The sequence below is a fragment of the Indicator indicator genome, chromosome 26 (genome assembly GCF_027791375.1).
Source record: "Indicator indicator isolate 239-I01 chromosome 26, UM_Iind_1.1, whole genome shotgun sequence".
In the NCBI taxonomy this organism is placed as follows: Eukaryota; Metazoa; Chordata; class Aves; order Piciformes; family Indicatoridae; genus Indicator; species Indicator indicator.
Genome location: NC_072035.1, coordinates 4616227 through 4904584, shown reverse-complemented (window position 1 = coordinate 4904584; position 288358 = coordinate 4616227). Strand labels below are relative to the sequence as shown.

Sequence of the window (288358 nt, the reverse complement as noted above, 5' to 3'; positions counted from 1 at the left end):
GAGCACACAGAATTTCTTTACACCACCATTAAAAAGCACTTGCTTGTGGTGCCTTCGTTCACCACAGATGAAAGGTCTGCCAGGGAAGGGAATCCTGGCTGGCATTTACAAAAAAAAGAAGTCTCCTCCCTGGTTGAATTTCAGCTGGTCCATATGAAGCTAACTCACCCCCCACCCATGCATCAGAGATTCCACCTTTTGGTGTTTGACTGGACCAGGAGAAGGCACAACAAAGCCAACTTTGTGCTGCTGGGGAACTGCTCAGTACAGCTCACACTCAGCACTGCTATGGTGATCACCTCAGTGTCACCACTCCTTTCCAGCCCAGACACCACTGTTTTCTTCCTGATGAAAGCAGAACGTGCAGAACTCTGTTTGGCAGGGCTCCACCTTGCCCAGAGATACAGCTGAAAGGCAACTTCTGCTCTTACAGTAGAGACGCAGCTTCTGGGCCAGCATCCCTTTTGGATTGTCCCCTACTCTGAGTGAGCAAAGATCAAGTCCTTGCAAAATTTGATGACTCAAGGTAATGTTCTGTATGTGTGAGTGTCCACACCAAAGAAGCAGTACCATTCAGGATGTCTGATGGGGCTTCCTGGGATCTCCAGCTCTCCAAATTATCCCTAAATCTGGGTAATTTGGGGCTATAAATCCCAGGCCATCTGACTTCTGCTCAGGTGATCCTGGTAACTCGTGGCTACTATTTGCCCATCTGACACTGCAAATATGATTTCATTGTGAAGAATGGCTTTAGAATTGAGTGTTTTTTTTTTTTTTTTTTAGTCAAATTGCGTTTGAAAAGAAAAAGCACACGCTATCATTTTTGTGAATGAGCCAGCTCTGGCTAATGGCAAGGCTGCAAGTCAAGCTGTGTGTAAATGCTAAAGAAAGCAAATTACCTCACAATTTCCTCCCTCTGACTTCCAGGGAACTTCAACTAGAAAAGCACTTATGTGAACATTAGTGAGCAGTTCCTGAAGTCCTGATTTCTCAGAAATAGAAGCCCATGAATACCTCTTTCTTGCAAATATTCCCTGCAGAGGGTTGGGGGGCCAGGAGAAGCAATGATCAAAGATCTGAAAGCTGCCAGCTTAAGATGAGGCCCAGATCAATATTTGAGATACCAGAGTGATAAGCTACATTTCGTGGGAGTTGAGTCCATTCTCATACCTGCAGGGGTCAGCTTGAAAGAGAAGATCTTAGAAGGACAGCCAGGATAACACAGCAGCTGAATGTTGCTGGCACCATGTGGGCTCTTGTGAAAGAACCCAGCAGAGCTCTTTTATGCAGCTTTGTACCTGCATTACTTTACCTAGAGACACTTGTATCTGCATAGAGACACTGTTGTTTTCTTGCTATATAACCTCTTTACAGGGAGCAGTGATATTTCTGGCTACAATACCACAGCACTGTGCCTTGGAAGCTCAGCTTGAAGGAAAGGCAATCATGGGAACAGGCTCTCAGACAGAGGCTTAGAAGCAATGCAGCCAAACAGCTCAGGGTGAGGTATCTTATGGAGTGTGTTTTTCTGACAGATATACAGTTCTCTCAGCTGTATTTCTATCTCCTGCACACTTGCATCAGGGTTCAATGATATAAATCCATCTTAGATCAAACCTACTGCAGCTGGGAGAGACAAAGCACTGAACTAATAAAAATTTGCTCTGCTGATTCATTTTTGTTAACAACAACAACAACAAAAGTTGACAAGTTAACTTTCACTGGCAGGCTTTATGCTGGATCATGCACCACCTATCTGAAGCACTTTAGCATCTTCTGAGATCCCACACCATCTTCAGCTACCAGAAAATAAACATATACTCCATATAAACATATACTCCTTATTTTATACTTTGGCTAATTCACTTGAGATGCAATTGCATGCTCATGCCAGATTTGGTTCAAATCTGTGTTACTGGATGATCCTCTAACTACACAAAGACCAGAGAAGAACATTTTCAGCCTCTGCTGAAGCAGTTCCAGAATGTATTAGCCTAGAACAAAGTCTCTGGTCTGAGTAGGAAGGCAGGTGAAATCATTCTGTGTAAAATGGAGCCAAAATTATGGTGTCCCCTTTAAGAATGGATCTGGCCTGAAACACAAAGCTGCTGCTGGCTTTGCTAAGGTTTGACCAGTTTCCTATATAGCCTTAAAACCAAACAATGGCTTAAAAGGCTTAAAACCAAACAATGATCTTGTTCTTCTTGAGAAGCCTTTTGCTCCTTGTTTCAGAATTGCCTTTCTCCCTTTTGTCTTTTTTTGGGTGTTTTTTTTTTTTTTTTAAAGAAAGAACAGAAAGAACGTTCAAGTTGCCTGCAAAGAACAAAATATAGAGAGAAAACTTTTGATTTACAAACTTTTCCAACCAATGAAAAAGGCATGTTAAACATCCCCTGCTGAGATCTGGGTCATGATGCCCTGTGAGTCATCCCTGCTCTATTGAAGATGAACTGGTTCTAGGGAAGCTCAAAAAGAGCTCCAAAGAGAAGGTTGTTGAGCCCAGCTGAGGGCCAAAGCTCAGTCTTTTTGCAACAAACTGTTTATTGAAGGTGCTATGTGGAGTGTAAGAGATCAGTGGGTTTTCAAAATTCACTGAAGGATGTGGGGGCTGAAAGCATTTTCAGGCTATGTAAATGGAAATTTTCTTTCTAAAGAGTGAAATATGCAGATTTTGCTCATTGCTTCCACACAAACGAATGACCAAACGAAGAGAAGGCTGATGGAGAAAAATGTATGCATAATAAAAATCTCTACTTGCTTCATCTGAAATTCATTGCCTCCAAAGGTTCATCAAATAATTACTTAATCTTGAACAGCTGCATGCACAATAAAATTTGCATGCACTAGGTCTGAACAGAATTATTTTTATTCCTGAGAACTGGTAACGCAGCCAATGCCCTCCAAATGTTCAGCAAGTGGCGGCTCCAGCTGAAAACACCACTGAGGTAACTTGGATTTAAAAGGCCCTACCCAAACCAGACTCTTTTCTGGTTTCAATCGTGTATTTCATTGTGCAGTAGCAAGAGCCTGAAGAAATAACGGAGCTACGGTGTACAAAAGTCTGTTAATGAATCAGGTCCAATCCATGCACTGCTCAGCTCAACAAGCATGACAAGCTTTATGTCACAGCTGAAAGATTTCATTCCTGCTATGAACTGAGGAGAAGCTATTTAGACCCTGTGCAGGAGATGTTAAACATTGTGCCTATTGCAATGTCTCAGTTTCCTTTGCTTCCCAAAACCTCTGTGGGTAGGTCAAGAGCCTGGGATGTCAGGCAGGCTCTGGGGTTTTTCTCCTTAGTGTGGAAGAAAAGGGAGAGCCTCAGTAAGCTTTTTGAAGCAGAACTTCAAAAGAAAGTATCACTCCACCCTGTTCCTTCAGGAAAATCACTTCTGTGATTTCACTACTAGCAAAATTTTTTCCCAAATGCTCTGCTGTTAAAAATACCTCTTCCTATCAAGTTTTCTTGAATAATGATCAATAATTGGGAAGCCTGTCTTGTAATGGGAGCTAGGGACAATGTACTGAGCAGACTACATTCCTGTCCTGGGCCACTGTTATCCTATAACCTCTCTCCTCACCAGTCTGCCCTTCAATGCTGTTGCTGTAAGAAACCCTCCAATACCAGCAAATTATACCACCCCACCCCCTCTGCTCCCTGCTTGTACAAACCATACAGCAGGAGACTTTCTTTGTGGCACTGAAGTTAGTAGAAAGGCTCCCACTGCCTTTGCTTCAGCCACAATTGGATGGGCTGCTGGGTGGGCACAGCAAAAATTCACAGCGTTGGTTTGAGAAGCACTTAGCAAATGGCACTGATGACTCGAGGAAGAGGAGCTGCTTGCTTGCCAAAGAGTCAGCTCCCATGGTGAACAAAGAGATGAGAGATGTTCTCTATTTACCCAGGATAGCTATCCCCTGCCTGTTTCCACGCTCAGCTATGAAATAAAAATCAATTTTACAATAATCATAGAACCCAACAATGGCTTAGGTCAGAAGGGACCTTAGAGATCATCTACTCCCTGCCATGGGCAGGGATGCCTCTCAGCTAGACTTGGCTGCTCAAGACCTCACCCAACCTGGCCTTGAACACCCCCAGAGAGAAGACATCCACAGCCTCCCTGGCCAGCCTGTTCCAGAGTCTCACCACCCTTGTACTGAAGAGTTTCTTCCTAACATCCAGTCTAAACCAACTCTCCCTCAGCTTAAGACCATTCTCCCCCCATTTGTCCTGTTGCTAGACACCCTTATAAAAAGTTCATTTCTAGCCTTCCTGTAGGATCCTTTCAGGTATTGGAAGGCAGCTCTAAGGTTCCCCTGGAGTCTTCCCTTCTCTAGGCTGAGCAATGTCCAGCTCCCTCAGCCTATCCACATAGCAGAGGTGCTCCAGCCCTTGAATCATCTTTGTGGCCCTCCTCTAGACTTGCTCCAACAGCTCTGTGAACTTCTTATGATGGGGACACCAAAACTGGACACAGTATCACAAAAGACCAAATCACAAATCACAAGACCAAAGACTTCTCCACCTCTTCCCAAAGCTGAATGAGCACAAAGTGCTTGGGATGAGCAATGACGACATCCCTAGTCAGACAAGATGGGGAGGGACCCATGTAGTTTTGCAATTAAGCTGGTTTGGCAAGATTTTTATTTTGGAGAAGAAAGGGGAAAAAAAAGGCAACAAACCAACAAGATCTCTTATAACTGGAAAAGAAACTAAATGAATGCCACTGCCTTTATTCTGGCAGCTGAATTCCAGAAATGCTTAGCAATTGCTGTGTTTGTGATGTAAATACACCACTGTCACTGCACAGAAATAGATTTCTCCTTTTCCCCTACTCATCAAAGTAAAAAAAAGATTGCTCCAGCTGCTGCTGATCAAGACTTTGGGGAACATTACCCAGACTATCAGTATTCTGCACACACTGCCAGGTGCACAAATAACTCACTAGCATCTCTCTCCCCCTCTCAATCCAGTTAATTGAATCGTGGCTTGATTGGTTTCAACAGACAATAAAAAAACATATTCCCAGTTTGAAAAGTTTTTACCTGCTTCAGCTGAGCAAAAGAGCAATAAGGGACATCTCTGTAAGGAAAATTGAGTTTGCTAGTCTCATTTGAATCCCTGTTCAATATTGTGAGTGTTCAGTTTTTCTCTTGCTTCCTTACTCATATTTCTGTTAGTGCTGCAAGACAAATGAGCTAGCAGACACCACAAAAGGTCAACAGACAGATAAAGAAATTTTAGCATAGGTACATTTCCTCATCCACTACATGAGCCTGCAGTGTACTGATGGGATTTCTGTTCTGCTTGTGTTCTCCAGTGGGACAAATGGGAGAATACACTGCAGCTACATTTAACAGAGTAAGCATTGCCAAAGCAGTCCTGCCTCTCCCAGCAGCCATCAGACACCACTTCTTTTCTGAGCCAAAAAATCAATGTCATGATTAAACACCAGGTGAAGTACAGGAGCCCCCAGAGACAAGGAGAGTGCTTGGTTTGCCCACTGAAGTTAGCTGGAAGGGAACTACCTGTAAGGGACATGAAGAGGCTTTACAGATGAGAAGAATTTCTCTGCTGTACAGAACTGCCAGACTTTTTTTTTCCTTTATGGAAACACCCTTTTCTATGGGAACAGAGCACACTTGTGTATCCTAAGGGCTTCTGCAACTGCACACACTTGTGTGTCCAAAGGCTTTCTGTATTTGCCAGAGGAAGCATAGGAATCACCTACAAAAAGTAGCTGTGCCAGGCAAATCCTTTTTCTTGCTGTGTCTTCAGTTTGTTTGTCACTCTCCTCGGCCAACACTTCCTAAACTCCCTGCTTGCCAGGCTGGGGTGACCTACAGCATTGTTCCCAGTCCAGATCTCAGGACACAGTCCCATCTCCAGCACAGCTGCAGCAACATTGAGCCAGCTAATGGAGAAGTGCAGAAGGCTCTGACCCAAAGCTCTGCAATCAGCAGAACCTGGGGCATTCAACAAGGGCTGCCTAGAAAGGATCAGAAGGTAGAAGGGGACAGAGCAGAACTGCACTGTCAGCATCTGCAGTGCTAACAGCTTCACAAATTCTCACCGACATTGCACGCAGCAGTCTGGATGAAGCTCCTTGGGTCCCATGTGAAGGTTGGCTTTAGGCCAATGCATGCATTTGCTGCTTGTCTTTATGATCAGATTTGAACCTTTAGCCCTACCATCACTGCATACTTGTCTACCTTTTAACCTTCCTATTTTCTGGATTGTGATGGGACAAGACTCAGCTGATGTAAAACCTAGCAGGGCTGTAGAGCTCTGTAGAGCTGATCTTTCTTCTAGAAGGGACCTGACAAGAATTGAAGTCCCATTCATCAGTATCTGCATAATATTGTCAATTTCCTTGTTTATTAAAAACAAGTGCTTCCTAAATACTCACTGAGAGTACTTTTATAATGGGCATCAGCCTCAAAGAATTGTTAAACCACTCAAATTCTATTTAAAAAGCTCTTGAGTAGAGCCTGCTCTTCCAGATTGGTTTTTTGTTTTGGGCAGACTTCAGTGGAGGACAGGCTAGCTCTTGGCATCTAGCTTTCTTGTGTTAACTGCCATCTATTAGGAGAAAAAGCCCAGCCCTCCAAAAAAACCAAAATACAAATCAAGAATTAAGGGCTTTCAGCTGCACTCAGTTGTCAGGCTCTGGAGTATTAGCAGATGCAAACAGTCTGTGTTTTGGTGGGATTAATATAGAGAAGGAAGATTGATCATGCAGAGTTAAGCATCAAATTCTGAATTAAATCCTAGTTTTACCTGCCTGACTATCATAGCATGACATCCACCTGCACAGAAAAAGTTCAGGGTCTGTCAGCATTTTCCAGTGCAAGTCAGGTCTATTTTCCAGAGCAGGAAGGTCTGGGTTATAACTCATCTGTAACCATTCTCTTGAATCAGTAGTTTGGCAGACAAGGTCTCCTCTGAGGACAGCTGTGGGTTTTTTTCTGCTAATTATTGTTCAAACTGGTTTGACCTGTTTAAAATTAAAGGAGAGTTTGAAAGGAAAAATATGGGCAGGTCAAGCTTTCCACTCCTTCAAGATAACTCCTCCTGGCTTGAGGGAAGTGATTGTGCCCCTGCACTCAGCACTGCTGAGGCCACAGCTTGAGTACTGTGTTCAATTCTGGGAGTCACAGTATAGGAAAGACATTGAGGTCCTGGAGTGTGTCTGTGAAGAGCAACAAGGCTGGTGAGGGGTTTGGAGGGCATCATACAAGGAAGCAGCTGAGGAATCTGGGGTTGTTTAGTGTGGAAAAGAGAAGGCTAAGGGAAGATCTGATGGCTCTCTACAACTACTACCTGAAAGGAAGTTGGAGTGAGGATGGTGTTGGTCTCTTCTGCCAAATAACTAGTGATAGGACAAGAGGAAATGGGTTTAAGTCATGCCAGGGGAGGTTTAGATTGGACATTGGAAGAAAATTCTTTACTGAGAGAATGGAGAGGCATTGGAATTGGCTGCCCAGGGTGGCAGTGGAATCACTATCAAGAAGCTAGAGATGTGGTGCTTCATGATATAGATGGTCAGGGTAGTTGGTTACAGTTGGACTCAATGATCTTAAAGGTTTTCTCCACCCTTAATGATTCTATGATTCTATCATCCTGTGTTTTTTAACTGTGAGCACAGAACATGGCTGAGAGGCTAAGACCAAACTGAGTGTTCCCCTTCTGATATTTGACACCAATCCTTCTCAGAAAAGATCTTCAGGTTACAGGCTACAAAGAAAGACCTACTTTAGAGTCCTTCAAATCACAAGCATGGCAGGGTGTAACAATTTGTTTTGGATCACTGTTGACTCAAAGGGATGCAGATTTGTAAATAGCAACCTTGCTTTCACTGCCTTTTTTTTTCCAGGTAGACAATAAGCAATGCAGTAAATAAAATCTTCTTTCTGTAACATTTTTTCTCCAAATGTTAGGAATGAATATGATAATTGGATAGGGTTAAAAACTGACAAATGGGGATGCAAGGAACTGCTGTGAGAGAATTTAAATGGAGAAATTGTGGAACAAAGAAAAAGCAGCCACAGAGTATTTCGACACAGAAATGAGTTTTCCCCTTAAAAAGTACATGAATGGAGGAAAAGAGAAAACATGTAGGAGAAAAGGTATTTTCACCAAGGGAAATAGAAGGTTCATCTGGCCATCTCTTTGGAGTCAGAAGAGAACTAAGGTAGTGCTAGCAGGGAATTTGTTTTGACTGCATCAGTTATGCTTATGCTGAACTCTGAAGAAGTTTTGATGGAAGACTTCAGCTGTAATTATCAGCATCCTCAGAACAGGCAGCCTGATCCTGCCATGTCTGGGAGCCTGCCTGAGTGAAAGCTGTACAAATCCATCCAGAGTAAGGAGCTGCTCTGCAGAGAGCCTCTACACAGGACAACTTGTCCTCATGACCAGAAATTACAGCAAAAAAGCTGGCATGTCAAACTCCAGAGTATCTGAAGACAATAATAGAATAAGAAGATGATTAACACTTAAAAGATTGAAATATTTTAAACTTATGAGGTTAAATAAGCCAAGGACTTAAAGAAAACTCTGCTGAGTGCCTTGCACAGAGATCTTAAAAAGAAAAGTCAGTCTTAACTGTGGGTTCAGAATACCAGTGAGAAACTGGCACTAAGCTTGTGCCACAAATTACATATGCATAAACAGAAGAAAGAAACAGAGGACACAACTAAAGGGAAACCTGAACCACCTCTGTCACCTGCAGTTATAAAAATCAGGCCAGAATCCAATTCTCCCTCAGAAGCAAATCTTTATGGCATGGTACTTAGGACACCTGGGAAATGGCTTGGGTGGGTCTGAAGCATGAAGCAAATGATGTTGTACATAATGAAACATCATTCTCTAGACGCTGATGTGATGTGGGTAGACTGCTTCACCATGACTCTTCTTAGAGGACTGTGGTCTAAGAATCCCGAACTGTAGGCAGATAGATATTCATTCCTTTTTGAAAGCTGGAGGCTTACAAACACTTTGCATCCCTTCAGTGCAGATGCCTTTTTTTCATCTCTCTTGGCTGTCATGAGGCCCTACAATATTTACAGCAACTCTGCAATATCTCGGTAATTTATCCAAGATTCAGCATGTTTCTCCATCTGCCACGCTTTATGTATCCTTAAGGAGTCTCCTAAAGAAGAAACACCCTTGAATTTCCATGCTCAGAAACACCCCCTGGAATTTCCATGCTCAGAAACACCCCCTTGAATTTCCATGCTCAGAAACACCCCCTTGAATTTCCATGCTCAAAACTACAGTGCTAGCCCTGACTTAAATACTAAATGCACCCATCAGATAAGGCACCAGCTGATGGCAAACTCCCCCTGATTAAACCAAGTAGCTTAAAAGTAATTTTATATTTTCCACCAGAGCTTTTCATTTTTGTGTGTGTGTATGCAGTGTTTTAAATGATCTCTTCAGGCTGGATGCTACTTGAAGAGTCATTTCACCTCTTTCACTAGCTTCATTCTAGTCATCTGTAGCTTTGTTCTAGTCTCCAAGAAGCCTAAGACTTTATACTTCTGAGAATCACACAGAGTTTCACAAATATGAATGTATCATAACAAAGAAGCTGAGAGGTTCAGATGGACAACCTAAGGCACAGATATATGCTTAGCTAATCAGCCACTGCTTTATGTTCCTCACTTCAGGTGTGTGAGTGGAACTGGCTGGCAATCTTCTGGCTTAATTTTATTTAAAACAATACCTGTTTTGAGATAAAAATGAGGCAGGTCCTGCTATTGCTGTTTTGCTGGTTCAAAGTTGGTTTTACACATAAAAAAGTAAGCCTACAGTATGTCTGTGAATAAGAATTAAATTTATACCAAGAGACAAAAAAAATTAGAAATGTTCTAGTTGACCCAAACTTCCACTTTCTTACCCTCTTAATTCTGCTTGATTGAAAAAAGAAGAAAATTCTTACTTTTTTTTTTTTAATGACAATTTTAAGACCTGTGAAATTCTCAGAGCATGAGAAATACTTCCTACATAAGCTTGTTTATGAGTAATCAAAAATCAAAACAAAGATTTGACTTCTAACACCAGGGATGCCTATGCTAAATTAGTCTGTGGGAAAGACAAGGGAGAAAACCCCCTTGCTTGTTTACTCTTTTATGGTGCTAATTATGCCAGGAGTTACTTGGGAGGCTGATTCCATATGTGATTGTGCTCCTCCTTTAACAACAGTTTCAAATTTTTAATTGAATTTGCTCCAGCTATTTAGAAAAGAGGTTTTTATTTGGAAGAGGCATTCTGCTTCCAAAATGAGAACAACCACCCATGGAGCCAATTAGGACCAGTGAAATCCATTCAAACTTTGCATCTTATTCTACACTTTCTTCAGTGTAAGTCTTGGTTTACCTCTCTCTCCTTCTCTTACAGTTATCCCTTACCCAAGGGCATTCAAGACTGATAATTCAATGAGTGGTGAGATAACATTTTCCTGAGTAAAGACACTGCTTGAGCCTGCTGCAGCTGCACACTGAGAGCTTTTGTCTCACCCCCTCTCCTACAAGTGTCCTATGCTGTCACAGCTCCTCCATGAGATGCTGTCACATTGTTAAGGCACAAGAAGTTGGAGCCATCTGCTTGCTTCAATTAATTACAGCTTGCTCCTGAGATTTCTGCTGGGACTCTTCCATTTCAGGTATGCTGATGTGAGACCTGCAAGCATTAGGACAATTGACCGCATTGTCCCACCTTTTAAACAGGAATAAAAGATGCCCTTCCTAAACAAGAACAAGAGTATTCAGCTCCCTCAGAAGTGACTGCCTATGTCTTTCTCTGCAAATGACTGTTTACTACCTGCACAAACAAAGCTAGAAGAGGCTGAAGTGTCAAGAATGGTTGAGTTTTCAGCTACTTGCTCTTTAATAAATAATGACAGGCTGCACTTCTTGTTCAGCAGAGAAACTCTATTGCCTTTCTCCTGCCAGGACATCTTTATGCATTTACAGGACTGGACACAAAGTTTACTGATGCAGCAAGATTAGTGCAGTCATGCACTTGAAAAGATGACCCAGGGATATTCAGGGTCGACAGCTATGAGGATGAAACCATTCAGGTGTTACTGCTCCTGCTTTGTGAGCTCCTCCTTTTGTGCATTTACTGGAGACACACCTGTGATGGTTTTAAAACTGTCTTTTTAATTTTTCTTCTCACAAAGTCCGAGCAGAGAAAGTGAAAGAATGTGAATAGATCACTATTGGGTGTAAGAAAGCAAAACAATGATTATTCTAAACAGTTCCATTGCAGAGATAGGAATGTTTAAGAATCACTACTCCAAACAAAGTGTCTCAGCTGGCTCGGCTTCTGTCTGCCTGCTGCTTCTTCTCCGGCTGAAGATAACACACCCTCATACTGACCTTGACAAGCTATGCCTAACAGCCTCTCTGCTTCTTGACTCTCTGCCTTCTGCCAAGAGGGCCTGGGGGGAGTCACCCCTTGGGGAAGAAGCACAGCCCCTCGAGGGGAGGGAGAAGCCAGGGGGCTTGGTTGTGTTTTTCTGTTGGTTGTACATATTTGTAAATTAATAATGTCTATTTGTACATATTCGTTGCATTTGATCATAGATTGTAGCTTTGCTTGTAAATGCAGCTTTCATTTGCTTCCAGACTGAGCTAGCCTGGTTATTGTCAGTGTGGGAGGGGGATTTCAGCTCTCACACTCTTACAACACCTTACTGGGAAACTAACAACGAACACAGTGACTTCTGTGTCTCATTGTAGAAGAGGACTAATCATAGCTCTGAGAGTGAAGTTTTTCTAAGTACCTGAAGTGAGCACACAGTAATACCATTTGCCAATTAGAGACAAATCCTGCTGGCTCACAGCCTAAGAAATAGCATGTTATATCTGATGGATTCTCTCCTCCCAAATATAGATAACTAAGGAAGGTCAGACAGCAAAAAGCACCTTCACCTCTATGTGAATGCTCATGCAAACATAAAATGTTACAGGTTCTGTCACAAAAATATCAAATCACCTGTCTAATTATTTCCAAATCACTGAAGTAAAATTTCCGTCATATTCTAGTTCCCCCACAGTTCATGAGCTAACTCAGTGAGTAGATGCTGAAGTATCATTGACTTGCCACTAGCCTTATGACCTACTCCAAGCACAGCTTCACATTGCAGCATAACTTGAATTTTGCTGGATGTGTCGGTGTGAGCTGAAATTCCCCCCCCACCAACAATAACCAGGCTAGCCCAGTCTGGAAGCAAATGAAAAGCTGTATTTACAAGCAGAGTCTAAAATCTACAATGAAATGCAATGAATATGTACAAATATACAAAATTCACAACATTCACAAATATATACAATCAACAGAAAAAGCACAATCGATCTCCCTTTGCTTCCCCCCAAGGGGACTCTCCCAAAGGGGCCTCCCTCTCCCAGGAGCTTCCCCCCCAGACCCCCCTGGACAGAGAAGCACAGTTAGTTAAGCAGAAAGTTGTTAACTTAGCTGCCAAGGTCAGTGTGTTATCTTCAGCCAGAAGAGAAGAAGAAAACAGCAGCCAGACAGCCCAGCAACTGCCCCCACTGCCGAACGCAGAATGTGCAGAGTGCCTACTTTGTTTTGGGTAATAGTTCTTAAACATTTCTATCTATCCAATGGAAGTGTTTAGAACAATCGTTATTTTGCTTTCTTACACCCAATAGTGACTTATTTACATTCTTTCACTTTCTCTGTTCTGAACTTTGCAAGGAAAAATTAAAAAGACAGTTTCAAACCATCACAGTCCACCCCTTCTAAACAATTCCATTGGCTGCTACTATCATTTATCTAATCCAAAATAATATCTACAACAATAGGTGAATAAAGACCATAGTCCATTCCGGCTATCTCAGATGTAGATGATTCAAAAGAGTCAAATCACAGGAAAAACAGCAAACAGCTTGTTTCCTTGCAGATGGAGCGAAGGAAGGAACAGGGACTCTCAGGTGACTCAGGGCTCTCAGGGTTCGTGCACCGAAGATCTCATGAACTCTCCTCTTGGGCGCGATGCTGTGTCTGTGCAACACTCTGAATTTAACCTCTCTCAGCCAAAGTTAGATTTCTTTGTGGAATACACTGAATTTCACCATTTTCTTGCATCACCCAATAGGTGTGACCAGGACCTTCAGCAGAAACCACCCCTCGGACAGGTTTGGCCTCTCCTGGAGGCGAAAATACCCAAACAGTTTTGCCTAACAGATTCTTTTCTCTGATAACAGGAACTCTATCACCTTCCTCCTTTCGCAACAAATCTGATTGGGCAGGTCCAGCTCGAGTCACTGAACCTCTACTATTCACCAACCAGGTTGCTTGTGCTAAATGTTTCTCCCAGTTTTTCAAAGATCCACCCCCCATGGCTTTGAGAGTGGTTTTCAGCAAACCATTGTAGCGTTCGATCTTCCCTGCAGCTGGTGCATAGTAGGGAATGTGGAATATCCACTCGATGCCGTGCTCTTTGGCCCAGTTTTTTACAAGATTGTTCTTGAAGTGAGTTCCGTTGTCTGACTCAATCCTCTCTGGAGTTCCGTGTCTCCACAGGATTTGTCTCTCCAGGCCAAGAATGGTGTTACGTGCAGTTGCATGAGGAACTGGATAAGTTTCCAGCCATCCAGTGCTTGCCTCTACCATAGTCAGCACATACTGCTTACCAGATGGAGAACGAGGTAGAGTGATGTAGTCAATCTGCCAGGCTTCACCATACTTGTACTTGGACCATCGGTCACCGTACCACAAGGGCTTGATCCGCTTTGCCTGCTTAATAGCAGCACAAATGTCACAGTCATGGATGACTTGTGTGATAGCATCCATGGAAATGTCAATGGATCTGTCACGAGCCCATCGGTAGGTTGCATCTCTGCCTTGATGTCCTGACGAGTCATGGGCCCACCGAGCTAAGAACAGCTCACCTCGGTGTTTCCAGTCAAGATCAGGATCAGGATCAGAGTTTGTGTCCACCTGGGAAACTCTTGCAGCTAGATCTGCCTGATGGTTGTGTTGTTGTTCCTCTGTAGCTCTGCTCTTAGGAATGTGAGCATCGATGTGTCTCACTTTCACTGGGATTCTCTCAATGCGAGCAGCAATGTCTTGCCACAGATCTGCAGCCCAGATTGGCTTTCCTTTCCTCTGCCAGCCATTCTTCTTCCAGTCTTTCAGCCAACCCCACAAGGCATTGGCTACCATCCACGAGTCAGTGTAGAGATAAAGCTTTGGCCATCTCTCACGTTCAGCTCTGTTAAGAGCTAGCTGGACAGCTTTTACCTCTGCAAACTGCCTGGATTCTCCTTCTCCATCTCTCGCTTCTGCAACTCTGCGCGTTGGGCTCCACACTGCAGATTTCCATCTCCGCTTGTTCCCAACAAGACGACAGGAACCGTCTGTGAACAAAGCATATCTCTTTTCATCATCAGACAGATCACTGTAAGGAGGAGCTTCCTCAGCACAAGTTACTCTCTCCTCTGGAGGTTTAGCACAGCTTGTGCCTTCTGGCCAGTTTGTGATCACCTCCACCAAACCAGGCCTTTCGAGATTTCCCATTCGAGCTCTCTGTGTTATCAGAGCCATCCACTTAGACCAGGTAGCATCTGTTGCATGATGTGGTGAAGAACCTTTGCCTTTGAACATCCAATTCAGAACTGGCAATCTAGGAGCTAGAAGAAGTTGTGACTCAGTTCCAATCACTTCAGAAGCAGCTTTCACTCCTTCATAAGCAGCTAAAATCTCTTTCTCTGTTGGAGTGTAGTTTGCCTCTGAGCCTCTGTAGCCACGACCCCAGAAACCAAGAGGACGTCCTCGTGTCTCCCCTGGAGCTCTTTGCCATAAGCACCAGGTTGGACCATTGTCACTCGCGGCCGTGTACAGAATGTTCTTAATGTCTGGACCAGTTCGGACAGGTCCCAGACCCATCGCTTGGACTACCTCTCGCTTGATCTGGTCAAAGGCTGCTTGTTGCTCAGGACCCCATTGGAAACTGTTTCTCTTTCGAGTCACATCATATAGAGGTTTCACAATCTGACTGTATCCAGGAATGTGCAGTCTCCAAAATCCCACTATGCCTAAGAAACGCAGAGTTTCTTTCTTGTTGATGGGATTTGCCGTGGTGGAGACTCTGTTTATCACATCCATTGGGATGTGACGGCGACCATCTTGCCACCGCACTCCCAGAAACTGGATTTCTCTGGCAGGTCCTTTCACTTTGTCTCGCTTGATAGCGAAACCAGCTTGCAAGAGAATGTCAATGATTTTATTACCTTTCTCGAAGACTTCTTCAGCAGTCTCATCCCAGACGATGATGTCATCGATGAACTGAATGTGTTCTGGAGCTCCACCTTTCTCCAAAGCATCATGGATCACTGCATGGCAGATGGTTGAACTGTGAATCCACCCCTGGGGCAAACGATTGAATGTGTACTGAATGCCTCTCCAGGTGAAAGCAAACTGAGGCCTGCATTCCTCTGCTATGGGAATAGAGAAGAAAGCATTAGCAATGTCTATGGTAGCATACCATTTGGCCTGCTTGGATTCCAGCTCATATTGGAGTTCCATCATGTCTGGTACAGCTGCACTCATGGGTGGAGTTACTTCATTCAAGGCACGGAAATCAACTGTCAGACGCCACTCTCCATTCTGCTTTCGCACAGGCCAGATTGGACTGTTGAAAGGTGAATGAGTTTTGCTGATGACTTTCTGACTCTCCAACTGACGAATCAAGTTTTGAATGGGCACCAAAGAGTCACGGTTGGTTCTGTATTGTCTGTGATGCACAGTTTGAGAAGCAACCGGCAGCTTTACATCCTCTATCTCATGTTGTCCCACAACTGCAGATTCATCTGAAAGCTCAGGTCTGATAGACAACTTCAATTTTCCTCTATCAATTTCTACAGTTGCTATTCCAAAAGCCCATTTGTAACCCTTAGGGTCTTTAAAACGCCCTTCTCTCAGAAAGTCAATTCCCAAAATACAAGGTGCATTAGGACCTGTTACAATAGTATGTTTCTTCCACTGCTTCCCAGTTAAACTTATATCAACCTCTATCTTAAACAACTCTTGAGATCCACCAGTGACTCCCTGAATAGTTATAGATTCTCCCCCTTGATAATTTGATGGTATTATGGTGCACTGAGCTCCTGTGTCAACCAAGGCCCTGTACTTCTGAAATTTTGAAGTGCCAGGCCACTGGATGTACACATCCCAATAGATTCTGTTATCTCCATTATCCCTTACCTCCCCCTGGCGGAAGGCAGGGCACCCCTAATGGTGGGGATTACCTCCACATGTACAGCCGGCACAATGTCCAGCACCAGAATTAGGATCACTGTTGGAGCTATCAGAGTTGTTCTGGGAAACTGAGGAAGCGACAGCTACCCTCCTGGTATTGCTACCTCGGGATCTGCCCCTCTGCAGCTCCCGTAACCTCTTGAAAAGATCAGAAGTTGGTTGACCATCCCATCTGTTCATGTTCTCACCAAACTGATCACGCAGAGTTATCCAGATACTGCCACGTGATTGCCTCTGCTGTCTGTTTTGGTTTGGCCTGTTTTGGAATGGCCTCCTTGGAGCACGTCTGTTCCTGACAGCTGAAACTTGTATCCATCTGGAGGAAGAGGAATTAGAATCATCCCCCTTCATCAAGTTGGATATGGAGGTTTTAAGTTCCTCCTTCAGCTCTTTCATGCAATTCTTCATTTCTCCAGACAGAGTTTCAATGGCTGAAACCAAAGAAGTACGTGCAAGACTATCCTCCAATTGCCTCATTTGGTCAGTGAAATGGCCAACAGTAGGAGGTGCTCCACCATAATTTCTTGCCACAATCCTGCTTGCCAGAATAGTAGCATAATTAGGAGGAGCAAGCTTAATGAGCTTTTTGGCAAGGCCTGTTCCAACAGGAATTTCATCAGGATTCAGAGTCTTATGATCTCCATACATTACTTCTCTCACAGCAAACTCTCTCAGACGCTTGATTCCCTCAGCTATTGTGGTCCAAGGCTTAGGGTTCCATGGTAAATCATCTCTGCTGGGGTACCTCAGCGAGACTGCCAGTAGGAGGCGTGCCCACAGAGAAACTTTACCAATGCACTTGCCTAGGTGCCTGTCTATGCCAGTATCCCTTGAGAGCATCCCCAACTGAGAGGCCGACTTGTCACCTACCACCAATGCTGGGGCTCCCATATCAAAACACCTGGCTAGCCAAGACAGGACTGGCTCATTATCTCCTCTGATGTAATCCTTCCTCACATGTCTAATTTCCTGTCTGGGTGCATTAGCTGACTGTATGTCATCCTCATCCTCATCATCCTCATCATCATCCTGAGGTCGCTGTCCCCATAATCCTATTTTAATCCTCCGTTGAATTTCTTTGAGTTCAGAGGCACTGCCAGCAGTTGCTAATCTACTAGGGTCTACATCCTGACCTACATCTCCATCATCCATGTGGGGTCTCAAGAGGTCTACCAGAGTTTTAAGGCTAACCCTCTCTTCCTCATCAGAAGGATCTTTCTTAAGAGAGGGACCCTGAGTAGAAGGACCCTCATCTCCATCTGCACCATCTCCTGCAGCATCTGCATCTCCTTTACGCTTTCTGGTGATAGTGGCCACCAAATTTACTGGCTTGGTTTTCACATTCACAGCAGAGTTGGAAGAGCAAGTAGCCTTATGTCTTTCTTGACACAGTGCTATCAGTAGCCATATGATTATTCCAAGAAGCAACAAAATTAAGATTAAGGCTAGTACAAGATATCTAAGGTACCACTGGTTCCAAGGACCCTCTGTAGTTGTAAGAGGAGTAACAAACTCATATGTGTCTGCTAGCAGATCCATAGTTGAGTTACCATAGCTTCTTAGCCCAATAAGACCACAACAGAATTCACCAACATTCAGTAACTTGTTCTTAACCCAAAGAAACGACTTATATGCCACATATCTCACAATCTTGTCTATCATGCAAGAAATGGCCCATCTGTAGACAATTGCACCGATAATAGATGAAATAGAATGACTCAGAATCCAAAACAGCTTCATTTTGCTTCCTAATCTGAGCAGAAATAAATCACAAGCAATCGAGCCCCGAGTTGGAGCGCCAAAAATAAAAAGTGTGTCGGTGTGAGCTGAAATTCCCCCCCCACCAACAATAACCAGGCTAGCCCAGTCTGGAAGCAAATGAAAAGCTGTATTTACAAGCAGAGTCTAAAATCTACAATGAAATGCAATGAATATGTACAAATATACAAAATTCACAACATTCACAAATATATACAATCAACAGAAAAAGCACAATCGATCTCCCTTTGCTTCCCCCCAAGGGGACTCTCCCAAAGGGGCCTCCCTCTCCCAGGAGCTTCCCCCCCAGACCCCCCTGGACAGAGAAGCAGAGTTAGTTAAGCAGAAAGTTGTTAACTTAGCTGCCAAGGTCAGTACGTGTTATCTTCAGCCAGAAGAGAAGAAGAAAACAGCAGCCAGACAGCCCAGCAACTGCCCCCACTGCCGAACGCAGAATGTGCCGAATGCCTACTTTGTTTTGGGTAATAGTTCTTAAACATTTCTATCTATCCAATGGAAGTGTTTAGAACAATCGTTATTTTGCTTTCTTACACCCAATAGTGACTTATTTACATTCTTTCACTTTCTCTGTTCTGAACTTTGCAAGGAAAAATTAAAAAGACAGTTTCAAACCATCACACTGGATTATTCCCCAGTTCACTAAAACCTCCTTCTCACCAGCTACAATGTGATGCTAAACAGTAAAGAGTAGGCTAAATCTAACTGTTTCAGTAACGCTTAGAGTCAGCCAGCCAACTACTCCTCAGGGTTCCTGACAAATAAATACATCCTTCCCTCCCAGGAGAGTTCAATGCACTTGCTTATCTTAAGCTAGCATCTGCTAGTTTGTCCCAGATGTAAAGAGAAATATAGCAGGAAAATCAAGTGTTTCAGATTCATGCCTTACTCTGGTCTCCAGCCCTTTCCACAGACACAATGAATTACTATTCACAGTGAGCAGGAAGGTGAAATGAGAACAAGCCTCATTAGCAGCTCTGCTGCTGGCAGGAAAAGCACCAGTGCATGGGATAAGAAACCAGAAGGGAAATCAATGTCACCTGTCCCTTTCATACCGCCTTTGCAAGAGCCACACCATCCTCCACCAAAGTCATGGTCTGAAATGCAAACCAACTTAAGAGTTAAGACACTTGGAAACTTCTGGAGAGGACTGATGTAGTTTATTGATTTCCAGATTTTGTTCCAAATACGCGTAAACCTCTGAATTCTGAGGATCATGAAAGTCCCTGGACAAATGCTGCTTTAAGAGATCAAATAAAGGAACACATTTCCAGCTGTTAAAATGATGCATCCCATAAATGTCAAGAAACAGTGACTGTTTATAAGACCTTTACATCTGCTTTTCTGGGTGAGGAAGTCCTTCAGATGATTCCTTCTTTTGACAACGAGGAGGGGGAAAAAAAGTGATTGAAGAGCTTTAAATCAGAAATTCAGGTTCTGAACTCCTTTTTGCTAGAGAATTGGGAGTCTGACAGTTCACAAGCCTGAAACCTAACTTCTGTCTCCCACACCCAGGAGAAAATGAAAGAGATGATAGGTTGCAGAGTTAGGACATTAAAGTCTCCTCTTAATCCGTTCTTGCCAAGAAGCTGATTTGGGGTGAACTTGCTCTCACCTCTAATAAGCTTTCTAGATTAATCTTACCTAGTGAATGACATCTGCAAGGGTTAGATGGCTCAGATTAAAATCCTGGGCTGGAATTCCTTTTAAAGATTCTCAAATTCAATAGGACAGTACAAACAATTCAGTTAGAGAATCATTACCAGTCAGTTTAACAAGAAAGTTGTTCACACCAAGTTCCTAAATTCTCTTTTCCTCAATAAATCAAGGCATTTATTCTCCCTGTCATCCATCATCTACTTGTTATTTGCCTGGCTTAAATATTTTAGCAAGTGCTTTAAAATTGTTTGCTATTTAAAAATTTAGATGGTGAATAAATATGCCAGCTTCCTATCTCTTAAGCCCCACTGATGCCACGGACCAGATATTAATGGGAACACTTTTTTGCTGAGCTCTCACCACAAGAATTACACATTCACATTGTTGTCAGAGGGCTTAGCACTGGGTTGAATCAGTTCACTGCTCTTAGCACATTGCTCCTTAAACATCTGTAAATGAATAAAGCATATTTGATGAAAATCTGTCATGCACTACTCATCTGCATTAGTAGGTTTTAAAATTTTCATTAGAATTATGTTAGACTCTAGCAATAACAAAACCCCCCAACCTTCCCTGCATGAAACATATGCAGGGAGTAAAAGGGACATTTTTTTTTTTTTTTGCAGACAGATCAAGGAGTTTTAAATGCATGAACTATACAGCAGACCTTGCAGCAGAAATGGCAAAGAAAAACATATCCAGGACTACAAACCATTCATAGAATAAAAGAATATAAGGAACAAGGAAGGAGAATTAATAGAGAGTAGGTATAGGGAAACACATTGGATTTATTCAGATTGGAAATGGGGGAAAAATACTTTTTCTTCAGGGAGAACAACCCACACCTCATTTAAGATCCCCTGAAAATCCTGTATGCCTAAAGCTGGGTACACCTGGCTGTTTGGTTAGTGCTGGGTTCAGCTGAAATAGAAATGTAGGAATTACTTTTCAGGGAAAACAGCTCCATTGTGTCCAAGTAATTATGCTGGCCATAGAAATGGGCCTGCTGTATCTTTCCTCAGGCTTTCTGGATTTGTTTCCTTATGAATTGGTTCCTTGAAAAATATCCCTCATTAGTCAGTAACAGCTGAATGAGCCTGGTTCTGCTAAAAGACAGAAAGACAGACGGGAAAGAGGGAAAGAGGGAAAGAGAACCCCAACAACAAACCCACATCAAACCCTCTAGAGACTTAACCAAGGCCATAAGGTGAATATTAATGATTCCTCCCCTCTTTACCCAATCACAAAATTATCCATGGACCCAAGCAAAGGGTCAAACCAGAACCTTAAATATCTTTAAGTCTGTGGAACAAGGGAGATGCTTTCCCATGTTCTCCTTTCCACTGAGATCAGTCAGAAAGACAAACAGCAGCCTACTCTTAGAAGACAACAGTCCTTTGATGGAGCTACACAGCCTGCAAGAGCATGTGTCTTTGCAAAGCATGTGTTGATCACCTTCTGAATTCATGCTCCCACGTATGAAAACCTGCACTGAAAGGTTTGCTTCACCACAGAGCAGACAATGAACAGTCATTTAAGAACCTGCCTGGTTAAACAAGACCTGCTAGAAACGAAAAATGGCATTCGGGATACAAGGCAATTACTGTAGTTCCAGCCATCCAGTCAGGAGCAAGGTATAAAGGAATGCTTCCTGCATTTAATTTCCTACAAATCACAGGTATTAATTAACTTGACTTTTCAAAAAGGTGCTGCCTTTGACATCTGAACACATGCAGATTTCATAGAGGTTTGTAACCATCTGGGTTTTGAAAACTTATTCTGATCTCGGTGACCTCAACGAACAGCCATGCAGTGCAGCATTTAACTGCTGAGAGAATTATTTTTTGTCTTCCTTCATCCATCCAAACTATTTAACTGCTGTAGTAAGGGAACAAGCTCCATTCAGGTAAGTCTGCTGACTTTTCAACAGCAGTAACAATTTCCGTGGACCTTAGCCAGGGGAAGTGAATAAGGAGCAGATTAAGAGCTCACAACTGTGCTGATTTTCTGATTAGAGAGTAGAGAAGGTAGGTTAGGAGATTAAATTTAGATGGATCTTTGCTTGAATAATGAAACACCAGGAAAATGGTGATGCACTGCAAGATTGGTAAGTACCATTGACATTTTTTCCCCTTCTAAACTTAACACTTTTTCAAAATGAAAACCTTTTCCAGTGAGGCTAGCAGGCAGGGCTGAAGGTTCTACCCTTCCAAGAGCATTTTTCTACAAGCCTCAAGTTTTTTCCAGTGAAAAAATTTACAGTCTTCTGTTTCTGCTCACATCATGTCTCAAATTTCCATCTAGATATAACTACCTGAAAACAGCTTGGTCCTTCTCCTAAGGTCAGAGCACTACCACAGGATCACAGAATCAACCAGGCTGGAAAGACCTCAGAGATCATCAAGTCCAACCCACTACCTAATACCTAACTGACAACTAAACCATGGCTCCAAGTGCCACATTCAATCTTTTTTTGAACACCTCCAGGGACAGTGACTCCCCCACCTCCCTGGGCAGCACATCCCACTGGCCAATTACTCTTTCTGTGAAGAACTTTCTCCTCACCTCCAGCTTACCACATCTCAACAGGCAACCCATTCTCCTCTGCAACCCATCTCTGAATGTAAGCACAAGTCTACACACACACTGGCACTCACAACCCTCATCCACTGCTGCATGTCTGTGTAAAATTTCTTTTTCTCTCTAAGTAGGAAAATATCTTCATCACTCCTGTCTTGAGCTCCCTTGGATGAGAAGGCAACTGTAAAGACTGTGCTGTGGTAGCTTCCTTGATACATCACTGGCATGAGGCTTCCACAGATGCACTGGAGGCTGACACAGTGAGGTGACTGCTGCCAGATGTTAGTATCAGCAGCCAGGTACACAAACAGTAAAAGATCTTGCTGTACATCACTGATGAACCAACCCCTTGTCTTCATTAACGTTCCTCACAATTCTCATTGATGATCTTTCCACCACACCTACAAGCACCTAGCTGTTAGTAAGCATTGTCACTCCACTTATTATGCTTCAGATAAATACGATGCAGCAATTAACTGATTTAAAAGAGACAGAGACCTGCTGGAGAGAATCCAGTGGAGAGCCACGAGGATGATTAGGGGACTTGAGCATCTCCCCTATGAAGAGAGACTGAGAGCCCTGGGGCTGTTTAGTCTGGAGAAGAGAAGACTGAGAGAGGATCTGATTGATGTCTGTAAATATGTGAGGGGTGGGTGTCAGGAGGAGAGGGTCAGGCTCTTGTCGGTGGTACACAGTTGATAAGACAAGGAACAATGGTTTCAAACATAGAAGATTTCACCTCAACATGAGGAGAAAATTCTTTACAGTGAGGGTGACAGCACTGGAACAGGCTGCCCAGGGGGGTTGTGGAGTCTCCTCCTCTGGAGACTTTCAAACCCACCTGGATGCATTCCTGTGCAGACTACCCTAAGTGATCCTGCTCTGGCAGCGAGGTTGGACCTGATGATCTCTTGAGATCCCTTCCAACCTCTGATATACTGTGAGACTGTGAAAAGATAGTGGCTTACTCCAGTAAGAAAAGTGACTTGACTGCCACTGCAAGCTCAGCTTGTCCTCCTTGAGATTCACGTGTGGAATCACACAGAAATCCCTCATCAGTAAAATTATATTCATTGGCCCTCAGTGTAGAAATGAAGCTGGTAAACTAACTTTATCTGCTGTCTGTGGGGTGAAGAGACTTTTGGTAAGAGCTTTTTAATTAGATGAGGCTCCTTAGCATCAGGCATGCAGATAAGTGGAACTGCATAGCTCACCTACACTTTGCAGAAATAAATCCTTTGATCTGGAATACAACAACAAGAAGACTTCAACATCCAAAGTATTGGGGACAGCACTGCTTATGGATGATAGCATCTGTATAAGTTATAGCAGAAACAGCTGCAGCAGAAATGAATGCCTGCAGAAATGAGCCTTCTGAAAGAAGTCTGTTCACATCAAACCCCAGAGAAATTCAGTGCCAAGTGACTATTAAAACTTCCAACCCGTTCCCACTCAGATGGCTAAGAGCAGCCTCATGCTCACTTTTGCTTATGGGACCTTGAGTATAAAACATTTATCACATTTTCATCCCTTGTTAAATGATTTCTTCCAGGGGAGTTCTTTATTGGCAAGCATATCTAGTGCTTCCATATGCCAAGCAAGCAGGAAAAACTGCAGGAAAATGGAAAGATTGAATATTTCATGCAGTCCCTGGCTGAACAGTTGTATGCTTCTGGGGCACTCTGCAAAAAAAAAAAAAATATATGAGGTTTAAATAAAGCTATTTCCAAAAAAAAGCATGGCTTCTGAGTTTTCCCTTCTCAATCTTCTAGTCACATAACTTCTCAGGTGGGAACTAACCAAGAACCTGAACTCAGCTCTTCCCACAGGAGCACTCAAACTGAACTCCTGGGACAATTCAGGTTCCTCATATGAAATCTTATTCCTGCACTAGGCTCGAGGCTTTCACAGGCTTCACAGATGCAACACATTCTTTCTTTACTGCTCTTTCTGTAGGGGGAGAAAAAAATAAGATATGGGCTAACAAGATGACTGCAAAAGCACCTATGGGAATAGGACAGGATTTCAATAGGACTGTCTGCCTCTGAGTTTTGACAGAAGACTGCATTCAATGCTGGCTTTGAACCTCCTATTTGCTAACATGTGGAGCATGGCAGAGTCTGGGCAGCACTAATAGAACCAGGAAATTGCTGCATTTGTGTGTGCCTTTGAAGATTTTGATAGGCACTCATCTTTTTTCCAGAAAGGAAATATACTCACACTGAATCAAGAATCTGATGTATGTTTTCCTGCAGCACTTACTGTGTGCACCCCAAGCTTCCCTCTAAACCTCCTCTCATCATCTCCATTCTCTAAGTGCAGAGATTAACATGCTTCTGGCATTCAAGGCCAGAGCTCTCACTTGCATATTGAATGGGCAAATGTTTCCATTCCACTCATTGCCTCTGTCAGAATCTCCTAGCTGGAGGCAGCCTTAACTCTCTATTACCTACCAGTGCTGGGGTTCTGAAAACAAAACATAATGCTGCCACTGCAAAGCTCAGAAACTAGCTTGGCATGAACCCTTGGCACAATCTTCCTGGGTAAAGAGCTGACCCCAAGTTTCCAGTGCTCAGCTCTGAGGTCTTCTTGAGGCACAGAACTTGCACAGAGGAAAAATAAGAGCAAAGGCTAAGCCACAGGCCCTGTTCTCCTCCTATCCATTTATCAAATGGCCTGCACCATCCAGCCTAGCCTGGAAAGTCATCCCCCCAGGATTGCAGACCTGACATTTGCACCCATTTCTCATCAGATCTGTGTGAGAAAGATTATGTGGTCTGAAGAAAACACAGAGGCAGGAAGCTTTCATGTGCTCCAGGAACTGCAAGATTTCTAAGGTCTAGGTGGCAATGTGACTGGTTCTCAACCCTAAGTGTCCTTAACGTGAGTTAGGAAGACAAAACATCCTCCTGAGCTGACATGAGGCTGCCTTGTGACCAACTGACTCATGTGCAATACTAGGATGTTGTATAGGAAAATACCAGAGCTGTCTACAAGTTGTCTCCTTTTCCACCTTGGGTCTCACCCCCCACTTGCTGTTCCAGTGTTACTCTATGGAGATCTGCTGGAGGAAAAATCCAGTGTGCCTAATTCCCAGGAAGTCTCTGCTTACTCCCATCAGGCACACTGGGACCAGGACCCAGCACCCCAGAACAATACCTCTGGGTCTGGCATCACTCTTCTCCTGAGGTTCAGTTAACAGTTGACCTTCTAACTCCAGTCCTCTACTTTGCTCTGGCAAGACCTCACCTGGAGTACTGTGTCTGGAGCCCTCAACATGGGAAGGACATGGACCTGATGGAGTGGGTGTGGAGGAAGCCATGAAAATGATCAGGAGGCTGGAACAGCTGCTAGGAGAACAGGCTGAGGCAGCTGGGGTTGTTCAGCCTGGAGAAGAGAAGGCTCCAGGGAGACCTAATAGCAGCATTCCAGTACCTGAAGTGAGCCTACAAGAAGGCTGGAGGGGGACTGCTTCCAGAGGCCTGTAGTGACAGGACCTGTAGTGACAGGTTTGAAATTAGAGAAGAGTAGATTTAGACTGGGTGGTAGGAACAGGTTCTGCACCATGAGGGTCGTGGAACACTGAAACAGGTTGTCCAGGGAGGCAGTTGAGGTCCCATCCCTGGAGATATTTATTCATGGTCAGGCTGGACAAGGCTCTGAGGAACCTGGTCTAGTGGTGGATGTCCCTGCTGAGTGCAGCAGGGTTGGACTAGATGACTTTTGGAGATACCTTCCAACCCCAACCATTCATGTGTCCTCCGTACCACACCTCTCACACAGCACAGCTTTAAGTTTCCTCCTGAGGCAGGTAAAGTTGGCTGCCACCTAGCTCCTCACAGAAACTGTTTGTGTTGTTATCAAGTTCCTTTGAAAGCTCTGTAATGTTCCCTTGTCTGCTCAGCACTGAATTTTATGGGAAAAGATCTTGAAATAATTGCAAGGGAAGCAGAGGCAACCTGAGGAACACCACCTTTCTGAACACAGACAGTTATTTTACATACCACCCAGCATCAGTGCAATTTAAATGATGTCAAATATAGCTCTTAGGGTCTCCCTGCTCCAAGGAATAAACTTTCAGACAGTTAATACCATTCAGTTGTCAAACAAAGTAGTAATGTACATAATAGCCTACTACTATGTCTGTGAAAGTCCCAGCTCTTTCATGAGGCTCCTTGGCACAACACTTGTGCCTCTAGGAATATTCACATCATTTTAGTCAGTACAATGCAGCTCTGTAGGACCCAACAGACTGAGCTATCCCAAATGTATTATCTTTGAAACTATGGAGGCTTTTTGTGCTTCTCTGACAGAAGAAATTCCACCATCTGGTCTCAAAAGACTTGCAGAAGCTCACTACTATTTTTCAGCACATGACATCTCTCTTGGCTGCCAGCTTACTCATGGAAGTGGCTTGAATGCATTTTCCTGCTTCCCAGCAAGCAAGAGGTAATGAGCAGAAAAGGGAATCATTCAATCCTGCATTTGATTCCTGTTTTGCACACTAATGCTGCTTATTAACCCACACCCCCTTGTGCCTTTAAATACACTGAGGCCAAAGGGGTTTTTCTTCAAGCAGTCAACACTGAATTGTGACCATGCTGACCACATCTGGTCCCAGCTGGTAGAAGGCACAGCAGGGCAAACACACCCAGAGGGATTATTTGATTTTGTAATAAACCAGCTGATTAACACCTGCATGCCAAACATCCATAAGCTCTGCTCAGGCTTTTTTCTCCCCCAGAACAATCTGAAGAAAAACTGGAGTGCTTGCAAGAGAGCTGAATTCTCTCTGGTGTCTGGAGGCAGGTTTTGCACTTGCTCTTTTATTGCTTGTTCAGGGTTCAAGGGCAGCATGTCCCCAGCCATCACAGAATGGCTTAGGTTGGAAGGGACCTTAGAGATCATCTTCTCCAACCTCCCTGCCATGAGTAGGGATACTTCACAACTAGACTCAGCTGCTCAGGGTCTCATCCAACCTGACCTTGAACACCCCCAGGGAGGAGTATCTCTTACATTGGGCAAGAGCAACTGGGAAAGGTCTGCAGCAGATGATGCAAAACCTGAGGAATTCAGAAGAGATTGTATGATGCACTGTGACTTTCTGTGTGTACAACTCTCAAGAGCCTTGTTGCCCCAGCCGATTTTAAAATTCCAGAGAATTTTGTTGTTCAGAATGATAGCATTTTGCTTTGAGTGAAGTTTTGTGCTGTGCTATTGTGCATCTGAACTTGCCTTTTTCCACACAGAAGTAGCTAAGTTCCTGTGAGTGAAATCTGCTTAGTGAAGTGTCTAACTTGGTTGCCTAGAGTTTTACAAAATTTTTTTTGGTAGAGATGAGACTTACAAATTGCTCTAGACAGTGCAATTTCCAGGAACCTCAACTAAACCCAAGTTTGAGCACAGGCTGCTGTGTTTGCTACTTTTGCAACGCAGTATATCAGGAAAAACACAGTGATCCTGAACATAGTTCTGCAGAACAAGAAGGCTATAAAGCAAGATGCTTTCCCATGCAGAACAGCTTTTAAATATATAGAAAGAATAGCTTAACTGTGCCAAAAATATCAGTGCCCAATCTTTAATTCAAAAAATATCAACCAGCCTTCTCACTAATATAGGACATCAGCCTCATATGATAGATCAGCTTTACAGAACACATTCAAGTTCTTCTCCATGTCAGAGAATCTCAAAAAACGCCATTTTACTCCAGTTCCTCTCACCTCTGAGTGCTCCACACCTTTTAGTTAAGTTGCATATAGCTCAAATATAACCTGAGAGTAGAGAAGGGGAACCACTCGACCTGGAGAAAAGAACTGAGACCAGTTTTGAAGACTGGAAGTCAGCAAAACCAAACCAAACAAGGATATGTCTGGCAGTCTTTGTGTTCCAACCATGTGGTTTTACCTTGCCTATAAGGTCTGGATTAAAGGTGAATTCAACCATTTGTGATGCTTCTCTTTTCACTTGAACATTACTGTCAAGGCAACTCCCTCCCCATCTCCTTTAAAAGCTACTTTTCAGCTTGTGAAAAATCATCCAGAAACGTAAAATGGTGTGTGCACATGGTCAGCCCAGAATAGCTCCACTGAAGAATGATAGCTTAGGTATCTCTGTTTACTTTAATGAAAATATGATTCTTGTTCTTCTCTCAGAAGAGCTGCCTTGGCTTGGTCTCCTTACTCTAATAACCTTGCTCTGAATCCAAGTAGCTGCAGCTCACCATTTTTCAGTATGTGTGTTGTTTTGTTAGGTGTATGCTGAGCATTTTAAGAAGTACTGCAGTCATTAATGAACAGAATTTCAATCTGCTGTCATCTAATCATGTAAATGTAGGGGCTTTTACTTCACTTCATGTTTCATATTGACTCCCAGATATTATAATTACTGGTCTTACATGTATAATAGAATCTTACAGAATGCTACACGTTGTTCAAGTCAGTCTTCTGTTACACAAGTTGAAGCTAAAGTCCTCAGTCTGAAGTTAAATGAAATCATATTTCCATTTTCTTTCTTGCAGAGCACCACTCAATCACACATGCATACAACCATCTTTAGGAGAAAGATGCCGTAAAATGCCCAGAGGTTTTAAAAACCAGGATTAATAAAGCCAAGATAACAAAAGGCATCTTTTACAAGACCTAAAAAAGTGCTGTACATTAGGAATTCTAAAATGTCTCAGCCTCTGTTCCTTCAATTCAGCCCTTCCCACCAGAATAGGGCTTTCAGTAGTTTTTTTTTTTCCCTCTCATTTTGATATTTCTAACAGGTTCTTTTGCATTTAGCACTGAGCAGATGCAGTCTAAGAGAGACCATCCTTGAAAGTGAATTTAATTTTTGTCTTCAGGTTACAAATCTCTGCTACACCCCAGCGTGGCTTACCTATACAAGTAAGCAGCAACAATCTTCACCTAAGTAAAGGTATCTTTCTGTGAATTAAATTCTCTCTTGGCAGGGAATCAGAAGTATTTATTTCAGTGTGATGCAACTTTCCTTTCCATCCCTTCTGTTCTATTTGCTTTGGAGAGGTGGGACATCACAATGGCATTTTAAGGCTCCAGTTTCCTGGATGCACTTATAGACATGAGAAAGAAAAAAAAAAAAACCAACAACACAAAAGTAATTCCAAGTGATTCACAGTTTTTGCACAGCAGAATGGCAGTGTCAGAATAAGTTGTAGAAAAAGCCCCTAACTCTAAATAAGGAAATAACCCTTCCTCACATATCCACTATATAATGCTCTAGCAGTGTTGTTTTTTTTTTTTTCTCTTTTTGTCTCTCACTCTTTGTGAAGATGGCAAAGGGGAAGCCAATGCAATTATTAAATAAGGATTGTGGTTTAGATATTCTGCAAGGTCACCTGAAGCTTGGAAGAGCTGATTATTGGGTACAGACGGAAAGAGACGAACCAACAGGCAGTCATTTTTCAGAGTGTTCAGCTATGAATTGGTGATTAACCTTTGAAACATATGATGAAGAAAAGTGGTCGATTCTCTGTCTCATTGCCTTCAAATCAAACCTGCTCATCCTCCTATAACACATGCTATAGCCAAGACCCAGCTATTCTTCATCCTATTCTTTGTAATAGAAAAAAACATATCATAGAATTATAGAATTGTTAGGGCTGGAAGGGACACCTCAAGGATCATCTAGTTCCACCCCCCCTGCCATGGGCAGGGACACCTCACACTAGATCAGGTTGCTCAGAGCCACATCCAGCCTGGCCTTAAAAACCTCCAGGGATGAGGCTTCCACCACCTCCCTGAGCAACCTGTTCCAGTGTCTCACCACCCTCATGGGGAAGAATTTCTTCCTAAAATCCAATCTGAATCTATCCTTTTCTATGTTTTTTTTCATTCCCCTTAGTCCTATCATTACCTGACACCCCAAAAAGTCCCTCCCCAGCTTTCTTGTAGGCCCCCTTTAGATACTGGAAGGCCACAATAATGTCTCCTTAGAGCCTTCTCCTCTCCAGACTGAACAGTCCCAACTCTCAGTCTGTCCTCATAGGAGAGGCATATAATTTCTTTTAGCTGACACTGTCAACCAGTCTGTAACATTTCTAATATGTACAAGCCAGGATTCCAGTGTCCAACTCACATCCTTATTGTATCCTTCTTTAACACTGTGTGGGAAAACGACAGTGTTGGCATTGCCACATTCTAAGCCTCTAGAAAGAGTGCACTTATCTCTAATTTTGAACATTTCTGTTGCTTCTTGTCAAATTAGATAGAGAGAGATCACCTGCACCTAGGTGGGAATTATTCCAGTTGGCAGCCAAAGAGAAGCTACACTGACAGAATCCCAGGAGCTGATGAGATATTGAATGAAGCAGCGGGGACAACATCAAACATTAACAGGAGCACTATCCATCCTTTGTAAAGGGAGAAAACACCTTTAGTGAATGGTAAACTGACAATATCCCTCACTGGTACATGATGATTTTTGGTCTACTTGGTTGTCATGGAAATACAAAACAAAACAAAGGAAAAACCAGATTTGTAATGAATTTTTAGGACTTGTCCTTTACATGCTGAATTTTCTTCGAGGGAAAAGTAACCTTGGTGTCAAAAGGTAAAAAAGTCTCTGGAGCTGATGAAAATGACAGACTGTCACCATCATTGCAGTTATATTTGTTTACTGCTTCCAACTGCTATCAGAAAGCCAGGGCAAAGTGCTCCCCAGGTCCTATAAACCTAGGTTTCCACTTTATCATGTTGCTTTAGCTCTGAGCCTCTTGTTTGCAATATTCACCTGGCTGAAAAAGATTTACGTAGCTGTATAATATGAAAATGAGGAGGGGAGCAGATTTCTGGAAGATATCTTTTTTTTTTTTGTCTTTTCTTTTTTTTTTTTCCATATCAGGAATATGTAGTACATTCAGAAGTCACTCAGAATTAAGAGGAGGATGTCAACTGGTTAAGTTATGACAGAGCTGGGAATGAAGAAATCCCTGAAAGTATATCCTACTGTGACAGGGAAAACAGATCCATGAAACCTCCAAACAACAAAACCAGGTCTGAAACCAAAAGTATTCAAAATCAAAAACTCCTGAATACTGAAGTCCAACTCTAAGACCATCTCTGAATGAATAATAACTAGCTAGCAGACTCTGGCTCCAAAGACTCAATTATTACTCTTCTTCAGCTATGTATGGCTATCAGTTTGACTTCTAGAGTTACTGATAAAGAGAGAGAGAAGCCTTTTATTGTACATCAAACACCAAAAAAATTGTATGGCCATTTTTAAAACCCCATACCTCATTCTGAAACAATTTATATAGGGGCTTTAAGGAGGTGACAAAGGTGATAAAAGTGCAGAATTCTTTATTAGATGACTAACCCTATTGAGTGGTTGTTAAGAGCAGTAGGTGAATCTGTCCAGAGATGTACTGATATGGTGTTCTAGGTCTGGCAAATACCCTTGACATACCTGCTACATCAAACTCAGTCTTCTGGGACAGAAGCCAGAGTGAAAGATTTGCTTTCTGCTTTACCTTGAAGAAGTCACTTGACCTTAGTAGAAAACCAGGTTAATAGAAGAACTTTAATGAGAACCAGATGCTGTATCTGAACTGAATTTTCATGAGTTCATGAATTATAGAAACCCCAGCAGCAGAGGTGGTATCCAGCTTATAATTCAATTTCAGTTGATGTTTCAGAGTCCTGTTCCAGCACACAGAGATCCAGTGGGAATATGAACAACTTTTCTAAGTTCTTCTTTTTGTAACATTTGAATATCAAATAATTCACTGATTTGTTTCACACCTTACATAGGATATCTTTAGGTCTGGTTCTTCTTTGCCTAAGCCAGTGCATAGTCTTATATTCAAATATCTTTCTTGTGGCTAGGTACCATGCATGACCAGTGTCTTTATTCAAGGCTGGAACGCCTCTGCCATAAGGATAGGCTGAGGAAACTGGGGTCATTCAGCCTACAGAAAACTTTGGCAGGACCTTAGATCTGAATTCCAATACCTGAAAGGATCCTACAGGAAGGCTGCAGAGGGACTTTTCATGAGGGTGTCTAGCACTAGGACAAGGGGAATGGTTTGAAACTGAGGGAGAGTAGGTTTAGACTGGATCTTAGGAAGAAGTTTTTCAGTACCAGGGTGGTGGGACTCTGGAATAGGCTGCCCAGGGAGGTTGTGGATGCCTCCTCCCTGGGGGTGTTCAAGGTCAGATTGGATGAGCAGCTGAGTCTAGCTGAGAAGTGTCCCTGCCCTAGTCAGCGGGGTCAGAGTAGAGGATCCCCAAGGTTCCTTCCATCCTAAGCCATTCTATGAATCTATGATCTTCCAAGACCCTGTCCACACCATCTGTATTTGGCTGTTCTGTCCCAGGCACTGCTGGTTGAAAAGGCAGCTGCCTGTAGCAGATGGCCTGGTGTGCTCCAACACACTCACGTCACATGCACCGCTGCACGCCGGCATAAAGCCTTCAGTTCAACCTCAGACCTCCTAAGTCCAGCCCTGTCTCCTAAATCATTTATTTTTCAGATCAGGCTTAATAGTGATGTGGGGAAGAATTTGATTTCGTGATGAAGAGCGATTTGACAGAGCTAACACCATGCCAACAAGCTTTGCTGAGGCTGTTCAGCAGAGAGGTGAACATTCTGCTGCTCTCTTCATGGTTATGGGCAGTCATCAGGCATTAAGCAGCTGTCAGGACTAAAATCTCTCCAATCTACCAATTTCCAGGCATGTAGCAAAGTTGTCTGTGCTATGGGCAAAAATGCTACCTTCTGGACCTGGTCACAGGAGCCCAAGATATTGCAGTTTACTTTGGTTTTTGTTTTGCTGAGAATGTGGCATTCTTGTTGTTTGGATCCACTCTAATGAAACACCTGCTAGGTTTTAATTAAAATAAAATGGCATGCAGTTTCATGAACAGGTGGAAAGAGAAGATGATATACCATACAGCTCATATCCCTCCATGTGTTCAGAGACTTTGCAAACTCCCAGCTATCACATCCATAAAACAGCTATGGAGTGTGTCAAGAACATTTTGATTGTGCACATGAGTCTGGTTAAAAGGCATCTACTTAGTCAGGGAACAGCACAAAGATAATATTCAAGCAGCCTTAAGTTACATCCAGGTAATGGTTTCTCACTGCTGATGCACTATGTGGTGATGATATCTTAGAATCATAGAATCAACCAGGTTGGAAGAGACCTCCAAGATCATCCAGTCCAACCTTTCACCCAGCCCTATCCAATCAACTAGACCATGGCACCAAGTGCCTCATCCAGTCTTCTCTTGAACATCTCTAGGGTTGGTGACTCCACCACCTCCCATCCAATGGGAAATCACTCACTCTGTGAGGAACTTCCTCCTAATATCCAGCCTATACCTCCCCTGGCACAACTTGAGACTGTGTTCTCTCATTCTGCTGCTGGTTGCCTGGGAGAAGAGACCAACCCCCCACCTGGCTACAACCTCCCTTCAGGTAGTTGTAGACAGCAATGAGGTCTCCCCTGAGCCTCCTCTTCTCCAGGCTAAACACCCCCAGCTCCCTCAGCCTCTCCTCATAGGGTTTGTGTTCCAGGCCCCTCAGCAGCTTCATTGCCCTTCTCTGGACACGTTTCAGTACCTCAACATCTCTCTTGAACTGAGGAACTCAGAACTGGACAGAACCCAGAACTCAAGGTGTGGCCTGACCAGTGCTGAGTACAGGGCAGAGTAACCTCCCTTGTCCTGCTGGCCACACTATTCCTGATCCAGGCCAGGTTGCCATTGGCTCTCTTGGCCACCTGGGCACACTGCTGGCTCATGTTCAGCCTACTATCAACCAGCACTCCCAGGTCCCTTTCTGTCTGGCTGCTCTCCAGCCACTCCGACCCCAGCCTGCATGGGGTTGTTGTGGCCAAAGTGTAGAACCCTGCACTTAGCCTTGTTAAATCTCGTCTCTTCCACTTATGGGAAGCTGAACTATTCAAATCTTCCACAACAAAATGTTAGACATCAAAATGCATGAAGTATGTAATGACTATGATCTTTAGAAAAAAAAAAAAATCCTAACCCAAAAACCTGATTACAGTTCCTATCCTGTCCCCATCCTTTGTTGCAAAGAGCTGTCCCCAAAAGGCATGACATTGTGCACCTCTAGCCAACTGCCAAGCAGAGCAGGACAAGATTAGCTGCTTCATTTTAAATTTTGTTTAGGCATAGGAGAGAGATGCTGATCTTTGATGGACCACTGCCTCTTGAACCTAGCACAAGGTTAGCTGCCATCTGTCAATGGTAAAGAGAATGGAGGGTAATGAAGAGCTGGAGTCACGCTCCACACATTCCTGGCCCTGGCGTAAGAGAGAAAGTAGGTAATTGTGAACGTGCAGGATGAGCACCTTGTGTAAGAGCCAGTTCTAGTGCAATCATTCATGGACAATTGAAGTTTTGAATGAAATAAGTGAACTTAGTGGGCTAGACAATCTGTCCCTTTGCCAAGGAATGCTTAGTACTGATGGCTTTAAATTAGGTCTGTCCTTTAAGCATTGGCTCTTTATGCATTTACTGTCAATGAGCCTGTAAGTCTTCATCTATTTCTACTTTGGTGAGTACTTGCTTCTAAAACTAGAGTTACAGAACAAAAGAAACCAAACTCCAAGTTCCATTTGCAGCTTGAAGCACCTCCCCTGCATTCCCTTTAGAAGAAACATGTTGTGAACCTTTCCTGTTGCAAATGCACTACTGCAGAAGCCCTTAGTGTGTGCTGTGTTCACCAGTAGATAGAAACTATTTAGTGTGTGGATTATTTATCTTTAATGAACTTTTCAGTCCATCAGGTTGAAGCAGTCCAATGTTGTAAAATGCTTAGGCAAGAGAGGCTTTTCTGTACATAAGCATCCAGTTTTCTGAGGTACAACACATAAAGCCTTTCTGATTTTTGCTTCAAGATAATAAAGGCCCTCTGAGGGCTAATGATTTGTAAAACTTCAGTTTGATATCAGAGAATAGGGGAAAGCACATAGCATGCAGCATTTGAAGGAGCTTTTCATTTCAAATAACTCTAAGGACTGCAACTGTGTACAGAAAGATGGTGCTGGAAGTTTTGACCTGCTAGTTATGTTTGCTGTGTGGTTTGTAAAGTGATTTAATCACTGGTTATCTCCTATAAAACAAAAAGTTTCCTGACATGCCTTTTTTTTTTTTGGCAAAGTCTCCACAGTTTGTGCTCTGCTTCAGAAAATGAAACTGCAGTGGCATTTGAAAAGAGAACTCTACAGAAGGATGCAAAGAACTTGGGGAAAGCTTGACTTTGGAAAGGATGCAGCCCAGGACACTGCTCCTAGGCAAAGGGTCATGAAGCCTAATGAGGCAAGAAGCCTGACAGAAGCTGGTAATTGAAGCCATTTCAGAGCTGTAAAACTGGTTTGGAGACAACAGAGTGTTAGAAAAGAAGGATGACCTTGCTATGAGCCAGATCCTTATCTAAGCCATGGAAGAGGGGCTGGAACCAAATGATCTTTAAGGTCCCTTGCAACCCAAACCACTCTATGTTTCTATGTGTTGTCCTCTCTGAGGGCAAGGAAGCCTCTGAACCTGATTACTTATAACAGATAATTCAGCACATTTAAAAGCATCTGTCTGACTGATTTCAGTCCATGAGACAAATCCAGAAACAAAGCCCTTTGGCAAGTAGGTTGGTTCTGACCTCCCATATCAAGCTCTACTCCCATATCTTTCCTCCTAACAACTTCACCTCCCATATGGAGTTTTGGCTGGAATTGCAATTTTTGGATGTTTCCCATGACAATGCAGGCTGCAGTAATAAACCAGATCTTTGCATACTTCAAAGTAATTTTTTTTCTTTCACTGTCACTCTGCACTCTACATTTGAAAATCACATCTTCCCTGACAGCCACAGTGATTGATTTTCTGCTGGTTCAGAGGATAAAAGTAATGTTTGATCTGGAAAATCTATTAAACAATTTGTGTTTTTTTTTTTTTTTTTTTTTTTTTTAATCACTGGATGTTGTCACAAAATGTAATGCACATTTTTACATGGCATGGTTTGGTTCTGAATGTGAATCACCTCCCACATTAAACATGAGAAGTTTTTCTCTCTTGAAACCTTATAAACAATGATGGTATATGAAGTTGCATGCTCTGAGAGGAGTGAGGTTTCTAGATAAGTATCTTTAAAGATCTGGGCTTGTGATACCAGTCATAACTTGCCTGCATTTGCTACATTCATGCATGTTTTGTATAACCACTGTGTTAAAACTATGCATTGCTGGTGTCATAGGTATTTACAACACAGGTGAGGAAAAAGCAGCAAGACTTTTCTTCCTTTGTGGTCATTGGCTGCAACAATTTGTGAAGCCAAAGGTCCAAGAACAGAGAGAATCAGGTAAAATAATAGTCATGGGGTAAGAAAAGAAGGGCAGGGAAGTCCAGCAGATAATAGCACTTCTTGTGATGTGCAAACTCTACATTTCTGCAAATGTGAAAAGGCCATGAAGCAACAAAAGCAAACACATATCACATAGCATAGAAACAAACACAGATCTTGTTCACATTAGACAAGAAGTTGGCCAAGGTATTAAAAAAAAAAAAAAATAGGCAGAGGTAGAAGGTAAATGAGAAAAAAACTGAATGTTTGGTCTGAACTCACTTTCATGCTGCTCTAATGCAGATTGAAAGTCTGAGGCACTTTAAAGCAGCCAAATTTTGGATTTTATTATGTACCACTGAAGTGCATAAAGTATTTAATCACAAAGGCACCCACTACTCTGGTCTGAAAACAAGCAAAGGAAAACAAACAAACAAAATAATCAACAAACAATTGCCATCCAAGCTAAGCCTGTAACCAGCTAATGCAATCACTAACCACAAACAGATGCTTCAAAGAAACACAGAGAAACTCCACAGGACACAAGTATACAATAGCCCAGGCTAGACACAAATACTTTCTAACACAGGCAATGCATTGCTTTTTCTCCCAACTGCCTGATAACCTGCATTGTACCAGACCAGATTTGCCATTTAAATGACAGTGAAAACATGAGAGAAGTTGCATCATCAATGCCACAGATAAAAGGGTTGCACAGGCTGCATCTCTCCAAGCTCTGCAGTGGATTATATCTTGATAACTAACTCAGTTTGCATCACTCTCAATGGAGTAAAAGACTCCTCTGTGAGACCACTGAGCATGTTTTCCTTCTCTGAGCTCCACAGAAAGACCATACCTGCATCAGAAGTTTATTTTATATATGTGTATTATTTATAACATCTGGAAGCAGATGCCTCTGAGTTCTTTGCCATGTGAACTCTGTCAAGCTAGAAACTTTTCAAATACTTTCTAAAAGGGATGAATTTCTTTGCTTGTGCATGGCAGCAGGGAATGCTGTGGGTTCCTCTAACAGATCTTTTAACACCAACAAGGAGTAGATTGCAATAAAAACTGCACATTTGCATGTTTTGCTGAAAGAAGCCAAACTCTTCCAGTAACAAACCAAAACTAAATAAAATGAAGCAAAGTTTCACTAAGAGAAAAAAATTCATGTACAGTTGGAAGAGACTTCATGGCAATTAGTCATAGGGTCTGCATCATTTAAAGAGAAGTATTTGAGTGCACATTTCTCTTGGCTAATGCTGGGAGGCCAGGTACTCCACTATTTCATTTCCATCATTCTTTCTCTGGTCCTGAGGAGCAGAAAGCTAACAGCATTTTTTTTTTCTTCCTTGGGAATGAAAAACAATCCTGTGGAATGAGACCTGCATGAGTAAGTGCAGCACAGATCTTCAATGTGTTTGCAAGATGTCTTCCTCATATTACAGTTTCTATATCTGCACAGGAACTCTAGCCAGTTAGAGTAAAAAAAAAAAAATTCCAAGGTATATTTAATTATTTTCAGATAAGCTTCTGAGTGCACATTGCTTCCATTCAATAATTTGGTCTCCTGAGTGCCTGATGTTTAAGGTCTTAGTAGGTTGAAAAAGAAATAAACTCTTGGCTCTCTGATGTTAAAAAAGATCCTGCTTTTCAACCCTGCTTGAATACAGTGTGTCTTTGTAGTTAAGTTCTGGGATTTGTAGGAAGCATGAAGGACTGAGAACATCTCCCAGGTGAGAGATAAATTTTACCTAGTAAGACTGAAGTGGTTTGGCATACTTCACCAGCAAAGATTTGATTCCCTTTTCTCAACCACTTCAATAACGAGAGTGAGGAGAGTCCCCAGTATGCCTTGTCACTCAGCTGGCAGGCAAAGTTAATAAGTTTTCCTCTCAAATATCTCATTGCACAGGGCCTTGAGACATGTTTCCCTATTTATCACCCATTTCAGTATGGGCTAACCCTTTTCTAATTAGCTTGTGTTCCTCTTCCAGTCCCATTATTCTCTTCCCAGAGATACAAACCTGGAAGCTGGAACCCAGGAGCACAGGTAGCTCCTACCTTCCCTAGGGAGCTCAGTGTGATCTTTACTTACACCACTGCTTCCCAACTACATTATATTAAAAAAAAAAAAGAAAGAAAAAAAGAAAATCCTCTCCATATTTGCAATTCCCAAACCTAACACTTCATTTTACTAAATCAGAACAGATTGCCCTTCTTTTTACATCCTAGTAATTGTCCATTAATAAATCTTCCTCTTGCTCAGCCTTATCCTTCAGCCATCATCACTGGCTCTAGCAAGATTCAATTCAAAATTGTTCCCAGGAGGGCAATAAGAAGTGAGGAAGCTTTTGCCCTTGGCAGGCATCAGTGATAATAGTAAGTGGTAAGGTGCTGACCTACATCCATCTCACAAACACATGAACTAGAGCACTTCACTGCATGCCAGCACTTCACTCTGCCTTTCAGCCCCAGCCTGTTCACACTAACAGAATATGCTTTGAATTAGAAATAATGTTGGATTGGTTTTTTCCCCTAGTCTCATTAGGCGTGGGAGACAGGTAAACTGTGCTGTGTAAGTGAAAACCCAACAGTTTTGGGCAGTCACTGACCATACTTGGCTGTAGAGAGGAGCAAGAACAAAGACAGACCACGTCTGAGGATCAACATTACACATCTGGACTAGGAATGCAGTGAGGTGTGAAGGTGAAAGGTGTCTGGTGCTGGAGACATACAACATGTATCCTCCAGCATCACCTGAGTGTGTTTGGAGCAGTGGAACGTCTCAAGACCTAGGGGAATAAAGATGCTTGTGGTTTTCCACACAGTTTTCCTATAGCTGCTTTTATGGTGGTACAGAGGCATATTTCCTGTTAAACTGTAGCCTTACCATCTGCTTCTCTATCTTTGTGCTTATTACTCCAACGTGCTGAAAGTTAGACCTTCATGTCCTTAATTAAGAGCTACTTTAAGATTAATTAGGTTTTGTTCCCTTCAAACCATCAAACACAAGAAGAAGTCATAGTTTGGGGGCTACTTTTTCACTTTCTCTTAACCTAAACTATTTGTCTGGTGGAAGTTACAACAGAAACAGAAAAGAAACTTCACCTTAAGCCAAGGCTTGCAAGTGTTCACAAGCCCTCTCGTGGTGCTCACTGTCTGCTACACTTCAGCAGCACTGAGTCACTGCAGAGATGCAGGATGCAAGCTCTGCCTGTGAGCAGGATGCTCAGGGTAAGAGCATTTGACACAATCCAGTGCCTCTGTGACTCTCTCACCTGTAGTGTGTAGAGAGCAAAAGATATGGAAGTGGCAGATTTTTTTTTTGCAATCCCTTGCTCCCATTCTAAATAAGAGTACTCCAAAGGATAAGATCTTCCTTCCATAAAAGAATTGCTTAGCAGCTAGTTAAGAGTTTGCTTTGCTTCTAATTCCTCTGTGTTTTTATCCTCTTCTCATTCAGTTTCATCAACTTTCAAAAGAAAGCCTTTAAAAGGCTACCATGACCTCCACATTTGTGCTGGCTTCTCCAAATCTATTTAGACAAACTGATTCCAGGTTTTGTGAGGACCAATCCATTGTAGTTAAAAGACCACTTCATTTTGGACTGTATTTATCTAAAAGACTCAGATTAAGCCCAATTCAAAACCTTTGTTTTCCCCTCAGGGTAGTAACTAACTCCTATGAAAATGGTTAGCCAATGTGTTTTCACAAAGCCAAACTCTCTGTATTATCTTCAGTGTGTTATTAGAATTTTATCTAAATTCTTGAGAGTCCAGAAGAGAAGTTACAAATCAAAGTCTGGCTGGAAAACTTAAAGCTGAGAGGTGATAGCAAAGAGATAATATTTGCTCAGGGAAAAAAAAAAGCTTTGGAGCAAGTGCTCCAAAAGAATTTTCCAAAAAAATGCTCTTTTGTTCACCTTTCCTCCTTTAAAAGGGTAACAGAAATAATTTCTTTAGAGACTGCACACAATGTAAGTGCAACAGTTTTAGTCCTCTAGTGAATGTGCTTATCAGCCATTTTCAAAGAGCATGAAAATGAACTTCTGACTTCATCAGCAGATGGGGAACAACTCAAACACTCTAGCCCTGTGGCATCAGATTTGTATATCCCTGGCAAAAGCAACAGTTACAGCAGCATATATTTGTGCTTACTTTCACACTGTCTCAACAAGGAGTGCAATTTTTTAATCTGCTTTCAGCATCTCACATAGAGGATTTTTGGAAAGAATTAATGAAAGCTCAGCTTCTTAAGCAACTCATTTGTCCACCTGACTGGTTCTAAATGATCCCTTTCTGTTTCAAATTATAATATTTAAGGGAAAATGCTGTAAAAAAAAAAAACAAGGAAAAGATCAGAAAGAGCCTATGAAAAGGAATTTATTAAAAGTTCTTTAGAAAAGGATCATATTTGCTAGAGAATGCCTTGTCCCAGGATAAAACAGGTGGGCAGAATTCTGCCACATAAAGTGAATGTGACAAGTATTGCCACCAGTGGAGTTGAGTGTATGGCTGTCAGTTCCCATGAGCTGGCTCTACACTACCTGCTCCAAGCAGAGACATGCTGTGCAGCAACATTTAGATTAGATTCTTAATTTAACTCTGCCTCCAAACAGACTTTGCAGTTCCTACCCACTTAGGTGAATGCATCCAGCAAAAGCAGCTTAATCCTGGCTGTTGGCAAGAGGTTTGTCCTTCTTGGATTATACTCCTCTGGCCCACTGTTGCTTTTTGTCCACAACTGCTTAGCCCAGTTGCTTTGGCACCAGTCAATTCTATCATCTGTTCCTCTAAAGGACAATTTTAAGATGATTGTGTGCATCCAGTGGCATTCCAGACAAGATGACTGTAATTATCTGGCTAATTTAATTTTTCCAGACATTTTCTATTATTTCACCCCAGAGCATTTGCTATTGTCTCATAGTTGTATCCAGAGAAGAACTAAAGAACCCATGAAAAATTAAAGTGTTTGATGCTTCCAAAGATGGTCTTAAATTGTGAAGCTTTCCCAGGGCACTAAGGCTTACAAGATATTTCCCCTAGAAATTATTATACTACATTAATTTAAACTAAAGATTGAGCTGAACTAAAGCAAAACAAGTAAAGATGAGCAGTGGGAAAGTGGTCCAGGAACCAGCATTCACTCCACCATAGGAAGGACTCTTCTGCTGCACACTGCTCTCTTTGTGTGCTGCTTTTCTCACTAGTGAATGTTCCCAATCCTAAACTGAGCAGCTCAGCAGCAAGGTCAAGACATGGACTTCCATTTAATTGTTGGAAGAGGGAAGGGAGAAAGCAGAAGAAAGAAAAAAAACCAAAACCAACCAAACAAAAAACCCCAAACCAACCAACCAACCAAACCAAAACTACAACATAGTGAAAAGGAAATAGGAAGAGAGATACAAAAATGTGATCAAACCAGAGAGTCAGGCTGCTGTCAGCTCCTCAATTCTCTTTTGATACATCATGCTCTCAACCACTCTCTTCATGTGTTCTCCAACAGGCATAACTCCACTTACCTTTTGTGTCTACTTTTCAAGCTCTATTTGCCTTAAATGAGTCCTGGCAAGGTTATCTTGGGATCAAAGTATAATTGGGATAGGACTCACAAAATAGGTTTAGGATTTATTAACCACTGATTGTGCCACCTCAGCTTCACTGCTGACATGTTGCTAGTCCAAGAATTGGGCTGTTCTTCTGTGGCATCAATCGGGACACACCTGAATGGCTCTATGAAGAAGAGTGATGTTTTACATTTCAAAGTGTTAAAGGAGAACAAGTTAGAAATGATAGACAGAGCTATTAGACATGGTCTCTCCTTGTCATTCATTAGTACAATGTTCCAGCAGGAGTCCTCTCCATGCATTTTATCCCATGCAAATGCCTGCAATGTTCTTCTCTGGGCTCCAGGGAATCTAGAAAACCCAGCAAACACAAGGCACAGCCACACACAGCCTCAAAACCAGACCTTGCTCTCTTTAAATTCAGTCCTAGTCAGAAACCTTGGCCTCATTTTAGGTGCTAAAATATTACTTTACATGCTTGACCTGAAGTTGTCAGCATTTTGGAAGTTCTTATTGCCTCTCTTTGTATAAAACAAAACTGCCAGCCTTTTACCTCTCAGTTAATTGAGCTGGGGTAGGCAATGCTGAAAATGTTCTGTTGAGGCAGAGTCAGCTGTGCTCCAACCACTGCAGGAAGCAGTGCAAGTCTGGGCAATGATGGTTTATCAGTCAGTGCTAATTGATCAACCCAGAGTTTGCTGAGTCCAGGATTTCCACAAGTGCTTGAGATGCAACTGTAATGCTGCAGAGCCTTGTAATAGCAATGTTACTGCTTTCAGCACCAGCTCACAAATGTGGGCACTGGATGGACTTTACTGAAAAATAAAACTGCCTGCCAAGACAATATATCATCACAGTCTCCCTGGGGGAAGCTCCAGAGCTGTGGATACTTTTATTTTTGTTTAAACTATCAGAAGAGAGTGCATCAAAGGACAAAAAGGTCCTGCACGCAAGGGCTCTGAGTGGGAACAATGCTGCTTTACAGAGGCAGTTGTATAAATATTTCACAGGATAACTCTTTTTATAAATCTTTGCAATCTCCACAAATGACTTAAACCTGTTCCTGAAGCAGCATGTTTCAGAAGTGCTACTTTATTACAGGGGCCTGATTAGAGCTTGCTGAAACTAATGGATAAGTTCCTGCTGACAGCTTCTTTCTGCTGGGTCAGTTTCATGTGTTTTAAGAAGAAACCTGCTCATTCGTACAACTTACTGTCTAATTGTGGAAGGTTGCTTTTGAGTCAAGCAGTAATCAGCCAACCTCAATATTTCACAATATCCAGTGAGTAAAACTTGTAGTTAATAGCTTTTCAAAAAGCCCTTAGTGCCATTTAGTTGTTACAATGTGAAAATTGGTTCATTCCTGGCAATGAAAAACAGAAGAGAAAATGATCTTACAAGCCTATAATCAAAACCACAAAATACATCCTTGGAGGAGAGCTGCAAAGGGGATAGTTTTTCTGGCAGTGAATATAAGCACCAGCTCAGAATGCAAACAGCTACAGAAAAATCAATGCAAGGGCTGAATACTTCTCTTGACACTTTTGCTGCTCTGAATGGCTCTCATAAATTAGTTTTTTAGCTTCTTGGAACGTTTTTCTTCACAACAGATTTACAAGTGTCTGGATCCAACATTCTAGTCACTCCCTAGAAGATAATGTACTTGCTCATCCCAAGAAGAGTTATATAGAAAGCAAATTAAAAAATGCAAGATCATATCAAATCAGGGAAATTCAGTCCCATATTAATGCCTCATGTCATAAAGGTACAAAATGATAAAAACACTCCCTATAGGCAACTGAAAAAGGAGCAACTTGGCAAGCAATCAAGAAAACTTCAGCCCTGGTTTATAGATCTGCTTGAGCTGGCTCAGTCAAAGAATGAGGCTGCTATTCTATGAAGTTCTTCAACAAATGTATAAATCCCATGGTTTCTAACTGGATGCAGCCATTTTTTTGCATGTTTTGTGCCACAAGGGTGCTGGGAGGGTGAACTAGAGTCTTCAGGTAGGGGTTCCAACTTTATAGATCATTACTCTAGATTAGACCAAAAGATCAACGTTTACAGCAAATTCATTAGCTAGTAGCCTCAGAAATGCCACACTTCTACCAAGTTCTGTTCCTCTGCTAACAAGCCCTAGGTGACAGGACTTGAAATGTGAAATCTGATGGAGGAGTTCCCTTCTGAACTCATGAATTAATGCAGGAACCACACTCTTTCTGGGAAAGCGATGCTCCTCCTGCACCACCACTTACATTTGACAATAGATGAAGACAAGTTCGCATACAGAAGGCACATCTGCCAGCCCTCCCACAGTTCTGTATGACAGAGACTGACAGAACTCCAGTGAAAGCTAGTCAGCTCCTCTGAAAAATGGCCTGCTGGAAATTGAGTTTAATTCTAGGAGGCATTATTGTATCCAATCACCAGTGGAACACAGGCACAACATTTTATTCAGTTACCCCTTTACTGGCCAAATGATTTCTGTTCACTTAAATCTAAACCAAAACTGTCCAGGCAGGCTGCAGTTCCCTCAAAGACTGGGAGAGAAAGAATTCCTCTATTACTTGGCAATTATGCTCATGGTTTTAAAAGTACAAACTCAGTTCATATTTGTTTGGATTTTTTCTTCAGCTCTTGGGCCTTTCAAGTTCACCTGAAGTGAGTGAAATTCAGTCAAAAGCTCTGAAAAGCTTTAAGATGTAAGGCATCCCTGGGAAGCAACAGCAGTCTTGTAACTTTTATATGGTGACCAGAAGTTTGCAAAGTTCATCAGGGACTGCAAGCAACACATTTGCCAAGTAAGGCTCCCTAAGGTATGTTTGCCATGCTGGAACCCTTCCAGGGCAAGTGCCAGTACAAGTCTGCTAGTCAGTGCCACACCACAATTGATTTAAAACTAAATTCACTTCTTCCCACCTTGGTCAATATCACTGGAAGAGCACTCATTACAGCCAAGTATTGTGGCTTGCACAGACAGCTCCACCCCTGTTCATCTCATTAAAGAAAATTAGGAACTTCATTTTTACCCAGGGCTGAGCTGCCACTGCTCCTCCCTTCTCCTGTTTGTACTTTATCATGGCTGAAGTTTTTTTTTGTCTTGCCATGAATGAGTCTCCTCTACTTTTACAACAATTTCTCATTATAAAACTTTGTGGTTTCCTGTCTCTCCTTCAGGAATCTTCATTACAGAGGATTAAAAAAACCCCCACACACAACACCACCACCACCATAGTGCAGTGTGCCAGTCAATACTGAAATTATGAGAAGTGTAATCTACTCTCCCCACCCTAATGAGCTGATGAGTAAATAACTGTCAGGCCATCACACTGAGCTATTGATTAGGACTTCCCACGGGGCTGATATACTGCATAGGTACCTGCTGCTAAACGGAAGAGATCAATATAGGAAACTTCTGAAAACAATAATGAAAGGTTTCAGGGTTTTTAGATTCTTTATGTGCTGGGGCAGCACATCTTCATTGCTAGATCAATCTTCATTTTTTTGGATCACACCTCCCACCTTGCTCCCTGTCTTTCACCTTGAAAAGGTTAAACATGTTCTGTAAACACAGAGTACCTTGGGACAGAAAAGCTGATTAATGAGAAGTATGGTTTATCATAGATATTAAAGCAGCTGCTGAGATAACTTCACCTGCAATGGGTGCTCCAGAGAAAATTTCCTCAAAGATTTAAGCTTTACTTTCTTGCCCCTACACAGCACATTAATCACATCACATACATTGGCTTCCTATACTACTAGGAGCCAAAGCTCAAAACTGTTTTAATTCCAAAAGGTTTGGAGGAGCTCTAGAACTGAGAGGCATGCTAGGTCACTCCTCCTTCATCTTCCATACTAGCATCCTTCATTTAGCACCAAACTTTCAGGGCAGGACTCTTACCTTCTGCTGTATGGTCTTGTTTTTTTATTTTATTTTATTTTTAACCTTTCTTTTCAAATCTCAGTTGAAAAGTTCTCTCCCCTCCTAGACCTCGGAGTATTACATTTTCTGTCCTTTGATCTTATTATTTAATTGGACGGTCCAATTTCCTCGAGATTTATCATAGCTTTTACTTTTGTCCTCATCTCTTCTCAGGGAAGCTAGGTACAGACACAGATGTGAGCCTTGAATGTCAATTTTGAAGTCTCCTTTTTATCTTTTTATGAAATTGCTTTCCATTTGAACATTTTTTTTTTAAAGTCCATTTACAATCATTGAAATAAAGATGAAGCATTTACCTTTTATGAAAACACCATTTAAAAACTTCCAGGGTATGAACAATTGCAAAGATCTTATTTGGTGATTGGAAACAACCCCCGTCCCCCAAACAATACAAAACAAACCAAAAAATAAAACAAACAACCAAAAAAAAAAAAAAACACCCAACTCAAACAAGGACACCATGAATTCAGGAGAAAATTAAGTCTTGCTGTGCTGTAAAAAAGACTTCTATATCATGTGGTTATAATCTGCTGAATTCACATGCAGCTATACCTGAAAATTGAAGTGGATAGCATCAATCTCCAGATAAAAAGCTTGTGCCTTGAGTCCCTATTAGAGATCATGCCTAAAACCAGGATCTGCTCTCCTTCCTACAGAGCTGAGATGCTGCAAACACAAACCATAAGTTTTTCTGGTGCTGTCTCTCAGAGAAATCCTGAAACAACCACACTGTCTTGTGCCTATGGACTAGCATTATCAGCATGGGAACAGGTTGCCCAGAGAGGTGGTTGCGGCCCCACCCCTGGAGATACTCAAGGTGAGGCTCAGTGGGGTTCTGGGTGACCTGACCTAGTTGAGGATGTTCCTGCTCACTGCAGGGGTCTTGGACTAGATGACTTTTAAAGATCCCTTCCAACCCAGCTGATTCTATGTATTCCAGTACTAACTTGACCACAAATAAAAATAAGTTCTCAAGAAAAAAAAACAACCACAACAACAACAACAAAAACCCCAAGGTCTGTAGTGTTTTCTAAAAGGTAGAACAATTTAGATGGAATTTTTCAAATGGGAAAATTCAGGAAAACGTTTGGGTCTTGTCAAACAACCAGGACACTGGTTTTGAAATGCTGAAAACTTTTCCTCTTTTCCTTGCACAGAGAACCCTGCTGCATGACACATTCGCTAAAGAAATGGTTACAAAGCTTTCAAAGTCAGCACAAAGTTTCCATCTGGACTGCTTTATCTGTGATTAAATAAAAAAAAAGTTTCAGATCAGAGTTTTCTGCAGGACCGAAGTGGCATTTGGCAATTTGATGCAAGAATTCTTCAAGGCACATCCTTGGCTTCACCACTGGTGTGCTGCTTTTACAGAATCTTTTGTATGCTGTGGATATTTGGCTTCATCCCATACCCCAGAAGGATGTCATTGCAACAGTTCTTTTAAGTAATGCCAACCTTTTCTTGCTCAAACTCAATAATTAAAGATAAAGAGGGGAAGTGGATTAGACAAGACATTCTATCCCTTCCTTTTACGCTGCCCCAAAATCATTTTACCACAGGAAAGCTATTTTAGGCAGCTAGGTATTTGTCTCCATTAAGATGCAGCAGAGGAAATTTTAAGAATGATCAAGGGGACACGCTGAGGTCTTCATGTTAAGCAAACAAGAGAACTTGCTGTACAATTCAGAAAACAGGGAATAAAAAGAAAGCTTAGAGAAGATAAAAGAGATAACAGCACACAGAGGATAAGTTATCAAACAGAAGACCTTGAAGGAAAGTGCATTTTGTTCATTTCAATAAAGAACAGAAGATTCCACACCAGAAGATGGAAGAAGATTATTATTGTCTCCTCTGACAGATTCATGTCTGTAGCTTTTCAAAATTTATTTTTATATAGCTGTACAATAATCAATTCCCTCCTTCAGTCTCCACTCCTAACCTATAGATCTCAAGTCCCAGAAGATAGTGTGCAGCTCAAGTAATTCAGTTAGGAGATAATGTCAGCTAGGAAATATTAAATAAATAAATAAATAAATAAAAATAGATGAAAATAAGAAACCTGGAAACCACAAGGCATCTTTAAAATGAACAGTGGACAACACAGTAGAATGCACTGAAAGCTGTTTCATTGAGCCAGCCTCTAGACAATTAAACTTGATATAAGTAACTGGGTTTTAAAAAAAAAAAAGTAGAAAGGTATTTATTCTTAAGAAATAATTTATTGCACTCTAGACTTCCAACTAATCATTTGAACCATAAGTCAAAAAAGCTGAAAATACCATAGCCTTCAAATCCCAGCAATGCCCTTACTTGCTGTAAGGGTTAATGTTGAAGATGTTTGCACATGGATTAAGTGAATAGATCTAATCATGCAGAGTATGATCCCTGCATCTACTAATTGAGGAGAAGCACACCCACACACTTCTTTGGGAACAGGAAAATGATATATGAACACAGAGGATGGGATGGACCGTGAAAAATGCCAACTTATCCTTTGATATGTCAAGAGGTAAACCCAGGAAAGTAAAAAGCAGCTCTTGACAAACCAGGACCTTGCTCAGCATTAGAATTGTACCGGGTTTTAATTCACATTTCTTTGTGAGGGTCACTTTCCACACAAGGCAAATCTCAGAGAGGGCCTGTGAAAATGATAAGCAATAACACTAGGAGGACAGATGAAAGGACTGATATAATTCTCTTTCCACCACCTTGGAACACAGTGCTAACAGACAAGGAAGAGCTATGGCAAGTCTACAGTTGCAAAAGGATAATACCCCATCAAGCAGAATGTCAGCAGATATCCGAATATTAATCAAGGAATGGCTTTTCTAGTGCTCCTGGATGTGATTTGTGTTACACTTGATGCCCAAGGTATAAAGCTTTTACTGCCATAAATCTGAAGGTGCCATGTGTTTTCCTGCAGTAAGGATCTGACAGGTTGGCTTTTGCCTGGGAGCCCATGAACAGTATCATCACAACTGTGTTTCCAACCTTCAGATATGCAGGGGAGAAGAGAAGAGATTCCTTTGTATTTGAGACTACAGCTGACATACATCAATCCTACAGCTGCTCGTGGGAGCCAACATTAATCAGAACTACAAGATGGCAGATTAAAAAAAAAAAAATTAAAACACCTACATGCAGGCACTTTGTCTGCCAGGATGTAATTAGGCTGAGAAATTCATTGGCCACTGGATACTCATTAAGGCTGAAACCATCAATCACAGCTGAAGAGGGAGTGGACATGAGACACTTATGTAATAAGTGCAGATGACCCCAACACTTCAAAGGGACACTAAATCTCCACTGCCTGGTCTTAAGCCAGGATTTTGTGACTAAACATTAGAACAAATGCTTTAAGAAGAGGAAGAGGGATCACAGTTTATTCCTTGACCCAGCACACAAAGGAATTTTCTTCTGGAATACTTTGCTACAGGTCAGGATCCTAGTCTGATAGTCAGGTTAGGAGCAGGAGGTACTAAGTAGATGGAGGCACAAGCCAGCAGTTGCCACATTCACAAATAGTTCCCACAGGTTCCTGCACCGTGACATTGCTTTTGGCGTGTACTAGCTGCTGCTCAGGGGCAAAGCAGCAGTCCCTGTTCTGCTTTCCTGTGTGGTAGGCAGGTAGTTAAGCACAGCTGCTGCCTTACCAGGCACTGTACAAGAGCCCCCGATGGTTTATGCAGTCTTCTCTGCCCCTGCTCAGGGATGGCTTGTGCTAAAGAGAAGCTGTGAATTGTGGTAATGAGGCCTCTTTCCTTCTTTCTCCCAGGCACTTTAGATTCCTTACCAACTGAAAAGATCACAGAAGAAAGGTTGGTCAGTTTCCTTCTTGCAGGACTGGCCACAATCCAGACACCAGCATCTGTTAGAGAGCTCACTATTGCTCTTTTCTTAACAGATTTGGCTGGTAGACCTGGTAACAGCTGCACGAGCTACACCTGTGATCCATACAATTAATTTGCAACTGGCAAACCTGTTGTTATTCATCACTAGATGACAGCAATGCACTTCCGTGCACACCTTGAACTCTTTCTAAGGGCATGACTCCCAGCAGCCTTGAGTGTTTCCCTGCCATAATCCCAGTTACATCATAAAATGGTGGAGAGATGATGCACCTGGGGTGATAGCTCTGTGGATGAGGTGCTGTGGTCTCAAAAGGACAGAAGACACCTGGTTAGGAAAATATAAGATAAAAATTGTGGTGGGGCTCAGGATTTACTCCAAAGGGGGAAAAAAAAAAAAGGGGGGGGGTATTAGCTCTCTTCCTGTCATTACCACAGGGAGCACACTAAGAAAGGCTTCAGCCAACTGCACTACGCTGTCACACGTGACTTTCCTTCATCCACAGCACAAGTGCTGATGGTGTTGGGATGTAAGCCAGAGACATGGAAAGAGAAACTTCTAGCCATGTGATGCCATACAACTCTCATTACCAGGACATACATGCTAGGCAGCAGGAAATGGGCACCACAGGAGGAGCGAAGCCCTTGGTAGCAATTCTGTCTCAGCATTCCTGCCTCCTTCAGGAGCTCTCCTTTGGAGTTTTCAGGGAGCCTTCAAAAATGAATCCACCACCCACCCCCACTTAGTGGGGATGAGGCTTATGCTAATTTATCCCTAATGAGAGGAGGTGTTAGCAGTGATTTTCTGTTACCCAAATCCTTATCTGGTCCCTTCCACATCTTCATTAACAACTCCCAATTAGGAAAGGAGTGGCCATCCATCAACTTTTCAGGGGGGGTTGTGAACCTCCCTCCCAATTCTGCTCTAAGTGCAGCCTGTCTCTAAGTCTCCCACGGAGTTTCCCCACACCACAGCTACTGCCAATTAATTCTTGGGCAGCCCCCAGCCCTGCCCTGCCACAGGTATTGTTTTGAGACAATAGAGGATTGGGTTATCACACCCTCCCCTGCTCCTGGGTGCAGCACAGTGGCTAGCAGTTGTGCTGGCAAGACCATCTGAGTGATTCCACAGTGAAAATGTTAGTCAGGAATCTCAGAGGCCTTGGACCTGTTGAGTCCATATCCACCTTGCAACCATGCAGCTCACCCTTGTCCATTCTTAACCCAAGTGTCTTTCTTCTGGTTTTATAACTGTGCACAAGTTCTATCATTTTATTCATCAGTGTAGAGCAACATGTGATCTAGAAGACCAAACTGAGGAGCTCCTTTCATTCTTACTGCCACTGCAAATTTCTCTGCCCTGTGTTCACTCCCCTCCCCACCAGCACCTAAACTTGCCCCTTACCTCAGCACCTAGACTGCAGGAAACCTCTTTTCCATCAAGTGACACTCTCATTCCCACAGCCCATCGAGTACCTGGTATCTTGGAAAAGAGTTTCATAACAAAACGTAAAACGATGCCCTGCTGCTTAAAGGACACCAAGGATTGGTAGGGGACTGACTACTCCCTATAACGAAGGGGAATGCAGAACAGGCTCCAGCTTTTGCAGCTCTTTGGGGAAGTGCTGCTTTCCCCCCCTTTACATAAATTGTGAGAAGACAACAGGTGAACTCTAACTGCAACTCCCTCTGTAGGCAATAAAGCATCTGATGGAATTTCTGCACATCTGTGAGTGAAGCGATATGGATTAATCAACACACAACAGCATCTATATGGAAAGTATTAAAACCTCCCTTGGTCTGCTTTGAAAGAACATCCTCTTGACATTATTTTGATATGCATATCTCAGCCTTGATTTGTTCCTTATCTTTTAGGGTGGTGGATGAAGGTTAGGAAAAAAAAAATACTAACAGTCTCAGTGAAGAATTTTCCTTTGGAAAATAAATGCCCTAAAATTGCACACCGTACATCAGGGCTGATAGGTTCAGGTTAATTTTTCTCTACTGGTTCTCATTCAGGTGACAGCAGCGAGAACTGACTGGCAGTTCCTTGACTTTTTCCACCTCCACATCTCCAAAAGGGAAATGGGGAAAAACCTGACACTTTTCAGAGAAAAGTTTTGCTTCAGCACAAACACCCCCAGTTTGAGTTTTGTAATTATTAGAGAGCCCATTTGCAACAAGATGTGATTTCACATTGGGCTTGACAATATGAAAATATAAAACTGAGATGCTTCAAAACGGCTGAAACTAGTACTTCCCAAGCTGTATTTGAGTAGGGAGGAAGTTCAAACACCAGGTTTTGATTTATAAGCTTAAAGAGAGATATTTTTTTCCCCAGTAGATTACACCTAAGTGAAATCTTATTGAAGATCTCAGCACTATAGAGGAATCAGTGTTTGCCTCAACACAAACATAATCGGATTAAGTTTAGGATGTACTAGAAGATATTAGTGTTGATGTCTTCATTACTCTGATTTTCTTTAAAATGTTGATTTAAAAGGCACCTTCCACTGAATTTTCAGAATGCCCTGCAAGCTTTGGAGGATTTGTTTGAAAAAACAGCAGCCTGCTCTTTTATGTGTCACATAAGCTGTCCTGCATCAAACAGGACAGATCTCAGCCATCTTTCTCAAACTCAGTTTGGTCAAAAGAAATCTGCCAAAATAAAACATAGTTTTAACCATGATATAATAGTAAGGTTTTAGATTCCAATCTAAACTTATCCAGAGCAAGTTTATACAGGATTTAGTTTTGTGCCAACACTGTCTCCGGCTCAAAGTAGTATTTATTTTTTTTTATGTCTGTAGTTCCTTCTCTAGATGAATCTTCTGCACCTTAAAATTACTTTTCAGCCTACCTGCCTCAAAAAATGAGCCTATTCATCAACTTACCCTCTGAAATGTTCCTAATTCTGACCATGGTTCAAATGCCAGACAAAATCTTTCTAAATAAACCTGCTCATATATCTTGGTAGGTAAACATCTGTCATGCACCTAAGTAAACTGAAGGGAAAAGGAGATTCATGGCCAGTCAGTTATTTGCTCTACTCAAATTCTCTTCTGTGGTTCATCTTTCTGGTTGCCTTCGGCTTGGCAGAAACAGAAAGAACATTTTTAGCAGCGAGCTCTGACTGCATTCGGGAAGGTTTGCTAACACGACCTTTTTACGCCCGCATGAGGACACAGAACAAAGCCAAAAGGGAGATGGCTTTGAGACAGAGACAAGTACTTCATCAAATACCACTAGTAGCAGGACATGCTCAATAACAATGATATGCCAGTGAGAAGAATGCCCAAATCCAAATCTAGCAGTGAACAGAGCAACTGAAAGAACTGGTAAAGATGTTTAATCCTGTTACAGACCAGCAGCCAACCCCTAACAAAGACAGCTCAGAAGTTCAATTTCTGCAGTCACTGTACTGTTGCAAGAGCTGCAGGTACCAAAGCAATCAGTACCACAAGTCCTGGAGAGAAACTGCTGGACATGTAAACCCATTCATTTTTTCCATATCTTCCACAGGTAATTCTCACATGTACTTTTCTGTTTAAATCAACAGGATGATTATGAATTACTTGTGGCAGGACTGCAGGTGTTTACTATCTTCACTTAAGAGAAAAGAAGAAATAAAGGAGCACTAGGGAATTTTACAGGCCACCAGAAACATGCTGCTCCATCTTGGGGGGTTGCTTCCATTATACTGATAAATGATGTCTCTATTGCTTGTCAGCTACAGGATAAAACAAGACATCTTTTAAGCAACAATGTACTCTAATTGGAATTTTAAAAGAAATTACTTGCTTAAGAGCTCACTCAACACTATCAGGAATGTGCATTACTTTGTGTTATAGAAGGGAAGGGAGTGTTTAACTAGCAACAGCCTATTTTGTCTAAATTTATCTCTGTATCCTGACAGTATAATGTTGATTTAGCACTGAGCCTGTCAGTTATCTCAGAATGGTAATTCTGTCTTCCAGCTGGGGAATAAAGCTTTAATAAAAATATTTATGGAACATATGATTTTTCTTAACGATGCCCAAGTTGGGCAGACTCAACTTACAGTAGCTAAGCAAAATGCTGCCCAAAACAATTACAATCAATTCTTTTCAATCTATCAGCAGTTAGACTTGAAACATTAACGAGTGACAAACTGGGAACACTTACAGCAAAGTCACTGAAATTAAACCAGCATGAGGAAAAAGATGTGCTGCTCACAAATCTGAAGGCATGGTGCTGCAACTGCTTGGGTTAGGCATCTTAATACCTTGCACTGCTTTGTTCATGTCTTTTGGACTCAAAAAGTCACTGCTTGGCTATTCCAAGAATGTGACATTTGAAAGCGTGGTCAGGGAAATAAAGAAAGAACAACAGACAAGGCTCAGCAAAGAGACCATTTGTCTTTCACAAACGAGCAGCTGGAGAAACCAGTGCAGAAGTACAAAAAACAGGCAGAGGAAGAAGCACTTGAGCAAACAAAGAACATGTGGTCCAGAGACACCAGTGCACCATCTGCCTCCATTTGCAAAGGAAATGGTGGAGCTGGGAGTGAGTATCTCTTCTCAGCAGTGGCTGGACAACTCCTCATCCCATAGGGAATGCTGTTCTCCAAACAAGACATTCTAGGATGAACTATCCTGTTTGCTTAAAAACAAATGCTCATGTTCCAGCTTTTAGCTGCTCTCATCTAAAGCCTTGCTATCTTGCTTCCATCCAAACTGCATGTCTTGCAGTACATAACTGCCAGTCCTAAATCAGCAAGACCTTGTTGTGACAACTGAAGCCACCTTTGCAGTTGGCTGGCAGTCAACAGATATGGCTGTAAGATTCACAGGAATGTCAACTGAGAAAAAACAACATTCAGTTTTATCAGTTGTAACATGTTTAAAACATAAATGAAGGTTTGTATTTACCCACGAAACATCAGGGGAAAAAAGTGGATGGAAAGACAGAGTGAATGCCTCCCCCCTAGGGCTGAGGCTATTTTAAAGGAAGAGGATCTCTAATTTTCCCCATAGGAAAAGCTAAAGGTAATAGCCAAGCCTGATTCCACAGGTTTGTTTTTTTGTGAAGTGTAAATATTCATCAAAAGCTTTTGGAAAAGTACAGAATTTTCCTGACAACTATTCAACCAAGGACTGTTGTTTAGCCCTAGGAATGACCAATCCATTGTTGCAGTGTCAGCTTTTATTTGAGGAACACACCACAGTACATCAATGCAGATGTGCAGGCATGTAAACTATTCTGTCTGACAACTGTCATCTTCAGTTATGCTTTTCCTACCTACCTCAGTCTTCTTGTCTTAACCTGTTGTAATGAAATGGAAAATCCCCCGTGAGATCTTGCATCTTATAAGAGTCCCTGTCAAAAAGGGACTGCAGACTGTCTCAAGCAGTACAATCACAGAATTTGGTTGAAAGAGCCCTCAGAGATCATCCAGACCAACACTCAGTACAAAATTGCACAGGAGCAGTTTGAAAGAGGGGGGTATAAGCCACACACACACACAAGTACACCTCACAGACCTGTTTATGTGCATTTGTAACCTGTATTGTTGCAAGTTAAAAACTGTATTTAAAATTACTCTTGATTTTTGCCCCAACTTCTGCCTCTAGTATCACAACCTGGTATCCTGAGCCAACCCTGGGCTGCAGCAGTTGGGTTTATTGGAGACCGTGAAAACTCCAGGTATAGGAGCAGAGGAAAAATGAGACCAAAAAGAAGAGGGAAGAAGAAAAAAAAGTGAGAGAGGACTTTCCTCCTGCCTTTCAACTGTAATCCCATTTTGAGACAGGGTTCCAAATTTTAAAATTGAGTTTGGTCCACTTACCAAAAACCAGGAAAATATGGCATTTTTCCCTCCTCCTAGCATGGTTTATGTAAAGCAATGAAGTTATTGGAGGGTGAACATAGTCAGCTTTTTGTACATGTTCAGCTACCTGACAGAACACAGTCCCTGTGGCAGGGAAGTCCTATGTCTGCATGAACACAGTGTCACACCTCAGCCTGATAATGGCACTACAGGATGCCCCAGCACTGACAGGCTACTGCATTAGCACAGCTGTGCTGTTTTTGAGGTACAAAAATAACACTCACATCCCCCTGTGTGTCACAGCACTGTGCTAGGTAGAACAGCAGCAGCACAGGAAAAAAAAAAAACAACCCAGACTTTCACTTGTGCTTTCCAGGGAGATAATAATAGCTTAAGCATGCAATCAGACATATTAGCAATTGTTTTAAACCCTGAACTGCATCAGGAACAGAGATTGAGACTGTACAATAATTAAAGAGATGAACAGCTTTTAAGGACTAAAGCTTATTTTCTACATCTTCATATCTTGCCTTGGTTACCAGAAAGTTGTAGTTACTTTTCTCTGAGTGCCACTTCTCAGTGTTCGTTTATATACACACATTGTCCTCTTCTGCTTAAATTTACAGGAGTGAGTATTCCCTGTCTCTGCTGACTACCTTTTTTTTTTTTGGACTAGGAAACCCCAGCCATTAATTGACCTATTCAGTCTTAATTTTCTGCTTTACACTTAACCACAGGCTGCAACATTTAATCACCTGCTGGAATTGATTCATTTTCATTTAGGACACTGCACTTCCATCATGCTGTAACTGATGTGGTCCAGGAAGTCATTTGCTCTGAAGAAGGGAAAGTGTCCTTGGCATTCATAAAGCAGTTATCACCATCAGGTGCTTTCATTGAAATCACAGGGCAAACTGCTCCTTACAACTGCAATTCATATCAAGCCTAATTTCCAACAGGATGTAAATGGAATATATCATGTCAGGCCATAGAATAACACATTTAACTGCCTGGCTTCAAGGTTCATCTTCATTAGAACTTGTATTCCACAGTTAGCTACAATAAATCAGCTCTACTTAAAAAAAAAAAAAAGACTCCAGTAGCAGCAGGTTTCCAGTCTTTGTTTCAGTTCATCTCTACCTGTAATTAATGCTTCATCATTGTCCTTGAGGGAGAACATCTGTTTCCACAGATCATGCTAATGCTTGGTTAAATACAACTGTCTTTACTGTTCCCAAAAACATATTTGGCCAATCCTAAACATATTGGATCAGATTTTTCAGGAGGTTCATAAAACATTGTTCCTAAACTCTTACCATTCCCTTTGCAGATCCCAAGCAATTTTACACACATATATATATATATATATATAAACTGACAAGGAATTACACAGGATCACAGAAACATTCAAGTTGGAAAAGACCAGCATCACCAAGTACAACCAATTATCCTACTCTACAAGGCTCACCCCTAAGCCATAACCCCAAGCACCACATCCAAACGACCTTTAAACACATCCAGGGTTGGTGACTCAACCACCTCCCTGGGCAGCACATTCCAATCCCTGACCACTCTTGCTGGGAAATTTTTTTTTCCTACTGTCCAGTTTAGACCTACCCAGTCATAGCTTGAGGCCATTCCCTCTTGTTCAATCACTAATTACCTGTGAGAAGAGACCGGCACCAGATGGTCTCTCTACAACATCCTTTCAGGTAGTCATAGAGAGCACTGAGGTCTCCTCACAGCCTCCTCTTTGCCAGACTAAACAGCCCCAGCTCCTTCAGTTGCTCTTCATAAGACTTATTCTCCAGGCCCTTCCCCAGCACTCATTCCAGCACCTCTACATCTCTCTTGTATTACCATCTTACTTCCACTGCCTAGGGACAGGGCTGCAGTGTGAGACCATGATCATTATTGTGCTCTCATTAGTTTCAATTACACTAAGCTACAATCACAAATAGAGCAGGATATCACCATTAACATCACATCTATTATTACTGAGGAAAGGAAAGTGCAAAGGTAATTAGGTGATTTCTCAATGTAAAGAGTTTCAAATCTCTTCTGTCCTCAAGGATAGACTTCTGTCTCCAGACACAACAACTAAAAGGTGGTCAACTGACGCCAGTTTGCTCGCCCACTTGCCTTCCAGACTGCACCAATCCCCAGCAGCTTGTTCTTGACTCCTGGGAGCAGTGTCTCACAAGAAGCCAGCATTGCCAGGACTATGCCTCTTCATGGACAGTGGCAACTATTCCAGTTTGCAGAAATGGTGGTATCACTGAAATGATAAAAAAAGCCACTGATTAGCTTCAGAGACCAAAACTAGCCTTGCTGAGCATAAAGGGAAAGAGCCAAACAGCTCTCCCATAAACTGTAATCTTGATCTGAAAGATAGCAACAAAGAGTCAGAGACAGCAGCTTCCTGACTCATTCTGGCTTGATCAGCAGGGGGTTGTGCTTTTAATTTTCTGTTGTTTGTATTTTAAAAAATAGACCCACAGTTCAGACTTATGTAAATGATAAAACAATACTTCAGAGACATTTGTGCCAAGGTCACAGTGAGAGAGTTCGATTTTTGTTGTTTTGTTTTTTTCCCCTTCATTGCCAAGGATGAAAAGGATGGAGGTTTATCAACCCAGCTCCACTGCAAAGACAAAACCTATTGCCAACAACTGTGTGTGATAAGAGACTTGAATAATTTCTTTCTTTCCCCACTGCAAAATACTGATGCTTTCCCTGAGCTCTACCTTTTCACCACAAAGCATGAAAGACACATGAAACCACAAGACACACCATGGTCTAACAGAGCAATCCCATGCAGCACCAGGAGAAACCACAGACTGTTTTCCTCTTTGTGTGCAGGAAAACACTCCAAGCATACAGCACTTGGTTAAGCTCTCCTGAACCTGAGGGTGGAGCACAAATGGCAGGTCAGGATCTAATTTACCCTCTTCAGTAACAGCTGTCTGGGCTTCATTGACTCATTTCACCTTTCTGCTTGCCCCACACTGTAGGCAGAATGAGTCTAAGCAATAGAGATGTAACAGCTGTACTGAGGCAGCCTCCTGGATCCAGTCTAAGGCTATGTTATTGTTACAAACACATAAAAATCTCATTAACACAGTTTACAAGTATTTAGATTGTTTGCTCTACTGTAGGTATTATAAGGCTGGTTCAGAACCTAATTTCACTAACAGTTCAAAAACACCTTTTTGGCTTGTACTAACAGGACTGGGAATTAAGGAATTGACAAATAACAGATGAAAAATATTTAATAACCAATATCTCATGATTCTGTGAGATGCTTAACACCCCCTTCCCATCATCCCACTCTACAAGTTGCTGGTACTTTCAAGTGAGGTCACAGCACTAACATCTTCTGAAGATGCCTAGCTTAGATCACAGGAATATAATGGATTTGAGATATTTTTCATTCTCCTATAGGTTAGGAAATAATAAAAAAAAGCATACACTCAAGGAATTGTTGGTTAGGGCATTGTGGGTTAAGCCAACACATATCTATTGTCAAGACAGAAATTCTATTTTAACTGCAAAGTGAAAGCAACTGACAAGAGGGTAATTCTAATGAGCAGAGATTGCAGAGGTGACAGTCTTAGAATCAAACAATCATATTGCCAGCAGAACCATTTTAAGGAAAGCACAGCTCACAGTAGAGCTTGATGAATAGCACCTCATTAGCAGAAACTCAAGGAGCCAGAGGTTAGTGAGAGTTAGAGTCCAGCCAGATTTGTAACAATGGTTTCAAATTAAGCCCTTCATTTAGAATAGCCAGACAAAGCAGAGGCTGGGTTTTACAGCTCCTGTACATTTGTTACCATAATCAGGTAGCAGCCATCTTTTTCTCCTCTATACTGCAAAGAGACAAAGATTCCCCCTTCTCCCTTGTACATGCATACAATTGTCTGGTATTTTCAGGTAAAAGCTTTAATTGCTCGTACGTGGCAAGCATAACAACAGGAGGATTTGCACATCTGATGCTTCTTAAACAGCAAACAAGCCCTGCAATCCAATCAGCTGCCTTTGATGGCAACCTTAATTTCTAACCTTGGGTAAATGTCTTTCAAGTAAGCCATTTTGTGCTCTAAGCTCCCACTGTGCCTGGTATTTATTTGTCACTGTCAAAAATTGCCAGAAACGAACATGTTTTAACTCTGAAAGTTAAAAATTAAGTGTATTATAAGCATGGCTAATAACTGCAGAAGTATTCACAACCCCATTCCAAGCTTCTGTTGGATTAGTCATTGTAGACTTAGTACAGACAAGTATAATTGAGCAATCATATGACAGGGATTTCTGTCAGGGAAAAAATCTCTTACAGTCAAACACCCAAGAAAAAACAGGGGCAAGCTAAGAAGGCTCTGAGTCACCTCAGCAAGGCAGCAAGAAAGCACCATGTGCTCTCACATGAGCAGTCCACCTCCCCCAATCAGCTGACTGACAGACTGACAAGTTCGTCCTCTAGAGCCTCAAATTTTGTCTAAACCATTTAGCAGAAAGCCACCACACTAAAAAGGAAAGATGCTAAGCTGTTGTCTCTTCCTAACAAGGAAATTCAAAGGACTATCATTTCAACAAACAAACCAACCAACCCACCCACCCCCAAAACAAAACAGAAAAGTGAAAGCAACTTCTGCTGCTAGAAATTCAGACCTGACTCCTCTTAGTTATACCAACCTGCAGACAGGTTTTCTGAGGTCTGTGAGACAGGAAATATAAAGCTGTGTAGAAAACAGACACTAGGATCTACCAAGTGGCTTCATGTTTTTCTGACGAGCTCTATCTGACAACGATCACATACAAAACTCATGCAAAGGCCACTCCACAGCCAAAAAGAAGTTTAAAAAAACTGCAGCACACAAATACCATCTACCCCCTTGCTATCTTAACTTTTACCTGAGGCTTTGAATCCACATCAGAAATTCCCTAGCACTTTGATTCAAACAATGCAGGAAGAGCAGCTGTGCTTTGCTCTCATCATGTGAGATAATTGTAGAATTGTTTTGGTTGTCAGAGACCTTTAAGATCATCAAGTCCAAATGTTAACCCAGCATTGCCAAGTCACCACTGACCCATATCCCATAGCACCACACCAACATGTTTTCTAAATCCCTTCAGGGACAGAAAATCCACCACTTCCGTAGGCAGCCTGTTCCATGGCTTGACAACCCTTGCAGTGAAAAGATTTTTCCTAATATCCAATTTATACCTGAGGCAACTCCCTCTTATCCTATCACTAAATCTCTACCCTTCTATCAAAATAACTCATTTTACCATAAGATTTAGTGTCCTGAGAGCCTTTTCCCCTCTTTTGCATCTCTCTTGGTATATACCCACAACTAAACACATCAGATTAATATTCGGGGCAGAATTACACCCCAAAAAACATTAATCGCAAAAGTGAACCAATAAAAAGCAAAACAAACAAAGGAAAAGACTAAGCAAACCAATTATAAGATAAAACAGAATGGTTTTAGTCCTTATGAACTCGTTTATCAGTACAGTTTCCCTTTTTAGTAGAATAATCATTCATTCCCCTGAGTAGCTGACAAAGTTCTCACAAAACCAGTCATTAGCCTTCAGTTTTTTCTTCTCATTCTAAGAACTACTTCATCTAACACTACTTTACCTCTGTGAAGTAGAGCCAACAAAGCTCTTAAAAAAAGAAAAAGAGCTAAACAAAAATAATTTACTCCCCCCCCATAATTCCAAAAGGCTACTCTGAGCTCTTAAACCTCAAATCCGTGCAGCAGCAAAAGCTCCCTCCCTTCCTCGCCTCCTTTTGTGGCTGAGGGCACCTGTTTGCCAAATGCTAATTGCAGTTAATTAGCCATCAATTACAAGAAGCTCCATTTTCACCTGTTTCAGAGCAAAATCCTCGGTACTTGTAGCTTGTGCAATTACCTTGTTCCGACTAGCAGAGGAGTTGCTCTCCTGTTTGAACTCCTGCTTTCCTGACTTCCGAGATTAATGACACAGTGCAGCTGTTGACTGCTGTGGTTACAGACTTGTTTCTGCACAGATTCTCTAGGAAATTCTTTCTGGTCAGTAATTTAGAAGTGAAATAAAGATATTTTGGAAGCAGCACAGAAGTTGGCTAAAATATGCTGTTAAATCCTAAGCAGTTCTTTTCTAATTAAAATGCCTTCTTACGGAGGACAGTTCCTCTTTGTAGGCAAGTCCTGCTAGTCTTTAACCATTGTAACTTAGTTCTTAGCAGATTGGATGCTTTGATACAGGCTGCAGTTTTCCTTCTTGTTGTCTACAGTTCACTTGTTTGCATTTCAGTAAAACTGCAGTGGCAGCTGGTCTGCCGCTATGATCTGCATCCTTTCTGGAGTCTCTTTCTTCTTATCTTTTTTTTTTTTTTTTGTTTGCTTGTTTTGTTTTTCTCCAATTAAAAAAAAAAAAGAAATCAAAGCAGAGAGTTTATTTTTACGAAGCTGTGCGAGTTTATAGTTTTCAGCCTTCACAAATAAAATGATATCCAGGTTCTGGAATAAATAGAACTGAGCTCAATTATTATGAGGATGAATTATCTGCAAGTGAATAATGTTGATATCATGGGTACCTGATTTGCAATAATTTACTCATTGAAGAACTATAAGCTGGTCAATTTGCATTAGAACAGTTAAGTACTTTAATTCAATTATGGAACTACTGTTGGGTGATTAAAGCCTGAGAATAAATAACAAATAAATCTGAGTTCATTTTATTTACCTACTAGCTACTAACTACATGACTTAGCAAGATTTCCAGTTTAATTAAATTTGTCCATGTGGGAATTTATCTGGCATTACTAACTCAAACCTGTACATGAAGTCACTAAGGAATGGCCTTGCTTTCTAGGAATGTTTTCGGATTTGGAAAAGGAGACCTTGTACAGGCTCCTTTTTCAAACATATTGAGACAAAAATCTTTCATGAAGTCAGGCTGTAAAATCAAGAAGCAATCATAGTATCATAGAATGGCTCAGGCTGGAAGGGACCTCCAAAGGTCATTCAGTCCAACCTCCCTGCAGTCAGTAGGGACATCCCCAATCAGATCAGGTTGGCCAGGGCCTCGTTGAGCCTCACCTTGAATATCTCCAGGGAAGGGGCTTCAAACACCTCCCTGGGCAACCTGTTCCAGTGCTCCACCACCTTCATAGTGAAGAACTTCTTCCTGATATCCAATCTAAATCTGCCCTTCTCTAGTATGAAGCCATTGCCCCTTGCCCTGTCACCACAGGCCTACATAAACAGTCTCTCCCCATCCTTCCTGTAGATCCCTTTCAGGTACTGGAAGGCTTCTATCAGGTGTTCCTGGAGCCTCCTCTTCTGCAGGCTGAACAGCCCCAGCTCCCTCAGCCTGTCCTCATAGCAGAGCTGCTCCAGCCCCCTGATAATTTTCATGGCCCTCCTCTGGACCCTCTCCATCAGGTCCATATCCTTCCTATATTGCCCCATGTTCTCACTTGGGACTTTTATAAATAAATTCATGCAAAACTAGATGAATATTGGACCATATATCCGTGGCTGGCTTCTCACTCTACATGGGATTACATCTGAGGAACTGAAGCTTTCCTTGTGCAAGGTTTTATCATAGAATAATAGAATTGTCAGGGTTGGAAGGGACCTTAAGGATCATCTAGTTCCAACCCCACTGCCATGGACAGGGACACCTCACACTAGATCAGGTTCATCAGAGCCACATCCAGCCTGGCTTTAAAAACCTCCAGGGATGAGGCTTCCACCACCTCCCTGGACAACCTGTTCCAATGTCTCACCACCCTCATGGTGAAAAATTTCTTCCTAACATCCAATCTGAATCTCCCCATTTCTAGTTTTTTTCCATTCCCCCCAGTCCTATCGCTACCTAACATCCTAAAAAGTCCCTCCCCAGCTTTCTTGTAGGCACCCTTAAGATGCTGGGAGGCCACAATAAGGTTTCCTTGGAGCCTTCTCTTCTCCATACTGAATAGTCCCAACTCTTTCAGTCTGTCTTCATAGGAGAGGAGCTCCAGCCCTCTGCTCATCCTCATGGCCCTTCTCTGGACACGCTCCAGCATGTCCAGATCCTTCCTCTTTTGGACCAAACTGAAATGTCTTCAGGTAACTACTTCATGCTACCTGTTATGAACATGCCTTAATCAAACAGGCTTTTGCTAATATTTGATTACAGGTCTCTCCTCTGGCACAAGAGGATTTCCTTTAATTACACACTCAGCATTTTGAGTAAGCAACTTGCATTCCTTAGGCTTCTCCCAGGCACTAGATGTTATTTGACTGTGCTCACTCTGGGAGACACAAGTTGGAAGTTACTATATTCTACATTTAGAGGGCTGAATTGTAAAAAAAAAAAAATCTCTTAATGTAATGTGCTCATCCCATCGTTTGTCCCTTTTAGCACTCCAAGGTGAGCGTTAATGAGAACTGCAGTTCTGCAAAGCGTTATTAAATCTGGTTAATGGACAACAACTTGCATGGAATGTGCATGTGTGGTAGGTGCACTCATAAAAGTCCTTCAACACCACTAAGTTATTGTTCAGCTCTTGGCTTGCAGTTGTTCCTTTTGGCACGCTGCAGACCGCTTGGCAATGGGTAGGAAGCTGGAGCGTTCAGACTGCTAATTGTAACTCTGCCATAATTGCATTACTGCGAATTGACTTCTCCCTCACCCCATCTCTGACTGCCTCTATCATGACATCCCTTGCAGATTTGAACAGTTGACTGGGGGCAGCTGCCTTTCTCTAAATGCTCTGTACAGCAGAAACTACGATGGGCTCAAACCTTCTAGGCATGCAACAGACTAAACTATAAAAAAAAAAAAAAGCAGAATTATTAGTACCAGTAATCATAAGCAGGCAGTAGTGTCCCAATGATAAAACCTGGGGCTGTGTATATGTGCATTCAGACCTGGCATGCCCAGTATTTTCCATTAGAAGATATTGGCAATTTAAATATTTCTGGTCATTTGCTCTTATTGTACCGATCACAGCTCTAATTTCTCCCAGGCTTTTCCAAGAAAATGATTTAACACGCAGTGCAGATCTTCCATGTAAAAAGGACCAGCATTTTTAATTATAGTCATTCTGCAGGATCTAATAGCAATAAGGTTCCCATAAATGTTCAGAATCTAACAAGCTTCACAGCACTTTGCAAAGTGTGGCCATCATTCAGCAGAAATATTCGAATGCCCTTTATTCCCTTTCTCTATTTCCCAGCAAGCATACCAGAAGAATCATGAGTTTTAAATCTGCTCAGGCATGAAGGGATTGTGTGCCCCTTGAGCCTTTGTATTATGATAATGCATACATAAAGGTAAGTTTTATTAATTGGAGCCCTATCCACAGGGGTTACTACAAAGAAGAAGGCAAAGGAAAGGGAACTGAATGGAGGAAGGAGTGGTCCCACTGAGCAGTGATTCCAGGATCCAAAATTCAATCCCCTTTGAGCCTGCCCCTCTTTACCTGTGCACTGATTTAATGTGAACTGTTGCAGAGAGCACTAATTTTTAACAACTCAATCCAATTTATTGTCTTTTTAATAAAATCAATACTCCAAACTCTCCTTTGCACTTATATTAAAAATTGCTCTCAGGCAAGATTGGAATTCATTGCTGTAGCCTTTGCAGAGAAGTACTTTGAGTTCACACTCTGTGCCTTCCTAGCAGCTCTCTCTGCCTTCCTAACACCACGAGCACAGATGTGATAGATTTCTCAGGATTTCCCCCATTGCTGTCAAATTACACTATATTTCATTCCTTCTTATTTGCAACTTTTTCTGTCTGTGGCTCCTATCATTATTGCTTTCTTACATCTTTACACATTTTAATGGCTGAGGGATGCACAAGGATGTTTTGATGGTGCCAGATCCCTTCTTCCAATCTCACTACAAGTGCAAGCATGATTAAACTGCTGCAGAATCTCTCCCCTTATCCCTACCTCCCTGCAAGGTTTCGAGGGGGTGCAGAGGTGAGCTACTTCACTTTCGGGAAACAAAAGCCCACATGACAAATGCCCTCTTGCTTTCTTATCAGCTAACCAGGCTTTGAGGGAAGGAAGAAAATGAAAGGTGGTGGCGGGCTCCTCTCCTCTCCTGCTCCATTCCTCATCTGCTCAGGAAGCCAACAAACACATGCTTTGAAAACAATTTGTAAGCTCTGAGTGGTCACAGCAGACGTCATCATGAGAATGCTCTGTATTCACAAGAGGAAATTAAAAAGACACCTGCATTAAGCAGATTAACCTTTTTGTGCTTTCATACATTTCTAGTGCTTCAAAGTGAGACACTCAGAGAGCCCCTCAGGACAAAGACCAGGACAAAGACAATAAATACTGGAAAAAAGCCCTATCATATACCCTTACCAGCATACGTGAAGAGCAGAGAAGGAAATGACTGGCATAGGTTGGGGACACAGAAAGCAGCTTCCAGGCAGATGATATGACAGGAAATCAGTGCCAACATGAAGACTTCAGCCATGTATTTATAGGCTCCTCCTTCAATCTCCCCAAATGCAACCAGGGATTTTTTTTTTTAATCTTCCTAACTCAAATTCACTGAAACAAAAAATATCACGAAATTTGAGTAGATTAAATTTGTTCATGAGGAGACAGGAAAAATTTGCACTTCAAGGGAAAACAAGCATGCTTTGAAAATTTTTAAGAGGTAAGTTCATCTTAAGAAATCACAACACTAAAAATATTCCTTCTAAACCAAGACTACTCTTCTCCAGCTTCATTTTTGGTACAAAAAACTGAAGAGCAGCAGTCAGGCAAATCTGAAAGGAAAATTGTTTCCAGTTTTCAGCCACCAAACTTAGGAAAAAAAAAGTTATTTGCATGGATCTTCTGTTGTGCTAGGAAAAAAAAAAGATATCAAATATGCTTCAAAGATCTCTTTATACTTTCTGTCATATTAATTCAATGGAATAGCAAAGAGCAGGACCAATAAAAATTGAATGTTTTAAACTTTCTGCAGCTTCTTGTGTTGTTGCTTCTGTCTCTGGTGCTCAAGCAGAGCCTTTTCATAGTTAAAACTGAAAGCACTTAAGAGGCTTTTCCCTCTTTTTTTCTGCTGGAAACTCGTTCTCCTTTGAGCTTCAGGGCACAAGCAGAGAGAAACTAAAACAAACTTCTCAGGCTCTGATGGCTGACAGCTGTGGTTTTTAAGATGTGGTTTGACAGGGATGGGAAAAAGCACACAGTGCCTTCAGGAAATTCAAGCCAAATGGAAGAAGGCACGAAGAGAGCCTCTCCCTTCCATTCTGCTGTGTGCCTGGCCCATGTGTTCTGGGCAGCCCAAAGATGGCTCTGAGCAGAGAATGCTTTCAGCAGGTGGTAATTTTTGTGCAGCATGCTGCAGAAAAGGGAACCAGCTACTTTTCAGATCCCTGTGTTTTGACCAGGCTTGATCCTTTCACTCCACTATGTTCTTAAGGGATTTTGTGTTTTGGAAAGAGACTTCATGTTGTATAGCATATGAGGGCTAGTAAATAAATCTGACAGCACCTAAGGAGAGTTTGAATCAGGGACAACTGTCTCATTCCACTAACAGTTCTAGAGAAAAAGGTTGTTTTTTTCATATCATGCTTACACACAAACATCTCAATAGGACCTGGGCATCCTGTTCTTTTGCATATCCACCTAGCCACAAGTCTTTGCATTTAATTAAATATCTCCATTCAGCAAACATCCTACCAAGTCAGTCAGATTGAAAGCATTCAGAAGCTATCACTGAGCCTTCCCACACCTGCCACATGCAGGAAAAAGACTAATTTAGTAATAAAAAAGCTTGTAGAGTTGATATCTCCTCAGGTTACTCAAATCCTGCAGGTCCTCCCTAGCTGCCTCATTGTCTCTGTAGAAAGCAATAAACAACATTCCATTTCCTAATCTGACAAGTAAGGGCAAACTGACTTAGAGAGTTTAATTACTTTTTTTTTTCACACCCCCCCCTCCCAAAAAAAAAAGTATTAATGGCATTGGTTGCCATGGCAATGCATTCTCATTAGATGGAACAGAATTGGCAGTGCTGGGGGAAACAGTCTGTCTTTGTAACTGCTAAACTCACAATAAAATACAATTACTAACTATAAATGCCTCTTGCTGTTTACAGCTGCAAATGCAGCCGCCAACACAATAGTCAAGGACTGCCTGTGAGGTACAGCTACAGAAATGCGTGGGCTCTGTGGCAGTGGGAAAGGATCCAGCTGAATGCTTCTATGTGGCACAGGACAAGAATTAGGAACTCCTCCAGTGCAACAAGTGTGCAAAGTTCCACTACACACAGTCATACATGTCTTGGTCTTAGGCTTTCCTTGGTTAAAAGGATTTAAACAAACCAGTGACTGCAAATGCTTTACTGGTGGAAGCAGTAAATAAAGTCAACCAACCAGTGAGGAGGCAGCTTGGAGTCTGACCCGTTATTGCCAAAGGTGAAGGCAAGCTCCAGTCTTTTGCTCTCATGAATGTGGAATCCTCACTTCCTTTCCTGGAGATATTCAAGGTAAGGTTTGATGAGGCCCTGGGCAACCTGATCCTGTTGGGGATGTCCCTGCTGATTGTGGGGAGATCAAACTAGGAGACCTTTGGAGGTCCTTTCTGTCCTGGACTATTCTATGATTCTTCATGCCTTTTTTTTTTTCTTTCTCTAATTAAAATAAAGTTGTGTAATTAATCTCAGACCTTGAAAGAAAAATAACAAAGCTATCTAAGGTAAGCAGAGTTCTTTAATAGCAATTATGCTTGTGTTCTTTAGAACAATGGCAAGCCCAAATCAAGAACAGAACAGAGCTTCAAAAACCAGAATAGAGTTTGTGCTCTGTAACGCTATGTTCTGCAAAACATTTTCAGGAGAAAAGAAATATTCACGCTAAGTGAAATAAACTCTACTTTTAAACTTCTAAATTATGCATTATTCCATGGTACAATAGGTAAGCACATTATTTTCTTACAAACTCTTGACAAAACTAATCCCAGACAAGCATGACAGCCTCTTTTTTTTCAATTAATGGTTCCCAAAAGTGATATTTTGCTGTTAAAATTTTGTCTGGCAGTGCTGAGTCCCTGTCCTAACCAAACAACACATTGGGATTTAAGACAGCTGAAATATTTCCCCTTGCTATTATCTCTGGATATTTGTATTCTAATTACCAAATGAAAGAACGCATGGATAATGAATAGATGGCAGGTTTCCCTCCCCCCCAGCCTCCAGAAGTGCACAACACAGCAAATTCCTTTAGAAAGAATATGGATTATCCCCACTTTACTGTTGAAAATGGGAAAATGAGAAGGACAAAGGTTACAGAGTATTTTTTCTGGAGCTCAGACTGGATCGGCTAACTTGAGCTCCAGACTAATGTCATAAACGCAAGCTGAGGAGTGGACATGAAATTAGAATGTGGTATGCAGTTGTCATGCACCAGACCAGCTACAGCAGCACAATATATGCTTAGCTTCACTCAAGGGCTGTATTTCATGAAGAAGGGACCACAGCCACAGCTGCAGTAAATTTGTACCTCCAAGGCAGTCAATTTATATCAGTGGGGAAAGGGACTCCGAATATTCTGTTTTATTAAAATTCTACTATAATGAGCTGCATGAAGGAAGATTGATGCATCAAATACATTCTGAACTCTGTTCTCTGTGGGCTGATTTGCAAGCAATAAATCAGATTTCATCAGCTGGTCCAAGTGCAAACAGACCACAGTGAGGTATGGTGGACAATGCGTGAGCAACTGTCAGCAATATGCAAGTAGAAATGGTACCACCTACCCACAACTCCTCAGTAGCCTTCAATCAGCTGACACCAATTCAAACTCTCAGTCCTTTGTACAGGGTTTGCTCATTCACATGCATCACTGATGTCTCTCCTAGGGAAAGAGCAGGCTGCAGAAGCAGTGTGCTGCTCTCAGACTCTTCCCCAGCTCTGTCACGAGAGTCTGTTCTTCACCTGAAGAAGCAAGTGGAGAAGTGCTCGATCACAGTGATATACTGACCACACCTGACACTGATTTCCTAGAAATCAATACAGATGGTATTAAAAATCCAGCCAGAATGGCACAATAACATGCAGTGCAACTCAGGAAATGGAAGAATAAGAGGAAAATCTATGGAGGTCACAGCTGGGTATCAGAGCTGGGCCAGACAGAGGTCAAACAGATCCCCTGTCCAAAGGAGATCCATGGAAGAAAGTTGATCAGCACAGTCCAACTACAACATGATGAGCAGTGAAGACGGTGGGTTTCAACAAAAACCTGTCAGTGCCCTGTTCATTTTTGAGCTGTGGAAAGCCTCAAGCTGTGGAAATAATTCATAAATTTTATGGCATATTCTTTGAGCATAAAATCTGTCTTGTTCATACTGATTTGCTTAACAACAACAACAAAATCAATTAATTTAACCAAAGAAATATTTGGTTTAAGTAGCTGCCCTACATTCTGGAGCAAAAAACAAGCCTAACTTCAGTTGTACTGATCTTGCTCATAGAGATCAGATCCTTTAGATTTTTCTGAAGGAAAAAAAAACCTACTTGCAGCTTAGCACTGGGATTTGGAAGCATGAGTTCTGCTTTTGTTCTGTCAACCTATCTCTGAAAAGCTCTAAGAGAGTATGCCTGCAGGTGAGCATTTGCAGCTTGGTCTGCATGTTTGCAATCAGACAAAATAAACATTTCCAAGTGTTCATAGCCTGCATTTTTTCAGGAAGTGGCCTGGAAATCTCAGTGGTGAGAACACAATCAAGGTGTACAATTATGACCTGCATTAATGGTATTGGAATGTTCTCCACTATCACAAGAGATTTCCTGCGGAAGGCATTACTCTCTTATTTTGTCATCCAGCATGCAAAAGAAACATCTCTGGATTTTGCTTGTTATAAAGACTAAGAAAGAGCTTGTCATAGTGGCACAGAGTAGAAAAGCAGAATGGATATTGGATTGTTGCTTTAATTCAAGGGATGAGTGGATAGTCATGCAATATTTATCACCGAAGGGCAGCGGAAGCAATCAATAATATTTTCCCATGTGGGTCATTTTTCTCATTACTTTAGAGCACAAACCCAGGTCTCCAGATATATGAAACATGGATAAAATTCACCCCTGTACATAAGGCCAACGTTAAGAGCCATCTGCTTTTACTGCCCTGCTTTGGTAGTCTGAACTCTTGTACTAATTCCTCTGCATGGTGGTGAGTTTTACCCAGCAGGTGTTGTTTACCTCCAAGCAAAAGTATAGCACAAGCTTCTGAATTTCAATGTTAAGCCTCCTTATGCGGGAAAAGATAACAATCTTCAACAGATAGCATTAAAAAAAAAAATCAAACCCACAGAAACCCAAATAACAACAAAAAAACCCCCTCCACCCCCATCTAGACCATGACCTGCAAGTTAGGAATAGTCTGACTTTCTTAGATTAACATTAATCAGCTTACTTTCTATTTCTCATTCTTTCCCTACTTCCCATCTTCCTCAAATCCAGATAGAGTTACTCCTGGTGCTAACAAAATTCATCAGCTTCAGCTTATTATTGCAAATTGAAAACAGGGGGAAGGAAGGTCTAGGAAAGGAAAGGCAAACACCTAAAGAGAGGCTGTGAGAGGTAAATATCCTTCATATTTCATTAATGATCTCTGGGACACTTAAAGAGCTGGAACTGATTTGTATGGGTTTCATAGCACGCTCTCTACTTTCCAAAAGAAATCAAACAATCAAGCTATGACAGATTTTGAATTCAAGGCTTGATAATAATTTGTTAATAAAAATGCCATTCAGGAGCAGTTCATTGTTTGACAGCTACAGGAAAGGAGAAATAAGTCCAATGCAGTTCAACAAGCACTCACTCTTGCCCCCAAAATCTGTATCAAAGAGAACCCCTGGGTTTCAGAGTTTAGCAAAACCTCTAGGTTTCTTTTACTCATGAATAATAACATTTGGCAACGTGTCATAACTGGTCTTTATGGTGCTGCTTTGAGGATTGCAACAGTATAGGTATTTTCTTGAAGTGTCAATTTAATTAATTTCACAGTTCTTTTCATGCTTTCCTCTATTGCCAGCAGCCCTTGTACCTGAGCAAAACAAACACAGAACTCCTAGAATAGAAAACCAGATAAACTATTCTTCTTTTTTTGCCTACAGAAAAAAAAAAGGAAAAGCAAAGCAAACAAACTCTCATTTCAAATGCTTAAAAAACCCCAGGTGATGCAGAGAAAAGTCTAGTACATCCATGCAGCCAGCTGGGCCACTCTGATCACACCAAGGTCCCTCGAGCTCACACTTCACAATTCTGACTCATTTCAGCCTTTTGCTGCTGAGCCTGAGAAGCAGCAAACCACATTTACACACAAAGCACAGACAATCTCATCTAACCGTTAGTGGCCTGTATAGAATCCCATAGAGGAGGGCTCCTCATTGTGAAAGCTGGAAGAAAGATAATGAGGGATAGACTTCACTCTCTCTTTTAATTACCAAAAAAACAGGTTATTTTGATGAGTGGCTGCTCCACTCATTTCAGTATGGAGAAAGAGTCTACTTTGATGTTGAAATGAGAGCACCTACATTGTCATGCAGGAGAGAGAGGCCATTTAGATTCACCATGTACTCATCTTTGTACAGCTCAGGCAACAAAATCCTTGATTGCATAAATTATCCTACAAAAACAACCACTCCAGATAAGGCCAGGAATTCAGTAATAGGTTAATCCACAGAAACCTGGGCTTTTCAGATGAAGAACAGCTGCAGAGCGTGATGCTGGCACCCCAGATAATGTATTTTGCCCCTGTGGAAATATTTTGCTGCTGGAAGAAATAGGATATCTTTCCCCCAGTCTTCAGGCAAGCAACTAAACCCAGTCTATTCATTTAAGTGAAGCAGTCACAACATGATGTACCTTCAAGGTTTATGCCTTCAAGTATCACTTCTGACAGCTTATCTGTCTGCTGGGTTGGAGGCCTAAGGACTGCAGAAACAAGGCAGCAGTTGCATCTTGCTCTTTGCTCAGCTAATGAGCAAAAACCCAATGTACTTCAAGTCTCTTTGGTTCGTTCCTTCCTTATCTTCCATGTATGCAAAACTAAGGCTACATCTTCCCTTCTTTGCAATCCCTGCTTGGCAGCTGCTGTGGCCACAGTATTCTGCTACACAGGAACACAACAGTACTTTGCTTGTCATTGGCATCTTGCTCTTAACACCAGCTAAAAGATGCACATCCCAGCTGAAGTAATAGGTTGTTCTTTCTCTATCTTTGAATGTATGGCATCATCAATAAGATTCTGACAGATACATAAGGACCTTCTCCAACAGGAACCAAGGGCCACTATGACTGAAGGACACCAATAGTACTAACATTCCCCATACAGACCACTCAGCTGAGCTTTCACATCAGTAGAGTCACACAAGAGGACAAGGCAGCACAGTCTGCACTTAAAGAGAAAGGTGCTGGAGGTCTTGTGTAAAACATTTTTCAAAGCATGTAGGTGGTAAATTCTTCACATGTCAAACTGTTCAATCATTGAACTTTACTATCCAAATATAAAGCATGTATATGTGTATACAATTAGGAGGTATTGCCAAGATCATTTCCATAAGCTTCAATATCATCTTTTTCTTTCTTTGTATTTTTTTCCTTTTTCTTTCTTGTTATTGTTCCTTTTCTTTTTTCTCTTTTTCTCTTTTTCTTTCTCTTTTTCTTTTTCTTTTTCTTTTTCTTTTTCTTTTTCTTTTTCTTTTTCTTTTTCTTTTTCTTTTTCTTTTTCTTTTTCTTTTTCTTTTTCTTTTTCTTTTTCTTTTTCTTTTTCTTTTTCTTTTCTTTTTCGTTTTCTTTTTCTTTTTTTTTTAAGTGAAAGTTTGTATGTTTTAAAACTTAAAAACCCCTTTGGTCTAAATCTATTTTTTGTGACATGTTAAACAGACCAATTTTTATAAATGCCAACATTAACAAAAATTAAATGAATCTCAGCATCCACTCAAAGCTGTAACAACACAGCTACCTATACCTACCCCCCTTTCTCAAGTTCTTCATAAACAAGTCTTCATTTAAAGCTAAAGAGACAATGAGAGGCTAAATTCATCTCACCTGAGACATCTCAATTATTTAATTAAAAATCATCTTTGGACACGTTAATCCTGACTTTGGTTTAGTTTTCAGTCTCAGAAGAAGAAAGTCATTATTAACACAAGCAAATCAACATTCTGCAGCAATATGGTACCTCAAGTGTATTTCTAATCAAGAAGGTATTATTAAAAAATAAAGAGCTCCCAAGCTCAGGCTGAGTATGCAATTACAGTTGATGATGAAACTCTGCCATCATCATAAACTCACCAAGAGAGGTTGTTGAACCAGTACCAAGAACTGTTCTGGTCCTCAGGAGCAAAGGGATAATGCTGCTGTTCCCTGCCCCCAAGGACAAGGCTTACTGCTGAGACTGCAAAGGGTCAGAATTAATTTCACACAGGCCCACGCATCCATTCTGGGATTTAACCTTTGTCTTTGACTGGTGGAAGGTGATAGCTAATGAGATCTGCTTTGGGGTTAGGCGAGAGACCATGGGAAGGTAGTGCAGTGTATTAATGCTGCAGGAATAACTCTAGGCAAAGAATCCAGGTTGCATTCCTCCTTCCTCACTTTGCAAGTCTGGCAGCCACTTCTCAGGTGACTTCAGTGTTTTCCAGCTACTGAGCACTGACTTCATTTAATGGAGGAGAATTCCAATTAAAATAAAAAGAAAGCAAAACCAACAAACTAAACAAACAAACAAACCCCCTTCCATCTTCACCACTGGAAACGGTACTTTTATGGAAAATGGAACTGCTATTAAAAACTGCAAAAGCTGACCCCCTATAAGGCTCAGCTAGATCCAACATTAGAAGAGCCTTCCTTGGTATTTTTGCAAGGTATAACCAAGGCTGTGAGAGATGCTAGTGTCTTAGGTAGTAAAAACTCAGTCTACTTGAAGGGCATGGTGTCAAATCTTCATCTCTGAAAAGAAAGCCCTTTGGAGCCGAAATGTCTAAGTTGGTTTTTTGTTTTTTTTTTTTTTTTTTTTTTTTTTTTTTTTTTTTACAGTCCATTACTCTAAGGTGATCTGAGGGATAAATCAATCCATTTAAAAATATTTTCTGGCATCATTTTTTTTTACTCACATGCATTAGCATAATCTAGTTTGATCACGACTCCAGAAATTTACGGCTCTGAACAATACTTCTAAGGTCTTGATTCAAAAAAGCATCTTCCTGTCAGCATTTTCCTTCATTTGCAAGGACAAGGTGAGGACAAAACCTGTTTTGCTGAAACTGTTTTCCTTTCCCCTGATTAAACGCAACTCTACACAGCAAGAAGGTGGAGTAGAAAAGAGTCGATATGTGGCTGCACATCATTATAAAGTCCTTTTGGGAAGCAGGCAATGACCAAGAGTCACCCCCTCTGAGGTGGCCACCTCAAGCTTTGACTTCTCCAGAGGCCAGAGTACTCAAAGCTGACCCAGCCACTTCTGAACAAAAACACTGCTAATTATTGCACCTCCAACACGCTGCGAAGAAACCCGCAGCCTGCAAACTTGTTACAACTGGAATTATCTTTAGCACAGTAAGCTGCAGTCATTAGTTATTTATTCCCTGGCAGTGTAGGTGGATAATTAGCATGTAATTTGAGGTTTTCTAGCCCTGACAGCCTGCCCTGATGGCTGTCCCTACTACTGATTAAATCTCTGCCTCGGATCTCAAAGCAGCATCTCATATGAGCAAATGCAGGGCTTTGCCAATACTAGGTTGCTGTGTCTCTGCTTGAAAGCAATGGTGAATGTTTTGGGTGAGGTTTTTATTTTTTCAGGAAGAAATTTTTTATATTTTTTTTTCCTGAAGCTTTGAGTAAACGTTGGATGCTTTGCTTCCAAAAGCACCTGTGAGAACGTGGATTGGACTGCAGGGGAAGGAAAAGGGTATTACACAAGGCATTAAAACATCAGTATGAGCAGAGACACACACACACAGAGGCTTCTGCAAAGAAATGGATCTGTGTGCTAGAAAACTTAATTCAGTGTGTGGAGTATACTATGACTGCTCCAGCCCACACACTATAGAGGACACTCAGGAGCCATCACAACACACCCAGCCTGTGTGCCCAGACTGTCTGCCTCCTATGCCACAGTGCTGGGTGCTTCACACAAAACCATCTGGCTGTCCTGGACTGGGCACAAGCAGTTGTGTGGTCACTGCTGGGTCAGGCCTGCTTCCAGGGGGTGGACAGGCTGGGCAGGCTGCCTCCAGCTCATCCCTGGCAAGCAGCTCCAGAGCCTTGGTTCCCTGTGGTGTGTGGCTTGCCTCAGACACACTGCTATGGCTGCTCTCAGGCATGGCCAGCCAGGGATTTTGGGGGTGTGTATGTGGGACATGCCCTCCAGCCTGTGGTGGGTTGAAAATTCCCTCCAAAATTAAATTGCCAGACCAGCCTTGTTGGAAGCAAATGAAGCTGTATTTACAAGCAAAAGTACAATCTACAATGAAATGCAATGAATATGTACAAAATATACAATATTTACAGGTATTTATAAGCAGCACAAGAACCCCTGCTGGCTGAAAAACCAGAGGAGCTGCTAATAGCTTCCCTTTTCCTGCTCCCCCTGGATACAAAGGGACAAGGTCAGCAAAGAGCCAGCAGAAGCATTTGATTGATAGTATGCCCAACAGGATTGTTTAGAACTTATCATCATTTCCCTTTTTTACACCCAGTGGTGAGTTATTTACATTCTAACACTTTCTGTTCAAGATCTGTGGAAAATTTTAAATGCACGGCCTAAAACTACCCCACAGTCCCCCAATTTTTTAAAAAAACCCTTCTTCTGGCTCCCTTGAGGGCAGCCTGGACCTTCCTTTGCTCTTTCTGCCATTTGCTGTCCCAGAAGCTTCCCTGGCAGTGCTTGCTCCAGGAATCCATGTCCTCAGATGGTAGCCCTACAGAGAGGGCAGCCCCCAGCCCCCTACCATGTCACACTGAGCCATCCCTTACAGGGACATGGCAACCAGGCTGCTGGCTGTACCCCCAGCTAGGTAAGACCTGCTCCTGGGGCAGAACATGGAAACAAAGGGGCTGCAGAGCACTCTGCTGCCCAGCCAGGGCCCCTCCATCATGAGGAGAAAGCCCTCAGCAGCCTCTTGCCGGAGGCCTGGTGCTTGAGTGCTTCTGCTCCTCTGAGTGGGTGTCAGGCTCCTGCCCCCTTCTGCCTTGAGGCACAGCTCTGTTCTTCAGCCTTGCCTACAGTCCCAGGGCAGGCAGACAGCAGCAGTGGAGTTTAACCCTGCTGCCCAACCAGGACTCCTCCATCATGAGGAGAAAGCCCTCAGCAGCCTCTTGCCAGAGGCGTGGTGCCTGAGTGCTTCTGCTCCTCTGAGCGGGTGTCAGGATCCTGCCCCCTTCTGCCTTGAGGCACAGCCCTGTTTCCAGCCTTGCCTGCAGTCCTAGGGCAGGCAGACAGCAGCAGTGGAGTTTAATGAGGTATTGATTTTGCAGATGGTGGCAGTGGTGGGGTTGTTTCTGCCTGCAGTGCCCGGATTTCACCTCTTGCTGTAAGCGAGACCAGCAGATTTTCTACGTTGTGCTTGAAAGGTCATGGCTCTCTGAAGTCTGCAAGCTGTATTGTCGTCCCCTTCATCCCTCAATTCACTAAATGCCAGTTAGCTGGGTGGCCTCTGGCAACAAATTAAAACCAGTGGGATAAAATGGACCATAATCTCTGATTCGCAGAGTGGAGATTCTCTACAGATATTTATTGAAGGTTTTTCCACTCTCATAAAATACCAAGTCCTCACTGGTTCTCTCTTCGTGCTGCTTCTCCTCTCTTGGTCCTGTTTTCTCACTTTTGGTGCTCTACCCGAGAGCACAGGAATAAACAGCAACAGAACCCAGCCCAGGGGCCACTTGAGATCCCACATTTCTGTGGCTCCTGAGCTCCAGGATCAGCACAATGAGCACTCGAGGTGGGGCATAGCAGGAGGGAGAATTTGACCCTGTTCCATGGTCAAAAAAAAAAGAGAAAGAAAAAAAAGCAGGTGTCTGGCTGCTGCTTGTGTTGTTTTGCTCCTGGGGAGATGTTCTTTTGGTTTTTTGGATTATTTAAAAAAAAATCAGTCCCTCCAGTCTGTTTTCTGGATAGATCCAGCAGTTGTAGAGGAAGGTAGCATCATTATTTCTCTGAGAACTACTAGGTCTCACACTGGGGCCTTTCCTTTTTCTGCCTCACCTGAGCAGTTCAGCTGGCAGGCATCCTCACCTCACAGGAGATAAAGGATAGCTGTCCTCATGTTCTCTTCATCCCAGCCTTGCCTGTAAACCAACTAAAGAGCCTCCTTTGGGTACCACCAAGGGACAGAGGGACTTCTGGCAATCACATTACCTAAATCCCTCTGTGGATATAGATTTGAACGAGCCTGGCTTACAGACTCCACTCCAGCACCTCGATCCACAGCTGTTCCATAGACGTTGAATAGATGTCACCCCAAACTCCCATCACAAAATATTACCTCTCAGCACCTTAATAAATACACTTCTTTCTTTCCTTGGACTGATCCCTTATTACATTTCAGAGGCTAGCTTGCAGAGGACAGGTTCATTTGCTAATACATGAATCATTATTGCTTTGAGCCTCTGAGCTAGCGTTTTTATGAGCACGTTTCAAAATGTATTTGATTGCTGTTAGAAATCATTTCAGTTCACACTCGACAACCAGGCCAACCTCAACCAATATGCTCTGCCTGGCACTGTGAAAGGGTGTTGTGAGAATTTAATTACTAACTCCAAGTTACTGTGCATATGGTGAATTTTAAATGTACTTTTTTTTTTTTTTGCCTCCAAGGTAAAAGCACCCAGTTGTTTAAGCTTATTAAGATTTCTATCTAGCAGTTCTGATAAAATTGTTTCAGATTGTACACCCCACAGAGAACAGCATGCTGCCTTTCCCTGTTCAGGAGCTGCTGGCAGACCACAAATGCCATCTGAGTCAAAGTGAGTCCTCTTTGCCCTTCTGTAAGCCTGGACTACGTGTTAGAGATTAGAGTTACTTCCTTGCCTTCATGCAAGAAAGCTCTTGGAGAAAAACATTTGTTTTAGGTGATAAGGTACAACAAAATGTCAGTAGGCAGAACTTCCTCTTTCTGGCAGCAAGAGACTCACCTTGAGGAAGAGAGGGAGGGATGGTGGAGGTGTAGACTGTGAAAGTATAGTTTAAATAGTTTACTCACTCTTTACTTCCTTCTCACTATTAGGATGCTGCTACTGCTTTTTTACTGTTTGCTTCCTATACACTTTTCTTTTTGACATGAAAGCTCCGTAATATATGTCACACTGATTGTATACTGGCAAAGTAAATCAGAACCTGAGAGTGAATCACATCTCATCTGCACATAAACAAGAGGAGAATAAGTCTTTTTTAGAATGCCTCTGATTAATACATGCAGCACAGCATAAAGACCATGGAAAATTCAGTCCTTACATGCTCCACTGTGCTCATACTCAGTATTCTTTCAGTGAATTAACTAAAATGCCTCGGGCCCCACTCTGTGTGTATATTCCCTTGAGCATTTTCCCATGTGGAATGGATAGTGTGAATCACATTTCCCTCTGTCCACCAGCTCACTTTCACCTCCAGGAAAGCTCAGCAATGTAGTCTGGGTTGCTCTTGTTAGGAGCATAGCAGCATATTTTGATTAGAACCTGACTGCCAGACCCTCAGAGAAACAGGGTGCCAGCTAAGCCAAGCTGTGTGCAGTCAAAAGTGGGAAGGCATGAAAAGGAAGTAGAAGGAGAATTTGAGATGGGAAAAGGACCTTTCTCCAGTTGGAAAAATAACTTCTACATTCATCTCCTTCCCCCTGTCTTTCCATAAAACAGACATCACAGAGCCTCCTTTATAATAACTCTGCTTTAGGTGCATCTTCTGACCTGTAAGAGCTGCATGCTTAGAGAGCTAGAAAAATAAATCATTCAATAGGTCTGGAAACTTTCCTCCTTTTGGTGGATTTTTCCTCTCCTTTGTTTAGATTCTGGTGCTAATCTGCTTTCTTTGTTGAGTTTTTATCTTGAAGAATTCATATTGGAAGGCTGGGTATAAAGAGTGTGATTTGAATTTATTGTAGAACAGAGAAACTGCTGTGGAAGGTGAAAAGCAAGACTGGAAGTCTGAAGTAATGATGCCAGAAATAGAATCATAAAAGCTGATTTAGAACCAGCAACCGAAGAAGCATCTGCTGACTTCTACCTCAAGACAAAATTGAAGCTGCTCCTGAAAATCACCCACTCTCCCTAGATGACACTTCTCTTTGGTGGAAAAATTGAAGGGATTTGATAAGGTGCTACTTGGAGGAGAACATCACTGAAATAGAAATGATGTGAGGTAAATTTCATATGTAAATGTGGACTAGCTCTTCTGGAGGCTAGCAAGTTACCATTATGCTTAATTGTGGTCTAAGGGGGCACGTTCTTACTCCCCACATTGCATTCAGTTACATTTAATTTCCCCATGGCTTAACTGCATCTGCTCAGAATTAAGTCTGACAACTCCCTGCCTGTATGAATAAAGGAGGAAGCACATCTTGTCATTGCTTCATTCAAGAGATACCACCTCCCTCTTTTGTTATAGCCTTCCACTGGTGAAGCACTTCAGCCAGACTTCTTGCTTTTAGTGGATTTAAATCCAGAACCCAAATTTTTTAGAGAAAGGTAGAAAGAAAGAGGAAAAAAGAAAGAGCTCTTTGCACTCAGAGTCTATTTTCCTTCCAGACAGAGCTGTGAGTGATGACAACATTCTCCTCAGGTTGAGCTAGGACAAACTCAATCCTTATCCTCCCTGTACTGCAATTGCTCCTCTTTGTGAGAGGAAAAACACCTTGCAAAGACATTGCAGGTCATTAGTGTTTGTGACCCATTCAGGTATTTAACAATGAGAGTCACAATGGTACTTAGAAATTGTCTGCAAAGACCATGGCAGGCTTCTGATAGTTTACTTTTGTGCCTCTCTCTTTAGATTTGTATTTTCACTGTGAAATGCTTGAAGGAACTAGAGTGTAAATTTTAAAACAGAAATTATGAGCAAACCCAAATCCTAAAATCTGTATTTCATATATTTTATCTTTTTTTTCCCCTTGGTGCTGTGAGTTGCCAAGTTTACTCAATACCTTCTGGTCCTTGTGAGCACAACAAACACGCTAAACCTCCAAATTTTCATGAAGTCGTCATATCTGGCATGAATTAGCTAATTAGAAGCCTTGTTTTACTAAGCAAGGCAGTGTTTTATGTTTTACTACTTGTTTGGGATGAATCCTTTGCTGGTGTACAAAGGAACAATTCTGTGAGACTCGATGAAACTGTATACATTTACCTCAGACAAAATTTTTGGCCAGATTGATCAATGCATTTCAAAAGGAAAAGAAAGGAAGGGGGGGAAAAAAAAAAAGGCCCTAAAAGTCCATTGTTTTGCCTTATTCTCAGTCAGAGAAGTTTAAAAAGATTTTAAATAGATTTAATAGCTACACAGAGTTCCCTTCAACTAAGCCCACTGAAGCACTGGCATAAAAAAGAAGAACAACCTTACGTCGCTTTGGCCTGATGGATAGTAAAAAGGGTCTCTGTAACTGTTTCAGACTTAAGAAAGGAGCTTTGGCTCCAGGATCAAAACATAAAGCAGGCTCCTAAGAGATGAAAAGTGTCCTGACTTTTTTCTGATAAGGCTGAACACCACACAAATCCCTCACTGCCCCTTAGGAGCCCACTAAAGCTTTGAATTTTATTTACGTGCTGAAGAAGAAGGTGGCACAATGCAGTATCCTGGACCTCAGGATTATGATAGCTTGGAACTGCCAGGGAAACACTTGGCTTGAGCATGCTGGGATGTATTCTGAGTATTTTAAACAGAAACTCCAACAGAATATTCAAAATGCACCTTTCCAAAGAGCAAGGAGAAACATTTTCAGAATACTTGTGTCACTCTAATGAGCCTACACTCTGCTCTCCAGAGGGACTCAGAATAAACTATACCATGTAAAAACAGAAAAACTGAATCCAAGGTTCAGGTTCACAAAAGTATTTAACTACTTACCTCTAAGTGAGTTGGACTTTTGCATCCCTGATGCAGATCCTCTTCTCATAACTCTGTCCTTTGGTGAGCAAGATGAGAGCATCCAGGGTTTGTCTAGCCTAGACCTCCTCTTGCAGTGAGAGAGTAGCCAGCCAGGTCAGCACTTCTTTTACTCAGAATCATCCCTAGCAGGATCAAAAACCTAATTGCTCCTTAATACAAACCAACCCATCAGCCTTGCAATGAAAACAGCAGTTTCTTCAGTTTAAACAAATCATTTTGCTGTTTAATTTCCTCTTTCTTGCTGGTAGGTGGCACCATTTTCTGCACAGAATGCCAATGCTTGCAGTGCATCAAGAATTTCAATAGGTCTGGCAAACGTTTCACTGCTAACACATCATGGCACCAACTTGTGTATGTTTTGGAGCTCTGTCAGAAGATTAGACAGATTTCACTGCAATAAACTGCAAAAGTGGAAAAAAATCTTTCCTAAATCCTGATTCAAATCTCTTTATTAAAGCTCAGTTATTCATGTGAACAACCCAGGGCCCTGTAACTTGATGAATTGCTTGTGTATCAGTTCCTACTTTCCAAACTGGGCAGTGCAGCTTAGTCTTTCATGTCTAACTCCCACTTTTCCAGTCCAAGGAAATCATGGTAAGCCTTGCCCTTATCTTTCCATTTCCATAACTCCAAATAACAACACTGACACAAAATCTTCTCCTCAGAAACTTTTTCTGCCATCTGCACTCACCCAAGGAATCATGTTGCAGCCTCCAGGCAGTAAGATAAAGGCCATTAGAAAGCCCTGCTTGGCTTCTCTAAAATAATTGACTCTTGAAAATGGTACACATTGTCTAATGAATGCCACATCACTTTGCTGGTAGCACCTTCAGCCCTAAGTGCTGGAAGCAACAGAATTCTTTTTGTTAGTTAGGAGACTTTATCCAATGCAGGTGATCTACACTGGTAACCCAGCTGAAAATAAGTTACAGAATTACATTGGGGAAATAGAATGATAGAAAGTGGGAAGAAGTGGCTGAAAGGAAAGTCAAAGAATGTGGGTAAGCAGTCAAGGTGAATTTATGATGAGAGGAACACAGTTTACAAAAAAATTGTGCTAAATTTGCCTGAAGAGAGATGAGTTTCATTTGCTGGTACTTAGGTTTATAGTTGGTTTTAGGCATAGAAATAAGTTCTTGGTTAGGAATGTTTCATAAATTCTAGCAGGGCAGGGAGTTCTTTCTAGTAGAAAGAAAGAAGGCATCAAATCCTTTCTCAGATTCTCTGTGCTCTTTGATCACAAATTACAAACTTTGTACACACACACTAACAGGGGAGAAACAGTCTGGCTGAGATCCAAAATCAGTGTTAAAAACAGTAATGCATGTTTTATACTGCAGAGGAGCTCAACAACCCCATCAGTTCTCACTGTGCTATCACCCAGTCCAATATATGACACAGAGCATCTGCTGGTGCTGTTACGAAGTTGCTTGCTAGCAATACAAAAAGCATGACACTCAATCACTTCTGAAATTTATTTTAAAATGAGATGACAGAGGTCAAACTGAGAAGGGTGTTAAAAAAGAGTTGGCAGCAGTTATTCACAGCTTTTTGCCACAGAGAACTACAGGGCATCCTATGGAATAAAAAAGCAGACACTGACTCACAGCAATTCTGTTATTTATTACAACAGGATGTTGTTATATCCAGAGGTATAAGTGGATTAGATATGTACAGGTCCACAGTAGTTATTAAATCTAATAGTTGGATTGGTGTGTATGGTCTCTGGCTTGAGAAGTCCTTACCTCTGAAATTAGGAGGAGATATATGATGAAAAGATCATTCTACACATTCCCTGTCTGTTTCATTCATCTGGACATCAATAATTGACTGTTTTTGATGATGAGGTGCTGGGCTATGTAGACTTCTGGTCCCTTGTGCAGTACAGAAGGGAGTTCATAAGCACTTCATATCTCCTTTCTGCCTCTGGGCAGATAAAAGTGACTTTGGAAGCAGGAAAAAAGAAATCAAGTCAATAGCAATATCATCAGTTGCAACAGAGCAGCTCTCTAGATGGTACAAATTACTATAGTTCCCATAACTTCCTTGGCTGCAGCAGCACAATGACATTTTATGTCACCTGCAAACCTGGCCCCTGTGCTGATGTAGGTCAGGTCACAGGGTGTGGGATATCCTTCAGTCCTTTGTATTAACCAGGCAATTTGGGATGTGTAAATTGTTCTGTTTCTTTGGTGGTGATCTTTAGAACAGTGACACATCAATGGCAGATCAATTGTGCTCTTACACATTTGAATCGTTAAAGCTTATCTCTAATGCAAAACTCCCAGAAAAAAAAAAAAAAGAAAAAAGAACGAAAAAATGAAACACTTTCAGCATTAGCTTCCTGGCTGTGGCTTGATAGCAGATTTCCCCCCATGCTTTAATGGTACCAGGAATGATGATTGCAAGGTTAGAATTTTTCTTTTTTTATGGGGAGTTTTTAAATCTGTGTTTGGATGCTTCTTGTGGAGCACTGGGCAATCCCACAGGACCATACAAGAACAGAGCTTGTATTGCTGTGTGGATTGGTACCTGCCAGCACTGCACAGGTTTGTCTTTGAACTGGGATGGCAAGAGAAGCCTCCCTTCAGGTCTGGCAGTGTTGGTGAAATCACAACCTGTGCTGTTATCAGTCTCATGTTGGCTGTGCACACTCAGGGGCTGAGTCTCTAATGAGTGTCTGGTGATGCATCTCCTTTGACATGCACAGAGCTCATCCACTTTAATCTGCTGCAAAGTGTGCTCTGCTCCTCTCAAAAATGGGCTGACTGCCTTTCAGAGCAGATTACATGCAATTTAAATTTTAAAACATCTGTATACTTTGCTTTTCTACTTTTCCTTTGCATGACAGCTTTGAATTTTAATACAAGTGTCCAAATGTACAATGATTAAAAAATGGAGCTTGTCAGCAGTAAAATGCATAGTAATTTATTAGCTTTTCAAGTGTAAATACAAATTGATTCGATGATGTGCCACAGAATGAAAAATCATTTGCAGTCACAAGTCGCATCTTTAATTAAACGTATTACAAAGAGTTTGAAAACTGCACATTACTTGTTGATGGCCAATGGAAAGTAACAAGTGTTTCTGTGCATCCTTGAAGAACACTTTTGATTCAGAAGCTCTGTTCTTCAGCACTGAGTTGCCACATACTGCTTCACTGGGCTAAAGAAAACATGTTTTGTACTTAGGGCAACCCACGAACTCAATACCTTTAGGATCTTATTGTTAATGTGTTTGTAATATAAGTCAATGTATTTTGTGAAACCACTCTAAAATCCATTACAATGTGCTAAGGAGGTCACTGCATATCTCTTTTTCTACTGCCCTCGATGGCTGGGGCATTTTATAAACGCAGCTAAAATCCTCACATGGCAAAAGCACCCCAGGTTTTTATGGGGACAAGGTAATTTCAACAGTTATCAGAGTGAAACAGGGAGATTGTTAAGAGAAGACCCAAAGGCCATTAATTACGTTTTTGAGAAGCTGCAAATACTGATGCACTTTGTACCAAATTCACTCAGAATTATTTTTTGTATTATATACAAAATATAGTTTTTGTATTTACTCCTGGAGTCCTCTTGGTTCACTCAGTAAGCAGACTACAACTCCAGCAGAATACCCTCAGTGCATTCGCGTTTCAAGAACACCCTTGTTACCACACAGGAAGCTATAAATGTATGATGCACACATTTCAGTAGTCCAGGGTGCCAACTGATGTATTTTCCATGCATTCAGCAATTACAGCTCTCAGCTTAAGTCCACTAATGTCACACACACACACACACAAAGAAATTGTTTCTGCAAAAAGAAATGGAGTGGTACACAGTGCAGTGATCTCTTGATTAGGGATTCCTGATGAAGCAGAACAAAAATGTGTCAGGTTTAGGATTCTTTCCAGAGAGAACATAATATTAAGTTTACTTTGGTGGCATCCAGATTCAGAGATGTGTGAAGACCCCATCATTCCTTGGTTTCTATCCAGCTTGTTAGTTAGTTTTTCACAATACCATCTTTTATCTGTGGCAGGACCTCACCATTGACTTTGATGAGCAGTAAGAAGCAGGCAGCCAAAATAGCAGCAGTCAAAAACGGAACATCATTGCTAGAAACATTTTCAAGGAAGCAAATTCTGGCAGCTGTTCTTCCTCCCAAAGCCTTTCAGGAAAAAGACAAAGGTATTTGTATCCTAATTGAATGTTAATATGCCAAATTCCCTCTAAACTCCAACTTCTGTTAAAGTTCTTCCAACTCACTGGGCCCTGAAAAAGGCCATAACGTGCTTTAGTATGGCTGTTAATGAAGCATTTCAAATGAATCCTGGATACTGAAGGAATTACGTGCTGTGCAATTGATCTAAAGAACAGTTGAGGACTGGTGTTATTTCATTAAATCTCATTAGCTTTGGCTTAAATACTTAAGATTGCAGCTGTCCCGTGTCAAGCAGATTACATCCCTTGTCACATGGCAAGCGAGGTTTTCATCTACTAGACCACAGTTTTTAAGAAGGAGCAGGCTAATGAAATATAAACAAGGGACTGCAAGGGCCCCATCTTCAGACACATCAAGCCACCAGTTGAGTTGAGACAGGTAGCTCAACACTTTCAACACACACTGTGCATGATCCGTTGCTAGTTTTCATATCTTTGTTTCACATCACTTCTGTAGAACCATTCTTAACCAGAATTTAACTTTCTGGGGGTAGAGCAGTCCTGAAGAGCGCTCAAGCCTCAGTGACAAGCACAATGCAGATATTCCTGTAAATGTAGGGCAATCCATTGGTCTTTTTTAGCTCTCCTTTCTCTTAGTTGCTTTCCATTGGAGATCATCAAGCCTCAGGAACCACTCAGCCAATAAAGCTGAGGAATAATGGCTTTAATCAAGCCAAGAATAATTTCAGCTTGAAAGACAGTGTATAACTTTCAAAGCAAGAAGGGTTCGGGGTTTTTTTTTTTTTTTTTTTCCACCACAAGACACAAATTAATTTTTAGGGATCTTGACATGCTTATAAAAGTTGCTTTCATTTTTTTACTGCTTGGCCTTTGATAGCAGTGTACTAGACTTGGTGTTCTTTCTCACGTTCTAGCCTTGTGTCTTAGGATCTAGTATCTAACTCCATAATCTCCTAAACCAAGCAAAATAGCCACTGAAGATTTTGATCTGAATATTCTCTACAAGTCCTATTACACTGTATTTAATGCTTCCCATAATATCTGTACTGCTGTGCTCTGGGAAACGTGACTGAAAATTTGAACACATCAATCAGGACTTCAGATTATACAAAGGAGTGAGATACTGACAAAAGACCTACAGACTTTGGTTAAAACAGATAATACCCAAGCTTTTTGTTGTTGTTATTCCTTTTATGAGTGAATATTTAAGACTCTCTCACATGCAGAGTCGTCATTTTAATACCACAGCCAAATCAGTGGTTCACACAGATAAAGACTAAAGCAGAAATAATCCAACAGATATGTTTTTCAAGGCTAAGAAATTGTTTTGGTAAATCTTAAAAAAGAAAATGACAGTCACAGAAAATGCCAACTCTGCTTTTAAGAGCTGTTTGAATTCTTTTCCATTATTCTGTAAATCTCAGAGTCGTTTATCCCCAAAATCTGCTTTCCTTCTTATACTGAATGTTTCCTTCTTGCAAGCCTTCTGCAGCCTGTGGCCTCTGCACTCAAATCTTGCCAGGACTGACCACTCTCAGAGGGTGTGACCACATCCAGATGCTTTGCACTGGGCACCAACAATGTGCAGCAGTGAAATTCCGAGATGACCGATTCACGTTTGTTAGAGTAGTGTCATAGTGAAGCACTGTCGTGCTTGCTTGAAACCTTTGCACATCTCTGTGCTCTTCTCTGCCCTTCTTCCATGTGAGGAAAGTAAAGATCAGCAATCAGCCACAAACAAAATCCAGGGGAATGGCTTTGTACTACATCTTACACACTGTTTGAAAGGTAACATTGGGGCAAAATACAGTGATACGCTTTCTCGATACCAACCAAGAGCTGACAAGAAGTGATGGATTTTGCATGTTAAAAAGTAAATATTTCATTACATATCATGCCCTTGAAAAAATGTTGCTTCCATTCTATTTTGTTCAGCATGCCTTGAAGTAAGAATGGCAAAAGGTCTTCAAGAAGCAGACCATCAAGAGGCATGGTACCACAGTAGCTGCAATTACCTCTTTTCCTGGCTCAGTTAAACAAAACCAACCTTCATTTTCTTTTCAATTACCATTAAATATTAAAGAGTGATGTTAATAGATACCTTTTCTGTCTCTCTTTCTGTATGACTGAAGCTTCTGCAATGAAATTTGTCTGCCATGGACCCACATCCAAAGGCTGTTGATGTTAACAGTAGTCAGTCAGCTTTGACAGGCTTTTGGTCAAGGCCTTGCTGTTATTTGGGCCACTTGTGCACAGATACTGCATGAGCCACCAGATACATTATTAAGTTCAGGTTCACAAAGATGCTGTCAATGGGTCAACTACAGTAAAATATTTATATTTCAGACTAACAGTTTTTATATATGCTCTCTAGTTCTTGCTTTGCCCTCTCATCAATAGGTCTTTCTTTGTTTTTCAAATCCTGAAAAGATTTTGTTGGTTTGTTGAGGAAATTTCTCCAGTCAGTGCTCACAAAGCTGTTTGCTCACATTTGACATTTTCACAAGATGGGTAACAAAATGGAAAATCCAAGCTGCTGTATTTCACAGATGGAACCTAAGACAGTCAACTTGTTTTCAGAAGTAATGACCATCCAACTTCCAGGCAGTTTCTGGAACAACCCAACCATGTACCTGCATGAGCAGCACCGCAGGATGGGAACCTTGCACTTACATACTCAGGACTTGTGGGCCAGCTGAGACCTCTAGAAATTCCTCCATCTGCTAGGACATTTACTGCCTCAAAAGAGTTCAATATGCAAGTGTTACATTGTGATGCCTTTGCAGCCAAAAATGTAAAATGTGGCAATAGAACAGAGCATGTGGTTATTCCGTTTATTTCACATTTACCTGTGTCTAACTAGAAGAGGTCTCTAAAATGCTGCTTTCCAACAGCTTGAAGGTTGAGAACCACCTGTAAACATTTGTGGAACAGTCTCTTTCTAGAAAGAGAGACTCCTAAACAATCAACCTTGAGTTTTATCACGTATTATATTATATTATTATATTTGCAGTGTTATTTACAGATCTTCTTTTTTAGTACAATGAACCAGACATGCTGAAAAGGTTGGATTTTTCCAGTCCCCTTTTATACGAAGTACAATAAAAAGGCACATGATTATTCACCACAGGAGTTGTGCACCAGTCAATAACTTAAAGCTAAAAAGCTACCCATCAGAGAACTCTCTTTATGAGGCAGGATTGGGATCTCTCCTTTGAACTCATCATAGAAATATCTGTCTATTAACTCCTCCATGAGAGCTTAAGGAACACACTCTTCTATTGTGTTTTGATCTTCACAACATTTCCAAATCACCAGAAAACTCTTGTTCAGCTTCCCAGGTCATCTATTGGAGCAAGAATGAGTCAAATAGGGCATGTATGTGTCTGCTTCTCTTGTTCTTCTTTTTTTCCTCTGAATGCCCAGCTGTGGAGAGCTCTTGAGAGCCAAGTCCTGTTCAAGCTAATTTGCTTTAAAGACAAATGCCTTGCAAGGTATGGCACACTGAGCAATGGAGAACAGCAGGAGAGGCAGCTTCTCAGCCCCAGCAGTCAATGTCGGCCATGCTTTATCCAGTTCCTAATCATCCATTTTTGCCCCGAGCATCTTTGTACAACTAATCTGAGCCCAAAATTGGCATCCTTTGACATTTCCACTTCTAAACAGCGGCCAGTGTCTCTACTGATGATTGGACCATTCTGAGAAAAAAAAAAGAAAAAATGAAAAAGAGGAATTAGGAGAAAGAAGAGAAAAGGTGAAAAGACTAGAAGAATGCTACACCTGTAAATCCCTAGAAAGCAGTCTAAAATGCCTCAAACATTCTGTTTATATCAAGTGATAAAAGTCTTTACAAAGTGCTAGGAATTCCTAGGAAAATCTAGATAATCTATACAATTTCCTTGATAATTCTAGATTCAGGAACGGCCAGAAATCTCCACAGAAATCACTAGAAATTCTGTAAGAGACACCAGAGAATCCTTACAGACCCAAAAAAGACTCCCAGATACTGTAAGAATGCCTCTGAAAGCCCTAATATTGATTTTAAAGCTTTAGATCTAAAAAATCCTTGAAAGATGCTAGAAAAGTTCTAGCAATAAAAATCTCTAGACACTTAACAAAAAAAAATTGCAAGTATATTCTGAAATTTATTTGAAAACTTTAGATCTAAAAAAATCCTAGAAAGATGCTAGAAAAGTTCTAGCAATAAAAATTCCTAGACACTTAACAGACAAACAAAAAAATTACAAGTATGTTCTAAAATTAATTTGAAAGCTTTAGATCTAAAAAAATCCTAGAAAGATGCTAGAAAAGTTCTAGCAATAAAAATTCCTAGACACTTAACAGACAAACAAAAAATTTACAAGTATGTTCTAAAATTATTTTGAAAGCTTTAGATCTAAAAAAATCCTAGAAAGATGCTAGAAAAGTTCTAGCAATAAAAATCCCTAGACACTTAACAACAACAACAAAATTTACAAATATGTTCTTGACAATTACTATAAAAATAGAGAATGTTCCAAGAAAGGATAACTAAAAATTCCTAGAAAGAATACCTCAAACTTCCTAGTAATACAAAAAAAATTCCTGGATATCACATGACTTATAGGAAACATCTCTGACTATTCCTGGAAGGCATAAGGAAGGATTCCTAGAACAGTCCCCTAATGACCACGTTGTTCATTAAATACCCTCTAGATCATCATTCCTCTCCAGTTTATCTCTGCCAGGCTCCCTGAGCTCTTCTTTACCTGTGTGAAATCCCAGAATCTCTGTGCTGGCCTCAGGACATCTTCACACTTCTTCAGAGTTGGTGTCCTGCCCTTCCCATCATCAACCAGACATTTGGAGTCAGGCAGGAAGGCTGTGGAGCCCAGCGGCCCCAGCTGCAGGACGCCTTCCGAGCTGTAGCGGACAAGCTGGGGAGGAAAGGAAAGGGAAGGCCTTAGCCACAGCCCCAGAGACCCCAGTGATGGGACATGGAGCCAAATGGCTTTCTTTTACAGCTTCTGGCCCAAGCACTGCTGAGGACTCCTTTATTCTGCTGCATGTTGGGACCTTCCCAGTCCAGCACATACTGCTCAAGGACAGGATTACAGAATTAACCAGGTTGGAAAAGACTTTTGAGATCATCAAGTCCAACCTATCACCCAACACCATCAACTCAACTAAACCATGGCACTAAGTTCCTCATCCAGTCTTATTTTAAACACTTCCAAGGGATGGTGATTCCACCATTTCCCTGGGCAGCCCATTTCAATGGCCAATCTCTCTTTCTGTGAAGAATTTCTTCCTAACATCCAGCCTAAACCTCCCCTGGCACAGCTCGGGACTGTGTCTTCTCATTTTGTCACTGGTTGCCTGGGAGAAGAGACCAACCCCCACCTGGCTACAACCTCCCTTCATGTATTTTGTTTTATTGACACAGGGTCTCTCCTAGGACACACCATTCCCTTCTTTCACACCTCTGCTTCCCACCATTCCCTCCCCACTATTTCACTGCAAAAGGGCAATCAAGAAAGTGAAGCAATCAATGTGTAAATCATGGGAACGCAGCAGGAGCTGATTTAACGAGGACACAATGTCAATTTGCCATGCAGTTTGTTCTTAAGAGCTTTGTTAGAGGCTATTGATAGCAACAAGTTTAACTAGGTTTTGTAAACAAATGGTACCAAAAAAAGGCAGCCATGCAATCAGTACCCAAAAAAATATGAGGGGAGAAAAAAAGAACAGAGAAAGAAGAAATCATGAGGGAAATAACAGCAAATTTGATAACATATGCTTCAGGCCTGCATAGAAAGAATCACACTGATCTTTCACTTCTGTGTGAGGCTTAATTGTTCTGCAGTTTAGTGAGGTGGTAAATGCAACTGGCTGTAATTAGAGGCCTCAAGTTTTTAGAGGCCTCATTTATTGTTTTAGAGGGGTTATTTTTATTAAAAAACACCCCTTAGCAGGCACAATTATTCATGTTAATTTTTACAGGAATGAATTTTTTTTTTTTAACCTTTCTTCTAAGTGATGATTTCCTTTGACTTTTCATGGTCCTCAAGAAAAAAAAATATTCCATATGTAGAAAGTGAGGTAAAAAAAAAGTCTCTTATAATATTTTATTACATTAATAGTGGACCAAAGGAAAATATTTAAGGACATAAAGAATGTCTTCCTATGGCTCTTGTTGATCAGGACTAGTTGTCACAATACAGATTTGTAGTGGAAGAGAACTGCTTTGCTCTGATCACAGCAGCCTTTTTCTGCCTCTCTGCATTCTCATGTTTTGGGTCAGAATGGAAGGTGATGCTGCTCCTTCTCTCAGTGCTATGAGCTCTCTCTGGTTCAACCTCCTGTGCAGTGTGTATAGGAAGTGTCCCACAGCACACAGACTCATAGGAAAGCAGGCAGCAGACAAACCTGCAGAGCTCAAGGCACTGAATGAAAACAAACAAAACAAGAGAAAAGCTTTTCCTTGGAACACACTGGGAACCTTAAAAGATTCTTGCAACCCAAGAAGCCATTATAGACCTGCTGGATTACAGCAGACTTGAAGAACACAATCTTGATGAAGGAAGGATGATTTCAAACCCTATATTCTGTCTCTTACAGATTTTTCTTTTTTACAGAAAGTTGTTCTCTATTACAATTTGTTTGAATGTATTCTGATAAAGCCTCAAAGTCTTTAGGGTGGTTTTAGGATGCTCATTTAAAGGCAAAGGTACTCTGCAGCTCACTATCACATCATACTGAGATAACTATGATAGCTATGGAAACCTCATTTATGAGTTGCAAAAATGAATAAGTAATCCCCTTAATTACTGCTGCTTTCTAGACAGTTGAAGGAGAAGCTGTTGAGGAAGATTTCAAATCATATTGAAGTGAAAATGCAGGATGTTAATTTGGCATCAGGCCAATGCACCAAATCAGACATGTTGACTTCTCACTTCTGTGTTTAAATCCAGAGTCATTACACCAGCATAATATTTTGCTTTCCTTATCCTACAAGTAGCCAAGTGCAGCACCCAGATGCCAAAAGGCTGCAAAAGGGAGTCATCTATGTGACTTGTATGCTGTGAGGCTGGATGCTGCAGGGTGAAGATCTGAGCCACTGAAGAAATGCAATTATCACCCAGGAAATGCACTGCCTGTCTGGTCTGATTGCTGTTATATGGCTGAAATTACTTAACAAGAAAGGGAAGGAAGGTCACAAGTGCCTGCTACTTATTGGATGCTACTGACCAGTGCATGAGATGTCATTAGGAGTCACTCAAAACCCCTCAAATTAGAGCCTAGCTTTCTGCAGCCATCCTTATTAACCTCAGAAGCAGCACTCTGTGAGTAATCATATCTTGCTGGTAGTAAAAGAGCATGGTCTGCTTGCTCCAGACCAGATATCCCTTGACAAAGTATGTGTTCATTTTCCCACCTGCCACTTCTGTTCAGAGCAACCATGTGAAGCACAGAGTCAACACAGAGCCTACATCAAAGCAAGCAGAGGGATAACCACATGAGGATGCTTCCTGGTATGAACAATGTCACTGTTGAGGCACTGTCTATGCACACTAAATCAAGACTTTTTTTTTTTTTTTCCCTTTTTGTTTCTTTTTCCTTTTTGCTGTACAGGTGTAGAGGGAATGTGTAAAAGAAGCACAAGCAAGCAAAAAGATGCAAAACCTGAATAGACTGCCAGCTCAGACTAACTTCTGGTTTTCCCATATAAGCAAGGAGGGAATAAACCAACCAACCAAAAAGTACAACCTGTCTGTGCATTTCACACCTCTCAAATCCAATGGGCACTCCTCAGAGTTTGAATGAACTGCAGGCATGGCTGAAATTTAAAGTGACTGGGAAACATATTCGTCTTGCAGTCTTCATTATACCTTTTGCAGGTCTCAAAATACCACTCAAAACCTGCTTGCCTTTGCCTTCTCTGGATAAACAGAACCACTAATGAGCTATCTGTTCTGTTGCATAGCATAGGGTCAAATTTCCCTGTGGTTTAAGATGAGCAGTATTTCCTGTACTGATATTAAATTGGTCTAAAATATTCTTTCTCTTTAGAATCTCAATAGCTAGAATTTCCTGTGCCCTGCATCACAGTGGCCTTGTACTTGGGAAAGACTTTGTTGTACAGAAGCAGAAAGAAGTGGAAGATACACTAAGTCTCTTAACTGTCCCCAAAATTGGAAGCTGCGGTGGTGTGACAGCTCAGCAGAGTCAGAGATGGCTCAATGCAGGAAACCAGGACCTACACAATGATGAGACAAGTGGAATATCAATCATGGGCTTAATTTCCCTGAATCTGTACTTTCTGCCAAGAGTTCCAACAGTCATTAAAACTTAAGCTCATCCTAAAACAAAATTGAGTTCTGAAAAACTACCCACAAACAATTATCTCAGTGCAGACCTCTGTGTGTAATACAGCTTTAGTGCCTGCAAAAAGGCATCAGAAATTAAGGCTCCGGAAATTACCATGCAATTAATAGTGTTCCCCTCCAAAGACATCATCTTTAGTTCAATATGATATCATAGCTTCCTGGAGACAATATAAACTGTGAAAACAAAAGAAGCATTAAAGTAAGTTGCTTATTACTCTAGACTAGAAAGCAAGAATGGGGATACAAAGTGAATGAAGCTGTGAAAATTGAGCCTTCTGTGTTCAACTTAGGTCTTAAGTGCTACAATCATACAAAAAAACCCAAAGAAAAAACAAACAAACAAAAAACCACAAAACCCTCTCAATTTGCATTAGAACTGTGGGCATGGTACAGCACGACAAATCAATTCCTAGTAGCAGCCAGCCAAAATCAAATGACAAAGTCCTCTTTATTAAGGAATATTCAATCTCATTCATTAAAAATAAAAGTCTGTGCAAGTCTTGATGGGCTGAGCGCCTTAGGTATCCACGTACTCCTATTGCAAACTGCAGATCAGAAACAGTTTTATACCTCATGAGAGGATAGATCTTCATTCAGCTTTCCTTTTTATCTGAGGAGAGCTGAAGGATCCACATAAATGACACTGGAGCTAAGTGCTCTATTAAATACCTCAAGATCTAACCCTGATACTATCTGCTGTACTTATGATAACATAGGAAACCTCTCCCTTCAATATTCAGAAATGTAAGCAGAATGGAAGAGATGTCAAAGGTTTTTTTTTATCAAAGCCACCCTGTCTGATTTGAAACCAGTGATGCTGCCTGTAGAAGGTGATCCTCCAGGAGCATCAGTAAATGCCAGCTTGCAATTGAAGGATTTGACTTCAAAAAATCCATTCTTGCTAATTTCCAGCCAAGTGAATAAAAGCACAAAATAACAGCAGGTAATTGCTTCTAGGAAACAGTTACACAGGTGGGTCTGGTAGCTTTCCACACTAAATATAACAACCTGCTCTCACTCTTGTTCTCCAGACAAAAGGGAATCTTTAATGATCCTTCAGCCCTGCAGGTTAAGGTAAAAGGTAAGCTGCCACCGAAACTGAGCTGTTCAGGAATCCAAACTACCTGAAGTCTCCAAAACACTCACTACTACAAGACAAAGAGATCACAAAAGAAGCAGTTACCAAACTTCCAGTTTTCCTAACAGAATCTCATCCAGCCCTTTCTGCAAGTTATGAAGCTACCTTTTCATCCTCCTTGCTCTAAGGAATCAGATCTGCTACCCAGTGTGCAGCTCTGGAAAACCACAGCTCTACCAAGCAAAATGTTAAATATCAGTCCTCAAGCAACAGTTCAAGTCAAGTCTTTCATCTCTTCTTATTCCATCTGTTTGCATAGCTGCAAGCTCCAGGAATCTGAACATCGAAATCTCCCTTCTTTCTGCTTGATCTCAATGCCAAGGGAGTTCTTGCTCTCACAGCTGCAGTGCCTCCTTTTTCTCTCTGTGTGAAAAGGGAAGAGAGGAGGGCGGAGAAGGAGGCTGTTCACTGGGGGCTTTCTATCCCAGGATGCCATTTTATTAACCTCTCCTCTTTCACACACTGTATAATCAGCTCCACATCACAGCATTCAAGACAGTGAATGCTTCCACTGAGGCTGTATAAGTGCTCTCAGATGGTTCACAACCTGCACATCCTACCACCATTCTAAGAAGCTTCCAGAACAACTCATTCCACTTTTTTGGGAATTATGTCATCCACATCCACCTCTCCTCCTCCTTTTTTTAAAATTTACTTTCCAACAAAAGGGTATTATGCAGTGCTGTAGAACCAGTGGGTGACTGTACAAGACAGACTACACTCAGAGGTAAGGCAGTTCAAGATCACCAATATATGACTTTGTTTCTGAACTTTCTGTAGCCCTTAATTGTTTCCTATTGCTCTCCCAGCAGTATTTATAAACTTTTCTTTTTTTTTTTCTTTTTTTTCCCTGAAAGGGATTAGATTTAGATTGCAGTTATAATGAGCACATATAAAAATGACACCACCTCTCCATAAAGTGAGTTTTGGAATCAGCTTAGACTGCTGCAAAACCTTGTGTGGATATTCTAACTCTCAGCGTGCACTGACTTACCTCAAGTCAAATTCATTAAGCTGAATTGATGTGAAATCAGGTTACATGAATTCCATATCATCCATAAAAGATCTTGTCACTGTTTGAATAAAGGAATTTAAATGCTGATGTCATTGAAAAAATGTGATTGATCATGGGAAAAACTGACTTGAGAATACCTTAGGGAAAGGCATTTTGTTCACAGAGCAGTAAAGGTGGAGTGGGTTTATTTTTCACTGGTAATGCAGGACAACACCACTCAGAAGTGTGCAAGGTGCAAGGGAAAGAGAAGGAAAAGAAGCAGAAGAACAGAGCATTTTGTCACAGTAACCTTTATTCCTACCTCAGCTTTCTTTAAATACTTGACTGACTTTTGCTGGCTTCAGTGGGACCATGTGTATGCTAAAAATCACTGCTAGTTGGCTTGTCAGAATTAAAGAGTAAGAAAACCAAAGGAGAGTGTGGCTGAACAGCGAGAGGCTTTCACAGCAGCAGGACACATCAAGAACCAGCAATAACCTGACTGGTGAAAACGAGTTCCATGTTTATATTCCTTTCTAGTCAGAAGGCACGTACCACTAACCCAAACCTTTATGCCCTTTGCTGGGATGAGTAATGTCAGAAACCAAAAGCTAAACACAGCAGACACCTATGCTCACCCAGGCTGATTAGAAGAGGGGCTTTCAAAATGTTTATTTAATATATTAGAACGCTTGCTGTCAACACCTTTCATGCTATGTGCTTGAATATCCTTGAGTAGGGTTTGTGCAGCTGTGGTTCTCATCCTGAATTAATTTTGTAAATTGTGGTGAGGTGATAGAAATTTTCCAGCTGTGTAATCATTAATTAACTTGGCTGCATTTAAGTGGCTGCAACCCATGCTTGGCTGTGAAATAGTCAACATAGATAAAGCATCACCTCTGCCCTCTGCTTGGTATTTTGTACAGAATGAGCATTTTTTCCTTCTTTGTGTTGTTTTGTTTTGTTTTTTTAGCTTTTTTATTTAAGAAAAAAGGGAAAGAGAAATGGAAAGTGCTGCAGGATGATTTGATGATTTGGTAGATTAACTTTTTGCCTTTCCCATACTTTTATAATTCTCACACACGGGGGACACTTTGGATTTTAAGAGTCTGGGAAGAGCAACTTTCTCTTTTTATGCATTTATACAGTGCTAGTTAAAAAAATAGGGCTCTAGTTTATGGCTATAAAGTCTAAAATTCAGTTTTTCAGGCTTTTCCAGAAACTTCATGCAGACAGAATACTGAAGATGTGCAGCAGAAGCGAGCCAGAAGAGATGTAACTGGTCACTACCCAGCTTCAGCTTCTTGGGCAGTAAATTCTTAGAATTCACAGAATAGCTTGGGTTGGAAGGGACCTTCAAGGTCATCTAGTTCCTACCTCCCTGCTGTGAGCAGGGATATCTTCCACTAGCCCAGGCTGCCCAAAGCCCCATCCAACCTGCCCTTGAATGCTGCCAGGGATGGGTCATCCATAGCTTCTTTGGACAACCTGCTCCAGTGCTTCACCGCCCTCATAGGAAAGAATTTATTCCTAATACCTCATCTCCCCTCTTTTGGTTTAAAACCAACACCCCTCATCCTATCACTACCCTCCTGGATGAAGAGTCCCTTCCAATCTTTCCTGTAGGCTGCCTTTAAGTCCTGAAAAGCCACCAGTAGGTCTCTCTCAGGCTGAACAATATCAACTCTCTCAGCCTGGCCTCAACAATACTTTGTGTACTGTAATTTCCACCTGAGAAGAGCTGCCCATTGTTTAGTCTAGGGCCCACAATTCAAAAGGTACCATCTACTAGGTAATATGTTTACATCTTACTAAAAGGAAAATGACCTCTTCCAAAATGGAAAAAAAATTAGTCAAAGCTGGATGCTGAGAAGTGAGTTACTTTAGGACCCAATATTTACAAGAGCAAGTCAGGAGAAGCTGGGCTCATTGTACTTGTTGTCAAATAAATGCACAGTAACTTTATGCCCTCTTCTGTTTTCTTCTTCTGCAGGTCAGAGCATGGTCTAAGAAACAGAAGTCATGGAGGCAAACAAGTAGGTTAAGGAGTTGAACTGCAAATAAATTGCAGTCAGAGACATTTGCTCATTACTCTTCTCAACACCAGCACAATGATAGAAGATTAGATATTGCAAAGGGATGTTCTGGAAGGATTTAAATTTTCAACTTTCTGGTCAAAATTAGAACAGAGCAAGAGACTGAACTCTGAGTGTCTTGGCATTCTAGTTAGAGTCTTCTTTAAAAGCTCATTTACATCTAATTAGAGCAACACTACTTTGTTACCTTGCTCAGAGGCTGTTCTTTCTGCCTTGGCTAGGAAAATGTCTGTCAGCTGTTCCATAATGATCCTGCCAAAGGTGGACATTTTGTCAGTAGGAATGACTGTCCATCTCACTCTTCTCTGACAAGGTATGACACTTCACCAGCTTGCAATTAAGCACAATAGGAAATATTTATATTTTGCAACTCTTGTCGTGCCTCCACAGTGCTGTATGAGCAGGACTCCAAATCCCTACATGTATATAGGACTCAACTTCAGGTAATTGTTGAGTCTGTGATAAGATCAGAGTTCATTTACACCAGAGCAAGTTCATCCATGGCATTTTGATTCAAGTGATACTTCACAATAAACTAGAATTGCATTTCAGAAGAAGCTCAAGTTCTGGATTTAAATAATATCCAATTTATATTTAAGAACAAAGTGACATCACTATGAGCATGAAAAGAAGAAATGACACTTAAAAATCTTCAGGCATTTGTAAGAAAATAATAATATTCACAGGGACTGATAAAAAAAAAAAGAAGGAATCTCCTATTTTAGAAAAGTATTAAGTTAAAAGATATTCTTAATTCCCTTTGAAGCTGATGTTAAATATGTTCTTAACATTTGCCTACTTGGAGAATCGCATCAGCAGCTTGTTTAATCATTTCTGCACAGGAGCCTACTGGAACAATGAACAGTTAATTTAAAGAGGTAGTATTCCTGCATTAGTCAAGTCATAATGAGATGAGCTGCTCACTCACACAAACTCTCTGAACTCATTAATCTGTGGTGGATCTCTTTGTTATTAAAACAAATTATCATGATTGTTATGTTTTCCTGATGTGTCTTCAATGTATAGATTCACTGTGTTGAGCAACTTTGGAAAGGGAACCCAAAAAGATTGCAGTGAGGTCACATATTTTCCATTGCAACTCAGGAATTCACTGCCAAACTCACAGTATCACACTATCTCAGAGGTTGGAAGGGACCTCAAGAGATCATCAAGTCCAACCCCCCCGCCAGAGCAGGATCACTTAGGATAGTCTGCACAGGAATGCATCCAGCTGGGTTTTCAAAGTCTCCAGAGAAGGAGACTCCACAACCTCCCTGGGGAGCCTGTTCCAGTGCGCTGTCACCCTCACTGTAAAGAAGTTTCTCCTCATATTTAGGTGAAATCTTCTATGTCCAAGTTCGAACCCATTGTTCCTTGTCTTATCACCGTGAACCACTGAAAAGAGCCTGGCCCCCTCCACTTGACACCCACCCCTCAGATATTTATAGACATTGATCAGATCCCCTCTCAGTCTTCTCCAGAATAAATAGCCCCAGGGATCTCAGGCTCTCTTCATAGGGGAGATGCTCAAGTCCCCTAAGCATCCTCATGGCTCTGATAAACTCAGCTGAAATAAACCAAATACTTTACATTCCCTCTGAAAATTCTTGAAGTTAAAGGTTTCTTATTAATTAAGGGATTGTAACCATTTACCTGAGAGGACATTCCATGGCATGGATAAAGGATTGCTTTGTCATCCTCTTCGGCTCCCTGATCTAAGCAGTAGCCACTAGCTTTGCTGTTACGCACCTAGAACCGATCAGAAAGAAAAGAGCTGTAGTAGAAATTAATCTGTAGGCTGCAAGTCCAGCCTGGACAGCTGCTGAGACCAGGAGTATGTAGAACTGTTCCTCCCTGAGAAGCACAAGATTATTCTCCAGGTATGACAGGATGCCGAATTTGCTCCAGGAAAAGACATAATTTGGACAACCTGCTGTCTTTACAGACCTTAGGGAAGAGTTATATTTTCAGCAGTTACTCAAGGATCAAACACCCATAAGGTTCCCTCTAAGAAACACAGGCCAAATTTTGCTCCAAATTACCCTGGTGTAAATACAAAATTTTGATCCTCTATGTTGAGAATGAGACTTCACCAAATAGGAACTATCCAGGGCTGGTGTTGGATGTGGCATCCTTGTGTTTGCTCCTATTGCTTACATAAAAACAAACAAGCAAGCAAGCAGAATATGGAAAAAAAAATCAGTTGACTTGAGAATATAGTATAAGGTTCTGTACAGAAGTGACATAAAGCACACTGTTGTGAAAGGATACAGCAGTGAAGAGCAGTGTTAGAAGGCTTTCAATAGATTTAATTGTGGGTGTAGAAGTCCAGTGAGGTAAAAAATTCACATCCCTCCCCCGACAAGAAGAATTTAGAAGTCTATAAGGCTGTGTAGCTACAATTTCTTTTCTCTTCAGGCTAGAAGTACTGAACACACATTTTGGACACAGAAAATTGTTTACAGGTATCTTAAATGAGAAGTTTAGATGGACATTTGGAAACAGTCAAGAGGTCAGTTTTGGTTTAGACAGTGAAGTATTTGTCTGGCTACCCCCATAATACAGAAACTGTTGCATGAAGTGTTGGAAAACATCCATAAATAATCCTTCATACTATGGTGTACAAGCCTAGTATGGGAACCTGACAGGATAAGGAGGCTCATCAACAGTGAAGTTTCAGAAGGTTTATTTTATGACTCAGGTACTGTAAAGGCTAACGATGATGAAGATGGCTTTACAACATGGCTTTAAAAACGTGAATTGAGTCACTAGGAAATATATTTTTACTACTGTTTCAATCTGTTTCACATCTACTCACTACTTTTATTTTCCCTTAAACTCACTAAAATCCAGACATCTCTTCCTTCAGGAAAATAACTGGAAGTGAAAATATTTATTAACAAGCTTGATGTCATTTAGAATGAAGCCTCTAGCTTTTCATCATGGGCATGTAAGACTGAAAGGGAACTATACCAGTTTGTAGTAGCTGATAGCTTCCATGGCTCCATTCTATTATAAATTTTAATCAGTTAGATACTTGCATCACTAAAACTTCCTGTTTGGCTCAAGAACCTCCATGTAGCTACTCATCAGAAAAACTTTTTTTGTTTAGAGCCCAGCTTGCTGCCTGGTATAATTGACACCACATTGGCAGTTCTGCCAATGTTCTTTGCAGTTAACAGCCTTCTCAGAGCTGACAGTTACTAATAGCTCCTGTTGAACTTACTAAATGTCTTCCCTCAGTTACTGCCAGGGACAGTTATATTAGGATGCAAAGTGATATTATGTAATAAAACTTGCACTTTGTATCAATATTTGAAGTGCCTGGCTTATTTTTATATGAAGTCAATCAAATGGAACCTAAAGGAATAATGTCCATTTAGTTGTCTTGTGTGAAAATGTATTGCCTTTGGATTCAATTGTAGTTCAAGCAGACAATTAAAGCAGAATCTTAAAATCATTATGCAGCAGGAGAGCTCCTAGAACTTCACCCTAGTTCACACCCAAAAGTGACAGCAGTCCTTATATTGAAGGCACATTTTATAGATTACAAGAGTTACAGAAGGCATGTCTGACCTCTTTAAAGACTGGGGTCAAGCATATGTGGGAGCTTTGATTGGTTCACAGAAGAGAAAGACATGATCCAGGTAGCTGAAGTGAACTGAAAAGTCTACATATCTCTGACACATTGATTGAGCATTTTCTCTGACACATGGATTGAGCATTTTCTCTGGGTTAGGTAACCTATCCACCCAGCTGTCTCCAAGTAGGTGTTCCAAGGTATCACTCAATACTGTACACAAGTGAAAAGGAAAATACAGAATCCAAGCACAAAGCAACAAAATTGTTTTTCCTCTAATGGCTTTTTCATCATGAGAAGAAGACTTGCCAAACGGTAGCCTCACCTCATAATCTGAACAAGGATACGCTGCTTTTTATCCTGAACAAGGAAGGCTGCAAAAATGAATTAATGAAGTGAATGTAATCCTTCAAACAGTTTGGCAAAACTCAAAAAAGGAGCAATTCTTTACTTAAAAAGGATTCAACAAACTCAACTGTTCTCATTAACTGTCATTATCTTAGCTCTTTCGAGTGCTGGTTGCCCTATTTGGGAAAATTATTACCTCAAATTTATGTTCTCTATTTTAAACTGAAAGTAAAAGAGGTTGCCTGTAGTGGTTAGTGAGAGTGATTTAATCTGGTAACTCCAGTCAGAGGGAGAGTGCTTCTCAAAGCCACACTTCTTAGTGTTTATTAAAAGCAAGGGAGGGCATTTCTGTTGCTGCTACTGTGCTGACTTTGCTCTGTACATCCTGATACCCACCACTAGGATGAAAGGACTGCTCCAATGCAGCCATGGTGTATTTTCAAAGACATACAGTACCTCTCCATAAGTGACTGTGTTATTGTAAACCCTCATTTCAGGATAGACATTCTCCAAGTACCACTTAAAACTCCGACACTGCAGCCGCTGTCGTAGAGCTATTCTTTCAGAAACATCTCCAAAGTCAACTCCAGGGTTCTATAAAGCAGAAAAAAAAAAAAAAAGGAAGAAAGAATAAAGGAATCTCACTGCATTGACTCTACCCTTGCTTTCTTTACTGAAGCCAAATGGAGGTCATTTTGTATACCAAGCTCTATTTCCCTCTCTTTCTCTTTTGTAAGTAGTAGCTCATCAAACAGCTGCTGTTGAGAGCAGACAATAAGTATTAATGAAAGTCAGTCGAAAAATGAGCAAGCAAAAAAGAAGCATAAATCAAAACTACAAGAATACAATGGAAGAAATGTTGTTACTTAGAACAATTCTAAAGGTTTGCAATCAAACCTGAATTGAATTCCCTGGTTTTGAATTTAGGTGGAAATTCTGATCTAAGGTATGGCAGGGTGGTCATGGTTTACTCTAGCAACAGCCTTGAGTATTCACTGATGTAAATGAGAACAGACCTGTTAAAACTTCAGGGCAGGATTGCACAAAGTCATTTAAGCTCCATTAAACATTTGCACAGACCAGCATTCATTTTTCACTGGAACTGGAGCTCACTTGCAGACCGGAGCCATAAAATGCAGTTAAAGCTCAAGGCATTCTTTATAATTCTAATTCAGAATTTAATTCTTGTTTGCATACAAATCCCATAAAAAACACAGGCTGGAAGAACAAAATCCAAAGCCAGCTATTTAAAAAGTGCCAGGTCCTGAGTCGCTTCTGTTCATTTAAACCATCATAAATCCTTACAGCTCAGCATGAAGACAGTAAGAGTTACCTCATCCAACTTTCTTCTCATCTAATCTTTCATTTTTGGGTTTTTTTCCCTACACTGCATGAATCAAATGGACTGAAACTGGGGAGTTTTGCATGGATCTGTCTTAAGTGCCTTGTACATTTCCTCCAGAAAGATTTCTGAACGTTTTGCAAATTACCTCTAATGCAAGGTTACAAGACAGCAGCAAATCTTAGCTCAGGCTTTATAGGAATCCCCAGCAGATGCCTCGTTTTCAGAAGAGAATACAAGTGTAATACTGAACAGGTTTTTCTATTTGCCACATAAAGAGTTTGCTGTGCTCACTGCTGCTTGCTGCTGCGTACTTTGTCATGAGCTCTCCGTGCAGCATCCACTCAAATGAATGTTAATTTACATACCACTGCAGGCTACGTGGAAGGAGAGCAATTCTCAGAGGCACTCAGTACAATAAATCATTCAATAGAAGATTCCTTCATTGCTAAAGTTGTTGAGGAACAGATCCCAAGCAGGGGCATACCAAATATTTGGTTTAATTACAATAAAGCTATGCTGACCTGCTGCTGAAGGTTATAGGAATATGATTTGCAGATGTCCTCATGGAGATACCCATTATGCACAGATCCTCAGTAACTTGGAAGGGAGCAAGTTGTGAAAAAAATGGTGAGAGTTATGAAAGTGTTCATTAAGATGGGTTTAGCTATGGGAGAAATCATGTATTTTACTTGCCTCCTTCTGCACAGTTCTAATAGAGTGCCCTGTGTGCAGAGCCATTTCTACAGAACACAAGAGCAGCAAACTGAGCAGCAAACTGAGCAGCTGTGAAAACATTTTGCACTAGCTGCAGTCTTCATGTGCAGGTTCCAGTGGGATGGTACAAGAATGAGAGGTCCACAGAGTTTAGTGTGTGGCCATTCTTTTTTAACTGGGCAGTAAGAATCACAGAATCATTAAGGTTTGAAAAGACCTTGAAGATCACCAAGTCCAACCATGTGTATAACTGCTTATAACTATACACTACTCCTTTGTCAACTACAGTGGAATAACTCTGTGAGCATTAACACTAGCTCCCTTTTCCCAAGAGCTAATGAGGTTGGTTTTATGATGCACATTTTGCCAATCAATTTATTTTCTGGAAAGCAAAATTCTGTTGATTTTATGTCTCTCGATGTAGTTGTGTTTGTTTGTTCTTTTTTTCAAAGCACCACTGTAAAGCTCAGTGCAGAAAACTACATCACTAAGTAATCTCAGAGAGATTAAAGGAAATCATGTTTTGGTGTAAATGGTTATTATCTTGTCTTTCCTCAGAATGTGTTTGCAGACAGCATCAAGCAAACAAATTCACAGTGTTGCTTTTTCATCTCCTACTTGCATCCAATCTGATAAAATGGTCAGCTTCAGACAGGGACAGAATGCCCCTAAAAACTTAGATGGACACTGCTTTGTCTTCCTCCTACTATCACAAACATCAGGTGTGGCAAAGAAGTTGTGCAGTGTTGCCTTTTGTTAAGACAAGATAATTCTCTGCAACTCTCATACCAAGAGGAGTCACCAAAACACATCTACATTGAGAATTTGCATGGCAGTAAGTGAAATTCAGATGTGTGAACATCTGACACGTTCAGATATCACATGGAGAAGAATGAAATACTGCACTTCAGGCAGAAGTATTTTCAAAGCTACAATAGGAAGGAACAAAAATGGGTTCTGATACCTTAGCCAGGTACCAAAGTACAAACAGATATTTAGGACACAGACTACACCTGATGAAGCCTTTGACAAGACTTTGATGGACCCTGGGTCATAACTGAACATTCACAAAGATGCTGCTGGGTTGGCACATTTCCCTCTTCTGAGAAAAACATTCCTATTTCCATTTATTTCTATCAGCTCTGGGCAAACTTCTCATGGGGGTTTACTAAACCATTATTACCTACAGATTGGAGCCTGCCTCCCCTCAGCTGCTCTCTCTGTGCCCCGTTACATGAATAATTTGTATGCAAATACCACTGAAAAATACAGCAGCAGCCAGCTTCCACCTGACTGGGATGTAACATCTCTCCAAGAATAATGCTCAGTGGAGATGTAGCATGTGATATACTTACAGAGTAAAGTGACAAACTGAACCTCCAGTTTATCCAATATTTATATTACATGGATTCCTAGAGGTCCCCACATGCCATCTACAATTCCTGTGCACAGTAAGAAACAGAATGTGCCCACACTGCAACTCAGCCTGTAGACAATAAAGCTTGTTAATGTGTGATTCTTTTATCACATACTTTGTTTTTTATGCTGGTGAGGTCTACTGAGTCTCATGATGAAGGATGATATTTATTTATGAACATCTTTGTAGTCCTCACCATTGTAGCATATGAACACCTCAAAGTTTAATGGCATCCCAAATTAATGACTTCTTCTGAGGAAGCACATAAACCTGAAACATTGTGCTCAGGTTAAATTATAAATCTCTGTCATTGCTCCTGAGCATACAACAAAACTTACACTGAGGAAGAAAGTTTATAGGCAGAGTTCTCCAACATGCACCAGCATGGAAGCATCCTTTCCTCCCTGGGCAATGTGTTCCAGTGTCTCACTACCCCCATGGGGAAGAATTTCTTCCTAACATCCAATCTGAATCTACCCATTTCTATATTTTTTTTCCCACCTCCCCTAGTCCTATCATTACCTGACACCCTAAAATGTCCCTTCCCAGCTTTCTTTTAGGCCCCCTTCAGATACTGGAAGGCCACAATAAGGTCTCCTCAGAGCCTTCTCTTCTCCAGACCGAACAGCCTCAACTCTTTCAGTTTGTCCTCATAGCAGAGATGCTCCAGCCCTCTGATCATCCTCATGGCCCTTCTCTGGACACCTTCCAGCACCTGCAGATCCTTCTTGTAACAGGGACTCCAGAACTGGCTGCAGTACTCCAGGTGAGGTCTCACCAGAGTGGAGTAGAGGGGGAGAATCACCTCCCACGACCTGCTGGCTATGCTTCTCTTGATGCAGCCCAGGATGTGATTGGCTTTCTGTGCTGCAAGTGCACACTGCTGGCTCCTGTTGAGCTTACTGCCATACTTACAGCCATAGGAATGTTCCAGGCCATGTAAACGTGTGACTTGAAGTCATCCATCCAGACCTCAGCAGCCCGCAGCGCGTTGCGCTTGGCATAGTAATCGATGTCGTTGTTGTAGGGCTTCTTCGTGCGCTCGATGTGTGCCACGCGAGAGCAGGGCAACACCTCCATGCTTCCTCCACACTGCCACACCTGGGAGAAAAAACAATTCCATCAGTTCTTTACCTTTATTTTGTCTATTTTAAGGTGATACAACTGCTGACATACAGCATCTGAAATGAAAGAGTGTCCTAGTCGAAGATAGGTACAGTCACAGAATTAACCAGGCTGGAAAAGACCTTTGAGATGATCAAGTCCAGCCTATCACCCAGCACCATCTAATCAACTAAACCATGGCACTAAGTTCCTCAGCCAGTCTTATTTTAAACACTTGGGGTCTCTACCACCTCCTGGGCAGTCCATTCCAATGGGCAATCTCTCTTTCTGTGAACTTCTTTCTAAGATCAAGCCTAAACTTCCCCTGGTGCAGCTTGAGACTGTGTCCTCTTGTTCTCCCACTGGTTGCCTGGGAGAAGAGACCAACCCCCACCTGGCTACAACCTCCCTTCAGGTAGTTGTAGACAACAATAAGGTCTCCCCTGAGCCTCCTCTTCTCCAGGCTAAACACCCCCAGCTCCCTCAGCCTCTCCTCACAGGGCTGTGCTCCAGACCCCTCCCCAGCTTTGTTGCCCTTCTCTGGACACGTTCAAGCAACTCAACATCTTTCTTAAACTGAGGGGCCCAGAACTGGACACAGCACTCAAGGTGTGATCTAACCAGTGTTGAGTTCAGGGGCAGAATGAATTCCCTGCTCCTGCTGGCCACTTCATTCCTGATACAGGCCAGGATGCCATTGGCCAGTTGGCCACCTGGGCACACTGCTGGCTCATGTTCATGAGAATTACTCAAAATGATCAACTGATTTACCTGCTCTGGAGGTAAAACGGGGGAAAAAAAGAGAACTTTTCTCTTGAAATCAGTGATGTCTGGAGTGATGCAGGGTGAGTAAAGCCTAAGTGTTTCAGTTCCCTCACATCTGTACTTAGTACTATAGTCTAGTTAAAATAAATTAAAGATATTAAAATCTAAGCAATAATCAATTGCTTTCCAAGGTTGCCTTTTACTGAGCATAAGAGCTCATTTTCAGACAAGATGCATTCCAGAATAATACTGGAGCAGTGCTCCTCTTCTTCTCAAGGACAAAGACAAATTGCTTGGGAACTGGCAGATAAAAATCTTATCTTCCAGTTGGGGTTTTGTTTGTTTGGGGGCTTTTGTGTGGGGGAGGTGTTTTGGTTTGCTTTTTTGTTTTGTTTGGGTTGTTTTGTTTGGTTGGTTGGGTTGTGTGTGGGGTTTGTTGTTGGTTTCGGTGTTGTTGAGGTTTTGTTTGTTTGGGGGGTTTTGTGTGTGGGAGGTGTCTTGGTTTGCCTTTTTGTTTTGTTTGGTTGGTTTTGTGTGGGGGTTTGTTGTTGTTTTGTGTTTTTTTTGGGGGGGATGGGGGTTGTTTGTTTTTTTTTTTTTTTTAAATACTTCATTAGCTATTTTTTTTCTGCTTTCCAAAGAGTTCTGTAGTAAATCACCAGGCAGCGGAATTTACATTTGATAAATGAAATACACTGATAACCACGCTGCTCATAAATTTGGACTGACATATGCTGATGGTTTCCAGTGCCAAGGGGAAATGCTAGAAAAAAAGAAAGGAACTAATTGATTTTCATGATCAGAAGGGGAAATGAGCAGTACACTTTAGCATACTGCTACTTGCCCAACCCATCCTGGAAGTCAGCTATTTAATGCACAGCACATTTTTCTTTCTCTGGATATGGCTAATGACGTTGTAATTTTTATTTATATATTTTGGTAGCAAGGGAAAATACATTATCTGAGTGACAGATTGATTTCCTTCAAATGCCAGTGCTCATGCAAACCTGAAAAGGAAAATGTACTAAACTGCAACATTAAAGGAAACAGTTTAGCTCGTCTGTAAATTCAACACCAACAGTTATTTATCAGTGATAAATTCTCCCCAGATGAAATCCACAGGGAGCTCAGACACCTGGCTTTGAAGAAAACACAACAACAAAAGGCAGCAGCAGCAGCCTCAGGCCAGATAATGCTCATCCTGTCAGGCAGGATCTTTGGTGCTCAGCAGCCAGCAGGATTTTGGACTGTGGTGTGACCACCCCACCTGCAGTCGTCTAGATTGCTTCACATTGACATTCAGCCACTTCTGCCCCCTTAGCCCCATTTTTCTCTTTAAAGAAACAAAATCTTCTCAAGAGGGGGGAGGAAAAAAGGAAACAGGAAATAGTCAAGGTAATTCTGCTTCCTATGAAGATGCTAATTTACCCCAGATGACTTGCTCTTTTCTGGGAACACATGACTTAGAACACCAGTAGGGGATGTTTCCCAGGATAAGGATGGAATTTCCAAGCCCAGAGAAAGAGAACTGTTTGTACTGCATATGGTGAGAGGAGGCAGTTAGACACTCACATATCACCAGGCACACATCATTGTGTCACCATTTCTCCATAGCCCAGATGAATGCTACAGCTGCTCAACTATGGGTCATTTCTTTTCAGGCCAGACAAGGTCTCCTGTTTCACTTCAGAAGGATAAGTTGCTGTTCAATGGAGCACAGCCCTGACTCTGTGTGTGCACACCCTTTTGGTGTGCTGTTAAGTACAGAGTGAAGCTTTTGTCCTCTCCCTTTACAGCCCAAAGATTAATTTAATACAAAACAAGAGTTACAAACAAATACATGCACCCCAAACCAGACAAGATATCAGCAGCTAAGAGAAGTCTTATGAGATTTAGATGAAGACTCAAGACTTGTGTCAGAATCAAGAAGATGGGGAGGTTTGGCAGCACCTTCTCCCTGGACACAGAATTGAAAGACAGGAATGACTCAGAAAACCATTGCCTGTCTGCCCTGAACTACAAGAAGTCTCTGAAATACAATGAAGCATGAAAGAACAAGAAAATGTTTAGCATATGGAAGAGATAAGGTGAGGAGAGTCAGTGGCTGCCCTTGAAATTGGTTGATTCTCCCTCTCCTTTCATCCTACAAACTGTATTTAATGACCCACTTTAACAGTAGTAAGCCACTAATTTCTTTCCACATCTAACTATGAAATTATAGCAGAAAAATAATTACATGCATCTATATAGCATTTCTCAAGCAGGGCTCTTAAAGCACCTGGGAAGCAAACTGTTTCTACCTGTGAGCACAGAATGGTGCCCAAGGACCTCCAAGTCAATAAGTTTCAGGCAGCTCCATATCTGTGACTCATCCTCTGGGATAATAACACATTTCTAGTCCAAGTTATTCCTCTCACACTGAGTTGCCAATGTTCAGTGTGTGTTTCAAAGTTCATTTACTGAGAACATGCCAGGCAAGCAGTCTCTCCGAGCTGCTCCCTACAACACTGAAAAGTACACTCAGCCTTCTTCTCCCCTGTGGAGACACAAAGCCCACACAATAAACTTTGTTTCTGCCGTTGCAGCATGCACTTATCAAACCTGTACTGGGGGACAATGGCCCAGGCTCCACTGAGACAGGCTCAGAAGAATGCCCTGGGCTGGGAACAGAATCATCTCCAGCTGATAAGCACCCACAGCAGTGAAGCAAAAAGGCTTCTGCTTTGTGTGCTCCTCCACTCAGCACAGCTCCCGCACAACCCAGGGACTTGGCTTTGCCTCTGTGAGCATCACACTGTGCAACGTTTTAAGACATGATCAAGCAATTCCAAGAGACACTCAATCTATTTGCTAATTGTAGTTAATTTCTAATTTCAGTATTGCTCTTTAGGCTGCTATAAACAAAATTGATGGCAATATAAATGTTACCAGAGCTGTGTTACCTTTGCATTTTTACTGCTAATTATCTCAATCAACTTTTCTATAAACAGACATATTAAGTATTAAAAAGTACCCACATCAGGGGTAGATTACAAACTGAATGATAATGTTCTTGGTTTATGCTACAGTAATTTGCTGGCACTAATTATTAGCTCTTGCTGTACACCTGAGATATGACTGTCCTACAGAAAAGGGTTTGCCATTATTAGCAGTCAGTCAGACATCCTATTCCATGCACCAGGAGAAACAGTGGAAGGAGACAATGGCTTGTCTACCATGACCTGAATTGTGCAGCAAAGTTCTCTGAATGCAGGTTAGGTACATGATTTAGAAAGGCTAATGAGTTGCTAATGCTTTAATTCTTGCAAAACAAGAAGAAACTTTCTGAGAAAAGTGCATTTTCCCCACAAGTACTTGTGTGGCTGAAGGGCCAAATTACTCTTTTTAATGGCATTTAATAAACCCCCCAAATATGGCTTCCTTTTAAAGATCCAGAAAAGTTCTTAAAACAGCTGATGGGGGTGTTTATTTGTTTGCTTGTTTTTTTTTTTTTTTTTTTTTTATTTTTGGGGGGTGGTGGTGAAATTATTAGGAACTATAGTTTCAAAAATAAAATTAAAAAAACCCCAAACACTTCTGACCAAAATCCAGTTATTTTGGGAATGAGGAAAGGAAGGGATGTAAAATGAAATGCAAAACTCCATCAAGCCAACTGGCCCTTTTGGTGGGGAAAAAAAAGTTTCTTATCTAAAAATAATGGATAGATAGATAGATAGATAGATAGATAGATAGATAGATAGATGGGTGGATAGATGTATAGAGGGATGGATGGATGGATGAATGGATAGATGGATGGATAGATAGATGGATAGATAGATGGACAGATTGACGGACGGATGGATAGATGGATAGATAGATGGACAGATTGACAGACGGATGGATAGATAGATAGATAGATAGATAGATAGATAGATAGATAGAGTGGATGGATAGGTAGGTAGGTAGGTAGATGGATGGATAGATGGGTAGCTAGATGAGTGGATAGATGTATGGATAGATGGATGGATGTATGGATAGATGGATGGATGAATGGATAGATGGATGGATGAATGGATAGATGGATGGATGAATGGATAGATAGACAGATAGATGGATAGATAGATGGACGAAGCAAACCTGGTCACCATTGAAGCAGGATGTAGACCTGGCTGGACTGCTGGGCTAAGCAATCCCTAAGTCATGGCAATATAAATAGAGAGAACATTGCTGACAGCATCTCCAGCTCTGCAGGTGAGATCTATTTCCAATAGCATCATGCCCTGCTGAGTGCATGTCTGTGGTGGGTTGAAAATTCCCCCCAATATTAAATTTGCCAGCCCAGCCCAGTTGGAAGCAAATGAACATCATGGGATTTAGTGCTCAGGTGAGCCCTTTAAAGAGGGTGGCTGCAGCTCCCAAGGTGCTCACACCAGTTACAGGCAGGGTCTTCACTCCCTGTGGACTTTGTGCTGTGCAGATTGAAAACCACCCCCTGCTACCTTCAGCCATCCTTTTTTTTTGAGAACATGTTTACTAACTAATGAGCAGAATGACTCGTGCCAAAAATGGCAGTGAAATTCCAGTCTTTTGTAGCTGTTCTTATGAATGCTTTTAGTGGTGTCAGGAGAGGGGTGTGACTAACACTAGAGGCTATTTATTGTTTCAGTCAAAAAAGCCAAACACAGCTTCACAAGTTAATGTAGGACATTATTTTGTACACTAAGCTAACTGCAGAGTGTTATTTAATGTGGTACAAATGGGCTCAGTGAAAGCAAACTCAGCAGGTGAAAATAAAAATGATATTTTTAAGGGCACAGCTGAGGAGACAGTTAACTCTCTCAGAAAACTTAGACTGGAAAGGAAGATCATGATCCTTAAGAACTTTGTAGCCTGCTATGAATTTTGCACTTTAGGCACCTTGGTGCTCAGTAAGAAAGAAAAATAAGTTTCAGACTCTCTGTTGCAACTACTTTTCGCCATCAAATACACCTTTGATTCAAACAGCTGGAGAGATGAGGGACCCAAGAAGATGAATAGGACAAAGGGGACTTCAGCATTTGAGGGATTTGCTTCCAAATAACGACCCTCTGCTAACAATTTCACAGCCTCTGCTAATGGACACAGCAGTTCTAACCATTGGTCTGAACACTGCATGCTCCAGCACAGAGGGAGCCAGGCATTTGCAGCATGTTGGTCTCCACCTCCTTTCAAGCTGGCTGGGGTAAACACTGGCTCACTTCTCCAAAGAGGGCTAGGGTCAGTCCTGCTCCCTAATGAGACTGCAAAGCAAGCAGTTAATGACATTTGCAATCATTTGAGACTTTGAGCCTATTTCTCACATGCAGCCAGCTCTCTGGAGGTGGTGTCAGAAAGGACTATTCTTGTCCAACTTGCAGTTGTGTCAGAGCAGCTTCACCTGTGTCCAGGAACGATTCAGTGGTCCTTTGCTGAGAAGAACAACCACTGTCTACGTCTTCCAGCAGCAAAAAATGGAAAGAATCAGCTTCAAAACATGCATGTGGCAGCAGGGTCCCCTCATTGCTAACATGCCCCAGCAGAGCATGTTACCTGGCATTTCTGCAATGGCTTCTGCCAGAGGCAGCTCTTCAGAGGTGGATGTTCAGCACATCCTGAAACGAAACCCTTGTGCTGGAACTGAGCTCTGATGTTTTATAGAAACAGCTCTGAACTCCACCTCAGCACAGCTTCACAGAAGTAGCCTTTCAGATTTCAGACTTTCTTTTCTGTGCAAAGGCTACTGAAGAGATGGAGGAGTTTTTAAAGCAGCTCAGATATCCCTGGTTTTTGGTTTTGGGGTTTTGTGGTGTTTTTGTTTTTTTTTTTTTTTTTTTTTTTATATCCCAGCGTGGGAATTCTTAAAAGTCAAGGATCTCAGGTTTTCTGCAATTTCCAAAGCAAAGCCTACCAAAGATGAGTGTCTTCTAGACAGCCCCCACACACCTACAGCAGGACTGGAAACTCTTTTTCTATCATGAAAAAATTTCCACATTTCAGAAACTTTTGCTGACCTAAATTGTCAAGAACAACATCCATCTTAAACATCTTCAGTAGCTGAAACATAAGCTCTTTGCCACCTCCATCGTCCCCTGCCTTGAAAAATACAGCCCCCAAATGTTTCCCTCAAAATTAGCTTCTGATGACTTTCAGAAGATCTGTTTGGTGTTAAAAGCTGTTTTTAAGGTAAACATATTTCAAGCTGAAAGGTCAGTTAAAAATGACCTTTTTGTGGCAAAAAAAGAGCAAACCAATCTTTTGACAACATTAAAAGAAAGGCATTTGCTCTCATTTGGAAGTCTTGCACAGCCTTTTCCCCCAGAAGCATTTTTAGTTTAATTTATCAGACAGAAGAGTCTCAACAACATGTCCATCAAACTTTAAGGAGGCCAGTGGGCTCCCAGCCCTTCTCACAGTGCTGTGGCCTGGAGATAAAGCAGCCTTAAATCACTGCCACAGACTGTCCAGACGATGGGAGCTGACAGAGTGATTAAAATGTGGTTCCTCAAGGTGAAAAAAAAAGTCTCAGCACTTCCTGGTAAAAGTTGCCATACCTGAAGGGCAGGAGGAGACACATCCCAGGTAGTAAATTCACAACAACAGGCACCACTGGGCCCTTTTCAGCAACTTTAGCATCGTTGTGTGAAATAAAAATCCTTGTGGACAGCAAAGTCACAGGAAAATTCCTGCTCTGAAGAAGGCAAAAATACCTCTTGCCATTATAAACATGCATAAGACAATGATGCTGCAGTTTCAGCCTCTCTCTCTCCTGTCAGCCATGGACCAACAAGGTCTAAACCAGGAGAGATTCTTCAAAGTAAATTTGAAGCAGGAGAGTGAGAGCCTTTCATCTGAAGTACAGGACCTCCCTAGTTATCCTCTAGTCCTCAATGGATGTGGGCAACTCTGAAAGTGCCCATGCTAGAAACAAACAAAAAAAGAGCAGGAATACAGCACAGTTTGGGTTCTTGCCTTCTGATATTGACAATTTAAGTAGTTCACTAGAAAATTATTTTTCTAAATAATTTATACCCTGACATTTTCCTTTTTTCTTTTTCCCCTTCCTTTTTTTTTTTTTTTTAATGGATATTCTTTCTTCCACATATTCTCAGTGCTGACTAGAGGACCATATTTAATCAGATGTGCTAGATGAAAGTGCTCTCTCTCTCTTTGGTTTTCATTTCACATAGGAAGCTGTGGGGAAAAGGGGAGCTGTCATAATCAGCCACATCACATGGAAAAATTAATCCTGTGGTCTCGTTTTGTTCGTCAACTGCATTTTTGTTCATCATCATCTTTAAAGGCAGCCATAATTATGGTTTAAAAGCAGTCCCAACTCCCATTTCTCAAAATAGCCTGTGCTATTTAATGGTGCACTTGGAGAGGAAAAAAAAAAAAAAGAAGAAACAACTTTCCACACTGGGACAAAACAGCTTACATCAGAGAGACTTTGAGCTGCTGAAAAAAAGAAAAAGAAAAAGAAAAAAAGAAAAAGAAGAACTGAAAAAAAAGAAAAAGAAGAACTGAAAAAAAAAGAAAAAGAAGAACTGAAAAAAAAAGAAAAAGAAGAACTGAAAAAAAAAGAAAAAGAAGAACTGAAAAAAAAAAGAAAAAGAAGAACTGAAAAAAAAGAAAAAGAAGAACTGAAAAAAAAGAAAAAGAAGAACTGAAAAAAAAGAAAAAGAAGAACTGAAAAAAAGAAAGAAATTGAATCTCAACATCCTCCCCTTCTACTCTGCCCTGGTGAGACCTCACCTGGAGTATTGCATCCAGTTTTGGGCTCCCCAGTTCAAGAAGGACAGGGATCTACTTGAGAGTCCAACGGAGGGCTACGAGGATGATTAAGGGACTGGAGCACTGCCCTGTAAGGAGAGGCTGTGAGCCCTGGGACTGGTTAGTCTGGAGAAGAGAAGGCTGAAAGGGGATTTAATCAATGTTCATAAACACCTGAGGGCTGGGTGTCAAGAGGGAGGGGACAGGCTCTGCTCAGTTGCATCCTGTGATAGAACAAGGGGCAATGGATACAAACTACAGCACAGGAGGTTCCCAGCATGAGGAGGAACAACTTCACTGGGAGGGTCACAGAGCACTGGAACAGGCTTCCCAGAGAGGTTATGGAGACTTTCAAGACCCATCTGGATGCATTTCTGTGTGACCTGTGCTAGATTCTATGGTCCTGCTCTGGCAGGGGGGTTGAACTTGATGATCTCTGGAGGTCCCTTCCAACCCCTAACATCCTGTGATTTGTCAGAGATTTCAGGATAAACCTCTGACCAATGCTTGCAAAACATAGGACCCAAAAGGGTCCATGCTTGTCTGGTCTTGATATAATCTGTATTATAACTCCTCCTTTTCAGTTTCAGCTCCTGCTAAGAGCAGTTGATAATCTGCTGAAGGCAGGTACATGGGGAACATGACAAAATCTCACACATATCAAAGCTAATTCTGTCACTAGGACACCCTTATAAATGTGTCTGTGTAAATCCCTAGTCCCCATTGCTCTGCCTGCCCTGGAACATGCAGTAATGGTGGTGGGCTACTGATTTTGGAGATCAAATTTCATTTGGGGCTGTCCTCGTGTTATATTTCTTGGCTCATGCAGCAGGAACCTAATTTGAAGACAGAAATGCAGATATGGAGGATAGAGGAGATGCAGCCACACCAGCCTTTAGTGTTGGTTTGGCACTAGTATTGTCTCTTCATGGTTTTAATTACCAATATCTGAGCCACCCTAATGATGAATACTTGGAGGCTTGCTGCTTTTCCCAAAATTATAAGGATGGAGTTCAAGGGTGGGTTGTTTGCTCCTCTCACACAGTCACAGAATCACAAAATTAACCAGGTTGGAAAAGACCTTTGAGGTCATCTAGTCCAACCTATTACCCAACACCATCGAATCAACTAAACCATGGCACTAAGTTCCTCATCCAGTCTTATTTTAAACCCTTCCAGAGATGGCAACTCCACCACCTCCCTGGGCAGCCCATTCCAATGGCCAATCTCTCTTTCTGTGAAGGAAGAGTGATCTAATGTCAGTTTTTATGGCAGACTCAAAATGGCATCTTTTCTTTGTAGGGAAGTAAAACAATTATTTCATAGATACTTGAACAGCCTCTAAATTGTTAGCATCGATTGGAGTTTGACCTCTCAGTTTTGTTCCCTTGAGCTTCTCTAACACTCGGAGATGGATTGCTTTCAGAGAAAAGAGGCAGTGGGACCATAATGTTCCTTGCAATGAGACACTCAAGCCATGCATGATTTTTAAATTTCTCTGATGGCTCTTCAGCAGCAAATTTAGAGGTTGTCCTTCACACATTTCTTAGAGGTTATGCAGAACCTCTAGCCAGCTGAGATCTCAGCTGTGACAATGGTGAGAAGATAAAAGCCTTCTGTTAACCCTCTTACAGAAGAAAAATAGATAAGCATGGAGAAACTGAAACATGGTCTAGAGAAACTCTCACAGCTGCTATCTTGCTGCAAAGATAAACTTTGTCTGTGAAGGACTAGGTCTGACAAATTTATAGACTGGCTGCTGCAAGAGGGAGAAGATAGGATTTAGAAGTACACTGAAAGCATCCCACCTAGGTTACCCACTAGTCTCATCTCCATAAACCCACACTTTGCACTATTTTTACAAAGGGTGTTGCAGCTTTGAAGAAAGCTTGCCTAGGGAAGAAGTTGATGAGTTCATGTCTGAAGCAGAATTCCCTTCAGCAAGGAAAATCCCAGACTCTCTGAAATGTTGTGTGGTAATGGGAGATGGGAGCTGTGTGAAACAAGCCAGAGCAGACTTGATACCACAGGGGCCAGCTGCACCATGCACCACTGCACAGGCTGGGCTTTACAGAGGGATTTCAGACATATATTAACTGGGATCACAAAGACTGTAACCATCAAGGGTGCTTCAGGAATTCTTATTTACTGCTGGAAAGTTCATCTAGAAGTTCAGTGATACTGGTCAAAGACCACTTGCTTGGGTTGGACTGTTTCTTGGAGAGCTGGTGAGAAGGCTCCACAGCCAAGCAGAGCATAGCAGGAGTTAAGCATGAGGCTGGGATGATGGCAAAATGCAGCCAGCTCTGTACTCAAAGATGTGTTAGGAGAGCTTATGCAGATAACAGGTTTCCATCACTAGACTCTGGAGCCTGCTCCTTATTCTCACTTCTCAGCTCCTAGGATTCACATGGCTGCAAAGCAGAGCTTGCCTCTTGCATTCAGGACATCTACCCTTGCTGGGACAAGCCCTGGGTGTCTGTCTGCTCTGTGCAGCTGCCTGAAAGAGGCACCTGGAGAATTACCCAGAGACTCCACCAACCCTGACTGACCCAGCTCCAGCAATGTATCACGAGCCATGTGGGGGACAGTGGCTCACCTCTCTGATAGCATGATGTGAGCATGTCCCTCAGGTGGAAAAGGATGGGGCAGATGACCTGTTAGTCCCAGAGAGCACTTAGGGAGCAAAATTTTGGGGGGTGGTATCTTCCAAAGTGAAAACAAGGCAGGCAAGCTCACAGACATGGTGTACAGCAAGGGTTGGTATGTTCTGTGTTGCTGACCTTAGGTGCACTTTTTATCTGCCATCAACCTCTTTAACATCAGTGCTTTGGGTATGACAGAGGAAGGACTGAGGAATGGGAATAGGGAGAAAGGACAGCCTGTCTAGGGACAAATTGTTCTCAAAAACTTGGTTTTGTTAGCAAATAAATGGACTTTGGCATCTCCAAATGCTCCAGGAGATGTTAACAGCTCCCTTCACATTAATGACAGGCATGGAAAAGAGATTGCTTTGGGGCACACCCTGAAACTTCATGGACTAGAGATACCAACAACTCCATTTTCTTTGACTTCTCCAGTCTGAAAGAGGCTGCAGACATCTGAAAGAAGCTGCAGATATCTTCTTCTGGTCTAATACCAGATACGTTGGGTTTTGCAAGCCCCACGTTGCTTTTTCCTTGTATAAAGTCACTGCAATTTGGTGTCTCTAATTTAGTTTGGTAGCTGTCCCAGACAAATGCTTCTCATAACATATTCTTTATGAACTTGATGAGAACAGTTTTCTGCCTTCTTACAAATTTACTGCATTTCCCCCTAAATCTGTAGAACTGCTGTCAATCATTTCTGCTAATCTGTCAGCACACTGTACTGTAACTGTTAAAACTCAACAAATTGGCCTTGGAAAACTACAGTCCATTTGGGATACATGAAAGACCAGCCTGTCACCCTTGTTCCTCACTTCTCATTCATGGGATTTCTTCAGGTTGTTTCTTCTCACTTATCCCAAAAGACCATAGAGCAAAATCTCTCTCCAAATTCAAGTCTCAGCAAGGGACAAGGACATCTGTACATGAAGCTTACATCAGGAAATCTGCAGCTGAGCTCCTGCAACCTTTGCATTCTCAAGAATAAGACCTGTTTGGTGCACACTCTGAGATTTGCTAATGTGCACCAAAACACCCCAAAATGTTGAACAGCCAATTCACAAGCTTCTCCTGAAACACAAGAACCAGCATACTGGCTGCCATAGGCCAGGGCTCAGTGGGATGCTATTTGAAAGAGGCTCAGAACTAAACCAGCTGAGAATGGCAGCAGCCCAAAGCAGGTTGAAGCACGCTGTCAGATCCCACGAGATTACTGACTACTGAAGTAGCATGGGGAGGCCTTCCTTGGCAGGTGCAGCTGTTGACACAACACTTCCACAGAAGTCTGTTGAAGAGTAGAAGACTGACTGTCAGGAAACAGGACTGGGGCACTTTCTGAAAAGCAGCACTTAGGACACAACTGCATTGAGCATGCTTGGCATTGCTGCCTCAGTTTCCACTATGTCAAGATCAGTACAGTGCTTGATCATCAGCTCCTTGATCACTGCCTGAGCCAGCTGAGAGGCATTCCATCTATTCACCATGCTGATACCTGCAGTATGGCTTTCTAAACCCTTGACTTCCTCTTGCAAAGCCTTACCTAAGAACAGTAACTGGCACTTAGTCATTATATGCCTTTGGCCCATGAGGAGTTTCATTCCATTGATGTTTACAAGGTGCTCTACTAACACAAATCAGTCCTTCAGATAACACAGCAGAGCACTGTGCTTATGGTCTGAGGCCATTTCCACCCTTGCCCTAGCCAGTGCTGTCACCTATGAACACTTCTTAAACTGACAGCTCCCTCAGAAATCAACTTTTCTTCAGGGACTTAATCTCCTCAGTAGGAAAAGAAAAAAAGAGCTGAGTACAGAGGACCAGACTTGGTTAAATTCCATCCCTGGAATTAATTTAAACACACCTCTGAGATGAAGCTAAACCCAAAGACTGCAAATTTAGATGGGGTTTGTATGCACCTAGTTTAGGTTCACATGTGGGCTTTGGATCTGTGCACAAATGAGGACAGGCTTTGAGCTTTTGAGAGGAAGAACTGTTTTATGATTTAACTCTCTTCCCACTTTAATTTTGTATCTCAGATTTTCCTATTTCCTTTAATTAGATTAAAGCAAAAATCAGACCTCCAACCCAGGAGCAAAATTAAAAGCCTTTGAAAGAGCCAGGTCCTAGTATTAAAACACCCACACTTGAAACCTTGGGGGCTGATCTATTCATAACACCAATTTTCAGATTTAAACTTTTGAACTCAGAAAGAAAGCAAGAGGGGAAAAAAAAATACGTAGTGACGTTGGAGTCATATCCATCAGTGCATGTGGGAGCTGAATGGCTGAAGCTGAGAGGGACCTCTGGAAGTAATCTGGTCCAACCCTGCCTTCTCAAGAAGGGCCACATAGAACCAGTTGTCCAGGATTATGTCTCAGCAGCTTTTAACCATCTCCAGTGACACAGATTCCATAGCCTTCCCTGGGCAACCTCTCAGCATTGTCTCAACAGCCTGATTTCAATTAATTTTCTTCAGAATGGCAAATTAAATGGTTTTCACACTATTTAGGGTGCCTATCCTAGTGTGTCTGGAAGACAGACTAATTCTGACTTTGCAGAAAGAGCAGACAGCAGATGTGTAACTCAAAGGCACCTTTTCCAACAGGCAAGCAAACACATTAGCCTAAAACTAGGCAGAACTTCTAAGACTACCTCCCTTCAGTTGTTACCTAATTCAAGCCAGGCTGAAAATAAAAGGCAAAAGTTGTTCAACTTTTCCCCCCTCCCTCAAAGGAGTTCTCAGCCTTCCTGTATAACACCACTAGTTCACACTTCCAGTCTGTTGCTAAAGCAATAACATTGCTGCATGTTCAGCCTTCAGTAAGAAGGATGAAAAATGATAAAGCACTTCCCAGCATCTTAGCTGAGACCACAGGGAGAAAGAATAAAGAGTGGAATTTATTGGTGCTTCCACTGGAATAAAGACATTCCTGAATAAGAAAATATTGAAACAGACTGTCTAATGAAGTGATCACAAAGGGTCTTTTCAAAGGACCCTAAGTGGTGCTGTCCTCATTTGTTGTCTTTCTCCACAGCAGCCCCTTAAATGATCTTTGCATATTGTCTGCACTAAAATCCTGCAGGGTTGCTGTTTCATTTTAAAGAAAAAAGCTTTTAGGCTGCAAGGGATTCATTCAGTGAGAGCTATTATGCTTATTGTGACTCTGCTGCAGAGCCAAGGGATTTGCTGTATGCTCATTAGATCCCACTTTGTTCCAAAACAATCTTTTACAATGCAAATTTCAGCGTGCTGATCTCCTTGGAATAACACTCTCCAAAAACGCTATTAAAGTAAAAGCTTCTTCTAATGCAGAAACACTGCAAACACAGATTAATTACTAATATTTTAGACCATGAAGACATCTGGTGCCTCAGCTTACATTCGGCTTTGGACATGAAGTCACAAGGACTCGGTGTCACGGGTACAAAGTGATACCAGGGATGGGCACAGAGCTCAGAGCCCGTATTATAAAGTCATCACAGATGAAGCACATTTGTCAGTTCCCTTCTTGGTGGCTGCCATACAAAAGACTTGATCTGTTCAATAACTGGCACCTGAGGTGTCTAGGCAGTGGAGAAACCTCACCAGAAGAGAAGTTCATCCACCAGGGCTGCTAAGGAAGCTACATGAGAGAAGAGGTGTGAGATCTTGACAGCCCTGCTACATAACCTTCTTCAAGGCAGTGCCAATGAAAAGAGGAAAGCAAGCAAGGCAAATATAGCTGGGAAAGAAAAAAAAGGCAGGAAAGAGTAGAAACAACTCACTGAGTTCTAATGCTGGATCTTCAGCACTTGGGGAGCTGTGACAGATTCCATCTCTTGGGAGTGCTCCTTAAATTCCTGCCTGGCAGCTGTGACCTGCAGAGCTACTGATGATGATGCAGGGTACACTCTTGTTTTTTGAAGCATTAATTCTCTCTGTTCCTCCTCTGTGACCTTCCCAAGGGAGCAGTTGTATGAACACAGCACGATGAATATTATCATCCAGGAGATGTACCTGATAGCTCATTCTTAATGGTTCTATAAATCTCACTAAGTCTTTGAGCTTTAAATGTACAGCAGAGGTAATACTGCTGTAAGGAACAGTGAGAACCCATCTCTCATAAGCACAGAAACCAGCCAGTCCAGTGACACTATGTCAATGCATTCTCTCTTGTACTCTGATTAGCAGCACTCAAGCTGGAGGTACAATTGATGCTGAAAACTGATGTCTAGGAGGATAATTAATGAAATATCAGAGGTGAGCAATAAGAAAAAAAAAAAAAGAAAAAACAAAAGTTTGCTAGTAGAAGGACTAAGAAATCATTATAGGTATTCCAGACATCCTTTCCCACTCACCCATTCTAAATCAGCTCAGCAAACTGAACATGCAATTTGTATTAAACCCACCCACAAATCATCACCTGCTTCCACTGGACAAGTTCATCTGGTGGGAACAAGCACCTGCTCACTAAACCAACACACGATTATTGAATTCAGATGGCATCCTGTTCTACACAAGGAGTGCCAGCTCCTTAAGAAATGTAAGATGCAGAAGTGTGGGAGCATGGCTTTCACTGGGAACACTATTTACTTCAGATGACAGACCCATGATGAAGGTGCTTCTCCCAGGGAAAACACAACCAGTGCTACAGGGAAGGGCTGAAGGAGGGGATTTGCCCATAAACAATGGGAATAAGCTACCCAAAATATGCCTCTAAGGCTGAAGGAGCTGGGATTGTTTAGCCGGGAGAAAAGGAGGCTCAGGGGTGACCTCATTGCTGTCTACAACTACCTGAAGGGAGGTTGTAGCCAGGAAGGGTTTGGTCTCTTCTCCCAGGCAAGCAGCACCAGAACAAGAGGACACAGTCTCAAGCTGCGCCAGGGGAGGTTTAGGCTGGAGGTGAGGAGAAAGTTCTTCACAGAGAGAGTGGTTGGCCATTGGAATGTGCTGCCTGGGGAGGTGGTGGAGTCACCATCCCTGGAGGTGTTCAAGAGGGGATTGGACGTGGCACTTGGTGACATGGTTTAGATAGTCATGAGGTCTTGGGTGAGAGGTTGGACTTTGATGGTCCTTGAGGTCTTTTCCAACCTTACTGATTCTGTGGAAAGCACAACTCCAACCACAGTGCCCTGATGAACCAGGCACAGCTACCCCTGGCACATACCTGAGCTGCAAGAAGGATGTGAAGGGAAAAAAAAAAAAAAAGGCAAAAGAATTCCGGTGAGCCTCTTACAAGATGCTTTGACTTCACCTTTCTGACTAAAGGGCAATACATGTCTGGAATGGGTTTTGGATACCTGAGCAGAAACACAAAGGCAGGGAAGAGGAACTTTAAGAGAAGAAAGTGCTGTTGTGTCCTAGTCATTCACTCTGCTTAAATGCTCCACTGCTACTATTAATGGACAGATAACAACATTTATCTTAGGCTGCAAAGGGACTGACAAACTCAGCTATGTGCCATGAGCAGAGAGCTTAGTCAGTCACCTAAAGAGCTGGGAAAGGCATGCAGGTGGGAGGAAAGGCATGCAGGTGGGGGGAAAGGCATGCAGGTGGGGGGAAAGGCATGCAGGTGGGGGGAAAGGCATGCAGGTGGGGGGAAAGGCATGCAGGTGGGGGGAAAGGCATGCAGGTGGGGGGAAAGGCATGCAGGTGGGGGGAAAGGCATGCAACTGGGGGGAAAGGCATGCAACTGGGGGGAAAGGCATGCAACTGGGGGGAAAGGCATGCAGGTGGGGGGAAAGGCATGCAGGTGGGGGGAAAGGCATGCAACTGGGGGGAAAGGCATGCAACTGGGGGGAAAGGCATGCAACTGGGGGGAAAGGCATGCAACTGGGGGGAAAGGCATGCAGGTGGGGGGAAAGGCATGCAGGTGGGGGGAAAGGCATGCAACTGGGGGGAAAGGCATGCAACTGGGGGGAAAGGCATGCAACTGGGGGGAAAAGACAAGAGAAAAAAGCTGTTTGTGGTTTTGATGGATGACTCCCTAGAGTATCTCCAAATCCTAGGACTGCAAAGTAGGCTGTCACATTTATGGATTTATTGCCTCCCCAAGGACTTTTGAAGTGAGGTGTATCATCAGACACAGCCTTGTACTGGCTCTTTTCATTTCACTTCCTTGGGACCAGTTATTCTCATCTACAAAGATGTAGATTAAGGCTTGCTTTAGCTGACAAATTATTTTGTTTGGTAGATTTTTTTTTTTAGTTTAGGTTTTATTGTTTGGTTTGTTGTATAAGGAACCAAACAGAAGTGTACAGATGATGACAGAGAAAAGTGTTTGCTAGGCATGTTTCATAGAATCATAGAATTGTTGGTGTTGGGAGGGACACCTCAAGGATCATCTAGTTTCAACCCACCTGCCATGGGCAGGGACACTTCACACTAGATCAGGTTGCTCAGAGCCACATCCAGCCTGGCCTTAAAACCTCCAGGGATGAAGCTCCTACCACCTCCCTGGGCAACCTGTTCCAGTGTCTCACCACCCACATGGTGTAAAACTTCTTCCTAACATCCAATCTGAATCTACCTATTTCTTTTCCATTCCCCTTAGTCCTATCACTACCTGACACCCTAAATAGTCCCTCCCCAGCTTTCTTGTAGCCCCCTGGAAGGTCACAATACTGGAAGGTTACAAGAAGGTCTCCTCAGAGCCTTCTCCTCTCCAGACTGAATAGCCCCAACTCCCTCAGTCTGTCCTCATAGCAGAGGTGCTCCAGCCCTCTGATCATCCTTGTGGCCCTTCTCTGGACACCTTTCAGCACCTCCAGATCCTTCTTGTAACAGGGACTCCAGAACTGGATGCAGTACTCCAGGTGGGGTCTCACCAGAGTGCAGCAGAGGGGGAGAATCACCTCCCTCAACCTGCTGGCTATGCTTCTCTTGATGCAGCCCAGGATGTGATTGGCTTTCTGGGCTGCAAATGCACACTGGTGGCTCCTGTTGAGCTTCTCATCCACCAGAACTGCCAAGTCGCTTTCTTCAGGGCTACTCTCAAGCCAGTCCCTGCCCATTCTTTAAACTAGAGAGGACACATTCCACCCAGCACAGGGATGTGACAACACACCATACACATTTGGCAGTGTTTTTCCTAAGAGCTAAAAGTGTCCTCATAGTTGAACACTGTAAATATTAGCTTCAGCTTACTGGGAATATAGTGCCCTGTATTAAAGTGCTGAACAAATAGGGGATGTTCTTTCTTTGCAAGAGATTTGTTGAAGTTAAATATATATATATTTATATAGAGATACAGATATGGCCTCAAATGGAACCAAAAATGTGCTTGGCATTTCAAGGTGTTTGACAACTCAAAATATGGAAAGGAAGTTCAGTGCAGACCCAGGAAAAAATGTTGTTTCAACAACATCTGAAAATACCCTCCTTTGAGAGTGTAATTGAATGGATTCTTCTTTCTCAACAGATGAATTTAGATTCCCACTCCCCAAATCTGTATTCTGTTTTTCCAGAAAGTTCTTTGGAAAATTGTTGTCTCATTACAGACAAAAAGATCACCAGCTGATTACAAAGAAAACACAGACGTTTACCTTTTGCTTTTTTGTGGCTTCCTCAGTTAAGCCAGTCATCACCATTCATCACTCCTAGGCTGGGCACTCACACACCAAATCTCTGCTGTGAGCAGGTTTTGAGAGACCCTTCACTAAGAGACAGTTCTGAAAGCAAATCAAGCAGAAGGAAGCCCCATCCTTTGAACCAAGTCCACGTTCTCCACCTTGGATTTACCACTTCATGCTAAGCCAAAGAGAATGGTAATGTACAGCTGGTAAAATTTCACCTGAATCAGCCTCTTGTTCTGCTTCCCTGTGCCAGACAGCCTCATTCTGAACCACATAGTGGCATCTATCACGCTGGGAATCAGCAGCAGCTCTGTCCCTTTTCTCAGAGACAACTGTAAGACAGAGCTCAGCAGAGGCCAGAAACGCTTTTGTATCATCCTTCCTTGTTCTTGTCCAAGAATTTTCATCCTGACACCTGAGAGTGATTTTCAGACACCCACTGTGAGCAGAGAACAGTAGCCCAAATTCATAAACTAGGAAATGAAGAGAGATGTTTTCCATGCCACCCCTCAATGACTCTGTCCTTACAAAAATCCATTGTCTCCATGAGCTTCTTGGCATGGAAAGGTTTGGAACCTTAGGTATTAGATGAGGATTCCAAAGAACACTTGCTTATACAATGTGCTCATCCCTGTTCCTCAGCCCTGCCCTTATTTACCCTCCCCTGGTGCAGCACAGAGTTCAGCCCCTCTGCAGTTCACTTGCTGCTGGATGTTGAAAGGCATTACAGTACGAGTGTGCACTCACAAACACTGCACTGCTGGACTTGTGCCTAACAGAGCAAGCCACGGCCAGTGGTGGATAGCTCAGCCAGGAAATACAGGCAGCACAAAACTGACCCAAAAGGACAATGAATGTGACCAGAAAAGTGCTACATTATAAAAAACATTGTGGAGTTTACTTAGTGACCTCTGGCATTCTATGTTCCCAGACAGTTACTATAGTTTTGCTTCAAAATATGCCCTTCAGCTACAGCTTGACTAAAATAAAGAAATATTAACACCCTCTTTGTTACTCCAGTAATTTGCTGTTTCTGGAGAATGGCAGTAGTCATTAAATATTGCTTTGCTTCATTAAAGTCTGAACTTCCAAGAACTGCAAAGGACAGTGCCACAGGATGAAGTAATTCCTTCATTACAGGGCTGCTTTTATCCTGTATATATGTTATTTGGTCCCTGCTGGGTCACCAATGCTCTTTTATTCAGCTCTGGGTTTTATCTAACTATTTATTTGTGGAGCCTTTGTTGTAAACATTCTGGACTGCCAAAAAAAAAAAAAAAAAAAAATCAAGAGTCTTTGCTACTTTTTCAACCTAAATACAATTCTCTGTTAAAAACAAACAACAACTTTCCTGATACAATAGGATGGGTGATAAGAAAACAATTACAGGGGCTGCATTGCTTTGTCTAGCAACTGTAAGAAAATTTGAAGAAAAAAAATATATAGCTTTATATCATTTTTATGGACTACATCACTTCTCTAGATGTTCAGTTCATTTAATTTTGCCCTGGAGCATCTTTGCTGTGAGTAACATGGAACACAATCCACTTGTCTGTCCCATTGCTTCTAAATAATCTCTTTCCATCTTCTCTCAGAGCCAGGCTGTCACAGGCAGCATAATACCTCTGCAGAGATGAAAGACAAAAGCAATAACCACAGTCAAGGCCCCCAGGGATTCCTTCACTAGCTCTAACTACAGTGTCCACTGTATCAAAATCCTGCCTCGTTGCCCTGTGTCAATGTTTACATGCTCTGCTGCTTCTCCCACTCACACTTTCAGAGGAATTCCAGCCTTATTATCTACTTTGTCAGGTGCTGGCAACAACTGTTTTCTTCCCCCATTTCTCCTGTCACTGCCACCTTCTGCCAACCAACTGCGGTCACAGCCTCTGCTCTATGAACTATGCTGAAGTATGCTGAGCAATTCCATTATCATATGAAGGATACTGAGTTTAAACAAATGATTCCTGCACCCTCTAACTCTGCAGGAGAAAGGGCTCTGTGGCTGCTTGTGTCCCATTGCTAAGACAAAACTGCAGGTTACATGGTTTGTTTTGCCTGGGCCAGATGAAGACCTTAACCCAGAGGGGTTTGTGCCAGTCCTGGTTCATTCCCTCTGCCTTCCACGCTCCCTCCATTCCCAAAAGATGCCCACTGCTTGAGCTGGTCATGCAATGCCTTGCAGTCTGTGCAAATTGTAATTCAAAATGATGTAGTCTACTACTGCAACCCTGCATCATGTTGACAAATTTAGGAAAACTAAGCATGCACTTCTGGATTAAGGGAATGCCAGTCTCTCCTTCTGGATGGCGATGAAGAGGAGGCAATATATTTTTACCTAGCTTTGCTGGAAACAAAATGTCTGATTGTAATTTATGTTGGCAAGGATCTGTTAAAGGGTCAATTTAATTTTTTTTTTTATTTTTTTAAGTGAGGATGACTATGACAGCAGTTGTGGAAGCTTCAACCACATCCAGATGCTCCGCATGCACATACTAAAGCAGTTTAGAGATCCTCTGAAAGATGGACAGGGACAGAAAGAATTATTTCCTGCCATCTGCCACAGAACAGAATTTGAATATAGGGAAATAAAATGTCTTATTCAAATTCACATCTGAACCTATGGCAGACACAGAGATGAATTCAGGATCTGCAGTTTTGGGGCCAGTGCCTTAGCTGAAAGATTCTATTAATGCAACCAGCAGTGGTCAGCCTACAGGCTCTGCACAGAAGCAGCAGAGAGTTTTTACTCATTAGCAGATCTCTGCAGGATTGCTGGCCAGGAAACATCACTTCTGCTTGATATTTCAAAAAGTTTTCCTCACCTTTATTATTTGGAGAGAAATCTCCCATGGTGCTCTGACAGGAATCAGGAGCTGAGAAACACTGGCAGCCCCAGCTGAGCCAAGACATGTGAGTGAGGACAGTGCTCCAGAGAGCACACAGCATCTCCAAGAGCTGCTCTGTAGGAGCCCCTGAGCTCCCCAGAGCTGTGCACAGGTGGGCTGCTGGGGAATGTGGTCTACAACAGACTGGGCAAATCCAGAGAAGCCAAATCAAATAAAAAGTCAATGTGGAAGAAGATGAATGGAACAAATCGTTACCTTCCAATTAGGAAATACCTTTTTTCCCTCCTCAGTGTAGTTTAACTGGGATCCTCCTTCCTGATTAGTGACAGTGATTACTGATGGTCCCCAGAAAACAGGCTCATAAATTCACATGCTGACAGATAAATACAAGTTATGAGAGTATAAAGGCACTGCTCTTAAAGGCAACTAAGTACTGTCTCCCAAATATCTGCAACGATTCATGCCAAAACGCCTTGGGGAGGGCTCAGCAGCACCATCTGCTCCCTGGATAGCATATGTCAAATACATTCAATGTCTACCTGCAGTCATGCACACAGACATGTGACCCAACCAAGTGGAGCATCTAAAGGTGGTGACCAGAGATCACTAGAGAACCCTGCAGGTAAATCTGTCCCATGCCTATCTGCGCTTGCCAAAGCCTTCAGTCTTCAGGTGGAACAAGGTTCGTGCAAACGGACTAACAAAAAGCACTTCTCCTCTGACAAAATAGCTGTGTGCCTCTAGTCTTCCTTCTAAAGAGCATGCTTGGGTTTAAATCTCCAAAATATGCCAAACAGTGAGACTAGAGAAGCCCAATCTGTTTTCTGAGAGAAATCCAAGAGACAGCTTGAGAAGTAGCTGCATGGGAAGAAATTCCTGGTTCTAGCTCTTTAATGTGGCAGAAAAAGACGTAATGAAATCTCATAATTGGTAGCTGATGCTAGAGAAACTCTGACTTCAGGATAAATTGAGTGTTTCTAAACAACAAAGATAATTAAACATTGACTAGCTGACTGGCTTACTGTGGCAAACTGTCTACCACTCTAAAGTTTTTAGCAGTGAGGCAAGGCATCTTCGAAACCCTACCCAAAGAACTCAAACAGAAGTTTTGGGGTTACCTGTGCAAGCTGCTGGGTCAGGAGCTTGGACCTCCATCAGCCAGTTTGATTAAAGAAGCCTGCTAGAAGATGTGGGGTTGTAGTCTTACACATCAAGTTTACAAACTATTGTGGAAGGAAAACCACTGTCCTGGCTCAAAAGAAAGTCTGACAATTAGCAGACTTGACTTCTCCAAGTTTTATAAATTATATACAACTTTTATGCATTAAAAATTAAGCAAGCAAGCTTTCTATATTGGGTTCAATCCAGCCTACAGATCCTTTGTCACAGAATGAGAATTTCCTCAAACAGTATTTCCTTCCTTAAAATCTCAAGCTGTGATTTTTATTACTCTTTGTCCTTCACAAAGGAGGGAAAACAACGTGCATCACTTTCTGGTAACCTAAGACACAATTCAATGTCTTCCTCTGCTTGCAGTCATTAAGGATGTGCAGTAAAGTAGAAGTTATCAAGCAGAACAAACTTAATGAGAGTGCTACAGCCATGGGTTTATATTAATAAACTCAGGAGTAGGCAGCAAGCAACAGCAACTACCAAATAGGCACCATGGCCAGCAATGAGCACACTACGTGACAACACCTCAGAAGAAAATGTTCTGTAACTGCCTGCTTCAAATAGAAAGGAGAAACTTTATTTTTAAACTAGCCCTTGAGGACAGCCATGGTATGATGCTAAGCTTAAAACAAACAAACAAACAAACAAACAAAGCAAGCAGCAGAGTTACTGGGCAGGGGCCAGGTGAAGTGGATCGCTCCCAAGGCCATTCTAAAGAACAAAGCCACCTGCTGGCCTCTTGTCAGGGTGGTGTCTCTGCAGGACAGCTCTGAAGCACGGGCCAGATACAGCTGCTTCACACACTGTTGAGCAAGGAATGAAGCTTCTGATGCAGCTGTACTCCAGCCCCTGGGACACAGTGGCACTGGGGACAGTATCCTGGCAGACCTATAGCATCAGCAGTAACTGCTCACAGGCAGCTCCCCAGCTGCTGCAGAGGCAGATTTACAGACTGTCATTGCATCCCTGGGTGCATTATCTCAACCTGGACCTCATGTCCAAACTATTTTCCATTTTTGACCATCAGATTACACTTTCCTTTATCTGATGGCATAAAGAAAGCTTTGATAGGAGTCTCCTCTTTATCCTTGGAGATTGTTAGGAAATCACTTCTTGCCTTCACCACTGATGCAGAATGGCATTACTGGAGGCAGAAATGCAATCTGCAATTGCTTGTAGTTCCAGATCCAGCCAAGTTCTTGAGTGCTTGCTTAGCTATACAGCTCTGTTATTCCATTGACTGTAGCAGAACCCCTCACACAGTTAAAGTGCTGAAGTGCCTTGTAGGTTCCTGGTTGGTTAACAATTCACTGCCAATACCCCAACCCACTGAAACTGTTGCACTTTCTCACTTGTAGAGGTTCTCCACTGTTAACCAGAGTTTAAAAACTCCTTTTAACTACAGGCTGAAAAAGTAAATGTGCTTCTGAAGACACCCATGAGAAGACCTACTGAAGAAGTTGCTATCTTTCCTGCTTATGTAATGCTCATCACAGAACTGTAGCTCACACTTATCTCATTTGCAGTCATCACTTCCAGCAGTACATACAATGTGGGTGGCCTTTCTTTTTTCTGGTTACCTAGCAGGTCTTGCTGGCTCTAATTTTCCACATATCTCATGCATTGCCACTGAAATTCCTTATATCTACAGTAGCCTGAAATGTAATTCTTGAAACCAATTCTATAGTCAAATATGCCAATTTAATACCTAATACATTTTATGAAGAAAGTGGCACATTTCTCAGCAGTTCCTCTTGGTAATAAAATCAAGTGAAAAAACACTCAAGAGAGAAAAGTTCCATGTCTGTGAAGAACACCCTTGAGCATGTGCTGGTACATAGGGTAGCCATGAAAGACCTCACTGAACCAAGCAGTACAATTTGATTGCCCAAAGCTGTAACACTGGGTCCATCAATGAAGAATTACAAATTCCTTTTCACAACAGCCATAAGACACTGAGGTGTAGTATGGCAGATAAGGAAGGAAAGCCAAAATGCAATGGAAATGAAGAGGCTCCTGTAACTGGTTTCATTTGGATGAACTTTCCCAAAGGCACAGACTGCTCTTGCTCAGAGCAGTGAGGCTGGGAAAAAACCTCACAGAAAGAGTCTCTCACCTTTCTAGCTCAGCTGAAGCCTTGAAAGTGCTGATGTGTGAAAATGGGAGTTAATTTAGTGAGAGCTTTCTGGAGCACTCGGATGTTGAACGTCTGAAATTCTGCAAAGAGACGAGTTTTGCATTTAATTTTAACTGAGAATAGTGGAAGCCACCCCCCCAAGATGAAATCAGCATTCTGGCAAACATAACCAGTTTGGAGAACAGAGTCTCATTCTTTCGCTCCTCAGAGCAGCTTGTAACAGATATAATCAAATAATTATAATCCACTTCAGCTAGGAGGGCAAGGAAGAAAAACTGTGTGTGTGAATGACAAGAGGATGGGTCACAATAGCAGCAATGACTTATGAGGCTTATTTCTCACATCTGAAAGCCCAATAACTCATGAGTACACCAGCCATAAGGGAATTCTATGAGTCTTTTGTGCAAGTACAATTTTCCATTATGCACCTAGTCTGAGCCTCTGTAACAATTTGTCTCTCTTCACAAACCCATAAGGAACATTTCTAAGAGAATGTCAAGAGAACCAGAGGGTAAAATACCCATGCCTCAGTCATCACTGCCTCTCTACATTTAAAGCTGCTTAAGTGCTTAACACTCTTTTGATGCCTTGTAGGAAGTGTGCCCTGTAATGCCTCACTGGCATACAGCCTGTATCTTCCATTTCCTTCTCTTTTTCCCTCTGCTGGTGTCTTGCAGACAAGACTAAACTGGACTTTCATCTTGGCTGTTGTAAATTTACAATCAAGCCATTGACTCAAGTGAAGTTATTCTGAAACTGTACCAGTCTGGCCACAAGAAGAGCTTCTGTGTATTACCAGTATCACAGTCTCACAGTGTATCAGAGGTTGGAAGGGACCTCAAGAGATCATCAGGTCCAACCCCCTGCCAGAGCAGGATCACTTAGGGTAGTCTGCACAGGAATGCATCCAGGTGGGTTTGGAAAGTCTCCAGAGAAGGATACTCCACAACCCTCCCTGGGCAGCCTGTTCCAGTGCTCTGTCACCCTCACTGTGAAGAAGTTTCTCCTCATGTTGAGGTGAAATCTTCTATGTTCTAGTTTGAACCCATTGCTCCTTGTCTTATCACTTATAACCACAGATGTGCTCTTCTTCCTTAAACCCCATCCCTGGAGGTAAACCCCATCCCTGGAGGTTTTTAAGGCCAGGCTGGATGTGGCTCTGAGCAACCTGATCTGGTGTGAGGTGTCCCTGCCTGTGGCAGGGGGGTTGGAACTAGATGATCCTTGAGATGCCCCTTCCAACCCCAACAATTCTATGATTCTATGATTCTCTCACTTGCTTTGTTATCACAACTGGACCCAGCAATATTCTTTGTTTTCAGCATATGGAAACCAACCCAGAAAAACGCAACAGTTTCTGGAGCTTGTCTTATGGACCTCTTGGAGTAGTTTAGATAATATCCTCAGCTGGTAGGGAGATGCTTGACATTTCTAAACTTGAATAAAATGTGCTTAGAAATTTTACAGTGTTTGCTCCTAATGAAGAAGTTGTATTGTAGAGGATGATCCTGTACTGCCAGGAAAGCAGTATAGAGAATAGATTTTAACACCATTTCTCAGTTTCTCAACTGAACTGACACCTTCAGGCTCTGAAGAGAAAGCTCTCCTTGACATAATGACTGTATAGGAGCAGGGACATCTGAGGGACCTCATTCTGGATAAGAAAAGTGCTTCAACTCTAACCTCTGATCACCTTCAAAAGACAAATGCAAACAGCAGCCCATGACACATGCTATTTAAAACAAAGGGAAAGGTACCACCCCTGGTCCTTCACTCCAGCTCTGAAGACAACTGGAAGAAACCAATCTGTGTACCTGAGATATTCAGTCTTGGTTGAGTATCCCAAGTCTGTATTTTATACTTGGATAACAAAGCCTGCACATTTCTTGTCCTGTCCATATCCTGCTCTGTCATCCATTTCTCCAGTTGCAAAAGAAAAGATGGGTGAAGATGAACCCACAGCCTTTGCACCCTTGGAGAACTGCACATGCTACAGATTATTTTTGTTTCACTTCTACTCACTTCAAGGCTACTGTGCATATTATTGCAAATGTGTAGTGTGGGAAGTCATACTAATTATGGCTGTGGTACAACAAGTTGGGTGAGCAAACTGTATGGCTGGGGCCCTCTGGCTGGAATGGGAATTCTATCTGAACACAAAATACTAGTTTACCTGCTTGGTTCTTCCAGTAACCACAGGAGCTGTGAGTGGTCCTCCAGGCAATAATCTATAGGATACTTAAATATCCTTAAATGCATTGTAAGCATTTCTCTGACATGAGGGGGAGTTTAAAAACTGTGCTCAAAACCCTTTGTTACATTAGGGTGGAATTCAATCTGCACTTGCCCTGGATGCTATTGCATCCTTGCCTGATGGATCTCTCTAATCATCTTCCAGTTAATCAAAACACAACTCAGCATAGCTGTGATTACAAGATTTCAAATGCGGGGTAACAGCCTTCATCTTTGGTTTTGATGAGTCCTGAGTTCCCTATGTAGATAACATGGTTAATTTGTTATTCAGAAATGGTATTTAATCATTGAATGACATTTTGAATTTGTCCAGGAAAAAAAAACAAAACCCAAAACACCAAACAAACAACAGCAACAAAAAAAAAACCACCCACAACAAACTCACCCCAACAACCAGAGGAAAAAAATAATCAAACAATATTTGATAAATGTGATCTGTTTTGACCAATTCTGTCCAAAGTGTTGAGCTTAGCAAAACCAGGCTAAGTTAAAAACTGTACTAATCAACAAATGGAAGAACCTCCCCAACCCTGGCTTGGTTCACTTCTCTGATATTTCACATCCACACAATCTCTATGCAGAAGGCCTTTTTGGAAAGAATTTACAGCCATGAATTTGTATTCTGAACAAATTCACTTGCTCAGCAAGAGAAATGGCATTAAGCTGCTGACAAGCTAGACAAAGCAGAGCTAGTTTCAGATATTCACGCCTTAGTCGGTGTCAAAAGCACTGCAAACATTAATATCAAACCATGACTACTTCTGATAGAAACTATGAGAGAAGTCAAAATAGAATGTATTCTCTAAAGCAAGAAGCTGGGGGGAAAAAAAAAATGTGTCTTGGAATGATAAAGAGACTGTAGAAAATGCAGATAGTGATTTCATGGGTATTAACTATGCATAATACACGTAAGTAAGAAGAGAGCCTAACCTTGGGGGTAAGGTGTTTTTGTAAGTCTGAGAAGGACTTGTATCCTTGGCTTGCAGCCTTGGTTCTGCCAAAAGCAGAGTGTTTGAATAAGCCACCCCAAATCTCAGTGTGCTCATATGGAAAGGATAGACAATAAATTTGCCTTCTGTTCAAAACACAGGAGAATCAGAAGCTGAAAAATGCATGGAAATGAACTACCTTGATTTTCTGTTGTGAAAACAGCACAGGTATTCCAGACACATATGCAAAACTTGGCACTGCCTTAGAGCATGAGTCCTCCAGACAGCACTGACTATTGGGGTGCCTCAGCTTGAAGATGGCCAGTTTGGGATTCATTTAAAGACAGGCAATGAATGTATCTCTTTTTTAGCCACTTGCAGTCATTTCAGAGCTTAGTAACAGCAAGATGATGGCTGAGCAGGGTGTCCCCTTTCTGCTACTCCATCCTTCACCATGCTGTGCAGCATATCATGCTCTAACCACCACCTTTTGTTGGATGCATCATCAAAAGTACAAGGGCATATACCATTAAATATAACTCTGCCTTAACTGAAGTGTCATTCTGTGAAGTAGTCACTACTCCAAACAATTTGAACAAGACATCCATTAGGACAAACCAGTATTTTATGTCAGCAATGGTTGACATCTACACCAAGAGTGAAGGAGATTGTATTTCTTGAAGTCTCTGATCTTCAAGGACTGCAATTTAAGCCATTTATATATAGTGAACATTACAGTGTATACAGCTTTCACAGTTCTCAGACATCCTCAGCCACAGGCCTTGACCCCACCAGGAGAGCATCACAGTGGTCCTCCCTGAACTTCCCCCTTGGGTAATGCTGTTCCACAGCACTGCTTTCTCTGTGGTTCCCTATATCAAAAGGAAAAGTGGGATCAAGTTGTGGGAGAGCAAGGTTTGACTCAAGTGGGTACAAAAGAGGTAATGCACTGAAATTTGGAGAAGTCCTTTAGTCATCAGCTTTCCTCACAACCCTGGAGAGAATGAAAGCATTTAGTTCCCCAGCTGCTGGGTGGTCCCTGGAGAGTGCTAGCACCTGGGGTGGGTTTGAGCATTCAGTTTGCTCCAAGTTCTGTTATGCTGGCCCATCTGTTGGTGCAGGAAAATATACCTGCAAATAATAGAAGCACTGGAAGTGCTTGGCTGTCCCATTAGTGAGATGATTACTAGCACTGGCACCCTTTCAAGCAACTATTGCACTCAGACAGAAGCAAAATACATTTCCATCAGCTGAAATATAGAAACTGACTCTATAAACATAAAGCATCTGCTTTGTGCAAGTGAAAGAAAAGAGGAGAAAACCTGAAAGAAACATCATAGCTTCAAAATGATAAAAGCCCTTCTAAAAACAACATCCTGTATTTGCTGAAAACTTCTGCAGCATCATTTGGCAGTTATGAAATTTTAAAGTGAAGATCAAAAGGTACAGAAGGAGGAGTATTGCATGATACTGCTCTGTTTTTTTCTTTTCCTGAAAGCCTTGCAGTGCTTTTAACACCAGGAACCATCACTATGGGCAATCACATGTCTGCCAAACACATTTTGGGCACTGACAGGTAGTGGTTAGTAAGCCTGTTGAGTGCAATTAGCAGTTGCAGAGATGATAGCATTGGACATCAGATCAGATGTCATTTGCTTGCTGCTGAGAAAGAAACCAGCCTGCTCAAACCCACTCTCATGGGAACATTGACACTTCCTACCAAGTGCCACCTTCTCTGGTGACCACATTCTGTGCTCTAATAAACGTGCAATGGATTCAGGAAAAACAAGATCTGAGATTTTTAGTTACATTCTTTAAATTGGTCCCAGGCTGTAGAATTTCATAGAAAATGTTTTTCTTAGCTAAATAATATAAACCACGTTCCACTCTGCTATGAAATTATGCCACAGTGATCACAGAATCCTAGAACTGTCAAGGCTGGAAGAGACTTTGGAGATCATCACATCCAACTGCTTGCAGAGAGGTCACAATGCCACCACTACTGCTAAGCACTCACTACTAAGCCACATTCCTCAGCACCATATTTGTCCATCTTTCAAATACTTTCAGGGATGGTGACTCCACTGCCTGCCTGGGCAGCCTGTTCCAATGCCTGATAGAGGAAGAATTTTTCCCTAATATCCAACCTGAACATCCTCTGGCACAACTTGTTTCCTCTTGCCCTGTCATTTGTTGCATGTGAGAAGAGATCAACCCTCACCTTGCTCCTGCCTCTTTTGAGGTGTAGAGTTGATGTTGTAACTATGATGGTTAACAGATAAACAGACAAAAAACAGTGAAGAAAAGTCTCTGAGCTCAAAAACTTTCTACATTTTCTATGCACATATGTCACCTAAGAAAACAGTCTTTCTGTAGCTTCAGCTATCCTGAACGTGATTCCTTATCTATTTTACTACTACTATTTCCTACTTCCACTGTAGTACTTTGGAAATCCAGTCTGGGACCCACACACCTGGCACTTCCAAAGACCATCACACATACTGTCTCTTTTCATCCAGTCACACATCTTGGCATGTCGGTGTGAGACAAATGTAGACATAACCTGGAAGGGAAGCCAGTCTCCTGGCTCTGCCCAGTGCATGAGAAAGACAACACACAGGAACTCAAAAGAAAACTTGTGGCTGAAAAACCTCGGAACACCCCAAATTTCTTATTGTTCTGATACAACCTGCAGAACGCTTCAAAAATGAAGAGTGGCTGCAGTGGTATTGAAGAAAACAGAGCAAGAAAATGCTGCTTGGAAATGAGTGCCACATACTGACAAGGGTTTTGCCTGACAAACCAACCACAGTCCTGCTCAGCTCATCTGTTGAAAGATAATGTTGCATTGGAGAAGAAAGCCAACTGTCATGAAAGCCTTCAGAGGACAAATCTGATTGATGTGTCAGCATCTTCCTTGTGTTTGGCACTTCCAATAGCATAAGATATGAGAATCAAATATTAAAAATAACCCTGCTTCTCAGGCATGCTTCCATAATGTAAGGAGACATCTCTCTTGAACCTGATCCCTAAAATGAAAATGAATCTTTCTCATCTTAGGTGAACTCCTAAGAAAATCAGCACCACCAGATCAGAGGACGGGTAGCTTGACCCACTCAGTATAACAAAGCCTATCAGAATTTGGACAGGGCTCTTGCATCTCCTTCCAACCATTCAGAAGAAACAAAAGGTGATTTGAGAGTCACCCTGAAGAACACAAGCTCTAATTGCTCTGCTTCTCAGGAGGAGTGTGACTGTTCACACGATCCCTGCTGGCAGTACAGCATCACATGAGGGCATCATTGCGCTGTAAACATGACGCCCTGGCTTAAACCATTACATGCATCCAAAGAATGACACATCCCACCTTGAAGTAGTCACTGTCCTCACAGACAGGAGAAAATACATGAAACAAAAAGCAGAAACATCCCTGAAAGTTCAACTTTTATCTAAGAAATGAAACAGCAATGCTGCTCATGCTCTTATTTAATGCCACTTCCTAATTTGAAGAATAGATTTGGTATTTCTTCCTCCCTCTCAATCAGAGTCCTCTTCTTTTATCCCTTCCTTCATTTTCAGTGGAGCACTATGTTGGTTTGAACACTTCCCTGCTGCTTTCTCACAAACTTCTTTGTAGTGTCTTTATGAAGAACAATGTTACAAAGTTCTTCAAAAGTCCCTTTCTATTTGGTTTCAGGCATTCGTTCTGCAAACTAAGACAGGAAACCTCCCCAGCATGCCTCCTTTCATCTCCAGGCAGCAAATCCCCTAAAGACATGCTTCATTTTATACAGGCACTCAATTCCTGTTGGCATCAAGGGGACTTACACAAGTGCTTCACACCAAGGAGGTACTGCAGGACTTTCACTGAACTGAGGCCTGAAGGTGGATTGAAGACGTTGATGTCAGGAGTTTCAGCTTACATTTTTGGCTGTTCTTAGAATCTCATTTTCCTTCTTCAAGCCAGTAATACCGACTTGTTTGGCTGGCTTTTTTTTTTTTTTTAACTGCAGGTAATCATATAATGGCTAAATTATCACCTCTTAAGGACTTAGTACAACTTCCTTCATTAGTTGTACTCAGTTTACAGTTGTGCTGATGGCAAAGTCTCAGAGATTCAGCAAAAGTTCTGCTCAAAAGTCTGATTGACATCCAAAGAACATGGTTTGGTGAGCTTCCCAAAGCTTCTCTGAACTAAAGGAAAACAAAACCAACAATGTACACACAAAATGCTGAAGTCTCCTACCCACCTAATCTGGTTAGGAAATTTTAATATAATTTTTTAATGTATTTTTTAAAACATTGCTGGGTTTGTGTGTGAATTCTGTTAGCACTGTGTGTGAATAACCAAGAAAGCAAGCAGGCTGCAGATGCTATGACAGAGCATTTACATTTGGGGAGCTGTCACTCATTAAAACGTGTGGCTATACATATTTGGAAACAAAATAGTAAAACTACATCTATCTGTGTATAATTTAGGGGATGTTCCTGTGCAGGCAACTCTCAACACGACAAAGCTTTTGTTTGAGGGGAAGTGCCACAGTGTTAACTTTTGGGTGACTCCAGCTGCACAAACATCTCACCAAAAGCATCGCCACAAGTACGGAAGAAGCTTGAGGTGTGCTGCAGTACCACAAATCCCACAGAAGGATCTGGAGGAACTCCAGGCAAAGTTTCACCAGTGAAATGTTGGAGGAGAAATTCAATGGGATGTGGAAATCAAGATCACTGAGCATCATTTGAAAAATTTCATCTCTTTTAAGGCACTCCTAGCATGACAGAGAAACAATCATATGTGCTTGGGAAGGAGCGAAAGGAAAGGGCTCTGCACTGTGGGACAGGGTGGCATTTAATATTAAAATTACTTTGCTACTTCCAATCCACTTGATTTTTTGGGCAAGCAATCAAGCCAGGAGGATTTACATTAGCAGAAGACTTGGCCTTCACTTTTCTTCTGAATTGTCTCTACTGGCTGCAAGTCAAGATATGTCTTGGGCATTGAGCAGGGCAAGGAGCCAGGATTGAAGGTTCAAAGATTTTTTTGTTTGTTTGTGGTTTGTTGGATTTTTTTTTTAATCTTATTTTGGAAAGGTTTAACAACATTTATCTACTGCAAGCAAGTGGGCAGGGCTTACAAGAGAAGCTTTGTTCAGCAGGCTTTGGGGTCAGGCAGGCATGCTGCCTTATTTGAGTACCTCGCTTTTGTGTGAGGGATTTGGTATTTGTTTGTTGTCAAGATGCCTCTGGGCATTAGCCCCCACTTCTTATAAAGAGATTAGTTTTCTATTATTTTTTCATGCTGTTCCCCTCCAGCAGCTTCAGCTGCTGTAATACTTGATGATGTTCCAAGAGGCAGAAGGATAATGCAGGGACACTGGAAAAAATTGAATGTTGTGGCTTCAGATTCTGTTTCCTGAAGCCATTTTTCTTTGATATGGCTTCTCACTCCCTCAAAACAAACTCCTCTTCCTTTTCCTCTCTTAGTTTCTCCTAAATATTCATTTCCATACAAGTTTTTAACTGCCATGGCTTTACTTGTGTCCACATGGTCCCATACTACCAGTACTAGACCCCAATAAATAAAGAAGGATCAGGAAGCCTGTCCCTTATGGAAAAGCAAGCCCTGCATCACAAAGTTTCTTGGCAAAGCAAGCCCTGAATCAAAAAGTTTCTTGGCATTTTGATGGAAGGCACAAGAACTTTGCTTTCCCCAGAACAGCTGATTTTATGCTTGACCTAGGAACTGACCTAGTTCCAGCATCCTGCCTGATTCCTTCAATGGACCACACAGCCCTTCACAAAGCCTAGTGTGTAACTGGGCTTTAGAAGGGGAAAGAGAGGTCACTGAACAGGAGACTTAATTTGCAAACCACAAGTCAGAAACACAGAAGATGCCACTAGGGTAAGAATACGAGGAAGTATATGTAGACAGGGGTAAAAAAAAAATCATATTACAAGGTCCTATTTCTCATCTCAGTGGGCACAAAGTATAAACTAGACAGGTTTATCCTCTGAGCAGGTGAAGGACTGAAGCGCATGTGTGAAACATGAGTTCCAATGACATGAGGCATTTCCAAGCTGTCCAAAAACTAAATCCAAGCTGTTCTGATTCACTGGTACATGAATACAGAAATAGCTTGTCTGGCACCTTCCTGCTTTCTTCAGGATTACAGTTCTAAAAGGACTATGCCTGGAAAAACGTCAACAGCATTCAGCTTGCTAAGGCAGAAACATTTGACACAAGGCTTATTTAACACATTTGAAAAAGAAATAAAATTTCAGTGGAACATGAATTTGGATCCAGTACAGCTTACTGGTTGATATCTTGAACTGGTGTGGACTGGCATCTCACTACCAGATTCAAGGAAATCACGCTCAGCAGGGAATCAGACACAACACCCCTTTATCACTGACCATAACTGAGTTTTAGAACATATCTCAGGGATTAAAAAAAGAAAACAAAACAAAACAAGGCACATCAGCAGGTTTACACAGGGTAGATAAATAAAAGCCTAACGGGAGTGATAGGTTACAACTTGTACAAAGAGGTCATTGAAGTACATGGGGAAAAAAACCAACAACTAAACACATTAGATTGCTTCATAGAAATCAAACCAGTGACACCATTCAGAAAAAAGAACCACCCCAAAGTTACCCTGAGACACTGCACTAAATCTAGTGATGGATGTGCTGATAACTCAATACTTAGTTTTGTGTCCCCACTGTAAATCAGAGCTCATCATTCAAAAGTCTGAATGTTATTCTTTCTTGGTCCATCTTCAGCTGAGGCTTCTCAGCTCTAACAACAAGACTAAAATTTATAGTCCAGAACTTCCAGTTGATTCTTGTGCTAGATGGAAGCTTGTCTCCAGAGGTTAGGTTCACATATTTTTTACTCTCACAGATGCTTGGCAATTTTCAAGGAAGTCTGAGGTTGCCAAAAAGCAGAACAAGAAGAAAGTGAGTGGGACACAGGGGGGAAAGAGATAAAAAAATTAAAAATAAATAAATATAAAAAGTTTTAAAGTTTTGTCATGTAAATTCTTCATCTGGAAAAGCTGTCTTGGTCTTCACTTCCAGAGCCCTCAGATGTCCTCATGATTATCTGGTACATAAATCTATCCACAGACACAAGTCACTGAGCCAAATTTACTCCTACCAGCCCACCACTCGCCCCTAGCACGACAGAAAATCCACTTAAGGCTTTTAGTGGTGCAGAACATGAGCTAACCCTTTTCCTTTTGATCCAGATATTTTACAGCTTGTCAACATGAAGATAATTAAGATCAGTTGATTACAAGATATCAAAGAGGCTGCATGTAATGAAATAAACATCTGACTACCATGAAAGCTGTGCTTCAGCTCTAAGTGGCTCTACACTCAAGATCTTGGTTTGGCAGGCTGAGGCCACTTTGCAGACACAAGCTAACTTCACACTTGGAATTGATTCACTCTTCCTGAATCAAATCAGCAAGACATTAGTTTCTTTAACATCTTTACTGAAAGGATGTGTCAGTTTCTGAGAACACTCTGAAATTTGTCACAGACGTGTAACTGAGAGAAGTGATTTAGTCTTCAGTGTTGACATGAATAAATTGTTTGTTGCTACCTATTTGAAACACTGAGGTGAAACACTGTGAGCAGTGAAGTGCATTTATGTTGGTTGGAGAAGCAATCTAAAACTGGAGGCAGCAAACACATCAAGACAAAAGAGGAGGAGGACAACAGCTTCACTAAGGATGCGTGGAACAAGTCCACATAAAAAATCTTTGGCACCCCACCCAGGATTTGTAAAAAAAAAAAAAAAAAAGAAACTAAAACAACAACAACAAAACCACAACAACCCTGCACACAACTCTGCAAACATGACTGCAACACTGATTGTAGCTGCCTGGGTGTTCCAAGAGTGGTACACAACTGATCAGACCAGCGAGGCTGGAGTTGTTGTCCTCAGTGCCTGCTCACAAAACATGCACAACGTGTCAAAGAAAAATTAACCTGCAAACCAGCACACCATCAGCTTTCTGATTTACATCTCACCATTGAGACCAGAGGCAGAGGTCTATTAAATCAGCTCATCACGTGTGTAGTTGTGTGCTCCCATTGGTACATGAGAAGGAAGCAGAAGACACTCATCATTACCAACTCCATTCACATATCTGAATCACTCAGGGTTTTTTTTCCCCTTTGTGCAAAAGCAGCAGTGCAGGTCACAAAGAAAACTCATCTCATGGCTTCGTGGATATCTCACATTAAAAGACTCTGTGCCTGAGCCCCAGGTTTATGTCATATGCTAATGTTGGTGTTTTGAAGAGCCTTTTCAAACGCCCCCATAGCCTTACTAATCCTCTCTACAGGCTGAGTTCTGGTAACAAAGGCTGCCACTGTGTGGTCAGTTGGGTTTTCAGGATTCAGGTAAACAAAAGACTTTTCCTTCTTTATCCCCTAGCTTCAAGTGGGAAACTGAAAAGCAAGTTGCTTCATCTTGTTGCTCTGATGACCTGGATGCAAGAAGAATTCAAGGCTTTGCATGCACAGTAGAGCAAACCAAATCCTCAATGCTTTGTGCCCAACACCGTCCTCAGATATGCCTCTGCAACCTGCTGCCACCAGTTGAAACAGACTAAAGGAAAATGAGATGCATTTTGTTTCTGCCACTGAGGACAGGGAGCTGGGAGAATGCCAGCAGGTAGGAAAAAGGCTCCTAGCTGAGCTTCCTCAGGTTTCAAGCTTGAGATACCAATAGCATTTCATGGGCATTGTTTTGTAAACGTCTGGGGACTGATTACTGCTGTTATGTAATTCTGTCCTGGTCCTTGCTAACAGAACCTTTTGCTTCAGCCTTGAACTGCAGTCATCCCATGCACTGACACAGCTTCAGGTTTTCCCTCTAAAAATCTCCCCTTCCTGTCTATGCTGCCAGTGGAAGCAAACCCTTCAGCCAGTCGATGCATCCAATGAACACTAATGGCTCCTGTTAATTACTCTGATTTATTTAAAGCTTTCTTATAGGGACTTGTGTCTTAGGTGACACTAAGCCAAGAACATCAATGTGTTTCCTTTGATACCAGCACATTACCTTTGAACAAACAAACCCTAACCCAAGCCAAGACGTGATGGAAATGTGAAATCATGTTAATGAAGCAGAGAAGGGAGAAAGATTAGGGAAAAAACCAAAACTGTTTGTGGTTTTTTTTCCTCTATCATAGTGATTATTGAAATGCATTTTCCAAGACAGAAAGCCCAAATTATAGAAAGAATCGATGCTTCAAATCTGCCCAGTTTCAGAAGAAAACACACAAAGCCATGTTTCAAATTACACTGACAATGTTTTCTTCCTTCTCATCAAATTGATTTGCACAGTGTTAAGCATCTAATTAAAATATAACCACTGAATTGTTTCTTGCTGGACTTGTCAGGTCTGTGGAAAAGGAAGCTTCTTACCAATATAAAGGGAAAGCTGTGCAGTGACACAGGCCTGGAGAGAAAGAGAGTTTCTGTTGCAAGGAGAGGTTGCTGAGAAGCTAATTTTTCATACTGAGTTACTGACACTTGGCTATCAAATACAGTCCTCTTAATTTAAATGTCAGGAGGGGAAGGGATGCAGCAGAAAGATATCAGATGACAAGTCCATCAGGAACAGCTTCTCAAAGCTATTACAAGGTAGAGGATAATTATGATGAGTCCAGTCAGGTAAGGTGGGAAAAAATATCCTTAATCACCTGGCAATTCTCCGTGTTCTTACCTTTCCCATTACACAACCATCCCAGGTTTTATGTTATTTTCCAGCACCATGGAGTTTAGCCATAAATAACAAGCCTTTGTGTAACTGCATTCTGCAGGAATAGCACTAATGGGCTGAGCCCTTGCCAGGAGGTTGTCTACTTTCACCTCTAGTGAAGAAAGCAGCAGCTCCCACACTTCACTGTTTGTAAGGAAAAGTCGCTTCTTGATTGCAGAAAAACATTGTGAGATACGTTTAAAACAACAAATCAGAAACACAACAAAAGCTAAACAGTGTGAAAGAGGTGAACATCCAGAACTCAAGCAGTAGGAAGGGAAAGCCAAAACGTGGTGTCTACTCCAAATTTAAACCTCAGCTGGGGGATCACTGTTCATATAACTGAGATGAGGAGCATGTAGTCTAACATGTCAGACATCTAGGTCTGCCAGCAAACCTTAGGAAATGAAAAGGCTCCTGTGACTTAAACTTTTGCTGCCATAGGATGTTCTTTTGCTGCCATAGGAAGCTCCTTTGCTGTTGTGATACAGAACACCCACTTGCTGGCTTCAAGTGGGCGCCTGAGGCTCTGGGCAGCACTGGAAGGAATAAACCAACATATTGGGTACAACATATCCAGAAGTACTTGGCATCTGCAAATGCCTGAGTGCTTTCACTTGCAGAGCCACAGAGAGGGTGGCTCAGGAGAAGCCTTGGTACCAACATAGCAGGGCCCATCTCTGTGTTTGGTGTGGAAGAGAAGACTTGTATTGCAGGTCTTTTTTTGCTCAGAGGAATGGGAATCAGTTGGGACAACAGGAGGGCAGAAATGAGCCTCAAATAAGTACTGCACTGCACCTTCACATCTAGCCTTAATCCAAATCAGCTTTCACAGTGTGAATTGCAATATTCTGACCATGGAGGGGACAGCTAAAGTTTGCCCTGCTGTATTCCTTCAAATAACTACTCTTCTAATCTAGACTTCACAGACCAACAAAGAAAGTGGAATAAACAAATGTTAATGTACTCATTCTTGCTGGTTAATTAATAGATTTTTTTCTCAGAAACCATTTAGCAAATCATTTGGATGATGAATTGTGCTTTGAAAGGGCTTTGCAGTTACTAATAACACCATTCTGCCTTCCTGTTCCACAGCTGGTTTTATTAATAGGATCCTTTCATAGACGAGGGCTGATCTGCAAGAACGTTCACTAAAACAACATCCAGAAAAACAAATATAACATATAGGCTGCACTCAGTCCCTAACCTCCAAGGAACACTGCTGTGTTTTAGGAAACCATCAGCATGCTGCTTGAAACTAAAGGAGATGGACTGCTTTCAGGAACACAGAACCTGACATTCTTGTGAGTCCTCTAACTTTCCATAAACCAGCAGAGTTTATAACAAGGAAAAATTCACTTGCTCTATCTCTTACTGAACTTTATGAAGTCTAATGGGCTCTACTGATTCATTTGCACTTAATTGGCTCTAAGATGTTACCTCATTATTTGTTGAGCTGCAGGCATTCATACCTTCTTGGGAAGGTAAATTGGCCCTAAACCCAGAGAATTACTTCTTTAATTAGGCTGAATTGATCAGAAAGGCTACAAAGATCAGCTGCATTAACTACAAATCAGCACATCCACCCTGCCTAGAGTGTGGGAGTGACAAATGACCATGGAGGCTTTGTCTTGTAGCACCCACTAGTGTGAGACCAAGTTATGAGACGGTCCAGTAAGGCCATCCATCGAACAGACCACAGACTGCAACCATGCTTGGTTGAAATTTGTTATTCTAATGAACTGAACCTTCTCAAAGTAACAGATGCCAGGAGGGAAGGATGTTATATGGATTTCCAATACCAGCCAAACAGCCTCAAGCTTGGAGCCAAAATTCTGTCACTCTGCTGCCCCATGGAGGGTCTTGTTTATGGACTTTCATTACTTACCTAGCTTTGTAAACCACTCATTCCAGAGCTCCCAGTGGTATAAGCAACTTATAATCACTTGCCATCAGCTGTTGTATATTATGGACATTAGTAAGGCTCCCCATGGAAACATAGCATAATGGAAGCAGTTTGTCTTCTTTTTCCCAGGAAGAAAGGGAAAAGTAAAATGAATAAATATTTCTGCAGAAATAAGCTTCTGACTATGGAAAAATTAATAAGAAGGCACTAAAGGTTTCTGTGCCAAGTGACAGAGCAGGGTAATGAGAAGCTAATCAATGTGGTGGTGCCTGGCTACCTTAACACACCTTCTGGGAGGGAATTTAAAATGGCCTGAGTGGTCTTGTAGATGCCCTATTTGCAATGACATTTCTACTTCAGAGTTGCTCAAGTGATCTTGAGGAGTCTCCCTTTTCAATGCTTACCCTGTGCCATCAGACAGCTCTTACTAAAAGCTGAAGCATCATGCCGTGGAGCACGCAGAAGCCGTTGCTCTTTGGATGCTGCCAAAAGGTATTTTAAAAACTTTCCTGAGCCTTTATTAATTCCAAGTTGCCCTGAAAAATAGTCCTTGGTTAGAATACAGACACCCCTGCTTGCAAAAACTCATAAACCAATCTTGGTTATATGCTAAACATCTGTACTCTGTATTCCGTTATGGCTATAAATCTGTGCTCCGCTCCTCTGCACGCCAGTATTTCTCTTTGTTGTTTAGTGCACCTCTGCACACTGGAGAATTCATTAGGAAAACGACACAGTCATGCAGGGTGGCTATAAATTAGTGTTTTGCCCAAAGAAATGCTATTGATTTTGCATGGCACTCTTGAATTTTCCATGTTTGCCAGTTAGCTTAACCGTGATACCATAATGTACAGCAACGAATAGCCTCAAAAGCTGAGTTTGCAGCCTCACTAAAACTGCATTTTGATCATATGCTATACCTTCACAGAATGGCAGTGAGAAAAATACCCCCAAACCAACCTATTAAATGGCTTGGATTTAACCGAGCATTACAATAAAAAAAAATAAAAGAGGAAAAAAAGTAAATTTTATAGCTTCCTGTCTTTAACATTTAAGTAAAGTACAGTGAAGAGTGAACTTTTTAGCTGATATGCTAAAGGCCTAAAGGCTGAAGTAGTAGTTCTCTTTCCAGCAGTTTGAGGGATGGCCTTGGCATGCTACATGCAACCTCAGAGAATGTTCCTTGCAAAACAGGTCAGGCAAAATGGGGCAAATGAGTTTATGCTGTCAGGTAGCACAATAGTAAAGGACAGAGCCAAGGCTTCTGTGAACATATTCTAGCACAATCATACCTCTTAGGCTAGCTGAACCATTATCATAACACAGCTTGAAAATGCAGATTCCCAGAGGAATAGAAGCAAACAGAAAGTCCCTGACTTGGACTGAAAGAAAATGCAGAACTCCAGCAGGACACCAGCAACACCCTGGGAAAAGCAGTGGAGAAAGAACACTCCCTGAGGGAAGCACCTGCAGGAACTAATATAAGGGATGGGAATCAGAGGGAAACTGGAAAAATGTTCTACCAGGAGATGGAAGAGAGGAAAACACAAGAAGGATCTGCTACCTGCAAACCTTGGTGCATGTTATCTGTGAGCTGCAGATGCCTTGTCATTCCCTACCATGCCAGGGACATCCCTTCTGTCATCACTCGGCTAGAAAAATCTTCAAACTGTGAGTTGGCTTTAACTAGCTTGCAATCAATTATTGCAGGAGAGCCAATTGATCACATATTATGATTAGCCAGATAATTTGCTTCATATTTCCATTAAGGAGCCCAAGGGGCGTGATTAATTGCCACAGGGGGTAGAATTTCAGCCTGGTTAGTGGGGAACTTGCTTTGTAATATTGTGAATCGCATTACTGTTAATGGAAATTTAACAGCCAAATCCCCTGTAGATCACTTAGAAAAAATTACCCCTTAAGGTTAAAGGGGATTTCATTAATAGCATTCTAGGAGGCTCTGATTTAAAAGTACTGTAAGCCTCCAGTGTCATGTAGAAATATGCATCCTACTGGTTTTTGCATATCCCTCGTTATTATATCAATCACATTACCCTTCTCAAATGGAATTTCAAAACACAACTCAGCCCATTGAAATGTAAGGCACATTAAGGGTACATTTTCTCCAAGTTACTCAAGAAGATTTATCTGCTAAATTCCTATTAATATTAATGGGAATTGCCCAGCTACATTGTTAGACACTGCTCTGAAAGTGAACCCCAACAGCAATTTATCAGGCTTCTGGGTTCCTGATTCCCACATCTAGCACTATGCATAGCACTACATGAGCCTAAGATGTGGACTGGAAATCTAGATACCATGTTGTCATGGTTCATGACATCTAACACTTCATCTCACAGTAGTCTGAGATGTAGACAGTCTCATAAATGACTTTCTGGAATGCTTGGCATCAAAAGCTGATGCATGAATGTCACTGGAAGCTAGCTAAAGGATATGTAGAAAAATATTAAGTTGTCACTATGCAATGCCTAACTGACTGTCAATCACTAAGAAACACTGCTGACAGAGTGCTCTATTGTTGGGCAGCCAAGTTGTCAGAGAGTTAAATTCTGCCTGAAATGCAAGGTTTATGTTCTCTGGAAACCAAGCTCCATTAAGATGGATGCCTGAAAGAGTCACCTTTTAAACACACATGAAACAAAAATGATACCTGCAAATATGAGATAGTGCCTCAGACTGATGTGTCCAGTCCTGCTGTCCCCACCAGAAGAAGGACACAGAGCTGTTATAGTGAGTCCTGAGGAGGGCTACAAAGATGATCCAAGGGCTGGAGCACCTCTGCTATGAGGATAGGCTGAGGGAGATGGGCTTGTCCAGCCTGCAGAAGAGAAGACTCAGGGGGTACCTTAGAGCTGTCTTCCAACACCTGTAGGGGTCCTGCAGGAAGGCTGTAGGGGGACTTTTGATGAGGGTGTCTAGCAATAGGACAAGGGGGAATGGTTTGAAGCTCAGGGAGAGTAGGTTTAGAATGGATCTTAAGAAGTTCTTGAGCACAAGGGTGGTGGGACTCTGAAATAGGCTGCCCAGGGATGTTGTGGATGCCTCCTCCCTGGGGGTGTTCAAGGCCAGGTTGGTGAGGCCTTGAGAAACTTAGTCCAGTGAGAGGCAGCCCTGCCCATGGCAGGGAGGTTTGAGTTGATAATCTCCAAGGTCACTTCTAACCTAAGCCATTGCATGATATCAATCATTTAGATTTGGCTGTTTTCCAGTTTGCAAGCAATTCACAAATTGAGCAGCATTTGCACAAATTCATGCATTGCTCATAATTAACTTTCTGATTTATTATCATATGACTGACTAATTACTAAATAGTTTGATTCTGGCCAAAGTCATACAGAAGTGCATTTAATCTTTGCTCAGCTGGCTGAAACTCTTCACCCAGGGAATGGAGAACTATTGAATGTCAGCAGTATCACAGTGTGTGCATGGACTCACTCATTTAAGCTCAAACAAGACCATTCAGGGAAACCACAGCTTTGCATGCAGGCAATCACTCTGTGCATATCCACTGAAGTTGTTCAAATCCCATGACACTGAACACCCACAAGAACCAGTCCCTAAGACCCAATCCTACAACATTTTACTGATGCAAACCAATATGAGCTCAGAAGTGATTGCTTTAAAACAAACTGAAAAGAATATTTGATGTTTCAGTTCAAAGTTAGAGAAAAGGCTGACTGGATCAAACAAAAGTTGGCTCAGTCAGTGTCAGTCACAGCTTGATGCCACCACAGCCAAGTTGTTGCAAAAAAACCCCCGACTAGCCTGGGAATACTCTTGCAAATTAGCTGACACATCCACATTAATCAACCAAATCAACCTGCCTATAGTATCAAGTAGTAATTAGCATTAAAACTATCCCTAAACAATTTGTATGGATACAAAGAGGGACTCACTTCACCCATCTCTGACAATATCCAGCATTTATGGCTACACATAAAGGCACTGTAAGAATTTTGAATATTTTCTGTTCCACTTTTCCTCTAGGAAAACTATGTCAATGTTGTTAGGCAATCTGATTCTGGTGTAGTGTGGAGCCTCCAGGTCTATTCTCATCAGGCTGGTGAAAGGGAATGTTGGATTCTCATTAGCAGGAGACTCTAGCTACTTTGTCCAATTATCTGAGGGGAATGAATGGATGAAAAGAAGGAAGGCAGCACTGAAAACAAGTGACCACACAGAGAAGTACCAAAGTAATAGCAGAGTCAATCAGGCAAAACGCAAGAGGAGTAAGGCATAGGCAAACAAACCCCAGAGCAAGACTAGTTCTTGAGACCATGAGGATTTCAGAGACTTCTCCATATGCATCCAAGTCTGACCCTCCTTTGACCCACTGATGGGATACTGTTTGTGTCCACATCTGGGCTCATTTCCTCAGGTCACTCTTTCAAATTTCAAATTTTTCCTTCAAATTCATAGCACCTCTAGGAGTCCCCACTCCATCCTTCTGCATGCAGAGATGAGGTCAGAAGAAAGCTCAATAACCAAAAAAATGAATTCCTCTACTTTTCCTCCAAATTCATTTCCGTTCAAACCAAAACATTTCATTTACAGTATCATTGCATGTCACAGACAGGACCCCTGGTTACTTCTCCTTGCTATTAAAGCATTTTTTTTTCTGCTCTAATAGGTTTTCTCTTCAGCTAGTCTAGGCTTCTCATCTTCAGCAGGAAACTCCTCAAGCCTCTAATACTTCCCTTACTTCAAACTCTCATTGTGAAAAACACTTATGAGCTTTCCTGGGATTTGCTTAGGCACTTTAAATGGTCTAGTGTCCACAGCAGCACTGAGCTCCTAAGCCACTGGTGCAGCTAGATGAGAGTGTAGAACATTAAGGCTTGGTGGATCTGAGCCAGAAAAGGTGGAGGGAAAGGAGAGTGATGAAAAAGAGTAAGACATACAGGCAGGAGCTGAAAATAAGAAGGTGGAGAAAAGGTCTAAAGAGGCTTGCTAGAAAGAAAAGATTTAGGAGTGAAAGGAAAAGCTGAACCTCCCATGTGCCCAGCTCAAGATGATTCAGTCCTGTGATTTGTCTCACACCCCTGAGTCACAGCTAGTCTCCACTGTCCCCACAAACCACTTCCTTTTGTTGCCAGCTCCATGCACAGAATGTAAAAGATGTCCAAACCCCAAAGACTGTCCCAAAGAAAATGCAAAGAGTGCTGCTCACATACCATGCCTGCCTTCCAGGGCTGAAAACTGAACAAAGTCAACCATGTACCTCCCTCTGCATCTTATTTTCACAGTTCTCATCCTGGGGCCTGGCATACAACCAGTGTGGCTACATTTACACCTTTCTTACTCCTGGTTTGGTTCTGTACCTTGGAACACTACCAGGCAGAACTGGCAGCAGATCTGTTGTTAATCCCAGAGACTGTTGTGAAAGCATCTAGAGATAAATAGGGATGTGGTTAACAGCCATTCACATCTAGACTCTTTATGTCCTTCATTACCTGTGTTGGATGGGAGACAGCAGCACCAATGGCAAAAAAAAAAAAAAAAAAAAAGGATACCAATAGTCTTTATTGAGGACCTAATTATATTAATGGTATTAATGGGAAAATATTGTGTGAAGAAGCCCTCACCAACAGCAGAAGCAGAAATAGTGCAGAAATTAAAGCACAAAAAGGAGAGGGTTAATATGTCAGATCTTTGTTGATGTGACAACAAGTGCCAAACAGCACTGGATTTAGCAGAGCTCCTTTTGAAAACGAGAGCCAAACAGATCTGCTCTTAACATCAGTGGCTGCTGTCTCTCTGCACTCAGAGCAGAAATCCAGCCCACCCTCACCCCACACACCTGGAAGGCATAAACATCTTTCAGGGTGGGTTGGGTACTCCATTTTGCTGAATGTCCCCATTTAGAGTGGTCAATATGCAGCAGGTTTAAAGACTTATCATGCAACCTCTAGCAGGCTCCCAGGTCCTGGTTTGTGATTTCAGAGTTTTCTGTTTTGGTAATTCACAGCTCTTCCTCTCTATGTTTTTTTTTTTTTTTTTTTTAATGCAAATGCTAAGGAAAAGATTACAGAACCTTTAAACTACCTTTTTGAGATGCAATTCACTCAAGTCACTATATCATCACAAGATGTTAGGGGTTGGAAAGGACCTCAGGTGATCATTGAGTCCAACCCCCCTGCTGCAGCAGGACCAGAGAATCTAGCACAGGTCACACAGGAATGCATCCAGATGGGTCTTGGAAGTCTCCAGAGAAGGAGACTCCACCACTTCTCTGGGGAGCCTGTTCCAGTGTTCTGTGACCCTCACAGTCAAGGAGTTCCTCCTTTCTCTTGCTGACACAGGGGCTTCAATTTCTTGCTGTATCTGCATCTCAACTCATTGCTAAATTTGAGGTTGAAAAGCTAGATTGCACTATCCTTCCCTATCTGCCTTCTCTGCTAAAAATCAAAGAAGATCAGTGCCTCACAAAGTATGCAGAGTCAAAAGTTTTGTGTGAAGGTCTCAAACATCTTAATAAGAGCTAGAATTTTCTATTTTTTTCATGCAGAAACTGCCTTTGACATTTGACATGACAGGAAATGCTGCTACAGTGAGATGGAGAATGGGCTATGCTTAATTAAAAGAGGCAGAGGGAGTGGGAGGGGAGAGAAAGTAGCTTCTATCACATTTGCAAATCAGTGTCCTCCTGAAGAGATTCTGAATATGGATTAATGAGGAACAAGAGAAATGAACATCTCCCTTAGCAATTACTTTTGCTATGCTTCCTCCTGCTGAAGAGAACCATGAGTAACCTGGGTCAAGGAAAGCACTTACAATGTAAAGAGCTGCTGCTGGGCACAGGGTGACACAAGCCTGGGTCCAAAACCTGCTTTCTAAGACTTACTTCCTCCTTTCACTGCAACCCAGAGAAGAATACTTTAGCATGATTCAGAAGCAAAATGCATTGACCCTCGAGTTTAAAAATGTCCTAGGAAGGAGGAAACAGAATGTCTGTTTCTTGTCTCATAGAATGGCTTAGGTTGAAAGGGACCTTAGGGATCACCTACTCCAACCCCCCTGCCATGGGCAGGGACACCTCTCAACTAGACTCATCCAACCTGGCCTTGAACACCCCCTGGGAAGGGGCATCCACAACATCCCTGGGCAGTTTATTTCAGAGTCCCACCACCCTTGTACTCAAGAACTTCCTCCTAAGATCCAGTCTAAAACTACTCTCCCCTCAGCTTTAAACCATTCCCCCTTGTCCTGTTGCTAGACACCCTTATGAAAAGTCCCTCTGCAGCCTTCCTGCAGGATCCCTTCAGGTGTTGGGAGGCAGCTCTAAGGTACCCCCTGAGCCCTCTCTTCTGCAGGCTGGACAAGCCCATCTCCCTCAGCCTATCCTCATAGCAGAGGTGCTCCAGCCCTTGGATCATCTTTGTGGCCCTCCTCTGGATTGTCTTATCTCACTTCTCCTGTGGTTTCTCAGCTAGAATTTCTTGGGGGAGGGGTGGGGTGGGGGTGTGGGGGGGCGGGGTTTAGTGGGTTTGTTTATTTGACTTTTTTACTTGTTTAGTGATTTAAAAAAAAAAATCATTTAAAAGATTCTTAGCAGCCATTTTTCCTTTTCCATAGGTTAAGCCTGACTATGCTTCCCCCTCAACATGATTCAGATGTCAATGACATGCAGGGAAGCAACGCAAGGCAAAGCAGCGTACGCAGCAAACTGAATAATCACCTAACAACATTTCTAAGGTGATGGAGGCAGTTCAAATAATATTGAACTATTAGTTCAATACACAACAGTTTACTACAGTTGACTGAGAAAATAAATGCATTATTGGCAAGCCACTGGATGCACTGAATCCCAAAGACAGAGCTCCAGGCACCAGTTAAGATTTCAACCTGACAAAGAAAGATGTCCGAGCTCCATAGCCTGCCCTCAAAGGGAAGACTTTGGAGGTGGGTGCTTGATCCAGCTCTACACACAGCAGATCACAGAACCTTCAAACAACTTAATCACAGATCTTAAACCAGCTGCCCATCTTTGCAAAGATAAAGCTTAGGGCAATGAGGCTTTCAAGAAGCAGCTGAGGATAAAATCATCTGATTTGCTTTCTGCATTTCCATTGCCACTGAGCAGGGACAACACCCCTAGAAAACATTTTGTCTTGGGAGCTTGGTATCTAACTTTAAACAAAGTTTCCAGAGATAGTACATGATTAGCCAATTCCTACTTTCTAGGACACCCTAGCTCTGTAAGAATGAGCAGCTGATAGAGATTTTGAATGTGTCTATTAGAGAGCTGACACCTGACTGTGTAAAATATATTTAATAGCTGAATCAATTAGATCCAGGTCTATAGAGGAAAGAGTTACTGAGGTGATGTTGTAATAAAAATCCACAGAGGATCATCACGTACCTAGCAGATATACATCAGCTACTAATGTCTCTGTTGCATAGGAAGGAAACATTTCAGAGATCAAGGTAGGTAATAGGCAAGCTGAGAGGAAAAATTCAGTGGCCTTTCTTGGTCTGGTTGTTCATTTGATGGAGGCAATGCTTTCTTCAGACTGGTGTGGGATTGGTTTTTCTTTTCCTTTTTTTTTTTTTTTTTTTAAAGTAATGAATCCTGATCCCTGGAAAACAGTTAAACAAATAAATTCTTCAGCAATGAGGATAAGGATATATATATATATATTTTTTTTTTTGTGGATGCTTTAAAAACCAAACTTGTGCTAAAAGGCTAAGTTGTTTGGTTTGGCTGGTTGTAAGATTTGCAAAACATCCCAGCCTCCTCTCAAATGCCACAGAATAACTGGCAAAAAAAAAAAAGAAAAAAAGAAAAAAAAGTTTTAGATTCAAAAATTGAATGCAAGTGAAACTTAAATTCACTTAAATTTGTTTAACTTTTATTTTAAATTATTTATTACATTTATTTAGATTTTATCTTGAAATTAAATTTGTTGAAATTGAAATTTGCTGAAATTTTATTTTAAATGTATTTATTTTATTATTGCATTTGTTTACATTTTGTTTTAAAATTAAATTTGGTGAAATTGAAATTTGCTTAAATTTAATTTTAAATTTACTTAGTTATTTTATTATTACAATTATTTAAATTTTATCTTAAAATTAAATTTGGTGAAAATGAAACTTGCTTAAATTTTACTTTAAATTTATTTATTTTATTATTACAGTTATTTAAATTTTATTTTAAATTTGCTGAAATTGAAATTTGCTTAAATTTTATTTGAAATGTATTTAATTATTACATTTATTTAAATTTTATTTTTAAATTAAATTTGCTGAAATTGAAATTTGCTTAAAGAAAGCAGCATTTTGGCTGGTCAGGTAGATTACTGGGGAGGGAACATAGCAGTCCAAGGTTTACAAACCACACAGCTGTAATTTAACAACACACGAATCCATTCTCACAATAGTACATTGGATGACACAAAATAATATCCCCAAGGGTTCATCCCTTGGCTTACGCTGAAGATTCAGAGGTTTACCTTATGAGAATTAATGTTACAAGATCTGAAAACAACAGGCTTTGAGCAGAAGTACTGAGAAGTGCAGAAAAAAAGGTCCTCAATAATCTGTGCAGCCTTTTTGACTGAGGATACTTTGACTCTTATGAGCAAATCTGGCCTCATTCCATTTGCCATTTGTTCAAGAAGCCCTGATTCTAGAAATACAGCAGCTTTTCTTTTATCTATTTACTTTAGCAGCATCTTTGCCTGATTCCTCAGTCTAGCACAATGCTTCCCTAGACCTCAAAGTATAATCTTCATCCTCTTCCCAAATGCTCTGTAAACATATATTTTTTTTCCCCTCTGTAATACCAGTAATCAGAAAAGCACACATTTTGAGGCTTGGAGCCACCTGCCTGCATTGGCTAATCTTTCAAGAGCTTCTACACTATTCTCAAAATCCTTCTTACTAGGCAGGTTACTTCTTACCACTCAGCACTGTGGCTGACCCTTCTTCCTGTCAGCACCCTCAGTTTACCTTATTTTTCACTGTTCTGAACAGCCTGATGACACACAGAGTGTGTGATGGATTCCATCCATCCAGTGAGGTTCTTGGGACAATAAAGCCCTTTCTCTTCCCCAGCCTTCTTTCTCTCAGTTTCTGTCTGCACAACTCTGTGTCTATATTAGTAAAAATCCTTTGTTGTAACCTGTTCCATTCTGACACTCCACATATATTGAGGGTGTATCAGTTTGTCACAGAATCCAAACAGTTTGGCATATAAGCAACAGATGTATAATAGCCCCTTTTAAATAATACATCTCCTATTGATCATGCATGGCAATGGGACAATTTGTGTGGAAAAGTGATGTTTGTACATTTTTAGTTAAGCCAATCGAAGCTGTGCAAAAGGTTCACAATGAAAATTTAAAATCCACCTAATTTAAAGTCTCTGTTCTACTTTTGTTTTGGAAAACTGAATGAATCCAAACCAGTTTCTACCTTTAATTGTTTTGCTACAAAAGAGTGCAATTCCACACATATCTGCTTTTGGAGCAAAAGGAAAATTCTTCTGTATTTTAAATTGTGCATCCTTGATTAACAGTATTATGAAGTTCAGTGTTTCAGCATGAATCCAACTATTCATCAGAAGCACTGAGAAGAGGAACAGCCCAAAATGAGCACTACTCCCATGATCTCTACATACATATAAATATGTACACACAGGCTTCTATACACAAACACACAGATGAGTTATCAAGATGGGGAGACAGAATGTGTGTATGATGCTGCAGAAAGAGGGCATGCTTAATTAAGGAGAAAACAGTACACAAAAGAACAAGCCTACATGTTTGTGACAACAAGTCTGGCTTTCTGGTATGTCTTATCTTGGAAAACATTGTAGTCCTTGAATCTAGATCTAAGAAAACAAAGTTCTTAGAGACTCATGAAGTAGTATCAGAAAAAAAAAAAAACCACACTCTATCCTTGACTTCTTTTCACACAGGCATTCAGCAGAAGTCCTTTATTTAAAAATAATACTTGAGAAGTGATTGATGTTACTAATATGCTTGCAAAGAAGGGAAATGAAGAATCTCGATTCCATTACAGAAAATCACAGAGAAGAAAGCATGGGAATTTCTCTGCCTGTCCCTCTCGGTTTCCAAGTACGACGTCCCTGCAAAGCAAAGACCTGACATGCAAACGAGTCATGGCTTGACAGTGCTCACTATAGCATTACAGCCTATGAAGAGCTACTTTCAATGCCCTCTACTTTTATTTTAATTGAAGACCTCTTTGCCTATGTCCACTCTTATGAACCAGAAGGCTTGAGACCAAGCCATTCGAAAGCCATTCTGGGCAGCAGGTGGCAAAGGCAGCCGAATCTCGTTTCACAGTGCAGGGTAACTCAAACTCCTTCTGACAAAGGCAATCAATCCTTCAGTGGGAGACGTGGGCCAGCTTGGCACAGAATCTCAAACGAACAAAAGGCCTCCTCCTGCCTGGAGATCACCCCTGGAGCATTGTATCAAAGCTCACCTCATTTAATACAAGCATCTGCAGAGGGTATTTCCCCCCCAGGCCTCCCATGTCCTTCTTTAACATTTACTGTTTGAGACCAGGAGTCTCTACAATTTATCGCACCTGTCAAGGCTAATTTATTCATGCGATCTGGCAGTAATCAAAAAGACTGAGATCGATGTGCCAGCAGACCCTGACATTTATTCATATTTTAAAGTCCCATTTGACCTTGAACTGCAGCTAACTGGAGCTGAACTTGTCAGCAGCTTTCTGAGGCTCACTGGCTCTGGCAGATCGGTGCCTCCAGGCTAACGGCACAGCACCAGGGCAACAAACGTTTGGACCGTGACCAGGAAAGGCTGAACCACAGAGGGGCAGGGAGGAAAACACCATTAACAATACATTAGCCACAGACCCACCACTCAATCCAGCACATGCACCAGTGCAGATTGGTTTTGCACATTCCTGAAGTTCAGCTTGTTCAGGCTGAGGGATAAAAAAAGTGAGGAAAAGGAGGGAAGAGGGAATGTAACATGTGTCTGCCTGCAGCAGTACAAGCAGGACACCCACCCTGAGTTGTCCTCAGCAGGCTGCTGCCAGACTGGCTCCACATGGGTCACTCACAAGGAGTCAAGGAGAGGCAAAGAAAGACAGAAAGTGACACAACCTTCCCTCCCTGGGTGGGGAACAGAGAAAGCAGCTTGTGATCCAGCCACAAAGGGCAAGGCAGAAGATACATCAAAAACTCTGTAACCCACTAGGTGCCTGCTAGCACAATGTGTTAAGATCATCTGGAAAGAGGAACAGAAACAGAAAAAAGAATTGCTTTGAATGTGCTCTCCCACTCCTGCTCAGGAACAGGCTTCAGAATGTGCTTATTCCTCTTGAAGTCCACCACCTTTGTTCTCTCCTCTCTCCATCAAGCCTTAAAGGAACACAGGAATTTTAAGTATAGTTCTTCTAATGCACACACATGCTACAACCTCCAGTAATTGTTTCAAGCTCTGAAATCGGAACAATTAGTAGGGAAATACATTGAAGTCAATTTAAAACAGTTTCAGCCTGGGCTCTGATGTCAAATGACTTTTAAACATCCTATAAGGACATCATTGGAGCCTTCTGCTTCCATTTCCCCTTGGTAAAACAGAGGCATAATTATTTACCTGCTTCCTCAGAATGTGTTAAGAATCAGGGGTGTGACATGCTTTGAAGGTACTGAATTGTTTGGGTTTTTTTCTCTGCTGATGGGAAATTATTTCTGTCAATGGCAGCCTATTAGGGATGCAGAAGAAATCCAAATGGTATTTTAGGGGCAAATATGCAGCTACACCTTTGCTGAAACAAGCAAACAGAGTATGCTTGCTGCCACCAGTACCAAAAAGGGAAGAGACTGTAAAACTCACACAGACTTGGGAAAAAGCTTTAGGGTTTCCTTGCAGGAGGAAGGTTAGGTGGCAACAGATGAACTTCTCATCTGCTCACTGCTTTGACCCTGCCAAGGACTGCCACTGTGCCCACAGACACACCTGTGTATTTTCTGTTTCTGCTTAGCTGAATAGGGATCTGCTGTCCCGCCCTGTGCCCTGCTCTGGCCTCTCTATGCCAAGACTCGTTCCCATGTGAGACCTTCTGGGGAGAAACTGTTTCTCCCTGCCACCTTCCTGCAAGGTGCCTGGCAGATAGTGCCTTTCTGAAATGTTCCCTACAAAACAAAGGAGAGCTCCTTGGTCTCCTTTCAAATGACATTTTCTACCACTCCAGAGATGACAGCCTTAACTGTTCCCTCCACTGTTTTGCCCACTATGATATTATTACCATTTCTAGATGGGCAATCTCAAGAGTAAGGGTAGGAAAGCAGACTCCTACAGACCATATAGCCAGTAAATGCTTCCCAGTCAAGTGCCTGACCTGCAATACAACACAGCCACCCTGCCTGGAGGCTCCTTTGTTGTGACTATTCCCATTGCAGGGAATTAAAATCAAGGCCAATAAAATCAAGTTTGCAGCAGACTCGTATTTAATTTTTTTCACTGGTGGCTAATCTGCCACCTTCAGCAGAAAATAGTTGCTCTCTTTCATGTACAGTATTGTAGGGTTTTTTCTGTGTATTACTCACAACACAGATAATAATATAATCTTTTGGCATTGAGGACTGAACATTTGTTCAACAACACAGGTACATGAATTATTCTTTCCCTGCTCCTTGTCCTCAGCTTGGAGGTGTCTGTCACACAGGCCAGCTCAACATGCTTGGCTCTATATAGATAACACCATTGCAAGGATAATTAGGATCCAGACATTTCTTTAGCAGACTGCAAAGGATACAGTAAAAAATGGCATATTGCCTCCCAAAGTTTTCTAGGAAGAATTAAACCTAAACCAAACAAACCTAAACCCCACAACACTTTCTCCCTCTAAACCTACCACTCATTAAAGATCAGCTTCCTCATGCTCACATGGCAAGAATGCTTCCACTTGCCAATAGTAAGCATTTATATGACTCTGCCTGACATTACAAATGAGGGTGACTTCAATGTTCCTACAAGGGTAACACCTCAGCAACAGAGGGCAAGTTACACATTTCAATGCTTGCAATCCCATCTCCAGACTCTGCTCTCTAGACTGGAGGATCCTATAAACCTGACAGCTCATCTCTAAAGCTGAAGTATATTTTCCCAAATGAGATAGTTTGCCCAGAGGATAATACTTGGAAAAAACCTTCCAGCACAAGCACACAAAGGACTACATAGCCAGGTAGAGTAGTTTGGGCTGCAAGTCTCCCATTCCCTGTTTGCCTTTCCAGTACTTACCAAGGCTTCTGGTCTGAGTTGAGAATCTCCACACAGGACACCAGCCCAAAGGAAGGTTTTGCTCTGACTGCAGAAGCCTGGGCTGAAAACACTCCTGCCATCCCAAAAGCCCTCCATACTTGTAACAGAGTTAGATTGAACTTCTCATCCCCACAAAAACAAGAAACACCTGGGGAGCTAATCAAAAGGTCAATTAGAGAACAGGCATCTCCCTGCTTTGGGAACAGCAGGTGTCCTGAAACATTCCTGTGTTGCATTTTTCAAGTGGAAAGAAGATGCTTTCCACAGCACTGATGATTTTTTTCCCCCCTAAGTGTTCTGAAAAAGATTTGAAGTAGCTCAAAAACAGGCAAGGAAACCTTTTGCCATGTGTGTTGGGACTTGGTTACGGACTAACAGCAGGACACCTCTGGGTACAAAACAGCCCAAGCCAGGTTGTCAATAATCAGCATCAAAATGTAAACTTCTACAGAACAGTTGGAGCTCTGGATGAGTTGCTATTTTTGCAATCCAAAATATGTTGTATCAGAAAGTTTCTGACCAGCTGTGGCTCATCTCTGCACTTTTGGTTCAGTCTCCTCATTAGGCAAGTGAAACCCATTTCAATCTCAACACAATTAGCACAGTCAACTTCATTTTCTCTCTCACTCCATTTACACTTGCCATTGCAGAGGAACCTGTGTGAGATTAAACCTGCAGGAAAGTGGCTGAGAAGAAAACAGCAAAGACTAAGGAAGCATTTTCTTTTTCTTCAGTTCTTTCACTGTTGATCTCTTTCTGAAATTTCCAGCCCTGTGTTTTTATAATGTTCTAGTACATGAAAGAGTTTGTAACATAAAATGTGACACTTGATGGAGCATGATGTGATATTGAAGCCAAGTGGCCAGATGCTCTTTTCTGAGCTATTTCCAATGCTCCCACTTTAGAGAGTGGTTTTAACAGTATTCACAAGCTCTAGTTCTGTAGTTTGCTGGCAATTTCATGCTAGAACACCATTGCACTCTGTTCTCATGAAAACATTGCTTTCCATTCAGGGTTACAGTTATCTTCAATTTAATTAAAAAAAAAAAAGAAAAAAAAACACCAAGAAAAGTTAAAAGAAATCTGAGATGGGTAGGGTGTTGGAGTCTCTCCCCAGCAATAAGATCATGCATCCCATTTAGAGCACATATAAATAATGTGGATGAAGGAAAACCCCATGTAGCCTAGCTTAGGTGGAATGGGCCATCTTTTAACTTGCTTTACACTGGTGACATTCCCTTTCATGTGTGGGAAGACACTTTGCAGAGAAAAATCCTCCCAGTTGGAAATGTGGTCCGTGTCAGACGTCTGCAACCTGGCCCAGGCGTTGGTTGTCAAGCTGGAATTCAGCCTGTCCTTGTCATCTGCTTTTTTATGGTTTTCTTATTTGCTGACAGGCACTGCATCTCTTTGGCTCACTGCACAGAAGCAGGAGGAGCAGCTAGTGGGAAGATACAAGCACAGAGCCAGGAGCAGAGCAACCAGTGCTGCTAACAGCTTGCTCTAAGCTGTTAGTGCAGTGATCACCTGTGTGGCCCCTTGGGGCTGGCAGCTGCATGCTGTGCCAAGGGGGACAGCAGGACTTCGTGGTGGCTGTGGACACTGTGGGCTTCAGCAGCCCGGGATTTAATGCCTGCAAGAGCATCCTCACTTGCAGCTAAGTCTGTCTCCTTTTCCAGACAGAATGCATTATTACTACATACAAATGTCAAGCCTGATCTCATCCAGTTTGAATCAATGAAACTTTGCTGGAATTAAAAGGTGCTGAACACTTAGATGGGCAGAGGACCTGGTTCATCCTGCATGCACATCACCACAGAGCAGACTGCTCCAGTCCCTGTTTTGAAGAGGGAAAGGATCTGCAGATTAATGTAATCCAGGCACCAGGAATTCAATCCTTTCATGACTTCTTAATGCTTGACTTTACAAGCTTAACATTCTTTTACCTTAGGAAAAGGCTATAAAAATGCTAAATTAAACTGGAGATGGAATAGAGGACACCTTTACTTACACAGCTTATCTGGAGGATGAGACCCAGGAAAATTATCACAGAGATCTTTGCAACCTATGCAATGGGACAAATTCTACTAACAGCAGATTGGGTTTTGCTCAGGCAGTGCAGACTGGTCAGAAACATTTTAATAGCATTTAACTTCATGCTGAAAATGCTGATTTATCACACTCCACTGTGAACAGGCATGTCTAAGGACAGAGTGCACTACATTTTCAGATGTCAGCAATAGTGAATTTTTCTGAACATGATTTCAGTGATTAAATGTCTTCAAACTGAAAGGCTTTCTTGTACAATTTTTTTGTTTGTTTGAAGTGAAATTAATTTATACTAAAAATTACAGCTTGGGAAAGGTCAAAATAAAAATCAAGCTTTTTTGGTTTTTTTTTTTGATTTACTGAAATAAGACCTTTTGATTAGCCTGTATTTTTTGTACAATTCCCACTTCTATATTACCACAGCATGTGGGGAAAAAAGAACTGAGATTTTGAGAAACTCTCCAGAATGAGATTCCTACTGAGCTTTTAGCTCTAAGACTAGAGGCCTGGCCTCATGAATCACACAGGGTAAAATGCATTGTCCAGACTTCAGAATTAAAGTTTGCTATACATAAACCTTGTGACATTTTTATTGCAGCATACCAGCCTACAATCTGCATTTAAAACACTGGCTGCTCAAAGGAGTCTAAATCTCCTTAGCTAAAGGTAATAAAAGCAGGTCAAGAACTCACTACTCAAGACTCTGCCATTAGCTTTCTGTTCAGACAAAATGTAGTTAAGCTGGTCTTTAAAAAATGTAAAAGCAGGTCATGTAGCATAAGTTTGGGGGAAAAGTGATGATTTCCATTAGGTACAAGTTTTATTTCTTTATAAAGACATTTCAGTGAATCTGCATCATGTTTTTTTTTGGCAGCACACAGAGTGTTTCTGCAAAGCTCAGAGATGGGGCTGCATTTGTATATAGATAACCAATGCTTGATTTCAGCAGGGCAGCTTGGCCACCATTAGCAATGTAATCACAACATCAGAGAGCACAAATGAGCTGAGTTTTTATCCTGGTTTCCATCCTGATGTGTTTCCAGGCCCATGCCATTGCCAGTTGCCAAGATTAGTCAAAGTTACCTGGGATCCACCTGCACAAGCTGAGGTCACAACTGATCTTAAGCATCTGGCTAAGGTGTGTTGGAGAACTAAGCCATCCCTTGAATTCACCATAGAGTTAATTGGTCATGCTGGTACCTGGGGACATCTCTAATTGATTTCTCAAGCCAGGCCCTCTTGAACAGTAGGTTTCTTAAAGATGTATCAGATTGGGTAGGTCATTAGTTTGGGGGTGGTGGTGAACGGGTGTTTGGTTGGTCTTTTTTTTTCAAATCTCAAAGAATTGCAGCAGCTGATGGAGAGTCCCTCCTTTGGAGTATGTCAGAGTGGTATTGAGAATAAAGTAGCATGGCCTGATGGTGCTGGCCTTAAAAGAGGCAGTTTTATCTTCAGCTGTCAATACAGCAACATATTTTTTATTTCATTTGTTTGGATTCTTAACAGTGGAAGCAGGATTTAATTTGTACTAGAGCATACTTTAAAATGAATGTCTGAGCTCTTCCCAGCCACCATTACAGCTGATGGGTGCAAAATAAAAAGGACAGCAATTCATTTACCTTATCACTGGAGCACCAGGACATCCTTAGTGCAATGATTGATGACTTGCTATAAAAAGATGCATCATAAACTGCCTGTATTAGGCCAAATCATAAAACAGGCTTTTAATGTTTATATGATCCCTTTCTAAACAATTAACTGTGTCTGTAGCTCCCACTAGGAAGGGAACTTACAAGGGATTTGCAAACCATGCAGTTTCTTACAAGGTCATAATTTGGGACCTTCACTTAAAGAGGTCCTTGTCTTCCTCACCATTCAAGAACTGCTTGACTTTCTTTTACTGTTGGGACATCTCTCTCTATGACAGGTCAGAGAGACCATTTGATGTCCATGAGTAGCAAAGATGAACATGATCTACCCCAGGCTGAGGGTGTCTTCAGGTACACACACAACCACAACATTGCTGCAGGAGAAAGGGCCATTATTTTTCTTTCTCTCTGCCTCCAGGTCTGGAAAAGGACGGCTGAACTACAGCTGAAATAAAAATAGGGCTTTTTACTAAACAAAAATGTGCTCTTGTGGCCAAGAGAGCCAGCGGGATCCTGGGATGCATCAAGAAAGGTGTGTCCAGCAGGGCTAGGGAAGTTCTTCTACCTCTCTACTCTGCCCTGCTGAGACCACACCTTCAATAGTGGGTCCAGTTTGGGGCTCCCCAGTTCAAGAGAGACAGAGATCTGCTGGAGAGAATCCAACAGAGAGCCAGGAGGATGATGAAGGGACTTGAGCATCTCCCCTATGAAGAGAGACTGAGAGCCCTGGGGCTGTTTAGTCTTGAGAAGAGAAGACTGAGAGGGGATCTGATCAATGTCTATAAATATGTGAGGGGTGGATGTCAAGTGGAGGGGGCCAGGCTCTTTTGGGTGGTTCACAGTGATCAGACAATGAACAATGGGTTCAAACTTGAACATAGAAGACTTCACCTCAACATGAGGAGAAACTTCTTTACAGTGAGGATGACAGAGCACTGGAACTGGCTCCCCAGGGGGGTTGTGGAGTATCTTTCTCTGGAGACTTTCAAACACCACCTGGATGCATTCCTGTGCAGACTACCCTAAGTGATCCTGCTCTGACAAGGGGGTTGGATCCGATGGTCTCTTGAGATCCCTTCCAACCTCTGATACACTGTGATGCTGTTCTCTGCATCCATGTGCATTCAAGGAGGGAGAGCAGCAGTGTGGTACTTGCCTGAGTGCAGCTACCAAGCCAAGCTGTGTGCTTGTGAAAGGCACCTCACCCACTCAGGAGTCAGCCACAACTCGACTTTGTAAACTTCTGGCCAGACCCAGAAGTTTAGTTACTCACAGATGATTCCCCTCAGTAGCTGGCTGGTGACCACTCAGCCAATAGCACCATTTGTCCATAACAGAATTCAGTCCTCTCTTTATCCATCTTGTGGTCAAACTGTCATCTTTGAAAAATGCAGTACAAGATGACATTATATAAGTGTCCATCTATTTTCCTACTATTACAAGCCTGCAATCATGCCCATCTCACTTTTATTTCCCAGAACAGCTGGTGCTTTCTTCTCAATGAAACCAGAATCTCCCCAGCTTGGCAAACACACATTGGCTTCACTGCAAACCTACCCCATTAGGAGAATGTTGCAGCTCTAACCAAGATGAAGTGTACACAGACAATATGAGTTAAAGAAACAACTGCAGAGCTCTAAATATTTTTGACAGATGTCGTAGCCCTGATCAGTTTATGCACTGCATACTCACTACAGAAAATTACTTAGGTTAATAATTTAAATATTTCCAGCTATGGTATTTAGAAAAGGGAAAAGCTAATAGTGGAATACCCAAGATTATGATTTTTTAATAAAGGATAGATTTAATGGGGATTAGCTGGGTTATCAAACAGATTCTTCCCAAATCAGCTCATTAGTTTCACTGACTATCCTCATTTCCCTTTATTAAAACAATTTAAATGAGAGTTCATTAGAGGCAGTGTAATCTAATTCAGACACTCCAAGCCTAATCCCTTTTCTTTTAACAGTAACATAATAATAGTTGGCTAAAAAGTTTAAAGGATTATGGTTACAGCTATTTTAAATAAGGACAGTTTTCAGCCAGAAGCCTGCCACCACTTCCCCACCTTTTTATTATTTATTGTTACATTTTTCCTTGCTCTTTACTCATTCCTTCATGTATCGCTTCCTTTTTCTGTCTTTCATTGACCCACAGAAGCCAGGTCACACGTGGGCAACAGCATCCCTTTGTGCAGGTGTAGGGGACATGCTAGCTAGCCCTGCATGGGTACCAGTGCACCAGAACTTGGGAAAGGAATGATAGTTTGCAACTTACTTTCTGTAACTGAAGTTTAAGGAAAAAAAAAAAACAAACCAAAACAAAACCATAAACCACCTTTGCAAATTCACAGAGATTTTATAAATATCCTGGAGGGAAAGGAGAAAGTTCCTCTACATTTTCCTGCCTCTAGTTTCTGAGACAGCTCCGAAAGACACACAGGAGGGGATCACATGTTGGACTTGCAAATTTGGAGGCAGATATTATATGTTCCTTACCATGCTAGATCCAGGCTGGAAACACAGACTGACAGATCCATACTATGGACAAAGAGCTTGTTTCAGAATGAACTTGCTCAGACTGCTGTACTTCCACACAGCCTTTTTCAACATTAGTTATTTATAGAGCACAAAAAAAAAAAAAACCACCAAAACCCAAACAAGAAAAAGAAATCCCCAACCCAACCCAAAGAACGAGAGCTGGATTTTAGATCTTAGCTTTCTGCAGATTTTAACAAGTTCCCCACCCCAGGAAAACCTGTCCTCACTTGCTTCCAATCTTTGTCTGTTCCAGCAAGTAGCATTTCATAATCCTGTTAAAACCTTTGCCTCTGTTTACCAGGAACCTTCATGGTTCTCAGCAAGTTCTCGCCTGAGGAAGAACGACAGCTTTCAAATTTCTTAGGAGGCTTATTCCTCAGCTACACCAGAGCTTTGCCAGAGTGTTCAATCTATTCTGGGAGCAGCCATGTGGAAAAAGTTTCAAACAGCTCAAAGCCCTGCACAATGATAAAAGAAAGCTCACCACAATCCTGGTAATAGCCTGACCCTCTTAAGGAAAATTGGATGATTTGTGGTAGCAGTTTTCCTGTCCCCTATGTGAATTCTGAACCTTAAAGTATAAGCAGCGTATTCACACAGTCCCATTACAAACCCTATTCCCTCTTGTGATGCTGGGAAAATAAATACACACCCATATGTGAAAATAAACTCTTGCTGCAATGACTTTCTTCCTCAGCCCACTGGTGTGAAGGAGTTTGTAGCCATTTCAGAAAAGGAGTCAGATAAAGAATGGACTCATTTGATGTTCAGTGTTTCCCCATGAGCAGAATGTATGCTTTAATGAGCACATTACGTGCACCAGGGACGTGTTACTGTGAAGCAGGGAGAAAGAGTGAGGGGAAAGTAATTAAACAGTCAACTTAATAATGAGGAAACTGTGTTCATGCAACATGAAGTGGCCCAATTTTCACCTGCTAAGCAAAGACATGTTCCTTGGACTTCAGGAGGACTTGTTGTCGAGCACCACCTTGAAAACAAGGGTTAAAGGATCACGAATATCAAGCCTCCTACAGGTCCAGAAGAGCAGGGTGGACTGACCCTGTCCTGAAATCATCACTTTGCACTGTCCTATCCAACAGGATGGAATACCTGTACCCTGTAGTTCTTTTTCTATAAGGGAGACCCTTTAAATATCACAGCATTCACCATGTGTGGTATGTAGAACATTGCAACCAACTTCTACCGACCTGGCCATAGTTTTTTGTTGCTATTGCCTCTGCTAGACCAGAAACACACAAGCACCATCTAGGTGCACTCGAAGAGGTAAGTGTAGCTGTTTGCACAAGCAGAGCCACTGGGAAAGGCAAAATCTATCTCACTGGATTCAGACACTGACAGAATGAACCAATAAACCATATTTCTGATTGTTATCAGTTCTCTCAAGGCTGGTAAGGCCAGGAACATTCATTTCCTGGGACTGTCAGCTCCAGATAGTGTTGCACTATCAATTACTTCAGAGTAATTGCCTATCAGTCAGGCAGCAGGTCATTTAGGCCCCAGGCTCCCAGCCTTTCTTTGCAAATGGACATGGCACAAAGTCTTTCCTTTTGTTACTCACCCTCATGCCTAATTCAATGTTTTCTCCTCCATAGACCTCCATACCAGGGTCAAGCAAGCCAATCTCACCAAAATACTCTCTGTCCACTACGAATGAGCATCCAATCATAGCTGGTGTCCTGCATGGAGAGATTAAAGAGAAAAAAAACAAAACAAAACAAAAAAGTCATTCACTGGCTACTACAGAAATCACTTCATCAATTTACACACTTGTTCTTAGTCTTCAACTTGACACTTGAAATTTATGTATTAGCATGCAATCACATTGCACTTCATCCCCCTCTGGACAGAGGGCCAGAGCCACCCAAATAACTTAGCACACTGCCAGACGCACTTGGACCAGCTGTCTGTGAGACAGACAGAAGATGTGAAGCCAAGGACTCCATGCAGGCTCTTCTTCCTTTGTTTCATAGACACAAACTCTGCACTGGATCTCAAGTTTGTTCTGATCTCAAGTTCACCACCATACAGACTAGCACAAGAACTAGACAACATTTCAGCTGAAGATTAATACAGAAAAATACCCTATAAGCTTTGTCAGAATCAAGGGCTCCCCTTACCCATGTGTTAAAAATAAGTGCATGTCAAGTGCCATGGATCAATAATGGTGAGAAGTTTGGTAAGTGACTTCCTGAAGTCAGTTCTGGCAGATAAATTTCAGCCTTTGTGCAGGGGTTCCATGATTACCACTTCTATGTTTGCTGAGGTCAGACTTAAAAAAGAAAAATTTTTCAGGTGAAGAGACTCTGCCCTCAGATCTACCACTGACCAACTTGATGATTTCAGAGAAATCATTTCCCTTCTCTGTGCATCAGTTTCTTTCCATGTAAAGCTATGCTTCTGCTCTCCTTTACAAAGCAATCTGAAAGCTGTCACTGGGCAGCATGACATGACCACAAATTTTGAGATGATTCACCGTATGGACATGCTGATTATTGCAATGCAATACAAACTAGTGACATTTGCTGCTTTCGTTTGTCCCCACTTTCCCTGCATCTGTGCACTGGGCACATCCCCTGCCTTGTTAAAATTCAAGGTAGGAGCTAGGTTTTGCTACTGTAGCCAACAACTTTCAAATGTAAACTTGACTAACCCTAAGGTGGAAAACAAACTCTGACTTGCAGTTCAGCTGAGGGTTGCAAGTGCCAGCTGCAAGATTGGGGTAGTCATCCTGTAGTCTGATCTCCAGGATGTGGCTGGCAGGAGAATGGAGCCAGTCTCTTGGTAGTGATACCCAGAGGCAGGATGAGGGGCAATGGGCACAAATTCAATCACAGGAAATTCCATCTCAGCATGAGAAAAAACTTTTTTTAAGGTGGGGGAGACAGAGCACTGGAACAGGCTGCCCAGGGGGGTTGCAGATTCTCCTTCCCCAGAGATCTTCAAAGCCCACCTGGACACATTCCTCTGTGACCTGCCCTAAGTGGCCCTGCTTTGCAGGGGTTGTTGGGTTTGATGATCTCTGAAGGTCCCTTCCAACCCCTAGCATTCCATGATTCTATGTGCCCAGGCCCCAGGGACAGAATGCCCAACTTATTGCAATCCTTACAGACCAGACTGCTGAATCAGGCAAACAGGAAAACAATTTGAGAAACTCAACACTTTTGGAGCTGACCTAGAAGAATGAGTTGTGGTCCCTTTTCCACGGAAAGGGAAGCAATTTTGGACCATCTGGCAGATACAATATATTTCCTAACAGGGCTATTGTAGAAATGCATCAGGAAAATTCTGGTTCATGCCAATTTTCTGGTTTCTGGTAGAACAGAGAATGCTTTATCTATGGCCTGCATTTATATGTATATATAGAGATACACCATGGAAATGCCCTATAGAAACCAACATGATGGGAAATAGCTAAAACCCATTTTAAGAAGTTTACTTTGTAATGCACTGATTTTCTACTGTCACTAGGAAAAGTCTTGTCCCAGATACCTGCCTGCTTCTTGTAGAGAAAGCTATTCACAAGGTATTTGCCTGTGACAGCTGAGATGCATACACCTGAGACAGTTTCACACACAAGTGGAAAACTGCCCTGAATGCATTTTTTTAGCCCATGTATTGGTAGAACCCACTGGTAGCAGCAGGTGTCATCACATCTGCTCATTTTTCCCACCAGCAGTTTTCCATTTCTACAGGAGAAGGTTCAAAAGGCTTCAAAAACAAGTGGTAAAGATGTGGGGACATAAAACAACTCTCTGCTCCTAGGTCTGATGCATATCCTGACATTACAGAGCACAGCACAGCAATGCCATGAACTGCTTGGTACCCCTGCAAAGGTTCATTTGCTGAAGTGCTGCTGTTTCTATCTGTAATGGACTCTGCTGTAGCACTCACATTACTGGTACTGCTCCAGCATCTCTCCCTTGCACTTTTTCTCAGTTTGAAAGCCACTGCAAGCTTCTCAGATCATTATTGCAGTGCACACTATCCCTCTCATGTTTTCTCTGCATGATTGAAAAAGGCATCTGTTGATAGAAACACATTTGATCATCACTGTTTCTGACACAGAAGCTGAAATAGCTTGATTAACTCTCATGTTCCAGCCTTACAGAGTGAGATGCATGCCCTGGATCATGAGCTGGGAGGACAAGGTTCAATGGTGGTTCCAAAGGCTTTCTCAGGTGACTCTGGTGCAGACAGATCCCTGCACTCATTCAGTCAGACAGGCCAGAGGAAACCGAGGCTAGATGTCTCAAACTCTACAAAGAAACTGCAGCATCCTCAATACTTGGATCCCTCTTCTACCCCACAGTGCCCTTGTTGACTGTGAAAGATATTTGGTGGTGAAGTCTTTCTCTTGAGTCAGCCTCCAGTTAGAAGTGTTCTATGAAAATCACTCATGGTCCTGGGTACTCCTGGCTGGACACATCCACCTTGTGCTGAGGCTTCTACTTATACACCAGGACCTTGGCAAGGTGGATGACATCCATAAATTCAAGTGATTTGGTAAAATGCATCTTTCCTGCTTATAGGTCCTACAGCCATGCTTGGAGACAGACTTCCCTAAAAAGGTTGAGAGGTCTCCTGTAGACCTGCTACTTATATTCCAACTGTCCCATCCTGGATCACTGAAAATCAGATATTAATCTACCAATGAATAAGTTTGGTCTAGAAACTGAAATAAAAAGAGTATGACCAAGGAAAGAGAATTCAATAGCTCTGAAATGAAAGAAGCCATTGAGAGAATATTTAGGTATTTCTTAAGTGTTAACTGTGATAAAAAGGGGTAGGAGATGTGGGGGTAGAAAAACACTCCAATTTCTTCATTTCCCTTTTTATCTATTTAAAGCTAAATGCAGGCTTCACTGGATGAAGGCTATAGCATGACTGCAAAAGCAAGCTGCTGCTTTGGGTTTAGACTCATTCTCTTTCCAGCCCTACAAAAAAATCCTCTGTAGGCAGCTCCTTACAGCAGTAGGATGCTCCCATGAGGACATTTCCCTTTCCTTCCTAATGAGCAATGGTACCAGTAGGCTTTGCAGACTGCTCTCAGGTGCTGGAATCTCTCTCTCTGGGGGATGGATTTTTGCAGCTGTCAGCTCTGTCTATTAAAACACTGACTTGTTAATTGAATGGGGTGGGAAATACATTTTAGATGCAACTACATAATCATCACTCACAAATGAATGCTGCTGAGGACTGCCTTTTCCAACTCCCTCTCTCTCTCCTAGTTTTTATTTCTTCTCATTAGATATATTCAAATGCAGACTTCACAAGCCCTCATGGCTTGTTCAGAAAAATTCCCTCTTTTCAGGAATGAGCAACAACAGGAGTGCACTGGCAGAAGGAAGCCAGCCAAAAATCACCTCTGTCAGTGCCTTTCTCTACCTGAATCTGGCTGCCTGCAGATTCACTGCTCTTCTGCACAGCACCTGGGCTGCAACCCCAGAAGCTGACCTGTGAAGCCTGTGGCTCTGCTCTGGCTGCATGCAGACGTGATGGAAGAACTTGCCTGTGGTGCACAGCGTTGAAGATTCTGCACACTGCATGTTCAACACTTCCATCAGGTTTTGGGCATTCAGTCCTCATCAAGCCCAAGCCCTTAACTTCTCTGTGCTTTGACTGACCCAACTGTAAACTAAGTGTAATACAATTGCACAGCCCAGTGAGCTGGTAACAGTGCTGTGAGTTGAGGGACCCTGACTCTATTCCCAGCTCTGTCATTCATCTGGTCTTCAGTGAGTCACCTCCCTCTGCCTCTGTTTCACCATCTGTGAAGCACACATAATAATATGGGGTAAAAGTCTGAGGACTGCTTCAGCAGCATGGAAGCCTCAGATTCACTTCTTTATGCTTTATGCTTTAAGCATATAGGTGGATGACTTTGTTCTGGACTACAGTGTTACACTGATATATTGCAAACACTTAAAAAAACCCCAAACTGGTCACCAAAAAGCATGAGGTCCCCTCCTGGCTGTCATCACTGGGTTCTTCCAGTACCTGAAAAACTCCACTATAGCTGCTACTTTAGAGCAGTGAAGCAAAGACTTCCCTTTAAAGTCAGAAACAGGTAGATGAGCAAAAGCAAGGGGCAGCAAATGAGGAAATGCATGCTCTTAGCATTCCACAGCTTCAGAATACAACATAACCTAAACCACACCTTCATATAAAAGGAGCTTTTTCTCTCAGTCATGCATTCTCTAGTACAACATTGGCATTTGAAGAAGGAAGGTGTCACAAGACAGCAGTCAAAGGTGTATTATTTTTTGCCAACGCCTCAAAGGTGTTGGCAAACTTAATTATTTGTGGAATAGTCTTTAACACAGCTGAGGATGTTCTAAGCATTCATTATCATCAACAGCAGCACTCAAATGGTAATGTGGGAAACACAGCAAAATTTTTTTTTTTTTTTTTTTTTTTTTTTTTTTTTTTGCAACTACAATCTTAAAGTGCAGCATAGAATAGCATTGATTCTGCACTGGAGAAAGATCCAGCATGGTCAGTTTCTGGAAATTATCTGATGGCATGGCTGTAGCAAGGGAGAGATGAGAGAGGCATTTCTCTGGGTAACACCCTGGGGAAAGGGAGGAAGCAGAGAGAGCAGTGCTTGATGGTGGTGAGCACTCCCTCCCACCCTCCCTGCCTGCCTGCCTGCTGCTGCAGCAGGTAGAGTGCAGGTGGCTAGGAGAGAGGAGAGGCTCTGTATGGAAGAGGGCAGTGCCTGATATGGGATGGGGTACCAGAAACAGAAATTAGGGAGGTTGTGGAGTTTCCTTCTCTGGAGACTTTCCAAACCCACCTGGATGCATTCCTGTGTAGACTCCCCTAAGTCATCCTGCTCTGGCAATGGGGGTGGACCTGATGATCTCTTGAGGTCCCTTCCAACCTCTGATATACTGTGTGACACTGGGAAATGAAAACCAGCTGCTGTAGGTCTGAGTCATGACTATTTTGTCTTAGTGAGAACTCCAGGAGCTCCACTCTGTCAGAAAACTGCAGCAGGAGCCCTTGCCCATTTCTCCAGCCAGGTGCATCCCCCTCATCCCCTGGACAGACAGCTGAAGGACGCTGCCTGAGGGCTTTGTCAAGAACAAGTGAAGGAGAAAGGGGTGAGCACTAGACTGACACACTGCATGTGATGCAGCAAGGCTTCAGCTCCCTTATGCATCTTTCCCCTCCTGCCTTAAGGTCATGGCATACATGCAATCAGGTCACATTTGAAACAGGCTTCAGAGCATACAACGTAGAATCATAGAATCAGTCAGGGTTGGAAGGGACCACAAGGATCATCCAGTTCCAACCCCCCTGCCATGGGCAGGGACACCTCACACTACAGCAGGCTGGCCAGAGCCTCATCCAGCCTGGCCTTAAACACCTTCAGGGATGGGGCCTCAAACACCTCCCTGGACAACCCATTCCAGGCTCTCACCACTCTCATGGGGAAGAACTTCTTCCTCATGTCCAGCCTGAATCTCCCCACTTCCAGCTTTATTCCATTCCCCCTAGTCCTTGTCACCACCTGATATCCTAAAAAGTCCCTCCCCAGCTTTCTTGTAGCCCCCTTCAGATACTGGAAGGCCACAACAAGGTCACTTCAGAGCCTTCTCTTCTCCAAACTTAACAGCCCCAACTCTCTCAGTCTCATTGCAAGACAAATGACTTGCAAATATTCAGACACAAATAGAGAAAACCAAACACAACTATAACTATATATCAATATATAAGCATAAATGTTTATGGACAGGGATAGGGGGAAAGAGGAGATTCAAATGCCACATCACACAACATATCTTTGATTTTTCCACCTTTCTTAGGACAATGTTTCTTGGATTCAGGTTCCTAAGCAGCATCTCACCCCTGGCCTGACAGATAAGTGCAGTAACTCCCATGGCACTTGCATAAGCACTTATTTTTTCTTAAAGCTTATATCTTCTGCAAGATGCCAGGCCGTGAGAACAGAACTCAAGGACGGATTTGCTGCTTATGAGCTACAGAAGAAAAAAAAACATCTGACAAGCTTAATGGGGGGAAGGTTTTTTAACCCCTTTGGAGGACTATAGCATGTGAGAAAAGCAAGCCAGAGTGCTTGCTTAGGAAAGGCAAGACATCTGGAGTATAGAATAATATATTATAGGGAAATATGTTCTTTGGAACAGGCAGGATATCCATGAGAACCTGGACAGAGGAAAAAGAAACTGTTCTGTTACAGGCTCCTGTGGGGCAGCAACTGAGCCACAAAAATGTTTAAGGGAGTGGAACATCTTCCTTATGAGGACAGACTGAGGGAGCTGGGGCTCTTCAGCTTGGAGAAAAGGAGCCTAAGGAATGACCTCATTCATATTTATAAATACATAAAAAGGGCAAGTGCCGAGAGGATGGAGCCAGGCTCTGCTTGGTGATGCCCAATGACAGCACAAGGGGCAGTGGGTGGAAGTTGAGGCATAGGAAGTTCCATGGAAACAGGAGGAAGAATTATTTCACTGTGAGGGTGATAGAACACTGGAACAGGGTGCCTAGAGGGGTTGTGGGGTCTCCCTCTCTGGAGATATTCACTACCTGCCTGGATGAGTGTGACCTGATCCTGCTCTGGCAGGGAGGTTGGACTGGATGATCTCTTGAGGTCCCTTTCAGCCCCTAACGTTCTATGATTCTGTGAACTGAAAAGATGGCCACAATCAATCAATAAACAGTCACCAGTTCTATTATGACATGAATGCATGGTTTATCCTGAAAGACTTTACAAACAAGCTGCTTCCTAAGCTCAGGTTCACAGATGGATTTCTTCCCAGACCAGCAAAGACCCAACACGGCTTCATCACCAGCACTAGGACAGACCTGCACTTGAGATGGGCACAGAGAGTTCCAGCTGAGGCAGGCAGCACAAACCACTCCTCTGTGTCCATAGCAGATGTTAATTTAAACACCCAAGTGAGACACGTGCTTTCTGGAGCGGCTGCTTCGGTGCATGCACATACACATCCCTACTTCTACCAAGCTATGGCATATGAAAGTGAGAAGTAATATATGCAACACTGAGATGCACCAGTGCTGCTGGAGGAAGATAACAGGGAGAGCTGTGCAGTGCTTGGCTGAGTGAGGCTGACTAATGACTCTAATGTTAGTGGCTGCAGATCAAGAAATCAAACAGGGAGCAGTCCATCATAATCCCGGCAGGTGAGGGAAGACAGCCAGAGCCAGAGCTCAGGATACCACAAACCTGCCTGCCTGTCCCAAAACCCAGTAATGTCTTCTGCATACAGGAAAAAAAACCCCAAACCAAACCCAGCTTGTTTCAATACCTAGTCAAACTCCTCAGAAAGCCTCTGGAATAGGATCTTTTGTTACACAGTGTGTTGCCAGATGATAAGGACAGGTTCGGGCAGCAGGTTCTCAGCAGCACAAATGGGAAGCTGTGTGCAGGACACAGCGTGTCAAAACAGCAACCCTCATTGAAACCTCCACCTCACATCTCAAATGTCAAACATGCCAAATGGGCTGCCTGCAGAAGCTGATTCGGGGAACATCAATTGCTCTGAATTTCAGAGCATTAATGGGGGGAAAACAATGACAGAACCATCTTCAAACTGTGTCAGAAATCTGACACCTTGCTCTTGCTATTTCTTTCCTTTCCTTTGCACTTTAAGGCCATGTCCCCTTTGTTACTTGGACCACAGCTGATCTGACATTTCATGGTGTCACTTGACATGACTGCCTACACAGTGCCCCACTGGCTTGAAGGACAGTTCCTGCTCTTTGCCAGCATGGCTCTGAGCAGGATCATACTGCTGTTAGTGTTCAAGAAAGCAGAGCATCAGGCTTTGTATAGAAAACATATCACAGAACCATAGAAGTGTTAGGGCTGGAAGGGACCACAAGGATCAACTAGTTCCAAGCCCCCTGCCATGGGCAGGGACACCTCACACTAAATCAGGTTGCCCAGAGCCACAACCTTAAAAACCTCCTGGCCTTAAAAACCTCCAGGTATGAGGCTTCCACCACCTCCCTGGGCAACCTGTTCCAGTGTCTCACCACCCTCATGGTGAAAAATTTCTTCTTAACATCCAACCTGAATCTCCCCACTTCTAGTTTTGCTCCATTCCTCCTAGTCCTATCACTACCTGACACCCCAAAAAGTCCCTCCCCAGCTTTCTTGTAGGCCCCCTTCAGATACTGGAAAGGCACAATAAGGTCTCCTCAGAGCCTTCTCCTCTCCAGTCTGAATAGTCCCAACTCTCTCAGTCTGTCTCTATGGAGCTCCAGCCCTCTGCTCATTCTCATGGCCCTTCTCTGGACACTTCTGAGAAAAGAAGTAAGCACATGTGTTGTGTAATCTCAGAAGAAAAGAGGAACTGGACACTACTTTCTACATGTCTCAGCCAGTTCTGCAGATCAATGACATTTATTCATACAACACAAACATCAGGAATACCAAGGCTCTGATTCTCACTGATACCTGGGTATGTATTTTTTTTTTTTTGTACTGAAAATCTTTAATCCTATTGAAGATCTAGGAGAAAGTATTTAGCTGCACCCACCACAAACCAGTCCCAAGGTTATTAGTTATTTGCCTTTTCTTTTACAAAACACAGAACACAAAAGCAACCCACTGTTTGTTGAAGCAGATGGCAAAGGAAGCCTTTTAAGAGGCACAATGTCAGCAAGGACTGTCTGAATTTGGAGTTTTCAAGCTGATGAACTATCCTGCAATCTTATGAATGCACTGAACAGACACACGGATCCCAACTCCACCAGTGAGGACTAGTTTGCCTTGCAAACTGGACTGAAACAGATATCATGGTTGCAGCAGTTTGGAAAGCTGGTTACAAACCCAAAATCCGTACCAAACCCGCAGAGATTGTTGAAAAAGTTTGCTCACTAGTCTGACTTCCCCTTCCTTTTGAAAATATAACTTCAATTTTTCACAGCTACTAAGTTCCAATCATGGATGCTTTCAAAAACCTCAATTCTATGTACAGGCTTCCCAATCCTTTTCATCAGTAACTCTCACACATTCACTCTTTCCATTATCATAGAATCATAGAATGGTTTGGGTTGGAAGGGACCTCTAAAGGGCTCTAGTCCAAACCCCCCTGCAGTAAGCAAGGACATCCTCATCCAGGCCAGGTTATGCTGGCATATCCCTCAGAAGCCACAAAAATTGCATTGTGTTTTTATAGGCAGGCATAGCATGACAGCACAAATGCTTTAGCAAACCAATCCAGGGGCTACTGCTTCAGAGGCCCATCAGAAATCAGAGCAGTGTGGCTGCAAAGTGGATGCTCCTCTCCCCTAGATTACTGCCTTCAAAGCACAGGTTCCCAAGGAGACAGATAAGGCTTCGTGGGTTGGTGTTGATGTCTTTGCATTTTAGGGCATGTAATTCCTCATTTTCTGGAGAGATACTTCTGTAATCACAACGTCTCTGTGCTCCTAATATTTGCCAGCAAGGGCTGAGCCATTTTCCTCCATGTGCTGTGTCTCTCATCTGTCTGTGGGCAATTTCTGCACTATTGAATTGGAGGGTTTCTTCACTTGGGTTCAGAATAATATTGCTGCTCTCAGGGGCCAGTTGCTTAAGAGCATCAGATTTCAAGACCAGGCAGTGCTTGAGTTTGGACCTTTTTACTTCTGTATCAGTCCACTTCAGTGTCAGTATTAACTCTGGCAAGACTGTGAATACAAATCTGAGGAAAGCCCATGGTAAATCAGACCCTATATTGCTGAAAACCTCCCCCCATCCTTCTATCCCAGCATTACAGGCACGAGATCCTTTATTCTCTGTTAAAATGATCTGTAGCAGAATTTCCTGCAATGTTTTGCAGATACAGTTTCCACACTTCAGGGAGTGCACCAGCTACTGCCACTAAAAATCATGGCTAAGAACTTGCTGAGGTTTAACCTCTTAGTTCAGTCTTATCTGATAGGTGGATCATTGGCTCCAGAACAGAAGATGCTCAAATACTAGAACAACTCATATGAAAATTAATAGAGTGATTTCACATATAAACTGGGAAGTAATGAAGTGTGCAAAACCTTTCAGGAATAAAAGACTGAAGCCGTGATTTCTGAAATGAAAACTTTGGCTGATTAATTTTCCTTCACCAATAAACTGCTTCTCAGGGCTGAGTGAAATATAAAACATCTGCACTTCAAGAACAACGTGAGGAAAGCTGCACATGTTATCCAGGAAAACTGATTTCCTAAGTAATTACTTTCACTGCTTATTGAGGTTTCGAGCTGAGCAAAGGGTCAGTGATGAAGGACTGTGCTGTCTTGTGGTAAATAAGGTTAATGTTGCTGTATAGCTCTGTTTTGCAGTCACAGGGCATGGGCATGAACCTAAGTGCAACTTGTAACACTTGCTCCAATATGAATTGAAATACTGCTCTATGAGGGACAGATCCTGTGCCATGGCCACATATCACTTAGACAAGCATCTGCACGGGAGGTGAAAGGCTAGGAGATGAGAACTTTCAAACGAAGAGGCAGGCAAGCCTCTTTTCTTAGCAGTTCCTGTTTTCCCACTGCAACGATTCTCAAAGGCTATCACAATTCCTGAAACACTATTGCCTTGAAAAATTCCATTTCTGTAAGTTAAAACATTGCCTTACACAGAAAAATAAAGTGACAGTACGCAGTCCTGTTCCATTTTAAAACAAGTTCAGTAGAAGAACTCAGAGCACGTGTAAAGTTCTCAGTAAAAAAAAAAAGAGCAACTCTCAAACAAGGCAAGGCTAACACATCTCCTACTAGTACTCCCGGGAAGCTCTGGTTTGGGCTGATGGCCAGGAGTTCTGCCTACAGAGGAGAACTGAAGCCAGCCTCTTTGTAATCCCATGCAAAATCCTTTGTTTCACACACGCACAACATTTCACTGGCTCATTGCTCCACTGGTGGGAGAAAAAAAAATAGAGATGAAAAAGATCCTTCTAAGGATCTACAACATGAGCTTGAACCACACATTCACAACTAGAGCACAGGCCCTCCTGGGTACACTAGGGTGCAGCTCTGAGATGTGACACGTGCATCCACAGCTTTGCAGAGCCATCTGTTCTCTTCACTTTCACTGTGCTGTCCTTCTGCAAAGCCTATGGCTTTACTTCGCTTAAATTCCCCCTTGGCAGACAGCTGAGAGGGAGGTATTGCTAGCACTGAAGTGACAGCACGTGGGAGATTTACCTGATGGGAGCTGACTCATCCCCTTTATCGAGCCAGTCCTGTGGTGGGATTATGTACATGCACCAGAGGCCCCAGTTGTAGCCGTGGGCTGCGTTGGCATATTGCTGCACTTCAAAAGTGTTGTACTTGATGTTGTCAATTGCTGGCAGGATGATCCTCTTTCGATCCTCCTTGATCCTGGTAAGCGCAGGTTCCACCCTGGCAACAAGAAAAACAGCAGAATGGTTGACAGCCGTCCAGTAATCCCAGGTCCTCCTTTGCAGTCTGATAAAACAAAGTTCTCTAACACCCAGAGCCATCACCCAACGAGAGGACTACTGCAGAGTGGGATCGAGCACACCTCTCAGACACTGAAGAGGGCTGGAACTTAGAATCACGGAATAATAGAATCAGTCAGGGTTGGAAGGGACCACAAGGATCATCTAGTTCCAACCCCCCTGCCATGGGCAGGGACACCTCACACTAAATCAGGCTGGCCAGAGCCTCATCCAGCCTGGCCTTAAACACCTTCAGGGATGGGGCCTCAAACACCTCCCTGGACAACCCATTCCAGGCTCTCACCACTCTCATGGGGAAGAACTTCTTCCTCACATCCAGCCTGAATCTCCCCACTTCCAGCTTTGTTCCATTCCCCCTAGTCCTGTCACCACCTGATATCCTAAAAAGTCCCTCCCCAGCTTTCTTGTAGCCCCCTTCAGACACTGGAAGGTCACAATAAGGTCACCTCAGAGCCTTCTCTTCTCCAAACTGAACAGCCCCAACTCTCTCAGTCCATCCTCATAGGAGAGGTTCTCCAGCCCTCTGATCATCCCACTTGGTGTGGGATACCTCACACAGGAACAGCACATGAATTCTTCCCTTCCCAAAGCTGTACCAGAGTTTAATAACACAAAATTTTACTGAACACTTATTCTGAGGCTGGGAGCCTGTCAATTCATTCTGCAACAGACAAGCACTGAGAGATGCTAGCGCCCAGAGTGACTAAATGGTCTCCTAACAGCTACACCACCAGGATGCCTGTAGTGATTAAATGCTGGCTCTTGCTGACAAGGCCTGAAGAACAAAACACACACCAGGGACTGAAGGAATCTGAAGGTTACTCAGAGGTTTTAATCTTGTTTCCTAAGGACTGACCCCATCGGATCTAGTTTGAATGACAAGCGTGGCTGCCTTATGCCTTCTAAAACCTCTTTGGTGATGAGAAGATTTCAATTACCAGATGGTGCAAAAGCAGTGAACTGTAGGAAATGTGCCATCATTTCAAAAGACTTTAACATCAACATGCTTTCAGCAGAAGCTATGTCCCAAAGCCTTTCAGGAAAGCAAAAAGTTTCAGTGCAAAGATGCGTTTCTGACCACGCTAGTCTGAAGTTGCTTTGATTTACAGAGAAACTGATCCAGAGAGGTTGCAGATTCACACAAGGGTGGAAAGCACTTCTCAAAGCAGTATTAGAAACAGCCACCAGCTCACTGCTTTGTAACTATCTTTCCCCTGGAAATAAGCTGTGAAGATTTTGCAGAGCTCTCACGTGTGTCTTTAAGGGAAGGGTGGTTTGCTGCCACTCACAGGATTCCAACACTGATCTTTTCTCATTTTTCTCTTGTTGCTGGTTAAAAGGCAATTGTTACTTTGTGGTTTCCAGTTTCTTACCTTACATTTTGTTAGGTATATTTAGTTTGTTACTGTTTATTTTCTTCTGTAGGCCAACAGAAAGGGACAAGGTATGAAATGAATTCAAGCTCTGTTTTCAATCTTCACCATAATAAATTTTCTCAGCTGTTCTGTATGAAGAAAGCAATTTCTCTGTGCTTGAATGCAGCCCAAATATTTGTCTTTCATGTACACAGGCTCCATATTGCTTATGTGAGGTTGTGTACTTCTTTTTTTCCCCCCCTCTTCTTTTTACCCCTTCCATGTCAGTGCAAAAAAAATGCACAGATTCAGCAAAACCCTCGGGTGTTGATGATGAGCTACTTAACTGCAAACAAACCATCAAAAAATAATGCACCATAAGAGCATAACTGACAAAAAGACAATGTGTCACAGCATTTCATTTGGAGAGAAGTCAAGGAGAGTTAAACTGGTTTTACTCGGATTCCTCTAGGAAAATGACATTTGAATTTATCAGCTGGGTGCCAATAACACAGAGCGTGGAAGTTTTAATAAAAAGGATGATCACAAGACTGCTGTGAAGAGAAGAGCAACACTGCAAGTTGCAGAAATTCCCCCTGGCCAAGAAGGTTATGAAAGAGAGGCTCATCTCATATGCAACATCTATTGTTTTGTTGCTTTATTTGATTTATTCTGGGAATAAATCAATGTATCTCTCATGACTGGAATGGCCTCAGGTCTCTCTTACTACTGCTGCCACCTACAATTTTTGGTGCAGTACTTCTGCTGTCAAAGCCCAGTCCTGGAAGGTACCAAAGACCTCCACAGAAGCATGAAAGTGCATCAGCCCAGAGGAGGTGCAGTGATTTCATGTCAGATTTTTGAGTACCTTTTTGAATTTATAATATTTTATTAGTCAGGAGGATCATAAGTTGTTTCTTTTTCATCTTTTTTTTTTTTTCCTCCTTTGGAATGGCATTTAAAGAACTGCACCCCAGACTCAAAGGAGATGATTTTTTTTTTTTTTATTGTGAAAGAAACAAGAAACAACTGAGAGATATTCAGGACAGTGCAGTACATGATTCCATATCCCCATTTTTATGGTCTTTAGGCCACACTCCTGCACCCACATAAAGACTCAATGTGATCCACTCTTCTGTTTTTAATATGAGATTATATTTATGAAACTAACCGATGCAGAAACCAGTAGGTAGACAGCAGAAAAACTCTTGCAACTCCAGCAAAGCAGGGAACAATGTTGGAAAAAACTGAATCTACTTTGTTCTTTCTGTAATGTTATCTCTGCTTATCAGCCTACAGGCAGAAGAATAAGTAAGATGTCAACCAGACAACCCTCTCCCACATGAATCAGTTACTTCCCTGTTGGGCTGTAGCTAACCCCTGTGCACAAGATTATCAGGATGCTCTCCCACTCCTTTCTGGCCTCTGAAATAAAGGCTTTCAAAATACCAAACAACCAGGTCACTAACTGTATGACTGGAAGAAGAATCCTCCTCTTGGTGGTCATGGAGAAAAAAACCAAACATCTTGGAGCAGATCTCTGTCCCTGTGGAGCATATGCAGAACCAGCTTTGTTACAAAACTGGCTCTTGAGTTCCCAATATCTTAGGAGCTGGCCCACTCCAGAAGCCCTTGGGCATTGCTTCAACAGATTCAGTGTGGTGAGGAGGTCACAGTGCAGAGGGATTAGATCCGCCAGTGAGACCTGGTGCACCTATGAGGACACAGCTGCACCCAGTGAGTCCCACAGCATGCACAGATTTATGATGTTTGCATCTGATTTCCAGGCTGCCAGGCAGGAGAACTGACTGCATGCCTTCTGAATTCTGGAAATGGGTTTCCTTTGGAAGAATCAAATTCTGCCACTCTCATTCACCACTATCTGATTCTGGAAACAGGACTATAACAAACAAGGAAAGGTTGGGAGATTTTAAAACTTTTTGTGTCTCTTAGTTAGAGTTCTTTGGTCACCAGATCTTCAAGTCCTCAATTATTGGGATGTTTGTGTTGATACAAAGCAAGATGGTTTAAGCATCATAATTAAAACAACCCAGGAGTTTCCATATTCACTCTACAGTTCATCCTTCTGTCCTCCTTTTGCAAGTATTTTACTTTGAAGGCTAGATTGAGACTGTATAATGCAAAAGCTAGAAGAGATAAGGAATTCTTCTCTTTTAATGTCAGATGTCTGCAATAGACCCCCCACATACAAGGTAATTGCCTCAAACTTTCATTCTCAGCAGAGAGAGGCAGAAGCTGGCACTTGGATAGTAAGATGCTTCTCATTATAATGTAGACACTGAAAATAGGTGAGATTAATAATGTTCCATAAGAGCCTATTTTAAATATAAAGGGAATTTAACTTGCTACTTTGCAAGACAGCTTAAAATTGGACTGTTGAAGTGTATCCCAAATAATGGTAAGAGAGAAAATGTGGAGAAAATATTTAACAGTCACTCTGTGATTTTTCAGCCCTTAACCATATTTGTGATTGTGTTCTTCTGATACTTGTTTATTGGAAATGCTAATCTGGGTCCTCATTTTCTTCATAACAAGAACAATCCAGTCCCAGCTCTTACACTGCTCTCACACCAGCCATCAACAAACTACTCCTGTCACTCTACAGTTGACTGAATTCCTCTGTTTTTCCTGGTTTATGGCTTACATTTATTGACACCTGACTTGGTGTTTTGCATCTGAATGCCACAAGAAGGAATCTGTGAATGCAACACAACAGTCAGATCAAAATACATGATGAAATGTCATTAATCTCTCCCAATCTGTGGGTTTCGAATCACAGATTTTGAACTTTGATGAGATCTGAGGCATCTGAAAGCTGTCAACGTGCTGCCAGTTCTGTGTCAGTCTTCTGCACTCAAGAGGTGTAAATGTTGAAGATATTACTATTCAAAAAGTGCTGATATCTCTATCCTGATATCTCAGGTTAAAGATGAAGTGAAATGCCACGACAAGGTTATGGAGAGAATTGGTATCAAACTACTGGAACTTCTGTGAGTCTAAAACTTCATTTTCTCAACCTTCCACCACTCTACCACACACTAGAGTTGACTTTCTTCATCTGTCTGTATCCACATATGTGGAAATCACATCCCTGCAGGTACTAGGAACAGGAAAGCTGCACATTTATCTAACTTCCCAAATACATTCCCACCCATGAGCAAGAGGAGGATTTGAGTCACAAGTGGAAAGAGAAAATCCAGTGTAGAACTGTTCTTTGCTACTTAACAAAACTCAGAGGGGAGAGATTGCATTAAACACTGTACACCTGTGAGATTGCACAGCTTGTATTCCCTGATCAAGGACAGCAGAATTAGCAGTGGGGTATTCAGATACCAAGCCCTAGCTCATCTCAGTGAACATTTAAATCCCAGGTTCTGCCAATGTTCTCTGCATCACTGACATTGCTTGTGTTCTATTTTCCTGCCTGCCAAGATCTCTAGCTAATAGCCAATGAAGGACTATAAGCTTGAAGAGGACCAGGTAATGGACTGTGTTTACACTGGTTATTTTAGGCAATCCATGAAATATGAAGAGGTTTTTATTGCTATTCGCTACCAGCAGAGTCCAGCCTCGGAGTAGCTCTATTAGGCTCAATGGACTTACACAATGTCATTGTCACTGGAAGCTGAGCTGCACATTCATCAAATCCTTTGTCAGCTTTGCTGGTAATATTGCCTCTGTTTAATTCATTCTAGCTTTTTGAAAGGATTATGATTAAATCTTTCCTAGGAATTTCTAATTTTTTCCTAATTTTAAGCTGCTCCATTATGATGTAAATTTACTTATTCTCTTCATAGACTCCGGTGTTCCTTCCCTGGTTTTCCCCATTGGTGTTTGTTTGGGGTTTTTCTCCCCACTATGCATCTGCAGAAGTCAGGTGTTCCTGGAGGCTTCCAGAACTTAAAAGGACAAAGTGGAAGGGGTTACTGAAGTCCAAGTCAAGTATGTTCAGCGTGCAATACTGGTGAGCTGCAATATGCTGTATGAATATTTCCTTTCCACTTGGCCACTGCTGGCAGCGAGGCAGCACTCAGCCCTGCCTGATTAGGTACCTAAGCCAGATGTGGATTTTGAGATTCATCTCTATTTTTCATAGATGCAAAAAAAAAAAAAAAAAAAAAAAAAAAAAAAAAAAAAATTAGGTTCCTAAGCTTGTATCTGAGCCAGCATACTTTATGAGCATACAGTAGCATATAATGGCAACAAGTTATTTACTGCAGCAAGAGGAACAATTCTCCCAGGGATATTCATGGACATGACGGATTTCAGTAAACTAAATATAATCAAAAGATTCAACTTTAAAAGCAGTGTTTCATATCATCCAGTTCTCTCTCTCTCTCTCTCTTTTTTTTCCATCTAAAAAATCCCAGGAAGACAGTTTGGGCTGGAATGTGAGTGATGTAAGATGTTCCTTCCTTCTATATCTCTAAAAATATATATTTGTCAGTGTCCTCCTCTCACTCTGAACAGATTGCTGGTGAATGGTTACAGCCAGAAAAGAAAGGACAGTGAATTTAGTTCTCTTATAGACTCTACTGGCTAAAGGGTATTTTCACTTGGGTTTTATTTCTCTGAAGCAGTTCTAGAAATACAGCAACACACTGCTGAGGTCTCAAGCCCAGAACTCAGACCTGTGATTGGCAGTGCTTGGTTGAATCCCCACAAAGCATATCACTGTCCCAAGTTTTTGGTAGGCTTCCCACAGGCACAAGGATGTGCTGGGAGGAACATCCACAGCAGGTGCCTTGGTAAGTGCCTCCTCTGTAAAGACATTCTCTTGGGGAACTTGTGGAAGGAATCTCTGCTCAGGAGCTATTTCACCACAAAAGGATGTGTCAGTCTGTCACAGACACTTGAGCATTCCACTAAACATAACACATTTGTTTCATGCATTTAATGCTTTTGCTTGCCAGTGGGTCAATTTCTGGATTAAGACTGAGTTTTCTGAGGTGTTGGGGCACACATACTGACTCCAGCAATGCCAGTACTCTGTGCCTCAAAGAATAAGTGTTCCCAAGATAAACATTAGAGTTAGGAAAAGAGTTGGAAGGCAGAATTTCACCTAAGGTATGGAGTAAGCCCCTAAGAAGATTGAGAGCAAAGGCAGGAGTCAGAGTCTGATCACACTTCTCTAATCCCTCTGTAAGTCCCTGTCTGAACAGATGTGCATTCTGTATTTAATATTGGGCCAATTCAGAACAGCTCAAAACCCACAGGAAACTACTACAAACAAAAATTCTGTGTTGTTTTACATCCTTATCAGGTTGCTGGAGAGCTCCTGCCAACAGGGAAGTCTGATTTGTCACAAGGGTAAAAAGAACAGCTTCTTCCTGATTGAAAGTGGATGAAAACAAGTAATGAACTCCTCAGCATCCATGGATTTATAATGCACCTTTTAAAATACATAAAGACACCTGCTGACTTCAAGCAGACTTTTTAAAAGGCACAACCTAGGAGCAGACACAGGCAATCTAAGAGAAAGCACACACATGCCTCAGGCCAGGTCTCTGCTGTCCAGCTCTTCAACAGTCTTCACAACTTCAGGGATGCTTTGCTAATGTGCATCACCTAAAGAGTAGACCCAGAGGACTTTTCAGTTCTTCATTAGCATTCTTGTACCAGGAATTTGCCAATAGGTCCAAATGTAACTTTTGATGTGGTTGGCCAAAAGTAAATCTTTTCCTAAATGACAAGAATTGCCCTGGGAAATGCCTCTCCTCAATTCCTAAGTGGGTATCCAAATACCCTGCTCTCTGGGTTCTTTTGAGATAAGCATAGGTTGGTTGTTTTTTTTTTCCCCCTCTCTCATATTACTGTTCTAATTTTCATCCCAATAAAAAAATTCAGAACTAGCATTAAAAAAATCCAAGCCTTTTTTTTAAAAATCCAATCTTTTTTTTTTAAATCCAAGTATTTTTTTAAATCCATTTTTTTTCCTCCAAGTTTTCTTTTCCCCTTTTGCAATTTTTTTCTCCAAGTTTTCTTTTCCCCTTTTGCAATTTTTTTCTCCAAGTTTTCTTTTCCCCTTTTGCAATTTTTTTCTCCAAGTTTTCTTTTCCCCTTTTGCAATTTTTTTCTCCAAGTTTTCTTTTCCCCTTTTGCAAATTTTTTTTGTCTTTTTTTTTGTTAATTTATTTTGTCTTGCAAGGACTGAAGGAAGACATAAATTAAAGACAAGATGGTCTCATCTGCTAGATATTTTGGTTCAGTGGGTTTAACACCTTCTTTTACTCTAGATGTAGCACTGTCAGGTACCATGAAGTAAAAACTTAACAGAGAAATGTAAGAAAAAAAAAACCTATGTAAACAGAAAGCTTCTTTTGCACGTGATTTTACACACTACCTCACATTTCACAGCCAATATACATTTATCAGATGCAGACAAGCAGATCTCCTGACATCCATAATTCTTCCCTGAGGCTAACTAAGGAGTATTGCCTGCAGAATGCCTTTCCTGTAAATAAGTGTTCAGAAAACCAAAGAAAAAAAAAAAGGTAAATTTCATATTCCCTTCCTTGGTCTCTAAGAAGAGAGAGAAATTCTCCATCTGTTCTACCTGACATCTCTATCAGCAGTCCTGTGTGCCCAGGGAGGTTTCAGACCTGCAGCCCCCAGCCAGAATGGAGCGAACGCAGCACAAACGCCTGCTGGAGAGTTAAAGATCAGCTCTTGGGCTGCCAAATCTGAATAGCTCTTTTCTGCACCACTGAAAAGCAATGAGGATGCTTCAGTGAACACTCTAGGTTGTTTAGGTGGATGAATAGTTGAAGTTGCTTTTCTGGCATGTCCTCTGTATGTGAGCTGGCATTGCCCCATGCATCTGACAGGCCCACATGGCTTATGTCTTGTGCTTCCCTCTTCACTTGGATAATATTAGTTCAGTTTCACTGCCTAAACCCTGTATTCCATTAAGTTACCAAACTGATCCTAAGTGATGGCAGATGCTCTAGATGGGAGAAAACTCCCTTAATAAACACAGGTCTTTGCATTTGCACAAATAAAGCTTCCTAGGTCAGATTTAGCATGGCACCAGGGATGCTGCAATGAACCATGTCCTGAGCAGGAGTGCTGGGCTTGAACCCTCCAGATGGGAGAGACTGCACAGATGGACTGCAAATGTAATTTAATCCTTACCTTCAGTGCTCCTCTCACTAGAAGAAAAGAACCACCTGGACCTTGCCAGGTCCCCAAAGAGCCACCTGAGCTTGGGCAGGGAGGATGGGGACTTTACCTGCTGGTAGAGACTGGCTTCCTGTACACTGCATGAAAATATTAACCAGGGAGACCTCAGGAGGGGCAAAAATCTTGTGGCTTTGCCCTGCAAAAGCATAACCATGCCTCTGCTACAGAGTACTTGAGATAAGTAGATGAGGAGGTAATAAACTTCCTTTTTCCTTTCCATGTTTACTTGAGAACCCATTGTTTACAACCAATACAGCAAATTACACAGGATAGAACAGCACCTGCCAAGTCTCATTCACAGGCCTAAGGATCTTGATCTTTAGGTCTTCTTAGTTCATTAAAATACCAGTTTTCTATATTTTTAAAACACTGCCAATTTCAGGGATAATCCATAAGGATAGGATGTGTGTGGCACAATCTGATAGATACCAGGTTTATATTTCAGGTCCTCCTTACAATGTCAGGCTCTCTCAGACTGGTGTATTGAAATCTTTTGATTAAATCCTCTTACTCCACTGCTTCCTTATTGATACTCTCCCTTTGTCTGGCAAAATTTTAATTACTACAGTACTCCATATCTCCATTCAGTCTCTGATACTACCTCTGGTGACAGGAGCAAAAGCAATTCCTAAGATAGAATGCAAGTATAATACTATATCATTATGTCTTCTTTTATGGCTCCTAGCACCCTCTTTATGGCTGCTAATATATTGTGGTCTCTGATTTCTGTTCTCCTTCACTCAATGTGTCCTTTTTCTCACCCAGGGAATTAACACCCCATCTCCACTCTCTCACTTGTAGTGAATTTCTCTTCTCCTTGTCATCTTACCCTTTCCCATCTCTCAAAGACAGGAACCTATATAATGCTTTACATCCTCTGCAACACAATTAGCAGCCAGGATGCAACAGTCAGCACTCAGCGTTGCTGCCTGTTGCTTAATGCACAGAGGGTGGAATTAATACAAAAGTCAGAGCAGGAATGCTGTAGTCTTCAGACTGAAAGGAAAATTGAACTGGACAAGCTGAAATATACCCTCAGAGAGGAATGTGCAGGAGCTTTTCATACCTTGTGGTTCTGAGTTGCAGACTCTAGATGCTGACTCCTGTTGACACTAAGTAACCATTAAAACCAGACAAGGTCTTACTGCAGGACAGGTAGAATTTTACCTGTGAACTCTACACATACATTATCATGTCATTTTAATTTAAAATTCCTTCAGAGAATGAACAGTAGTGGCCTCCCTTTCACCTGGTCCCTTCTACTTTTGCTCCCCCAGCAGCAGGATTGGCTCACACGATCAGGCCAGCAGAAAATCTCTGCTCTGCACTAATACATTTCAACACCTGAGCAGCAAAAAACCAGCAGCAATTAAGAAGAACAAAATAAATAATTCAATAGTTAATTTGACCTGCCAGGTTGTAGAGTATTTTTTATATATATATATCCTACCAGATTTTATTTTAGTTTGCAAGAAGTGCCCCTGGAGAGTAATGCCGTGAGAGCCTGTAAAATGCTATAGCATGATGCAAGGCAAAAGCTCACCCATAAATGGGGCAACTGTTGTGTAAAGGAAAGCTTTTTTTTTCCCTGTCAGAGTCCTGCATATTTCATGAGAAAGTGATGAAATCCTTCTCTGATTCTTTATGAATTAATCTGCCAACCAATTAGGCAAGTAAAGCTGCCATAGATTGGAAGACTAAAATTGCACTGCAGGTACCTGACTTTTAGAGGCAACACAAACCAAACAGAAAACTAATGTGGTTTGGGTTGTTTTTTCTTTTTTTTCCTCTGCTAAAGCAATTGACTTCTTTTTAATTGCCTCACAAATAATCCATAGACAGTTTTGTGTAGAAGCAATCTGTGTGGCCTCTGAATACATGAATATACATTGAAAATGGGGGGAAAACAGTCCTGCAAGATGAGAATTAGTGGGAGAAGAGAACAGCTGTACTTTAACAAGATACTCCTGCGTGACTACCAGGTTTAAGGGGTTATGCAGTGGGGCTAATGTTAAACTGGTGAGGAAAAAAAAAATCAAGCAGTCCAGATGGAAGGACTTCCAGTCCCTTCTAGTAAAAAAATAGGAGATGAAAATTGAGATGACAGGCAACTGCATGTGCACAGGTGGACAGAACTAAAACTAGGAGGAAATGGGTAGAATGAGGTTTGAGATGACTGTCAGCAGCCTCAGAGCTGGTGGGAAGCAGGAGAAGCACCAGGAGGGAATGCTCTGAGGCTCCATGTGCAGCTCTGAAACAAATGGATACGTGATGCTTCTGGCACACGTTTGCTCTTCTCACTCATCCTCTGTGGCTACTCCAGAAGCCAAGTGGTCTCCAAGCAGCTGCACAGCCTGGCTCAGCAGTATCACTGAGATTTAAGCACACTTGTTGAGAGGAGAGTACACCAGGGAGGGTGCAGTAAATGCAAACACTTTTTATCTCGGATACACACACACTCTCGTTTACTGAGCAATCTAGGTGCTTGCTGTGCTCATTTCAACCCATTCTGACATTAATGCAAAGGGTGAAAAAACCCCTCCAGGCAAACCAAAAAAAGCAGCCACAAACTCCTCTTCCTGCTTAATGACACCACAGCCTAACTTCTCTGGGTAGAGAACATCGGTAAGATCTCAACTTCCTTTAAGGAAATTATTACAAAATTCTCCTCAAGGCTCAGAAAACTGCAACTTGGGCAGGGCAAGCACTAAGAACAGCACCCAGAGTAAGCTCTCCCCAGTGCCTGATGTTGTCTTGTATCTGCTATTACCCTACACGAACATTTGCAATGATTTGAAAGGTCTAAGTTGCTTTAAAACTAAATAAATTAATTAAACCAGCCCTTAAGCTTCTAGAAAATTACTACAACTGCTATTATAGCCTTTCAAAGTCCTGGGGAAAGGGAAAAAAAGACCACTGGGTTGAATACAAACCAGGTGCACTACAAGGCTTCTTTTATTGCATCTTCCATTTCCTAAAGACTTTCATGAACATATGAAAACAAACACTCCACTCCTTCGCAATTAAGTTTCTCTCTGGTTGTAAGTACAGCTATTTTTAGCTTTAATTTGGGGATATCTCCCAGCACTACAGAGCATAATCAGCTCCACCATAACTCTGCATCATCATTATCTAGTACCAGCCTATCTTTAGAACATGCACATTTTACACACTGAAGGGTCCCAGCAGTCTGTTTTCAGCTGATGATGACGTTTTAGTTCCTTCAGTCCTGTCCTTCAGGAATGCAAATACTGACCACTACGTGGTGCTGCAAAGGTTTACTCCAACTGCAGCCCTAGCCCATTAAGCCCAAAACTCTGCTCTCCACATCACTACTGTTCCCTTACAAAATCAAGAGGACGAGGAAAAGCATGCTAATTTCAAGCCCCATTAAAATTGCCCAATAAAATAATTCGATGCCCTCAAATGTAAATGCAAGAAAATTTATGAGGGAATCATATTGGTATTCCAGTTTCTAAGAAGAAAATATAGAAAATGATAAAAAGATTAAAAATAAAAAACCTACTTGAAAGGATGCATCTCCCCCAGCCCAGAGCTGATATCTCCCCATTTGACTCTTGTAGAGCTTTTGTATTCATTGTGGCTTAAGTTGTTTCTTTCTCCACTGAGCTGTACCAGAGGCAGGCACAACAGCTTTGGTTTTTTTATGGATCTTGCAGTCATTGCAGGAGATTTTCAGCAATACTGCAATAATCAAGAATATTATTCCAAAGTAATTGCTGATGTGCTAACACCAGCCTACAGCCATCTCGGTTTTCAGCCTCCCCATCGCTGAGCAAATCTCCTTCACAGCCTTTGAGATCCAGAGCAGAGTGCAACAGTGCTGCTCTGTCTGTGGGAATAGCCATCAACGTACCAGCCAATGTTGAACTCAACGTGAGCATCAAAGAATCCAACGACAGGAGAAGTTGCTGCTTTCCAGCCTTGGATCCTGGCTCGAATCAGTCCTTCTCGTTTGGTGTTGCGCACTATTTTCACCAGACCTGGGTATCTTTTGTTGACATACTGGTCCAGATTAAATTTGAGCTCAACTGGAGGGCAAAAGAAAGCACATAAATATTCACAGTGAGAAAAAACCTGTAACTTTATGTTTTATTTTGATTTATTCTGCAACAGAAAGGGGAAAAAAAAAAAACAAACAAATCCTTAAATATTCCTACACCCTTAGTCAGTCTTGCAGATGCAAACTAAGAAATGCAGCTGTGACGTGGGCTAGTTCCAGGGGAAACTCTCCCTGCATCACAGCAGCAGTTACTGTCAGAATTGCACAGGTTTGGTATGGCCTGATGGATTTGAGTATTGTTTCGAAGAGACAGTTTGTCTAGATGTTTTTAAGCCATTACTTAAATGGAATCAGCAGGGTTTATCCACATAATGTTTGTCTGTTATACAAAGAGTTAATATTTACTCACAGCTTTGTTCTGGTGGCTCAACCAACCCTCTCATCAGCAAACACAAACTCTTGTAAATTCTAATTATTTCAGGAAAAGTACATTAATTTACACCAGCTTATGATCCTGCTTATTAGCCACAAACCAGTGGCTGCATGGAGAACCTTCCTCCCCCAGCTGTTGAAATGCAGAATGACTGTGTCCTGTTTCATCCCAATATTAAAAAAAAAAAAAAAAGAAAGGCATTTCAGCTAGGAGTGACCAAACTCCTTTTGACTGCCATTTCATGTCCAATAATCACACAGGATACAGTATATATGTCATTGTGTAGATAGATAGATATAGATACACACAGTATAGGTATATATAAATAGATATAGATGCACACAGTATAGGTATAGATAAATATAGATATAGATGCACATAGTATGGGTGTATATAAATATAGATATAGATGCACACAGTATAGGTATAGATAAATATAGATGCACACAGTATAGGTATAGATAAATATAGATACACACAGTATAGGTATAGATAAATATAGATATACCTACACACAGTATAGGTATAGATTATATATATATATATAAAATAGAAATGGGTAGATTCAGATTGGATGTTAGGAAGAAATTCTTCACCATGGGGGTGGTGAGACACTGGAGCAGGCGACCCAGGGACGTGGTGGAAGCCTCATCCCTGGAGGTTTTTAAGGCCAGGCTGGATGTGGCTCTGGACAACCTGATTTAGTGTGAGGTGTCCCTGCCCAAGGCAGGGGAGTTGGAACTGGCTGATCCTTGAGGTCCCTTCCAGCCCCAACAATTCTATGATTCTGTGATGTGGCTCTAAGCAACCCATGGCAGATGGGTTGGAACTAGATGATCCTTGAGGTCCCTTCCAACCCTAACAATTCTATGATTCTATAGTGAGAGGAAAAGTTACTTCTGTTCACCATTGTCACTGTTGTCATCCACCAGAATGATCTCCTTGAGCAAGTGTGACGGGGTGTGGTTCACGACACTGTGCACCGAGCGCAGGATGACAGAGAGAGCCTCGTTTACAAATATAAAGACCACAGAGATCTGAGGCAGGTCGTCTGGGTAGCTCATCTGTTTGCACCTGGAGAGAAAGAAGAAAGAAAGAATTAAAGCCCAAGTAGCCACTGGGAACTGGGGAGTATCCTCTCCTCATTCCCCTCCAGCGTATTGGCACTTTCAGGCTTTGTTCTTTCTAACTGTAAAGATGTGGTAAAAATCTCAAAAAGCAGAAACATAGCCAGGAGCAGCAAACTTTCCATCAGTTCAGTGTAAACCAAAGTGTATCTGCATGCACACGGACTTGTAGTGGCTCTCACAGCTAGGAAGATTAAAAGCACCTCATGAAAACCAAAGGATTATCAATGACTTTGCTCAAAAACAGCCCAGAGAAGGTTCACAATACTATAGGCTGTCTGTTCTCCCAGGGAAACCATCAGAGCATCTGCTGCTAACTCATTAGACCTCATGCTTTTAAACCCAAGATCCACTCAAGCAAGTTCTCCATTTGCCCATACAAAGAGCACTTGCCACCCTTTCTGATGTTGCCGGTTTTGCAGCTACTAGTAGCAAGAACATGATGTTTGTTGTGCAGGCATGCACTTGCTGAAATATTTGCAATACAAAATCACAGAATTAGGCTGGAAAAGACCTCTGAGATCATCAAGCCCAGCCTATGACCTAAACCCCACAACATCAGCTAAACCATGCCACCAAGAGCCACAGCCAATTTTTCTTGAAGACCTCCAGTGATGGCGACTCCACCACCTCCCCGGGCAGCCCATTCCAGAGCCTAATCAGCCTTTCTGCTTCCTAGCATCCAACCTAAACCTCCCCTGGTGCAGCTTCAGGCCATGCCCTCTTGTCCTGTCACAAGTTGCCTGGGAGAAGAGCCTGACCCCCACCTGACTACAGCTTCCTTTCAGGTAGTTACAGATCTGCTCCATCTGAGTCGTCACCTTGCTGGGCAACTATCTCCTGAGATGCACAATTTCCTTCTGTGCTTCCTCACTGCTGCATGTATGTTACCATTTTGAGAAAGAAAAACAAGTCCTGGAGAAGTCACAAAGCACAGAGCAGAGCAGCTGCTTCCCAAACCCCCAGCCCATGCCTCTTTGTAGCACCACACTGCTTTATTTCAGTGGGATTCTCTCCCAGTAACAAAGATGCTAACTTCAAAATACTGCATACATACATATTCTCACAGTCAAGAGCCATTCACAATTACCATGGCAATTATTGAACCTGCTCTCTAAAATACTTCTAATGATATCACAGGGACTGACTTTTCCTGCTCTTATCAAACTTTCTGACCCCTTGGCTCATTATTTTGGCATAATAATCACTTTTTTTCTCCCAGTGTCAGCAGTCATGAGGATAGGGAGGGTGACAATCTCTTGACTGTTGAGTAACCTCTGGAAATCAGTTATGAATCCTAGTAAAGTGTAATTATTCAAAATTCCTGCTCATCCCAGCACTATTTCTTCAGAGACCAGATTGCCATTGATTACAGTGTTACCATAGCTACTGACTAGCAGGTTCTTGGTAGCCTGCACCACGCAGAGGACCACTGTGTAAAACTCCTGGCTAAGCAGCATTCTCATACACTCCAAAAATAAACCTGGAATAAGAACAGATATTTACAGGAGTTGTGATTGCTCTGACACAGCCTCCTGCTTGAACCTCTTTTTGAATGTGATTTTTCTCTTGACCACACCAATATACCAAAGAAGCCCCTCAGGAATACCTCACTAATAGGAAACAGCCATCAGCTAAACACATGGACCTTGCAAGATTTCCCTTGATGGGGGACACTTTGCTCTGATAGCAATTTGCTTCAGAGCCTCACTTGTATCAGCAGGAAACAGCAAAGTGCGTCTCAGTAAATCAGACTGGTGCCCAAGGAACAGCTGCATTGCTGGTAAAAGTGAGGCAGAGGAAGGAGCCCAGTGCAGGCCATGCATTCATTCTGGTGGAGTCTTCCATCAGCACTCAGAGCTAGAAGGAATGAAGGGAAGCAAAGAAGTCTGGAGACAGCAAGGATATGGCAGAGGTGGAGGAGGAGGGGGGAGTACAGTAAGAATGAGAGGGCAGCCAAAGCAGCACTTGCAATGTAGAGGGACAAGTAACCAAAAGAAAGGTAGGATGAACCCAGGGGTTAGAAGTAGAGGAACATGTGTAGAAAAACTGAAGTATTTTGCTTAGAAAAAACAGGGAGCCACTGAAATAGTACAAAACCTTCCTGGATTAGGCTGGACTTCCTTTTTCTGATCAAGCAATTTTGCTGACCTTTTCTGGAGTAAAAAGTATTTGTTTTATTGGTAAGTGGGCTGAAACATCTGGGCACCCAGCCACATGTTCCTGTCCAGACTGAAAGGTTGAGTAGCACTAATCCCCAGCTCTTTTCCTCCATCCTCCCACTTACATTCTGAGAAAATCAGTATTTTTAACTCAAGCATTAAACCCAGCACACCTACACCACAACCTCCACTTCTGATTTATTTGGTTTCCATCACATTAAATCGATGCATTATTATCCTAATTGTGACTCCATGGTCTCCCTGGTTCAGAAGCCTTCTCTTGCTGTGGTTTTTCAGTGATTACATACATTGTGGGGCATCATGGACTGCTTTAGATAAAAGGTTGATTTGAATTATCCCCCTTGGCTTAAGTCATTCTGACTACTTCTCACTGCAGTCTTCCTCCTGTCAGTTCTTCCCTTTCTGTTAGCAGGACATAGATGAAAAACTACTTCATGTCTGCCTTTGGAAAGAACATTCCAACCACTACATAACAGAATATCTTGGGTAACACCACTGCAACAGGAACAACTAGAGGGAGAAAGGCAAACCTCAGAATTTAGCAGTGGTTTAAAAGCTGTCATAATACTATTTATTACAGCAAGGATGAAGAACAGCAAAAGAAGCTGTCCAGCTGAGTAGACTTTTCAAAGTACAGCAGTGATTTAGGAGTTTATTTCCTGCAGGGTTCCAGTCAACCTTGAACTCCCAACTCTTTAAGTCACTTCTGAAAATGAGATGGATGTGCTGAGATAGTCAGGAGAAAATGCTGGTCCCCTAGCAAACACTTCTGGTGATGTGTGAGAGCAGGAGCAATCCCAGTCAAGGGGCCTTTCCTTCAAAATCAGTGGGTGCTTAAGTGCTTTATTGGACCCTGGCCCAAGAGCTTCCCAGTGTGTTCTGTAATTAGACACCAACTCCAGCCATTTACAGTTAATACTTCCTTCCTTCCAAGAAACTCTAACCAGCAATTGACACCCTGAGCCAAAGAGTGACATTAGCAAGTCACACTCAAGGATGCTCTACCATCAAAGCCAACCCATGCCCATTATCACCTGACAAGGCCTTTGCAACTTCACTCTTGGCAGGGTGCTGACAACAAGCTGAGTGCATTGCAATGCCAGGTTCAGTGACTGTGCCTGGGTGCAAGGTTGAGAAAGTCAGTGCCAGGAGGACACCTGAAGTCTTCCATGGTGCAGACCTTGACTTTGTCCCTGGAGCATGGCAGCAGGAGAGCAGTCATTCCAGAAGTCCCAGGAAGAGTAAGACTATAACAAGTCCATTAAATTTCAATAAGGCATAGGACATCTTCTCAAGAAAAGGTTGGAGCAGCAGGTTGGAAACAGGGAAAGCAAGAAATCCATGAGCTAGTGATGGAGGAGCTTAACTTGAGACTAGTCACTTCCGTTTTTTTTGAGAAGAAAAGTAACAAGATTGTTACTACATCAAACTGTACAAAGGTGTCCTAACAAGGCATATCCTTGTATGCTTCAATTTGACCACTGAAAGGACTTTGGCAAGAGATTAAGAAATCTTCCAGTTCTGGCAGCCCTGATACTGTGCAGTAAAGTGCCTGGTTGTTTAAAGCAGCCTTCTTGGGTCACAGAGGCTGCCCTGCTTGGGGAGCCAACAGCACCAGAACTAGGACCAGCACTCTGCCAGGGAAAGGAGCTGAATCCCACCATGGTCTCTGCTCCTCTGCACTAGGTCTGATCACATTATGAACTGTGGCAAGAAGGTGAGGGAGAAGAATGACAGTAATTGATAGCCAAATCTTGGCCTCATTAACATCTGTCTAACACTACTGAGTTTGTGAAGGACTTAGAGCATATATTTGACCTCTGTGGTAGCTAATGATGATAAGTTGGCCAGGGAGAGCTCTCATTTAACATTACAGAGTCACAGAATCAACCAGGTTGGAAAAGACCTCAGAGATCATTAAGTCCAACTTATTGCCTAATACCTAACACCTCCTGACAACTAAACCATGGCTCCAAGGGCCACATCCAAGCTTTATTTGAACATCTCCGTGGGCAGCACATCCCACTGGCCAAGTACTCTTTCTGTGAAGAACTTTCTCCTTACCTTGAGCCTAGACTTCCCCTGGTGCAGCTTGAGACTGTGTCCTCCTGTCACTGACTGCCTGGGAGAAGAGGCCACCTGTCTACAGCTTCCTTTTAGGTAGTTGTAGAGAGCAATAAGGTCTCCCCTGAGCCTCCTCTTCTCCAGGCTAAACAACCCCAGCTCCCTCAACCTCTTCTCACAGGGCTTATGCTCCAGACCTCTCCCCAGCCTCATTGCCCTTCTGATTCTAAATTAGTATCATGAACTGTCATCAGGTCTCACAGTGTACAACCAGTAAAGGACCTCAGGTCTGCATGAGAAGCAATGCCTCTCTCCAGGGGACACAGGTATGCTGCACTGCTGGCTGCATTTAGGACTAATGTCAGCAAAGGCTACCACTGTCAGAGCTAATCATACCCATGGACCAGCTGAGGATGGATTAGACCTGGTACATGGAACAGCTCTTCAGGCACCTTCGTACGACATGCCAAGTATCACACCTGAGCATCCTGCTGTTCTCTTGGGAAATGTCTTTGAGTGTTCTTGCTCTGTATTGGGTTCTGCAGAGCTTGGCTGGCAACTCAGAGGCATTTCCTTAGTAGATAGCAGAGAGTTTGATGTCAGGTCATTTTTCTCCACTCTGGAGATGATTTTCACTCATTCTTTCCCTTGCATTTGAACAGGTTCCTTAAATGAACATTTCCTAGCCAGCTCCCTAAGCCCAGTTGTGAGCACTCTCTGTGCAGGCATAAGAAAACAGGAAAGGCTCTTCAGCTGCCAGACCAGGACCTTGGGGAGCAAAACCATGTACTAACACAGAAAAGGTCACAGATTACAAACTGGGACAATGAGAAAACAAAAGCTTCTTAGTTGCACATGAGCCAGCTCATGGTAGCCCTGTCAGCTTGCAAGCAGTAAAGGGAAGGAAATTTACTTTTGTCTGAACCTCCATTTTTTGATGTTTGTATTTAAACTATTTGTGTCTGAAGCAGCAGAAAGATGTGCAATCTGTTTATCAGCACTGGTCTTACAGTCCTTTGGAGTTGTACTGTTTTTAGTGAAGGGCTGACACTAGACCCATGCAGGTCAATTGGTGCATTACCAAGGAATTAAAAGTCTTTCCTACTTGCTTTCTCCTGCTTTCTTCTGTCTGCATACTTGCTACACTGCAGAAAAAAAAAAAAGAACATAAAAAAGGATTTGCTTGCAGACCTTAATATACTGAGTTTGGAAATGGATTAGGCAATGCATTTAGAGATTTCTGACAGCTTTACCCTTCAGGAAGAAATGCAAACGAAATTAAAGCTGCTTCATGAATCTTTAAAGTATTTAATACAAGATATGTTTTTCCAATGAACTACTGGGATGGAGATGGCTGTGGGTTTCTCTCCTTCACAAGCTTGATGAAATTGCTGGGCATGAAGGAATTGCCTCTTGTAGTTCTAGAATGAAAATGCCCAACATGCTCCATACCTTGAAAGCTGCAGAATGGCTGTGTTCTGGTTTTATAGCCACAGCAGGGAAAAGAGGCTGAGCAGGGTACAGGATCAATGAAAGGACAAGGATAAATATTAAAAAGATTACTGAATCCTTGCTTGTTAATGCTAACAAATACTACTTTAAATCACCATGTCATTGTGTGTTTTGAACCTAGTTAAAGCAAAGGCTGGAGTAATCTTACATACACGGTTACCTTTTAGTAGCTAAATGCTGCCCTGACTTCTGTAGGCACAGATGATTTGCAAGTTAAATCACTAAATTTAGGGGGTAGTTCAGTGTCAGATTTCTTGCTCCAGAAAACCACTGAGGCTTTGCAGCTGGTGCTAGAGGTAACAGCAACTTTTCAGATGCAGAAACAAACGACTGGCATTACCTTCACTGGCACAACAGTGAAAATGTGACAAGCTGCAAACCTCTCCTTTCCCAGCATGGGATTCAGCTGCTGACCACTCTCTGGCAAAAAGCAATGGCAGGCTACAGAACTGATTAGCTTCATGGATCATGAATCTGTCAGGCAGAGGGCTCCAGCTCCTTCCTAATTAATTCTCCTTCTCAATAGGAGGTGTTAACTGCATTGTGCCATAACATTCTTTTTCTATTAAGGATGGAATTTTTTCCCCCCCCTGCCCTATCCAAACACAAGCAGTAAATTTTTCAGGTCAAGACTTGCTCTTACTTTTCCTGCAGCTCAAGGACTGCATGCACTAGGAATCAGGTAATATAAATACAGCTGTGAACAAGGGAGCCCCACTGCTCAATGGATCTTGGGAGGTGCAGCCCACTGTATTTACAACCAAGGTAAAAAGAGATACAACATTTGCTTTCAGGAAAAGCTTACGAAATAAAATGGCACCAGAAGATAACCTTTTTGCTGTGGTTATTTCTTTGTAGTCTGTGTTGCTTTGTGGGATATATCACATGGTAGAAAAATCAAATACCTTCTCCTTTTTCCTGAACTTCTCTGGGGAATAGCAGCTACCAGTGCAATTCTTGTTGGTGCTGTAAGCTTGGTAGTATTGGCAGCTCCAAAAAACCATCAGTGTTGATGAGCAAAGCATTTGGTGCAGGAATTTCCCCCTCTAAGTAACAGCTAAAGAAACTGGGGTAGTTTTTACTCCACCTCTGCAAGTGTTATAACAAACCTGTCAGTATTTGGACATTCAGCACTTCTTATTTCCATCCAGTTTCTAAATTCCAGTACAACTAAGACTAACTTCTCTGTACAAAAAAAAAAAAAAAAAAAAAAAAACAAAACACCCAAACAAACAACAAAAAACCAAAACAATCAACACAAGTTTTGTTTTTTTGCTTTTAACACACTTGCTGCTCTATTTGGCTTAATTCCTCCCTTCTCTAAGACAAAACTATGGATGGTAGAAAGCCCTGAGAACTGTCAATGACTGATAGCACAATCACAGAATCATAGAATCAGTCAGGGTTGGAAGGGACCACAAGGATCATCCAGTTCCAACCCCCTGCCATGGGCAGGGACACCTCACACTTCATCAGGCTGGCCAGAGCCTCATCCAGCCTGGCCTTAAACAACTTCAGGGATGGGGCCTCAACCTGGACAACCAATTCCAGGCTCTCACCACTCTCATGGGGAAGAACTTCTTCCTCACATCCAGCCTGAATCTCCCCACTTCCAGCTTTGCTCCATTCCCACTAGTCCTGTCACTACCTGAACAGATATGCAACATTAAGATATGCAGCACGACAATGGCACCACCTATAAAGAATATTAACCCTTCCATTTAGGATCATTAGACTCTTCAAAAGTAGCTGCCCCACACATAAAATAGGAGGCTTGTGTTTCACTGAGCTATTTCTGGCTTTCCTCAGGCAAACAATAGCAGAAGCATGCCATCACATCTAATACTCACATTGATTTATGCATATAAACCCACTAAAACTAGTTCCAATCACTTTCAAAACAAGCCCCTTTATTAACATGAAAAGTGGCTAAAAGCTCAGGCTCAGATCCTTCTGCAATAAAAAAAGTATTTGTCTTTTTTTTGGTAACTTAACTTTACTCACTAATATGTTTTGAAATACCATCTGTAAGAAATTTCCATTCTATCCCCTAGTGTGCTCATTCAGATCAGCCTGTGGCTGTATGCATGCTGCATCACAAAGCATTAGGCTGATTGGAAATTAATGGAGAAGCTGAAATCTGCTTTCAAACGCTTTTCAAAACCCCCCAAAGAACATGCATCCCCCATGAGGCTGCATTTTTAATGGTGCTGCACTTAAATGTAAGGAAGAGCCCAACTAAATTCCAAGTGACATGCATTCTGCCTAATTTTAGGTGCTATTTAGTTGAGATTTCTGACAGATCCTGGTCCCTGTTCCAATTAGATGTTTAGCCTTCATCCTTTAAAGGTAAAAAGCTAGACAAGAGCTGTCTTAAAAAGATTAACAGAAAGGGGATTGCTCTGGGCAATCTGATCTGGTTGAGGATGCCTCTGCTTACTGCAGAGGGGGTTGGACTAGGTGACCTTTGAAGGTCCTTTCCAACCCAAACCATTCCATGATTCTATGACCTTGCAAAATTCTGCTTTGAGGTTGGAGAATTGTGAACATGAAGTGAAAGAGACATCAATGAAACCAAGGAAAATGATAGTAAATACAGGCAAAACTAAAGGCATTTTGCCAATTCACAATAGCAGTGGTTTGATTCAAAGTTCATTATCAGCAAAATACCTTTTGTACAACTTTTGGAAGTTTAATTGTGGGGACTGTGCTGTCTATGGAGGAGAGAGAACATACCATCACCTCAGTGCTTCTCCAAAACTAACACCTCATATTTCACATAGGAAAGGTTCACAAAGAGCCATTCCAGAAGCCAGAAAATGTTCTCTAGGATGCATTCACAAAATTGGCTGCTGTTCTGTGGCACCACTTCTTGTTCCTGCCACCAAGGGTTATTACTTTCCAGCTAGCAATGAAAAATCAGCTCTTCAGCTGCATTTCCTACAGTGGTTGCTAGCAGATTTCCCATTAAGAAGTCCTCTTCCACTCAGGGTGATGCATCAAAATCCCCAAAAAGGATCTTTGTGGCAAAGGAAGAGTGAATCCCAGCATGTCTGCAGGGAGTGAGAAGGTAACAGCCTAAATATCCAAAAGTGGACTACATATCTTAAGATATTACCTTCTCTGAAATTTCTCTCCCATTTCACTCCAGGTCCATGCCAGACATAAGGGAAAAATAGTAGAATGGATGAAATCAAAGGAATAATTTTCAATAAATAATGTATGAGAGTAAAGTCTCCATTTTCCATTTGCACAGAACATTTTGCTGTACCCTTGAAGCTATTTGTTATTCAGATAATAATATGTAAATACAGAAAGTCATCTTTGACTATTAAAAAATTTCCTGCAAGTATTTAATATTAAAAATTCAAGGCATTTCTGTTCAATTGTGACTGTCTCAATCCCTCAGCTGATGTTGTTGGTGCTGGACAGAGGCTGAGCATCACAGAGTTATCCAGAAATGTAGGGCAATAAAAAAAGTTTTCAAGGTAACTGCTGCAGAGCTCTTTGTGGTTTTCATTACAGGTTTGCTGTCACATTTCAGTTTGATGGTGAGGAGGAGGATAGAGGAATGCAATAACTTCCCACTATTACTTCACCTAACAATGTTTTTTTATGGTCTTGGGAGGACATACAACAATGTTTGGCAAACAATCCTTTCTTTAATGTTTTTCACGTTGTATTTCACAGGAGACCAACTTTAATCTCTGCTCAAATCCAGTTATGTGGCAGAATATTTCTTTCTACTTATGTATAAATACAGGAGGTTGGAGGAATAAACAACCAAATGTGAGGTCAGTCATCAACTGAGTAAAGCCATCCTCTCACTGCCTGCCAAAACTGCTGTGAGAAGCTCTTAATCTTACCTTGTCCCAGCAGCTGCAAGACTGGTTGTAGTCCAGAAAGGTAATCACAGCACTTGGTGTGCTGAGCTGATGCAGAAGCTGCTTTGACTAACCAGCAATGGCCTTGAAATGTTTAAACAGTAGTCACAGGGCTTTTCATCTTGCTTTAAATGATCAATTTCTATCAGAGTGAAAACAGACCAAGTTTATGGTAGGTGGGGAGAATTATGGTTCGAATCGAGCAGCGTTCCAAGAACAAATGCATAAAGAGCATTGATTTAGCACTGAAAATGGGAGTATTAAATCCATGATGTTTAGATGCTTTATATGGGATCGAGCAGAGAGCCTGATGGTAGCAGCAGCATGTCTATAAAAAAGCATGTCTCTGAGTCAAGCAAAGAGGACAAATGAAGGTGCATGTGCCATATGTATTTCCTCTGCTAGACAGGGGTAGGAAGCCGCCTGACAAACTAAGCCTCTTTAACAACAGATGACGGAGGGCATTCGAAGATCTCCGTGAACTTTGGTTCAAACCCTGCAGGATAAATCACTGGGCAAAAACAGCTTTTGTCAAAACCTAAAAGCAGTCAGATCCTGAAGTGCAGATGGGACTTTTCTCCTCTTTACATCTTTCCCAGTGCTACTTGCAGGACTGTTCATTGTGTGTTAGAACTACTTTATGAAATGTCCTGTTCAAATAAAGCAGTTAAGCGTGTCTGAACCTCACTGGGGTTACTCATTGTCTTAAAGCTAGGAACATATTTAAGTGCTACATTGGACTGGAGCCTAATTGCACTTTTATAGCTTTTGTTTAAATTAAAAGCTAGCTAGAGGTGAACAGCACAGTATTCAACATTCATGCATTTAAAAGTTAAATGTTAATAACAGTTAGAATCATGGAATTGTTAGAGTTGGAAAGGACCTCAAGGATTATACAGTTCCAACCCCCCTGCCATGGACAGGGACACCTCATACTAGATCAGGTTGCTCAATGCCCCATCCAGCCTGACCTTAAAACCCTCCAGGGATGGAGCTTCTACCACCTCCCTGGGCAACCTGTTCCAGGTCTCACCACCCTCATGGTGAAGAACTTCTTCCTACCTTTGAATTATGTTGGCCACTTCAGCAAACTCCTGCATCCTAATTTAATCTTGGTTCCATTGAGAAACAAAGACATTTCTAAAACATCCAGCCACATTCACTGTCTAGCACAAAGCTAATATCTAGGGCACTTGATAGCAGCAATACTCCTTTGACGTATAAGGATTTTTATGTTTATGAGCTCTTATCCTAATTTAGAAAAACAGGCCAGCATATGCTTACTGTTCACTCAGGGTGACAGGAATTAGGCAGACATCCTAGACTAGGCAGTATGGTTGTGAATTTGAGTGGGCCAAGGACTCAGGTTAGTCCTTTCCTCACTCTGAGAAGCTACAACATTTGTGTACTGCTCCTGTCCAAACTTGCCTGCTGAAAATCAATTCCCTTTTTCACTCTCTGTCATCAGCTGGTTTTTCCTACTTACCCACAACTCATAGACATTTTGAAGTCATATCCTCAGTGTTTGTAGATTGAAATTAATTTTCCATCAGAAAGAAACCTAGGTGAGTGCTTTGCACTGGGGGAACAGATTATTCCCATTAACCATCTGCCCAGCAGACCGAGTCTGTGTTCACAGCCATGCCCTTCTTCATCCCTCATCTACAGACAGACACATTCAACCTGTTTCATCCAGACAGCTTGCTCAGACCTGTACTTAGAGGAACTTTTTCCACCCCCTCTACTGCTTCCAGAGCTTTCCAGATCCGGCAGGCAAAGGAGTTGAGTGTTCCTCTATGAGCAAACAGAACACTGATTCCCTGTCTCTTGGGTACATGTGGGTTAACAACACCCAGGTAATAAGCCAAGGGACTAGCTGTAGGTCATGCATTCCTTTTCAGACTGTGTAGGAAATACAGGAGCAAAGCTTCAATGTCATTTTTATCTTGAGTTTAATGTAACCTGCACCATGACCCTCTGTGATGGTTTGAAACACCCTCTGGGAGAACTGTGTCCTAATGAAACATCCACAGAGGGGAGGAAGGCTTACTCCAGTTGCTGAATGAGACAACTGCTCATCTGGTGGATGGAAATAAATAAAATTTATGCCTTTCCTCTGGAATTTTAGGGGTACAGTCTAACTTTGCAACAGCACCCAAGAGCATTTTAGTGCACTGTTTTAATTATTATTGCTGCTATCAGTATTCCACCATTAGTCAAGTCTGAGCTACTGCCTCTGCCAGAAAGGTGTTTCATGCTACCCTGGAGGCCAGCCCAATGCTAGGTCATTCTGAAGACAAAATACCTAAATGCAGACTAACAAAAGTCTGGGAGTGTTGAATAAATAATATACTCATCCCTTGGAGCAAAGAAGAAAATAAACTAATTAAGGAACTATTTGACAACCTGCAGGCATCTTACCCAGGTAAAATGCAACTCCAGAGGGCTTGGTTTCCCTGGATAAACAGAGAGCTTTGTGCATAAGCAAACCACAGAGATGAAATCTCCTCTAATTTAAAGCTGCCTAATACCTCCCTCACAAATCCTGCCACACCAGCAACAACAACAATTGCAGGTGCACTTCTCAGACCAAGGGGATTTGAATTTTGCCTGATGTCTACATGGCAATTGTCCTCATTTTCTCTGGTTCAGACATATAAGGAGATGTGTATTTGTGCTGGGTCCCCAGCTCTTCTGTTTCTCTATGTGGAACTGCTTCTTGGTTTTGCTTAAGTGATCTCTTATGAATATATATCATAATTCTGTACAGAAAACAATGTTGCCTTCTCTTTTGTCACTACTGGTAAACTTCTGCTGAGCAAGGGCCTTCCAGCTGTCTTTCTGGGGAGGTGAGATAAGAAACACAGAGTATTTTTCCAAGCATTATTTTCATGTATATGCTAATCTGTAGACCAGAGGTGTTCACAAGAATTTACAGAGGAGTCTTAAGAAATTACAGCCCATAACAAATTTCTTTGCGAAGAGTAACTTTGTCTCAAATACTTAGTAATTCCAGACTTAGGCTAGCTGTCTTTCTAAGACAGAGCATTTACCTGCACAATGAATGGAAAAAAAACCCTCAATACTAGAAATAAGGAGCATGGCCAGTGACCCTGCCTCTGCAATACTTCAGCTAGTTAACAGCTGCCACCTGAGTTTCCTCAGTGCTCACAAGACTATTCCTCTCAATGCATAGAATCATCAGGACCCACGAAGATCAGTAGTCTGATTTTACACCACATTTTACACCTTAATCTCCTCCTTCTATATGGAGAGTGTTTTTAACCACCTTGGAGTTCTCAGGCTGCATGATGCTGCTTCACAAGAGTTATTTAAATGTCTCTGGACAGCCAAGAAATGGAGATAACAATCAGCCTGGTGCTGGCTTTATAAAGGAGGCATCAAAGCACAGGCCTGGAGCTCCTGCTCCTCAGGGCTTGCACCATATTTCAAGAGAACTGTCTAGGTGGGAACATTCGACTGCTGCAGGATTTCTTGTGGCCAAGAGGATGGAGACCAAAACTAAACATTAGTTTCATATTAAGATAGCCAATTGGTTTGGTAAAAATTTAGGGGAAAGAGGACACAGACTGCATGGGAGGCAACTGTCCTGGACCTCCTTTGGAGCTGCATGTGACCTGGTTTGGCTGAGGTTTGTCTCTGAGAGCACAGCAGAAGGTTTAGAAGCAAGGCAACAGAAGCCAAGAATTCTTCAGCAAGCTGGAGGAACAGGAGATAGGGGTCCCAAATTTCAACATCATAAAACTATCAAACAACTTAACTTGGTGCTGTGTCAGGGAAACAAAAACTTGGAAAGCATCTCAATCAAGCAAACCAAGACAGAGAGTTTACATTTTCTAGCCTGCAACTGTCAGGTTCTTCAGGCTCGGAGTAGTTTTAAGAGTCTCTCACTTTTATTAGCACTCAAAACAGGAGACAGAGGCAAAACAAGCAAGAACTGACACTATTAAAATGAAACACTGCATCAACTTGGAGTTCACAATTCAGTTTTATATCAGACAGAAGAGTAACTGTCTGACATTTTGGCCTGTTCATGCTTTTATCACAAAGACACAAATAAGAACAACTAAAAAACCTTGATGTCATTTGACCTACAGCCTTGACTTTCCTATACTGTGAAATTTACCCAAATAAAACAAGAACCTAAAGTAGCCAATTTCTGAAGTTGCTACACATCTCATGTCGTCAACAGAAGTAAATTTGCATGCACATTTTAAGAAAGAAAAGGGCAATATCTTCAGCTCAAACCATGAGAAGAACTCCTTCAAAGCCATAAAAGGTTATCAGGTGTAGTGTAACAGAGTTACATGCAAGTAAACATGAAAGGAAAATAAATACCACCCTGAATTCATTGCCTGACTTGTTCTGCTACTTCTTTTTATCCTGGAACATGATATCCTGGAGTGTAACACAACATGACAGCTCAGAAATTTACAGGAATACTCTCTTCTCTCTGGACCTGATAGTGGGCATGGGCCATGGTCCCCAGGGGGAGGGAAATGAAAGAAACTTTGAAATGCCAACACACAGCTGCAGAGAGCTGCAAGTCATGGCTGTATGTCAGTAGTGCTCCTGCATTACAGGTGTGTATTTACTTGTGAAAGAGTTGCATGCACAATTTGATGACAGCACTCCACAATTACTCTTCTTCAGGAGGAATTACTCCTTCTGCTGTCAAAACATTGTGGCTTTTTGTTTTCGAGGTGAGAAAATTACTCCAAAGCAGACTCAAAACAAAAAAACCCAACAAATAACCAACCCCAAACATTGTGTTTAAGGCACCTGTATCTGTGAATGGCACACCTTTAGTCTTATCATCTGCAAGGAGAACTGAGGGATGCAAAGCAGCTTTTTTTCCCCCCCTTCCCTCCCAGCTGAAAACCGTGCTGCCTCCACAGCTGCCGAGTGGGGACCTCACCCAGGTTGCCTCTGCTGCCAGCTCATTCTTCAATATGTGTCGCTAATACAGAAATCCTCTCTTGCTTCTGTGTGCCTTGGAGCATTTAACATTTTGGATTGGATTCATCTGAAATCCTACTTAAGCTGACTGTCCTAAGGTCCTGAGGGAAAGACCTACAGAGGACATTACACAACACACATCTTAAGCAATGCTACCAAGTCATCTTCTTCTCCATTGACTACCAAGGCAGCCTAGTTGATCACCTTAAATTCAATGCCTAATTTTTAGTCAGTGTTATGCAACCCATCTTAGGTAAACTATTCATGTATTCAAGAGTACCTTCTGGTGCAGACAAATTGCAGGGAATGGCTCCCAGGCTTACTGCATTTAAACATAACATTGCAATCAGTTACATATTTTTTTTTTCCATGCTCTCTACTTAATCAAATTCAGCCTCCACTAAATCTACATTTATTAGTGCTGACAGTCATGCAGAATTTGTCTTCAACAATTAACACACACAAAGGCAGTGCAAAAAAAATGTAAGAAGAGGAGAATGACCACGTTGGAATGTAAGGTGGGGTTTTGGAAAAGGTTGTTCAATTTTGTGATGCTTTTTAATTTAGCCTTGCTGAACCTTTCATTATCTCATGGGCCAGTGATAATAATCAAGATCTATATTATAAGCTTTGTAGTATAATTAAAGTCACTATTTAATTGGAAGGCCTAGCTAGCACTAAACATAAGGGAATCAATAATGTATCTAATGGGAAAAGCCAGAGAAAAGCTCTACTGAATTTCAGAAATAACTGTGAAATATTTCCCCATATCCAGCACTACTCCTATGGAGACAGCATAAAGTCCAGCTCATCTTGATTCTCTGCTTAGAAGTCATGTCCTGATAAAAATGTTGCTATTCTCTTCCCAAACCCTTTAGGGTCACCCACACCTATGCACAAGAAAGCAGAAGGCAAATTATTATTGTAGTTCAGCCTAAGCATGGTCCTACCTCATAGCCATGCCCTGTTGCTGGTGACCAAGCAAAAGGAGTTTGAGAACCTTCCTGATGATGGTCTGCAAAAGTGGTTGAAGAGTTTCTCAATAATGTCTTCTTATTATTGACAAAGATGGTGACAGTTTTAATCTGTTCCTCAGCCTTCTTACTGGAGCAATTTAAGATTGTATAACTAATCAAATAAACAAACACCTAATGGTGACCTGAGATTTTGGAGGCAAAGGTTTAAACCCATATTCTAATTAATATATGATTGTTTATGCAAAGCAAGCAAAACACCAGCAGAGGCTGGGGGAATCACAAGTGGAACTTGCCCTGCTGTAGTTTGTGCTCCTTATCCCATCACTGGGCACCACTGAAAAGGGTCTGGCCCCATCCTCTTGACCCTCATCCTTTAGGTATTTGTAAGCTTTGATAAAATCCCTCTCAGTTGTCTCTTCTCCAGGCTAAATGGCCTCTCCTCATAAGAGAGAGCCTTCAGTTCCCTAATCATCTCTGTAGCCCTCTGTTGGACTCTTTCCAGTAGTTCTCTGTCTCTCTTGAACCAGTCACCCCAGATCTGGAAACAGGACCCCAGATGTGGCCTCACTAGGACAGAGTAGAGAGGAAAGAAAACCTCCCTCAACTTGCTGGTCACACTTTTTAAATACATCCCAGGATATCAGCTCATGCTTAGCTTCTTTTCCACCAGAGCTCTTTGGTCCTGCAGTATCTTCCTAAACAGGACCAAGTCATGAGTACAGGTCTCAGTGACAGTTGTGGAGGCACGGCACAAATAGGGAGCACTGTGTGCAAAGCAGGCTGGCAGTACCTATGGTTCACATGGAGTTTCCTTTCCCAGCTGAAGAAGCAAGAGATTTTTTCCACTCCTTTAAGAGCTTTACACAGTTCCAGTCTGAGTCCTTTACGACCAAATGGGAAACACTTCCCAAAAATGTAGTGATAAGCCTTTGGCATACACAGGGATATAGAAATAAGCACAACTGGCCCAGAGGCAGCAGTATGAGCAAATTTAAGTTGTCAGCTGATAGATATCCCAAATGAACTGAGCCAGAACTACAACACTAAACACTGTGCAGCTGCTGGTCAGAGCCCAGCTCTCCACTGAAGAAGCAGCAAAGGGATTTACTCAGTCCACACCAGTTCCTTCTGCTTTTGGACAAGACAGAAAGTCAGCTCAGCCTTGGGTAGGTCTCTCTGAAGCTGTATCACCAACTCTGCACCTAGACAATGTGGGTGCAAAGGTGCCTGGGCTGCTTATAGGAGACTCACAGGCAAACATCCAGCCTGTGTAACTTGGGCAAAGCTGGTTGAGGTCTGTATGAAGCCTCAGAGCACGTGTACACACATGCACCCTTTGCACTGTTCAAAATCCATCTGCACATCGATTTGGGATCTAATTAAAACAATTGGGTTAGATTCATCCCTTACTCCATTTCCCTCTAATAAACAATTCCAATCTGTTGCCCAGAGGTAATTCTGTCTGCTCCATTTCTGTCTCTTTTTTTCCCCTTCTCTCTGTTTCAGCTTATGTTATGTGTTCAACTGGAGTGGCCAAAATGTTTTGTTTTTTTGTTTTCATTTATCATGTTTTTTAAAATTTATTGATAATGGGTGCAAAAAAACCCCAAACCCCTAAAACAAACCCAAACAAACAAAAACCAAAGGAAAAAAAACAAAACCAAACTCAAAATGAGCAGAAAAATAAAGTAAAACAATTTCCTATTAAAATATCAGCCTAACTGAAATAAAAATATTGTGCCTGTACTGTGTTTGTTAACTATTGTCAGCTGAAAAAAAAGGAATTGCTTAATTTTAACTAATGCTTCATTTTACTGTGACCTGACATTGACCTGAAGGTATTGGTAGAATTTAGTGATAGAAAATACGTTATTTTAAAGCTAATTTTAGCCAATGAAACTAATGTGTCATTGGTCTACACATTTTGTTTAAATCATCATTTAGCAAACAAAAAAAAAAAAAAACGTTGCTTGCCACAAAGTATTTTTCAGTTGTCATTTTCTGCTCATCAGAAATACTGATTCCTGAAAAGCTCTGTGTCTGCTCCAGTTCAAATATTCCTTGCAAAGGGACCCATTGCATTGCACTCTGCTTAACCTGGGAGGAATCCTAAGGGTCTGTTTTAATTTGGAGATCCTTCACTCATTTTTCTAAGCAGTGCAAAGTGTACTCAGTGTCCCCAGAGGATCGGAAAAGTGGGTCATGAGGCAGAGCAAGCTGCAGAGGTGGAGAAATAATACCAGGTCTAGCCCTTTCCAATCCACTGATCCAAAAGCTGATGCTCTTTGAAAGCCATCTGCCTTCCTGCCCTGTTTCTGCAGGGACATTCAACACAGAGGGGCAAAGGAGCTGCCCTCTCTGCCAGCCTTGGGCAGGAGGCATCGTACCAGACACAGAGGACTTGCAAAACACAAACATGATTTGGCTCGAGAGAGAGCTGCTGACTGGTGCCTCAAGTATCACAGTGACTCCACAAAGCTCTACCACCAAAAGAAAGGGTCAAAAGTAAAGGTGAGCTCTTGTGGTCTCCAACAGCTTGAGCTCACCAGTTGCTGAAGGACAGTCTCTTACATAAAGGCTCTTTTCTAGCTGCTGGCATCATACTAGCTACTGTTATTAAACCCTTCAATGAACAGATCAGAGGTCTGTTTACCAAGTCTGCCCCCTTGATAGCACTGTTTGATCAATTCCAGAATCCTTTTTGATAGGTAATTAAAAAAGCTTTTCCTTAGGTATAGAGTGGAGTGAACCATTAATTACACTTCAGAGCCCTAGAGATGCAATTCCTTTGCTATTGTGAAACGTCTACAGCAAGCAACGAAAACGCTCACCTCTATAAAAGAACTGAATAAATGAAAGTAATTTCCTCAAGACCCAGGTTCCTCTGCTTTTTTGTATGGCTAAAGACTTGAGCTGCTTCTTTAAGGGGTGAATTTTCTCAATACAAACATCCATGACCATAACACAAAGAAATATCTTTGGCTGATAGAGCCAGCAGACAGAATCCATACATCAGTATTATTGCTATCACTGAACTGCCACAATGTGCTCAGCATCAAGTTGCACAAAGAAGATCAGTTAAATTAAAGATCCTCACCAAGCAGTGACAATTCCTTGTAAAAGCCAATTTAGCCATTATGGAAGCTCTGGGACTGTATTAAACTTTTCTCCAAAGTATGCATAATGCATCATAGCAAGTGGTTTTGACAAGTGCATGTGTGCGTATGTGTGGACGTGTTCTGTGTATAAAGAAAGCCCAGAAGTTATTTAAGTTGCAAAGTCAAGTGATAGAAAGTTAGGAAATGCCAGATTTACAGGTGCTGGGCCTGTTTAATTCAACCCTTTGCAATCCAGCCTCTGCATCAGATTGAACAGGGGAATTTATGTTATCCTGAGAGACAATGCTTATGTTTGGAAGCATCTGGTTAGTTAAGACTTCCCAGTGTTCCAGGATGCCACAAGCCATAAAACAAACAGCTTTTGTAAACCTGGGGACCTTCCCCCAGCACCATAATGAAATTCCCCAAGGTTTTGACTTGTTTTGCATTTTTTATCTTTGCAAATCTGCAGTCCTGTGTGGCTGGAGAACTTCTGTCTTCATGCTTGATTGGGAGGGATTGAGCCTGATCCTTTGCTACTGGATGTGGCAGTTTGGGCTGGGTGCCCCCTGCCACTGCTGCATGGGTGCCCACCCAATAGAGGTGGACACAGGAAACGGTGTAGTTCTACCCACAAATCCTGCACCCTATAAGGCCATCTGCAGAGTCATTCTCTTCCTCTTTCTTCCCTCTCTGCTCCCATGGGAGATGCCCTCTCTTATCGGGTAATGCCGGGGGGGGTATCTCAGGCCTCTTAGGCCTGACTAGGCCTAATGCCAGGAGGAGAATGGAGGGGGGGAGGGGGGCAGTCTCAGACCTGGCCAGCCTGAGACTTGCCTAGCAGTGGGAAGTGGGGGAAGGAAGAGCCCTGGGGGTTTGGGCAGACCCTCAGGTGGGAGGAGGGAAGGATTGGGAAGCTTTTGGGAATTCTGTGAGGGGTTCTGTATGCTTTAGGATATTCTTTTTCCACTATGCTTTGTAGTTTGTAGTTTTCTGTAGCTTCACCAATTGCTTTTCCACTTAAACTTTCCATCACTCTCCAATCCGTTTGCGTGTGTCATTCTTTTGTCCCTTTCGGGGCAAGAGATGTTCTGGCTGGCCTCAAACCTGCACACTGGAGCACAGACAAATTTTGTGCCATAGCTGGCAGTAGTGAAGGCTTTTATTTCCCTAAGAGGGCAGATGGATGGCTGCTGCCACTCCTGAAGCCTACTGTAGCAATGCAGCCTGTCCCAGCTAAACCTGTTCTCTTTCCTCTCAATGCCCCTAACAAATTAAGCCACTAGAAGACAAATGACTATGCAGAGGTTTATGTGGCTGGCTCTGGGTACCTCTATTCACAAGTGTGGGATCTCTATCAAAATCTCAGCTGTGTTGCTCCAGATCTATTTTTGACTGTTTAGGCAAGCATTAGCCCTTTGACATTATGGTACGAAAGGCATGCACAGAGTCGAGCAGATTTCACAGCACTCCCATGGGCAGCATTCGAGGCTATTTTACATCATTTCATGCTGTCAAAGGTAAGTGACACTAACACATGTGCTGATGTTTTCCCACACCTACACATAAGGCCAACTCTGGAGTTCTCTCCACTAAGTACTCAGGTTTATGTGATCACAACACTCATTTTGAATATGGAAGAATGCACACAGAAGTTAATCCAACAACATTTCACCATTTTCCTGGAGAATCAAAGAGGAAGCTTTAGCTTAGCTTTGTGCTTCCAAGGAAAAAATAACCTGTTCCATACAAGAGAGGCTTCTCCTTCTTTCATTGCACAGAGGAAATAGTATATGTTACCAGGGGCTAGAAAGTCCTGCTAATACTTTACTGCTGGGAAGAGAGATCAGCACATGAATTGGCTTGAGCTCTCTGCAACACATTCTCCATGGTTCTACAGCCCTTGAAAAACTTCAGCAGACTGGGGAGCAAAGGTTGGGCTGCAGCAGGGACGTGTAGATACCTGTGCTGCTTTCCCTGCCCCTTCTTCTTGTGGTTTACCTTTTACTCAAGAAATATTTTTCAAGCTTGATATCCCTGACTGTGTGACAGGGAATGGAAGTGATTCCATAAGAAGCATTAGAAATTCCCTTGTAACAACAATCCTGCAAAATTCTTTTAGCATTAATGTAGACTTCATATATACTAAAACACATGCTCTAGAATTTAGGTCCTTAAGGACAGTCAATAGTACCCAGAGCACTACTTTGGAATTATTTTTATGTATTTTAACAGAAAACAAGATTTTAACCACTTCCCACTGAGTATACAAAGCAAAATCTCAGGTCCATCCAACACTAGGTTGATTAGCTAAGCATTTCTAAATACTTATCAATCAACCATGATAAATCCTGAGTAGTCTGCTCAACACCGAGCTCAAACACATTTCATCCCTGCTGCTTGATTCCTACATCTTCTCAGAGCACTCAGCTGCACTGTGCTGCTTCAAGGCAAAATCACCAGTAAGACACCTATTACATTATGGAGAGGTCATAAGCACTTATGGAAAGATCATCAGCACAACTCTAAAATCAGCCCAGTTTGGGTTAAATCCACCAAGAAATGAAAAGAGTGTTCAAGGTCACCTTGAATGAACTCACAAACTGCTGGGGAGGTTTGCATTGTCAAAATTGCAACTTCTCTATATTACATCTCTCTTGAAACAAAGCATAGCTGGAGAGATCAATTCACAGTATGTTCTTGAACTCTTTCCCCAGGGTTGTCCGCTTTCTACACAGAGACAGGGCAAGCAGTCAAGCTGTGGGAGGTGCAATATCAGAGCAGGAAAAAAAGCAGCTCAGACATATTTATTACATCACATTAGGATCAAACTGTAATCCTGTAATTATTGTGTGAATTGTAATCTCAAGCAAGCAATTTACTGTCACCGGCGCACGAACACAACGTGCACAAAATCTGCTGCTGTCTCCTGCACTGACTTAATGATTCCTATCTTAAAGAAAAAAGCTTCTGAGTTAAAGGGAATATCTGCACTGGCAGCAGCAGGTAGGAAAGCAGAACACAGTGTGAGTGTATGGGAAAAGCATCTCTAGAGCAGAACTAACCACCCAGGTTTGTGGACTTCACTGCAGCTGAAGGACATGGAGGTGACTGCAATTTAGAAGCCTTCATGGTCATGCTGCCTGACTCTACACCTACTTAATGTAACATATTTTTTTTAATTTGCCATGTGGGGATGAAAATACCTCCTGAAAATCAATTGAACTGCAGAATGTTTACTGAAGTAGATGCAACAATCTACCAGAATAAGACAGCTGACAACAATAAAAGGTAGAGGTCAAAGATAAAATAAACTAAAAGATAACATTTCTGACCAAATCTCTTTTAAAAGAAGACTAACCCTGGAATATTACAAGTCCCACATTTGCATAGCAAAATCATGTTTACTTTCACAGATTGTGACTATGTCATGCAGACTTGAGCACAAATTTTCCCGGTTCATATCTTTAATACCTACTGGTGTGTGTAAATATATAGACCTGAACCTTTTAAATGGAAGTCAGAATGGGGAGAAAGCACAGTTTAATACTTTGGGATGTGAGTCCAGATAAGTGTTTTTATTCATAGACTGGCTATGGACTTTGTACATGGCCTTGAACATTAATTCACCCCTGCTTCTCGATTTAGAAATGAAAGGTCCTCCCTTTTTAAAAGTGAAAAGTTCTAGGAAAGACATGAATACAAATCACAAGCAGACTGAGAAGGGCTCAGTGATGAGATCTGCTATTATGAGATCGAAAGATGTGACCACTAGACAAGTCAGCACACAAAGCTGGACAAAACAAGAGTGGTTTTCCCAAAGCCTATCTCAAAGATCTGGAGGTTTAGTTCTCTCTAATATGTAATTACAGCATCTAAACCAAACAGAAAGTCAAGCTCAGCTTTGCCTTATGGCTATGATGCACAGCTATCACCTGCTTTGTAAGAAGATGTGGTACCACATGGCATCAAAGAATCACAGAATGGTTTGCGTTGGAAGGACCTCCAGAGGTCATCTAGTCCAACCTTGCTGCAGTGAGCAGGAACATTCTCTTATGGTGGATAAGAAGAGGTTGATAGGGTAGGGAGCGAAAACTGCCTCTCAAGTAGTAGAGTGAGAGTTTCCAAGAGAGATTGTATATCACAGTATCATGGTATCACAGTATATCAGAGTTTGGAAGGGACCTCAAGAGATCATTGTGTCCAACCTCCCTGCCAGAGCAGGATCACTTAGGGTAGTCCCCGCAGGAATGCATCCAGGTGGGTTTTGAAAGTCTCCGGAGAAGGAGTAGTTGTGCTTTCAGAGCAGAAAAAAAAAAAAATCTGCCCAGGAGGAAAGCAGAATTTTCTAATAGAAAATGGCAACCAAATGACAGCCAAAGCTCCTCTGATACAAGTGGATAAAAATCTTCACGTAATAAGAGCCTCCACCTTCTCCAAACTTCCACTCATTTTTCATAGCAAATTCAATCTGAAGGATTTTCCTGTGCCTCATAAATATCTAAAGAGAAGTGTTTCAATTCCAGTATCTAGAGCTAAATAGAACCTCTTCACAAGTGTCAGAACACCACCAGGAAGGCAGTTCTGCCAGTAACTTGGACACTTAATCACGCAGCATGGTCTAAGGAGATTCCCAAAGTGGGCACATCAAAAAGCTTGTTTGAAAGACTCATCCAAGCTTCCAAGTAAAACTGTTAGAGAATATAATCACTGCAGCACAAATGCTCTCATGCTTCTGACAGCTGCTGAGCTAAATTCAAGCTCTGCAACCTTTGCTTTTGTGTTTCCTCCTAGAGCATTCCTGTTTATTACCCATCTGACCACAACAGCAAATAACAAGCCAGGTGAAACTTCACTGAGTTTCATTTGGACAAACTTCACGTTGATTTTAAGGGTCATTGGACAAGATCTGATGCACACCTCAAATATCTGCATAACTGCAGGCTACTTTTTATCTCCAGAATAATTTCATGATGGATTTTGATGATCCATCAAGAGAGATGAGTCCAGGGGACAAGTCAGGATACTTGCATCCATTTGATATCAAAGAAACAGATTTTTTTTTTTCCTCTTTGCCACTTCTTTTATCTAGGCCTTGCTCTATGTAGCAAGTGTCTGAGAAAGCAAATGCTGAGTCAATACTTCTGAGATGAGATTAATATGTAGCACAACTAATGAAATTTGTAGTTAAGAGGAACTTTTGTTTTGCTGGATTTTGTTCCTCGCAGCTTGAATTGCCTAAAAATTCTAATTCAATTGCAATCTATTCACAGAGCACAGCTGTTTTGCTTGGCTAAACTTTTCTCACCACTTAATAAGACACTTTTTTTTTTTTTATTTAACTTTCAGTTCTGCCTAGGAGCCCCAGTGGGTCTTTTAAAACAGAAGATTATTATTAGAAATTAATTAAGTATTCTTTTCAATTCTGTCTCCTGAGAGTAACTAGGCATTGCTGCTGATCTCCTCTGCATTAAGACATTACTGATTGTCATTCAAAGGATGGCAGTGAGGATGGCTCAGCTGGAATGATACACAACTCCATAAATATGACAGATTTGAAAGACATTTAATACAAAACCATGATAAATCAGTAAAGATATGAAACAGATCATTGCAGGCCAGTGAAGACTATAAAAGCAGAATAAAACTAAACACACATTTGGAAGACAAAACCAAACCAAACCAAACCAAAAGCTCTTATTGCAATTATAGGGCTCTGATGGATTGATCACAGTCCGTGTTTCAGCATATTGCAAACCCTGACTGAACAATTCTAAGAACATCAAATGCAGTTAGAGGAAAGACAGTTGAGTTGATGGTTTGGTTTTCTTTAAGTGGCCAGTATCTACAGAAAATTTGCTGCCACTGCCCCACCTTCCATTGCCTGTGACTACAAGGACCACACGACTAAGCCTCCCACCCCTGGTGCTGGTTCAGCTGGCACTAGGTGACTTCTTCTAAGTGAACCAGACCCAATAAGCATCAACATCCTGATATAGGTTTTGATCTCAGGCCTTGAATATGCAGATTAATGAATTACTCATAGAATTAGCAGTGCATTTAACATGGCACTTCATGCTTGAGATGATGCTTTTTGATTTTCATTGCACTCAGGGATGTAACTGCCATCGTACTCTAACGAGGAAGGGATGGGAAGAGAAGAATGCCACCCTGGGTCAACAGAACAGCAATCAATCACTTGCTCTTAATAATAGCATGGAATTCCACTTACTTTTTTGGTCTGTAGTCAGGGATGGACCTGTCCAGTGATATCCTGTCACTGAGCTGGGCATTGTAACCGTATTCTTCATACTTAGTCTCTGATTCATGGCTATCGTCTCTCAGGGTAGCAGCCATTCCCCCCTGGCCCAAACCTCCTGGGCCTTCAACTAATCCCATGGGCTTTGCCAGACCTAAATGAAAGAACAAAAAGACCCAAGTTGTTAATATAATGGAACTGGATCTAACATCTTCCATGACCACAGAATATTTTTAGATAAATGAAATCTGAACTCTCATGAAACTCAGCTCTGAAACCCTCATGGCTCTGTGGAAATTATCCCCAGCTTTTCAAACCAAAGTCTATAGCAGCACATCTTGTAGCATCAGGGCATAATTATTAACGAGCAAAACATAAAGAATCAATTAGCAGCTTTCACAGCTTCTTCTTCCTGTGTAAATCCCCAGCAACAGGAATCTTGTTTCCAAACATTCCAAAAAGCCTCATTATCCTTAAGATAATTAAGATGAATTTTCCTCATAGGAACTGGAGGCCAAGCTCTTTCTCAGGATAGAGCATTAGAGTTCCATTCATTTTAAGAGAGATATGTTTAATTTCTACAACATGTAGGTCTGACAGTTGAACCCCATATCAATGGCACTTCTGCAGTGAGTTTTGGAGCTGAGGTTCCTGCTCTGTGGCTCTAAGACCACCTGCAGCTCTTGAATGGTTTGGGTTTAGTTCCCATACTGGGAACGCAGCTATGTAACTGGTTACCAGCTGCTACTGGGTAGGAAAATCAGGGTAAATCTAGTTTCACTGCCTGAGCCAACAGGTCATTTGGACTCAGCCACACAGCTTGCCCCACCTGTTCCCACAAAGATGTGCTAAAACTATCAGGGAGATGACACCATCTCTCACCCATATGGGGATTACTCCCTATGTCCTCTGTCCTTCAGAACTCTGACAATGTAAGATACTCAGTTCTGTGCAGCTTATAGGATCAGTGATTTTTGGACAGACTTGAGCTAAAACAATTAGCCCTATTTGGTTAGTGGTGAGGTGACAGCCAGGCAGCAATGCATTTATAGGTTTCATTCACTGGTATATTATTGGTCATCTCAAAAACACATACAAACCCAAACTAAACTGACATAAAAAATGACCACATTGCCAAGAGCTCCTTCCACAGCAACAGGCATTTAACTTGGTGCTGAATTCTCTTAAACAAGCTCCTCAAATATCCTGTGTTTAATGTCAAGCTTTCTTTTCCAAAAGGCTCACTATCAACAAGTCATTAGAAGCGAAGCAGTTATTTATAATAGCCTTGAAAACATCATGCAAATATCCTCCAAATAATTCATAATGCAGAGGAAAACAATTAGACTTCAACCTGCTCAACATTTTCCAAATGAAGAATTTTTCAAGAGGAAAATGTTGTTACTTCAACCAAACAATTAAAGAGAAAGACAGAAAGAAACTGCTAGCATTTGCCAGTAACATACACCCAAGGCAGCCCAAATCTGGGACTGTCTTCTCCAAGCTATGACAAGGTCTGGGACAGTTTAGTCCCTCATGAGGGAATGTCTCTTACACCTCATGGCTAACACTGTCCTCACTTGTTACAACTCCATCATCATCTCTGCTTAATTACAAGACAGGATGGAGAGACAGTGGCTTGTTAGTGGTCTGAAAGAGTAAAGATAACATTTTCTGCTATAGTGTTTAGGAGAAAATCCTGCACTAAGGTGAAGTGCAGCACTATGAATTGTCTGAACACAAAAGGACCAGCAGGAATTTTGATACTGAATTTCAGACACTGCCTGCAAAAACAGATACCTCATACTGTAATCAGTGGTCCCAAGTCAGGACAGATCTTAATTGTGTTTGTGTCTTTGATGTCTTCTTCATGTTCCTCATCATCAGGCACTGAAATGCTCAAGTGCCTCAGAAAGAATCATGAGTCTTAGGAGGAGGGGTGAGGACATAAGAAGAATAAAAAGGATTCCTTACAGAAAAGCTTTCTTGTAGTGGTCAAGCTTTTAAAAAATTCAGACAGCTCCAAGCATTTAAGCCTAGGAAGTTGTTGAAAAGAAAGAAAACCAAGAGCCTTATACAGCCATGGTCTCCTCAGAGGTGTGTGGGGGAGGTGAACTCCAAGTCTCACAAGCAAGGGAAATTGAACAAAGGCATGAGCAGAAACCCCACAGGCCACACACCCATGAGGGGAAAGTAGAAAGATAAAGCTTCGAAACAGCATCTTTTTCTAGGGTATTGTATTACTGGGATACTGAGAGAAAAGACCAAAGCACTGAGTGTCTGGGATTGATACTGATGCTTAATCAATAACCAACTTCTTCAAAGCTGCAAGTGAAACAAAATGTCAGGGAAAGTGAAAGGCATGCTCAAGGCAAGGGGATGTGGTGTCAGCAGACATCTCTCTTCTTCAGTCACACTGCCACACCAGGATTTTGGACAACATTTGGAAATGCCAAACAGAGCTCTCCCACTGTTTAATGACTACTCATTTTCTGTAGGAAAAGTGGAGGACAAGACAGTCATGGTTGCTGTTGAAACTTAACTAAACCACATGAAGAACAGCGTTGCAATTACTGGTTTCAAACAAGACATCCTTTACCTTCCTCAGTGAAGCACTTCAATACATGTTAAATATTTCTGAACATGTTTTAGGGAGCTCCAATGTGAAGGAAATTGTAACATTTGCCCCTTTTTTTCAATTTAGGATGGGAGGCTATTTGGTACTTGGACTAACTTTAATGTTTAATATTACTTGCTTTGGAAAAATTAGAACAGAAGGGCCTAATGTTGCCATCCTTGGCCTGGTAGCTAGTCCTTGCTCAGGAAATTACAGAAATTACATGTTTTGAGACTAAATGTCTCCCCACCCAGAAGGAAAACTTCTAATCTTCAAGCATGATACAGCCTTAGATTTAAATGATGTTAGCAGCAAGCAGTGGTGCTGCATGTCTCTGCTTTGCTTGCCCAATACACAGCATCCTAAAGAGGGGTGGCAGGGCTCAGTTTCAGAGAAATGTCAACAGGAACAAAACAAAAGCATAGAGAAGCCTTACTAAAAAACAGTCAAATTAGGCACTGGAGAAGGTAAAGAATCCAGAAAACTAAACACATCATAATGCCTGAGTTCCTGAAAGACTACCACGTGTAAATGCATCTGTTGATCATTTGGAATCATCTGGGCTGGGTTCTGATGTTACACATCAAGGAAAACCGAAGATGACTTCTAACTGACCTGCTTTGATGAAAGGGTCTCCAGGATGTGGTGTGCTCATTTGATGTTAAGCACCAATTTAATTCCAGTAGCTGAAAACTATTCTTTATTCTCTTGCAGTACACATAACAAAGCACTTGAGTCCTTATGGCACAAGTAAGAGGGGAAGGAAAATTTCAACCCAAGCACTTTGTTGTTTGTCTAATGACAGAAGGAGTTAGAGAACCTTTTGAAGCAGGCATACTGGCAATTATTTCATGAATCTTTTTCCTGAATCTGATGTTCTAGCTCTTCATGCTAGAATAATGCTAATAATGCTAGAATAATCATGCTAATCTGATCTTGTTCTATGAAAGTCATCATATGTCTGACTTACTTTCAGAGGACGTTTCCCATTCATTATCCAAATTGGAGCAGCAGCATCCTCTCAAAAAAAAGTTGGTCTAAAAAGTAGAGACCAGGAGAAAGGTGATGGGATACAATGCATGTACCCTCAGGTATGGCTGAAGCAGAGGCTGCTGGTGAACAAGACACACTTTCCTGTACATCATCCAGATCATCCCTCATATGAGGTGCCCCCAACAGTCTGGGATCATGGAACAGAAACATCTCATCAGTGATCCTTCATTGTGGTGAACAGGAGCACAGCACCTGAGAGGATATGGAGGAGCAGAATACTCTCCAGTAGTGCTCCCACAAGATGCACAGAAGGGCTGCCAAAGGCAGTCAGAAAAGGAGAGTTATTTGTGCCCTAGGGTTTGGGTGTTTTCTGCTCATTGAAAACCCAGCCAGCCTTCAGGGACAGCTCAAAGGAAAAGTCATTCCCATGGGCCTTGCCTACTGGAACAAGAGGGAAAGGGACACATTTCTGAAAATCCTGCTGCTTGGCAGAGACACAATTGCTATTGATGTTACATGCTGGGTGTCTAGGTCCTACAGTGATGGGGAGCAGTGTAGAACTTCAAAAGCACAGAGGGGGAAGCGCTTCTGGGTCAACTTCCAGCATATACCTTGGTTTTAGCCAGAGCAGAGTAGATGAGAGCACTTTTCTGCTCTCTTCTTTCAAAGCTTCTTGCAGACTTCCAGATTCTCTTTTCTTTGTGTTACTAGCACCCATTGCATCCATTTTTCCATGGCTTGTGAAATCCTTGTGCGCAGCATTGCTGATAGTGTAAGCCAGTGGGTCCTATCAGAGCCAAAGATTCAAAATCCTGCTGCCAGCTCTGAAATGGTGATGGGCATAGGGGAGAGAAGGAACCACAGTGGCAATGCCCAGTGAGCTGCTGTTTTTCAAGCTGTCTTGTCTTTAGATCCCGAGACTAAAAAGATGTACAGCCCATACACTGGGATCAGTCATAGCCAGTTCAATGCTGCAGATGACAATGAGGTCACAAATAATTACTGTCTGTCAGTCATAGCAAATTTATTGCTCTCACTGCAGACATTTCTGTTTAAGACAGAAATTGCTGAGAGAATGGAGAGCAGAATGAACCAGTCTTAGTTTCTTAACCAGATTAATTACTCTGCAGTATGCATAATTTTCTAGGAAGGAAAGAGACCTTCTATTTTTCACCATAAATCCTGTCACAGCAGGAAAATTACTGAAGAGATTTATGTGAGAAACTATGGCAAAAGTAGGCTCAAACTCTATCTGTGATTATTTTCACTGTGCATTTTTTTATTTGCAACACAATTCCAGGCAGCTGCAAATCAGGCTCAGCCAAGGTTCTCAGATCTACTAACCTTCTGACAATTCAAAATAAAAATAAACAATTCAAAATAATTACACACCCACATTCACAAAAGTACAGGTCTGTTCTTAGCCTTTTCCTGACTTTCCTGCCACTTCTGGCAGGGCCAACTCCCCTTCAGCAACTGGCTCTGCTCCCTCACCTCGTCCCTCTTTCACCAGAAATCTGCCCAGTTGCAACAGGACTACAAAACTGCACAACAGAGTAATTCAAGATGGAAGCATTAGGGCTGATTCATTAGGTGCAAACACCGGTGAGGTTGGACTCTCAGTGTCATTTGAGATTGGGAGGAGTCGTCCTACCCACCTTTGAGCAGAAGTGACCTGCTGAAAGGTTAAGGAACTCCCCAGGAGTGCACAAATTCTGGCAGAGCCAGCAATCAAAACCAGCGACTGCCTGAATTCTTGTGATTAATTTGGGAATTAAAAAGCAGCCTTCCTCAGCATCTCAGGTCTATTCTGGCAAAAATCTGAAGCATTTTCTGCCCAGCTAATGATGTGGGGTAGCATCATATGGCATCACATGTAGAATGGTATTTCTCTTTTCTCCATTCTGCGATGCCTACCTGACTCAACAACAAAATGCTGAGCAAGTTCCATAGCCTGCATTTTCTTTTTCCTCCTTCTTCCATGCAGCATGCTTTACTTTTGCTAAAGGATATAATATATAAAAAAAAAAAAAAATTGTCAAAACCAGGTATCTGCCTCTTTTCTTGGCTCCCATAAATATTATGGCTAATGAAGAAACGACCATAGATAGAGAATGACTCTTTGCAGTTGCCTTGCAAATACACAAAAAAACCCCAAAAACCTGAATACATGAGAAGTTCAGTGCACCAAAATTAAACCAGTAAAAGCATTTTGCAGTTGTAAGCACAAGGATCAACAATATCCAGTGGAAAAAAAAATCTTGTTTGAAATTATTTCACTGTCTGACACAATTTCAGACAACTTTGCACACAGTAGTATGCAGCATAAGGAGTCAGTAGTGTCTAGCTCATGATTCAATCTAAATGTTAAACAGAGCCTGGCCCTTAATTTCTGCATACCCCAACTTTCCATATCCCAAATCAGTTTCTCTCACCATGACCCTGCAGTAAGCCTACATAATATATAAGATCTGCTGCTCACAGAACTGATCTAAATTTTGTCCATATCATAGGTGCTTGCTTTCTGAGCTACAGGGAATGCTGGATGTGAATGAGATTTAGCCTTGCATACAGAAACAGTCAAAAAAAAAAATCACACTCCACAGGGACACAGGCTCCAATTCTCTGCAAAGAGAAGAGCAACAAACAAAACTCCATCCAAGTTAAATGACTCCAGCACATCCATTTATCCTAAATCCAAAATACAGTCCTATTCTTAATAGCTGTAATCAAAGTTTGCTGCATACTTGCTTGAAGGATTTATGCCCCCTAGTTTCCAGCATCAGCCCCAAGTATCTTTGAAGATATACCAGAGAGAATACCAACAGTATCCTGTGGCTGAAAAGGGAAAAAAGTTCAATACCTTGTAAAGCTGAAGTGCTTGATGTGCAACTTTTTGGGTCTGGGAACTATGAAGTGCAGTGGTTTTGTACCTTGACCTCATCATGGGGGTTGGACTTGCTGATCTTCAGAGGTCCTTTCCAACCCCTACCATCCTGTGATCTCTAGATGCTTCTGCCTGTTCAAGTGGAAGCCTGTGACAGTGTTTCTCAACCTCCATCTGCTGACATGAATGACAATCCTGTAGGTCATCTATCTGTGAGAAGACCACTGAATGATGGTGAAGGGATGACTGTAGGAGGGTGGTTCCTTTTCTGCCCACAGGAGATAGTCAGGCAGAGAGAATGAACAGTAAGTAGCCTTGGAAATAAAGTAGATTAGAACAAATTATCTGGAAAGAGGACTGATATCCAACCCCTATGTACTTTGCCCTGCATTTTTTCTTCTTTAAAACAGAGACATTCCCTGGTTGCAAAGAGCACCCTGAGACACAGGCTATGAGGATCTGTCAACTGCTCCAAGTATACTGGATTGAAAATGCCATAAAAAAGCCTCAGGGCTGTTACTAGCATCTGGGCTAGAAGCTGACCCTTATTCCATCCTACACACTGTCCCTACCATATTGATATATTAATCCTTAAAGCCTTTATAGTAAGCCCTCCCAGGACAGAATTTGGCCAGAACAGTTTTTTTTTTTCCTTAATGCTCTCCCATCATGTAGTCTAGATGAAGGACACCATTGTAGCAGATGCTACATGAGCCCAGAGAGAGAGTTCCTACCCCCAAGAGCTTGCTATCAGTGTTGAAGACAAGAAACAGATGCAGAAATATAATGAGGGAAGAAGACAATAAGACAGCATGGATCAGTAGGAGAGGCAGAGGTTGTGTTAGCCTGTGGATTTCACCCTTGTACTAACAGCAAAACAAGTTGTTTTGTAGCTCACTGGAGGATCTTTGCTACCCTAGTGAACAGAGTCTGTCCCAATGCATCCCCCATACACAGAGGTCTTCTTAGGGCTGAAAAGGAGAGGATTCCTGTGGAAAAGTAACCTAGGGACAAGATTTATAGTCCTCAAAATTACAGGATCAAGCTGCTTCTGAAATGATTGCTGTTACAGAAAAGCTTGTGATAAAAGCTCCCTACTCATTGAAGTTATTTTGAGACAATGAAAGATGGCAGTTCTGATATGTGTAAGACAAGATTCCTGCTGAGAAGCCTCAGCACAACTCCTTCTGTGACTACAGAGGGAAGGAGTCCATGGGGATCTCTGGTAAAGCTGCTCCATGCCAAATTCCCAGCACAACTTAAAACTTTGAAGAAGAGGAGAGAAAAATCTGAGGAAATAGAGAGAAAAATGTGTAATGGAGGACCAGGTGTAGGAGGCCAGTGTAGTAGGAAGAAACGTGTTAGCAGAGCACTGGAACAGGCTCCCCAGAGAGCTTGTGGAGTCTCCTTCTCTGGAGACTTTCAAGACCCATCTGGAAGCATTCCTGTGTGACTCTAGCTTCTATGGTCCTGCTCTGGCAGGGGGGTTGGACTCAATGATCTTCAGAGGTCCCTTCCAACCCCTAACATCCTGTGAGCTGTCTTGGCACAGTGTGGAGAATGAGCAAATCCATCAATGCATGCAACAGGAACATAATGTCCTTGCACAGCCATCTTCTCTCCCTGACCTGCTATTCAGAGGTATGGCACACATGCCCCTGCTGGCTTCATCAGCCCTCTTACAGGCCTAATTTTCTCTTCATTGGCTTGGCAGAAACAGTAGCATTGCACAGGTTACTCCCTCTCCAGACAGAAAATTCATTAGTGCTTTTTAATTGGAAGAAATACTGTGTTTTTATGTACACATATCTAATATCAAAAGTAATTACTTCTATAGAATAGTCATTTGGAGCTGGTTTCCCCTTGAGATGAGAAAATGTCTTCTAATTACAACAGATAATTTAGGAGGAGATAAACAGATTGATGACTGGAAGGACCAAGAAATAGGAGCCACACAGACCAGTGGAGATGAAGATAAAAGCTTATAGATAGTAAGAGAGACGCCTGAGTTTTGTCAAAGCCTTGATATGAACAAAAATCAATTTCTTAAAGAGTAGGAATCCTTAAGTAAGGAAAATCTCTGTAACATATTTTACAACTTGGAGTAACAAAGCCAGGGAGATAGCCTAGCCAACATGCAGCATTGTAAATTATACATCTGTGATTCTGATTTTATTTTAAACTTTCATTTCAATGATCAAAAAGATCATTCACAGGGAAAGATCAGTTTGTGGGCTGTGAATAAATAACAGACGCCAGGATTCTTCTAGAAGTTCTAAAATCCCAGAGGACTTGTGGTTTGTGCTGGTGAAACATATAAAATAGATCTTTCTCTTCAGGGCTTTGGAGGAAAGCCAGAAAATTCTTCTGGTGATGGCATAGATTTGGACTTAGGAGAGCTGAGCTGAAATGTTGGTGTAGTTGCCTGGCAGCCCACTGATATTAAAAGCAGACAAAATTAAGAGTGTCATCAGTTTGGTATCTTGTCTCTGGCAGTAGCCAATACCTGAGGCTTCAGAAGAAACGAAACACAAATCGTAAAGAACTTGGCCAATTAAACTCTGCACAGTTCCTGGAAGCAAAGTTCGCTTCTGAACCCCACAGGCAGGTAACTAAAGCCCTGAAGCATAATATTAGATTATGCTCATTATCTTAACTCAGACAGGTAGAAATAGGGCTTCAAACTACCTGGTGTCCTTTAAAGACCAGCCACTAATATTGGATTGAATGGCTTCCTGCAGCAACGAATTCTCTGCTACTGTCACGGTCAGAGTGTCACTGACTCACATGAAATGGATCATCTGTATCAATATATTAGATTTTCTTTAGTTTTTCCAGGGAAACAGAGGTGAGGTCTCCCGGGGAAAGTGATCATTAAAACGATAACAGAGCCATTCCAGAGAAATGGAAAGAGGCTTCTCCTTGAAAAGCTCCAAGGTGGAAAAGTTGAAACTTTGGGGCTATTTAATTAGATTCAGGAACAAGCTGCTGCTTCAAGTTAAAGGGTTTTCATTTCATAAATGAGGACAAGATCTTTTGACAAAACAAGGAGTTTGCTGGTGTGAATCAGAGGTAGGGAAGAGAAGCAGCAGACCACTGCAGGAAGGGGATTCTGACCCAAGGTCTGACAGGATGGAGCCTACGGCTGAAAAGATGCTGTTGGCTGAAGTGACATTTTCTTGCACCTGTAGAGCTGACCTCACGTCTCTGTTAAAAATACCTCTTGGATTTCTGACTCAGTTCTGGATGAGAAATCCCTGACTGGCCTATTGTCAGACCGGCTCAACTACAGCAGTAAATCCCACAGGTGAGGTTCCATAAGGAATAAATTCTCTTCAACTATTAAGGAATCTATAAAAAGCATATCTATCTGACTTCAAGTCCTACACAGGCTTGTACTGCTCTAGACTCCATCGTGCTGATATTAAAGTCTAAACTGACCAAAGCCTGTATCACATCCCACATTGCCAAACTTGCCAAATTACTTCCTTTCAATCCAAGTTTCAGTCAGGCACCCTTGCAGCTCTGCTCTGACTCACAGGGATTGTGTCCAAGACTAAGCAAGACTCTTCTTCCCTGCTAAAGGGTGTTTGGTGAGCTCTCAAGAAGGGCCAAACGAGCCCCGATCCTGTAGCATCATTTTGCAGTCATGCTCCACAATTATTTGCAGCCATTGGTAGGCCTCCTTGCTCATTTACTCCAACAGCCTGCTATTAAATTAAACTAACACAATCACACAGGCAGCTTTTTCCAATCCCAAAGTCACAGGCAACACTTGTGCTTTGTATGAATGAGAAGCTCCTGGCTGTTCAACCCATTTCACGCAGCAGAAGGTGAGCAGCGCTCACCCAGACGTAGCAGCTGCTGGAACTCAAAATCACATCATGCTTGAAAGAAGGATCACCAAGTCCAGCTCTAGCAATGCTACTACAATGAAGAGACAATGTAACACCTACAGACCTGCTGGCTATGTCCACTGTCCTCCCTTCTATGCTCTAAACAGTCGCTGCCTGGTGTCTTTGTTGGCCACGGGAGAATCAAATGATTTGAAGAGGTCACCAGTTTTGCCACAGAGCAGTGCTGATTCTCTGTCTGCTGCCTCTGAATCTTACCATCAGGCACTTCTCCTGGTAGAAGAGATCAGCTGCTACTAAGGACATGAGATTTTGAATACGTCCCTCAGATCCTTGAAAATTAATTTTGATATTGGTTTTGAGGAGGAGCCAGAGAGAGTCCTGATTCTTCCCTTTTCCTTTCAGACTGATGTGGCCTTATGGAGTCTTTTGCACCATTGCACAGCAGCACTGATATCTGGCTTTAACCCATACTCCTTTTCCTGACAGACAGCCTATTTTACACCTGTAGATATGTGCATTTTTCTTGAGCTGTGTTTGTGTGCTTCCTTTTCAGGCACAGCTTTGACACCTCTCAGGGAGTTTGGCTCGGACATTTGGTTTGCATCTCTGCCCTTCCTCTGCCCTCCTCCCTCCACTTTATTTTCATAGCTCATGTCAACATGCACTACAGCTGTGCCTTGCTCATCAGTGCCAGGCTGCAGTGCCTACTTCCATCAGCCTCTTAATATGCGTATGATTTAATTTTCTACCAGCAGGACAAGTCAGCTCAAACCCAAGCACAGGACACTTTTGAAATAGCAAAAAAACAGCCCAGAATCCAGCATCTAAATCAAAAGCCTTACAATTTCTGGCAGTTTTGAAGCTACAATGGATGCAGAAAGTTACTGTGCAGAGGTCTCCTAATTGATGAGATAAATTGGCAGCCACATTTACAGCAGAGCTGTCAGAGGATGTGCCACAACTAAAGATCTCATTCTCTCCTGCTCACAGAGGAGGAGCAGGAGTAGAAAGAGCCCACAGTGCTGAGATTCATACTTGGTTTTGAAGTGCCTTGCTATTGTTTAAGGAAATGTTGAGTCTGGATTAAGTTTTGGCTCTAGAGAGGGAAGTGTTCGTGCTTGCAATTCATAAAAGCAAGCTTATTTAGAAATGAAAGACACAATGTTGCATGGATAGCTTATAACATACAATTAATCAGGGATTTATCAGGGAACAATAAAAAGAATTAGGTACCATAGTCTCTGGAGGAAATAAATCAAAGGATGAGATAGCTTTGCAAAAGAAAGGAGAAATGAGGATAAAGAGCAATTGTCAATAAATTTGAGGAAATAAAGATGTAATGTTAGGGGAAAAATATTGGCACAATGTTTTATTTAAAAGTGGTAATAAAAACATTGCTTGCTTTGATTTCTGCCCTTTCTGGTTTATTGTTGATATAAAGATAAATTGACTCAGGCTTCCAGGAGCGGGAAAGCTACGATCCACTGTTACAGGCACTTTAAAACCCAGCACTGCTATAATACCTGATTCATTATTAACAAGATTGGCTTCATTGTGTGTTGATATTTCAATGAATTGGCTCTGACTTATGGCTAGCTGAGGCCCTGACAAACTCACTGCAAGACAAATTGGGCTTTGCTTGTCAAAGGTGAGGTGCATTTGATAACAACATGCTCTTTGATTCACCTAACAGAGTACCTGAAAGCTATCATACAGAGAGAAAATTCAGATTATGTATAAATGGCAAGTGAGTGTTTCAAATTGTGGATCAGACTTCTCCAGTTTACCTTCCTAGTAGTGTTTATCTGGTTCCCACCAAGGCAATGTAGAAAGAAATTCAAGGTTTCTGAGACTCACTTTCACTTCAAGCTTTCCTTTCCTTTATGCAGAAATTTCATATAAAGATCATAGAATCAGTCAGGGTTGGAAGGGACCACAAGGGTCATCTAGTTCCAACCCCCCTGCCATGGGCAGGGACATTTCACACTAGATCAGGCTGGCCAGATGAATGTTCCTGTCCCCTGATGTGTCTCAGGTTTGTACCTATGGCTACCTTATGAGATGTTAAATTATGCAGTAAAGGGAGAAATGAAGACAGAAGGAGAAGAAGATCCTTCAGCAAAGAGACAGGCATGAATCAGGATTTGAATTGCAGAAAACTGAGGACTGAGTTTACAGCTTAGACTCGTCACTCCTCAAGGACACAAATCAGACAAGCTAGCTGGTCATGCTTAAACTTCAGGCCAGACCCATATCTCCAATTGACAAAAAAAGAGCTTTCCAGCACCAAATGGTCCCACAGAAAGCCAATACTGAGCCCCGTGGGGTATGAAGGGTATCTGATGAGATGAAGAGCAGGGGCATGCTTCACACTGCCTAGCAGAGAACAATGCTGGGTCATTTCTCTGCTCCTAGCAAAATTTAATTATCCAGTCACTACTGAAAGGCAATGAGACAAGCTAGTGGGACCCAAGTCTGCCATTTGAGGAAGCTGAAAATAAAGGAGGCTTTTGGGCAGTACTGGTGTAGCGTCAGGGAAATTTCATGCTGCTATAGCTGAAGTAAGCAGGAAAGCACAGGAAAAAAGAAAGAAACAAACAAACCAAATTCTGTGTTAACATATAGCAAACTAACAGAGCAAGCAGAAGAATTTAATGTGAAGATCTGAGTCTGGATCCTTTAAAAGCTAAGAACTTTATTTTCCTGTGTGTGTTTAAATGAGTGAAAAACCCATTTGTCACCAATCTGTTTTTTAGCCTGGTTTGCTAAGACAAAACAGGTTGTGGGATCATGCTGTTCTGCATTTGTCTGTCAGTCTGCTTCCCTCTCTCATACTTTCCCCTCACCTCTGCTCATTAGATTTTGAGGACTGTGTCTCATTTCAGCCAAAGCTTGGCAGACAGTCAGAGGTCTCCCAAAATTACATTTCTGCAAGTGTCAGGGAAGTCGACATCTGGGGAGAAATTGGCATTGAAATGTTCCTACTGAGAAAAAAGGGTCAGGGAAAGATCAAACACGAAAGACCTGCTGGAACTATTAGAGACCACCCAGCAATTCACCTTTGGGATACCAATCCACAACAAAGTCTGCTTTCTTGCTTTTGTTGCTCAAGGAACTAAAGATTTGCTTTTAGGATTAATTGTGGTGATTACTGGATGTCTACTGGACATCTGGCTGTTATTGATACCTTTGATTAACAATATCACGAGATAAGATGCTACACAGACTAGTCTGGACTCAGACCCCCTCAGTTAAATAGAGGTCACAGATAAGGGGAGGGGATGGAAAGAGCAGATTGATGAGCTGGCACCACAGTTAAAGAGCAAAGGAAATGAAGCCAAAGTCTCCCACACCTGGGTCTTGTATTTCAGCAGCTCTAAATATTTTTCAAAAGCAAACACTGAAGCTCCTCCTTTTTAGCCCACGTTCCAGTTTCTCTGAGCTTACACATGCTTCTTGTCAGGTGTTAGCAGCAATGATGAGGACAGCTTCAGTGATAAAGCAGCATGCTTTTTGGTCATGGATTAGGGGGAGTCCTAATGAAATAATGAGGTATGTCTGTGACCCAATTTAAAACTCCTTTCCATGTAACAATATAACGTTAAAGGAAATTCACATGGAAATGCCTGACTCACTAAATCAGCTCTCCACCTCTTAGGAAGGCAGATACACTTAGATGTGAGACATCACAGCAGCAGCAGGACACACCACTCCATATAATCCTGGCTTTTAATAAGAAATAAATCCTTCTGATTGTCTATAGTAGGAGGAATTTTCCCTTCCTATCTTTGAAAGGAACATAAAGCAAGGTATGATCCCAAATCCACACAGCCTCATCAACAGAGTAGCAAACAAAACCTTTTCTTTTCTTTTCTTTTCTTTTTCCTTTCTTTTTTTTTTTTTTTTTTTTTTTTAATAGGGAATTTGTCCTTCCAATACCTGTTAAAACACTTCTGGAAATAATCCCCTCTTCACATCCATATGCTGAGACACTGCTATCTAGCATAGAGAAGCTACAGATGTGCAGTATCAACCACCAAACACATGAGAGGCATCATCTTCCAGTTCAGGGACAAACTCAAAAGATCATATGCTGACCATATTTCATCTTCTGATGAAATACAAGTCTGTCCAGAAATAGCCAGTTTTGCTTTCTGATAATACAGCATACAGAGGATATCTCAGCCTACCCTCACACAGAGCATCACCTGGTCACATCTCATTGGCACACATCCTGCATTAGCATCCCGTCCTTTGGACCCAGTTCTAATCTTGCTTCTACAGTGCCGTAAGTAGGCTGTGGCAGAGGCATTTGAAATTGTGGCCCAGAACAATTACCAATGATCTGCATTACCATGAATTGTCAAACAGTGTCATGGGCTTCACCAGAATAACCTGTGGTACCCTGTGCTGCTTTGGGGAACACCACCTCTCCTTAGGGCCAGAGCAGTCCTGACATAACTCATACACAGACCCTGCTTCCAGTTCACTAACTGCATGCTTAGCAGCAGCTTTAGTAAGAAGAATTTCATGAAGTATTTCAGTGGTCTCATCCTTCCACAACCTCCACTGTGTCTCTAAGACAGCAATATTTGTGCTCCAGCTCCTTGTCAGTGTGATTAAAGGCTGAGAGATGCCTAAACAAGTCGTCCTGTAACATATGCAGAAACGCTGCCTGCAATGATCAACAGCTTCTCTGAGGGCTGCTCACTCAGCCTCTGGCCATTGGCATGCCAGGCTGCACCATCCAGCTTCAAAGTTAGGCCATGTCTTTGTTCTCTCATGAATATTTCTCCTCTGTTTCTGCATATCTTCTGCTCACTCTTCTCACTGTGCAAGGAAGACTTAAAAAAAAAAAAATCTCACTTTGTGAACTCTCTAATATGCGACAGAAAGAGGGAGACAAAGAATCCAGTTATTAGGCAGATCAGGTTCAGAATGAGTCTCAGAAGAAATCCTTAATCCCCTGACCTCAGCTAAGAGGGCTCTGTGTAGCCCAGTTTGGAGTTTTGTAGGCCTGAAATGGGAATGTGGCTGGGAACATGGAAACCACACCAAGCTGACTCCTTCAGGAAACAGGTTTCACGTATAACACCACTGGATACTGGCATTATAAAAGTCACTTCCATTCCAGAACTAATTCTTTTGTTGAATGAAATGCATTGAGCTGCATGGAGCTGTTTCAGGAGAAGGACCAGACTGGCACAGGTCTACAATCAGGCATTGCTGGGTTTGTGTTTTCAAAGCTGAAGTAGCTGACAGCAAAGTAGCAAAGTGCAGGTGGTGATAAGTTCAGGTTTACACTTAAAGGAACATCCCAGAAAGGATTTAAGGAGTGAGTCTGCCAAATGTTAAACTGAAGAAAGATAGGAAATTTCTAATTAATACCTGAAAAACTTTTCACTGTTCCCTACAGTACCAGCAGTGAATCAACAAAAGACATACTTGAAACGTCGAGAGAGCTGCAGTTTCTAGCAGATGTGCAGTTTCTAGCAGATGCAAGAGAGAACTAAAAAGTGGGAGAAAAGTCTGGTCACACAGGCTCCACTGGAGCATTTGGCTGCTCATGTTCCTGTGATGGAGCTGCAAGTCAGAAGCCTAAATCTGCAGACCTGGATTCTGGGGATTCTCCATATGACAGAAATCATTTAACAGAACCACCCAAAAAAATACAGTTTCCAAACCCAAGATTAACACAGGCTAACACTTAAACCACTCAACCACACAACAGTTTTCCATGCCAAATCAACTCATTCCTTGTGTAAGCTGTAAGCACCCATTTCAGCAGTTGGGCAGTTCAGTATTAGGTTGTATAATACATTGAACATGATCAGCTCTTTCTTACCTCATGCTCCATTCCCATCTGTTACCTGGAGCCACCTCCAATCTATCATCACATTTGAGGATTAACAGCCCTGTGCAGCAAAAATCTATTTTCCCCATTAGGTGTGAACAGTACCTGATGCCTGCTCAGCACCTCCAGTACAGAACTTGCAGCACAAACACAGGGATGTGGAAGCTTCACTGAGGCCAGCTGACCCCAGCAGAAGGGGTAGCAGCAATCTTTCATCAGCAGGTCTGTGCTTGTGGTAGTCACCACTGGGACTGAGCTTTGCAGATGCAAAATTTTGCAGCTATCAGTAGCCTCATTTCACACATGGCTGGGTGAGTAGAAATCTGCTGTATAAGGAATCTATAAAGTGACTGCAAATTTTAATCCTGAGGAAGAGTAACCTTTGGGTTATACAATGCTGTTTCAGTTGGGGATATTTTTAGTCTTATCACTGCCTTCAGTTCAGTATGCACAGGAAGGAACACCACCAATCTTTTCTACAACACAGGGCTTGCTTGAAAATGAGTTAATACAACGAAAAAATACATTTTTATTTACAAAAGCTCCACATCCCAGAGGCATATGAGAGCTGTAGAAAGAAAATAAACTCAATTTCTGAAAGGGCAGTGAGGCCTCATTGCCAAATAAAACACAAAACCAGCGTAAAGAATCCAAATGAAAAACAACCAATTAACCCTATCACCCCACCAAAAATGCCAGAGACAAAGTGAGAAGCAAACTTCTCCAGCAGGAGGGGGCTTTCCAGCTGTCATGGTGGATACCTTCCAAGACAAATGAGCTCTTGTGCAACAAAGCTCCTCTTGCTACAGCAGTGCCTTGATTAGGATGCTAGCCTGGGCTGTGGGAAACAGGACTTGGAGACTGTGCACGACCTCACACAAGTTCTAGTTTTTGATGCATACCAAAGTGCTCTAACTGAACACTGAGGATAACTGTTAGGAACTAGTATCTGGGGTCTGACCTGAGCACTTGTGAGCAAGACCTGTTGTCCTTCCAGGCAGAGATCAAACCTTTGGCTGAGGCTCAGGATGGGGCTAGTCAACAGAGGACCCCGAAAAGGCAGGAATGAAAAGTCTCATCCTCGCTTTGAAGTCTGAGAAGATTTGCCCACATAAGACTCACAGCTCTAAAGAATGCAGCAGAGGTCTTATTCTTCACCTAAAGGAAAGGGAAAGTTATATGATCCTCCTTTGGCCTTTATTTTTTAAACAATATACTAAGGGTTGGAGTATTTAGATAGGACATGGATAACCCCCACACATTTATTGCATATGCACACTAAAATTTCAACCAGATCTTGAGGAAAGGCTCAGGTTTGGGATCCAGTTAGACTCCATTAGTTAGGCAGCAATTTGCCCAGCACTGTCCAACCAAGACAAAGATTATCCTAGGCAGAAGCAGATCATAGAATGGTTTGGGTTGGAAGGGACCTCCAAAGGTCATCTAGATCTCAATAGCAAAGGGGCTTCTACCATGCAGGCCCTGGCTGAGGGGTGGGGGAGTGATGTCCATGGGAACATAGGCAGTAGCTGAGGCATGAGGGGCTGTGGCCAGCAGCACACATAATGAATACCATGTTTGAAGAGGATTCAGTCCTGTTCCATGGTAGGCAGATAGGACTGTGCAGTGCTGTGGAAACAGATAAATCAATCTCTGAACAAAGCTTGCTCAGATACCAGGAGCAAAATGGTTGTGATAAGGCTGCTAATCTGCTGCTAATCTGACCTCCTGCTCTGGGTACTTCTTTTGGCAAATTGCAAACTGGAGCCAAACAGTGCAAGCACAGAGGCAAAGACTCCAGTAGAAGGGGTCAGGGACAGAAGGACAAAGTTCACCAGATCTATACTAGAAAGAGAAATCACTCCAATATCCTCAAGAAAGAATGATCCTCTTCTCAACCATAGTTAAGCAGTGCAGGAACTCTGCAGGAATTCGTCCTTTACACTACATATACATCATCATGAGTAGCCAATATTCTGTTCATCTTGTTGGCCAAGTTTCCAAGTGGAATTTCTATGCTGTTAACTACTAGCTGTGCTGATGCTTCTGGATCAATAGCACAGATGAATTTAGGCAACTGATTTCAATAGGACTAAGTGCATGGGTGAGCTGAGGAGAATTTGGATCGCTGCTGCAGACTCAGAAATCCATTTGAGCAAGTTATCCCATCGAACCAGCAATACCTCTCACTGACCACACAATGCACTCCTGACAGCAGAAGCAGGGCTGGCGGGATCTGCAGTTTGCTTAGAGAGCAGTCAGATTTGTTCCTGACTTAGATTCCCAGTTAAACACAACTCCTGACTGTATCCCAGACATGATTTTAAACAGTTCTCTCCAGGAATACACTGGTAATCCCACAGAGACCAGCTCTGTGCTTCATGTAACACAGAACCCCCCTCAGATGTATCTCTGCATAGTCTTAACACAGCCCTGTATGATCCTCTGGGGGGTAATTCTTGTGTTTCACAGTACCTAAATGTTTTAAAACTTTGAAGAAGAGAGAGACCTGGCAGGAACTATTTTCTTTCCCTGATCAGTTTATCAGATATTAAAGCCTAGTTGGGAGACTTTTTGTGCTGCTTGTACCACATGGAGGGAGAATATCAAATAGAAGGATAAGAAAGCAGAACTCAGCTCCAACATAGCACTTCCTTGGACATCTAAAGGCTTACATACACACACAGAGCTCACTCCGTTTTGATCCACACCAGACCATAGGTGTGACATCACTTTCAGCAAGCCAGCTGGTGAAGGCCAAATTGAGGAAAGGACCATTTTGCCACATATAGTAACCCCATCCTCAATACTCTCTGTTTTAGAGGATCTCTTGGTGTTAAAAAAAAATAAATATCAAAGGCCGGAGAAGTCATAGAGATTGTCCATATTAGCAACCAGTGTGGATACTGTGGGCAATGAGAGAAGACAGAACATAAATGAGGGGTAAGCCAGTGCTGAAAAGATGAAGCCAAGCTCTGAAGCTATCTTCACCAGGTGAAATTTCATTACTCTTCAGAGTAATGGAGAGTTTGCAAACAAGAACTCGAAAGCCTGGCAGATCAAATTGAGAAGTAAATTCTAGAACCATGATAGTCACCTTCATCCCCATCATACCATGCATTTAAACTCAAAGTAAGCCCAGCTAAATGAGAGGACCTGAGACCAGGTTGCATCACACTGCTACTTGATTACTCCCTTCTGTTCCATAAGTCAAGCTCAGGAGATAGCCTTGCCACTGATAATTTTTATGGTCTTTTTATGGCCTGCAGGACTTGCTGAGTAACCAGCAAGTGTCAGTTGTGCTGTAGCTTGTCTCTAAAAGTCTTTGGGAAACCTGCATATTCCAGGCCCCATTGAAAGGATATAAACTTTAGGACAATAAAGATAATTTTTAATGTCTTTGCAACTGCCATTCTGTCCTTGAAATGAGTTTTACCTGCTTTCAGATGTTCACAGCCACTTCCATGGCACCACAGCTAAGGGGTTTAGGAAAAGCATCAGAACTCATATATACATCCAGAATCTTATATACATCCAATAGGCACTTGGTTGCTTTAGCTTTATGCTCTCAGGAGAAGATGACTTTGGGTCAGTAGGAGAATCTTTATCTGGCTTTCATTCTCAGAAGCTGAAGTTCTCTTATTTCAGAGGACAGCTTTGATCAATAGGACTACAACAAGGTTAGAAGTTGCTCCACTGTCATTGGCTTTCCTCCTTCCTGTCATCCAGAACATTGCAGGCTCTTTTTCTTTTCCTTTTTTTCCCCCCCTCTTTTCAGTTTGTTATTTTAAAGTAATAGAAATGACTACCAAGTGAAACCCTACAAATAATAACAATAATAAAAAAGTGTGCCAATTATACTGAGAGAGACTGAGCACCCTTTAGTAAGCTTAGAGAAGAGCATTAATAAAAGGAAGATTTGTTAAACATGACTCATTTCTTTTCCTTCCTCTCATAAATCTTATAATTTCCTTGGAGAGCAGCCCGGTTGGAATTGCATTCTTAAATGATGCTTTTGGTTTAAGTACTACCTGCATTTACTTACTAAAAAGTCAAATCCACCCCAATCATAAACTCAAAAAAACCCAGGCCCACCTCCCACTCTCAAGGGTGTTAAGTTAAAGCCATGCTTTCTAATCCTCTAAACCTATATGGTGGTTATAGATGTGCAACAACCACACTCCAGCTCTTCACTAAAGAAATGACAGACCCCTATTTATTTTTCCAGCTTCAGCCACATCTACAGATAAATGGCAAGAAACTAAACTGGAATATCTCCTAAAAGGCAACAAAACCACCATCAGTCAAAGATTTTTATTCCCTCCTCTGTAAACATTACTTTTAATCCTGTATTGCTCAAATGCTTCAAGCTCTACACAAATAAACTAGTCAATGATAAAATTACCACACGAGGGGTTTTTTTCTGTCAAAATAAGCTTTCTTCCCAGATACAAACACAAAAGGCACAAACATTGCACAAAAGAAAAATAGTTACCAGTATGTGCAACACAGAGTGCAGGGAGAGACATTAAAATCACTGATGTGCTGCTGGAATAGAGATGTATTTTCTGTGTTTGTCAATATTTTGAAGAGCTGAATGCCATTTTGCCTGCTTTACAGAAATGATTTACCTTCTTTTTTCTACCAAACCTTTAGGCTTTTTCTTCCTAAAGTGCCTGAGTAATGCTATTTTGAATATTACCTTCTAGTTTTATCAGGGCTATCAAAATATTGACTCATGAGGTTTTCTTCCTTTACTACAGGGAATAAAATCTTGGCCTTTCTGAAAACACTGATTGTGAGCTTCCTCAGCTGTATAAATCAAGACTAACAGAGTTTAAAGCCAATGTGAAGTGGAAATTGGTCTTTTGGAGTTGACCATTGCTTGGCAATACAGAAGATCATGCTTGTAACAACAATTACTTACCTAAGCTTGAGTAACAGATCCAGAACAGCAGACAAACCCTTGATATACACTGTAGAGTAAACTGATAAACTGCAGCCTAACTTAAAAGAAGCAACTGATATTTTTCACTCCCAACTTCACTAGGCCAAACCTTACATTCCTTGAAACAACCCTCAAATGGAGACCACATGAAGAAGCCGCTCACTGGGACAAGGAAAGCCCACAGGTGAGAGAGGTCCCCACAAGTAAGTAGATACTTTAGGAGGTAGCTATGTGCTAATTTTTTCAGATGTATGTTAGCATCAGGCTGTAAGCAAACGGAACAGGAATAGTTCTGAGGGGCTGTAGATGGGTATGGGAAGGTGCAGTTTCGTTAAGGCAAGGCTGGCAGCCACACTTAATCTTCCCCCACCCACATGTGGCTTTACTTCTCTTCTCTGCAAAGGAATTACTCTTCAGCTGAAAGTTGCCAGCTGTAAAAGCTTCTCTTTGACAAATGTGATGTGGACATGTGCATGATTCATTTGCAGCCTGTTCCCGACTCTTACTTTCGATATGGAAATTTTGGAGCCGTTTTCAACCAGTTCCAAGCTGATAAAGAAGAAACTGTCCTGTTAAAAATACTGCTGTACCTTTTAAGCATGCAGATTGCCAGGCTGAATTTTAAATGCAATCACTTGGAATCCAATACACTCTGAAAAATCAGGAGTCCTCTGCACCTAGGACCTGTTATTTCCATCATTTTAAGCCTGTGGTACTGCAATTATGTGAATTGTCCACTTTCCCCCCCCGCTCCTAGCCTCCTCTGTGAGATTCGTATGCAATATGCAAGCCATTTATCATGCTGGAAATTGCTATTGTATTTAATCTTCCCAAAGAGAGCAAAATCAAATTATGATGTGTACAGAATGATAATCTGTTAAATTTGAGGGAATATTCCAAATTTATCCTTCTGTGTCTGCAATAGAACAGGTCAAAGAGGTCTAATGTGGAAAACATGGGTAGGAAGACATGATGTGAGCATACATAATGAGAAGATGAAAACTCTCTTAGTCTTTGCAGATTGAATGAAATCTAATTACATGCTGTATTGATTGTTGTGTGTTACTGGAAAGAGACAGTGAAAAAGAGGGGGGGGGGGGGGGGGGGGGGAAAGCAATTACAGTGAAATTGTAACCTGACCCTTCAATTGCTTTTGGCATGAAAGGTTATGCTCTACTTGGGGCATCAAAAATTATTTATCCTCTATGATAAATCACTAGCAACAGACTCAGATGCAAAAGTGATTAGGGGAAAAAGCAGTCAATTAATTTATTTTTGTTTTCCCCCTTTCCAAATGTAGAGGCAAAGGCATAAAGCACCAAAGTGTTATTGTTATGTCATTTCATGAGTTGCTCCTAAGTCTGTCTGGCATTAGCTCTGTGTTGACTGACAATGAGTCACATTCAGCAACAGAAATGTCACAGTAAAAACAAAAACAAGGAAAAATATACAGATTGATGAGCTAAATCTTGAATAACTGACTTGCTCAAAATAAATGTTATACCCACAATCAAATATGAAGAGGTAATATAAAGTTTCACCAAGGAAATTCCATTGCTTCCCTTTCCCTTTGCATGCACCAATCATTTATTTCCCCCCAAACCAGCAGCAGCTGAGTGTAAAGAAAGATTTCAGAAATATTATTTTTCTAAGCTGATAGAAAACCAAAGCACGAGCCAACTGGAAACTATTGTTTGGGTGTATGTCTGCAATGCTCTGCAGCAAACCATGGCAATTCTCATTCAATTCTACAAATTCTCATTCTGCCAAAGAGAACTGCAAGGACCAGCTTTATACTGACTTGCATGCATGGTCCTCTGTGTTCTGCACACACCTCTACAGGCACTGTGTGCACAGGTTTTAGTTAGACTGAAAAGTTAACGAGTTCTCTGGTGATCACTTTTACGTTGCCTCTTGATACACTTGCAACAGTGCTGCTGTGTTTGTTTTTTCCTTGCAGAAGGTAGACTTTCAAATAACATCCCCTTGATTGCATGCAAACAAGTAAGTGTGACAGAAACAGAACTCTGTACAGATGCAGCAGCAGGGCTGGGTTCTCACAGAAGATTCTTTCTGTTGCACTGCAACTTCACAGAGTCCCTAGAAAATCCAGGTAAGGTCTTACCAATTTAGGACTAACCCAAATAAAAGAGAAAAATGAACACTGAGATTATGCTACTGAAAATAGAAGATACTTAATGGGTAGCTCTAAATTTGCTGCTGTCAGAAAGAACCAAGAGTAGAAAATGGAAATACTGATCTGGACAGACCCGCTCTAACAACAACTGAGCTGGACTTAAACTCCTGGTTCTTGCAGAAGTTCTGGGTATGCAAGGAACTCCTGTTCCTTATGAAAAAAATCTGTCTACTCACATTGGTTTCTCCATATAAAAGCAACTTTGACCCCCACCCTCATGAAAATTAACATCTAAGGCAGCCTTGAATGGCTCTCCAACCTTGTGATAAAGCAGTATACCCAACAACATCTGGGAAACCTTGCTTGTCATGAGGATGAAACTGCACAGCTCCAGAGTAAACAGAGTGCTTCTGTAACACAGCCTTTCCATGAGGCATGGTAGAGCACTGTCACAGACAGATTTCCCTTGCATCTCAGTGCTACATCCATTAATGGCACATGTAATGAATCATGATATTAAACCCAGGATACCAGTGAGCTAAACCCAAACACAGATGCTTGAGCCTAATTTCACTTACAGTGAAGCAGTTTTGATGATTTCAGTGGAGCACCTCCCACTATTTTAGGACTCTTTTTGGTTTATTGCCAGAAGATGGGGGGGTAAAAAAAAAAAAAAAAAAAAAAAGCAAGAAAATATCTTCTCACAATGATGATAAAATAACTAATTCTTGTTAATGTACCACTGCATAATAAACAAGACACAAGATTGAGACTGAAAGAAAATAAATAGGAAATTTGAACAGCTCAGCTTAGAGAACTTTCTGTATTTGTTATCTTCCCATGTAAGAACTTCCAAAAAGAAACTGCCTGAAGTGTTTAAGTTCAGGTAATTTGACTATGATGTTTCATACCCAACAAACCAAACTAAAGAAGAAAAAAGTCCCCTCAAATAGAGATATACTTCATAAAAAAATTCTCATTTACTGTGAAGCCACAGTCAATACATGCAATGGTGCCTGCCTAGTACATGAAAAACTCCAGGTGATCCTGCAAAGGATGCCACACTGAGATGAACTCAGAGTAGGAAAATACTGTCTGAAGTGTCACCTCCAAGACCAACAACTCCAAAAATAATAATAATTAAAAAAAAAAAAAAAAAAACAAAAAAACATTTGGGCCAAAGTCAAACCCCATTCAGTTGGGCTATGACAGACATAGCATGAGGACTGATCTAATTTAGTTTTGGAATTCCATGGCTTTGTTGAATCTGGAAGAGGATTTCCTTCTTAAATCCTACATTCTTCGAAACTGCTCCAGAATATGGTTAGAAAACAGCTGCTGTCATGTCCCCTTTAATTCAGGAAGGTGAGTTTTTGTGACTAACCCATACTCCACACCCCCCTTCTCTCTGCCCTGTTTTATACAGAGGTGAGTGAGGGAATGCCTGTTCCAGCAACATTTGCTGGCACAGACTGCATATTACCATAAGAGTCTCACCTACTTCGATTTATACAGTCATTCAGAAAGTAGTAATAGAAAATATATTTTATCCTAACCTTCCTATTTGTCTGCATTTTGAGGGTGCAGTACCCTTTGTTAAATCAATGTTATGAGTAAGATTTTCAGAAGCAGCCTACGAGAACATTTGGTAGGCTTAAACTGGAAGTTTTATTTGGTACTAGTCACTAACTGTTACGTTTCTATTACAGTTCATCCCTTCAGTCTTCTCTTACCAAAGCACTGCTGTATTTGGACACCTAATTATGTCTTTGATGTTCCACATTTAAAACTTTGCAAATGCACTCATTCTGAAGAATTAGTTCCTATGTGAAATGTTAGTTGTCCTATAACAACTTGTATGGCTTAGCCTGTTCTAACAACCATGGAAGGGTTCTTTGCTTACCTATGAAGATTTTTCAAGGCTGGTGAATTGGAATGGAATGTCACAAAAAGAAGTGATGGATATTTCAACGCCTCAACTAAAGATAACATCAAATTGAAATGTCAGAATCATTAAAGAAACATTTGGATGTTGTGCTGAAACAGACCATTAAAAGTACACAGCACAAAGAACTCCACAGAATATTTCTAAAGTAGTTCTGAGACTAGTAGATGACTTCCAGCGATAACCTAACACTGTATTTGCTGTACAAACGTTTGCCCATGCAGTGTTCATGGCTCCAGGTAAGCTGTAAAACCTGGTACAGTTCGTAGGGACTTCCACCAATTCTTAAATCCATGAACTCTGCTGCCTTCTTAACTTTGCATCTGTTGAAGAAGTCCTGACTTTGGACTGAGAGTTCGGGGGGGGGTGTGTCTGGGGGGGGTGGGGGGTGGTGTCTCAATAAACCCCTGCAGCAAAAGCCTGCAGCCACCTCTTTCCCTTCTTTTGCAGCCCTGGGATCGGTGTGTATGGTACCCGGGCTTCCCTCCCCAGCAGGAGGGCACTTCGGGTGCTCTTCCCCAGTCTGCGGCACCATCTCAGGACACAGGGCACCACGGGACTGATGCTGCCTCCCCTCCCAACTCTCCGTACCATTTAGCTGGTTGTAGACCACTTCCTCCAGGTGGTCCAGGCGCTGCAGGATGGACTCCCTGTCAGCCAGGCTGCCCACCTTGGCGCCGCGGCTCCTGGCCCGGCGGTCCGCGCTCCGGACGATCTGCACCAGCTCCTGGGAGCGGTCCTGGATCCTGCAGTAGACCGAGAAGAGGATGATGCCCACGAAGACCAAGATGTTCACGGTCAACAAAGTTTTGATTTTCCGTGCCACCGCCATGGGAGCCGCCAGCGCGGTGGCGGGGGGCACATCAAGGCGCGACGGGCCGGCGGCCTGTCGGCCACCCGGCGACGGGGCGCGCCGGGGCGCGGAGCAGCGCGGAGCAGCGAGGAGTGGAGCTGTCCTTCAGCACCGCCTCGCCGCTCCCAGCCCGGCGCCAGCCTTCGCCCCGAGGGGGCCGCGCCGCCGGGAGCTGGGCGGCATGGAGCGGGAGAGCCGCGCAGGGAGCGCGGGGTGCGGAGCACAGCTGCCGCTGGCCGCCGAGCCGCTGCTGCCGCCGCCGCCTTCCCTTCTCCGGCGACTCCCGCTCGCCCGCCCTCGCTCTCTGCCGCCCCAAACGCAGAGCGCCGGTGCGGAGTGACGTGCTCCGGGGGATCTCATCTACATGCACACGGTGGAGCCGCCGTGCAGAGCCGTGCCGCCCCGCCTCGCCCGCGGCTCCCCGCCCCGCATCCCGGCCCCGCCGGGGGCCGCCACCCGCCCCCGGGCGCTGCGGTGCAGCCCCAGCACTCGCCGCTGGATTTCAGCGGTGACCGGGTGCTGCATGCTTCTCCCCCACGGGAAAACACTAGTGGCCATTTTTCCTTCATTGCCCACCTAGAGGGCCCTTACCCTGCCCACGACTCGCTAGATGCAGCACCTGAGAAGGTGCAGGACAAAGGTTGTCCTTGTCTATGGGTGCAGCCCCTGCAGGTGAGAGGATGCTCCTGCCTCAGCGCTAGGAACAAGCTGACAAGTTCACACACTCCCAGAAAGAGGGATTGCTGGTAACCCACTCAGCTCCGTGAGTTTTCCAGCAGCCAAAGTACAACCTGGAAGGGGCACTGGACCATGTGCATGAGAAGTTTTTGCAGGCATACACAGAATGGTTTTAGTTGGAAGGGACCTTTAAAGGTCATCTAGTCCAACCCCTCTGCACTGAGCAAGGACACTAGACCAGGCTGCTCAGAGCTCTGTCCATGCTGACCTTGAATGCTTCCAGGTCTGTGACTTCTACCACCTCTCTGCATAATCTATTTCACCACCTGCATTGTAAAAAAACCTCTTCCTTCTCTCTAGTCTAAATCTTCCTTTTTTTAGTTTAAAACCATCACCCCCTGTCCTGTCACAACAGGTCCTGCTAAAAGGCTTGTCCCCAGCTTTCTTACATGCTCCATATATGTACTAGAAGGTAAAAACAAAGGTTCCTGCAGCTTTCTCTTCTGCAGACTGAACAACTCCCATTCTCTCAGCCTTCACAGGAGAGAGATGTTCCAGCCCTCTGATCATTTTTGTGGCCCTCCAAGTCCATGTCTGTCCTATCATAGAATCATACACAGAGGGAGAAAGGCAGCACAGACCCTCACTTTCAACCACAGCAGCCACATCCAGTGACTGATGAAGAATTACCAAGATCACTAAACTTGATATTTATGGACATTAAACAAGCCCTTTCAGCTGGCAGGTTCTCCTTTCATATTCACAGTGACCCTCCTTTGTATGCCATCTCACTTAGAGGATTGCATACCACAATATAATCCTGGCTGTGGGAATCTTTCTCATTCTTGATTTCAGCAGTGGCCAGGCTCAAAATCCAGCAAAAGTTACAACTTCCCTGAGTTTACTGTAACTTGGCAAGGCCTGCTTAGGGTTTCCTGAGGTATAAATTCTTATCCCTTGAAAAGATGCCACCAGCTTCTGCAGTATCATATCTTGCAAACGGTTAATTGCCTACACAGGATTTAGTTACTTCCTGCAGTCCTGTATTCTGAAACACACACACAAAAGATCTAAATGCAGGGTCTGAAGTTCTTTCACTGAAGCAGTAGTAAAACTCTCAGCTCAGCAGAAGCAGCTCAGAACCTGCAATTTTCCAGTGTTTTGATTATTTTAGGAGTATTCTTATTGCAGGTCTGTCATAGCATTACATTTTCCTAGAAAATACCAATTTCCTTTAAGAAAACCTATTGAACTAATGCTCAAGTGTAGCTTATTAGATGTCTCCACAGTATTTAATATATTATAGCAACACCTGCTGGTCTTGATATGGGTGAGAATCTGTTAGATCACTATTTCCATTGTGAACTCCTCAGTTCACAAGCTGGCCCCAAGTAATCTGGATTCTGATACCAGTGCATCATTTTTCCCAGGAGCTGTAAACCACCTTTGACTGTGTCAGAGTTTTTATCAAGTTCTGAGGGAGTTTTATTTTCACATCACTGCAGTTTTAAATGGGCTCTTTCGATGCCATAATTTCATTCATGACTGACTTAGGTCAAACAATTGTTTCCTTTTGCTAAGTAAATGCTCTTCAATGATCAGCTTAAAATAGTCTGTGGTGAGTACAGAAGAGCATGAGAAGAAGTTCATACAGCTGAAACCTTAAGTAACACCATTCAAATAGTAACTAGCTCTTATAGATCGCTGCTCATTCAGAGATCTCAAAGCAAGTTGCAAAAGGTATTTTCATCATTACATTCAGAGCTGACTGAAGGTTAGCAGTAGCACTTTGGGGAAAAATTAAAGGTCATAAAATTAATTTTCTTTTTGCATTGAAACAAACCCAAAAAGCTCTAAAATATTTTCACACAAACAGCATTCAGTTGAAGCCACTCTTTCCTGCCCAGAAGGGTCAAGTTTCAATTTTTCTTCCCTCAGAAAGGCTTCTATTGACAACAGAAAACTACATCAGAATCAATATATGCAACATCTGGATTTCAGTGAAAGTGCTTCTGTTGAAACCATACCAGTCAGCTCTGATTGCTGAACCATCTTACAAATGGGCAGCATGGGACGAGATTGGTACCTTGTTCCAAATAAATTGAAGAAGCCAGAGGCAATACCAGGATCCCATTCTAAATCACAAATTCAGTTCCACTTGTTACTCTTTCACTGGATTTGACTCCCACTGATCTCCATAGGGCTCATGTTTTCACTCATATCAATCAAGATGGATTATGAAGCTGAAGAAATACCAAGATACTGCATATTCCAGTGACAGTCTAGAATTGATCATGCTCTTTACATCTTTCTGCCGTCACTGTGCTCAGCCAGAATCAAGTTTTGGTTGAAAGACAGCTGGCTGCAGATGAAGATGATGTTAACTAAGCCACAGGTAAAGACCCTAAAAAAAGGGTCAGCACTCTAAAATCTGCCATAGGCATCTCCCCTAATGTAGGAATTATGGTTTAGTGCCTTGGGGCACTTCTAGTGGGCTGTCAGATAGCTAAGACTGCAGTGATAACAGCAGCATAACAAACCAACACTTGCTATTATCTGTGGCTGTCCTTGAAACTGTACTTGGTCATGTACAATGTTGATCTTGCAGCAGTTATCTTTGGTTACTGACTTTTGGTTACTGCACACACACCATCCTGGCACAAAGCTGTTGATACAGAGGGAACCTTCAGCTGCTTTTGCATCTACAATCCTACACTGCTTAGCTACTGAGGTCAGAGACAGTAAATTTCACTTCACACAACACTGAACTAAAAGATTTTGTGAAGAGCATTTAGTAAAGCATTAGTCTTACAGCCATTATTTGCAGAGCCCATCATGCAACTAGTCAAAGCAATAGACTACAGGTCAACCTGATCCCAGTTCATTTGGAGCTACTTAGTTTAATCAACTCAGAGGAAACAGGGGTTTGGTTGAGGTTTTTTGTTTTTTTTTTTTTTTTTTGTTTTTTTGTTTTTTTCTTTGTTTTTGTTTCGTTTTATTTTCTAGAAAAACTGTAGGCTGTGCAGCAACTGAATGTGATCAAGGTACCCATCACAGAATCACAGAGTGTTAGGGGTTGGAAGGGACCTCAAAAGATCATCTAGTCCAACCCCTCTGCCAGAGCAGGATCAGCATCTGGACATTTCCCAATTTCACTTTTTTTTCCCCAATAGTGGTCAGAAAAAGCTATTAAAAAAGACCATGTCAGACCTGCATGGTACCAGTCCTACAGCAGAACTTTTTAAATCACCATGGCCTCTGTTGCACAGTCCCAGGTATGCTGGTCACATACTCAGATAACCAATGTGAATTTCAATTTTTTCTGACATGCTTTTTGTTGAATTTCATTTTAATGTCCTTAGAAGGACTTGATGAAGAAACAAAATAAATAGGATTCTGCTTTTGAGGAAAGGCAAGGAGAAGATGATTGAAAAGTTGCTTGAAAGTTCTTGTTAAATTTAAAAGGCTTAAGTTGAAAAAAAAAAAATCAAGTTAATAACCATGAAATCATTCCCAACCACTATTCCAAAAGGACACAAGATTGCTTTACCATATCTAAAGAGACAAACCTTTCTGATCATTCTAGTGCACGATATGAGGCATTTGCAAAAACTAATAATGTGGAGAAGGGAACACTTTGATGTTTAAAGTATTTGAACACCAGCTTTAAAGGGAAAAAAAAATCCCCACAACTACAGACAGAATGCTATGCCAGTGATGATGTGCAATTGTAAATTGCAGCTGTGGTTGTTCACACACACTCTAACATCACCTCTAACATTTCCTCATGAAATCCCAGCTGCTTTTAGTAGCCCATGACTTAGAGTTTTAATATAGCCTGGTATTTTTTCTACTTAAACAGTGCTTTAGTGGAAGAAAACAGTAAAAACAGACAGCAAAGTCCAAGATCTCTATTGCATTACCCAGACATACAGGACTGAGGCCCTCATCCTGTTGTAAGGAGGTACTGCAGGCATCAAGCAGCTCTGCAGTTCGGTGTTTGTGCAGCCCCCTGCCTACCACAGTGCTAGCAGACCCTGTGAGAAGAGTTTAGAACAAATACGATGTTTGCACGAAGCTGCACGAAGGTGTTTGCAAAAGTAGCTAGCGAGTTAGAAGTGAACCAAACGAACGTCTCATACTTGATATGCTTCCAGTCAGCCTCTTATCTTTTTTGCTGCAGCTTTGGAGAGGATGGCAAGCTGGTCTTACAGTGGCACCAGAGAGCAAATAGCCAAATAATTCCTGTTGCAACAAGACACTGACAGGCCCCAAAGGCTTCTAACTGCAACTCTGCTCATGCTGATAGGAAGGCTTTGGAACACGTTCCCAGCTGACCACATGCCCTTTCTGCTAGCACAGAAATGCCATGTCCAGGTAAGGAAGAGAAAGGAATCCCCCAAGCTGGTAGCCATCTCACTGCATTTAAGAGGCTGGAAGCCAAGAAGCCAGCCTGATCTAGTGTGAGGTGTCCCTGCCCATGGCAGGGGGGTTGGAACTAGATGATCCTTGTGGTCCCTTCCAACCCTGACTGAGTCTATGATTCTAAGCCATGAAGGATTTCCATGCAGTGCTTCTGTACTGGGAACATTTAGAAACTAAAGGTGTATGGTAACTGAGTAGCCCTGAATGTCCTCAGTGCCTGCTTTACTTAGAGCAGAATGACAACACAATGTGCTGTGGTTTCAACCAAGATGAATGTGTTCACTTCAGCAAGATGACCTCCCTGCTGCACTTATTACAGACCTGATGCCATAAGTGTTTATTAGTGGGTCACAATTACAGTGTGCAACAGCACTCACATTCATAGCCAGCAGACCTGCTCGAAGTGGTAGGAACAACACAGGGATTAAGTATTCACAAGATTAGCTTGAAGGTGCTGAATTTTAACACCATCTTAAAGATGGTTCTAAAGCAAATGAGGTGCCTTAAAATCAGAACACAGGTTTCAGAAGTTGCATACAGAGATACATCCTTTTAATTTCGGCAGCATTAATCACTTACCAAGGCTAGGCAGAAGTTTCCTACATGGAAATTTGGGACACTTCCTTCTAAAACTGCAGCAATTCCCACTTGCACATGGGACAGCTTTTCAAATGCACAGCCTGCACTGTGTCCTAGCTCCTGTTGCTGTGACACAAAGATGCACTACCCATATATTCCTCATGCTATATTAAAGGTTGACTTTGCAGAGAGGGTTTATAAAACACAACCCAATTGCTGGCAGATCTCTTTCTTTCATGCTTGTGATATTGTGCTGATGACCAGACTGTAGTAAAGAGCACACAGCTAAAACCCAACAATCATCCAAACACACGTTAAAAAACCCAATAAACCTGTCATTGTAAAAACAGAATATAAATAACTGCTGAGACTAAAATATTCAACCCACATGCTTACATTTTACAAAGCTCTCATTTATAAACATTACAGCTCTCATCAATTTTAATAAGAATGAGTTGAGCTCCTACCTTTTAAAAATCCATCTGCATAGCCCTCTATCCATTTCGTATTATTATCTCCTACTGTAATTTCAGAATAGGTACTTGTTTGCTAAGAGAGGATTATCACCATTCACCATGATCACGTATTATTGGCATCATCTAAGATTTACTCCATGCAACAAAAAGATATTTGAGGACCTTTCCCTCCCCCAAATGGCAGAGAGGTTCAGTCCATCTGTGCCTTGAGAAAGGAAGGTGATAGCTGCTGCACTGGGGTCCTAAGTTGCAGACTGATGGTTTTGATAGCAATCATAACTTAGCAGAAGGAATTTCAGAAGTACTGTGACGAGATAGAGAGAGGCTCACACCCTGGAAATAAATCTGGGAAGTTTTTAAGGGCAGCTTCTCTGTTTATGAGAGTTCTAGTAATGAAAATAAATGTGCAAGAGATGAGTAAATGTAATTCAATATTCAGCTACTGCAGATACAGAAATTAGCTCATTACACTCCTAAACCCCCACATTTACTTATTCCCATTGCCAGAAAACTTACAGAACACTGAGCAATGGCTGGGCTGTTTGCATACAGAGACTTCTGCTTTTCATACAGATCAGTGTTGTCCTCTGGTTCCCTGGTGTTCCCTCATCTGCTGCAGTCACCCTCTCTGCTCTCATACAGCCTTTAAAGCTCAGACTGCTTTCTGATAGCACAGTTTTAAAGAAACAGTTCACAAATGGTGCTCCTGATCCCAGGACCAAAACAATCTTTGGCTCTGCCCTGTCAGTTGACATCTGTGGACTATGACCCTGAGTTCCTCCTTAGAATCCATTTGTCTTATTTTCATCTTCTTTCTTAAACAGCCAACCTTATGGTAACTGAACTTGCAGTCAGCTCTTTCATTAGTATTTAATCAAATATTATCTTAGGCAGCAATCAGTGTCCAGATCAAGTTTTATATTAAGGTATGTTTTTTAGTGTGGCTGTGCTTTAGGTGGAAGCCAATTTACTGCAAGGGCTGGCAAAGAGAAGTAGGCTTTCTCAGGTAGATGTTGAACATAACAGTTCTTCACTGGGACTAAAAAGATGAAAGGATGTTGCTCCTTATCTAGTCAAGCCAAATGCCTCTGAAAAACCTGAGTATTGTCATTGGCTTGAAATAGTTAAAACTGTGCACTGAGTCCTGTAGAGTACATTAGTCTTTGGCCACCATCATCATAGTCTGTCTTCTTCTCTGAGGCAGAGGCACGAGGACTTCTGCAGGTATTCACTTGCAGGAAAAGAGCCTCATACAATATTCATTACTTACTTGTCTCTGTCCTGATGCACATTATTAGGAGATGCATGGCCCTGCAGCAACATCTTCACAACAAAATTAAGAAATACAGCCAGTCATCATGTCAAAGTCATAAGAGATTAAACATTCTAAGTGCAGCAGCTCAGGGGTAAATTAGTATTGTTACCTTCTGACCCCCAGAGCTGCTCCCAGTGCTGCCTTTAAACAATAAAAATAATGAGATTTGGGGTTTTTTTTTAGATTCCATTTATTTTGAAACAACAACTGGCAGCCTGAAAGAATAAAGCATGTTTTGGCAAATAAAGTTGACATTGACATTTTTAGCAAAGACTAGCTATATGGTGCCTTGTCACTGGGTAAATCTGAAGAATCACTGCTGCCTCTGATGTATGATGTTGTTCACAGGGACAGTGCATGTGTGAGTAATACAGAACATTTAGTACAGTTTGTGTCTGCCTTCAGCAGAGATATTCAGAATATTTAAATAGAAACCAAACCATTTCTAGCATTAAAGTCTCTAATGTACTGTTAAAAAAATACCATCCTAGGGGTGGAGAGAAAAAAAAAAAAAGAAGAAGATAAAAGTTGATGCATGGTAAAATTCTATCCTAAAAGCTATGGCAGTGAGGAGTCTTAACAGATGGAAGTAGGATGATAAAACCAAGCTCATCTAGTTGAGTTGAATTCCCAAACATTCCCAGTAAAGGACAAAGTTCCATTTAACAGTTTTGGATTGTTGGGTGTTGGGGTTTTTTTAATTGGTTTTGTTTGGTTGGTTGTTTTTTGTTGTTTTTTTTTTTTTTGTGGTTTTTTTGTTTGGGGTTTTTGTGTGTGTCTTTTATTATTATTTTATTTTATTGATTTTCATTTTAAGCACACTTGAAAAGCAGCCAGTCTGGAGGAATAGAGCACTTAAGACTATATTGGACTATGCAAATGCTTAAAGTACTGTTATGCTGCTTCCTGTTCCAGACCACACAACTTCGATGGTTTGGAATTTCTCCATCTAAAAATCTTCATCACAATTGGTTTAGAGACCATAGGCAGCTCAAACAAAGAAAAGCCCCAAAGGAGAAAAATTTAGAAACCCAACAGATCTACTCTGAGGCACTGAAAGAGGACCATGGTGAGAGGAGCTGCAGGTAGGCAGAGACATGCAGGTATGACATGCACAGGTATTCATAACCCTCTCAGCTGTAGCTGCTGGGAAGCCATTCTTTAATATTCATTAATTCTATGGTGAGCAGATAGATTAAGCATTTTTCCCTCCTAATTAATCTTGCTCTGGGCTATGAAGTAGAAGAGCTTAATTTATTTATATATTTACCTCTGTTGAGGGAAAAGTATTTCTCATCACAACCCTTCACAGTGAAACTGCAGCATCAAAGCCTCTGGCCAAGCTCACAAGCACTCCAGACTCTGTATGCCTTTAGCCACTACATCACAGCATATAATTGCAGATACAAGAACACTTACTGCTTCTGAAACTAAATACAGAGGGCTATTTTATGTCAGTGGCTTGATTTTTTCCAAGTACAGACATTTATACCAGCCATAAAGGACATATTCCAGCTATAGAAAGGAAATGTGAAGAGGAAAGCATCAGGTCTGTAGTTTTCTTTGTGCTATTTATTATTATTTATTGGATATCCTGTCCAACACACGTCCAATTCTATCAGCTCACAAAGAATTCCTGACATGAAATCCTTTAATGTCTATTGAGCTGCTTTTGATTTGCATAAACCAAAGATCAGCAGCAAGCAGTGAATAGGCTGCTGAGTGCTGAGCAAAGCTGGGGCTGGTTATTCCATTCCATCCCCCCAGGCACACAGGCACCTGGGTGGACACATCTTGACAGAGGTTAGCAGGGAGCTACTCTGGCTTAAAATCCAGGGATGGGGACTGATTGCTATTGAACGGAGACAGTGTTGGACTGGGAGAGCACTACTGCTTGTTAACATGCTTTGTGCAACACAATTAGTAGGATACCCTGCCAGAGTAAACACTACAGCACAGCTCTGGTGATAGACTGAGGTCATTCAACTTTTGACAAAAGGTGAGGGGAATTCTCTTGAAACAGTAATTGTCTGTCACATGGAATACTGCAACTTCTTGAACAGGGGAAAGAGGAAACCATAACCTGAACTGGATTAGGTCAAGAGGAAACTAGTGGCAGGCAGGTTAATACAGTGGAATCTAACGGACTTAGCAATAGTGTCTAGGACAGATGGGACAGAAAATAAAGAATAAAAGAAAGTTAATAATAATAAAAAAAAAAATCTCAAAATTCACCTCATGTGTCTGTATCTAATATAGCTGAGACTGGTTTCCTCTTAGACCTTAAGAATCTTTGTGGCCAGTGTATGGATAGAGAACTCCTGCATTACTGCAAAGAAGGGTCTCAGAGGGTTTGCCATGGGATGATTTCTCATCTGAGCCAAAAAAAAAAAAAAAAAAAGAATAACACAGGAAGACTAATGCATTTCTAGGGCTGGCAATGCTTACTACACTATAAAAACAAGCCCCCAAGTAATATATCATCTTAAAGATCCAGAGCCCAGGCATCTTGTCACCTGGCTAACTGGAGAGAAATGAACTGAACTGCCTCTGCAGGCAAATATTCACCAGGTTTGGTCTGAGGAAATAATATTTAGCAATACTTCAGAATGGGAGTACCTTTTGCAGAGGTATAATTTCAAACAAAGGTGCATGAATCAGGTTGGAAACAGAGCAGGGGGGGGAAGGTTTAAAGTAAAAACTTTCAAATTTGAATAAGAAATAAGAACAGGTCTTACCACTGGCTTCAACTGGTCACAGGCACAACTACTGATTATTATCAAATTCATTCTGTTGATGAATCCTTTTGTCTGCATCTTACAATTCCTTTTTTTTCCCCCGTGTCACTTTCCTAAACCTTTTGTTCTCAGTGCTTGAATAAGATACTTACCTACATGACCCTAACTGGGACAGTGAGATGCTTGCATCTGACACATAATACACAGATAAGACAAATAATAATGGGCAGGAGTGATAAGAATAGCATGGATAGCATGTCTTTATAACATCCACTCTGTGTGACATAAAAGAATCCCTCCTATTACTCTTAAAATAGGCTATTCAATATTAGCTAGGTGAATACACTGCCACATAACACTATCATACTAATGGGAGTGAAAGGGATGGCTAGAAAGACCAGACCAGATTTGATGCTGACTTGAAAAATGTAAATTCATGTAATTGCCACTAATTGTGCACAGTATCAGTGTGAATTCAAACATGAAAATAAGCAAGCAGTACTGAGTCTGATCTTTGTCAGGTAATACCTTCATTTTAAGGAACATTCATGGCAGAAGCAGTGACCCTATGCTCTTCTACAACCACCTAAGATTTCCAAAGTATGCTAGAGGCAAATACAAGGACAATACTAAGATAACCAGACCCAAAATTCATCTCAAATAAAGCACAATTTTTGTGGCACACACAACAGTTCTAAGCCACATCTTCCAATGCTTCAGTTGCACAGTTGCCTGAACTTGCAGTGTTGAGGGCAAGCAGAAAGAAAAATTATTCTTTAAAGGCAGCTGACAAGAGGGCACCTGTGCAGAGTGTGCCCACATGAGAGTCTTCTGGGCTGATGCAACTGAACTGTGGACTTCCAGGGATTATAGTTGGATAAAATTACTTGACTTGAAGTAGTAAATGTGCCTCACATTTCTGTGGGTACAACTGGACTGATGTGCAGTGGGCTGTTGATCCAGAAATGCCTGGTCTCCTGGCCAACAGATGAAGCAACATCAAGGGCTACATACATAGCCTGTGGCTGTTGAAGATGAAAGTCAGGTCCTACAGGTATGAGCCATTACAGTTTCACATATTTGTAAGCTTAGCCAAGGCAGACATGCACAGCAGACAGGCAAAACCCCACTGGAGGGCAACTGATACATGCCTTGTTTGTGGATTTTATTACCACAAAGCTTCAGAAACAAGATTTGGGGTGATTTCCCCCCCCCCTTTTTTATGGGTAATTCTTTTATGAGTTTTACTGAATTATCACAGACAATTTGTTTGAGGTAGTCTTGTTTGACTCCAGCGTTCTCAAGATTTAAAAAAAAAAAAATTACAAAACCACAGACCCCTCAAAAACAAAACCACCAAACCTGTATAGAGTATTAACTACAACTGTAACTCCTCCTTCCTGCTATGTTGGACCACCTTCAGGTCAGAAGAAAAAGGAGGTGTAAATATGCCATCTGTTGCTTCCAGTGTACCCTAACCCACTGGAGAACTGTACACTACTGAAATGATGATGAGGGCATTGAGAGCACCCTCAGCAAGTTCCTGAGGATGCAAAACTGGGGGGGTTGGCTGACATCTGCCAGGCTGTGCAGCCATCCAAAGTGACCTGGACAGGCTGAGAGCTGGGTGCAGGCAAACCTCAGCAAGTTTAATAAGGACAAGTGCAGGGCCCTACACCTGGGGAGAAATAACAACAGGAACCAGGACAGGTTGGGGGCTGCCCTGCTGGAAAGCAGCTCCACAGAGAAAGACCTTGGAGTGCTGGTGGACAGCAACTTCTGCATGGGACAGCAATGTGCCCTTGTGGCCAAGAGAGTCAATGGGATCCTGGGATGCATCAAGAAAGGTGTGGCCAGCAGGTCTAGGGAAGTTCTTCTGCCTCTCTACTCTGCCCTGGTGAGACCACACCTGGAATACTGTGTCCAGTTTGGGGCTCGACAGTTCAAGAGAGACAGAGACCTGCTGAAGAGAATCCAACAGAGAGCCATGAGGATGATTAGGGGACTTGAGCATCTCCTCTATGAAGCGAGACAGACCCCTATGGCTGTTTAGTCTTGAGAAGAGAAGACTGAGAGGGGATCTGAACAATGTCTATCAGTATCTGAGGGGTAGGTGTCAAGTGGAGGGGGCCAGGCTTTTTTGGGTGGTACACAGCGATAGGACAAGAAACAATGGGTTCAAACTTGAACATAGAAGATTTCACCTCAACATGAGGAGAAACTTCTTTCCAGTGAGGGTGACAGAGCACTGGAACAGGCTGCCCAGGGAGGTTGTGGAGTCTCCTTCTCTGGAGACTTTCAAACCCCACCTGAATGCTTTCCTGTGCAGACTATCCTAGGTGATCCTGCTCTGGCAGGGGGTTGGACCTGATGATCTCTGGAGGTCCCTTCCAACCTCTGATATACTGTGAGACTGTGAAACTATGCCTGGGGTGCAGTGCAATATCAACATTAAATCCCAGCTGGAGATCTAGCAATCCTAGTGAATGACAGCAAAAGGCAGGGCTCCACCTTGGGGAATCTCCACACCGAAGGAAGTGTTCCAGTCCCATAGCTGCAGGATAACAACACCTTAAGGACTTGCAGCAAGTTACAAGTGGCAAGAGCAAACCTTTTGTCCATTTTTTCTTCTCTGTAATCTCTCTCTTGGAGTTGTGGTACACAGTAACAAATCTGATCGTGTCTTAGCACAGCTAAAAACATCTGAGAGCCTTTCTATTCACTCCTCTAAATCAGAGTAAATCCTACAGCAGATAATTCAGCTTTGCAGTTGGATCCCATGATTTTAAAGGTCTTTTCCAACCTAAGTGATTCTATGACTTTATAAAAATTCTTAGCCTAATGGGAATTTGGGGTTTTGAGAAGCAGAGACGAAGGAAAACAAGATCCCTTTGGTTTAAGGAACAAAAAATCTCTGTCTGATAACAAAAGAGACACTAAACACTGCCATGATGGACACAATTTGGTATGTTAGAGGAAACTTGCTTATTCTTTTGGGAATATATTGTCACAAGCCAGCTGCTGATACTGGATTAGAAAAGGGAATTAGAAAATACACAACCCAATTAAAAAATAATGTTTTGCTTGTTTCTTGCAATTCTTTTGCTCTTTCACACTAATTTCTTCTCTTTCTCATTTTTACTTAATTTAATATTAATATTGATATTCACAAATAAATCCCAAGCTTCATTTCTTTTTAAAAAGGCCTCCAGCATTTGTTTTCACACCATGGCCTGATCCTACAGCTGTAAATAGAGCTATGCCAGTTTCCCAGCAGCTCAGGATATAGCCCCAAGCACTCCTCTGCTGACTTCAGAGGGACAAAGACAATCTTTGAACACAGCAAACTTTCCATACCCAAAATGAAAAGGTGCTCCAGCCTTTCAAGGAAAGACACCCAAACAACAAACTTACATCACCTTCACACAAGTTTATAGGAAAGTTGAAAGTAGGATCATGCTGGAGGCAAAAGAGAAGAGGATTTTTTTTTTTTCTCTGTGTGGTCCTCTGATACACAGGTTGGGAATGGAATTGGCACAGGACACAAACACCAGCGTGTTAACTCTGCTACGACCTCCAATGCTCCATTAAAATAACAAAGGCAGTAGCAGGTGATATTTCAAAGCAGCACTGAAATGCCAGAAAACAGGAGAACTGGATGTAAAAACCTTCAGAGACTTTAAACCCCACCAATCCCAGATCTGGTAGATTTGGGGGCAAAAATTCCATTTTCCATCGAAGTCAAAAATAGAGGAAAATCCAATCACACAGCTGCAGACAGGCCTGGGAACCTTTGAATTCTCTATCACTCTTAGAAATAAGAACGGCTGCAAGTGCACACTGCTTGCTCATGTCCAGCTTCTCATCCATCAGCACCCCCAAATCCTTTTCCACAGGGCTGCTTTCTATCACCTCATCCCCCAGTCTGTATGGATAGTGAGGATATTACCAATGTTCTGGTTTAGTCAACAAAGAGGAAAATCAGCTATTTATGTTTCTCCAGTCTCCCTACTAAAGTCTTCCCTTTCTAGTGTTTAGAGGAGACACAGCACACTTCAGAAGGACCCACTTTGATTTAGGGCTCAGAGAAAAAGAAAAAAAAAAAAGCTGTTTAGTTCATATAAATCAATATATCTTCACAAACACAAAACTGTGCTTTCATGTCAGGCTAGACACCAACTCATTTTTACTATTTCATTTCAGAGATTAAAAAAAAAAAAAAAAAAAGTTAAGATTGATGTGTTTCAGCAATAAAAAACATATAGGGACAAAAATTATCTGTAATTACAGAAAACATTAATGCAATATTCCCCTTAAAAAGGTGCACTGAAATGCACAAAGTATTAGAAGAGAGGAGCAGCATGCTATACAAAAATAGGAACCCTTGTCAAAAGAGTAATGCTTTGAAAAGATAAAGGGAAGATCAATATGTTCCATCTTTATAGACTCTCATCTTGCATTCTCCTGTAGTCTCAAGTCAAAGCCTGCTTTTGTCTGTAGTCTAACAAAGGGTATCGGTGTTATGAAATGTACAGCAGCTCCTTCTTTATGCTCCCTGATAACTTGTCATTTATAATCAGCCTGAAATTCAAAACAGCTTTTTCTTTTCCCTGCATGGTCCCCTTTGAGGAACAGCTCACAACTAGCCACAGTGTGGTACTTCGTTTCCCTGCATTTAAAAGGTGGTTTGCCTTTGTTTGGTTCCTCCTGGTCCAGCTGTCTAAATGCACCGCCAACAATGGCCAGAGCAGAAAGCTGGCTGAAGAATAAATCTTTTTAGTCAATGTAGCTACCAGGCACAGCCGTAATTCAATGGGCAGTAAACTTAAAGCTACGCTGCACATGGAGAAGAAAAACACACCTCAAATATTCCCACAGCTGAGGATGTGGCAGAGCAGCCCCCACGCACCAAAGCTAGGAACATTAGGTGATATCGGTGTAGGGGGGGACATGATGTAGTGCAACAAGCAGCTGAAAACTGAAGCATCTAAACACAGGGCTCAGCCTGGAAGATTCAACTACACAGCCCACTTTGTATTGCTTCTGAAAGTTATGAAAGGGAAATGTAAAACACTTAAAATCTTCAGGGCAAGTGCAAAGCAGCACTGCGCAGCGATTCCTGAGCAAAGCTTGTTACCTGTCTCAGAAGTACCTAGACATGACAGCGATTACTTGCATATAAAGAGGTACTGGTTCCTTCTCTTTTCACCCAATTATCTGTGTTTAAGATGTAACTGTTTACAAGAAGTCATGCCAGATAGAAAAGGAAGGACAAAAATCACACTCGCTTCTTCCAGAATAACTGAAAATAGCTTCCCTGGGAACACAGAGTCCCTGTGATATTCCCTGGTGCCTCAGACAAGAAAGCCTTACAGACTCCTTTCTGCAAGGTATACTGCCTCTGTTATTCATGCTTGCTTTTACAGCAAAGTTTGGAATGGCACTGGTGTGCAGCTGCATTTTGAGAATTTCTGAAGAAGTTAATTTGGAGGGAATGAGGGGGGAAAAAAGAGAGAGAAATGGTGGTGGTGGTGATTTGAGGCACCTATCTGGGAACCTTTCAACTTCATGGCAAGGAAACTTGCTGGAGCACCAGTGTGAGTTGTCACTCAGTGGCTGCATGGACAGTTCACACAAGACTAAGGATCTAATTCTTTTTCATGGGTCAGCATTGTGGCTAATTACAGTTAGATCAGTAACAACCTGGTTAGTTCACAACATTCTACAAACACTGCACACACTCACAAAAAAAGAAGTGGGGTATAAAAGGGTGCAAGTGACTCATGTGAATAAAATCTTTGTCTCCCAAAGTAGCTAAATATATAGGAATCCAGAACAGGAGGCAGTGGAAGCTCTTTTCAATTAAAAAATAATCATTGAAAAAGTACTTCAGCACTTCTAGAGACAGCACAGCTAAATTGCACACAGAATAGACAAAGCAATTCTGAACTTAATTTCAACATTCAATTCCTATCAAAGCTTCTCTCTTGATCATGTTTGGAGAAGGTGGAAAGTAAGAAGGATGTAACATTCCCATAGTTCCTATTTAATTTCTGAACCCCAAAATCCATTGCTGTGACATCTGGGATTGCCAGGAATCAGAAAAGCCTTTTCCAAACTGGCTCCAATGGATTATAAAAGTCCATGCACCTTCCACTCATGCAGAAGCCCATGAAGTATTTATTAGGTGGGGTTTCTAATCCAAAAAAATCAGTCAAGACCTTCACTTGCTCGCTGTCCTCAGCCCCTTCGACAAAAAGCAGTGATCCTACACCATCCATAGGGAAAACCCTGAGGCAACACAGCTTTTGTACTGTTTTTTTAGCAGGGGCTGTAAATCAGACACTTGCTTTGTCCTGACATAATTGCATTCATTACCTGTTTTATGGCAGATAAAGAAGTAGCCGGCAGAATAACAGAGTAAACGATGCCCACAGCCAGCCTTCAATTTGCAAGCACAAAACAGCACCTTGTCGGGAAACCCAAAACTCCTCTGTGTTAAAGCCTGAGTTCTCGATAAGGGAGGCACCTGAACATTTGGAAGAAATGCTGAAGACAAAATCCTTTTGCTGCAGACAATGAACTGCTATGAGGACTGAAACCCATTTCTTATCTTCCAGAGAGGTTTTTGTCTGGATGCTATTAGCACAGCATTCTTCTGATCATTTGTAAATGTCATTTATAAATCCTTGCACAATTGTTCTCTGCAGTGTAGATTACAGGGTCCAGCCTTCCTTCTTTCAGACTGCAGACCATGCTCTGTGTTTAATAAGGATGTTGCATATTGTGGGTAGGTTGTTTTTTTTCCTTTTTTCAGTTTATGCTTCAGTGGCTGTGGCCCACACTGCACTGTAATGAACCAGACCCTCTGCCAACTCAAGTGAATTGCTGAATGTGAGATATGTGAAATGCAGAGGATCACACTCTCAGTTTGAAAACTTGCACTCATTTTCTCCTAGAGCTTTCCTTCAAGTCACCACTGATTCTGGCTGGAGCAGAATAGTGGGCACAGGATTTCTGGCCCTATTCAAATCTGTCTTGATGTAGCTGTGCTGCTGGGTTGACTCCCAGACTCACAAACCTCCACTGTAACTTATCAATTTACAGCATTTTTTTTTTCTGCAAGAGGAGCACAAAAAACAATTCTCTATAGAGTCCAGACTCTCATTTATCTTCACTCTCCTTTCAGAGATAGTGAGGGAGATAGAAAAGGAAGCCTGATTTTGATCCTATGCTAAGAATAACCTGTTTTCCCACCCAAATCCTACCTGCAGACACCTCTGAAATTCACACCTCTGTTAAAGAGGTTTGGATATGGCCCCTATCCGTTCCCACCTAAATAAAAAAGAGCAAATGCTTCCCCACCATAGCATCTGAACAGCAAATGAATGAGGTAAGGAAGACAGCAGACATGGCAAATAGAGCTCCTGTGATGGAACACCACAGAACTCTGCTCTGGCTTTACTTGCTGCATGCAAGTAATCTAGACACCTAGAGTACAAGTTATGAATTCTTCACCACACATTTGTATGAGGTCCACACATACTTGTGGAATGTTACAATTCCTAGTGTCAAATAAACATGTTAACATGTGAGCTCTGGACCAAAAGAAGCAGATGCTGCTTATTTATTTCTGCCTTGAGCTGTAAGGTGCACTTTTTTCTAGGTATTTCAGTAGCAATGTCCAATTCTGAAAAGCTGCTAGCTAGTTATTAATTTTGAAGAAGGAAATTAAACTCTCTGTTGAATTAATCAATTCCCTTCAATTCATGCAATGCTTCTCTTTCTTCACAGTTTGTGATCAAAGAAAGGATGCCTTTAAATAATGTTTAATATGCTTTAGGTTTTGCAGTGTGCTATCTGCTAGTTTGGTTTTCACTTCTCTAATAAATCTTTTGTAATCAACACCAAGCAGGAACAAAAGAGCGAGGGCACTGAGTCCAATGCAGGAATCAACCAAGAGCCAGTTGCTACCTTGTTAGCACCAGTCCTGAGCTGAAACAAAGGAAAACATCCTAAAAACTACCACCTGCACAATAATGAGCAAACAGCTTCAGTACTGGGACCAGTACCATTTTTCACAGAGGAATCCAAAGTCAGCTGGGAAAACTGGTGATTACCAAATGCTACCATACACCACCCGGATCCTGCACTCAGTAGGTGACACTTTTTCTGTGCTGCAGTAAGAAGTCCCAGCCAGCTTGTTTTCCCAGTACTCTCCTACAGCATGAAGCCTGTGCAACTTCAAAGTCAGCAAGACTACACTCACCACGTGGCTGATTCCTGCCCAACACAGAGAATTATGTCGTGTTTGCAAAACATTACTGCATGTTATGCTCCAGCATTAACTAAAACCATTTCTTAATCTTCTGCCTAATCCAAAAAAAAAAAAAAATCAGTATAATTGGAGAGCTGTGTTTAGGAATACAAAGCACAAAGAGGAGCAACGTGTGTTGTCTTGTTGTCATTCCTGTCAGGCAGCAATGTTCGGTTGGTTCTGCTCCTTGCAGTCTGAGCATCCTGCTGTAATTGATGGCAACATTCATCATAACGGCGGCGCAACGGCATCGGCTGCTTGATGAATTTATTTACTCCTGCCCAGAAGTGAAGCTATGATTGGACTACTTTATAAACATCAAACTGCTGTAGACCTGGCCTGGTGCTGTTGATTGCACTTAAAGGGAAAAAGAGAGAGAGGAAAAAAAAATAATAACAAACAAGGGAAAAAAAAAAAACCAAACCTGATTGAGAGGCTGGAGCTTGAGCGAAAAGACAAATCACGTTGATTAGAGGCAAACAACCATTGTTTTACCTAATAAAAAAATCAAACCCTCCATGATCAACAGCTGCAGTATTATCTGCTGCATAGTTAAGCCCTTTCTCTAGCATTTTTCTTCCCTACTCACAATATTCCTGGAGATAGAGAGCTGCAAAGTATCAATATCCCAAACCAACATGACAAGGCCCCTGGGCTTATCAAAGCAAAACCATGAACCACATCACATTCCTATTTTGTTGAACTACTTGTCTTCTACAGAAAATTATAGGCCATAATCTCTTCACTCCAGCACTCTGCAGTCATTTAAACTTGTGCAGAACTCCGCTATTTTTCCTGGGTGGATTCTGCACTTTGTGCACAGATGGAAGCAAATCCAATGGGAAACAGGTCCAATGGTTATACATTTTTTAGGCTTCCAAACTCTGACTTTAAAGAGGTCTGAAAATCATTGCTTGAGATAGAATGGTTTGTGACATGCAGTGCTACTAAAGTATAGTTGTTTTTCAAATAATAGTAATTGAAAGAAAAAAAAAATATCCCTGATTGGCTTCTTCAACTCCTCTCAGAGAGCAGCAATGTCAGTTGAAAGTTTCAAACATCCAGTTACTGTTTGGAGAAGCCTCTGCACCAAAGTCAGCAGTGTCATCACAGGATGATTCACAGACTGAGAAACAAACCAAATGCCATTATGGGCTTCAGCAGGGTGAAGACTTCATCCTTAACGAGATTTTAATGTCCCATATCCTACTAGATAAAACTTAGTTTACAATATTATGCTAAGAAACCAAAACGTAGTCAGGTCTGGTACAATCAGACTCTTAAACCTTTAAAAACTAGTGCTTTGAACTGCTGAGAAACCAGTATCTGCTGTGAAGCTATTCCCTTGGCCAGCAATTTTAGGAAGAGATGATGGAATCCCAAGAAGGGGGAAAACATAGGCCACAGTAGTGCATATAGAGACAAAGAAAAAAATAGCTTTAGGCAACCTTAAAAAAAAACCATACAACAAGCAAAGCAACTCAAGGTGTAAACTGGACCAAGAGCTGTGGCTCCTGATGGCTCTTACACATGATGTCACCTGCAGTCAGATGCTCAAGGACACAACCTAGGGCTGAGGATGGATTGAATCTGCAATGCTTCCCACCATCCCTGTGCTAAACCCTCAAGCATCTAGTCACTAATGTTAGGGTGACAGCATCAAGATCTGCTTGTGGCCATTCTTCTTCCCTGCCAGGGGATGAACGAGTAAATGGACAGCTCTTGTGCATGAGATTACTGTTTTCAGGGCAGTTGATGGATTAATATTGCCTTTAAATAGTAAAAATTATTAAAATAGAGGTTTCTCTGTAGAAGCAGGCCATCAGTATTTCCCATTACCTGGTGAGATATCTTATAGACATTTTAGTGAGCATGACAGCTGAGCTTACACCTTTGACTGGGCTTTGGTGGTGCCACTCGATGAACATTTCACCTGTGAGCACTTGCCTTCTTTGCTAGTGACCAGGTGAACAAGTCAGGGCAGATGTTTTGTTGCTCTTTCAAACAGTAGCTTTTGTGCTCAAAGGTGTCACCTTTCACAGCACTAGGAAAAGGAATTCCAAACCTGTCTTGCAACAAATAAGACTTAAAGGCATAGTGCATTTCATCCCAAGGAGAACAGGGTGAAGCCATTCTCCAGAGCCCATGAAGCCAGCAAAATTTAAAAGAACCTGAAGGGCAGACATCCATGTGCCCTATGAGCAAGGTAGTAGGAGTGACTGTATCAGTTCCCACAGAAATAAGTGGGATTTCAGAAGCATGCCCTGGCCTCAAGAACACAAAAGTAACTGAATTTCTTTGGTACTTACATCCTTTAATGACTTGTGAACTTCAGAAAATTCTTGCTGAAGCCTTTTAAATTCTCTTCCTAATTATTCTGCCTCTGCCTTTGAAGAGCTGCATACAAGGCATCTTGTCATAGAATACAAACACCCCTGCTCCCAGTAACAGTCTGTGAAGGTGAATAGGAACAAGCTGCCTCCCAGGTGCCTGCAGGGTCAGACTTGTTATCATCTAGAGACCGTTTTTAGGAGTGGGGCTTGTGTCTCCTTCCTGTTTTATGCAGCCCATCAAACTCATGGTCAGTGTGACTTACAGAAAAATAAGATAATCACAGTAATAAAATGCTAATCTATCCTATTCATCTGTGCCTGGAAAACTGCAGCAGACCTGCTTTGATAAAAGCAAAAGAAGGCAGCTAAGGCAGATTTCCAGCATGGGGAAATAACCCTCCAAGTCCTGCTGCATCCTGTTCCTGGTGTTACACGCTCACGGAGAATTGGACGACAGCAGCACAAACTGCTTGTGGCATGGTTTCCATCCTGCTAGTCTGCTGAGCACACGAATTGAGTGAGTCCCTGGCAGCCCAGCCAGAGAGAGAGATGGCTATTAATGTAAAAGAAAAGCCTGCAGAAGTAGGGGTAAGCAGTTTTTACCATCCTCATTGCTGTTCAATGAAAGGCACAGCTGCACCTTTCTCTGAGTTATCAAAGATTATTTCAAAGGCGTACAGAATGGCTTGAACAGCAAGATACATCCCATCATCTCTGCTGCTCTGCTCTATCCAGCGCTGGGACATGGTTCTCTTCCTTTTGTACAATCCTTTTGGCCATAAGATTGCTTCCCAGATGAAATATGTGCTGACAAGTAGCCTGTCTTGGCCTTAGTCAAGTCTTTCAGACTGATGCTGTGCTCCTTTGCCAGAGAGGCGAAGAGGAGATAGCCTTCCTACAGCTGTAGTTTGGAAATAGAAGGGAATTTAAAGTCTTAGGCAAAAGCCTTGGTAGATGAGCCAAGGAGGCTCATGGTAAGGGATGTCAGACAAAGCTTGGCTTTGCTGGGAGCTGACTAAACACTTTGAATGGGCCTTGAAAGGAGGAATTGAGCATGGGCTGAGAAGACTGCAGAATAACTTTGGTGGTTCCCGTTTCAGCATTAATCTCTTTCGTTGCTTCAAAAACTCTGCAAAGGAAGACAAATAGGAGCTTCTAGTGACTTTCAAAAGTCAGAGGCTTTCAAGCATTAAACTCCTCCCAAGGACAATTATTTTGCTTCCAGTATAAGGAAGGTGAGCGTAGCTCCTTAAAAAAAAAAAAAAAATCACAGCAGCGTATAGCAGCTGTGGACTTTGCTCCCTCATACTAACAGCAACTGTAATATAGTCTTTGCTTTTCTTCTGTTTTGCATCACAGCTCAGTGAGAGAAAGTGAAGGTGATGGCCTTTCTGTGTGGTTAGTGCTCTTTTCAGTGCATGTGATGGAAAGTGGTTCCCTGGAATTACACCTTCACGGGAGTCTGAGCGGCTCTTCAAGCCCCAGAAGAGACTGCTGGCCAAGGGAGGCTTAGGGGTCTGGAAGCTGAGATGTGCAGATGGTCAGCTGACTGGTCATGCACAACATAAAGGCTACAGAGCCAGATGGCTGATGTTAGGAAGAGCAGGAGAGATCAGCTTGATTGAACTCACTGGCATCATTTCTGGTCATTTCAGGACAGGCAGAGGAGCACGGTGGTGAGTGTTGCTCTGAGCTGTTCTAGCCAATGTGCACACCCTTCCTCAGAAAAGAAAATCACATTCACCACAGTCTGCAAAGTCCTAAATACCATCAAACTAAATCCTTTCTTCATATCCAAAGCTCTTTTCTGGGCATACTTTATTGAAGCTTCAATAGTGATTTAACTATCTATATTATTTATAGCTGTTAATATTATCAATCCATTGTTTAACTATTCCACAAGCATGCTGCAAAAGCCTAGCTAATTAAAGGGAATTCCTCTGCAAACTGTTAATTGCAGAAATACCTCTCAGGTATGCCCTGAGCCCCAGAAAGATTACACACAAGAGACAACCTGATGTACAGCTCAGACCAATATCAAGACCACACACTCAGAGGCAGGAATGAGCCACAGAGCTGCCAATCACAGATCCCTAGCCTGGGTCTGGCAAGCAAGACTTCCACCCTGAAGAGGCTGGAGCTTTCCTGGAGAAGCACAACGCTGTCAACCACATTACAAAGGCACAAGCAGTTTAGCTGTTCCTTTTCTGTGGTCTCTCCACTCATTTCCCCTCTCTGCCACCTCTTTCAGAGTGATCTCAATCCCTTGCTCCTCTTTTACACATCGGAAGGATAACTAAAAATCAGCCACCATCCAGCCTGAGGAGACAAAGGGGAGCAATGCTTGGAGGAAATCAGCAAGGCAGAGCTGTTGCACAGTCACAGAGGAGCGTTAGATTGGGTACAGGATCTGCTCTGGCTGTGGCAACACAGATCCCTGTTGGGAAACGAGCTCCCCAGGGTTCAGCCTGCTTTTCTGGGGAGCTCTGCATCCTACCCTGAGCTCCAGGCTGATGGAGCTAGACCACAATCAGGAGTGACTTTAAACCCAGACTGAGGATGCTGTGGATCAAATCTGCAGGTAATGTGAATGAGCACCACTGTCAAGGCAGATTTATACCAGCTGAGGAATTTGTTTTCTCCCTAGCCCATCTTGCTGGAATAAAGCATTTTCTTTCCCCAGTCATGAGATGCAGGCAGGGTCTGCAGGGCTGTGTGTCCAACTCCCTCCAGAGCCAGGGCTGCCTCCTGAGGACTGCAGCAGTCTCACCCAGGATGTTTGGTCTTTAATTCAATTCCCTTAACCCAACAGCACTGTCTAGGCTTTTCCCTTCCGTTCTGATTAGCAGGCCAAATATGTTCTACATGAATTGCATAATTATGTCAGCAAATCCATTTTCTTTTGCATTTTTCCCCCTGATTCCCAAACTGTAGGACTTTTTCCCCTGCAGTACTCCCCAAAGATACGCCACAAAGGAAAGCAATCATGCAAAAAGATTTATGGCAGTCATTTGTATACATGAGTATGCTCACAGACATGCGAGTTCCCTTCTCTGTCCTCTGCTTTTATTTAGTGTGAAAGCACAAGCTGTTCCCAACTCACATTTATACATTTTTCATAAATCAGATACACTGCTCACATCATTTTAGAGACAGACATGAGGGGGGAGGAAGGGGTGTTACATCTTTTCTTTTGCCAGGGTCCCAGCATCTTTCACGCTTTGCCTGGAGCCCTTAACAAGCATTAAATATAAGAAAAAGGGACACTCACCTCGTGGTTAACTGTGACCTGGACTGAGCCTTTGCTCGGTGCCCTGTGTCGGATTGGCACTCACTGAGGTGCCGGAGGAAGGAAGTTTGGCTTGGAGGCAGCTCCTGCCTCAGACTCCATTGTTTCATCCTGCAGCTCTTAGCTAGGTACAATCTGCTCACATGGAGCCAACCTCTGCACCTGCCAAGTTATATTCCTGCTCAGGGGGAGCATGAGGCTGAAAGGTGAGCAGCAGGGCATCAAAGAAGAGTGCACCAGGCCTTACTGCAGGTTGTTCTGCAGGGCCTGGACAGTGGCTAGCACTGAAATGGCAAGAACTGGTTGAAGCTCATGAACAGTACAAACTAACACTGATTTCTGTTATTTTATGATTCTATGATTTCAGCATCTGCTCCAGACTTGCAGAACAAACACAGGCATCTGTTTTTTTCACACTCTTGGTTTCCTACTGGCAAATGCCTGCCCTGTTCTACAAACCACACAACAAACATAGGACCACGTACCTCTACTAGAAACAACTTCTTCATCCCTCAGGTTCCCATCCTAAACCAATCTCATTCTCCCTGGAGAATAATGAAAACTGCACAGGCAAGGAACAAAGCCACACTTTTGCCCTGAAGAAACTGGCAGTATGCATACATCTCATCTATCAATGAGATGAATGAACAAGACCATCAGCTCACTGCTTGGTGAGATGGCCCAAGTCCATCTTTTTCTATCCTTTACCCTGTGCAAGCTGAATATAGAAATGCTCAAAATCAGACAAGTCAGGCTCAGGAATTTGGACTTCTGATGTCCTAGGATGAAGTTTGGATCACCCTGTGATGCAGTGTGGCTTATAACATTTGTACAGGTGCCTTGAGTGTTATAAACCAACAAGGTACATGGCTGAGTGTTACAGATCCACTCGCAGTACACACCATGCACAAGCCTGGACACAGCATGCACTCACCTTGCTCCACTTCAGCAGTTCTCTCTTCACCCTATTCATAGCAACTTTTATAAACCAAATTCAGATTGGCTGGATCCCTCCACACTGCTTTGCATCCCCTTTACACAGGTATAAACAACCCCCTGAAGTGCATGGTGGGAGGCAATCAAACCACAGCACATCACTTGTCCTGAGGGTCTGCACAGGCACTCATCTCATTAGAGTATAAACTAGAAACATAGAAGCAGGCTAAATGAGTTCCTGAGCAGAACATCTACCCTATTACTCAGCTGAATGCTTCCAAACAGTTACCAGAAAAATATTAATCTCCTGTATTCCTGGGAACGTGCCAGTGCAGCACACAGAGTTAAAAGCCAGGGAAGACTTCAGCCTTCCAGAAGGATCTCAGCCATCCAGCACTTAGCACGTAACCTTCCACTGCTCTCTCAGGAAGCAAAGTCTGGCTAGGCTTTGGCTGACACCAGTTGAGCACAGCTCAGAGATCCACGATTATCTGTGTTTATCACACATTTTGTGCTACTTAAGGCAAGTGTTTTACTTCTCTGCTGCAGCACAACTGTCAGAGCTAGGATTACTTAGAAAATTGGTTTGAGATATTTCTTCTTTCTTATGGGGAAGTTGAACAGAGCCTTTGCCATGCTTATCAAATGTACATTTGCAAAACACTGGCCCTCATTAGACACGAAAGGCAAAGAAGGTGACGACAAAACATGGCTGAAAAGTGAGTTTGGGCTGCTTCCTGTGAATAAATGGCAAAATATTGCTAGATAAAAAAAAAAAAAAAAATCAGATTCCTGAAAACACGTCATGTCATTGAATATGACCATTTTATTGTGGTGCTGATGATATTTGCCCAATAGAGGGACAGCTTTAGTAAGGAAAGCTTTAAAATCACACTAAAAGATGTCACTTCTGTACAGAAAACAATCCACATTTTCACAGTCCAGAGCAGTAAAATCACTCAGCAGTGGAAGGTGATGAAAGAAAGAGTTGTTACTAAAACTACTACTAAAAACTACTAAAACTACTAAAACTAATACTACATGTTACTAAAACAAGCTGAGGACCTCTCCAGATTAAAGAGAAGCGTGAAGAAAACGTCTCTTTAATTTTAAATGCTGGGTTGCTCAAAGCCTCAGATGACCAAATTATGCTGAAATTGCTGACATGTGTTGAAAGAATAAAGATGAGTATGACAAGAAGAAGGGAAGACCTGTTAACATAAAAGGACAAACCCAGCTTCTAGCAGATGAAAATTAAACCTGGGTATGATGCTTAGTCTCCTGATGTGGCTTTATTTCTGATCAGTGTAGAAGTTGATATGTGAAGCTGTACTGCTAGTCAAGATGTGCCTGTCTCATGTATGGGTTGTACACCTGGCAGGATACTTCTTACAGGGACATAATTAAGTCACTGCTCCAACTGCTAGTTTAAATAATCCTGTAAAGATAACAAGTGATGCTCCAATTAAAGACATTTTCCCCCTACCCCCATCAAATCAATAATTTTAAAGGTGTTTGTGGCTGAAATGATGGACATTACAAATGCTGGTAGCATCCACCTGGGCCCATGCCAGCAGTACAATAGTACATAATTTTATCAAATTGATCAATTAAATTAGAATAATCTTTGGGGGGGAAAAAAAAAAAAAACAAACAACTGTAACAAGAGTTGTAAAATTCCAGTGCCACCTATTTGCCACTTTATCTACATTGTCTTACCAAAATATTATTCCATGTCCTGGCTGAGTAATAAAATGGAACACTGGTGGTTTCTTGACAGAGCAGTAAATGAGCTATAGCTGAACAGTTCAGTTAATTCCAGTCTCTCCCCATGTTAACCATTTCTTGCTGTAATAAAAAGTATTGAATTAGATCCTTTTCTACATCCCAGTCACTTCCTCACTTAGAGCAATCCTCAGCCTTTAGAAGGTGACTAACTAATACAAAAACACTGACAAGATGGCAGTTTTAGACAGTATCTTCACTGAGATACTGTCTTTCTGCTGGCTATAGGAAAGATCTTCTGCAGAAGAATGCCCACTGGTTTCTCCAGGCCTCCCATTAGAGAGGTGCTAAAACTCTGGTAAATCCCATTAACTCACAGCAGGTTTGGAGCTGCTTTGTGTCAGCTCATTCTCCCCTGTCTCCGTACAAATTGTCTGCCTTCTCACTTCATGTTGTCATCTTGCAAGGAGAAGCAGATGCTTGCTGAGATATGGAGCCTTCAGACAAAAAGCTTCTGCTAGGGAAAATAAGTCATTTCATGATTAAGTTAACTTCTAAGAGTAAATGCTGATATGCAATGGAATGTGTGGCAGCTGGTCTGCAAGTGGCTCAGTCTCTCTGAACAACTGGTGAGGTTTGAATTTTTCCAGAGGGATTATAAGGAAAACACAGATATGCTGCTAAAGTAACACCTTCTCCTTTTAGAGATGAGATTCCACATTCAAGCAAGAACAATGATCCTGTCATATGCTCATCCCCACCTTCTTATGTCCCAAAAGGCTGCAAAACTGATGAAAATTGATTTCCCTTTACAGTGCTTTCTCTACCAGACGCTCATCTGGAGTCTGCAGGCTGGAGTACAAACACTTGGAGGAAGTCAGGGAGCAGTTCCTTAAACTCTTCAAATAAAAAAATCCCACCTGACTTAGCTCTACTTATACAGAAGCAGAAACCTATGCTGAGCACTGCTCATCTGGAGAGGCAGCTTTCTCTGCTACAGGGAACATGTCTAAATCTTGGTGAGGCACAGAGCAGCTTAACTGTGTAGTGAAGAACGCAGCCGTTTCCGTGGGGCTTAGTCTTACAATTAAACACCTTTCCTCAAGGTGTTTAGCCTTTACTCAAGGTGTTCAGTTCACTACAATGTCTCAAATTAATGTTTAAAATGTCTTACCACATGACTTTGAGAAGGCAAGACTTTTTTTTTTTTTTTTTTTTTTTTTGCTTCCTCTTCCTCTGCAGAACAGCTCTGGCACTGAGACCCTTTGTGAAGCTTGCATAAGGCTCTATAGAATTCATATAGAATTACATAGCTTGCATATAGAATTTATAGTCACAATTTCTACACTGGTAGAAGAACCAGACCTCAGAGCTACAGCACTCTCCATCATCTGCAAAACACTGAACATCTACCTGGACAGAGCTCAACATGCATTGAAGTCACAGTCATCAAATTCATCACCGTCAGTGCCTTCAAATTTACGTTGCTGTAAAGAAGAAATGCTTGACTCAGAGGATCTTAATTCCTGTTTTCCCTTCAGTGAATGAAAAGGTTTATTCTGTTTCTCCCAGGTGTGAGACCTACTGTCTCTGCACATTTATACTTCTAATAAACTGCTCTTCCCCCTTAATTTCCCTTTCAAAATTGCATCTTCCAGTTCACTAGCATAAAAGGAATCTTCATTGCAGTTAGGCAAGTAAAACATACCCACAAAAATCTACTGCTTGACTTAACAGCATTTTACTAAACATCCAAGTTATGAATAAGAGCAAGGGGTGAATCCTGCCAGGTCTGGGCAGCCAACAAACACCAAACTGCCAGCCAAAGGCCAGTAAGCACATGGTAAAAAGCACAGTCCCCACAGGAATTACTCCCATGCCTTAAGGTAATGCTTGCTTAAAGGTTTTGCTGAGATGATGTTGGCATATCCAGAGTCTTCAAGGATCAGGTTGTTGCTAGCACTTAATATATCACAATAGGAGACAGGCAAACAGCCAAGCCTGGAAAGGTCTCATAGCCCTGTGGAAGCCATACACAGGTATTTTCTGAGCTCATCATCTAGTGAAGAGTGAGAAAGTGAGATTATTTTAACCTCTCTATTTTTTGCAAGAAACAGTACAGGGAGTAACCTTTTATAGATGGAGTCCATGGGTAGTTTAAGAGAGTTCTTATTACTTTTGATTATTTGGGGGCAAAAATTCCAGCACGTGAGAGCTGAAAGACAGCTGCACTGTGGAGGAAGCACAAAAATCAACAGGAGAATTCCAAAAAACCCAGCCTGATATCCTTCAGAAAGGGCATTGTTTCCTTCACATGCATTTATGATAATTGTATTAACCTTGAAGAAAGATATCTCAAGATCTTTGTCTCATTGGGAAAGAAGAAAACTCAAAGAGAGCTTCTGCCCTGCCCAAATGAAAACAGCCTTCTTGAGGATGCTGATCTCAGGAGGGGGAAGTTGCCCAGTTTGTCACAGCTCAGTATATTGCAAATGAAATCTATTGGTTGAGGCAGACAGCATGGGGAAATTGTATTTCAGTCAGCCAAGATCAATGAGCAGGCTACTGACCAGTAAAGAGTGTCAAGAATTAGCAAAGCAAAGGACTTTTTAATGGAACTCTGTATTGTCGATCCCCATCTGCCAGCGAGAGTCTTCAGTCACAGCAGGAAATTTATTCAGACATTATAACCACCTCCCCTCCCTCTGACATGGGGACTTAACATGCCTTCTCTTGTTAATATCATTCAGCAACAGCTGCATTATATTACCTGTCAAAATTATTAATCCAATTCTGTTTTCATGTATATTTATCATTTCACTGCCAGCCACAGTCAAATGATTCTGTAAGACATATTGATTTCCTGAATGAATTAAATGAAAAGTATCTGTCATAAGTTTCACAGACAGTGGAGTGATTTTCATGTGCTCCTGGGGTTTTATTTGCTCCCTTTTGTTCCCAATAACTTGCAGATAACAACCAGGGGACAGAGCTGTACTACTAATTACGAGGATTTGGGGGGTTTTTGCTTCCTTTCATTTTATTTTCTTAGAAGAATGAGTGTAGAACCAACCATCCTCACTTGTCAATTCCACTTAATTTTAGGTGAGCTCCCTGTGCAAAATACCAATTCACCACAACTATTCATCTGCATAGTTTCCAGAATCTGACCAAGTCTATTTCAACAAAACCATTCTGCACTCTGGCCCTTGTATTCATTATCATAAGACCAAATATAAAATCATAGAATCAGTCAGGGTTGGAAGGGACCACAAGGATCATCTAGTTCCAACCCCCCTGCCATGGGCAGGGACACCTCCCATCTCCCACAACATTTAGTGGAAGGCTTCCACCAGCTTCTCCAGGGCTGGATTTGAGCTTCACACCCTGATTAAACAATTCCCCATTTCCAAAACATTGCCTAGGTCATGCAGCAGACCTCAGGCTGCGCTCTGCCTTTCACAACTGGGTTGCAATCTCCCCAGCTAATGAATATTTACCATTTATATCTAGTATCCACAAAGAGAATTTAATACAGAGCAAAAATCAAGGTGGACTTGTTGAAAGACAACTGGAGATCTTGGTCATTGAACCCAGGAGTCCTGGGGAAATATGAAGCTTCTCGAGCAAGCCCCTTTCATCATTTTCTTCACATGAAATTACAATAAAGTTCACTATGCCTAAAGCAAGAATTAAGGTCCACAGCAAATTCAAAAGTGACAAAAGGATAAGAGGTATGTTAATATGAGCAGAGAATATTCTTCTATCCAGAGTAGGATGTGTCAATCATCCAGAGATAACAGACAGTCCTTCTCAATGACATTCAAGTGACTCTTGAGGAAAAGTAATTTTCCCCAAAATGTCTTTTCCTTCCAACTCTCTCCAAGTGCTGATGAACTGAACAAAAACCTTCAATTTTCTTTTTGTCTCTCTCCTTCAGTCCTTCTCTGAGGGTGTCTTGCAAATGCCCAGTGTTTGCAAAACACTGCATTACAGAGAGGTTCAGCTCTGGCACAGGAAGGCAGCCGAGTGGTAAGGCAGAGTGAATCTGATTCATCTCTAGTTGATAATGCCAGTGAGAACGCCCAGAGGACCCCAGAGCTGTTCATCTCTCAAGCTCATTGCCTCCATCCCATTCCCTAGGACATAAGTTCACCTATCATCATTATTTGCAGGTTGTAAATCTTCCCCATCTTCCAAAGGACAGAGATGCAAAATGAAGCCTGTTTTCAAAGCTTGCACTGCCAGGAGCTAAGACAGATGCTCCTCAGAACCATACCAAATGAGCTGTGGAACACAGGCCCTTATGAGTTGGACCTTGCATGCAATATATCAAGCTTTTAAAAGGCAAGACACAGCACTGTGCGGTGAGGTTTATTGCATGGTTTGTAGAACAGGTGTGAGATGTTGCTGAGCAGGGTAAAACAACAGCTGAGCAAAGCATTTGCTGTCTGTACCCTGGGCTCTGAACTTGCAAAAAGCACTGCAGTGGTGGCCCACACTGACAATGACCCTGCCTGGCAAATAACTAATTTCCTTCTCAAGTATTACCAAGTCACTGCACAAGGTACAATAATGCATTTGGCCATGATTCTCACACCAATATCTAGGGAATGTTTGCCCCCTGCATGCAAATGAATTTGGGAGATGATGAAATGGGGAAAAAACAAAACAAAACAAAACAAAACAATCCCCTGCCTTGCCCCTACCTCTTCTGGTCAGCTCAACCTTGCTCAAGTCACAATCTTAGCAGAAGCATGGAAGAGAAAGATCTTGAGATTGGCTGAAGGAGCAAGTTTCACAATCCAGGGATGTGCTCCACACACATCAGAAACAAAGAAGCAGAAATACATGTCCCAAGTATTTGGACTCCCAAAGGTGATGTCAAGAACATTCAAGAAATGGTGGGTCCCCACCTGAAAGAGTTCCCAGGAGAACAGGCCAACTGAGAATCAGAAAGATGATTTTATCATTTGTAATTGTCTCTGGGTTAGGGAGAATTATACAGACTTTAAGAACACAGAGAGAGAGAAGGCTATAGTAGGTTTGATTCAGAGAAACTGTTTCTTGGGAAGCCTAAGTGGGCACAGAAAGAGAAAAGGCATTTCTTAGAAGTGGTAAAGAATATGCAGTCTGTCCACTGCCTGAAGGAGAGAAGGGAATTTGGGCTAAGTTAGGGAAGAGAAGGTATCTAGGCAATAGGCCTGGTTCAAACTGAGCATATTTCCTCTCTGTAACCCCTGGTGCTTTGTTACTGAGGTAAAAGGTGATGATTTCAATTCACTCTCTCTCAGGCAATGCAGCTTGGTGATTTCTCCAGGATCACCTTGATTTTGTTCTCTTTGGCCTTCAGCTCTCTGCATTTGACTTTTCCTCAGAGAATTTTTTTCTGTAGCCACCCTGAATAACAAAGCCATGCTACTTCTCCTCTCAGCATTCACAATTCTGCTGCTATTTGCTTTGGAATTGAAGCTCTTTGCTTTGTCCATATTGAATCAGGGCTCCCGTAGCCCTGAACCATGCATGAGTGCTGCCTGCAAAATTGAACAGTTACTTACTGAGATACTTTGTTTTTCACACACAGCCTCTACTTAAAGCCAGCTCCCTATGAAACAACTTGATAACATTCCTAAGAAAAGGAGAATTACTGGCATTTCTTTTCTTATCTCCCCTCATCTGACCAAACAGAAAACAGCAAATTCATGCAGTGAGAGCAGTGCCTTAGCTCAAGCTTCAGTCAGGCATTTGAGAGGTTGCCTCATTTCACCAACCTGCAGGACAAGTGATGCCTTCACGAGTGCATAAGAAGTGGTTCTGTCATTTCATCACACTAATTGCTGCATACTGAGTATATCAGCAGAGATGCATAACAACCCCTCTCTTTTCCCCTCTACCTTCTCCTCCTTGTTACTATAGGAGCTAGTGGGGCCAGTTGAGGAAGCTGAAAAATAAGTTCCAACTAAAGCTCAAAGAAGATTCAGACCCTGAGCATCTGCCCATCCCCTCCCCAGAGATGGGAGAACACTTGATCTGAAAGCTCAGGTGCAGGCTGGTGCCATGCTGCAGAGGAGCCAGGCAGACAGCTCACATCCCACAGCTGGACAAACCCCCAGGTCAGCTCAGCTGCCACTGTGAGGTGTCATGGAGGGATACAAATTGTTAGCAAGCAAGAGGAGGGAGGGCTCGTATCTTAGAGTGAATCATTTCTGATTCACAGCACTGCGGGGCTGGCACACAACCTCTGTGCCACCAAAGCCACCTGTAACCCTAAGGAGATCTCCAGGGAGCACGTTAGCTTGCTGGAGCTTCTGTCCCCAAATAACCATCTGAAGCTTCAGCTGGAAGAGGAAGCAACGTAGTGCACATATTAAACCAGCTACAACGGAGGAGGAAATCGTCTTTCATTAATTTTCCATAAGTGGATTACACCAAGCAGAGTGTAAACAGTCCCACGGGCACCAATTACCAGGCTTATTCCATAACTGAATTGTCCTAAACAAGCACCATTTTAATTTGAATATCAAATACTTTGCACAGCGGGAAAGAGAAGGAAGAAACCAACCTAACAATGCATTTGTAATGGATTGCTGTAAAACTGCTGTGGAAACCTTGCTGTCCCCAGAGCATTCTGCATATTCTCTTTGCCTGTCCTCATGCTGCACACCTCACTCAGATGAGAGGCAGCACAGGGAACATACCAGCCACTCTACCAGTAACAAAACTGCTCCAGAAATTAAGGAGAGGCCAAACCAAACCAACCAAACAAAAAGACCATCACCACAAAACAAAACTCCTCACATTTAATTAGCTTTGGCATGCTCAAGGGTATTATTATTATATTATTATCATTATTATTATTACTACTATTGTTACTATTACTACTATTATTACTACTATTATTACCATTACTATTATTACTAGTACTATTATTACTAGTACTACTACTATTATTATTTCTTCTTTTTGGTGTTTGGGGCTTTGTTTTGCTTGTTTGTTTGTTTTTGTTGTTGTTGTTGTGGTTGTTGTTTGGTTGGTTTGGTTTTTTTTAAACAGACTTCCTAGACCTATTTTTCTGCTTCTAAACATCTTGATGAAACTAGCCTTTGGGGATGATTTTTCTTTAGTAAATTAAAATGAATAAATACTTCATATCTCCAGGAAGGAGATAAGAAGTAAACAGTACCTAGCATTTTAAGGATACAGTATAGCATATTAAGGAAAGAGTACCTAGCATTATCCAGACCAGTTCACCAGCATAACAGAAACAGCAAATATTCCCATGAAGGTCTGGGGCTTTCCTCTCATTTCCCACACAAGCTGTAGCTTGTTTCTCAGTTATCATTCCAACTCCTACCACAGTCATAGAAGAGTACATCACCTTCCTGTGATCAGCTACTAGACAGAGATATTTGCTTGATGCTCTGCAGCAGGGGAAAACATGAATCGCACAACACAAAATGTTGAGGCCAGGTAGCTTAAGAAATTGCCTAATGGAGAATGCCAGTTCTCAGCTAAGGGGGTAGAGCATGGTGCAAAGTTCTTGCCCTCCATAAGACCTGAGCCAAAGCAAATCAAAACCAGTCAAAATGAGCAACTACAGAAGAGATCTTTGAGAGTAGTTTGGTTGTCACAGACTGTTGGTGAATTTGGATTGAGTTAGTGAATTCATTCTTGCTGTCATTAGCAATATCAGCAGAAGGCCAAAGATTCAATAGATGAAATTAGAAATGAGATAATAAAACCTTCTAATGGTCCAAAGGAAGGCACAGAGCTCAGAGGATATTCTGCAACTTTTTCAATCATGGTAAAACACAAAGTTTTATCCTTGTATTTGTATGGAGCAAAGCTATGACTGTTACACATCAACCCTGGCAAGTCTTAGCCCCACTCAGACATTAAAGTCCTATAATTCCTATTTCTAGAACCAAGAATTTGCAGCCTATTCATGCTGGACTAAAGGTTTAAGAGAGAGTGGGGTTTATCCCAATTTAAAAGGTAGAAACTGAGGCGTACATTAACTAGTTTAACTCAATTATGCTCACGCATACAATCTGAAGGACATCTACTACTTAAACCACAGGGCTTCTAGCTCTTAATCTTCTCTTTTGTAGAACATTCATCCTTCAGAAACAGTAACAATGTATAATGGCAGCAGTACTATTCATCACAGGCTGCGAGCCAAGATGTTTCCAGGTGAAGACAAGACGAGAAGATTCTTCTTGTGAAAGGTGAAAGCACTGATTGCCTAAGCAATTAAGCAAAGCAAAAGCAAAGCCTACTACTGTGTTACATAGTCAACTTAAATCTTTTCTAACACAGAGCTGTCACATCCCAATTGCCTATCCTTTCACTAACATGGGTCCAAGCAAAGCATACAGTAGGTTAATACTGACAAACAAGCTTCTTAACATACCCAGTCAACTTCTCCCTAGTCTTTCTCTTTAGTTACAATGTGTTTACATTCTTTCCAACTCAAAGACAAAACATAGTCTTCTCAAAAACTGTTCCAAGTTTGCTATCTTCCTACAACAATGCTGGGAAGAAGCATCAGAAAGTATGTCTCCTGATGTAAATCTCCAGCACATTGACCAACAAGGCAGATTTGAAAGCAGGTATTCAGAGCCTTTATTGGTATCAATTCAGCAACCCTGCCACAGGACAACCACCACAGCAATATGTCTGACAGACCACGATGTAAATTGAAAAGCAAAGTGTTCTCTGTACAGTTCTTGAAGAAATAATTTGGCTCTTTGGTGAAGACAATGTTGTTAAATGTCTTTGAAGCTCTGAATACTAAACAGTCTTTATTTTTTTTTTCCAGCCAGTATATTTTGGGGTTGTTCTATATGTCACATAGATGAATGGGCAGGATAGAGCAGCTTTCTGGAAACTTGAGTTTCATTTTTGCCCAATGCCATTATTCATTTCCATGTGGCAACAGCAAGAACTGCATGTTCTCCACTTGTCCTTTCAGCATTAAAAGGAAAGGTGGGGAGAATTTTTTACACGTAGAACAGGTGCGATGAAGTTTACTCCTCCTCAGTTTCATTAAGCAGAAGAAAACCCAGCAATTACTTAGACTGAATCTAACCACCTTACTTAATAACCAGTCTCCAAAAAGGCCAAGCCACAGTGTCTTAACATTAACATCTACTTACATGACAGAAGAATTAAGCAAATGGATCAACAAGACCTGAAAAGAAAGAGTTTGATCTCTTCTAAATCCGGCTGCCTCTACACAGAAGCAGAACTTGGGCCCCTTCCTCCTCACACTCCTCTGCTTCATACTGGCAGATTAAAGGTAATCAGCCAGAGGGCTTTGTGCCCAGACAAAAAGTGCCCAGGGATCCTATCTCCATCTGTAGTCTCTCCTGTGCCAGTTAGTTTTTTCTGAAGCTCCTCCCTTCCTCACGAGTGACATTAGCCAGCCCGGCATGGCCACGGCCTCCAGGCATGGGCACTGGTGTGGAGCATTACTGGATTGGCATTGCTCCTTTTTCACTCTTTTTTTTTAAGGCTACTGCTTATCACATCTTTCACAGAAGAGGTGAAGTCTACAAATATCATTGAGTCAGCTTCAGGAACCATTGATTTCCAGACACAGGAAGGGCAGGCATGGGATATAATTTCTAGCTTTTCCTGTCAGGAACTCAAGCAACATTCTTATTCATTATCCACATGCTATTCCTGTATTCTGCTTGCTGCCTAGATCTGGCAAGAGCACATAAATGTCATTCAGCCCCATCCATTATTGCCAGCCTAATGGAAAAACACTTCCAATCCCTGCTCCAGCATAAACTAGGTGATGCTGCTTTGGCAGGGGGGGTTGGATCTGATGATCTCTGGAGGTCCCTTCCAACCTCTAATGTACTGTGATAAACTTCCTATGTGACCTGAAGTAGGTTACTTAAGTTCAGGTCTTCACCTGGGAAACATCCATGAGCTCTTACTTCAATAAAGCACTAGAAGGTCAAAACACAATTCCATGGGACAGGTGAGTTACCAAATACTGGGATAATGATGAAGCATAACCCTATGTCTTCCAGCTAATAGGTTGTGCTTTACTACAGAGCTCACTAGATTCTGTTCTCATGCTCTCACAGTCCCTCTCTAGCCCCTGAAACCACCATTGTATACAGGCAACTTGTATATAGTTGTGTTCCAAGCCACATCCACAAGTCTATAGTTCAGCCTGTGAGACGAGATATCCTTGGTGAAAAATAGGAGCAGCGAATTTCAGGCTCAGTGGAGAAGCTCCCTGGATATTGATGAGCCTAAATCCAACCTTTAAAAACTCTCTTTTTCCCCAATGCGGTTTCCTTCAACAGGAAGCAATGGATAAAACACAGAGAAGCTGCTAATAATAAAATGTTCAGGCAGAAAGAAGAGATTTCGATTTTTTTCCCCCACATCACTACCAGCACAGAGAAATAGCAAGCAGCACCAATCATTTATTTACTGGTCTTCAGTACTTCATATCCTGCTGTTATTCTACCCCCAAACAAGACCCTGTGGGTTTAATTAAGTTTTCAGAGGAGGCTTGGGAGATATGATTTCACTCAGTCTGTGTCATTTATTCCATGTTTTCTACAGATGCATGGGGAAAAAAAAAACAACTATTTGGCACAGTAAATCAAACATGGTGCTGGTGAGGAATATCCTAGGTGGACAGGGCAAATCCCCTTGTTCTAATGCTCTAATACTGCAAGGGATGAGGGAAGTTCAGAAAGGGCAAAACAGCCCTCAAAACCTAGCATCCTATGGACATCATTCTTCACCAAGAAAAGGGAAGAAGGGCACTCCCCTGCCACATCCACACAGCACTACCTTATCCCTGGACATCTATACAAGGCTGGCATTTCTAGTTTGGCATTTGAGACCCCCACAGCCAATAAGCTAATGCTATGATGCAAACAAATCCCCTAGGAGCAGGACCAAAGCAGTATTCTGACCTCTGAAGATGCAGACATCTGTGACTGGGAGTTAGGCAACTGCAAAATCAACCAAGAAACAGGCTAGGATCTTGAGATGAGTTAGGGCCTTTCCATGTTTGGCCCTTGGACTTCCCACCTCAGTGTATCACCTGTGTTACAGGAAATCACAACTATCTAATCTCTGAGGAGTATTGTGAAAGGCTAAGGAACACTACACTGCAGCAAGATTACCCTTTGCTTCTGCCAGAATTGGTATTAACAAAATCTAAACCTTCTACCTCTGCTTTTTTTCTGACAGAGTGAACATGTTCTGCCCCCATCAACCACAGGCTAAAATGTGTTGCATGTCCCAGAACTTCCAGTTCATCTCCCACCTGAATCATCTCTGTTCTAAGGCTCCACACAGCTTTTAAGATGCTCCAGGTCAGAACAAGACTGCCTCTTAACTGTCTTCATTTGTGTGCACATCGACTCTGCTGGCTCTCCAGAAGCAAATCCTCCTCCTGACTCATCCAATCTGTCTGCTGGCCAAGAGGAGTTTAAGCCCTAGAGCTTGGATCCTCAAGATCCAAGATCCTTAAGCTCTGGCCAGCCTGATCTAGTGTGAGGTATCCCTGCCCATGGCAGGGGGGTTGGAACTAGATGATCCATGTGGTCCCTTCCAACCCTGACTGATTCTATGAAGATCCTTCTGAGACAGATTACCATGGAAAAAGTTGTACTCAAGCTTTTATAACAGAAAATAAGACAGAGAATCAGAATGTTAGGGGTTGGACAGGACCTCAAAAGATCATTGAGTCCAACCCCCCTGCCAGAGCAGGATCATCTAGAGAAGGTCACACAGGAGCACATCCAGATGGGTTCTGCATGTCTCCAGAGAAAGAGACGTCTTGACCTCTTAAGAGTTAATAATTAATAGCACATTGTCTGAATTTCCAAAGAGTTTTGCTTTGACATTTTAGATGACCACATGTGCATGACCATTTCTGGCAGCTACCTTAAATGAAGGAGTTTGACCCAACATACCTAATATCTTAGCAGAACACTACAAATAGTAAGAGGTTCAGGAATTGTACTCAGAGACAGATTAAGATCAATCCATATTGAAGTAACATGACTAGAGCTCCAAAACAAAAACTGAAAAAGGGCCCTAGGCTCTCTGTCTGCTTCTGTAGGCAAGACAAAAGGCATACTTAAGTTTGGAGGCCACTGTCAGTGTATTTTTCATTATTTTAACAAATGACTGGCTTTTATTTTCTCTCCCTGTTGTTTCTAAGCCAACATTTTAGAAGTGTGAAAGTGAAATATCTTTCTTTATCAATTCCTTGGTTTTCTCCTCCTCTGCCACCCATGCACAGTAGTTTGCTTATTGAGGCTCATTCATGTGTAGGGGCTGCTGGCATTGATGTATTTTGTTAGCAGGGTGGAAGGTTTTTTCCTCTTTTTTCTTTCTCCTGAGCAGACTAGCACGTTAATTTAGGCTGGCAGAACGAGCAGATGAAGATGATGTTATTTTTGCAAGCAGAAACAATCAGGGACAGAAATGCCTGGTTCTCCAAATCTGAGACATGGCTGTAGGCTACCGCACAGACAAGCTCAAGACTTCCAGACTGTAATTCTGAGCCAGCTTTGTCATGACTGTGTTGTGACTGAAAAATCCATGGGTAAAAGGATTCACTCCCTTTTGAAAATGTATTTCATGGGGGTTTTAAAACTGGTTTAATCCTGACTCATGGAACAATTAGATTTTGAGATCACGTGCAGGGAGAGCATTCTCTCTTAGCTCCATTCTCAAGCATTCCTACAGTCCTGCCTGTTGTGCTTTCCTCTTGCTGTTGAAAACTGAGCCCTACAACATCACACCACTTAATGTCCTCAAGGAAAAACGAGCAAGCTCTCTGCGATGACATTATGGTATCTTTCAGATAGGGAGGATGAAAAATATTCAGTGAGCATCCCTTCCAGCAAGAGAGACAGCTGCCAGGCTTAATTAAATCAGTACAAACATCTTCCTCTCCTCCATGTCTGAAATTAAGGAAATCGCCAAAGAAACCAATTAAGGAAAGATTTTGATACAAGTTAAGCCATTACTTCCACACGTGCAGCCAGTTTTAGCCCTACATGAGTATAAGAAGCCAGACTGGTTTTGCTATTTCCAACCCAAAATCTATCGTGAAACTTATTTACACCACCACCAACGTGGCTGATCAGAAAGTGCCAGTCCCTCGCTCTTTTTATAGACAATTATATGATGAGGAGATCAGGGAGTGGGAAATTGCTGCCATGTTGACAAGCTAGGCATGGTCACTTGAGGGGCAGCCCAGCTGCTCCAAGAGCAGCAAGATAACAGGTGGACAACAGGCAGGTCAACAGGCACAAGGTGAACCCTGCCATGTGAGCTTGTATCACTTCAGGTATGTTCCTTAAAACTGTCTTCTCCTCCAGGGTCTACACAATGCAGAACGCAATGAATTCAGCTCAATCCTTCCAATCTCCTCACCAGGCCAGAGCACCAGCACCTTGAACTCCCAGAAAGAAACATTAGCACCCCTGTGTTTTGGATTGTGAGGCTGCAATGCCCAGCTTTTCAACAGCCAAGGTCAGTAGGTATCCAAATGCTGGTTGGTCAAACACAGCTCTGATGCCAGAATACTCAGCACCAAACTATCAACTCATCTGCCATAAGACTGTCTTCTCTGCTGCTGGGTCCCCCTTGCCAGGCTACCTAAAATCTAGCTTTGATCTGGACTTTTTTGAAGGGTTTTATCTATTCCAGGAAGATGGAAATCCATTCACAGCATAAACTAATGAGGTTCTGCTCCAGCAGCAGTCTGCTGGATTTACCATCCTCTGCCCACCCGGCTGGTAGAGAACTTCCAAACACAAACTTGAAGAGAAAAACAAACATTCAGAGGATGAACTTCTCCTATTTGTGATACTCTTTTATCATAGTTCAAACAGGCAACATCTTAGTATCACTGGTATTAATGATGGGCTCTAACTGGAAAGTTAAGAGGAAGGATTGATCTTGATAAGGGCACCTACAAGAAGGATGGAGAGAGACTGTTTACAAAGGCCTGTAGTGATAGGACAAGTGGCAATAGCTTCAAACTAGAGAAGAGGAGATTTAGATTGGATGTTAGGAACAAGTTCTTCACCGTGAGGTTGGTGGAACACTGGAGCAGGTTACCCAGGGAGGTAGTTGAAGCTTCATCCCAAGAGATATTCAAGGTGAGGCTCCACAGGGCTCTGGGCAACCTGATCTGGTAAAGGATGCCCCTGCTGACTGCTGAGGGGGTTGCACCAGATGACTTTTGGAGGTCCCTTCCAACCCAGACCATTCTATGATTCTAAACCTGTCTCAGGCACTCCATCTTCATTGAGATGTACTTCAGAATGCATCTATCTAATGCACTTCCTTGCATGCTAGCAACTTGTAGGTGAAACAAACCCTTGCAGCAGTAGTGAGGAGTTCTCTGTTCCTCCAGGCAGCTGGATGCACACCAATTCACCTGCTGCCCTTACAGCCTTTTATTAATTCTTTAATATTAGTGCATAACAATAACACCTCCTGCATAAAGCAGTAATCTGCATACAAATACAAGGTCTACATTTCAGACCTCCCCAGAAAACATGCATATGCTTAGACCTAGACAACTCTGCACACCTAAAAATCTGTCATCTGCCTGGGAAAGGAGCAGCATTTTTGATATCTTGCACTCAGATGGAGCCTGCCTTGGAACCTGCTTAGTCAGCTGCTGGTATTTTTGCTGCACAATAATGCCTCTACAACAACAACGAGGGAAACTCAGAAGGAATCTGAGCACATGGAGAGATTCAGGCATTGCTTAAAGTCTCTTGTACTATCACAGATTATTATCCCTCCATATTTGTTAGACAAGTTTGGGAGGAAAAAAAAAAAGGAGGGATTGCTGAAAATTGGCTTTTAAATCTGGCTCCCCCTGCGAAAGATGGTCATGCTCTGAGGTTTGTGGTATTACTTGATAAGCAGTGATTAAAACAGTAATCCCAAATTGTAATCAAAAAGCAGTCAAGGCTCTGAAATTACTTTTTACTAAGCTTTTTTTTTTTTTCCCTTTCAAAGACAGCCCTGTATGGCAAAAGATAATAAAGCCACAGAGGCTGTTCCAATTCCATTTAGAAATATTTGATCCATTAATTTATAGTCAGGAAAAGGTTTTTCCTCTTTTATTTAAATCCACATCAAAAGTGGGTCTCTAGTCTTGGAGGGTGAAGGAAATTCTTTCTGCTGCAGCTGTTTCACTCTGGAAGAATACCCAATACATCTATATGTCAGCACAGCATGAAGTAGTGAAAAGGTTTCCCCTTACCTGGTGCAATGTTAGCTAAAATCAGGCTGGCTTTGCCAGGCAGTAAAGTGCCAGGCTGGTCCATGTGATTGTTAGCAGAGCAAAGCCTCTCCTAATTGAAATGG

The 288358-nt window shown here is 42.0% G+C and overlaps 1 protein-coding gene across 1 annotated transcript; it reads right to left on the bottom strand.

Annotated features, from left to right (window-relative positions):
• Positions 1-89650: 89650 nt before the first annotated feature.
• Positions 89651-246136, bottom strand: GALNT9 (polypeptide N-acetylgalactosaminyltransferase 9). Its single transcript, XM_054392728.1, has 11 exons — positions 245896-246136; positions 220040-220220; positions 194890-195056; positions 193403-193577; positions 180690-180887; positions 169072-169189; positions 107016-107201; positions 103081-103218; positions 100350-100445; positions 90848-91015; positions 89651-89797 (listed from the first exon to the last, which is right to left on the bottom strand). The coding sequence occupies exons 1-11, from the start codon at positions 246134-246136 to the stop codon at positions 89651-89653; spliced, it is 1815 nt and encodes a 604-aa protein (XP_054248703.1).
• Positions 246137-288358: the final 42222 nt, after the last annotated feature.

Excerpts from the sequence above, each read along its gene's own strand:
- GALNT9 (XM_054392728.1), bottom strand. The coding sequence starts at position 246,136 with ATGGCGGTGGCACGGAAAATCAAAACTTTGTTGACCGTGAACATCTTG. Across the intron at positions 220,221-245,895 it reads GGTCTACAACCAGCTAAATG|GTCTGGCAAAGCCCATGGGA; the intron begins GTACGGAGAGTT and ends TCTTTCATTTAG. Across the intron at positions 91,016-100,349 it reads GCCATGGAATGTCCTCTCAG|CTTGTCCGCTACAGCTCGGA; the intron begins GTAAATGGTTAC and ends TTTCCTCCCCAG.